Source organism: Bos taurus, chromosome 19 (genome assembly GCF_002263795.3).
Source record: "Bos taurus isolate L1 Dominette 01449 registration number 42190680 breed Hereford chromosome 19, ARS-UCD2.0, whole genome shotgun sequence".
NCBI lineage: Eukaryota > Metazoa > Chordata > Mammalia > Artiodactyla > Bovidae > Bos > Bos taurus.
In genome coordinates, this window is record NC_037346.1 from 35,605,734 (window position 1) to 35,882,571 (window position 276,838).

Genomic DNA, 276,838 nt, shown 5'->3' on the forward strand with positions numbered 1-276,838 from the left:
AGTCTGAAGAGCTTCTGACCTAGAAGTAGACCGTAGCCCTCCTTTTACATTCACTCGTTACTTCCAGCCTGCCAAGCAAATTTACTTATCCAAGTACCGTCTGTGTACCAGGCGCTATTTCAGGGTCTGGGGTATGACAATAAGTTTTCTTGAAGCTGGCGATGGGATTGAGAATGGGGATAAACTAATGAGCAAATTCGTATGCAATGTATTATGTAAATGCTGTTTTAAAAAGCAGGATTGAGGGGAAGGTAGAGAAGTAAACTAAACGCTCAAGGAGGGACTTCCCTGGTGGCACAGTGGATAAGAATCTGCCTGCCAATGCAGGGGACACAGGTTCGATTCCTGGTTCAGGAAGATTTCCCCATGCCAGGAGCAACTAAGACCTGTGACCCACATCTGTGGGGCCCGCCCACCGCAACTACTGAAGCCCATCCACACAGCTAGAGGCCAATGTTCCACAATAAGAGAAGCCACCATGATGAGAAGCCAGGGCACCACAGCTAGAGAGTAGTTCCCCTTGGTGGAACTGCAGAAAACCCAGGCAAAGCGACAAAGACCCAGCACAGCCAAAACTTATTATTTTTAAGTAGCATGGAAGAGGTCAGATTTCTGAAACACATACATACAAGCACACACATACACAGAACATCCTAGGAAGATCTGGTAGAACATTTAAATCCAAAAGACATAGACAACTAAAAGTTTCCCGGTAGAAGGCCTTTATTTAAAAACAGAATTCTGAAGATATTTTTATCAAGCCAGCTTTATAATTTAGCTTCATGTAGGATAAAAGAGTTTCCTCGTTTTTAGGGCATGGTTTTCTTTAATTTCCAATTAAGTAAATGCTTGTAAGTTTTGTATGTACATTAACCTGACTGGAGTATTAGATGAAGTTTGGCAATTTATTGTTTTTTTTTTAACCTTTATTTCTCATTCTGAAGTCGGTTTGTCAAACTAAAATTGCTAGTGATGATCTTGTATTGAGCCAATGCTCTCAATATATTGAGCCAAGCTTGAGAGCTTGACTCCCCTAGGTTTGACCCCAGAGTTGTGTGAGTCCCGTCTATGTGTCTTGGGTTCTCCCGGTGGCACATAAGACTACCATGGGTGATCAGATTGCAGAATTGCCGGTTCTGTTGGTTTTTTTTTTTTTTTTTTAATTTAAAGTTTTTATTTTGTATTGGAGTATAGCCGATTAACAATGTTGTGATGGTTTCAGGTGAATAGCAAAGGGACTCAGCCATACATATAAATGTATCGATTCTCTCGAAGTCCCCCTACCATCCAGGTTGGCACATAACATCGAGTAGAGTTCCATGTGCTGTACAATAGTCCTTGTTGGTTATCTGTTTTCAATAGTGTGTACATGACCTTCAGAAGTCTCTAACTTTCCTGTCCCCCTGGTATCCATAAATTTGTTTTCTAAGTCTGTGCATCTCTTTCTGTTTGTAAGTAAGTTCAATTGTATCTTTCTTTTTAGATTACAAATATAACTGATGTTATACAATATTTCTCCTCTGTCTGACTTATTTCACTCAGTATGACAATCTCTAGGTACATCTGTGTTGCTGCAAATGGCATTATTTCATTCTTTTTAATGGCTGAGTCATATTCCATTGCATATACGTACCACATGTTCTTGGGGCTTCCTGGGTGGCCTGAAAGAACCTGCATTCCAGTGCAGGAGATGTAAGAGATACAGGTTCCATCCCTAGGTCAGGAAGATTCCCTGGAGAAGGAAATGGCAACCCACTCCAGTATTCTCACCTGGAGAATCTCATGGACAGAGGAGCCTACAGTCCATGGGGTCACAAAGAGTCAGACACGACTGAAATAACTTAGCATGCCCTCATGCACAAAATCCATTTTCTATTGAGGAACGTTTAGGTTGCTTCCATGTCTTGGCTACTGTAAGCTGTGTTGTAATGAACATTGGGGTGCATGTATCCTTTCAGGTCATCTTTTTCTCTGGATATGTGCCCAGGAATGGGATTACAGGGTCACATGGTAGCTCTATTTTTAGTTTATTAAGGAACCTCTATACTGTTCTCCATAGTGGCTGTACCAATTTACATCCCCACCAACAGTGTAGGAGGGTTCCCTTCTCTCCACACCCTCTCCAGCATTTGTTGTTTGTGGATTTTTTTTTGGTAACAGCCATTCTGACCGGTGTGAGGTGATAGCTCATTGTAGTTTTGACTTGCATTTCTCTAATAACTAGTGAGGTTGAACATCTTAGTGATGTTTAACACTTTTTCGAACATCTGTTGTTCGAAATGAACATCTATTGGCCATCTGTATTTCCTCTTTGGAGAAAAGTCTGTTCAGGTCCTCTGCCCATTTTTCGAGTGGGTTTTTTGGTTTGATGCTGTTAAGCATCATAAGCTGTTTGTAAGTTTTGGAGACTAATCTCTTACTGGTCACATCATTTGCAGATAGTTTCTCCCAATCTATGGGTTGTCCTTTCATTTTGTTTCCTTTGCTGTGCAAAAGTTTTTGGATTTAAGTAGATTCCATTTGTTTATTTTTGTTTTTATTTCCATTATTCTGGGAGATGGATTGAAAAAGATGTTGCTGTGATTTATATAGAGAGTGTTCTACCTTTTTTTCTCTAGGAGTTTTATAGTTTCTGGTCTCACATATAGATCTTTAATCCATTTTGAGTTTGTTTTTGTGTATGGAGTTAAAGAATCATCTAATTTCATTTTTTTATGTGTGGCTTCCAGTTTTCCCAGCACCGTTTGTTGAAGAGATTGTCTTTCCAACATTGTGCAGTCTTGCCTCCTTTGTCATAGATTAGTTGACCGTAGGTGCATGGGCTTATTTATGGGTTTTCTATCCTATTCCATGGATCTGTATTTCTATTTTTGTGTCAGTGCCATACTGTTTTGAAGACTGTAGTATAGCTTTGTGGTATAGTCTGAAGTCAGGGAGCCTGATTCTCCAGCTCCATTTTTCTTTTTCAAGATTGCTTTGGCTATTTGGGGTCTTTCCTGTCTCCATACAAATTTTCAGATTTTTTTTTCTTTGTTCCAGTTCTGTGAAAAATACCGTTGGTAATCTGATAGGGATTGCATTGAATTACTAACATAAATTCAGGGTAGTATCTGCCTGAAATACAGGAGACCCGGATTCAATCCCTGGATATGGAAGATCCCCTGGAGAAGAGAAGGGCCACCCACTCCAGTATTCTTGCCTGGAGAATTCCATGGACAGAGGAGCCTGGTGAGCTACAGTCCATGGGGTTGCAAAGAGCCAGACATGACCGAGTGACTAACACTTTCACTTTAGATAGTATAGTCATTTTGACAATATTGATTCTTCCAATCCACAAATACAGTTTATCTTTGCATCAGTTTATGTCTTCTTTGATTTCTTTCATCAACAGCTTATAGTTTTTGGAGTACAGGTCTTTTGTCATCTTGAGTTGGCTTATTCCTAGATATTTTATTTTAGTTTAGTTTTTGATGTGATGGTAAATTGAATTGCTTCTTAAATTTCTCTTTGTGGACTTTCATTTTTAATGTATAGAAATGCAACAGATTTTTGTGTATTAATTTTGTATCACAGAATGACCATCTCTTATTTGTGTCCCCAATTGAGCATATAATTAATTAATAAGTGGCTTTCCCTATAGGTACAGCTGCATGAAATGAGGCCTTGCATTTACCACTGCAGCAAGTTTCTCAGTCACCTGAGAAAATCATGTGGGCCAAGAGGAAAGAGTCCCTTCTTCAGAGCTCAGAAGCTCTCATAAAGTTTCAGGTTTGTTTGTTTGTTTTTCCAGTAACTCTATCAAGGTACCCAGTTCAAGGAAAAATTACAAGCCAGTCTTTCCCATAGTAACTCAGTCCCGCCTTACTCAGTATTTAACTGAACAGAATCTTTCCAGTCCTTAAGCTGAGGGTAACCACTCAGTATCTAATTGAGTTTTCCTAGTGTCTTTTACATTGAGGATAACCCACTCAATGGGTTGTTGTTCAAAGTTGTTAGGTCGTGTCTTGACTGTTTGTGACCCTATGGACCGCAGCACTCCAGTCCTCCCTGTCTCTCACCATCTCCCAGAGTTCACCCAAGTTCATGTCCATTGAATCTAGCCATCTCATCCTCTGCCACCTTCTTCTCCTTTGCCTTCAGTCTTTCCCAGCATCAGGGTCTTTTCCGACGAGTCGGCTGTTCTCATCAGGTGGCCGAAGTATTGGAGTTTCAGTTTTAGCATCAGTCCTTCCAATGAGTATTCAGGGGAGATTTCCCCTAGGATTGACTGGTTTGATCTCCTTGCTGTCCTAGGGACTCTCAAGAGTCTTCTCTAGTCTTTACTCAGTGCATAAACTGAGCAAAATCTTCCCAACCTGTCAACTGAGGATAACCCAGGTACTTCTTGAAACAAGTTTCAAGGATAGCCTATTCCCCTATCAAATAAAATTTAGTATTATCATACAATGACAGGAGATCCTAGAACCAGGAAAGACTCACCCAAATTCATCTGAACTCCCTGAGGAGACAGATGGGCACAAGAGGTCTCTGCTGGTACCAAGGTTCCAGATACTTATAGAATTCAGGCAAAGAAGAGGAATCTGCTTTGGTCTCTTTGTGGTCACCATAACTGTAAACAACCAAACAAAAAATCCACACCCTAAAGTTGAGAGCTACATTTTATTTGGTGGGGATTTGTAGGACTCTAAGCCCAGGAGGCAGCATCTCAAGTAACCCTAAGAGAACTGCTCCAAGGAAGTGCGGAGAGTTTCAGGTTATATAGAAGTTTTGCAACAAAGGGCAGGTAGTCTGAACATCAAAAAACATCAAAAGATTTGTAAATTAAGAAGACCATATGTCCCTAGTTAAGGCATTTAGCTTTTTTCTATGTGTGGGACGATACAAGAGTCTGGTTCACTGAAATCATTACTTTGATATGCACTTCAACTATCTGGGGCCAGTATCTTGTGTTTTCACATACCGAGTTTTCTCAGGGCTCACTAGCTCACAATTGAGGGCTGCAATCGCCGATGACTATGACATCCTTATTTACTGATATGGCAGGTAGAGTTTCTCAAAACTCTACCTAAACCTCCACCTAAACCTCCCAACTTAAATGAAAATTCACTCCAAATGGATCGTAAATTTGTAAGTGTAAAAATATGTGAACAAAAAAAAAGGTGCGGGGGAGAAAATGTTGCCTGCCATTTTAGTAAACAAAGACTGTTGGCTGTCATCAAACCATTAACCACTGTAACTTCACTAGTGGTGCACCATGAAAGGAAATCAAAAGAAAACCAGGATACTGGCCCTGGATAGTTAAGATGCATATCAAAGGAATAATTTTAGTCAAACTGCTTTTTTCCCTCCATGCATCTCTTTTTTGTGATTATAAGTAATTTTTTAAAAAGTTGATTTATTTTAATTAACAAGGACTGTGTTAATTTCTGCTGTACAGCAAAGTGATTCAATTATACATGTATATATATTCTTTTTCATCCTCTTTTCCATTATATTTTATCATAGGATATTGAATACAGTCATCTGTGCTATACAGTAGGATCTTGTTAGTTACCATCCTATAAATAATAATTTGCATTTGCTAATCCCAAACTCCCGGTCCTTCCCTTCTCCAGCTCCTCCCCCTTGGCAACCATAAGCCTGGTTTCTAAAATTGATTAGCAGTAATCTTTGATGCTTTTGAACTGTGGTGTTGGAGAAGACTCTTGAGAGTCCCTTGGACTGCAAGGAGATCCAACCAATCCATCCTAAAGGAAATCAGTCCTGAATATTCTTTGGAAGGACTGATGTTGAAGTTGAAACTCCAATATTTTGGCCACCTGATGCAAAGAGCTGACTCATTTGAAAAGACCCTGATGCTGGGAAAGATAGAAGGTGGGAGGAGAAGGGGATGACAGAGGATGAGATGGTTGGATGGCATCACTGACTCAATGGACATGAGTTTGAGTAAACTCTGGGAGTTGGTGATGGACAGGGAGGTCTGTTGTGCTACAGTCCATGGGGTTGCAAAGAGTGAGACACAACTGAGCGACTGAACTGAATCTTTTGATGTTCTACTAACCTTTTTTTTTTTTTTTTTTAGCAAAAACTATATATTCTGACCTTACCCTTACCTTTTTGGATCAGTTCCTCAGAGCTATCTGAGAGACTGTTTCCCGAGGTATAGTCTCAATAAGGTCATTACATAAACCTTAATTCACAACTTTTAGGCTGTGTGTTTCTTTTCAGTTAGCACTATAAAAAGCTTAGAAAAACAACATGGTAAACATCTTTAGGACCAATGGCCAGGCAGAGTTTTCAGAATTGCCACCAAAAGCACCATCCATATAAGGAAAACACTGATAAAATGGATCTTATTGTTGCAGATATGGGGACCCCTTCCTGTGCCCAAGAGTGGGCCTTTGTCTAACATTCAGAAATGAGTTGTCCAAAGAGACACATATGTTAACAAAGCAAGAGACTATCGGGAAGGTTTGCCAAAGTGGAGAGCAGCAGGGTAAGGGAACCCAAGAGAACTGCTCTGCCATGTGGCTCACAGCCTCAGTTTTATGGTGATGGGATTAGTTTCTAGGTTGTCTCTGGTCATTCAGATGTTGGATGTTTCAGGCTTCAAAGATGTGGAAATATTGACTAATAAAATGAGAAAATAAAATAGCTGTTGTGGGAAAGTAAATGAATATAGAGGATGCTTTCAGTTTCTTGTGATAGAAACCAACTCAAGCCTCTATCAGTTCAGTTCAGTTCAGTCGCTCAGTCGTGTCTGACTCTTTGCGACCTCATGAATTGCAGCACGCCAGGCCTCCCTGTCCATCACCAACTCCCGAAGTTCACTCAGACTCACGTCCATCGAGTTGGTGATGCCATCCAGCCATCTCATCCTCTGTCGTCCCCTTTTCCTCCTGCCCCCAATCCCTCCCAGCATCAGAGTCTTTTCCAATGAGTCAACTCTTTGCATGAGGTGGCCAAAGTACTGGAGTTTCAGCTTTAGCATCAGTCCTTCCAAAGAACACCCAGGACTGATCTCCTTTAGAATGGACTGGTTGGATCTCCTTGCAGTTTAAGGGACTCTCAAGAGTCTTCTCCAACACCACAGTTCAAAAGCCTCAATTCTTTGGCGCTCAGCCTTCTTCACAGTCCAACTCTCACATCCATACATGACCATTAGGAAAATGTAAAAATCACAATAAGGACTTCCCTGGTAGCCCAATGATTAAGAATCTTCCTGCCAATACAGGGGACACAGATTCCATCCATGGTCTGGGAAGATTCCACATACCATGGGGCAGCTAAACATGGACCACAACTATGGAAGCCTGCACACCTAGCTCCACAACAAGAGAAGCCACCTCTATGAGAAGCCCATGCTCTCCACAACTAGAGGAGTACTCAACAAGGAAGACCCAGTGCAGCCAAAACCAAACAAATAAAATTAGTTAAAAATTACAATGAGATACCACTATACACCTATGATGATGGCCAGAATTTTTGAAAAATAGTGAAAACACCAAACACTCTCAAGGAGGTGGAGGAACTGTATCCACTTACATACCTGGCTGGCAGGAGTGTAAAATGGCACAGCTACTCTGGAAAAATTTGGCAGTTTCTTATAAAACTAAGCATATGCTTACTGTGTGATCCAGCAATTGCACTCTTGGGTGTTTATCCTAGAGAAAGTGATTAATGTTCTGTTCACACAAAAACTTGTACACAAATTATAGTGTAAGCAGATAAGGTAGGGGGTCCCCAGAGAAAGAGACCTAGTCTCAGTGTTTTTGACTTTAAGAGAAGCCATTTACTTTGTGATCGAAGTCTGGCCACAAGGCTTGCCCTTGAAGAGGGCTCAGTAATTACGGATTCTGAAGGAACTAAAGAATGCAGGAACAAAGAGAAAGCAATCAAGAAGCAATAGTTTATTAATAAAAGAATCGATCCTGAAGGGACATGCATAACAATCTAATGCGTATCTTTGAGTTTAGCAGGAACTAAGGCCCCCGCCCTTGTGGAGGATGGCTATAGGCTGAGATCCCAGACTGGTCAGAACCTAAGGAATAATAATATTGACATATTCTCAACCTCATGACTTCAGTTAACAAAAGCTTGAACTCTGTCAACCTTTGTCCCAAATCTAAGCTAAATTCTCTGTTCAAGCCCCTTCATGAAGATACATGTACCCTTAGCTTAAAGCTTTCCCAATTTTGCTATCGGGGAGACACTGCGGAAATATCCTTGGTGTTCTCCTTACTAGCTGTAAGTGATAAATTCTTCCTTCTCCCACACTTTGGCTTGGATGTGTCTTTTTGCTTGATACCCATGAAGAGGTGAATCCAGTTTTTGAGTAACAATAGAAGCTTTTCTATAATAGCCCAAAACTGGAATCAACCCAATGTCCATGATTCACTTTGCTGTACATCTAAAACTAACACAACATTGTGAATCAATTACACTCCAATAAAAATTAAGAAACAAGCAACAACAACCGCCCCCAAGTATGGAACACTACTCAACAATAAAAAAAGAAACCACTGATACATGCCATAACTTGGGCAGATCTCAAGAGAATTATGCTGATTGAAAAAGCCAGTCACAGAAAAAATTACTTTCTATATTATTACATTTATATAAGATTCTTGCTTTTTTTTTAAGTTTATTTTTTTGGCAACGTCACATGGCATGCAGGATTTTAGTCCCCCGACCAGGGTTCAAATCCGTGTTTCCTGCATTGGAAGCATGGAGTCTTAGCCACTGGACTGCCAGGAAGTCTCTCTTGTTTTTATTTTCTAATATTATTTTTAAATTTTTTATTTATTTTTGACCGTGCTGGGTCTTTGTTGCCTTACCCAGGCTTTCTGTAGCTGCAGTGAGCAGGGACTGCTCTTCATCGCTGTGTGTGGGCTTCTCGTCGCAGTGGCTTCTCTTGTGGAGCACAGGTTGTAGGCACGTGGGCTTCAGTAGCTGCAACACACAGGCTCAGTGGTCGGGGTACATGGGCTTAGTTGCTCCTTGGCTTGTGAAATCTTGCCAGACCAGTGATTGAACCCGTGTCCCCTGCATCAGCAGGTGAATTCTTATCCACTGCACAACATTCTTGAAATAATAAAATTATAGAGATAAAGAATAGATTAGTGGTTGCCAGGAATTAGTGACCAGAGAGAAGGCAGGGTACATTCTAAAAGGGTAGCAGAAGGGAATCGTGTGGTAATGGAATTGTTCTGTATATTGATTGTGGAGTGGAGACAGTTACATGAATCTACACATGTAATAAAGTTGCACAGAAGTATACACATACCAAAAAAATTAGTGCATGTAAAATGATGCGATTCAAATAAAGTCTGTGGATTATACCTATGTCAATTTCAATATTGTAGTATAGTTATACAAGATGTTACCATTAGAGGCACTGGATGAAGGATACATGGACTTCTTCATACCTTTTTTTTTTTTGCAATTTCCCATGAGTCTAAAATTTCAAAATTTAAAAAATTTCTAAAAAGAATCAGGAAAACTGTTTGAGGGCTTCCCTGGTGGTCCAGTGGTTAAGAATCCGTCTTGCAATGCAAGGGACACTGGTTCGATCCCTGGTTTAGGAGTATCCCACATGCCGCAGAGCAACTAAGCCCATGTGCCACTACTACTGAAGCTCACAAACCTCAACAAAGAGTAGCCCCCACTCAGCGCAACTAGAGAAAAGCCTGTGTGCGGCACTAAAGACCCACCACAGCCGAAAAATAAAGCATAAATAAATAAATCTTTTAAGAAAACAAAAACTTATGGAGACTCTAGCAGTAGTCTAAGTGGGAGATGATGGTGGTTTGCAATAGGTGGTGACGAAAGAAAAGTAGTTAGTTACAGGGTATATATTTAAGGTTGAACCTGAAATAGGAGGGGAGGGGGCAAAGCACAACCCCCAAAGAATGTCATAGCTATTGACGATACAACATAAACTGGTTTGAACCAACTACGCCCAAGATAGAGGAAGACTCAATTCCAGTAGACCTTGAGCCTCATTATATGCTCATTGAAATGCATTTGTATGCTAACGAATGCACCCAAAGGCACCTGGACAGTTGAAGGCCAACTATTAAAGACCAAAAGTGAGCAGTGGCTCAATTCCTAGACATCTTGCCTCTTCCCCAAAATAGTTCCTCCTAGCCGGCCCATTAAAAACTTGGTAACCACCCTATATTTCCAGGCTGTGCCCATCTTTTGAGATAGACTGCATTTTTTTTTTAAAGAATTTCCCATAGACAATTTTATTTTTTTTTCTGCTGCAGCCTCAGTTTTTTTTTTTAATTTTATTTTATTTTTAAACTTTACAATATTGTATTAGTTTTGCCAAATATCGAAATGAATCTGCCACAGGTATACCTGTGTTCCCCATCCTGAACCCTCCTACCTCCTCCCTCTCCATACCCTCCCTCTGGGTCATCCCAGTGCACCAGCCCCAAGTATCCAGTATCGTGCATCGAACCTGGACTGGCGACTCGTTTCATACATGATATTATACATGTTTCAATGCCATTCTCCCAAATCTCCCCACCCTCTCCCTCTCCCACAGAGTCCATAAGACTGATCTATACATCAGTGTCTCTTTTGCTGTCATTTTGTCTATTGAATGTATATCTCCCAGGGCGTCTCACCTTCTGAGGGGGCCCACACTCTGTCTGTGGAGTGTGTATCTCCCTAAATAAACCTGCCTTCTCACTTGATTCTCAAGGCAGAGGGTCCTTGCCTGTGTGCTTATATCTCTCACAAGCATCCTATATTAATAAATCTACTTATTTCTATCACTTTGCCTCTCACTGAATTCCTTCTGTGTTAAGACATAAAGAACCTGAGCTTCAGTAAATCTGGACACCAGGTGAGTGATTTTAATTAAAAGACAGTGGGTTCAAGGGACGTCCTTGTGGATCAGTGATTAAGAATTTGTGCTTCTACTGCAGAGAGCACAGATTCAATCCCTGGTCAGGGAACTAAGATTCTGCATGATGTGTGGTGCAGCCAAAACATAGAATAAGACAGTGAGTCCAAGTGTGAATCTGAGTTCAAGTCCCAGTCTGAGTTTTGGCTGAGTTCAAGTCCCATATGAATTGGGTGGTTTCAAGCCTATACCTAAATCTTGCTGATGGATAGGATGTGGGGCATGAGAGAAGAAAAAAAAGTTGTTGACTGACTGCTAGTTTTCTTTTTTTTCTTCTTTTTTTGTAGAAAGTGAAAATTGCTCAGTAGTGTCCCACTCTTTGCAACCCCAAGGACTGTACAGTCCACAGAATTCTCCAGGCCAGAATACTGGAGTGGGTAGCCTTTCTCTTCTCCAGAGGATCTTCCCAGCCCAGAGATTGAACCCAGGTCTCCCACATTGCAGGCAGATTCTTTAACAGCTAAGCCACAAGGAAGTCCAAGAATACTGGAGTCGGTAGCCTTTCCCTTCTCCAGCAGGTCTTCCAAACCCAGGAATTGAACTGGGGTCTCCTGCATTGCCAGAGAAGGCGATGGCACCCCACTCCAGTACTCTTGCCTGGAAAATATCATGGATGGAGGAGCCTGGTAGGCTGCAGTCCATGGGGTCGCGAAGAGTCGGACACAACTGAGAACTTCACTTTCACTTTTCACTTTCATGCATTGGAGAAGGAAATGGAAACCCACTCCAGTGTTCTTGCCTGGAGAATCCCAGGGACGGGGGAGCCTGTTGGGCTGCCGTCTATGGGGTCGCACAGAGTCGGACACGACTGAAGCGACTTAGCAGCAGCAGCAGCTCCTGCATTGCAGGCGGATTCTTTAACAACTGAGCTATCATTATCAGCTCAATAGAGTTCTATATAAAGCGCCTTTTTAATATCTGGAGTCCACTCTACTAGTGCTTCTAAAATATTTGTGTACAAATTAATCACTGGGAATTTGTTGTGACTGAATAAATTCTGACCGAGTAAATTCTAGAATGGATCCTGAGAATCTGAGGATTCCAATGCTATTGATTGGTAGACTGCTAGATCATGTCTTAGAGTTAAGTTCTTTTAACTTGATGATTTAAACTTTATTGGGTGGGGAGGGTCTTGCCCAGGCAAATGCTGGAGAAGGCAGATGGGCAATAGAAAACAGGATGGTCTCATCTCTTCCTCCAAGCCGTTCTAGTTACATGATTCACCTTAATCTTCCTTTCCTAACTTCACACAAAACCCTCCATGCTTCCATACATAAATGTTTCTGCAAACCAAATCAGGAAAAAATATGGATTTAAAGATGAAAGTAATCTTAACTGGCAAATGCACCAATACTCTCTCCAGAAACCCTATCTATGGGTTTCAGTGTCTGCTTGAAACCTCCAAGAGAGGGAATTCACTATCTCAGACCTTAGATCACTGACTTTTCACCCACTCCTTGATAAAATAAAATCTGCCAATCAAATATATTCATCTCCCCAAATAATAATAGCAGTAATGTTTAGTGAATTGTACTAACGATATCAACTACTGTGAAGAGAGAAAGAGGGGTCACTAGACGCTTTGATAGAGTAAAGATTTTATAGAAGAAGTAGGATTTGTGTACACGAAAAGAAGATGGTAACTAGATAAGTTTGTAGGTACTATGAGATTAGGAAAGCAGCAAAGAGTAAAGGTATAAGAGAAAAGCAGAAAATGTTTGAGAAACTGATTAGACATTCTTAATAAAGTGCTATAGAACAGTCGGGGATAGAACCACCAAGATTAGAGACAAATTTTAAATGCTAGGTTAAGTTAGGACCTTCGGCTATAATTAATGGAAACCCACTGAAGCTTGGGGATAGGATAGTAACATGAGAAATATCTTAATATTCTATAAATCAAAAAAAACCTATCAAGGCTGATAGGGATAGAATAGGATAGTTACACAGGTAGTTGTAGAAGTCCCAGTAGAAGATTATAGATAGGGAAACCTAGGAAAATTTGAGAGACCACTGTAAGTTAATGATCGCTCAAGAAAGCTATGGGAATTTTGTGGAATGAAGCAGGCTTACTTAACTATAAAGCACAAGATATACCTCAGGTCATTAAGTGAAAGAAAAATATTACCACCCTTCTGCTGATTTGAATAGGTGCTGTGACAGTCCTAGTTTGACCCCGTAGGGTCAAACACTCTCCTGTCACATACAAAAGGAGGAGCTAGTGATGTAAGCCTGATATCTACTCAAAGAATGAGGAAGAAGGTGTATTTCCCCCTTCCTCATTTTCCTTTGATTATAAAAATGTAGCCCACTTAATCCAGAGGGCAGAGCCCCCTCACCTGCCTGCTTACACCTCTCCCAAGTGTCCTATATTGATAAATCTACCTCTTGCCTATCACTTAGCCTCTTGCTGAATTTCTTCTGTGCTGAGACACAAAGAACCTGAGCCTCAGTAAGTCCAGACATCAGGTGAGTGATTCTAATTAGAAGACTGTGGGTTCAAGTCCCAATTTGAGATGGATGGTTTCAGTGCCATTCATTCACTTTCACTTCAGTTCAGTCGCTCAGTCGTGTCCAACTCTTTGCAACCCCATGAATTGCAGCATGCAAGGCTTCCCTGTCCATCACCAACTCCTGGAGTTCACCCAAACTCACGTCCATCGAGTCGGTGATGCCATCTAGCCATCTCATCCTCTGTTGTCCCCTTCTCCTCCTGCCCCCAATCCCTCCCAGCATCAGAGTCTTTTCCAATGAGTTAACTCTACAGAGATACAAATAAATCAGAAGAGATAATTCAAAATTACCCTGGCATGTAGGAAGGGCTATGTTTTAGACAGTAAAGATCTAGCTAAAATTTGGAAGAGCAAGAAGCTGGAAGAAAAGAAACTAATTATTAGGATGCTGACATCATCAATAATCAAGGTATAAGGATTAAAGTGGTAAAAGGAATGTTTATAACAGAATTTCTAGGATAAACTGACAGGAATTGATCAGATATAACTGAAAAAGAGAGAGAGGACCTGTTTAATAGTCATGATAGTGCTAAGCAGTATGGCTCTGTTTTAAAAAGAGGTGAGGTGGTTTTTTTTTTTTTAATTTTGGCTGGGCTGGGACGTCGTTGTGGCATGAACTTCTCTAATTATGGTAGGCAGGCTTAGTTGCTCTGCAGCATGTGGGATCTTAGTTCCTCAACCAAAGATTGAACCGTGCATTGGAAGGCAGATTCTTAACTATTAGGCCACCAGGGAAGTCCTGTCAGGGTGATTCTTGACTCAGTCACTTATTAATTATATAAACTTGCAGAATTTATCCAATATCACTGACCCTCAGTCTATATTTGATAAACCATCATAAGACTGTTGTGAGGATTATATAAAGTAATTCAATAAAAGTTTAACACACTGTCTGGCACATAGTAAATAATAAATGTCAGCTGTTTTTTTTTTTTTTTTTTTTATAGCTATGGGTGACAAAATTATTACACCTAAGGAACTGTGACAATAATGATATTAACAGAAATAGGGAAGACCAGAGGGAGTCAGCTAGAGGAAGCTGAGTTTAATGTAATGACAAATCTGATGGATAGCAATGCAAGAGAGAAAATATGTAGTGATCAACTGAGGACATTTATCTGGGGTTCAGAAGAGATGCTAGGTCGAGGGAGAAACATGTAGAAATTATTTGCATAAAAGTGATCTCTAGGTCTATAAAATATTTACGAAGGGGCAATATTTACCATTCATTTATTACACAGAAGTGAATAATGACCAATGTTTATTGCAAGTTTGCCAAGTACAAAGTGCTTTACTTACAGTAATTTTTTAAAATCTGAATAACCCCTTAATGATATACATACTACTATTATCCGCAATCTTTTTTTTTAATCTCCTTTTTTTTTTAAAAAATTAAAGACTCCTGGGACTTCCCTGGTGGTTCAGTGGTTAAGAACCCTCCTTGCAATGCAGGAGATGCGGGTTTGATCCCTGGTAGGGGAAACAAGATCCCACATGCCTCAGAACAACTAAGCCTGCATTTTGCAAATACTGAGCCCCTGTACTTCAGAGCCCTCACAGCACAACTAGGAAGTCTGTGCACTGCAAAAAAAAAAAAAAAATCCCTCGTACTGCAACCAAGACCCAATGCAGCCAAATAAATAAATATTAAAAAAAAAAGAATCCTAATGACTTGAGGTAGACGATGCTTTTGTCAGATAATGAAGCAATTAGGTGTATAATATACAAATAACAAAACTGAAGGAAAGAAAGCACTGATTTGAAATTATCTTCTTCTATGTTTGGATGGAAAATTAAGAAAACTTCCAATTCAAAGTTCTAGGCACAAAATTCAGGTATGTCATGTGGTGGACTTGCTTCTTCAACTGGAGATGAATTCAGCAGCCAGTTTTAAGAATCCACACTTTAACAAACAGCAAGCTACAAAATGATTGTTGGGAATTTCCTGATGGTCCAGTGATTATGTTAGGGGAAGCACACTGACTGAAACTGCCCACCCTGGCCAGGCACCATAGTAACCATTTCTGTGAGTTATTTTACGACAGGAGGTCCTGGTAGGGAACACGGAACTAACAAGCCATCACTAACCATGAGAGTTCAGGAAAGGTCAAAAGGAGACACCACGTGTCCGACCACCTCCCAGAATCCTTCTCGCTGGCATCCATCTTGGCTGAGCAAAGCATGTGCCACCAGGAAGGACTCTGAGTCAGAATGATTGGTGAAAGACAACCTGAAAACTAACCCCATTAACACAAAACCCAAGACTGTGAGCCACAGGCAGAGCAGTTCTCCTGGGTTCCTTTACCTTCCTGCTCTCTGCCACATGCCCCTTCCCAGTAAAGTCTCTTGCTTTGTCAGCACCTGTGTCTCCTCAGACAGTTCATTTCTGAGTGGTAGGCAAAAGACCCCCTTTCAGGCCCTGGAAGGGGTCCCCCTTCCTGCAACAGTTAGGACTCTTCGCTTCCACTGCAGCAGGCATGGGTTTGATCCCTGGCTAAGGAACTAAGATCCTGAAAGCCACATGGTGTAGCGAATTAAAAAAAAAAAATTATCCCCATGAAGAAGATAGTGATTGAATTTGATTTTTGCAGCTTGGCTCATTCCCCAAAGTTCAGGCTTTGGAGTCCTAAAGTCTTCTTTAGCATTTAACTTCATTATTGGTGGAAGAGGCGGGACTGTCTCTCTACAAGTAAACAGACCTTTGTCATAAATCACTTTTATAATGAGAGAGAAGCTAGATCATGTTGCCGTGTTTCCCCATTTGCCAAATCTTCCTGGGTGATGCAGAATTTATTCCCATGTGGGCAGGGGTAGAAGTACATCTCTGAGTTCTTTCCATATTGGAACTCCTTGATCTCCACCTCACCGTGGAACACTGCCATTGTCACTGGGGCCATAGAGGTCTGCCACCTCTGCCATCCTACCCAGGCCAAGGCCAGTCCCCAGGTCCCCAACCAGCCAGGCCTATTCGTATTCTTCAGGTGAGGAAACTGAGGTTCATGGGGCTTGGGTAACCTGCTCAAGTTTAGATAGCTAAAAGAGGTAGAACCAGAATTTAAACTAATCCATGCGGTGTCAGAGCCTGGGCCGTAAACTGCGTATGTGCTGCTTCTGTCTGCAAAAAGTTGTATTCCCGGTCTCACTTCCATGGAGGGAATCACTGTGAGGTGCAGAGAAATCATTATTCTAAACCAATACTCTTAATACTGTGGAAAGAATGGAATTGACTCAGGTCATGATTGTCTTGTTATTAATGATTTAAGGAATCAGAATAACTAATGCATTTATGCCTGTGTATGAGAAAGAGAAAGACATCTGGGAATGCAGGGCAAAAAGAGAACATTCATAACAATATGTGGGAATGGGCCCCCAGGGCATCTTCACTGTCTGTAAGCAAGAATGAAATATGAACCCTCCCACCTTTGACTCCAGAGTCAAACTACAAATCAAACAGGAGGATCATTTGGTGAAGGTAATTGCCTGTTGCACAAAAACTATACACAGATCATCTGTCTGCCTCTAGCTATAGAGTGTGGAAGGGAAAACTACCTCCTCAGTCTTCTGAATGATACCCTGATCACTGAGACAAGGAGAGAGAGGGTTTTTCCGGACACCTGCATTATTTGCTGACTGGGGAAGGAATCATTCCTCACATAGTCTGGTTCAACAACCATATAAAAAGGGCACTATTCTAATTCCTATCTTACAGGTGGGGAAAGAGAGACACAGGAATGTTAAATAACTTACCCAAGAATGCAAAACCAATAAGTAATAGAGCTGGGCTGTGAATCCATCTTACTCTTACTCCAGAGCGCACATGCTTAACTACCATGCTATACCACGTAGAATATGATATCCTCAGAAATCACAGACTTCTCTGGCCCAATGAGACCTTAAGGATCACAACCCAACCCAAATTACATCAGTCATCTTTGTTCTATTCAATTATATTGCCTGCTTTTGATATCCCTGAATGTTCTGCTCTTGCCTCTGAACAATAACACTAATACCACTGATCTTGTCTCCATAAACTCCTCAATCCCATTTATTTTTACATTCTCTTACAATTCTCCTCTTGTCTCCACTTTGTTTCTTTCTTTTTCTCTTGTCTTCAAGTTTTAAGCTTCGTATAATAAAGGTAATAGGTATATTAAAGACTTTAGCAAAAATAAGGACGTTGCCTATAATAGTCCGTCCACTTGCCTTAACCCTGATAGTCTTTCAGGATAAAACTCTCTGAAGAAAGGATTATGTAGCTGAAGAGGTTCTACCTTCAGAGCAGGGATTTAGTTTCCATCTGTTTCTTGCTTTCACATCCTTTGATTCTCCAGAATGCTTACTGGAAGCCTGAGACTTGCATATGGTATCTTTGGTCTGTACTGTTGAAGATGATGATAGTAGACTGATTCAGCAATATCTCTCCTTCCTCCCTTCAACCTCTTCAAATTAGGGCTGAATGTAAATGTCATATAATCTGTGATTTCTATAATACTATGGTTGTAGTGCCTTTTGTATTAGGATAGGCTGGGTTGTGCTTAAGAAGAAAATGTCCTGGTGCATGCACTTAAACTGATCGTGAAACAGGAGGGAGGGAGGCAGGACACAACTTGGAAAGAATGATATCCGAGGGCAAAACATAAACTGATTAGAATCAAATGGGTCCAAGATGGCAGACAAGTCAACTTCAACGAGAATTTGATCCTCAGTATATGCCCATTGTAATTCATCAGCAAGCTAAATGACACACCCAGAGGCACCATGACAGTTCTAAGGCTGACCATCAAAGACCAAAAAGTGGGCAGTACCCCAATTCCTAGAAAGCTCTGCCCCTTCCCCCAAATAGTTGAAATAATCCTCCCATTCATTACCCATGAAATAACCCAGCTCATAAAAGCTAACTACACCACATTTCAAGGCCAGTCACCCTCTGCAATGGCCCACACTCTTGTCTATGAAGTGTTTCGTTGTTGAGTTGCTAAATCGTGTCCAACTCTTTGTGACCCCATGGACTACAACACACCATGGTCCTCTGTCCTCTACTATCTCCTGGAGTTTGCTCAAATTCCTGTCAACTGAGTCGGTGATACTATCTAGCTACCTCTCCCACCCTTTTCTCCTTTTGCCTTCTTTGGACTATGTTTCTCTCTAAATAAATCCACTTCTTACCTATCACTTTCTCTCTCACTGATTTCTTTCTGTGATGAGACATCAAGAGTCTGAGCTTCATTAGGTTCTGAAACCAGGTGTGTGATCTCAGTTGGAAGACCATGGATTTTGGCCAGGTTTGAGTCCCAGCACATGGGTTCAAGTCCTAATCTGAGGTGAAAGGTTTCATTTCCATGGCTTAATATCTTAGTAGTTTTAGAGGCTATAACAAAAATACTGGGACTTCGCTAGCAGTCCAGTTATTAAGACTCCATGCTTCAAATGCAGGGGGCACGTTCTATCCTTGGTTAGGGAACTAAGATCCCACGGGCCACACAGGGAGGGCAAAAAACAAACAAAAACCCCCCAAATACTATAGACTAGGTAGTTTAGAAACAACAAACATTGGGGAATTCCCTGATGATCTAGTAGTTAGGTCTCTGCATTTTCACAGCCAAGGGCCTGGGTTCTCCAGGAACTGAGATCCCACAAGCCACGGTGTGGCCAAATAAAGAAATGAACAAACAGCAAACATTTAGTTCTCATAGTTCTAGAGACAGGGAAGTCCAAGATCATGGTGCCAATAGACTTGGTGTCTAGTGAGAATTCTCTTCTTCACTGATTGCAGTCTTCTCACTGTAACCTCACAGGGTAGAAGCAAGCATGGGATCTTCCAAGATCTTTCCATAAGGACATTAATCCTATTCATGAGGGTGGCTATGCTGTGCTCTGCTTAGTCGCTTAGTCATTTCCAGCTCTTTGTGACTGAATGGACTGTAGCCCACCAGGCTCCTCTGTCCATGGGGATTCTCCAGGCAAGAATACTGGAGTGGGTTGCCATGCTCTTCTCCAGGGGAATCTTCCCAACCCAGGGACTGAACCCAGGTCTCCCATGTTGCAGGCAGATTCTTTACTGTCTGAGCCACCAGGGAAGCCCCATGAGGGTGGAGCCTTTCCCAAAGGTCTCACCTCCTGATACCATCATCCAGGGTCTAAGAATTTCAACATATGAATTTGGTTGTTCAAAGATGGGGATGGGACATAAATATATAGTTTATTGCACTGATCAAAATCAAACTTTTTCACTCACCTAAAACCTGCTGCAGGGCCATCATCTCTGTGATTACTTCGTCCCAACATGTAGCTCTGCCATCTTAATACAAAGCCTATGTGCAGCACAACAGAGCAGAGACAGCTGCAGAGTCAGGCAGTAGCCATTAAATGCTGGCTTGGCCTGGAAGTCACACCTGTCACTGTTCCTTCCAGTGCATTGACCAGAATTAGTCAAATGACCCTGCCTAATTCTGAGAGAACCCCATGAACAGTATGAAAAGGCAAAAAGATAGGACACGTTGAACTCCCCAGGTTGGTGGTTGCCCAATATGCTACTGGAGATTAGTGGAGAAATCACTCCAGAAAGAATGAAGAGACAGAGCCAAAGCAAAAACAACACCCAGTTGTGGATGTGACTGGTGATAGAAGCAAGGTCCAATGCTGTAAGGAGCAATATTGCACAGGAACCTGGAATGTTAGGTCCATGAATCAAGGCAAATTGGAAGTGGTCAAACAGGAGATGGCAAGAGTGAACGTCGACATTTTAGGAATCAATGAACTAAAATGGACTGGAATGGGTGAGTTTAACAAAGATGACCATCATATCTACTACTGTGGGCAAGAATCCCTAAGAAGAAATGGAGTAGCCATCATAGTAAACAAAAGAGTCCAGAATACAGTACTTGGATAAAATCTCAAAAATGACAGAATGATCTCTGTTTGTTTCCAAGGCAAACCATTCAAAATCATGGTAATCCAAGTTTATGCCCCGACCAGTAATGGTGAAGAAGCTGAAGCTGAACGGTTCTATGAAGACCTACAAACCTTCTAGAACTAACACCAAAAAAAAAAAAAAGATGTCCTTTTCATTATAGGGGACTGGTATGCAAAATTAGGAAGTCAAGAAACACCTGGAGTAATAGGCAAATTTGGCCTTGGAGTACGGAATGAAGCAAGGCAAAGGCTAATAGAGTTTTGCCAAGAGAATGCACTGGTCATAGCAAACACCCTCTTCCAATAACACAAGACAAGACTCTATACCCATGTATAGACAAGTATAGACCATGACATCACCAGATGGTCAATACTGAAATCAGATTAATTATATTCTTTGCAGCCAAAGATGGAGAAGCTGTATATAGTCAGCAAAAACAAGATGGGGAGCTGGCTGTGGCTCAAATAATGAACTCTTTATTGCCACATTCAGACTTAAATTGAAGAAAGTAGGGAAAACCACTAGACCATTCAAGTATGACCTAAATCAAATCCCTTACGATTATACAATTGAAGTGAGAAATAGATTAAAAGGACTAAATCTGATAGACAGAGTGCTTGATGAACTATGGATAGAGGTTTATGACATTGTACAGGAGACAGGGACAAGACCATCCCCAAGAAAAAGAAATGCAAAAAAATCAAAATGGTTGTCTGAGGGGGCCTTACAAATAGCTGTGGAAAAAAAGAAGTGAAAAGCAAAGGAGAAAAGGAAAGATACACCTATTTGAATGCAGAGTTCCAAAGAATAGCAAGGAGAGATAAGAAAGCCTTCCTCAGCGATTAGTGCAAAGAAATAGAGGAAAACAATAGAATGGGAAAGACTAGAGATCTCTTCAAGAAAATTAGAGATACCAAGGGAACATTTCATGCAAAGATGGGCACAATAAAGGACAGAAATGGTATGGACCTAACAGAAGCAGAAGATATTAAGAAGGGTGGCAAGAATACACAGAAGAATTATTCAAAAAACATCTTCACAACCCAGATAATCATGGTGGTGTGATCACTCACCTAGAGCCAGACATCCTGGAATGTAAAGTAAAGTGGGCCTTAGGAAGCATCACTACAAACAAAGATAGTGGAGGTGATGGAATTTCAGTTGAGCTATTTCAAATCCTAAAAGATGATGCTGTGAAACTGCTACACTCAACATGCCAGTGAATTTGGAAAATGCAGCAGTGGCCACAGGACTGGAAAAGGTCAGTTTTCATTCCAATCCCAAAGAAAGGCAATGCCAAAGAACGCTCAAACTATCGCACAATTGCATTCATCCCACACGCTAGCAGAGTAATGCTCAAAATTCTCCAAGCTAGGCTTCAACAATACGTGAACCGTGAACTTCCAGATGTTCAAGCTGGTTTTAGAAAAGGCAGAGGAACCAGAGATCAAATTGCTAACATCTGCTGGATCATCGAAAAAGCAAGAGAGTTCCAGAAAAACATCTACTTCTGCATTATTGACTATGCCAAGCCTTTGACTATGTAGATCACCACAAACAGTGGAAAATTCTTCAAGAGATGGGAATACCAGATCACCTGATCTGCCTATTGAGAAATCTATATGCAGGTCAGGAAGCAACAGTTAGAACCAGACATGGAACAACAGACTGGTTCCAAATAGGAAAAGGAGTACATCAAGGCTGTATATTGTCACCCTGCTTATTTAACTTATATCCAGAGTACATCATGAGAAATGCTGGGCTGGATGAAGCACAAGCTGGAATCAAGATTGCCAGGAGAAATATCAATAACTTCAGATATGCAGAGGACACCACCCTTATGGCAGAAAGGGAAGAAGAACTAAAGAGCCTCCTGATGAAAGTGAAAGAGGGGAGTGAAAAAGTTGGCTTAAAGCTCAACATTCAGAAAACAAAGATCATGACATCTGATCTCATCACTTCATGGCAAATAGATGGGGAAACAGTGGAGACAGTGGCTGACTTTATTTTTGGGGGCTCCAAAATCACAGCAGATGGTGACTGCAGCCATGAAATTAAAAGACGGTTACTCCTTGGAAGAAAAGTTATGACCCACCTAGTGTGAGTGAGTGAAATCACTCAGTCGTGTCCGACTCTTTGCTACCCCTTGGACTGTAGCCCATAAGTCTCTCCTCTGTCCATGGATTCTCCAGGCAAGAATAGTGGAGTGGGTTGCCATTCCCTTCTCCAGACCAACCTAGACAGTATATTAAAAAGCAGAGACATTACTTTGCCAACAAAGATATAGTCAAGGCTATGGTTTTTCCAGTAGTCATGTATGGATGTGAGAGTTGGACTATAAAGAAAGCTGAGTGCCGAAGAATTGATGCTTTTGAACTGTGGTGTTGGAGAAAACTCTTGAGATTCCCTTGGACTTCAAGGATGTCCAACCAGTCCATCCTAAAGGACATCAGTCCTGAATATTCATTGGAAGGATGATGTTGAAGCTGAAACTCCAATACTTTGGCCACCTGATGTGAAGAACTGACTCATTTGAAAACTTTTGAACTGTGCTCTTGAGATTCCCTTGGACTTCAAGGATGTCCAACCAGTCCATCCTAAAGGACATCAGTCCTGAATATTCATTGGAAGGACTGATGTTGAAGCTGAAACTCCAATACTTTGGCCACCAGATGTGAAGAACTGACTCATTTGAAAAGACCCTGATGCTGGGAAAGATTGAAGCAGGAGGAGAAGGGGAAGACAGAGGATGAGATGGTTGGATGGCATCACTGAATCCATGGACATGTGTTTGAGTAAACTCAGCGAGTTGGTTATGGACAGGGAGCCCTGGCATGCTATAGTCCATGGGGTCACAGAGTTGGACATGACTGAGTGACTGAACTGAACTGAACTCTAAGGGATATAGGAAAAGGAGGACCACAGGGCATTCTGTGAGCTGGAGATAGCTTTGCCTTCTTATTATTGTATCGTATATGCAATCTTGTCTCTTTCCCAGTCTAGTCACAGCCCATTCACTTGTACCTTCTACCTTTAAATCCACTAATTATAGTTTAATCCAATTCTGTCTTTTGGAGTGTTTTATCTTCTGCCAGATGACCCTGTCTTTGATCTTTTACTTTGATCTTTTACTCACAGATGCAGTTTTCCCCCGCTCATTCCCATCCCTGCTTTTGCATCTAGCCTTTTCCAGGATCTACCCAGCTGAGAGTCATCTGAAAAGACCCCTCTATTTTTTGCAATTAAAATTGAAGATACTAAGAAAAAGGAACAGTTTCTGAAGTGGAGAGAATAAAGGGAGAGGGGGAAAAACTGAAGGAGAAAAAACAGGTTGAATAAATCTTCTGGAGGCCAAGGTTCAGGAACAACTCTGGTTCACTCTTTCCCTAGGACAGTTTAGTACAGGTCAAACAAAAAGACCTCTGGTAAAGAACCATAATGGTCTCTGCTCTCTGGGTTTTCCTCTTCCACAGTTTAATCATGTTCTGATCGGAATGAGCATTAGTGTCATGCTTTTGTTTTTAATATCATTCCTCAAGAGCAATTTTTAAGGAAATTTTAAAAATCTAATCCTACCAACCTAAAAATTATTGTTCTATGCATACTTCTTTCCAATTGTTATTTTTGTTCAGTCGCTCAGTCATGTCCAACTCTTTGCAACCCCATGGACTGCAGCACACCAGGCTTCTCTGTACTTCAGTCTCTCCTGGAGTTTGTTCAGACTCATGTCCATTGAGTCAATGACGCCATCCAACCATCTTTCCTCTGCTGTCCTCTTCTCCTACCCTCAATCTTTTCCAGTGTCAGAGTCTTTTACAGTGAGTTGGCTCTTCATATCAGGTGACCTAAGGATTGGAGCTTCAGCTTCAACATCAGTCCTTCCAATGAATATTCAGAGTTGATTTCCTTTAGGATTGACTGGTTTGATCGCCTTGCAGTCCAAGGGACTCTCAAGAGTCTTCTCCAGCACCACAGTTCAAAAGCATCAATTGTTTGAGCATAGTGTCACACTTTTCTCATCAATTCTTACATCTGTACAAGACTACTGGAAAAACCATAGCTTTGACTATACAGACCTTTGTCAGCAAAGTGATGTCCCTGCTTTTTAATACGCTATTTAGGTTTGTCATAGCTTTTCTTGCAAGGAGCAAACGTCTTTTAATTTCACGGCTGCAGTCACTGTCTTCAGTGTAGGGACATCACTGTCTAATTGTAGAGCTGGAAAAAAATGTCTTTTCCTCTACCCATCTTAGGATCTCCAGATGGAACCCACTAATAAGTTAGACTGGCCAAAGACAGATTAACGAAAGAAAACCAGATGTGTTGCACATGCATCTAGCAAGGACCCAGTGATGATGAGCTATGCAAAGGGGTAAATGAAGGAGAAGAAATCTGGGGCTTCTGGGCAGAGGAGGCAAGTTATGGGAAGGCATAAGAATAGCGCAATGAACAAGGGTTGTTTAGTAAGGTCTGTTAGGCAAATTTAAGTGGATACCTTCTCTTTTAATAAGAATTGTTAAGGGAATGGTCCAGTGGTTAGGGCTCTGCCCTAAGGACCCGGGAACTAAGAAAATCCACCAAGGTTTATAGCATGGCCAAAAAAAAAAAAAAAACCTGGTTAGGAAGAGGGAGATACACAGTTGGAAATTTCCTTTACAAAAGGAAAATTTATGCTCTGTTTCAAGCTTTTCCTGAGACTGTTGGTAATCCATATGCCAAAGAGGAATATTTTGGAGTGGCATATTCTGGTGTTTGTTTATTTTATATGCTTGTGATTATGCCAAACATAACTAGCAAATGAGTATTTCTGTTTAAAAGAAGGATGTATCCCTGAGAAGAGAACAACACAGTCATTTATATTTTAGTAAGAATTAGCTTGAAGAGCCTTTTTTTTTTTTTTTCTTTATGAACTGGTTGGGATTAAGACACTAAAAGTTCTTGATAGGAGGAGCAACAGGGGAGCTGGTGGGTGTGTGTAAAAGACTTTGGGTAGCCCATGGCAGCAAGCAGTCACTGGATCTTGGGGAATGGAGGGCCAACAGGTAGATTATTAGAATTAAAAAAAGAAGCAGAAAAGGGGAGTGGCTGGCTCCAAAAGAAACTTTGCCAGCCTAATGGTTTTAAGATCACAAATCTAGTGAATAGATTCTTGAAACTCATCTATTCCAACTACCATTTTGTGTTTCCCTTCACCATATCCTTGCCATTTGCTGCCAAAACTGGGCTTGAAAAACTCCAGTTCTGGGCACTCTACTATTTCCCAAGATCTCCCCAACTATTTTGGACAACTCTCTCTCATTAAAAAAGAAAAAATCTTTTTAAAATTTTAGCTTTATTAAGTTTTTAAAATAAAGACCTTTGCTTTTAAATATTTAAAGATTCGCTTATTTGGCGGCATCAGGCTTCAGTTGCCGCGCATGTTGCATCGTGCAGGACCCTTCGTTGCGGTGCAGGGACTCATTAGCTGTGGTGCAGAGGCGCACTAGCTTCCTGGGGGGCTCCAGGCTTGCAGGCTGCAGTAGTTGCAGGATTAGTTGCTTGGCAGCTTCAGGGATTGCATCTGCATCCCCTGCACTGAAAGGCAGATTCTTAAACCCTGGACCACCAGGTAAGTCCTCTAAAATAAAGATCTCTTGAGAAAAAAAATGCACCTCCTGTAGCTTTGGTTATAATCTGCCCTCTAGTTGTCACCCTACACGACCTCTATTTCAAGACAGCTCTAAAATCTCCTCAGAGGCCCTCTTAAATAGGGTAATCATGTCAACGCTTTAAGTCTCATTTCCAACCAGGCCACTTCCCCAGAATATATCTGGCCTTTGTAGTTTTCAAGTGATAATGTCATTCTGCAGAACCCTGAAGAAGAAAATGCAAAATCCTTCTGAGAGAAAGACATGTTGGGTGTGATTTTGAAACAGTGACTTGTAGTAAGAAGAGATCCCCATAGGAAAGGGAAGTGGGCTTGACTCCTTGCTAGTAATTCTACATCAATTAATAATGTTAGCTTACAGTTATTAAACGTTTATGTGCCAAGCACTATTCTAAGCACTTTATGTGTATTGTCTCATCAAATCCTCACAATAACCTTATGAGATGGGTCCTCTTATTCTTAACCTCATTTTACAGATGAGGAAAGTGAGGTACAAAGAGTAACTTGCCCACGAAGTCACAGCTAGTAAGTGACAGAAACACAATTCAGACCCAGCAGCTAATTCCAGACCCCTTGTACTCTCTCAGTCAGTGCTGTTTATTGCTTCATGCTTGACCAAGATTTTGAATTTTAATATTTTTACAAAGCAGCAAAGAATACATTTCTCTGAGTCTTGATTTCTGCTAATTTGATAGTGAACAACAGAATGTTATTCCCTTATACGCAACATATACATCAGAACAGGATATCAGCCCAGGATACTTCCTCCTTTCAGACCATAGGTCTTGTATCTAACATATGATATTATGTGGCTTTTGATCTAGGAATTTGAAAAACGGGAGGTTGAATGGGTCACTGAGCTAACAGTCCAGAGCTCTAGATACTAATTCCAATATAGCCATGACTTTGCCTAATTCCTCAATTGTAAAATGAGGGAATTGGATTCCATTCTACTCTAAGGGACATCCTGTGTTAAAATCTCATGTCCAAAGGAATGATTTTCTCACCAGGAATTTCCAGCACTGTGGCAGAAGGAAAGACTCTCTGGTGCCCCTTGAGTCATAGATACTAAATTGAAGTGAACAAATGAGCATCTGTTGACTGTTTCTGACGTGTAAAGCTGTCAACTGGAAATAGTTACTATGCTTAGGTTTTCAAATGGCTCTGTTGCCTCTACTAAAAATAAGCCACTGGTATTAGGGCTGAGTCATCTTCATACATGAATATGTGGAAGAAAAAAGTGACAAAGGTTATAAAGGAACTCTGGGTTATTTCCCTTCCAGCCAGACACCACACCTTGTTCCCAACCAGCCCCACTTTTTCTGTTTTATTTCAGATAAGCTGTATACTTTAAATAGAGAACATATTCAACAGTATGCTGTATTTTAGTTTGTTCATATCCTGTTCACTGCTTGTAGATTAGGCTTTTCCTTTAGAGTTGGGTTATGTACTTTTCTGAGGAGTAGAGGTTGATGTTAACAGCATTTGCAACTATGCTTTACTGTATACAAAGTGATTATACATACATAGTTTCTCTTGAATAGTCAGCCACCCCCTGGTGATGTGGCAACTTGAGGATAGGTATCAAGCATCCTCTCCAGGTAGTAAAATCTTATGGGACAGGACACAATCTGGGCAAAATGGTGAAGGAATTTTGCCTTGTTTTAAGGCAGTCTTTCTCTTTAGGCTTTGGGGATTATCTCTCACCTTCTAGGATCTCCATTCCCTCTGTGCCTGTGGCTGGGGCCCTTACTCTGCTTTCTACTCAAAGCTGCGCTCTGTTAGCCTTATATTCCTAGCTGTAAAATGGGAAGAAAGTTGGAGGAGTAAAACACTGAAGTTCTTTCTTAATCTAACTTCTTTTTCCAAGTGTGCCTTTCTAAGAAGCAATAAAAAAACTCCAAAATTATATCAGGCTTCTTTCTCTTACCCAATGAAATTCCCATTCCCTCAGGGTTGCTGATTTCCACTAGCTATTTGGTAGAAAACTGTTGACTAAGCGAAATATAAAGGGTGAATATTGAATCATGAGTTTCCTAGGAGTATTGTCCACAAAGAAGACTTAACTACATTCATAAATTAATGACTTCGAATGATTTGTCCAGCTACCGATGCCCAGCAGTGCCCTGCGGAACGCCTGGGCATGGAGGTCTTTTGCCCCCCATTTCTTTTAGGTGAGACTCCAGCCTCCACAACCTGCGTTCCAAAGGGCAGAACAGTTACTAATCAAAGGAGGAGCAGCCAGGATACCACGTGAAGCAAGATTAAAGGTGCCGGAGAGGCTCATCCAGACTAGGAGACTGGACCATCTAAGACCCCGCACACATCCTAATCTTGTCAACAACACTACCCTTTTGAAACTTGGCAGAAGAAAAAAGAATACAAGACTGTTACTGCCTTGATTCTTATCAGGTAGTCCTGACTGACTATATAGCCTCTTGCTACTCACCAGGGAGAGGGGCACAGTTCCTGAGGTGCTAACCTACTGCGTTTCCCCTTTGTCTGGCAAAGTAATAAAGCCACTCTTTCCTTCTCCCCCAAAACTCTTATCTCTGTATTTCTGTTTGGCATTGGTGCACAGACAGCCAATTTTGGCAACACTGCCCTCTTTCTTTGAGATCCAGTCCAGAAGCACCTAAAACTAAAAATATTCAAAATGGACTTACTATTTTATTTTAAAAAGCTACTTTGTTGGTAGCTACTCACCTGAGTCTGCCTGCTCTCCCCTGGACAGTGTACTATTGAAACAGGAGGGAAGGGGTCAGGGCACAACATTTGAAAGTCTGGGGACACAACATAAACTGACTAGAACCAAATAAGTCCAAGATGGCAGATGAGTCAGCTTCCACGAGACCCTGATTCTCAGTATATACTCATTATATACTGAGTTACTGAGTGCTCAGTAACACATCAGGAAACTAAATAACACACCCACAGGTGCCGTGACAGTTCTGAGATCGACCATAAAGACCAAAAAGTGTGTAGAGGCCCAATTCCTGGGAATCTCTACCCCTTCTCCAAAATAGTTGGAATAATCCTCCCAGTCATTAACCTATCAAATTGCTAATGCTAATGCTAAGTCGCTTCAGTCGTGTCCGACTCTGTGCGACCCCAAAGACGGCAGCCCACCAGGCTCCCCCGTCCCTGGGATTCTCCAGGCAAGAACACTAGAGTGGGTTGCCATTTCCTTCTCCAATGCATGAAAGAGAAAAGTGAAAGTGAAGTCGCTCGGTCGTGTCTGACTCCTAGCGACCCCATGGACTGCAGCCTACCAGGCTCCTCTGTCCAGGGATTTTCCAGGCAAGAGTACTGGAGTGGGGTGCCATTGCCTTCTCCGACCTATCAAATTACCCACCCCATAAAAACTAACCATGCTATATTTCGGGGCCACTCTTGCCTTCTCCAATGGCCCACACTTTGTGGAGTGTTTTTCTCTCAATAAATCCACTTCTCACCTATTATTTTGTCTCTCACTGAATTCTTTCTGTGCTGAGACATAAAGACTCTAAGTCTCAGTAAGTCCAGACAGCACATGTGTGACCTCAGTTAAAGGCTGTGGCTTTGGGCTGGGTTTCAGTCCTGGCCTCATAGGTTCGGGTCCCAGTCTGAGGTACACAGTTTCACTATGTCTTAATAAATCCTTGCCTTGCTTTCTTGAGGGGGAAAAAACAAAACAAAACTACTTTCCTTCCTGAATTAACTCTTTTTTTGGCTGCACAAGGTGGCTTGTGGGATATTGATTCCTGTCCAGAGACTGAGCTGGGGCCCCTGGCAGTAAAGGCTCCGTGCCCTAACCACTGGACCACCAGGGAATTCCCCTGAATTAACTCTCTTGATTGGTGGTGCTATCATTTACCCATGTGTCCAAACCAGAAACCTGTGGGTCTCTTACTGTTATCCTCTAAAACTACCAAGTTCTGTCCATTGGATTTCTCAAATATTTTTCACATCCATAACATTGTCATTACCTTAACATAAAGGATGGGGAGGCAGGTAGGGAGATTAGGCAGATACAAATGGAATGCAAAAAGCAAGATCTAAGTAAGACTGAAACCATTCACCTCAGTTTGGGACTTGAACCCATGTGGCTGGGACTTGAACTTGGCCAAAACCCTGCTTGGGATTTGAACTCACAAGGCTGGGACTTCGAAACTAGCCAAAATCACCAGTCTTCCAACTGAGATCAGACTCTTGTTTTCAGGACTTAATGAAGCTCAGGTTCTTGATGTCTCATCATAGAAAGAATTCAGTGAGAGACAAAGTGATAGGTAAGAAGTGGATTTATTTAGAGAGAAACACACTCCACAGACAAAGTGTGGGCCATCACAAACGGTTGAGTGCATCCTCAAAATGTGGTGTGGTTAGCTTTTATGGGCTGGGTAATTTCATAAGCTAATGAGTGGGAGGGTTATTCCAACTATTTGGGGCAATGGACAGAGATTTCCATGAATTGGGCTACTGCCCACTTTTTGGTCTTTGATGGTTAGCCTTGGAACTGTCATGGTTCCTCTGGGTGTGTCATTTAGCTTGCTGATGTGTTACAATGAGCATAGACTGAATATTAAGGTCTAGTTGAAATTGATTTGTCTTCCATCTTGGACCTACTTGATTCTAGTCCGTTTATGTTTTGTCCTCGGGCTATGTCATTCTTTCCAAGTTGTGCCCTGCTCCCTTCCCTCTGTTTCATACACCAAGTACATGCAGCAAGACATTAGTCTGGCAAGCCAGACAAACTTCTTGACTCCTACCAATAGCACTTTACCTCCACCACCACTTTTTAACATATTAGTAGCCTAGCCTGCAGGGCTCCCAAAATGTAGAGAGAGTACCTCTGCTCACTATTAAGATTTAACTTGAAGTTGAAATGGAGAAAGAATATATGGGAAAAGGCCTTACTTTTCACACTGAAAAATTGGTAGGATGGAGGCATTGAGCACAGGAATAAAGAGAACAAAACTATCAGATATGCATCGACATTTTTGGAAGTCCAAGCTTTGTCCCAGGGAGTAGACGTGTAGAATAAATGAAAATAACATTCAGGGCTCTATCCTTCTCTTATCTGGGGCTCAGGATGATGCCACCTTGAAGACCACACCATATCAAGCTAGCAACAAGTACATCAAGTGGTCTACGTTGTAGATTTGGGTAGTGGGAAGCTTAGTGGTTTAGCTTTCTTAGCCTGGGAACTTGGGGTGGGGCTGGGCAGTAGAGCAGGTAGCTCTGAGGTAAGCACCACAGGGAAGACTACCATCACTGCCAGACCTCAGAGACATCTCAGCAACATCAGAGTCAAAGAAGCTCGAGTTACATAGGGAGTGATATCAAAAGAATGGACTCTGAGTTCTCGTAGCTCAAAACTCAACTTTTTTGGCTGCATCACACTGCATGCGGGATCTTAGTGCGTCAACCAGGCATGGAACCTACACTGCCTGCAGTGGAAGGGCAGAGTCTTAACCACTGGACCACCAGGAAGTCCCTCAAAACTTCAACGTTGAAGGCCAGCTGGATATCTAGAGACTAGGCAAGTGAGTAACAGTGCTTAGAGACTGGAAGACAATGAATGATGTTCACTTCATGGGTCCAAAGACCCCATTCACCTTTACCTACCTTTATCAAGTGGCCAAAGAAAGAGTTCTCTCCCATAATCTAAATACTCTAAAGGGGAAGACCAAGAAAGGGAGAGGTTAGCTGAAAAGACTCATCATTTTTATCGGAGAGACTGCACATGACCTAAAGGAACTGTTTCAATAACCCATTTAGACTGAGCTTTCCTTTGAACTTGGTCTGTTCTACCAGTGAGATTTCAGGAAGTAGGCCAGATCAGGTTTAGACAAAACAAATAAATCATTTTTCTCTGCTTATCTGAATCTGTGAGTTAACCCCCAATCCAAACCTCTGCTGAGATTACCTTCCCCTTGGCAAAATCCTCCAGGAGGCCTTCACCGAAATAACCTCCAAACAGAGGTTAACTATTCTTTTCTCTTTATCATCGCACTTTATACATATTTAGATTGTTGCACTTGCATAGGATTTAACGCTTCTAATGCTTCTGAGGCCTGCCTCCTTCACTAGTTGCTTGTCTTGGGGGAAAATATGCCTGATTCATCTTGATCTTGGCCTAGCACCTTCAACTTGGGCTTCATACAGGACTAGTATCTAACAAGCAACAAATCTGATTAAATTGCCGAGTTCTTAAAGATGGTGGGTTATAGGTATGATGTTTTGGCTCATTGAGACCTTCTCCCAAAATATATACATGAACAAACTGGTATTCAGAAAAATTAGATGGTCTTCTTCTCATCTCCATTCCTTTCCCAGCATGACTGTTAAGTTAAAAAATGTGTCAAAATTCATTTCTAATCTAGAATGGACTAACAGTGTTATCCCAGTGAAATCTCTTTAAACTCGTTTGGAAATGGGCTCTTTTTCTCTGATGTTTCCTAAAATTCTAATGTATACCTTTCTCATCTGTTTACTTAGGAGACTCAAGTGAGGGAGTGGGGGAGGGGGAAATTCAAGTTTCTGGCTTGTGAGTCTCACTGGATGCTTACTTGCTCCAGACAAAGCAAGTTCCCTTGCACGCGACTCTTCTCCTACATGGACAATGATTTCCTGTATTACCTTACAGATTGTTGAATATTAACCATGTGATATCTTGAAAGTGGGATTTGTTGGGTGGTTTTACATTTCTTTGTGCTTTTCTGTATTTAGCAAATTTTCTATAGTGAGTATATATTTTGTCTGTAATTGGGGGAAAAAACCCAACTAACCCCACTGTTTTGAAAACATGTCTTTTATTCCTATAGTGAACTTCAGCTATAAAAAGTATACTGAGAGGTGGGCAATGGGCCTCCTCTTCTACCAACCCAAGTCAGAAGGAGGTGGAGAGAAAATAGACCTAAATACAAATATGACTAACATAACTTGGTCCCATTTAAAACAGTCTCATATAATGGGATTCTTGCTTCAGCCATATGTTCAGTCTTCTCATTTTAGAGGGAATTTCTGGCAGTCCAATGTTCTAGGTGGGGAGTGAGGGATAGAGGAGGGTACTACAAGGGAATAGGCCTTCTTGCAACTTCAACCTGGATAGATTTAGGCATCTAATCCTGACACCTTAAAAGCCTATCAGGGGATTTTCCTGGTGGTCCAGAGGTTAAGACTGTACTCCCAAAGCAGGGGGCCTGGGTTCCATCTCTGATCAGGGAGCTAGATCCCAGTGCAGCCAAATAAAATAATAATAATAATAATAAATAAATAAAAGGCTTTCAAAGGGAAAACTGAGGCCTCAGAAAAATTCTCTGGCACTTTTCAACAGCCTGAATTCCACAGTTGGACTGCCTCACTGAGCACGTTCTAGTTTATAAGGGGTGATAAATCATGTATCATTTCACACTACCATAGGTAGAGGGTCTTGTGCGCTAGGAGCCCTCTTTTCTTTTCCTCTTTCAGGGACCCACTCTCCCCATGTGGGAAAATGTAGTTTGTGAAACCAGAGAAATTGATTCACATAGAAATAACTGTAAAAGTTCCTGAAGGCCAGACAAACAACAAGACTAGCAATTTCAGTCTTCCAGTGATTACAGTAATTAAGCTTCGGAAGAAACTCCTCCCTTCCTTCCCCAGTCAACCCCACGCCCTCTCTGCTGCTCCCATTACTGTCCTCACTATTTGTGCAAGGCCAAAGAATTCCAAAAATGGAATTTCCTTCCTTTTAGGAACCAAAAGTAAACATTTGCTCTAAATCCACAACATAACCCGTTTTCCTGAATGACTAGTGGTTTTTAACAATAATCTCAGCCTGTGGCGTTAGAGGTGGGAGCTGGGAATTTTTCCAGGTAGTTGAGTATAGAAAATAGTATTATCACTTACAAAATTAGGAGTTGACTAAAGGGACTCAGTCTCAAGGCCCTCTCTCCTGTCTTTCATTCCCACCTACAAACCAGAATCATAGGACTTAACTGCAAGAAATCTTTCTAGTTTCTGTAATACACCTCTTCATCATACAGATGAAGAAGTTGAGGCTCACAGTTCTTAACAGTCCTTATCACAGCCACTGGCACCCAGTAGGCACTCCGTGACTATTAGCTTTGTGTGTGTGTGTTTAAGTGTTTATTTACATGACTGCACCAGGGATCTTTCACTGTGGTGTGCTGACTCTGTAGTTGTGGCAAGCGGGCTCAGTAGCTACAGCAGGTGGTCTTACTTTCTGTATAGAGCGTGGAATCTTAGTTCCCTCAACAGGGATTGAACTCTGCATCCCCTGCACTTCCAGGTGGATTCCTTTTTTTTTTTTTTAATCACCAAAATGGTTTTATTTCAGACACTGACAACATGTGCAACAATGCAACTGTATCATTACTTTGTTTGGTTTCCTTAAGTATTACTTAAGTATGCATTGAAAATACACGTTTACATTTAAGAAATGTAACACATTAAAGTCCTCTGTAAACAGAAGTCCTTCTCAATATATTTTCCTGCTTTGTTTCATACATAAACAACATAATCTACAAAGTTGTAAATAAAACTATTAACTCCTATGACCTAAAAGTATATACAAATTTTGGAGTTTGACAAGAGTGTTTTCTTTCTGATTTTATATAAGTAACAACATGCAGTATTTGCAATGTTTTTGAATCATATAGATGACTTATAATCAAAACCTTTATTGTCTCCCAAACTTTTCTCCCTATAACAGACGTTCAGTGTACTTGGTAAAGATGCCACCATTCAAAAGTCAATGTGGTCAAAAGACTAGATTTTTAAAATAGAACAGAAGGTTGCCATTAAATATTATTAAGCCTTATTAAAATCACTTTAGTTTATTTGAAGAACAAAATATGCTACCAAAGAGTATATGCTTGTACTATCATTTAACTGGAAAGCTAACACAATCTTAAAAAATCAGATTCAATTTGTAGTAGTCTTGGGAAAAAATAGTTCATGGAGATTCTGTTAGAGGAACAGAAACCATATTATCCTAAGTTTTCTAAATTTTATTTTGAACCATCATTTCAATTAGTTAAAACTTACGGGGTAAAAATGACACACAAAAATGATCTAAGAGAAAAAAAAAAAGAAAAAAAAAAGATCTAAGAAAGGCATATTCAGAATTCCTGATGCAGAAAATATGATTATTTTTTGTTTAATGACTGGAAATCTTTATTCCTTCAGAAAATAGTAACATTATTTATTGAATGTCACCACCTGTTTGGTGATTTACTAGATAACCACTCAAGGTATTTTATTAAGTAAGCACTCAAATTATTTTTATTTAACAAAAGTAAAAAGACTTTTCATGTTGGAATTGTTTCATTATGAATTAAAAACTTAGAGAAACATTCTCAATTAATATCTTCCCTAAATTTAAATGAATCAAATGACAAATAATACCAAGCTAAGCACTGTCATTACCTTTAAAAATCTAAATTTTCTAAAAGTTTTGCTTTTTAATCAATATTAATATGATCTGGGTCACACTATTAACTGCCACTCAAACTGTATGTTAAAAAAAAAGAAATATTCTTTGTTAAGAGCAGATTAACAACATGTTTTCCATGTTCTTAAAAAAACAAGATTCTGATATGCATAATGAATCTAAATCAAAAATCCACACATGGTGGTGGAAATTGTCAACTTTCAGCCTAATACAACATAAATCCACAGTAATTTTGCATAAACAATTCAAAATTTAAGTTTATAATGGAAATGTCAACAAGTCTTAACTACAACATTAACTGCTGATGGGTTCCACTATAGTTCACCCAGGCACAGCAGATGTGCACATCTGATGGACAGACTGCTTAGAAAATTAAAGCTATCAGAGCTATAAATTAGGAATACATAAATATGAACACAGCAATGCCAAAGCATTAGAGTGGTTAAAGAAAAAAAAAAATGTGATGTAAACACAACTGATAGTTTTCTCTGTAAGCCACTTTCCACTGATTTATAAAGCCATGGCTTTATAATTCTTTTAAAAAGGACAATGTTTCCACATTGCTACATGCAGTGATTTCACTGTTATGTTCTTGACTACAATGCAATCTTCAATCTTCCTACACAGCTTGACATAGCCCATCAAGATTTCTTCAGAAAGTCAGCTTGTCATATTTTCAGCAGCCTTTAAGGCTTCTGTGGCCTTGTGAAGTTCCTTAATAACTGATGATAAAGCTTCTGAGTTAATTCCTTGTTCACAAAGCCGCACACATATAGACAGAGTTTCCATATCTAATTTAGTATTCAAAATTCTTGAAATCTCAAGTAGGACGCATTCAGATTCGCTGCTGCTGCCGTCACCAACCCAGCACCACCGCTGCTAGTCATGGCGAGGGCCGAGGGAGGCCGGCAAAGGGCCTGACCCGGAACTTCCAGGTGGATTCTTAACCACTAACTTTTTGTTTCTGGCCTAAGTTCTTCAAAATGACCAGTCCATACTAAAAGTATAAGATTCCCAATTTAAAAACTGTTTTCTTTCCACTTTGTCACACTAAATTATGTAATTCTATTGGGTTAGAATAAAGTTATTATAGCTATAAATTTCATTTAGTTTTAACAGCTTTATTGAAATACAATTCACACACTATATAATTAAACTGGTCTTCCCTGGTGGTTCATTGGTAAAGAATATGCCTGAAATGCAGGAGCCGCAGGACACGCTGGTTTGATTGCTGGGTCTGGAAGATCCCCTGGAGGAGAGCATGGCAACCCACTCCAATATTGTTGCCTGGAGAATCCCATGGAAGAGGAGCCTGATGGGCTACAGTCCATGGGGTTGCAAAAAGTCAGACACAACTGAAGCGAATTAGCACCCATGCACATAAATAATTAAACCATTTACAGTGTACAATTCAATGACTTTTAGTATATTCAGAGTATTAGTATACTGTCTATATTAGTATAGAAAGTGAAAAAAAAAGTGAAAGTTGCTCAGTCATGTCCGACTCTGAGACCCTATGGACTATACAGTCCATGGAATTCTCCAGGCCAGAATACTGGAGTGGGTAGCCTTTCCCTTCTCCAGGGGATCTTCCCAACCCAGGGATCAAACCCAGGTCTCCTGCATTGCAGGTGGATTCTTTACCAGCTGAGTCATAATATATATAATTAGTATCATAATATATTATATTAGTATATTATCTATCACCATAATCAATTTTAGAACATTTTCATTAGGTCCAAAAGAAACCCATGCCCTTTAGCATTCACTCTTATTTTCCCTTGTTCCACCAGCCAGCCTGAGGCAACCACTGATCTTTCATGTGGTCCTTTGTGACTGGCTTCTCTTACTTAGAATATTTTCAAGGTTTAATATTTCCATGTTGTAATACGTACTTCATTTCTTTTTGTTGTTGAATAATAAATATTTCATTATATGCATAAATAATATTTTAATTCAAGAACTGATGGATATTTGGCAGAATGTTGTTTTAAACAAATGTGATCACTGAGCTAGCAGAAGCTTAAAATTAGTACATGTGTATGTGCTAAATGGCTTCAGTCCTGTCCAACTCTCCACAACATTATAGGCTATAGCCTGCCAGGCTTCTCTGTCCATGGGATTCTCCAAGCAAGAATACTGGAGTGGGTTGCCATTTCCTTCTCCAGGGGATCTTCCTGACTCAGGGATTGAACCTGTGTCTCTTATGTTTCCTGCATTGTCAGGTGGGTTCTTTACCACTAGTGCCATCTGGGAAGCAATATATAAATATGTATCTCGTATATTTCTATGTTGAATTTATACTTAAGCACACTTACTATTAAGACTTTATTATAATCTTAGACCAGAATACCAATTTTTTCCCTCTAAATTTTCTGATGTGTATGATAGTAGTGTGGAAAGACAAAGTAAAGTCTTGCCCTAAGTTTTTCTGCTCTTTGGACTTCTAGGAAAACAGAGGCATACATATAGGTATACATATATATATATATATAGAGAGAGAGAGAGAGAGAGAGAGGCATAAATATAGGTGCCCAAGTAAGAGTTCTTAGGAGAGAAAAAGAAAAGAAAAAACAGATCCAGAGCAACATTAGTTCCTGGTTTTTAAATGCGAGCTTTAGAAAAGAAAGGGTCTTTGGGGCACATATCCAACTAGCTGATCGGCAATTCTAAGACCTACACATAGACACAAACAATAAGGGGTGACTGCTTGGTGAGGGTGCGAAAGGGGGACAGTACAGGCCACAAATTCAATCACGTGTGTCCTTGTAAGGCTAAGTTTTTCACCTCCTTACTGCTTTTGTGGGTCTCTGGTTGGGTACAGATTGGAAGACTTTAGAGAACTAGTTCTTAGAGAACTTAAACTTGTAAATACCAAATTTAGGGTTTTTATGATCCTGGGAGGTAGCTGATTCCCCACTGAACCATTCTTTACTCAAATCTTGCCTTCCCTGGCCCTATTACAGGAGTTGAGGCGACAGTACTCTTCCGTCACCTGCCCCGGAGATAAGGGGCTTTGGGGTGTATTTTCTGCCCTATTTGCAGCGGTCAGAACACGAGGAAGTGATCCTTGACTCAGCCCGCCCGAGGTTTGGGTGTTGTCATTCCTCACATGTGATTTTCTACCAGCCGGCGAGAGACCTCACGTACCATCGGACTTACTCATCCCAGTGACTCCACCTCTTTCCTCCTCTACTCTCCACCCCACATTAGCCTGCCCTGCTTAGAGATTAGAGGAAAGGAGGGTGCTTGGAGCCAGGAAATACCACTCTCCCAAGTAGTCCGTGAGGAGAGAAACTAGTGTTTGGGAAAGTGCACGATTGTGGAGTTTGTTTTACTCTTCTCCAGGATGCTCTGCACGTCCTCTGTTTAAGGCTATCCTTACTGTCTTAACCCCAAATAATTCTTTCCTTTTCAAGACCACCTTATTACTGAGGCAGACCTTGTCCCCGTTAAGGTTGCTTTCCTTTTCCCTGTTTTCCACTACTCTGAGTCCGGAATTCTCAAATTCTTAGAACTGCTTTGAGTCCCTGATCGGCCTCCTTCCCGTTCTAGCCGCGTGACCTTGAGTGAACCATTAACTTCTCCAGGCCTACTTTCCGCGTCTGTGAAACGAAGGCCAAAACGTCTACCGCACCAAGCCTGTGACGAGGCCCAAATATGAAAACCCTTTGTGCGCTGTAAAAACTAATAAAATGTTAGCTAGTCTGGACTGCTAATCACTCTTCCAGAAACCCTCTGTTTCCTTTGGGGCTCGCCCCGCAAATCGCGCCTGGGGTGGGTACTTCTCACCACCCTCCTATCGCAGTCTTTCCCATTGGCTTACACGACGTCCGCGCGGCGCCCAGTATTGACGCAACGCCGCCTCCGCTGGCGCAGGGTGCTGCATTGGCCCCGCCCCCGACCGCGCCTGGCCTCCTGCGGGGTCCCGCCCTACGGGCCGACACGGGCGGATCCCGCCCCTTCAGTGACGTGTGGCGCGCGCAGCCCGGCCGCCCCGGCAGTTGGTGCAGCGGCGGTTGGGCTGAATACGCTCGCTTCACCCCTCCCCTCCTCCGGCTCGGGCCCCCACCCCGCCGGGCCCAGCCCCAGCTCCAGCCGCAGCGGCCCCGTCCCGTGCGGGCCCGTGTCGCCCCCTCAGCCGGAGACGCCCCCGGCCGGCGGGCAGCCCGCCACCATGGAGCTGGAGGACGGTGTGGTGTATCAGGAGGAGCCCGGCGGCTCCGGGGCCGTGATGTCGGAGCGGGTGTCCGGCCTGGCCGGCTCCATCTACCGCGAGTTCGAGCGGCTCATCGGGCGCTACGACGAGGAGGTGGTCAAGGAGCTGATGCCACTGGTGGTAGCCGTGCTGGAGAACCTGGACTCGGTGTTCGCGCAGGACCAAGAGCACCAGGTGGAGCTGGAGCTGCTCCGGGACGACAACGAGCAGCTCATCACCCAGTACGAGCGAGAGAAGGCGCTGCGCAAGCACGCAGAGGAGGTGAGGCCGGCCAGAGGGGAGGGTGAGGGCCGGGCCCGAGGGCCGGGGGGTCGCGGTCCGTCTCGGAGGGGAGGCGCGCCGGCCTCCTTGGGGCAGGCCTAAGTCCGAGGTTCGTCGGAATGAGCCTGGCGGCCGAGAGGCCCCAGTACCCCCGGCCAGCATTGGACGCCCAGGGAGATGGGTGAGTGTCCTGGAGAAGAGAGTGAGATGGGGGAAGCAAGGCCTGGGGAGGAAGCCACAGCCTGGCCTGAGGGCACCTGGGGTTGGCTGAGAGCGGTGTTTTAGGATATGTGCTTGCCTCTTGTAGTTTAGGGAAGTTTCCGACCACCGTGGGGTAGTCAGACGGCGTTTCAAACTTTTACCTTGGGGTGGTGGGTGGAGCGCCTTTAAACAACTGTCCTGGATATGTTACTTCCGCTGGTTCCAGTACCTTTCCTGGGGGTTGCTGCTTTGGGAAGTTAGATATCTTCCTCTTTCGGTCAGTTTCTTGATATTTTAACCCTACTGAGGAAGTTTTATTTTATGTGTTATGTGCCTTGGTTGGTACTTTGTCGACACTTAGATGTCGTATGGGAATACTCTGTAAATATGGAGAGTATACAATTTTATTTTATTGGTATACCACATCAATGCATTTCCTTGTCAGGTGGTAACCTTGGACAGTTCCCTTTAAAAACTATTAAAAAGGACGGGGAAGTGGTAGGGGGCGGGTTAAGGAGATGTGGGTGACAGTTGGCAACTCTTTTCAGAGACTGCACTTGGCCAGCTTTTAACTTTATAATACCTCAGCTTTTAACTTGAGTTACCTCGGTGCCTCAACCTTGACTTTGAGCCTTTTGGAGCTCTGGGTGCAAGTGATGGGTCTTTAACTTCTTGAGGCGGTCAAGGATTCTAGCTTTCAGGATGTGTTGGCATTATTTCTGGGGAATTTATCTGATGCAGGTGAAGTGTCCTGTTCATGTTTGTTTCCTGAGCATCTGGCTAAATATATGGTGATAGAAGGAAGCTAAATAACTAAATATTGAAGGAATGACATACTGTCTTTCAGAAATACTTGAAAAGTTTTAACAATGTGCAGCTCATTGCCTGACACTAAATAGTACCACCATGTAAACTTATTTTACTTAACACCATTGTACGAGGTCAAATTGTTTTTGTTTTCCTTAAGTTTGACTGCATGATGCTTTTTAGTTCTGATTTTGCGATCCATTTGTCTCAAAGGGATGCTCTTGAATTTGCCAAACAAAACTGACTTTATTTCAAAAGTATTTCCAAGTATAGAAGGAAAGGTTGGAAAAGAAAATCTAAGGATGGAATCACAATTTCCACTAGTTTACTAGCACTCTTTATGGAATGGAGCTTATGTACTACTCCTGAGATGACTTGCCATATCTTCATGCTCAGAGGGGCCCTTGCTATTTTATGGATGTACATGGGAAGACTGTGGAATTAACCGAATATACACACAGGTGAGGAACAGGCCCAGCATGACTTTATTATCGCAGATAAAAGAAATTGTTGGACTTCCCTGGTGGGTCAGTGGTTAAGAGTCTGCCTGGAAATGCAGGGGACAGAGGTTTGATCTGTGTTCTGAAAACATTCCACATGGCATGGGGCAACTAAGCCTGTGCACTTCACAACGAATGAAGCCCACACACCCTAGAGCCTGTGCTCTGCAACAAGAGAAGCCGCTGCAGTGAGAAACCTGCACGCCCCAAGGAAGAGTTGTCCCCCTCACCCAGCTCGTTGCAACTAGAGAAAGCCCACACACAGCAGCAAAGACCCAGTATAGCCATAAGTAAATAAATAATTTTAAAAAGCAAGAAATTACTCCCATCAGCCTTAAACTCCTGTCAGTCCATGTAAACATGGGCAAAATGCCAGGGTCACACATGCCAGGAAAACCATCTGCCACAGGTTGCAGAATCAGAAAATACAACTGACTAAGCTGCTAGGTTCTGGATTATATATTAATTTCTTAAGTAAATGACATGTAAAAAGTGGATATCCAATGACTTCTTTTGTAATTTATGCTTTATCAAATATGCTGGTAAATTCTGTAATGAAACATGACCTGAGACTAAGAATATTGATGGCTAGATGACCACAAATGTAAAATCATCTTGTTACCAGTTTTCATATGAGATCATAGATCAAGTTTTACCCAAGTACTCAGAAATTCAGTCTCTCCTAGGAAAATATGCAGAAATGATTCTGTTTAATTTTCTCTAAGTTTTGTGGCCTTTAAATAAGAAATTGAATCTTTATTATAATATTACTTAATTTGAATACCTTCTGTCTTTTTCTTTGCTTTAATTTGAATTTCTTTTTTTTTTTTTTAATTTGAATTTCTTGTGAGGAGTTAACCTGCTGGTTTTGAGTCTATAAAAATAGTCTGAAGAAGGGCTGATTTTATATAGATTTATAACCACCTTCAAATGCTAGTCAAGAAATCTCATTTTATAGCTTACCACTCTTTGGGCTCCCTGCTCCAGCCATATATATGTGTAGTCAAAGCTGTGGTTTTTCCTGTAGTGATGTATGGATGTGAGAGCTGGACCATAAGGAAGGCTGAGCGCCGAAGAATTGATGCTTTCAAATTGTAGTGCTGGAGAAGACTCTTGAGAGTCCCTTGGGCAGCAAGATCAAACCAGTCAGTCCTAAAGGAAATCAACCTTGAATATTCATTGGAAGGACTGATGCTGCGGCTCTAATACTTCGGCCACCTGATTCGAGGAGCGGACTCGATAGAAAAGACCCTGATGATGGGGAAGAATTGAGGGCTTGAGGAGAAGGGGTCAATGCAGGATGCGCTGGTAGGATGGCAGCAATGACTCAATCAACTTGAATTTGAGCGAACTCCAGGAGATAATGAAGGGCTGGAAAACCTGACATTCTGCGGTCCATGGGGTTGCCAAGAATCGAGTATGACTTTAGGGACTGAACAACAACAGTATATATTTAAAATATTTATTTATGTCTGTGCCAGGTCTTAGTTGTGGCACACGAGATCGTTGACTTTACTGAGGCATGTGGGCTCTAGTTCCCTGACCAGGGACGTAACCCTGGCCCCTGCATTGGGAGCATGAAGCTTTAGCCACTGGGCCACCAGGGAAGTCCCCAACCATATAGATTTTTTTCCATTTAACCAAGTACTGTCTGATGCCTTCGCCCCCTTGGCCTAGAATACTTTTCCCTCAGAGCTTCATCCTGACTAGCTCCTCACTTTTGACTCAGCTTAAATTTTGCTTCTTCAGCTCAACATTTCCTGTCTACTCTATCCAGAGTAAACCTGTGAATCTGTGATCTGTTAAATCTGTGATCTGTTAAGTCAGTGATTAAAAAAAGAATTCACAATTTGTGTGGCACGGACCAAAAAAAAAAAAATCTAGAGAGAGATGTTATTCTTGGGAAGAAAATGTTAGTGTTTTTTATGTTTTTGTTTGTGTAAGTTCTAATTCTTTTAGAATAGACATGATTTGTTTTGAGTAATTAAAATTTCCCTGAAATAGGCAAATGAATTAAAGGAAACTTTTCTTAAGAAATTCGTTTAAAAAAAATGTTATTGAAATATAGTTGATTTGCAGTGCTGTGTTTCAGATGTTTAGCAAAGTGCTCCAGTTATACATAGGGAATTTAGTTTTAAAGTGAGAGTTTAGCATGATTGACTGGAGGGAGATTGCACATAAAAATGAAGATGTACCCTCTTCATCCTTCTTGAGTAGTAGAAGCATATATGACGACAGAATATCTTTGCTGGGAAGAAGATGTGATTTTTAGGACTACTTTTCTGTGGGTTTTTGTCTAAAATGAAGTGATTAAATGCATAGGTGAGGGATATTACTGAGAATTTTCTAATTAACTTTTTTTCCAATGAATCAGCACTTAAAGCAGTAAGAATTGATGTTTTATATGAAGACTTACGGGTTTCCCTGGTAGCCCGGCTGGTAAAAAACGCAGGAGACCCCAGTTCGATTCCTGGGTCAGGAAGATCTCCTGGAGAAGGGATAGGCTACCCACTCCAGTATTCATGGGCTTCCCTGGTGGCTCAGACGGTCAAGAATTCACCTGCAATGCGGGAGACCTGGGTTTGATCCCTGGGTTGGGAAGATCCCCTAGAGGAGGGCATGGCAATCCACTCCAGTGTTCTTGCTTGGAGAATCCCCATGGACCGAGGAGCCTGGCAGGCTGCAGACCATGGGGTCGCAGAGTCCAACACGACTGAGCCACTAAACACAGCACAGCATATGAAGACTTGTAATCAGGTTGTTTTCTTTGGAAGTCTGTGCACATGAGAGTGAATGATGGAAGGCAGGTGTGGATATTGATGTTGTAGTTCTCATTCTTTCATAAAAATAGATTATTTTTAAAAATTAAAATTTATTTATCGAGGCTGTGCCTGGTCTTAGTTACATCATGCAGGATCTGTAATTGCGGCATGTGGGATCACACTCCCTAACGAGGGACTGAACCAAGGCCCCCTGCATTGGGAGTGCAGAGCCTCAGCCACTGGACCACCAGGGAAGTCCCCATAAAAATATTTTATTCAAAAATGCTAAGGAAATTAACTTTTTCTTTGTGAAATAATTTACAGTGAAGGTTAACTTCTTCAATAAACACTTAGAAAGGAATATTTGAAGTCTTTTCAGTTCAAGACAGGAGTGAAGAGTAATTTTGAATACTTTAGCTTTTACTTGTTGAGGACTTAGGATCTTAAAAGTAGAAATTCCATATTTGCTTCAACATTAAGTTTATTTAGTTTCTTTGGCAGAGTTGTTATTTGAATTGATATTTATAATGCTTCTTTAGTTTTAATTCTGTTACTCTGGTATCAAAGGAATTTAATTTTGGGAATCCCCTGGTGGTCCAGTGGTTAGAACTCTGAGCTTCCACTGCAGGGGCATGGGTTTGATCCCTGGTTGTGGGGGAGGGAGGGACTAAGAGCCCCCATACTGCACAGTGAGGCAAAATAATAATAATTTAAAAGTAGGTTTTATTTCACTACAGTGGAGCAGTAGTGGAATGGTGGTTTATTTATATGCACAGATGATCTGTTAGTACAGAGCAATTTGCTGGTCCATTGAACAACATTTGACATGAAGTTTTCAAGTCACTTGTGCATGTGTTTTATTTTCATCTTCTTTATTTATGTTTGGCTGTGCCGGGTGTTTGTTGTTGCATGGACTCAACTCTCATTGTGGTGAGGCGGGGCGGGGGCGCTGTTCTCTAGTTGTGGTGTGCAGGCTCCTCATTGCCTGGCTTCTTTTGTCATGGAGCACGGGCTCTAAGGCGTGTGGACTTCAGTAGATTTGGCTCCTGGGCTCTAGAGCACAGGCTCAGTAGTTGTGGCACACAGGCTTAGCTGTTCTGTGGCATGTGGGATCTTCCTGCATCAGGGATCGAACCCATATCTCCTTCATCGGCAGGGAGAATCTTTTCCATGGAGCCACCAAGGAAGGTAAGCTAAGGAATCCAAGAAATCCAGTGGTTTTTAAAACCAGTATCTTGTGGTATCGTTAGGGAACTAAAGATTTTTGGTCCAAGGATAATTGAGGTGTTGACTTCATTTCTCTCTTGATTTAGTTACAGCAAGGGTCAACAGCTTTTTGGACTGTTACATCTTAACTTCTTTAAACCTAAATTTTAGAATGCTCAAAATACACTTTAGTGCTTCATTGATCTCTGTATATGCAAATGACTTTTTACATAAAACTAGTACATTTTAAAAATACATATTTTCATATTTTGAAAATACCTTTTTTCTTTTGCTGAACTATTGAAATAAGCTTCACACTGCCCCTTGTCAGAGTAGATAGGTCCTTGCCCCTGTCAATCCCTACTTCCAGGCACTTTCTGAAATGAACAATCTGTTTGTTCTTCAGGGAATGGTGCTTACTTTGATGAGAGGGTATGTATATCACCTTTTGAAATGGTAATTAGGGATAATTATTGTTTAGCTATTAAGATAGATCTTACCATTTACTTTCAGGATTTCTTAGTGGCTCAGATGGTAAAGAATCTGCCTGCAGCAGGAGACCCAGGTTTGATCCCTGGGTCAGGAAGATCCCCTGGAGAAGGGACTTGCAACCCACTCTAGTATTCTTGCCTGGAAAATTCTGTGGACATAGGAGCCTGGCAGGCTAGTCTCTGGGGTTGCAAAGAGTCAGACACAACTGAGCAATCAACAGTTTACCATTTACCTTCCAGAGATTTCTGAATTTAAGTATCTAAGTATCTATTATATGTCCCTGGGATAGTGACATTCACATTTTACTTATTTAAAATCACAAAAGAGACTATGAAAATGGCTAAGGTACCAGGATGGATTAGTTGAGTAAAAACTACTTACTAGATTACTGTGGTATATGCCACAGGTCACTGATCCAATTCTGTGCCTGTGTTTGGTGAGTGAGTTTCTTGGATTCCTTAGCTTACCTTTAACTACACACTACATACTTAAATACTTTTGGTTCCCAGGAGAACTAGTATTAGAATAATGTAGCCAAATACATTTTCTTTTGTTCCCTTGACTAATGGTTGAGTTATTTTAAAAACACCCTTTTTTTTTTTTTGCTGTGCTCAGCACTTACAATGAATGTAGCTATTACCTAAATTTCTAGGTTGAGATAAGAAACATCAACATAGAAGCAGTTTAATAATGTATGTAATGTGTCTATCAAAAAAGCTGATATTTAAAAATATATGTGTGTGAATTCTATACATTTAAAATTTTGGCCAGTGATATTTAGTTATTAGCTTCAGTACAAGGTTGTGGACTTCACGTAAGACTTCTGGTGCCTACATACAGACTGAAAGTGAGGGGATAGGAAAAAGTATCCATGCAAATGGAAATAAAAGAAAGCTAGAGTAGCAGTACTCATATCAGACAAAATAGATTTCAAAATAAAGAATGTTACGAGACAAAGAAGGATACTATATAATGATCAAAAGATCAATCCAAGAAGGTATAACAATTGTATATATGTATATGTGTGCATCCAACATAGGAATACCTTAGTATCTAAGGCAAATACTAACAGTTGTAAAAGGAAAAATCAACAGAAACACAATAATTTTGGGGGATTTTAATAACTCACTCTCATCAAGAAACAGATCATCCACACAGAATATCAGGAAACACAGGCCTTAAATGACACATTAGATCAGATGGACTTTACTGATCTTTAAAGAATATGCCATCCAAAAGCTGCTAAATACACTTTCTTCTCAAGTGCACACGAAACATTCTCCAGGACAGATCACATCTTGGGCCACAAATCAAGCTTTGATAACTTAAAAAAAATTGAAATTATATCAAGCATCTTATCTGACCACAATGCTATGGGATTAGAAATCAATTACAGGGGAAGAAACTAAAAAAAACACACAAACACGTGGAGGCTAAACATATGTCACTGAACAGCTAATGGATCACTAAAGAAATCAAAGAGGAAATAAAAAAAAAAAAGCTAGAGACAAATGACAATGAAAACATGGTGGTCCGACACTTTTGGGATACAGCAAAAGGAGTTCTAAGAGGGACATTTATAGCAATACCATCTTTAGGAAGCAAGAAATATCTCAAATAAACAGACTAACCTTACCCCTAAAGCAGCTAGAGAAAGAGGAACAAACAAAGCCCAAAGTTAGTAGAAGGAAAAAACTTACACAAAAATCAGAGCAGGAATAAATAAAGATGAAAACAGTAGCAAAGATCAATGAAATTAAAAGCTGATTCTTTAAGAAGATAAGCAAAATTGATAAACCTCTAGCCAGACTCATCAAGAAAAAAGAGGACTCATCAATAAAACTAGAAATGAAAAAGAAGTTACAGCTGACAACACAGAAATACAAAGGATCATAAGACACTGCTGCAAACAACTATATGCCAATAAAATGGACCGCCTAGAAGGAATGGACAGATTCTTAGGTACAGCCTTCCAAGACTGGACCAAGAAGAAATAAAAAATGTCAGCAGTTGATTCACAAGTACTGAAATTGAAACAGTAGTTAAAGTTCCAACAAACAAAAGTCAGAAGGCTTCACAGGTGAATTCTATCAGACATCTAGAGAAGAGTTAACACCTATCCTTCTGAAACTGTTATAAAAAAATTGTAGAGGAAGGAATACTGCCATGCTTATTTCTATGAGGCCACCATCAGCCTGATACCAAAAACAAAGATATTACAAGAAAAGATTATAGGCCAATTATACTGATGGAGAAGGGGATGACGGAGGGTGAGATGGTTGGATGGCATCACTGACTCGATGGACACGAGCTTGAGCGGGCTCTGGAAGTTGTTGATAAACAGGGAAGCCTGGTGTGCTGGAGTCCATGAGGGTCGCAAAGAGTTGGACAAAACTGAGAAACCGAACTGAACTGATACTGATAAATATAGATGCAAAAATCCTTAGCAAAATACTAGCAAACTGAATTCAACAATACATTAAAAGAGTCATTCACCATGATCAAGTGGGGTTTATCCCAGAGATGCAAGGATTCTTCAGTATCCACAAATCAATCAGTGTGATACACCACATTAACAAAGTGAAAATAAAAAGAAAGCATATGATCATTTCAGTAGATGCAGAAAAAGCTTTCGATAAAATCCAACATCCATTTATGATAAGAGCTCTCTAGAAAGTGGGAATAGAGGCCATAATAAAGGCCATATATGACAAACCCATTGCTAACATCATTCTCAGTGGTGAAAAGCTGAATTCATTGCTTCTAAGATTGGGAACAAGGCAAGAATGTCCATTGTCACCATTTTTATTCAACATAGTTTTGGAAGTCCTAGCCATGGCAATCAAAGAAGAAAAAGAAGTAAAAATAATATAAATTGGAAAAGAAGTAGTAAAATTGTTACAATTTGAAGTATACATTATACTACACACAGACCATCCTAAAGATGCTACCAGAAAAACACTAGGGCTCATCAGTGAATTTTGTAAAGTTGTAGGATTCATAATTAATATGCAAATCTCTTGCATTTCTATATATGAACATCAAAGGATCAGAAAGAAAAAGCAAGGAAGCAATCTCATTTACCATCACATCAAAAAGAATGTAATACCTGGAAATAAATCTACCTAAGGAGTCCAGAGACTTGTATTCTGGAAAGTATAAGACACTGATGAAAGTAGTTGGAGATAGCACAAACAGATGGAAGGATATACTGTGTTTTTGGATTGGAAGAATCAATATTGTCAAAATGACTATACTTCCTAAGGTGATCTTTAGATTTAATGCAATTTATATCAAATTATCACTGACACTTTTCACAGAACTAGAACAAAAAATTCTAAAATTTATATGGAAACACAAAAGACCCCAAATAGCCAAAGCAATCCTGAGAAAGAAAAGTGAATCTGGAGAAATCAGGGTCCCAACTTCAGACTTGCCAGGTGGCATCAGTGGTAAAGAACCTGCCTGCCAATGCAGGAGACATAAGAGATGTGTGTTTGATCCCTGAGTCGGGAAGATTCCTGGAGGAGGGCATGGCAGCTCACTCTAATATTGTTGCCTGGAGAATGGCATGGACAGAGGAGCCTGGCAGCTACAGTCCATGGGGTCACAGAGAGTCGGACAAGACTGAAGTGACTCAAAACGACTTCAGACTATACTATAATGGTATAGTAATCAAGAGTATGGTACTGGCACAAAAACAAATATAGACCAGTGAAACAAGATAAAATGCCCAGAAATAAACAGACACACACCCATGGTCAGTTCAGTTCAGTCACTCAGTCGTGTCCAACCTTTGTGACCCCATGGGTGCAGCATGCCAGGCTTCCCTATCCATCACCAGCTCCTGGAGCCTGCTCAAGCACATGTCCATCGAGTTGGTGATGCCATCCAACCATCTCATCCTTTGTCTTCCCCTTCTCCTCCTGCCTTCAATCTTTTCCAGCATCAGGGTCTTTTCCAATGAGTCAGTTCTTTGCATCAGGTGGCCAAAGTATTGGAGTTTCATCTTCAGCATCAATCCTTCCAATGAATATTCAGGACTGATTTCCTTTAGGATGGACTGGTTGGATCTCCTTGCAGTCCAAGGGACTCTCAAGAGTCTTCTCCAACACCACAGTTCAAAAGCATTAATTCTTTGGTGCTCAGCTTTTTTTATAGTCCAACGCTCACATCCATACATGACTACTGGAAAAACCATAGCTTTGACTAGATGGACCTTTGTTGGCAGAGTAATGTCTCTACTTTTTAATATGCTGTCTAGGTTGGTCATAGCTTTTCTTCCAAGGAGCAAGTATCTTTTAATTTCATGGCTGCAGTCACCATCTGTAGTGATTTTGGAGCTCAAAAAATAAAGTCTGTCACTTTCCATTGTTTTCCTGTTCATTTGCCATTAAGTGATGGAACTGGATGCCATGATCTTAGTTTTTTGAATGGTGAGTTCTAAGCCAACTTTTTCACTCTCCTCTTTGACTTTCATCAAGAGGTTCTTTAGCTTTTCTTTACTTTCTGCCATAAGGGTGGTGTCATCTCCTTATGTGAGGTTATCGATATTTCTCCCAGCAATCTTGATTCCAGCTTGTGCTTCATCCAGCCTGGCATTTTGCATGATGTATTCTGCATATAAGTTAAATAAGCATGGTGACAGTATACAGCCTTGACATATTCCTTTCCCTATTTGGAACCAGTCTGTTGTTCCATGTCTGGTTCTAACTGTTGCTTCTTGACCTGCATACAGATTTTTCAGGAAGCAGGTCAGGTGGTCTGGTATTCCCATCTCTTGAAGAAATTTCCACAGTTTATTGTGATCCACACAGTCAAAAGCTTTGGCGTAGTCAATAAAGCAGAAGTAGATGTTTTTCTGGAACTCTTGGTTTTTTCATGATCCAACGGATGTTGGCAATTTGAACTCTTGTTTCTCTGCCTTTTCTAAATCCAGCTTGAGCATCTGGAATTTCACGGTTCATGTACTGCTGAAGCCTGGATTGGAGAATTTTGAGCATTGTTTTGCTGGTGTGTGAGATGAGTACAATTGTACGATAGTTTGAACATTCTTCGGCACTGCCTTTCTTTGGGATTGGAATGAAAACTGACCTTTTCCAGTCCTGTGGCCACTGCTGAGTTTTCCAAATTTGCTGGCACATTGAGTGCTGCACTCTCACAGCATTATCTTTTAGGATTTGAAATAGTTCAACTGGAATTCCATCACCTCCACTAATTTTGTGGAGTGATGCTTCCTAAGGTCCACTTGACTTCAGACTCCAGGATGCCTGGCTCTAGGTGAGTGACCACACAATCATGGTTATCTGAGTCATGAAGATCTTTTTTGTATAGTTCTGTGTATTCTTGCCACATCTTCTCAATATCTTCAGCTTCTATTAGGTCCATACCATTTCTGTCCTTTATTGTCCCATCTTTTCATGAAATGTTCTCTTGGTATCTCCAGTTTTCTTGAAGAGATCTTTAGTTTTTCCCATTCTATTGTTTCCCTCTATTTCTTTGCATTGATCACCGAAAAAGGTTTTCTTATCTCTCCTTGCTCTTCAGTTAGTGGTCACTTGGTCTATAGACAAAGGAGGCGAGGATATACAGTGGAGAAAAGACAGTCTCTTCAATAAATGGTGGGGGGAAAACTGGACAGTTACATGTAAAATAATGAGATTAGAGCATTCTCTTAACACCATACACAAAAATAAAATGGATCAAATTCTTAAATGTAAGGAAATCATTTGGAAGGACTGATGCTGAAGCTCCAATACTTTGGCCACCTGATGTGAAGAGCCGACTCAGTGGAGAAGCCCCTGATGTTGGGAAAGATCGAAGGCAAAAGGAGAAGAAGGTGGCAGAGGATGAGATTGTTAGATAGGTCACCGATTCAACAGACATGAGTCTGAGCAAGCTCCAGGAGATAGGAAGGACAGGGAAGCCTGCCTGGTGTGCTGCAGTCTATGAGATCACAAAGAGTTGGATACAACTTAGTGACTGAACAGCAACAACAAATTTTATACACACACACACACACACACACATGTATACATACACATATTTTTACATTGTGAACGATTTCAAAGTACATTGCAGATGTTATGACACTTCGCCCTTCAGTACTTAAAGTACTTATCCTAAAAATTAAAGGATTCTACCATATAGTGACAATTTTATTTACATAGGAGAACATTTTCTAATATCTAGTATTCCATTTGAGTTTGTGTTTTGCTCTTTTTTTTCTGTACTGCATAGCATATGGGATGTTAGTTTTCCAACCAGGGATTGAACCCACACCCTCTGCACTGGAAGCGCAGAGTCTTAACCACTGGACTACCAGGGAGGTCTATGAATTCATTTTTTAGAGCAGAGCATGTGTCAGTTATAGAGATGAGTAAGTTAATGTGTTTATAGTGAACTAATGGCACTCGTCTGGAAAGGAAGAAATTACTGCAGTTTAACTACTTTTCTATAAATAGAAATTTAAACCTGAGTTCTACAAAGCAATTAAAATTGTCTCAATTTTTTTTAAGATTATAGTATAAAAGTATAATGGATCATTTTTTCCCTTTTAAGCTTTGAAGTGCAGAAATTGAGAAACTGCTGCTACTGCTGCTAAGTCACTTCAGTCGTGTCTGACTCTGTGCAACCCCATAGACAGCAGCCCACCAGGCTCCCCCGTCCCTGGGATTCTCCAGGCAAGAACACTGGAGAGGGTTGCCATTTCCTTCCCCAGTGCATGAAAGTGAAAAGTGAAAGTGAAGTCTCTCAGTCGTGTCCAACTCTTAGCGACCCCGTGGACTTCAGCCCACCAGGCTTCTCCGTCCATGGGACTCTCCAGGCAAGAGTACTGAAGTGGGGTGCCATTGCCTTCTCCAAATTGAGAAACTACCCTCCATTTAATGTTTTCTCTGGCAACTTTTTTTAAGTCTTACATATATTTTAGGATACCTTGTTTCTGATTGCTGACCTGCTCCACTAGGATTATAGAGCCTAAGAAGAATTTTTTCCTTGTAATTTGCGCTTCTACTGATTAGATCCTCTATAGGGGATGGATTTAGGATTTTTGTGTTTCTCGATTCTGTTATTGTGCTTTAAATAAAATGTTTTTTCTTTTAAAATCTTGTTTTTTTTTGTTTGTTTGTTTTGTTTTTAATTTATTTTTTGGCCACACCAGGAAGCACGTGGGATCTTAGTTTCTCGGCCAAGATAGAAGCCATGCCCCCTGCATTGGAAGCACGGAGTCATAATCACTGAACTGCCAGGGAAGTCCCTAAAATGTATTTTTACTTGCTTTTCCTGCAGGTATTTTTTTAAGGGCTGAGAGGAATCTCCATAATCTTTTAGTTCTTCTCTATCCCATTCCCATAGGGAGATAAACAGGACACATGAATGATCAGAAAAAAGAAATATTTATTGAGCCAGGCAGTATTCTAGACTCTGGGAATGTGTCCACAAACAGATCAGACAAGAAAAGTAGCCCTTCCTTTCTTACAGTTTATATTGTAATAACAAACCAGTTAATTACAGATTGTGATAGGTGTTACACAGGAAATAAAGGTGAGGTGACACAGTAAAGAGGCAGGCGTGTTAGATGGAACAAACAAGTTTATAAAAGGATAAGCAGTTTTCTCATTATTTAGATAGGTAGAGTCATTATTTAGATATGAAATGTTAGGCATAATAGAATTTCTCCTCCTCATATTCTTGAAAATTCACAAAAGTGATGGGAATTTCCTGGCACTGAGTGGTTAGAACTCCGTGTTTTCACTGCAGAGGCACAGGTTTGATCCCTAGTAGGAGGACCAAGTTCTGTGTGGCTCAACCAAAAAAGAAAAACCAAAAAGAAGAAAAAAAAAAGAAAATTCACAAAAGTGAAAAACACTCTCCGATGTCTTCTATTTTCTGTCTTACTCCTCATACTTCTTAGCAACATTTGTCTCTTGGTCACTCATTCTGTAAGAAACATTATATTTTGGTTCTCTAATTTTGAAATCTCTTGGTTTTCCTCTTGCTTATCTGTGGATTCTTCTTACTCTTGTTAGCATTGTTCTTTGGTGCTTTTTCTAAGATCCCCTTAAGTTCTCACTCTGTATGCTGCCTAGATCATATGATCCATTCTGAGCAGTTCGGTGACCATTTTGCTGACTATTGCAAAATGTGTATCTCATTTATTCATTTAACAGATATTTATTGAAGGCCAGCTGTGTGCCTAGTACTGTGGCTATTGGGATACAGTGGTGAGTAAAACAAAATTCTTCCTTCATGGAGCTGATAGCTTACTAAGAACAGCCTTTAAAGTCCAGATCTCTCTCTCTCTGGGGTTTCAGATACATATTACTGTTGCTTATTGGACATGAATGTCTCCCAACATGCCCAAAACTGAACTTACCTCACAAGCTTGCTTTGCTCATTCTCTTCCTGAGTGGATACCACTGTCTACCTAGCCAGAAGCCAGGTCATCATTCTTAACTGTTCTCTCTTCCTTCATCCCCATTGCTGCCTTCTTTTGTTTTCAACTCCTAAATATATCTGGAATCTCTTTACTTTTCAAAACTATTTTTACTACTCTGAAAGTAATGCTTACTACTCTGAAGAGCTGGAGCTTCTTTCATTCAAACTGGATACGAGGTCTGGCACATAAGAAATACCCTTTGAATATTTCTGAATAAATAAATGGGCACCTCAAACTGTCCCATAAATGATCTATTTGTATCCTGTATTGCCAGCCTACACACTGTCCATCACACCGTGCCTGGATCTCTCCAAAATGGATATCTGATCAGATGGTTTCCACATTTAAAAGCCGTTAGTGGATATGTCTAAAATCTGTTCTTGAATTGACTAAAGTTCCTAACATACATGGCCTTGTAGTCTGGTTGCTTCTGACTTTACTAGTCTAATCTTTTCCTTTTAGAGCCATTCTGAACACCCTTGAGTTTGTTATGTAAAAGGTAGTTTCTTCAGGCCTTCTTAAAAGCTGCCTCTTTGCATGGCACTCTCTTTCTCTTTTATTGCCTGGCTACCATTATTCATGTTTCAGGTTTCAATTCTGGAATGCCTTTTACGACACTGAAGTATGGGTTGTACCCATCTCATATCTTCTCATAGCATACTGTCCTCCTTTCATAGTACTTTTGGTGTTGTGTTTGACTAATCTATTGCTTTAATTCTCCCACTGAATTACTGGGGTGCAGTAGGTACTAGATATTTTTTGTTTGGTTGGATGGTGGATAGATAAATATACTAGAGGTCAATTGCTGATGCTAGCTATTTAAAATTCTCTTTTGTGCATTCAAGTTATTGTCCTTATTTACTGCTGGTACCAAGTTATCCTACAACTTCCAGAAAGTTCTTCAGTGAGTCCTTTGACTTAGGCATATACAGAAAAACTGACTTCTCCTAAGTATAGTTATTACGGACACTTTGGCTACATTGTCCTATACATACTAGATATTCTAGAAATATTTAGGCATTTAAAAAATTGAAATATTAAGATCACTGAAACTGTTGTCAGAATATTGTAGACTACTTAAAAATCAGAATATTGTAGACTACTTAAAAATCATGTTAGCACCATGATTCTCTCTCTCTCTTTTTTTTTTTTTGACTGTTCCACACAGCTTGAAGGATCTTAGTTCCCCAGCGAGGAATTGGACCTGTGCCCCCTGAAGTGGAAACATAGAGTCCTAACCACTGGACCACCAGGGAATTCCTTCTCTGATTGTTTTTGTGGTTGTTATTTTGTTAGGGTTTTTTCTTTGTTTGTTCAAGTTTTTCCTCACAGTAGGAAGTTTAGAAATAGAGGGTGCTGGCATCAAAGTCCAGGCCAAGGCTCTGGACTTCTTACAGTATACCTCATGGTTAAAAATTAATATTCAGAAGTCTGGGCATCGAGGCTGCTTTCAAGAGAAACAGAGAGAAGAGGTGGTGTCAGCCACTTCTGTTCTCTCTCAGTCTGCTCAGGCTGCTATAACAAAAATACCATAGGTTGAGTGGCTTTAACAACAAATATTTATTTCCACTGTTCTAAAAGCTGGGAAGTCCAAGGTCATGACACTGACAGATTCAGAGTCTGATGAGAACCCATTGCCTGGTTCATAGATGGCTGTAGTTTTCTCACTGTATCCTCATAGGAAAGAAGGCTCTGATTGCTTTGTAATTAGTTTTAGCCACAAATATTTATTTCTAAGTTACTGATTGAAAATTTCTTCTAGCTGAATAAATTTTCCACACAAATGATGGTTATGTGCCAACCCTTAATTTTAACTATTGCTTCAGTTCAGTTCAGTTCAGTTCAGTCGCTCAGTCATGTCCGACTCTTTGTGACCCCATGAATAGCAGCACTCCAGGTGTCCCTGTCCATCACCAACTCCTGGAGTTCACTCAAACTCATGTCCATCGAGTTGGTGATGCCATCCAGCCATCTCAGGCTTAGAATTTTTTGATAGATATTTCTAATTAGGATATAGCAGTAGTACCCTATAGTAACAACTGAACTGTTTAGTAAAAAAAATTGATGTGTTTTGAAGAAAAGTTTAGAATCCACCTGCAGTGCAGGAGCTACGGGCTTGATCTTTGGGTTGGGAAGGTCCCCTGGAGAAGGAAATGGCAACCCACTCCAATATTCTTCCCTGGAAAATCCTCTGAACAGAGGAGCCTGGCAGACTACGGTCCATGGGGTCCCAAAAGAGTCGAACATGATTTAGCGACTAAGCATACACTTACTATGAGGAATAGTAAACTTTTATTTCAGGAGATGGCAAGAGTGAACATAGACATTTTAGCAGTTGGTGAACTAAAATGGATGGGAATGGGGGAATTTAATTCATATGACCATTATATCTACTTCTGTGGGCAAGAATTCCTTAGAATAAATGGAGAAGTCCTCATAGTCAATAAAAGAGTCCAAAATGCAGTACTTGGATGCAGTCTCAAAAACGACAGAATGAGCTGTGTTTGTTTCCAAGGAAACCATTCAGCATCACACTAGTCCAAGACTGTGCCCCAACCACTAAAGCCAATGAAGTTGAACAGTTCTGTGAAGACCTACAAGACCTACTAGTTGTTGTTCACACACTCGATTGTGTCCCAACTCTTTGTGACCTCACGGACTGCAGCAAGCCAGGCTTGCCTGTCCTTCACTATCTTCTGGAGCTTGCTCAAACTCATGTCCATTGAGTCGCTGATGCCATCTAACCATCTCGTCCTCTGTCATCCCCTTCTCCTTCTGCCTTCAATCTTTCCCAACGTCAGGGTCTTTTCTAATGAGTTGGCTCTTCACACTAGATGGCCAAAGTATTGGAGTTTCAGCTTCAGCATCAGTCCTTCCAATGAATACTCAGGGTCACTTTCCTTTAGGATTGCCTGGTTTGATCTCCTTGCAGTCCAAGGGACTCTCAAGAGTCTTTTTCAGAACCACAGTTCGAAAGCTTCAATTCTTTGGTGCTCAGCCTTCATTGTGGTCCAACTTTCACATCCATACATGACTGGGAAAACCATAGCTTTGACTATATGGACTTTTGTCAACAAAGTAGATGTCTCTACTTTTTAATACACTGTCTAGTTTTGTCATAGCTTTTCTTCCAAGGACTAAGCGTCTTTTAATTTCATGGCTACAGTCACTGTCCACAGTGATTTTGGAGCCCAAGAAAATAAAATCTGTTACTGCTTCCACTTTTCCCCCACCTGTTTGCCATTAGGTGAGGAGTCCAGATGCCATACTCTTAGTTTTTTGAATGTTGAGTTTTAAGCCAGCATTTTCACTCTCATTTTTCACTCTTATCAAGAGGCTCTTTGGTTACTCTTCATGTTCTGCCATTAGAGTGATATTATCTGCATATCTGACTTTGTTGATATTTCCTGATTCCAGCTTGTGATTCATCCATCCTGACATTTCGAATGATGTACTCTGCATATAAGTTAAATAAGCAGGGTGAAAATATACAGCCTTGCTGTACTCCTTTCCCAAAATTGAACCAGTCAGATGTTCCGTGTCCAGTTCTAGCTGTTGCTTCTTGATCTGCATATGGGGTTTCTCAGGAGGCAGGTTAGGAGGTCTGGTATTCCCATCTCTTTCAGAGTTTTCCAGTTTGTTGTGATCCACACAGTCAAAGGCTTTAGCGTAGTCAGTGAAGCACAAGTAGATGTTTTTCTGGAATTCCCTTGCTCTCTCTATGATCCAGTGAATGTTGGGAATTTGATCTCTGGTTCCTCTGCCTTTTCTAAATCTATCTTGTACCTCTGAAAGTTCTCGATTCACATACTGTTTAAGCCTAGGTTGAAGGATTTTGAGCATCACTTGCTAGCATGTGAAATGAGTGCAGTTGTACAGTAGTTTGAACATTCTTTGGCATTGCCCTTCTTAGGGATTGGAATGAAAACTGACCTTTTTCAGTCCTGTGGCTACTGCTAAGTTTTCTAAATTTGCTGGCATATTGAGTGCAGCACTTTACCAGCATCATCTTTTAGGATTTGAAAGAGCTCAGCTGGAATTTCATCACATCCACTGACTTTGTTCGTAGTAGTACTTAGAAAGTACTTAGAAAGTACTGGACTTCACACTCCAGGATGTCTGGCTCTAGATGAGTGACCACACCATTGTGGTTATCTGGATCTTCAAGACCTATTTTGTATAGTTCTTTTGTGTATTCTTGCCACCTCTTCTTAATCTCTTCTGCTTTTCTTAGGTCCTTACCATTTCTGTCCTTTATCATGCCCATCCTTGCATGAAATGTTCCCTTGATATTTCCAGTTTTCTTGAAGAGATTTGTAGTCTTTTCCATTCTGTTCTTTTCCTCTTTTTATTTGCATTGTTCATTTAAGAAGGCATTCTTATCTCACCTACAATACTGTAAGTGCTCACCTCCTACCCCACACCCCCACTTTGTTATTTAGGTTTAAAGAAACTGAGTCATTTGTATTAGAAGTTTTTTCTGCATTTTGGATTGGGGAGGGTTTGGGGAATTACATTCCTCAGGCATTGCTTAATAATATGGTTTGTACTTTTATTTCTTAAAAGATACTATATTGAAAAACAGTTATATTTAAATGAACTGAGTTTAACAATAATTATTTAAAATAATGGAAATGTTTCTTTCCCCCACTTTGCAGAGTAAATGGGGGTGGTGGGTAATGGTAGATTCTGAGCAGTAAGTCAGCCTTTTATTTGGTGGTTTTTTTTTTTTTTAAAGAAAAATACTGTATACAAAGTTACTACTTTAAAGGTTGTAGAGGTTTTTTGCTTGTTTTTTGTCTGTTAATATCTTTCGCTGGGGCTTCCCTCATAGTTCAGTTGGTAAAGAATCCACCTGCAATGCAGGAGACCCTGATTCGATTCCTGGGTCGGGAAGATCTGCTGGAGAAGGGATAGGCTACCCACTCCAGCATTCTTGGGTTTCCCTTGTGACTCAGCTGGTAAAGAATCCGCCTGCAATTCGGGAGACCTGGGTTCGATCCCTGGGTTGGGATGATGCCCTGGAGAAGGGAAAGGCTACCCACTCCAGTATTCTGGCCAGGAGAATTCCATGGACTGTATAGTCCTTGGGGTCGCAAAGAGTCAGACACGACTGAATGGCTTTCACTTCACTTCACTATCTTTTTCCAATAAGCAACAGTCCTAGGGACTTTTTTTTTAGCTTAAGGACCATGCCTTTTCAAACGTTTGTTTTTCTCCAGAACATTGTGGCAGAACAGCTCCTATAAGCCATCTGAACTTGAAACCATTTTGCTTCATCACAAAGATTATTCTTTTTGAATCCTGAGGTGAATTTGTATTGTATACTGACTTTTTTTTTTAGAACTCTCAAACTCTCATTGCTCCCAAGAGAGTTTGTCTGGAGTCACATTTGTTGTTGGCCAATTAGTTATTGAAAGGAGAAAGGAGTATCTAATGAAAATGTATTGGTAACACAAGATGAAAAAGCCCATTCGTGGGCTTTTATCCCAGTCCCCTAACACTTTTTAAAAAAACTGTGTGTGAGAGTAGCTTAGAAAAACGGATGGATAAACAGGTGGGTTGTGGAGAGGTGTGTATCCTATACCAACATAGGGATCTGACAGACTCTCCTGTGTTGGGGGAAAGGAACCAGAATTCTCTAGGATAGTATTGTTTTGTAGTTTGAGAAACTGCCTCTCTCCTGCCTTGATTTTGATATTGCCCTAACCCTACCATTTGCTAAATGTAATGTGTAGGGTGGCCATTTTTATAAAATTACGCTGCTGGCAAGAAATTGAATCACATTAAATCAATGATGAATGCTTACAGGTTTCTTATGAGCATTCATTTACTTTTTTTTTTTTAACTGTCTCTGGCTAGGGTACAGCCTCCAAAATCCTATTTACTTTGCCTAAATAAAAGCTGTTATTCTTTTTATTTTGGTGACTGTGATGCAAGGTTGTGGCATCTTAGTTCCCTGACTATGGACTGAACCTATGCCCCCACAGGGAAAGCGTGAGTGTTAACCACTGGACCATTAGGGAATTCCCTAAAAGTACTGTTTCATGCAAGTTATAGTAATAATAAGCTTTCTGGAATGGATCCACACTTCAATATTCTAATCCTGAAATTCATCACTCTTGTATTTTAGCATTCAACTTCAGCAGGTCTAATACACGGTCATGGTGTATATGTAACATTTTCAATAGTTAAGATGTGTCCAGCTCCTTGTGACCCCATGGACTGTAGCATGCCAGGCTCCCCTGTCCTTTACTATCTCCATGAGTGAGTGAGTGAGTGAAAGTTGCTCAGTTGTGTCTGACTCTTTGTGACCCCATAAACTATATAGTCCGTGGAATTCTCCAGGCCAGAATACTGGAGTGGGTAGCTTTTCCCTTCTCCAGGGGGCCAGTTGTATATAATTAAAACTGAATTATCCCTTCACATTGATTTCCCTCTCTTTCAGTATTCCATTTCAGATTTTTTTGATTAACTGCATTTCAAAAAATGCTCTTGGAAACTTCCCTGATTGTCCAGTGGTTAAGCCTCCACATTCCCAATTCAGTGCACATGGGTTCAATCCCTGATCAGGAAACTAAGATCCTGCATGCTGTAATTAAGACCACATGCAGCCACATTAGGAAAAAAAACAAAAATTTTTGGTCAGATAAATGATAATATTAATGAATGCTTGATAGATCAAGCTTTTTCTGAGATGAAATGCAAGTAAATCAAGGTTCATCCTTAGCTCTTGAGCCACCTTTAAAGGGGTATAGGCCTACAGTTTGCATTTCCCCCTTTCCTTTATTAATTTTACATGTTTATTGCAAAAACAGAAAACCCAGGATCTTTAGACTTCCTTCTTTTTTTGTCGTTGGCTTCACTAACCCTATATGTGATCTTAGTTCCCTGAACAGGGATAGAACCAGAACCTCCTGCATTGGAAGTGGGAAGTCTTAACCACTGGACTGCCAGGGAAGTCTGAAGACTACTTAAGAATAAGGCTATTGAAAAAAGATAAAGTCATCCTAAATCCCATTACTGTTAAACAGCCATTTTAATATAGGCCTCCAAAGCTTTTCTTTTGCCCACTTACTTTTCCTCCAGTTTATAATTGTAGGATCACACTATAGATGAGGTAATATATCAAAGCTCTTAAAGTATGATAAAAGTAACACTTTTTTCATTCATTCTCTAAGGACTTTGATCCACATTGCTAACTTTGATGTTGGTTGTACCAGTTAGATTCCAAATAATGAGACACCTTTACAAATAAATATTCCATATGGTGCACTTGAATACCTCATAGGTAGTTTGCCTTGGTATTTAAAATAAATTCTATTATTCTATTCTTGTTAATGTTGTTCTGGTTCAGATCAGTGGCATGGCCTGGAGCTTTCATCTGGAGATCCAAGAGCAACTGGCCACCAAAGGGACACCAGCCCAGCCAGCCCTCCCAGGTGGGACGGGTGGGGGCTTTGGGGCAAAACATTGTAATTGTCTCCTCCTTGGATAAAGAATCAAACAGCCTTACAACCAAGAAATGGTGTGGACCCCCCAGAACCTGTGGTTTGCAGAACATAGGGAAAGCATCTCAAAAAGGAGATGGGGCTCATCCAGCTATGAGGCTGTGAGAAGTGAGGCCATATGGGTGGACCCCAAGGATGTGCACTCTGAGAAAGCACAGTGTACTTTCTGGTGTATAAAGTTCCAATTTTCCTGGTTCAGCTCTTAAATTTCACACCATTTACACTTAAAATACCCCAAGAGAAGTTAGCAGTGAAGCCCTATCCACCATGTAAACCTCAGTGTGGATGAGTCTGTCAGTTCATTTCCTGCAAGAGCTTCCCTGGCTTCTCTGGTGGCTCAGATGGTAAAGAATGTGTCTGCAATGCAGAAGACCCGGGTTCAATCCCTGGATGAGGAAGATGCCCTGGAGGAGGAAATGGCAACCCACTCCAGTTTTCCTGCCTGGAGAATTCCATGGACAGAGGAACCTGGTGGGCTATAGACCATGGTGTCGCAAAGAGTTGGACATGGCTGAGCAATCAACACTTCCTGAGAGAGCACATTTTTCAAGGCAGAAGGGGTGAAAGGATGAAGCTTACTGAATACCAGGGGAAAGGAAGGGTTATCTCCTTCTAGTCCCTCCTCCAGCTTTGAGTTCCTCTTCACTTTCTGCCATAAGGGTGGTGTCATCTGCATATCTGAGGTTATTGATATTTCTCCCGGCAATCTTGATTCTAGCTTGTGCTTCTTCCATCCCAGGGTTTCTCCTGATTTACTCTGCATATAAGTTAAATATGCAGGGTGTCAATATACAGCCTTGATGTACTCCTTTTCCCTCTATAAAAATAGAATTTATTGGCTAATGTAACTGAAAAAATAAAACAATTGGGAAATGCTGGCTCCAGGAAATATTGAATCTAAGACTCAAATAGTATTTCTCATTAGGGTTCCTTGCTGCCTCTGCCGCATGTTCTTTGTTTTCTTTTACGTTGATTTTGTTTTGAGGCATGCTCTTTCCGTCTCTTCAGCTGAGAAGAGGTATAATTCTTTCCAAAAACTAGCACGTGTCCCAGAGAGAGCACTCTGGTCAGTCTGGTTCAGGTTGTGTGCCCAGACCTAGGGAGGTGGAGTCCTCACTAGGCAAATTGTATGAGCTGAAACTGGGGAGAAGTTCTTCAAAGGAAGATAGTGTGTGCAGAATGTCTACTACAGTGATTAAAAAGTTTCAGGATAGATGAAGTAGGTAATAGCAAATTTCATATTAAAACTAGAGTGTATTTAGTGATATTTATTTCCTAACAGAATCAACCCTGTTCATTCATTGGAAGGACTGATGGTGAAGCTGAATTTTGGCCACCTGATGAGAAGAGCCAACTCATTGGAAAAGACCTAATGCTGGGAAAGATTGAAGGAGAAAGGAGAAGAGGGTGGCAGAGGATGAGATGGTTAGATAGCATCAACAACTCAGTGGACATGAATCTCAGCAAACTGGGTGATAGTGAAGGACAAGGAAGCCCATGGGGTTGCAGAATTGGACATAGCAACTGAACTACAACAACCAGTTTATTTGTGAACTATACATTTTTCTATATGAGTTTCAGTTTTTTTACTCTGAAAAAGTTTTCATTTATTCATTTGTTTAACAAATATTTGAGCACCTGCTATGCACCATTGTCATTCTTTGCACTGGAAATAGAACAGCTGCTGCTGCTGCTGCTAAGTCGCTTCAGTCGTGTCCGACTCTGACCCCATAGACGGCAGCCCACCAGGCTCCCCGATCCCTGGGATTCTCCAGGCAAGAACACTGGAGTGGGTTGCCATTTCCTTCTCCAGTGCATGAAAGTGAAAAGTGAAAGTGAAGTTGCTCAGTCGTGTCCAACTCTTAGCGACCCCATGGACTGCAGCCTACCAGGCTCCTCCGTCCATGGGATTTTCCAGGAAAGGGTACTGGAGTGGGGTGCCATTGCCTTCTCTGAAATCCAACAGCAAACAAAACAAATCCCTGCTCTCATGAAACCTACGTTCTAGTGAGGCAAGGCAGGTAATAAATAAGATAAATTACTGAAATATATAGGAACCAGAGACCCCACAGAGACTGAGCCAGAACTGTGTTTGAGTGTCTTTTGCAGAGGTATGGGTCAGCAGTGACCTGCTGCAGGGGCAGGGGCTCTGGGTGCAGCAGACCTGGGTATGGCATAAGCCCTCTTGAAGGAGGTTGCCATTAACCCCACCATAGAGCCGCCAGAACTTACACAGGACTGGGGAAACGGGCTTTTGGAGGGTACAAACAAAACCTTGTGTGCACCAGAATCCAGGAAAAAGGAGCAGTGACTGCCACAAGACTGACCCAGACTTGCCCGTCAGTGTCCTGGAGTCTCCAACAGAGGCATGGGCTGTCTGTGGCCTGGTGCAGGGTTGGGGGCACGGAGTGACTCCTTACATTGGAGGTAATGAAGATAAGGGCATGAAGGAGGCCAAACAATAGGGAGGGAACACAGCCCCGCCCATCAACAGAAAATTGGATTGAAGATTTACTGAGCATGGCCCCGCCCATCAGAATAAGACCCAGTTTCCCCACAGTCAGTCTCTACCATCAGGAAGCTTCCATAAACCTCTTATCCTTATCCATCAGAGGGCAGACAGAATGAAAACCACAGTCACGGAAAACTAACCAAACTGATCACATGGACAACAGCCTTGTCTAATTTCATGAAACCATGAGCCATGCCTTGTAGGGCCACCCAAAACAGATGGGTCATGGTAGAGAGTTCTGACAGAACCTGGTCCACTGGAGAAGGGAATGGCAAACTACTTCAGTTTTCTTGCCTTGAGAACCCCATGAACAATATCAAAAGGCAAAAGATAGGACACTGAAAGATGAACTCCCTAGGTCTGTAGGTGCCCAATATGCTGCGGGAGATCAGTGAAGAAGTAACTCCAGAAAGAATGAAGAGCTAGAGTTAAAGCAAAAACAGCGCCCACTTGTGGATGTGACTGGTGATTGAAGTAAAGTCTGATGCTGTAAAGAACAATATTGTATAGGAACCTGGAATGTTAGGTCCATGAATCAAGATAAATTGGAGATGGTCAAACAGGAGATGGCAAGAGTGAACATCAACATTTTTAGGAATCAGTGAGCGAAAATGGACTGGAATGGGTGAATTTAACTCAGATGAGCATTATATCTACTACTGTGGGCAAGAATCCCTTAGAAGAAATGGAGTAGCTCATAGTCAACAGAAGAGTCTGAAATGCAGTACTTGGGTGCAGTCTCAAAAATGACAGAATGACCGCGATTCATTTCTAAGGTAATGCTGAAGAAGCTAAAGTTGGACGGTTCTATGAAGACCTACAAGACCTTCTAGAACTCACGTCCAAAAATGATGTCCTTTTCATTATAGGGGACTGGAATGCAAAAGTAGAAGGTTAAGAGATATCTGGAGTAACAAGCAAATTTGGCCTTGGAGTACAGAATGAAGCAGGACAAAGGCTAACAGAGTTCTGTCAAGAGAACGCATTGGTCATAGCAATCACCCTCTTCCAACAACACAAGAGACGACTCTACACATGCACATCACCAGATGGTCAATACTGAAATCAGATTGATTATATTCTTTGCAGCCAAAGATGGAGAAGCTCTATACAGTCAGCAAAAACAAGACCAGAAGCTGACTGTGGCTCAGATCATGAACTCCTTATTGCCAAATTCAGACTTAAATTGAAGAAAGTAGGGAAAACCACTAGACCTTTCAGGTATGACCTAAACCAAATCCCTTATGATTATACAGTGAAAGTGATAGATTCAAGGGATTAGATCTGATAGACAGAGTGCCTGAAGAACTATGGACAGAGGTTCGTGACACTGTGCAGGAGACAGTGATCAAGACCATCCCCAAAAAAAGAAATGCAAAAAGGCAAAATGGTTGTCTGAGGAGGGCTTACAAATAGCTGAGGCAAATAACTAAAGGCAAAGGAGAAAAGGAAAGATATACCCATTTGAATGCAGAGTTCCAAAGAATAGGAAGGAGAGATGAGAAAGCCTTACTAGTTAGTGATCAACGCAAAGAAATAGAGGAAAACAATAGAATGGGAAAAACTAGAGATCTCTTCAAGAAAATTAGAGATACCAAGGGAACACTTCTTGCAAAGATGGGCTCAATAAAAGACAGAAATGGTGTGGACCTAACAGAAGCAGAAGCTATTAAGAAGAGGTGGCAAGAATATACAGAAGAACTATAGAAAAAAGATCTTCATGACCCAGATAACCATGATGGTGTAATCATTCACCTAGAGCCAGACATCCTGGAATGTGAAGTCAAGTGGGCCTTAGGAAGCATCACCACGAATAAAGCTAGAGGAGGTGATGGAATTCCAGTTGAGCTATTTCATATCTAAAAGATGATGCTGTGGAAGTGCTGCACTCAATATGCCAGCAAATTTGGAAAACTCAGCAGTGGCCACAGGACTGGAAAAGGTCAGTTTTCAGTCTAATCCCAAAGAAAGGCAATGCCAAAGAATCCTCAAAGTACTGCACAATTGCACTCATCTCACACGCTAGCAAAGTAATGCTCAAAATCCTCCAAACCAGGCTTCAACAGTATGTGAACTGTGAACTTCCAGATGTTCAAGCTGGATTTAGAAAAGGCAGAGGAACCAAAGATCAAATTGCCAACATCCGTTGGATCATGAAAAAAGCAAGAGAGTTCCAGAAAAACATCTACTTCTGCTTTATTGACTATGCCAAAGCCTTTGACTGTTTGGATCACAAGAAACTGTGGAAAATTCTCGAAGAGATGGGAATACCAGACCACCTGACCTACCTCTTGAGAAATCTGTATGCAGGTCAAGAAGCAACAGTTAGAACCAGACATGGAACAACAGACTGGTTCCAAATAGGGAAAGGAGTACGTCAAGGCTGTATATTGTCACCATGCTTATTTAACTTATGTGCAGAATACATCATGCAAAATGCCGGGCTGGATGAAGCACCAGCTGGAATCAAGATTTCCAGGAGTAATATCAATAACCTCAGATACGCAGATGACACCACCCTTATGGCAGAAAGTGAAGAAAAGCTAAAGAACCTCTTGATGAAAGTGAAAGAGGAGAGTGAAAAAGTTGGCGTAAAACTCCACATTCAAAAAACTAAGATCATGGCATCCAGTTCCATCACTACATGCCAAATAGATGGGGAAACAATGGAAGTAGTGACAGACTTTATATTTTGAGTTCCAAAATCACTACAGATGGTGACTGCAGCCATGAAATTAAAAGATACTTGCTCCTTGGAAAAAAGCTATGACCAACCTAGACAGCATATTAAAATGCAGTGTCATTACTTTGCCAACAAAAGTCTGTCTAGTCAAAGCTATGGTTTTTCCAGTAGTTATGTATGAATGTGAGAGTTGGACTATAAAGAAAGCTGGGCGCCTTGATGCTTTTGAACTGTGGTGTTGGAGAAGACTCTTGAGAGTCTCTTGGACATCAAGAGATCCAACCAGTCCATCCTAAAGGAAATCAGTCCTGAAAATTCATTGGAAGGACTGATGCTGAAGCTGAAACTCCAATACTTTGGCCACCTGATGTGAAGAACTGATTCATTTGAAAAGACCCTGATGCTGGGAAAGATTGAAGGTGGTGGAAAAGGGGGTGACAGAGGATGAGATGGTTTGATGGCATCAGCAACTCAGTGGACATGAGTTTGAGTAAACTCCAGGAGTTGGTGATGGACCGGGAAGCCTGGCGTGCTGCTGCCCATGGGGTTGCAATGTGTCGGACATGACTTAGTTACTGAACTGAACTGATAGTGTTTTAGATGAGGATAAGTGCAATAGAAGAAGAAACAAGAGAAGTAGTGAGTGGGTGTTGCAGTTTTAAATATGATGGGTAAAGAAAGTCTTAGTAAGAAGCTAACATTTGAATAAAGATATTAAGGAGGTGAGGGCAGAATGAGACATTTAAATATCTGAAGGAAGAGTATTAGAGGATGATGTCAGATAAATAAGAGTATGATTGATTATATTGGTCCTGTGGAGGCTATGGTTAAGGACTTTGGAAGAATGAAATCAGAGTATTTTCAGCATAGGCGTACACTGATGTGATTTTTTTAAAAGGGTCACCCTAACTACTGTGTGGAAAATGCATTGTAAAGGGACACAGGTGGAAGTAGGAGGCCAGTTTGGAAAATACTGCTGCTGCACTTATCCAGGCAATGGATAATGGTGGCACAGAGCAGCATGGTGGTGAAGATGATGAGAAGTGGCCAAATCTGAAGGTAGATTTGCCAGTGGATTGGATTGAAGTAGAATTTTGAGCCTGAGCAATTGACCATGGTAATTTAGTGAGCTAGGTAAGACCAGGAGGAGCAAGCTTTGACATGTTAAGTTTAAGGTTCCTTTTTTATTTTTCTTTAATTATTTATTTATTTTTGGCTGCATTGGGTCTTCGTTGCTACATGCAGGCTTTCTCCAGTTGTGGAGAGTGGGAGCTATCTGTAGCTGCAGTGAATGAGTTTCTCTCATTGCGGTGGCTTCTCTTGTGAAGCACCAGCTGTAAGGAGCCCTCAATAGTTGTGGTTTGAGGGCGTTAGGACACTGGGCTTAGTTGTTAACTCTGCAGCATATGAGATCTTCCTGGAGCAGGGCTTGAACCCTGGCATTGGTAGTTGGATTCTTATCCACTAGACCACTAGGGAAGCCCTAAGACTCTTATTAGACATTCAGATGAAGTTGTCCAGTGGGCATTTGAACATTGCAAATCTAGAATTCAGATCTGGGCTAGAGACTGAGTTAGAAATTTGGAGGTTGTTAGCATTCATTTAGCATTTAACATTATGGTCACTAGGTAATAAGAAGAAACAACGAAGAAAAAGAGTTGTGCAGGGACTGAGCTTACCGGCGTTAAGAAAGTGGGGACAAGAGGAGGAATGAAGACCAAGAAGGAGCAACCAGCAAAGTGGGAGGAAAACAAGGAAAAGATCAAATTGGGGGAAAATTTTTTTAAGGAGAAATGAGTAGTCAGTTGCCAGATGATGCAGATAAAACAATTCGTAAAACAAGATGAAGAGAGATTTATTGATAACTCCATAATGAGAGTGATTTTAGTAAATTTGATTAATTGAGATATTTCTAGCACGTGCTAGCATGTGGTTCAGGTAATTTAGAAGACTTCATTATTCAGAGAATCATTTAGTATATATTTATTGATATTTCATTATTCTGTACTTTTCTGTTTTACATGTTATAGGCTAAGTTAAAAGATTTATATATTTTCTTTGAAATGCATATTATAATGAAATAGATACATTTTCATAAACATTATTTTGTCATCTTTTCCCTTCTATATTTGGAGATTTTAAACCTTCAGATCAGATCAGATCAGTCTCTCAGTCGTGTCCGACTCTTTGCGACCCCATGATCGCAGCAAGCCAGCCTCCCTGTCCATCACCAACTCCCGGAGTTCACTCAGACTCATGTCCATCGAGACAGTGATGCCATCCAGCCATCTCATCCTCTGTCGTCCCCTTCTCCTCCTGCCCCCAATCCCTCCCAGCATCACAGTCTTTTCCAATGAGTCAACTCTTCGCATGAGGTGGCCAAAGTACTGGAGTTTCAGCTTTAGCATCAGTCCTTCCAAAGAAATCCCAGGGCTGATCTCCTTCAGAATGGACTGGTTGGATCTCCTTGCAGTCCAAGGGACTCTCAAGAGTCTTCTCCAACACCACAGTTCAAAAGCATCAATTCTTCGGCGCTCAGCCTTCTTCACAGTCCAACTCTCACATCCATATATGACCACAGGAAAAACCATAGCCTTGACTAGACGAACCTTTGTTGGCAAAGTAAAGTCTCTGCTTTTGAATATGCTATCTAGGTTGGTCATAACTTTCCTTCCAAGGAGTAAGCGTCTTTTAATTTCATGGCTGCAGTCACCATCTGTAGTGATTTTGGAGCCCAGAAAAATAAAGTCTGACACTGTTTCCACTGTTTCCCCATCTATTTCCCATGAAGTGGTGGGACCGGATGCCATGATCTTCGTTTTCTGAATGTTGAGCTTTAAGCCAACTTTTTCACTCTCCACTTTCACTTTCATCAAGAAGCTTTTGAGTTCCTCTTCACTTTCTGCCATAAGGGTGGTGTCATCTGCATATCTGAGGTTATTGATATTTCTCCCGGCAATCTTGATTCCAGTTTGTTTTTCTTCCAGTACAGCTTTTCTCATGATGTACTCTGCATATAAGTTAAATAAACAAGGTGACAATATACAGCCTTGACGAACTCCTTTTCCTATTTGGAACCAGTCTGTTCTTGTTCCATGTCCAGTTCTAACTGTTGCTTCCTGACTTGCATACAGATTTCTCAAGAGGCAGATCAGGTGGTCTGGTATTCTCATCTCTTTCAGAATTTTCCACAGTTTATTGTGATACCCACAGTTAAAGGCTTTGGCATAGTCAATAAAGCAGAAATAGATGTTTTTCTGGAACTCTCTTGCTTTTTCCATGATCCAGCGGATGTTGGCAATTTGATCTCTGGTTCCTCTGCCTTTTCTAAAACCAGCTTGAACATCAGGAAGTTAAACCTTAATTAAAAAAAATTTTGGGGGGCCATGCTGTGAGGCATGTAGGATCTTAGTTCCCCTGACCAGGGATCAAGCCCATGCTGCCTTAGTAGATGTACAGAATCTCAACCACTGCACTGTCAGGAAAGTCCCCTAGACCTTTACATGAGACCGTTTTGAGTAGTTAATGCCTAATTGTGATTCTTGATACCAAGAAACACGGGAGTTTATAATGTTAATAAGTTTCATTTATCTAATGAAAATAATGTATTTTTTCTTCTTTATTAGAAATTCATTGAATTTGAAGACTCTCAAGAACAAGAAAAAAAAGATTTACAGACCAGAGTGGAATCTTTAGAATCTCAAACAAGACAACTTGAACTCAAGGCCAAAAACTATGCTGACCAGAGTAAGTAAAATATGTTAAAAGAGTGGAATGACTCATCCTGACATTTGACTAGGATTCCAGATATATGCTTGGAATTGTCACCCCAGACTCAAGAGAGAGATCTGAGATCTAGTTTTAGTATTTTTTGTTCACATTTTCATGTTGTACCCATGTCTGCAGGAATGACCCAAGTCAGATACCTATAGGACTCTCTTCTTCACTTTACCTCTCGGGTTTTGTTTGTAGTTTACATTGAATAGTAGTTAACATTATACTGTATCCATTATACAGGATTCTGGAGTGTGTACATGTGGATCATTTCTTCAAATTTTAATCAGCAACACAAAGTTCCATTGGTTTCTGTATTGCTTTGAAATTTAAAAATTAAAAGAATCTCTAGCTTTGGAGTATGTATAAAAAATTACTGAATTCTCTTTCATTCCTCTCTAATGGAAAACTGAGGGCATTTAGGGCTACAGAATGTCATTTTTCAAAATCATTTTATTTTTAATATAATTTCATATATTCTTGATTCAAAAATAATGATTGTTTGTAATTCTATAGACAAGTTCCCCCTTTTGGCTAATGAAAGTGGACCTAATTAAGTCAAAATTCAAAAAAGAAACATCATGGCATATTTTCATGTTTAATTCAGGCAGGTTGCTCTCCAGTTTTTTCTCCCAGAATTGTAGACTTTTAGAATTCTAGGGAACAAGAGATGCCCAGCGTTACTCTCCCCACATCACCCTTTATGGTCACATAGCGACACTGCTGTAAAAGCACTGGCATTTATGAAGAATAACTTTCATCAGGCTTAGAATGTGTGTAATAACTGCTGCTTTTAGGACTCTGGAAGATTTCAGTAGAGCTAAACTTAGAATCATTGGGATTTTGCGTTTTAAGCATTTTAGAATTCAAGGAGAACTCACATGGCTATTAAGCAGACGTCGTAGAAGGGAGCCAATGGGTATTTGGTAATGGAAGACAACCAAAATGAGACAGAGTGAGTGATGTGTCATGTTTTTTAGGCTTGTAGATACCTTGAGTGCTGTACTGTTCCTTTGTTAACTAACTTGATTGTGTTTTCATATCAGAGACATATTTTAGAACAAAACACTAAAGCTACAGTTGCGACAGAACAACCCTCTCACTCTTTTACCTGTACATTTTCCTCTTCACTTCTGAGGAATATCAAGTTTTGTGTATGAAAATTTTCTTTTGACTTTGAAAGGAACACCCTATCTAGAATCTTTTGATGCATTAAATAAGCTGCTTCTGTGATAGGAAATTATTAAAGGAAGAATTACCTTATACTTGATAACAGTAGCTTTTACACTTGATCTTAGCCAAAAGGCCAAGAAGCAATAATAACAGTAGCTTTGAAAATTAATATTTTATCCAGTCTAGTGAGTCATACCTACCTTTTTTGGAATTGTCATATTCTTTGGTATCCATTCCCTCATTTCTCTCTCAAAAGTACTGTACTGGTTACCATGGTTACCATGCGATGGACATGAACTTGGGCAATGGACATGAACTTGGGAGATGGTGAGGGACAGGGAGGCCTGTTGTGCTGCAGTCCATGGGGTCACAAAGAGTCAGACACAATTGGGTGACTGAACACAATTGGGTGATTTTTAAAAATACAGTGTCACTTAAAAATAATTGACAATTCTTTATGAAAGGGATGAGTAAATTATTCACCAAATATTGGATGTGGTCTTGAGCTAAATTTGATAGGAAAACTTTATTTTTGTTATTAATATAATATTCTAAGAATTTCTCCCCCTGGATATCTGTCATCCTCTGCTTTTTTCCTGCTTTTCCAATTTGAAATAAATCTTGTCTAAATAACAGTTAAAGAACTTAAAACTGTGGTTAATCAAAATTGACCATTCAAGTGCAAAACTAATAATCTCTTGGTCCATGAGTTAAGGCTATCATGAGCCTCCTTTTATGAATGCTTTGGGACTTGCTCCCTTCTCCTTTGATACTTCAGAATCTTTTCCATCTACTTGTTTTCCTCTCTCTCATATTTTTCTCTGAGTGAGTATGATATGAAATCTAAGAATATCTAAAATTTTTCTTCTCTTTATTTTACCACATTTTAAACATCTGAAAAAAATTGTAGGTAGGAAAACATAGTTTGACCTTTTTCATTTTACTGCTTTAGTTTTTGCTTCCCCAGGTCTCCAATTTTGTTTTTTAACAAAGTTGTTGGTAAGAGGTAATTTTAAAGTATCTTCAGTGCTTCATCTTACAGGAAAACTGGGACTGGGAAAATGTTTTGTAAAAAGATGGAAGCATGTATAAATGGATGATGTCAGAGTATATAAATTCTTTTTTGTATAATAGGATACATAATATCTTGACTTTAATCTTAATTCTATTTTATATTTTAAGACTGGGTAGTGATTTTTATTAGAGTCAATGTAACCCAACATCTTTTTTTTAAATGTGTTTTTTAGTGTTCTGAACATCTATATTTAAGCATTTAAGGCCAAAGAAATTACTGATGATGATACCTATAGAGAGGAAGGATGGATCAGTTTTTTCTGTACTATTTTTTGAGTCCATATGATAACAATATCATCTAGTTTCCATGCTTGGTTTTATAAATATGTTAGAGTCTTTAACTTTAAAAGACTGTCAGTTTTGATTGACGTGTTTGAGGGCACATACCCTTTGTAAAAAGCAGTCTCAGTGAAAGTCCAAGTTCTGCTTTCAGACTACTACTTGTATTAAAGGGGGAAATTTTTATGTAGTTACTTGCTATTTGAGAAGCAAGAAAAAGTCAAGAAATAGGAACTGAATTAAAGGACATACTTGACAACTTTTAATACTATGGAATCTATCAGGTTTTTGTGGTGTGATTTTTAAATTTTTGATGATACAAAAATTTTGTTATAATTTTATGGTCATGTTTGATTTTGGAGATTTCTGGTTGCTCTCTTATAAAAAATTTGAACTACCTAAGAAATATTCTGGCTTTTCAAACATGAATAAAGCATTTTTCAAAAGGACACATATTGTTTTATTTGAGAATAATATTAACACCTCTTGGTAGTTAACATCTTGTGAGCCTTAAGGAAGAATTTGAAATACATATGGAGTGGTATAAGGAAGTTGTGGATTGAGGCCTTTTTGGTGCTTTTCAGCTATGAAAGGTGTCTGCAGTCAACCTTACCATTGATAGTGGTAGCAATGAATTCTTCATCAGAAAACACTTTTTGTATTATTTCTGTTATATACTGATTATTTCTATTTTTATTAAACCAAGTACTGTCTTGATTAAGTCAAGTAAGTACAGACAGTTTAGTAAGTTAAAAAATATTAAACTACTACTGTCTGCCTAGCATTTAGCCCCTAGGTATGTTTTGGCACAGAACAGCATGATATGGTCATTGCAGTAAAGGAAATCATAATTTTGTGGGGGAAAAAGGTTATGTGTATGACCATCTCACCTTTCCATATGTATCATGCTTTTATATCACTACATAGTGTGTACATAATTTTTTATCTTTAACATTATCATAGGTATTTTCCTTATTGTATAATCTTTAATCATTATTTTTAAAAATTTGTTTTAAATGAAACGAATATTTTTAATGGCAAAAGGTACAATTCACAAAGAAGATAGACATCATAAACCATTAGACACCTTAACAAGAAAGATACATAAAGCAAAAATCAGAAAAAATAATTATAGTGAGACATACTAACATTTGAGAATATTTTATCAAATGCAGAAAAAATAAGAATAGAGCATATTGAATGATGTTAATAATTTAAATATAATAGATTTATATTTAATTAATATCATATCCTACACAAATATATTTAAAATTTTGTATCTCATACATTATTAGACATCCATAGGACACTTAGAAAAACTGACAGAAAGATAAAACTAGTAAATTTCAAAAAGTAGAATTCTTTTGTGTATTTGTGTGTGATTCAGTTATATATATACACATGTTATTTTTGAAATTATTTTCCATTATAGGTTATTACAAAATCTTGACTATAATTCCCAGTGCTATATAGTAAACCTTTGTTGCTTGTTGTGTATCTATTTTTTTTTAATTAGAAAGCTAGCATTCTATTCATACTAAGTCAAACAAGTGGAATCAAAATGTCATAAATTTTTTAGTTAGGCAAAAATTTGTAAGTTTTCTAATATATATATGTATTATGCATATTTTTTAAGATATATGTATACAAAAGCTTTTCTACTATACTAAAGGCTTGAGAAAGAAAATAGATGGAGAAATTGGAAAACAAACTAAATGAAATTGGAACACTGAATATGAAATAGAAAAAGTGAAACAAACTAGATAAAAATAAAAGATCCTCATATAGTCCAGTTGTTTTTAAATATGGCTGCTCTTGGAGAAGGAAATGGCAACCCACTCCAGTGTTCTTGCCTGGAGAATCCCAGGGACGGGGGAGCCTGGTGAGCTGCCGTGTATGGGGTCGCACAGAGTCCGACACGACTGAAGCGACTTAGCAGCAGCAGCAGCTCATTAAAAACACATCTGGAGCTCTGAAAAAAAAAAAAAAAAAGCAATAACTGGGCATTTGTATTTTTCAAAAAGTTCCAAGATAATTCTGATATATATCTGGACTTTAAAAAGTGCTTACAGGGAGAAGGAAATGGCAACCCACTCTAGTACTCTTGCCTGGAAAATCCCATGGACAGAGGAGCCTGGTAGGCTACAGTCCATAGGGTCGCAAAGAGTCAGGCACGACTGATCAATTTGTCAATGTCAATGTCAAAAGCTAGGAGGGATGGTGAATATACTTTAAAAATAATCTTGAGACCCACAAATTTTGCTCTTGTCTGACTAGAGAAGGGCCAAATCCGGTAAGACTGAGCTCTCTGCTCATTGTTATATCAAGAACTCTAGCATAGTTATCTCCTGTGTAGATGTAACTGTTGATTGAATTAATGGAATTGAATAAAATCTTCTTTCAATCAAAATAAAAATAATTACAGGTTTTTCTATTAAATGGCAGTTTTGGGATATAGAATTCTAATTCTGTTGACCAGTCATGATACAGTGGTATTAAGTGAATAATAGTTACATAATCACAATAGTAAAAGATGTTTATCAATTTTCATAATCAATAACCAGATAAAAAATGAAAGATAATTGCAATTGCAAGTCATAATGGGAACATGATTAACCTAACAATAAAAAATAATTACATACAATTTGGGGGGGGGGGTCAAGCAGAGTGATGTGGGAAGTGGAAGTGTGTACATGAACATGTTTTCATCTGTTCAGCCAGTCTATGTCTTTTGATTGGTGCATTTAATCCATTTACATTTAAGGTAATTATTGATATGTATGATCCTATTACCATTTTCTTAATTGTTCTGGGTTTATTTTCTGTAGGTAGGACTTTTCCTTCTCTTGTTTTCTGCCTAGAGAAGTTCCTTTAGCATTTATTGTAAAGCTGGTTTGGTGGTGCTGAATTCTGTTAACTTTTGCTTGTCTGGAAAGCTTTTGATTTCTCTCCATCAAATCTGAAGGAGAGTCTTGCTGGGTAGAGTATGCTTGGTTGTAGGTTTTTTCCTTTCATCACTTTAAATAAGTCATGCCATTCCCTTCTGGCCTGATAGGAGTTCCCTTGTAATTTGTCATTTTTCCCTTGTTGCTTTTAATATTTTATCTTTATATTTAATTATTGTTAGTTTGATTACTATGTGTCTCAGTGTGTTCCTTCTTGGGTTTATCCTTTCTGGGACTTCCTGGATTTGGTTGATTATTTCTTTTTCCATGTTAGGGAAGTTTTCAGCTATTATCTCTTCAAATGTTTTCTCGGGTCCTTTCTCTCTCTTTTCTCCTTCTGGGACCCCTATAATGTGAATGTTCATGCATTTAATGTTTAATAATTATTTTTTAAATGTGTGCTCACACCCCTCATCCCTCAATAGAAGCTATACCATCTATTGACAATTATTGTTTTCCCTGAGGAACTTTGCTTTCTCCTTTTCTCTGAGAATTATTTAATGGCTACTTTGGTTTTTTACCTTGGCTACTCAGAAATTCAGAATAAACTTTTGAAGTACAGCCATAACAACTGGTTTGGCCCATATTACTTGAATGGTGTGTTTAAATTGTTTTTTCCTCGGTCCAAATTTTATACATATATAGTGAATTGTTAAGATACCTAAAATCTTTCTGGAAAGAAGGAATACATGAATTATAAAAAGTAAATGTAGGTGAATTAAAAAAAATAAAAAAATTTCTATTGGTTGGCTGGACATTTTTTCCTAGTGTAGCAACTCATATTATAATGAATATTTTTGTCACACCTGGATTGCCCTCTTTGGTAATTTTCTTAGGATATAGTTGGGCTTCCCTGGTGGCTCAGAAGTAGGTCAAAGAACATGAGCAAAGTTACAGAAGTGGGTCAGAGAATATGAACATTTAGTGGGTTTTGGTATTTAGTAGTATTTGGCCATTTTTAATGTGTACAGAATTGGCGAAGTAAGAATTAGTAGCAAACTCCATTTAATTTTTTATAACTCATGAATTTGAATCTTTATTTACAACATATTAGCCCCCAGAGTTGTTACAGAGCTGTTTATTATTTATTTGATTTTTTCCTTGGGAAAATTTTGTTGCCCTCAAGTTTAAAAGAGATGCTTTTTTCTTGAATTGTGTAGAAAATGGCAAGATTTAGTGATTTTAAGCAACTTTGATTCTACCCTTTCTTCCTTTGAATGAAAATCCACTTTTTAAAATTAAATGGAAAAATGCTTTTGACACCTGAAAACATTTTATGGTAGAGTTTTATACTCTGACCTTTCTATACTTCTATCTCCCGTATTTGCTTTTCAAGTTTGGCATTGATTTTAGTCTAATGAAATACCTTCAAGTCTTTACCTGAAAGAGTTACTGGAAAGAGAGCTCTTCTTATTGATCATAAGAATTAGCACATCATTAGATGGAACATAGTGGGAAGGCAATAAAATCATTAACATATTTTTAATTTTAAAGGAATAAATGGCTTAAAACATACTTCACATTTGAGAATTATTATTTAAAAGTAAGGGCTATCTGTTAATGATATGGTTGATAAAGTAGAATTTTCACAACACAGAAGAAAAACAATCGTTTTCAGTTAACAGGTATAATTTCACACCAAAGTTAATAGTTGCTGTGCTAAGTCACTTCAGTCGTGTCTGACTCTGTGCGACCCCATAGACAGCAGCCCACCAGGGTCCCCCGTCCCTGGGATTCTCCAGGCAAGAACAGTGGAGTGGGCTGCCATTGCCTTCTCCAATGCAGGAAAGTAAAAAGTGAAAGTGAAGTCGCTCAGTCATGTCCGACTCCTAGCGACCCCGTGGACTGCAGCCTACCAGGCTCCTCCATCCATGGGATTTGCCAGGCAAGAGTACTGGAGTTGGGTGCCTTTGCCTTCTCCGAAGTTAATAGTTGAGAGGACCTAAATATTTTTTGTCACTATTTCTTAAGTTATTAAAAAAACCAAAAATAGCTTCAGGCCAATACAGAGCTTTATCAGCATTTTTACTGTACTTTGCAATTGGCAAAGAATGTTAATACTTTCAGAATTTCAATAATACTCTAATAAGTTACTTCTGTTTTAATTTTATCTTGTCAGTAGGCAGTCCCTTTCTACATTATTTTTAGAGTGATGTAAAGAGATATGATGATTTATATTTTTGTTGAAAGCATATTTGTTAAGGTAGCTTTAAAGTTTCAGATTTATATTTCCTGATTTTAAAAAATGACAAAAATAAAATTTACTATATAGAAAGTTTTTTATAGTTCATTTAACTTGAATCTAGTTCTTTGCAATACTAAGAATATCTGTATATTTAATAGGCCTTATATAAGGATTTTTTTTAAAGAGTACATGAGAGGGAAGCAATTTGTCACAGGATATGCAAGATAGTATTTATGCAAATACTAACATTTTATTGCTTCTGCTTCATTAGGTAATACCTATGTGGCCTTCAGATCTGTTTTATGTTTTTTTAATCTGTATTTGGAGTGTTTGATTTCTGTAGACGTGTTGTTGATTGAGAAGGTTGAAGTTCATAATTAATACCTAGAATAAAGTTTCATGGAAAATTAATTTTATGAGTAAGAGCTAAAGAATTGATGGTGATTTAGCTTAGAGAACAGAATAAGCATGAATGGTTTGGTTCTTCTTTACTAAAGAAATGAGTAAGGAAGATACCAAGTTGTTTTTCTGTAAATTTGGAAGATTTAATCAGAGAAAATGAATTTGCTGTTTTTGGTTGATCCTGAGGAAGTAGTTCTTGGTCATGAAGATGATACATAGGAATATGTGCTGAGGGAAAACATGGATTCTCCCTACAAAGAGACTTTAGGTGGTATATAATATCGGTTTGAAAAATCTTTTGTTGAAGGTTAGGGACATGGTGAAGGACTTAATTGGCAGAGCAGAGGTTTTAATTGCTGTTTTGATGTGGTTGTGTCTGATTTGTTTGCTCTCAAGTGAGCATTTGATTCTTGCTTACGTGGTGAGACGTTTAATGCTAAATTGTTCAAGGAAAGCTTCTGAAAGACCAATGTCCGTCTTCTGAGGCCAAGTAACAGTTGGATTATCTGCCTTCCTTGAATAGTAAGAATTAATGATTCCTTTTGAGAAGGCAAATAATGAGTTGGATATGGAGTTCTAGCAGGTCTGTTTCTCTTTCTTCCCCCCATAGGCCTATCAGCAGTCTGATGGGGCAGAAGACAACAGATGGAAAAGGTGTTCCAAACTTGGCAAAGGCCATCAATCTAAGGAGGTAAGCTCTGATTTTGAGCAGGTAGAGCAGGTGGCTCTTCCTGTCTTAATCATATCCTCTTGCTCTTTGGAAAGATGAATGGAAAGAAAGAGCAATTAAAACGAGGCTAAAGTATCTTCATTAGCTGTTCTGAGGGAAACATTTTGAATTAGTCTTTTGATTCTTCTCTTATTTTTCCCCCCTTTTTGTTTTTTAATTTTTTTGATGCCTTGATTTATTTTTATCTCCCATTGAATATTAACAGCTTAAAAATTGGCAGATTAGTTATATGTTGTTTTGGGATAGGAAGGATGAACAGAATCTTGTTTATTTCAAGTTAATCTCAGCTTGTGGCTAGATTGAGTAAAATGATATGATTTTAGGATTTTTTCTGAGATTATTTTGAAGTTTGGATTCACATGAGAACTATTAGACAAGAAACAATCTTTTCTTGTTTAAGATTGTTCTTCATATCTTCAGATATGATACAACAGTATAGGTATAGGTTAGCTTTATGATACTTGAGATTTTAGGGGTTGTCTACCATCTTTGCCCAGATGGGCCTTTCTTTCCCACTTTCCCATCCCTTCTACTTTTCTTTTCATTTCCTTACTGATTACTTAATGGCATTCAGGACTGTGAAGATATGGCTCTTCCCAACATTTAAATGTACTTTTCATTTAAATACTATACCATCTCATGTGACTTAGGCCTTGAGAAAACCAAGTCCATTGACTATGCTGTGGTGGTGATCTAAGTAGTATGTTGAGAAAAGAGTGAAAGATTCTTAATTTGTATATGATCTTGATGGTTAACTCATATATCTAATAATATTGATTTTCACAGTCATAGTACAGATAAACAAAACATGAAATACAGAAAGCCGTAGATAGTTTCTGTCAAGATACTTGCTGGAAATGTTAGGTTGGAGAAAATAATGGCCAAAATAATATTCAGAAAATCATCCAGAATAACAAAGATATAAACTATTCTTTAGCACCATGGGGTGACACACCTTTGATAATTTAGAATGCCTTTTAAGAGATTTTTAATGCATGTTTGTGAGCTAATGTATGATTTAAGGCAACTCTAGTTAGTTGCTATAGCAAATAAGCCACAAAAGACATATATAATGACTCAGATGTTATATGTTAATTTTTGTTCATGTGAAATTTATTTGCTGTGCCATATTACCCAAACCAGGGGTTAAACTCAGGCCATGGTACTGGAAGTGTTGAGTCCTGACTCTTGGACTGCCAAGGAATTCTTTCTCATGTGAAATTTAAATTGATTGTTTCTATTACATGGGGGGCTCCTTTGGAGACACAGACCCTTTCCGATTTTGCTCCAAGTTTGTCATACCTCCATTGAGTTGGAGGAAGAGGGAAAGAGCATGGAGGATTGTATGTGGAAGGTTTTTATTGGACCAGGCCTAGGAGTAGCACACATAGCTTTTGCTTCTACTGGCTGTATAACTCAATTAGAAGCTCACTTACAGAGGCTGAAATATGTAGTCTAGCCTTGTATCCCACGAAAAAAGAGAAACTGCATTGGGTAATAATATCTGGATAATCTTTCCTTTAGCCTAAAAGCCTTAGTAGATGGTACATGATTTTGCTCAAGTATTGAGGCAAGGGAGGGGATGTACCTAAAGCTAAGCAACCATCTGCCTGCCTATTCTTTCTACTGTGATTAAGTAATCTGAGGAAGAGAAGGTGAGCAAACTTTAATGAAAATAGAGCATTTATGATTTGTACTCTCCTCTGATTTTTTAATAACTTCAGAGTTACTTTGATTTAATTTTTATTATCACTTTAAAACTTTGTAGGATATTCATTCATTCAACAAACACTAAGTGTTGAGATTTTCTTTTTTGTTCACTAACTTCTCCTTTTTTAAAAAATAAATTACTATTAAACTGAGATATAATTTTTTGATACCTATGGTAAAGGATAAACTTTGAATGACACTCCTTGCCCCTTTAAAAAAATGTAATTTGTGTAGCATAAAATCCACTGTTTTAGAGTATAGAATTCAGTGGTTTTAGTATAATCATAAATTGTACAACCATCATCATATCTAATTCCCCAGAATATTTTCATCATTCTGAAAGGAACACCATACCTGATAGTACTCATTACTTCTGGCTTTCCCCTAGCCTCTAGTAATGTACTGTGGTATGTATGGTACTGTGATCTCTATGAAGTTGCCTGTTCTGTACATTTCATGTAAATGAAATCATATATGGTCTTTTATGAGTTTCTTTCACTTAGCATAAAATTCATCTACGTTGTAGTGTTATTGTTATTTAATTCCTTTTTAAGGGTGAATAATATTCCATATGGATATAATACATTTTATGACTACCCTCCTACCTTTAATTGTCTGTTTGTCATGCTAAACAGACAGTTGGTTCTCAGTCTCAGAACTAGAAGCAATCAAAAGTCTTCCTTGGCTGTCTGAAGTTCTACCTAGCTTTGTATGGTTGAAAGAAGATACTCCTTGAGATTCTCATTGGCATCCTGACTTGTTTAGTTACTAGTTCATAAATGGGGAAGTAGATATCTTATTATTTGCACTGTCTTTGAATCATATTCTTTTGAATATGGTTGTCTAAGGTAGCAGGTAATAAATTAGTGTTCTTGTTTTGACATACATCTGGTTGTAACTACACAAAAGAAAAAACCCATTTAATTTTAATAGGCTAGAGAAACAATTTAAGTGCCTCAAATAAGTAGACTCTTAAGTAGTTGTACTGGAGTGGAGAGGAGGATGATACTTAATGCTAGAGAAACTGATTACCATTTCATTCATTTTATTTATTTTGAAGTATAATTGACTTAAAATATTACATTAGTTATAACATAATGATTTGATAATTTTTATATATCACAAAAATCTCTTCCATCTGGCAAGCAGTAGTTTGTTCTCTGAGTCTATATATTTTGTTATATTTCTTTTTTTAATCTCACAAATAAGTGAGATCATCAGATACTTGTCTTTGTCTATTTCACTTAGGGTAATAGTCTCTCAGGTTCATGCATGTTATTTGAAAGGGCAAGATTTCATTTTTTCTATGGCTGGACAATATTCCACTGTGTGTGTCTGTGTGTGTGTATAAAATCACATCTTTTTTTAAAAAAAGTTTTATTTATGGCTGTGCTGTGTCTTTATTGCTGTGTGGGCTTTTTTCTAATTGTGGGGTGTAGAGGCTGTTCTCTAGTTATGGTGCACAGGCTCCTTTCTGTGGTGACTTCTCTTGTGGAGCACGGGCCCTAGGGTGTGTGAGCTTCAGTAGTTGCAGCACATAGGCTCAGTACTTAGAGCTCCTGAGCACAGGCTCTGGAGCACAGGTCGGTAGTTGTGGTGCATGGGCCTAGTTGTTCTTTCTGGACCAAGAATCGAATCTGTGTCTCTTGCACTGGCAGGCAGATTCTTTATGACTGAGCCCCAGGGAAGCCTCCATATCTTCTTTATCTATTAATCTGTCAGTGGACACTTAGGTTGCTTCTGTATCTTATCTATTGTATGTAAGATTGCTATGGTACATATAGATTTTTGAATTAGTGTTTTTATTTTCTTTGGATAAATACCCAGAAGTGAATTCCTGGATCGTATGGTGGTTCTATTTTTTATTTTTTAAGGAATCTCCATACTGTTTTCTATAGTGGCTGTAGCAATTTAACATTCCCACCAACAGTGCACAAGTGTTCTCTTTTCTCCACGTTCTTTCCAATACTTGTTATTTCTTGTCTTTTTGATAATAGTCATTCTCACAGGTATGAGATGATGTCTCATTGTAGGTTTGACTGGCATTTCTGTGATAATTGGTGATGATAAGCACCTTTTCATATGCTTGCTGGCCATCAATATGTCTTCTTTGGAAAAATGTTCAGGTCTTTTGCTCATTTTTTAATCAGATTGTTTATTTTTTTTAATAGTTGTGTTATGTTTTGGATATTAACCCCTATCCAGCATATCATTTGCAAATATCTTCTTCCATCTAGTAGCTTACCTTTTTGTTTTGTTGATGGCTTCGTTTGCTCTACATAAGGTTTTTAGTTGGATATATCCCTACTCATTTATTTGTGCTTTTATTGCCTTTACCTGAAGAGATAGATCAAAAAAAAAAAAATTACTAAGACCAATGTCAAAGTGCATACTGCCTATGTTTTCTTCTAGGAGTTTTGTGGTTTCAGGTTTTACATTTTAGTCTTTAGTCCATTTTGAGTTTATTTTTGTATATGAGGTAAGAAGGTCCAGTTTCATTCTTTTACCTGTAGCTGTCCAGTTTTCCCAGTGTTATTTATTGAAGAGACTGTCTTTCTCCCAGTGTATATTCTTGCCTCCTTTATCATAGGGTAATTAACCATATAAGTATTGATGCATTTCTTATTCTGTTCCATTGATGTATGTGTTTGTTTTTGTGTCAGTACCATACTGTTTTCATTACTGTAGCTTTGCTTTATAGTTTGAAATCAGGGACCATTTTACCTTCGTGTTGTTCTTTGTCAAGATTGCTTTGGTTCTTTGAGATTTTCTGTGGTTCCATAAAAACTTTAGGATTATTTGTCCTAGACTGCTCAACAGGTAAAGAATCTGCCTGCAGTGCAGGAGATACAGGAAACTTGGGTTCAATTCCTGGGTTGGGAAGATCTCCTGGAGAGTAGGAAATGGCAACTCAAATAAGTATTCTTGCCTGGAAAATCCCATGGGCAGAGGAGCCTGGCAGGCTACAGTTCATGGGGTCACAAAGAGTAGGACATGACTGAGCATGCGTGCATGTGAAAAACACTATGGGTATTTTGATAGAGATTGAATTGAATTTGTAGATGCTTTGGATGGTGTGCAATTTTAACCATACTAATTCTTCTAGCCCATGATAGTGTTTAGAGTACCAGTCTTTCATTTCCTTGGTTATATTTATCCCTAGATATTTTATTCTTTTTGGTAGGATTGTTTCCTGAATTTCTCCTTCTAATAGTTCACTGTTAGTGTATAGAAATGCAACAAGTTCCTGTATATTAATTTTGTGTCATGCAGCTTTACTGAATTCATTTATTCTCATAGTTTTGTGGTAGAGTCTTTCTTCTATGTATAGTATTGTGCCATCTGCAAATAGCTATAGTTTTACTTCTTTTCCAGTTTGAATGCCTTTTATTTCTTGTTGTGGCCAGGACTTCCAGTACTATGTTGAATAAAAATGGTGAAAGAAGGGACTGACTTCCTGGCAGTCCAGTGTTTAAGACTCTGCTTCCACTGCAAGGGGCACAGGTTTGATTCCTGATTAGGAAACTAGGACCCCTGCATGTTGCACAGCACAGCACACCACCCCGCCCCCTGCCCCGGCCAAAAAAAAATGGTGAGAATGGGTGTTCTTGTCTTGTTCCTGATCTCAGAGGAAAAGCTTTAGGTTTTTACTGTTGAGTATGATGTAAGCAAGGAGATCCAACCAGTCTATTTTAAGGAAATCCGTCCTGAATATTCATTGGAAGGACTGAAGCTGATACTCTAATACTTTGGCCTCCTGATGTGAAGAACTGACTCATTGGAAAAGACCCTGATGCTAGGAAAGATTGAAGGTGGGAGAAGAAGGGGACGAGAGAGGATGAGATGGTTGGATGGCATCACCGACTGAATGGACATGAGTTTGAGTAAGCTCCGGGCGTTGGTGATGGGCAGGGAAGCCTGGTGTGCTGCAGTCCATGGGGTCACAGAGTCGCACATGACTGAGCAACTGAACTGAACTGATGATGTTAGCTGTGACTTTGTCATATGTGGCTATTGTTTAGTTGAGGTACATTTCTTCTGTACCCATTTTGTTGAGAGGTTTTCTTTTTATCGTAACTGGATGAATTTTGTCAAGCTTTTCCTGCATCTTTTGAATTATGTGATCATGTGTTTTTATTCTTGATTTTTGTTAACGTGGTCTGTTGAATGATATACTGCATTCACGCGTATTGAACCATCCTTGTATCCCTGGGAAAAATCCCACTTGAGCATTGTGCACGATTCTTTTGTTGTAGAATTTTGTTCGCTAATATTTTGTTGGGGATTTTTGCGTCTATTGTTCATCAGGGATATTGGCCTGTAATTTTAATATTTTGTATGTGGTGTCTTTGTCTTGTTTTGGTATTAGAGTAACCCTGGCCTCATGGGTTTAGACACATTCCTTTCTCTTTAATTTTTTATAGTAGTTTGAGAAGGATAGGTGTTAACTCTTCTTTAAATGTTTGGTAAAATTCCCCCTGGTTGTCTTCTGCTTCTGACCTTTTGTTTGTTGGAAATTTTTTCTTTTTTTATTTATTACTGATTCAATTTCTCTACTAGTAATCTGTTCAGATTTCCTAATTTTTCCGGATTTAGTCTTGGAAGGTTGTATGTTTCTAGGAATGTATCTGTTTCTTATAAATTGCCTAATTTGTTGGTGTATAATTGTTTGTAGCAGTCACTTTGGACTGTTTGCCTTTCTGTGAAATCTGTTGTAACTTCTCTTTCATTTCTGATTTTATTTGGACCCTCTTTTTTTTCTTGAGTTCAACTAAAGATTTATTAAGTTTATATTTTTTTCCTGTTTTGTTAAGATTCTATTTCACTTATTGCCACTCTAATCTTGATTATTTCTTTCTTTCTGTTAACATTGGGTTTTGTTATTCTTTTCCTAGTTCCTTCAGGTGTAAGGTTAGATGGTTTATCTGAGATTTTTCTTGTTTCTTGAATTTCCCTCTTGGAACTGCTTTTGATGTGTTCCATAGATTTTGGAACATTGTTTCCATTTTCATTTGTTGCAAGGCATTTTTTGACTTCCTCTTTGATTTCTTCCTTTGACCCATTGCTTGCTTAGTAGCATGTTTACTTTCTATATGTCTGTTTTTTGTGTTTTCTTCATGTGGTTGATTTCAAATCTTATAATGTTGTGGTCTGAAAAGGTGCTTGATATGATTTCAGTATTCTTAAATTTATTGAGACTTGTTTTGTGGCCTAGCATGTGATCTGTTTTGGAGGATGTTTCAGGTGCATTTGAAATGGATCATAACTCCTCCCCAGAGAGGACTGCACAGTGTTTGCAGCTTTTGGATGGAATTCTTAAAAAGCATGGTTACAGATGAGAGACAAAATCAGGATACAATAGTGAATGTATCAGACTAATTGGCTGATATAAAAATACAGTCAATTTACATTTTTAGGTGATTATGTTCTACTTTTCCCTTGGATCTTTTTTCTGCCTTAAGAAATAAAATCAGTTGTGTTAAATAGTGTAACAGGTAAAATAGATTTGTACAAAAAGCTGAGTGAGAGGTTTGTTTAAGTGTACTTGTGATTTATTTTGTATTGAAAACAGTGAAAATATGAAAATCATCTGTCAGCCTAAAAGTCTGTAATGTGCAGCAGTACTAACTGAAAATATCTTTGTATTTTAAGAAAATTAACTTTTGTGCTTAGGTGAGATGATGAGTATTTAAGGCTTATAATTTTAAGATTGTAGACTTATGAAAATAATAGGAATATACTGTGGTGCATCCATATAGTGGAATATTATTCAGTGCTGAAAAGCAGTGATATACTAAGCCATGAAAACACATGGAGGAACCACTAATCGATATTACAGAGTAAAAAAAACCAATCTGAAAAGGCTCCATACTTTAAAATGTTTGATGGATGAAATGGATGGTGGGAGGGAGGAAGGCAGAGATGAATAGAGGATTTTTAAGGCAGTGAAACTACTCTGTATGAAACTTTAATAATGCTGGATGTGCATGTGTGCATGCCGGTTGCTTAGTCATGTCTGACTCTTTGTGACCCCATGGACTGCAGCCCGCCAGTTTCCTTTGTCCATGGGATTTTACAGAGAAGAATACTGAAGTGGGTTGCCATTTCCTCCTCCAGGGGATCTTCCCAACCCAGGGATCAAACCTGCATCTCTTATGTCTCCTGCATTGGCAGGTGGATTCTTTACCACTGAGCCACCTGGGAAGCCCCATAATGGTGGATACATGTCATTATGTATTTGTCAAAATTTGTAGAATATTCAGTACCAAGACTTAATCCTAAGGTAAACTTTGGGTTTTTGGTAAACTTTGGTTTGGGTAATTATGGTGTGTCAGGTACGTTCATTGACTGTCATATATGTACCACACTGGTGTGGGATGTAGATAGTAGAGGAAGCTCTGGGTGTATGGGGGTAGGGATATGTGGAAAACTGTACTTTTCCTTTGGTTTTGCTGTGAGCCTAAAACTGCTCTAAAAAATAGAATCTACTAAAAAAAATAAAGAGTAAGAGACAAGTCCCTCATAGCTCAGTTGGTAAAGAATCTGCCTGAAATGCAGGAGACTCCAGTTCAATTCCTGGGTTGGGAAGATCTGCTGAAGAAGGGATAGGCTACCCACTCCAGTATTCTTGGGCTTCCCTTGTGGCTCAGCTGGAAAAGAATCTGCCTGCAGTGCAGACCTGGGTTCAATCCCTGAGTTGGGAAAATCCCCTGGAGAAGGGAAAGGCTACCCATGCCAGTATTTTGGCCTGGAGAATTCCATGGACTGCACAGTCCATGGGGTCTCAAAGAGTTGGACATGACTGAGCGACTTTCACTTCACTTCAAGAGGCAAGTCACATGTAACTGTGTGTAGTTTGCATATACTAAATGCCTTGTTTTATGTCATATAGGGTTGCTAAAAAATAATACATATATAGACAATTTCTATGAGATGAGTAAATATAATGCGAAAAGGTTGATAAGAGAATGGGTTGATAGTTTATGAAATTTATTTTTGAGTCAAAAGTAAGAATATGATGCTAAATGAAAATAAGTGAAATGTAAGTTTAATGACTTAAAAAGCCATGAGTGGAAGGTTAAGTAATTATCAATAGAAACAATCCAAAATGCTTTAATGGGACAGAGTGATTAATAGGAATTTAAGAAATTTTTGTAAATAAGCCTCAGCCATTTTGAATAATGATCACGCTCATTTAGCTAAGTATAGGAAATACCTGGCAATTAGTGGTATTTTGGGGCTTTATGTTTCCATTTCCACATTCTTGCTATTAAGTAGTACATTACAACAAAAGCAACCCAAACCAGTGTCAGTTAGCAAGCTGGTATAAACAGGATTTGTTTCTATAAGCCACAAGCCCAGCTCTCTGTCCCAGGTCACTTGATAAACATCTTGTATGAAAGCTCCTCTCCATGATTCTCTTAATGATGTTTAGCTCTTGTATTATTAATCTGCTAGGGCTGCCATAGCAAAATCCCACAGACTAGGTGGCTTAAATTGCAGAATTTTTGTACAGTTTAAAAAAAATTTTTTTTTCTTCCTTTCTTTGTCTTGACTGTGTCAGGTCTTAGTTGTGGCACACAAGATCTCAGTCTTCACTGTGGCATGTGAGATAGTTAGTTGGGGCATGCAGGATGTTTAGTTGAGGCACAAGAACTCTTAGTTGCAGCATGCGGGATCCAGTACTCTGACCAGGGATCAAACCTGGGCCCCCTGTGTTGGAAGCACAAAGTCTTAGCCACTGGACCACTAAGGAAGTCCCCTCTGACAGTTCTAGAGGCTGGAAAGTGCTGACAGGTTTGGTTTCTTCTGAGACCGCTATCTCTTGCTCATAGATGGTCACCATCTCTGTGTGTGACCTTTTCTCTGTGCATGTGTAGGGAGAAAGAGCTCTGTTACCTCTTCCTCTTCTTAAGAAAGGACATCAGTCCAGTGCAATTAGGACCCCATCTTTATGATTTCATTTAACCTTAATTACCTTTTTTTATTTTATTTGTTTGTCCGCACTGTGTGGCTTGCAGGATCTTAGGAATTAAACCCAAGCCCCAGCAGTGAAAGTGCTGAGTCCTAGCCACTGAACCACCAGCGAATTCTCCTTAATTGCCTTTTTAAATTCTGTCTACAAGCATAGTTACATTGATTAGGGGTTCAGCATATGAATTTGGGCAGGACACAATCAGTCTCTAACAGTTGGGTCAGGAGACAGTAATTCTCCTTGGAAGCAAAAAGTGGTGTAGCTTGAAATATCTGATGCTGAAGGGTCTTGCGGGCCATAATACAGGCTCCCTCCCTCTTCTTTACTTTCTTTTGTTCTGTCACAGGAAGTTGTTGAAGGGTTTTGAGCAGTCACTATCTGACTCCGGGCTACAAATTTAAGAATGCAGAGGAGCAAAGACTAGAGCAGAGACATTAGTCAGAAGATAGCAGTAATAATCCAGGCATGAGACGATGTCTTAAATCAAGGTGGGGGTAATAGAAATGGTAAAAAGTTGTCAGATTCACGATTTGTTCTAAAGGCAAAATGGACAGAATTTGCTGATGGAATATAATGTGGGAAAAGAGAAGAGCAAAAGTATAGCTGCAAGATTTTTGCCTAAGAAAATTATGGGAAAGAGCAGCTTTGGGAGAGAAAAATCAGTACATTTTGACTTTGTAGACATCATACTATACATAATTTTTTGTTTCAGATATAGCAATAATATTCAACATCCTTCTTTTAAGTTCTAGGCACTATTCCACATCAGTGCTCATGGATAATGATGCATTCATTTTAACAGTGGCTTCCCAGGTGTTGCTAGTGTAAAAAATCTGCTTGCCAGTGCAGGAGACACAAGAGAAGAGGGTTTGATCCGTGGGTCGAGGGAAGATTCACTGAAGTCGGAAGTGGCAACCCACTCCAATATTCTTTCCTGGAAAATTCCGTGAACAGAAGAGCCAGTGCTTATGAATAATACTGCATTCATTTTAACAGTACCTTTAATTGTTGTATTAAAAACACATATGCCAGAATACTGCAGTGATAAGGGAACAGTCTGTATGATTTCAGTACCTTTGGACTGTGAAACTTTTGCACCTTGTTTTATGTCCCTGCATATGTTCCAGTGTCTCCTGCTTTATAGTCTTTGGGAACTTGAATAGAATTTGTGTCCTGCTTTTGTTTGAGAATTGTATACATTTTAATTATGTTGAATTGGTCCATAGTGCTTTTCAGGTCTACTATATCCTTCTACTTTTCTGTCTATTCATTCTATTAATTTTTGAGGGTTTGATATTGAAGATCCAATTTAAAATCTTTATTTATTTACTTAAAAAATAATTCTAATATATGATATAACTATGTGTAATTTTGTTCTGTAATTTTTTTTCTTGTTCTGTAATTTTTAAGTCTCCTGTAAATGTGTTATACTTTCATAATTTAAAAAATAGAAAAGAAAGAGAAAAAGCACATGTGCCAGGTTCTGTTCTATGCCCTTTTCAAATATTAGCTCTTCCTTAATCCTGATAACCAACTCTGATATATTATTATTATTCCTCAACTATAATAAGGAATAGAGGTCCAGGGAGGTTAATATACCTGATATAACATAACTTGGAGTATAGTTCCAGTGTAGCTAACTAATGTAGCTTAGTTACTACATTGTAGTCTATCATATACTATCATAATTTACTTTGCCATCCAATTAATGACATTTGGGAAGGGAATTCCAAATTAATTAGGTAATCTAAGCTTTTTACTTGGAGCTTCAATGTCAAACTCTCAAAAATTAATAGAATGAATAGACAGAAAAGTAGAAGGATATAGTAGACCTGAAAAGCACTATGGACAAAAGCACATAGAATATTCATTTTAATATCTTTGGGCATCAAGTGTATTTCCATAGGATAAATAAGAGTAGTAACAGTGGGTCAGATTATACACGTTGCTTATTTTAATACCTATCACCAACATGATGTTCAAAAGTGTAATTCCAATTTATTTTCCAATGATGGCAAGGAACAGAGATCATTCTGTCGTTTTTGAGATTGCATCCAAGTAATGCATTCAGACCCTTTTATATTTCCCCAATCTGGTAATATTTTTGCTTATCTCCCTATACATTTTAATGAGGAATCAGCACAGTATTTGTTACGGTTCTGAGTAGTCTGTTTAAATCCTGCACTATATATAGAATTTATAGGAGTTGTTGGAGAACATAAAGCATGAGTATTTAGCCAAGGAAAGTGTAAAGGAGGTACACGTTATGTTTGGAATCAGATGGGATGGAGCTGTATACACAGTAAATTCATTAGATAGTAACTCCTCCCCAAAGGGGACTGCACAGTGTTTGCAGCTTTTGGATGGAATATTCTTAAAAAGCATGGTTATAGATGAAGGACACAATCAGGATAAAAGAGTGAATGCATCAGACTAATAGACTTATGTAAAATAGTCAATTTACATTTATCCTAACTTCAAGCACATGCTTTGCTAGCGTGTGAGATGAGTGCAATTGTGCAGTAGTTTGAGCATTTTTTGGCATTGCCTTTCTTTGGGATTGGACTGTAAACTGACCTTTTCCAGTCCTTTGGCCACAGCTCAGTTTTCCAAATTTGCTTGCATATTGAGTGCAGCACTTTCTTTTAGGATTTGAAATAGCTCAACTGGAATTCCATCACCTCCACTAGCTTTGTTCGTAGTGATGCTTAGGGTCTTAGGACCCATTTGACTTCACATTCCAGGATGTCTGGCTCTAGGTGAGTGATCACACCATCGTGACTATCTGGGTTGTGAAGATCTTTTTTGTACAGTTCTTCTGTGTATTCTTGCCACCTCTTCTTAATAGCTTCTGCTTCTGTTAGGTCCATACCATTTCTGTCCTTTATTGTGCCCATCTTTGCATGAAAAGTTCCCTTGGTATCTCTGATTTTCTTGAAGAGATCTCTGGTCTTTCCCATTCTATTGTTTTCCTCTATTTCTTTGCATTGATCACTAGGAAGGCTTTTTTTTTTTTTTTTAATCTCTCCTTGCTATTCTTTGGAACTTTGCATTCAACTAGGTGTATCTTTCCTTTTCTCCTTTGCCTTTAGTTTCTCTTCTTTTCTCAGCTATTTATAAGTCCTCCTCAGACAACCATTTTGCCTTTTTGCATTTCTTTTTCTTAGGAATGGTCTTGATCCCTGCCCCCTTGTACAATGTCACGAACATCCGAACATCCGTCCATAGTTCTTCAGGCGCTCTGTCTATCAGATCTAATACCTTGAATCTATTTGTCATTTCCACAGTATAATCATGAGGGATTTGATTTAGGTCATACCTGAATGGTCTAGTGGTTTTCCCTACTTTCTTCAATTTAAGTCTGAATTTGGCAATAAGGAGTTCATGATCTGAGCCACAGTCAGCTCCCAGTCTTATTTTTGCCGACTTATAGAGCTTCTCCATCTTTGGCTGCAAAGAATATAATCAATCTGATTTCAGTATTGACCATCTGGTGATGTGCATGTGTAGAGTCATCTCTTGTGTTGTTGGAAGAGGGTGTTTGCTATGACCAGTGCGTTCTCTTGGCAAAACTCTGTTAGCTTATGTCCTGCTTCATTCTGTACTCCAAGGCCAAATTTGCCTGTTACTCCAGATATCTCTTGACTTCCTACTTTTGCATTCCAGTCCCCTATGATGAAAAGGACATCTTTTTTTTTTTCTGGTGTTAGTTCTAGAAGGTTGTGTATGTCTTCTTAGAACTGTTCAACTTCAGCTTCTTCAGCATTGGTGGTCGGGGCATAGACTTGGATTACTGTGATATTGAATGATTTGCCTTGGAAACAAACAGAGATCATTCTGTCGTTTTTGAGATTGCATCCAAGTAATGCATTCAGACCCTTTAGTTGACTATGATGGCTACTCCATCAAAATTCTCCAAGCCAGGCTTTAAGAGTATGTGAACTGTGAACTTCCAGATGTTCAAGTTGGATTTAGAAAAGGCAGAGGAACCAGAGATCAAATTGCCAACATCCGTTGGATCATTGAAAAAGCAAGAGAGTTCCAGAAAAACATCTACTTCTGCTTTATTGACTATACCAAAAGCTCTGACTGGGTGGATCACAACAAACTGTGGAAAATTCTGAAAGTGATGGGAATACCAGACCACCTGACCTGCCTCCTGAGAAATCTGTTTGCAGGTCAAGAAGCAATAGTTAGAACTGGACGTGGAACAAAAGACTGGTTCCAAATTGGGAAAGTAGTACGTTAAGGCTGTATATTGTCACCTTGTTTATTTAATTTATATGCAGACTATATCATGTGAAATGCCAGGCTGGATGAAGCACAAGCTGGAATCAAAATTGCTGGGAGAAATATCAATAACTTCAGATATGCAGAGGACACCACCCTTATGGCAGAAAACCAAGAACTAAAGAGCCTCTTGATGAAAGTAAAAGAGGAGAGTGAAACAGTTGGCTTAAAACTCAACATTCAGAAAACTAAGATCATGGCATCCGGTCCCATCACTTAATGGCAAAGAGATGGGGAAACAGTGGAAACGGTGACAGACTTTATTTTCTGGGGGCTCCAAAATCACTGCAGATGGTGACTCAGCCATGAAATTAAAAGACGCTTGCTCCTTGGAAGAGAAGTTATGACCAACCTAGACAGCGTAGTAAAAAGCAGAGACCTTTGCCAACAAAAGTCTGTCTAGAGAAAGCTTTGGTTTTTCCAGTAGTTATGTATAGATGTGAGAGTTGGACTATAAAGAAAGCTGAGCTCCAAAGAATTGATGCTTTTGAACTGTGCTGTTGGAGAAGACTCTTGAGATTCCCTTGGACTGCAAGGACATCCAACCAGTCCATCCTAAAGGAAATCAGTCCTGAATATTCATTGGAAGGACTGATGCTGAAACTGAAACTCCAATACTTTGGCCACCTGATGCGAAGAACTGATTCATTGGAAATGACCCTGATGCTGGGAAAAATTGAAGGCGGGAGGAGAAGGGGACAACAGAGGATGAGATGGTTGGATGGCATCACCAACTCAATGGGCATGAGTTTGAGCAAACTCTGGGAGTTGGCAATGGACAGGGAGGCCTGGTGTGCTGTAGTCCATGGGGTCGCAAAGAGTCGGACACGACTGAGTGACTGAACTGAACTGAATTAACACATTAAATTAGTTTTGGATTAGTTTATGTGTTCATTTGAAGTTTGTATTCTTTTGCTTCTCTTTGTTTTCCTCAGTATCCTGTTTGTGAGATTCCTCCATGATGTGCACAGCAATAATTCCTTCATTCTCATTATTGTATAGTATTCTAGTACATGAATATTTGTATATTTTGCAGTTGATGGATATTTGGGTTGATTCCATGTTGGAACACAAATAGTGCTGCTCTGAACATTGTTTTAAAATGCCTTTTGGTGGACACATAGACATATATCGTAATAATGAGCTTGTTTTGTCATAGGAGTGGCAAATAATTCAACTTCATTAAATCTTGCCAAACAGTTTTCAAATTGGGTGTATCAGTTTATACTCCCACCATCAGTGTATGAAAGTTGTATTTTTTTTTTAAAGTCTTCATTGAATTCATTGGATTATTGCTCCGGCTTTCTGATTTTGGGTTTAGGCCGGGAGGCATTTGGGATCTTAGCGCCCCAACTGGGGTTTGAAACCCTGCCACGTGCACCCCCCTAACCCGCCCCTCTGGAAGGTGAAATCCCAACCACCGGACCACCAGGGAAGTCCGTGTATGAAAGTTCCTTACCAGACCGTGTTCCTTACCAACACTTTTTATTTTAGCTCTTCTGACAGGTATATAGTGGTTTTTTGCATTTTAATTTTATTTATTTATTTTTGGCTGTGCTGCCCGGCTTGTGGGATCTTTGTTCCCTGACCAGGGTTCACACTCAGGCGCTTGACAGTGAGAGTGCCCAGTCCTAACCACTGGACTGCCAGGGCAGTACCGCATTTCGGTTTTGATATATATATCATCATGATTTATTATGTTGGCTACATGTTTTACGTGGCAGTTTGATACTTTTGAATTGTAGTACCTGTGATGAGGTTCTTTCCAGAAGAGAGGATTTTTTTTTGTTTCAAGTAATAAAGGAGCACTCTCTATACTTTTTTCCCCCAAGGTGAAAATTTAAAATAGATTCCAATATATAAAACAAATTAAAAGAAGTACTTCTTGAGAGGTAGAATGCCATAATAAATAAAAGAAGATTCTGGGCCTAGTGTCATCCATTAGGAGTTGTAATCCTGCGTTTACTAGTTTTGTGAATTTGGGCAAGTTACTTAACCCCTATTTACTTCAGTTTTCTTATCCCTAATATGAAATGTAATGAAGTTTCATCATAAAGTTAATGTCAGGGTCAAGTTAGGTTTTTAATATAAAGTGCCTAGGACAGTGCATGGTACATGACAAGTACTGTGTAATTCTGGCTGTTGGTGGTGGACATTGATATAAATTTATTTATGAACTTATACAAAATTGATGAGAATGAGGTTCTACTGTTGTGCACAAATTTGAAATGAGGGTTATGGATGATCATCAGTTCAGTTGCTCAGTTGTGTCCGACTCTTTGCGACCCCATGGACTATAGCACGCCAGGCTTCCCTGGCTATCACAAACTCCCAGAGCCTACTCAAACTCATGTCCATCGCATCAGTGATGCCATTCAACCATCTCATCCTCTGTTGTCCCCTTCTCCTCCTGTCTTCAATATTTCCCAGCATCAGGGTCTTTTCCAAGGAATCAGTTCTTTGCATTAGGTGGCCAAAGTATTGGGAATTTCAGTTTCAGCATCAGTCCTTCCAATGAATATTCAGGACTGATTTCCTTTAGGATGGACTGGTTGAATCTCCTTGATGTCCAAGGGACTCTCAAGAGTCTTCTCCAACACCACAGTTTAAAAGCATCAATTCTTTGGCGCTCAGCTTTCTTTGTAGTCCAACTCTCACATCCATACATAACAACTAGAAAAACCATAGCTTTGACTAGATGGACCTTTGTTGGTAAAACAATGTCTCTGCTTTTTAATATGCTGTGTAGATATGTCATAGTTTTTCTTCCAATGAGCAAGCGTCTTTTAATTTCATGGCTGCAGTCACCATCTGCGGTGATTTTGGAGCCCCCAAAATTAAAGTCTGTCACCATTTCCACTGTTTGCCCACCTATTTGCCATAAAGTGATGGGACTGGATGCCATGATCTTAGTTTTCTGAATGTTGGGTTTTAAGCCAAATTTTTCACTCTCCTCTTTCACTTTCCTAAAGAGGCTCTTTAGTTTTTCTTTGCTTTCTGCCATAAGGGTGGTGTCATCTGCATATATGAGGTTGTTGATAATTCTCCTGGCAATCTTGGACTTCCCTGGTGGCTCAGATGGTAATGTGTCTGCCTACAATGGGGGAGACCTGGGTTCAATCCCTAGGTCGGGAAGATCCCCTGGAGAAGGAAATGGCAACCCACTCTAGTACTCTTGCCTGGAAAATCCCATGGACGGAGAAGCCCGGTAGGTTACAGTCCAAAGATTTGAACACGACTGAGCGACTTCACTTTGTTTCTTTTCTTTCCCCGGCAATCTTGATTCCAGCTTGTGCTTTATCCGGCCTGGCATTTTGCATGATGTTCTCTGCATATAAGTTATATAAGCAGGGTGACAATATACAGCCTTGGCATACTCTTTTCCCGATTTGGAACCAATCTGTTGTTCCATGTCCAGTTCTAACTGTTGCTTCTTGACCTGCATACAGATATCTCAGGAGGCAGGTCAGGTGGTCTGGTATTCCCATCTCTTCAAGAATTTTCCGGTTTGTTGTGATCCACACAGACAAAGGCTTTAGTGTAGTCAATAAAGCAAAAGTAAATGTTTTTCTGGAACTCTCTTGCTTTTTCAATGATCCAGCAGGTGCTGGCAATTTGATCTCTGCTTCATCTGCCTTTTCTAAATCCAGCTTGAACAATCTGAAAGTTCACAGTTTACATACTGTTGAAGCCTGGCTTGGAGAATTTTGAGCATTACTTTGCTATCGTGTGAGATGAGTGCCATTGTGCGGTAGTTTGAACATTCTTTGGCATGCCTTTCTTTGAGATTGGAATGAAAACTGACCTTTTCCAGGCCTGTGGCCACTGGTGAGTTTTCCAAATTTGCTTGCATATTGAATGCAGCAGTTTCACAGCATCATCTTTTAGGATTTGAAATAGCTCAACTGGAATTCCATCACCTCCACTAGCTTTGTTGTGGTGATGCTTCCTAATGCCCACTTGACTTCGCCTTCTGGAATTTCTGGCTCTAGGTGAGTGATCACAGGATTGTGGTTATCTGGGTCATGAAGATCTTTTTTGTTTCTCTCAGGTCTATACCATTTCTGTCCTTTATTGTGCTCATCTTTGTATGAAATATTCGCTTGGTATCTCTGGTTTTCTTGAAGAGATCTCTAGTCTTTCCCATTCTGTTGTTTTCTTCTGTTTCTTTGCATTGATCTCTGAGGAAGGCTTTCTTATCTATCCTTGCTATTCTTTGCAATTTTATTTTAGCCTCAGTCTCCAGTTTTTTGTTTTGGTTGCACAATTTGAGGAAAATTTTGATTCATATAGATGAGCAATTAAAAACACTTAAGGTTCACCCAGTAATTTTAGGATTATGCTCTTAGAACAATTTAATTGACAAAAAATAGTAGAAAATGTTTATATTGAAATTGTTACTAAATATAATATCTACATTTGGTTGGATTTCTTGTTTTTAAATAAAAATCACAGAAGTTGCACTAAAACTTAATATGGCTTCAATATCTGTTTTGTTATCACGGAACAGCTGTCTTACAGATTTGCTTTTTATTGCTTTCAGCCACAAGATGAGATGAGCAGCCCATGTCCTCAGGCCTTCCCTGGCCTGATAAGTGTGACCCTATGGCTACTATAGTGTGTGTACTTATTGCTGCAAATTTAATGAGCCAACACATAGGCTTCATGAAAAACAAACTGAAAGTCAGAGCTACACTTTTCCTAATTCATGGCATATTTTCAAGGTATTCAAATAAAGGTGAACAGTAGAGCTACACAAATAAAAAACATGAGTTTACCAGTCAGCACAAGTTATGTGTTACGTGGTGTCTGGCATGTTAATATTAGGCATATAAAAACATTCATGTATGTGCTGTTATAGTTCACAGTAGTTAACTCTTAGAGCCAGCTGACGCAGTCACCAGCTGTCTCTTATAAACAGTCTTGCATGTTTGTAGCTGTCTGACCCTTATACCAAGAGAACCTTTCCAACTGTGCTCATGCTTTCAAACAGACTAACGTGAGTATCTTGACAAACTCCTTTAGCACCAGCTTTACTTCTCACCAGCGGACTGTGTCCCACTGCTCCTTAATCAGCATGAGCTCCTCTAGAATGGCCAGTCTCTCCTCTGCCTCTCCAGCTCCATGGTTTTGTGTTCCCTTCTCTGTAGTAGCAGTACCTGCCTGCTACAGCCCCATTACTATCTATCTTGAGTATTGTAATTTCTTCCTGGTCCTGCTTGGATTCCATTTTCTCTCAGAATCATTCCTATCTGATACCATTCTTTTCTCTGAAATCCTGTCCTGACACTGTGTATCTCAGGATCTAAAATGTATTTTTAAAATATTGAAGTTGTGCTCTATCCCAACTTAGTGCCACTCACAAACTCCATCAGCAGAGGGAGCTAAATACAAGAAGATGAGTCCCTGAAATTAAAACCTGAAGTTAAAGAAGGTGCTTATAAAAATAGTAACATGTTCACATACTGTTCAGTAATGAAAAAGAGGTGGAATACTATTAGAAATCAGTGGTTTGGGGTTCAGTTCAGTCGCTCAGTTTTGTCTGACTCTTTGCGACCCCATGGACTGCAGCACGCCAGGCCTCCCTGTCCATCACTAATTCCCAGAGTTTACCCAAACTCATGTCCATCGAGTCGGTGATGCCATCCAGTCATCTCATCCTCTTTCGTCCCCTTCTCCTCCTGCCCCTAATCCCTCCCAGCATCAGGGTCTTTTCCAATGAGTCAACTCTTGGGGTTAGGCTCAGGTTAAGACTTCTGTGAGGAGATTTGTATAATCTTTTTCAAAGAGGTAATTCTGTATCATGTTAAAAACCTACTTAGATAAGGATGTTTATTACATAAGCATATTGGGAGAAGCAGTAAGATGTTTTTAGTCTTTTTAAAAATATTCTGTTTATTCCCTCTGCAAAAATGTTATTAAGGACATGAAGCAAGGTCACTAGCCTTGTGAAGACTTTGATATGGAGTAACGAGGCTTGCAGTTACCAAGGATTATGGATAAACCAGTCCAAGTTTTAAAGATAGAATTTTCAAGTAAATTTTTAATTTGGTTTTGATTAAGTGTATGTATCTTAATTTCAGTTAGCAGACTTGAAGAAAGAGAAGCGGAACTGAAGAAAGAATATAATGCTTTGCATCAGAGACACACTGAGGTGGGTTTCTAGGTTGGTTCTTACCATACTAACATTAAGATAAAGAAATTAACCCTAGAAAATATGTTTTAATTTTTCTTTGAAAATCAGCCAGTATTATCCTTGGGGGTTATTATTCGCGAAAGCTTTAAATGTCATGTAGCATTTACTTAGTTACCAAATACTGACTTTAATGTCTTTTATCTGGAGTTAACTTTTCATGTTATGAATAATGTAATAATTAAGGCATTTCCAATAGTTATGTTTTTGACTGGTTGAGTAAAAACCTAACTTGTACATATTAAAAAGTATACATGATACTAATATGAGAGAATTAATATAACTTATTTTGATACCTGTTGGGACATGGTGGATTGCCAGATTGTTGGTCAGAGTCTCTACATTTTTAATGCAGTATAAAGTACTTAATTTGCATTAAGCTCATAACAAATGGCAAACCAATTATAATGTCTTAAAATGACTCTAAAACAGGTTTTCTGCATGAAGTTTCAGTGTTTCAGATTAACAACTCTTGCACATAATCTCTTCAAAGCAAGTTAGAAAATGTTTAAAAAACTCCTTTTTATGACTCTCTGTCAGCCTTTCCTGTGTTGCGTTTGTTTCTTTCTGTCTCCTTCAGGTGAAAATTGTGAACTGGGGTTCACACACTTAAACAGAATTTTCATAGACACATGCACTGTTACATGAAAAAAATAATTGCTCTTTCTCTTTCTAGTCCAAACTTTCCCGTGATACGGATGGTTTAGTCTTTAGCTCCCATTTTCCTTTCACTATTGTGGGTGATCTCTTATCCTGCCTCCGGTAGGGACCTATATTGTTGCTTTAAAGTAGTATAAAACCCCACTCACTGCAGTCAGTTTCATTTGTTTTTGAGAGTAATGTGCTTTTAACACCTTCCACACCTTGTTGGAATTTCTTCCTGGCATGTGAGGTTTATTACTGTTTTAGCTAACATAGCCATGTACCAAGCATGAAGTGTCACGGAATTGATGAGTGGTAAAGGAAAAAGATTGGCCACAGAGGGCTGGAACCATAGAGCTCTGGGAAAACAGAATAGCTTACATATGAAAAAATAACCACATTTGAATAAGATGGTATTTGGTACATATTAAGACTGTTAAAAAACAATTGGTTGTTAAAGGTTTATTGTTTGTTCTTTTCACACCATTCATTTCATGCCCCAACAGTGTGCTGTACTGGTAGTTCTTATCAATGCTGATAATTACAAACATGTTTGTGGGAATAGGTTTATGTGCCATAAATAATTGATAGTGATGAATAATGAATTATGTTTTTTTATTGAAGATTTTAATTAACCTTTGTAATAATTGAGGATTGTTAAATTGAAATATGTCTAAAATATATGCTGTCTTAAAGTCATTGTAAAGTGAAATTACATATTTTCTCTCATATATGTACATAGTTTTTATATTTCTATTCCTTCAGAGAAAGAAAGTGAAAGTGAAGTCGCTCAGTTGTGTCCTACTCTTTGTGACCCCATGGACTGTAGCCTACCAGGCTCCTCCCTCCATGGGATTCTCCAGGCAAGAGTACTGGAGTGGGTTGCCATTTCCTTCTCCAGGGGATCTTGCCGATCCAGGGGTCAAACCTGGGTCTCCCTCATTCCAGGCAGACACTTTAACCTCTGAGCCACCAGGGAAGGACGGCATTCCTTCAGAGAACAGTCTAACAGAAAAAAAGAAGGATCTCAGGAAAATCTTAAATACCAAGGCAGAGAGTTGGGCCTGTCTAATAACTGTGAAAGATCTTACATGTAGCATTTTCACAAGATCCCCTCCTTTAGTCATAAGCAGCTTCTGTCCTCTGATAGGCTCTCTGTATTTTGCTCTGCCTCAAGCAATGTTTATAAGACACAGGTATGGCTTCTTTCAAATGTGTTTGTGTGTTTATACATCTGTACTAGAAATACCATTCAATTAGCAATTATAAATTGCTATCCAATGCTAAAGAACTAGGTCCTTTAAAGGTAAATTTTGAAAACCTTCTGGGAAAGGAAGTCTGAAGGGTTTAATCTTTCCGTTGTTACTTTTAACTCAGTACCCTTTTTTATAGGTATACAAAAAAGTTGTTTAGACAGCACTTTTATCAAACACGTTGTTTGCTGCTTAAGGGAAATCTCAGGCTCGTTTCCTAATATGAATAACTGCTCTCTAATCAAATTCAAAATTTTATACACATTATTGAATTTGCTTAAAAGGACAGTGGAGGAAATATACATACTCATTAATCACCAAAAACTTGAACCCTTGTCTTACTCCAAGGAGTGTTTAAATGCATTCTCGTCTTATCCTCTGAGCAAACTCCTTATCACCCACCCCCATTTTACAAACTGAAGCTTCAAAGAGAATATGGAGTGATTTGTCCCAAATGCTATGCTAGTATGTGACTGGATTTGAATCTAGGTCTCTCTGATTCCCTTTTCCTGAATTTTCGGTGCTTTTAAGTTATGAAACACATGTTAAATGCACTAGAAGATTTTCTGTCTCTTTGTTTCATGGTGTCTCAACCATTTTAAGAATTGTGGCCTTGTGGATATACTTACTGAACTGCATATGGAAAGATTAAAGGCCAACAGAATTAAAAGGATTCATGCTATTTGTCTCCAAAATCTCTCTTTTTTGCCTTGTTTTTCTAATAACTGTTGTCTTGCATTTCAGTTTTAGCCAAAGCTAAATCAACGTCTGCTGTGAAAATTTCTCTAGGTGGGAGGGGATTTGGGATGTTCCAAATAGTGTGCTTGGGATCCTTCTCCATGACTCCAGCTACTTGTTGCTGAATTGACTCTTGAATATGTGTGAATTAATATGCATACCTGAGAAAATTGAGAGTTGCAGTTCTGAGATCAGGAGGGATGGGTCTGGTGGACCCAAAATAGATTATCTAAAATATATTCTATTTTACTTTCATACCTCTCTTCTACCTTGCAGCATTCATTGTCCAATACTCGGTTGGTTTTGTTTTAATAAAAAAACAGAGCTACTCTGTGAAGCCCTAAATTTAAATTTAATTAAAATTTAAATTTTTATGTATAATTTATTTTATCTACTTTTTTGTGCTTATATAGAATATACTTCAGACATCAGGAAATGTCTTAGAATGTGGGGTTTTCTTGTGGGTGTGATGAAAAAAGGACAGTGAGCTTATCGCCTGCCTCCAGAAGTGACTGAAACGGCACCTGGATACACTGCAAGTCTCATAATCCTTAACTGCTCTGATGACTGAGTCAGATGGATCTGAGTTCTGGCCGCAAAGCCAGCTAGCTACTGACAGAACGCAGTTAATCATTAACTAGCTGGTCAAATTGGACAAGTTATTTTAACCTCCTTAAAATGGAGTTTATCTAGAAAATCATATTATTGTTCTGAGGATTAATTGAAACAGTAGCTCTACATGCATTAGCTGATATGTAAATGGTGATCAATAAATATTAGCAGCCATTTTGTTGTTGTTCTTTTGTTCTACTAAGTGCTAGTTCAATTGGGTTAAAACCAGTTTTATTGTGTAGACCATTTTGGAATGTTAGAATACTGTATCTCCAGTTACTTGGGATCACTTTTTTGATTGGGAATTGGTTTGGAATTCAACATCTAAAATAAAAAATTTTAAATTTATTTAAGACAGTAGTCAATCTGTAGAACGGACTGTTTTGGGTAGAACCAATTCTGTATCTTTGCATTTTATTTAATCTTTTAATTTTTTTTATATTGAATAAATAGATTATTATAGACTCAATTTAGGAGAGATTTCTATTTATTTTAATCCCTAAAGGAACTTAGTCTTCATTTGAATGAATCAAATTCATATGATTACTTTCCATTATAAAAGAATTCAACTTAGATTTTCTAAAATCTTTTGAAATTTTAAATTGATATATTTGGTCTGACCATCATTTTGTTATGCTAGTCTCATTTAAATTTCTTCCTCACTTGAAGTTTTTCCTAATACTAGATGGAAGCAACTCAGCATTTCTGCCTCACTGACACAAACACAAAAATTGTATTTCTGCAGAACTGTTGGAAAAGAGAAAACATTTAAACTTAAAATTATGTAAATTTAAAAGCTTTTAAAAATGCTTTCATATACATATCTGTGTGATTATATATTCATCTTTTTTTGCCTGATACACTTCTTATTTGTACTAATTTTAACTTGGGGAACAGCCTGGTTGATTCTTTTATATTTGATTTGATGGAATTACCCATCTTAATCCATGCATCAGACTTCTTGTTTATCTGAAGTAAATAACACTTTCAAATTGATTTATATACGTCTTAATTTTTGTATATGCTTCCATGCCGAGTATAAATTTCACAACATACTTATTATTTATTTGGCTACACTGTGCAGCTTGTGGGATCTCACTTAGTTCCCCAACCAGGGATTGAATCTGGGCCACAGCACTGAAAACATGGAATCCTAACCACTAGACCACCAGGGAACTCCTAACAAAAGCATACTTCTTAAAAATAAATTTTTAAAACTTGTTTAAATTTTCTTTCAGTAGCTATCCTTTTAATATTGCTACAATGCATATTTCAAGTTATTTGAGATTGAAATCTATCTTCATGCAGCTAAAGTTTAGCAACTTACAAAGCTATTCCATGCTGTAATTTTAAGAATTTCAGGAATATTCTCCTTTTCTTGCCTACTCTTGATATTTACATTTCTTTAAATTGTGGGAATGTCAGTTGGTGTAGCCACTGTGGAAAACAGTACGGAGGTGCCTCAAAAACTAAAAATAGAATTATCATATGATCCATCAATCCCACTTCTGGGAATATATTCAGACAAAGCTGTAATTCAAAAAGATATATGCACTCCTGTGTTTATAGCAGCACTAGTCACAGTAGCCACAGTATGAACAATATGAAAAGGCAAAAAGATACAACACTGGAAGATGTACTCCCCAGGTTGGTAGGTGCTTACTATGCTACTGAAGAAGAGTGGAGAAATAGCTCCAGAAATATTGAAGAGTCTGAGCCAAAGTAAAAACAAAATCCAGTTGTGGATATGACTGGTGATGGAAGTAAAATCCGATGCTGTAAAGAACAATATTGCATAGGAAACTGGAATGTTATGTCCATGAATCAAGGTAAATTGGAAGTGGTCAAACAGGAGATGGCAAGAGTGAACATCGACATTTAGGAATCAGTGAACTAAAATGGGCTGGAATGGGCAAATTTCATTCAGATGACCATTATATCTACTACTGTGAGCAAGAATCCCTTAGAAGAAATGGAGTAGCTCTCATAGTCAACAAAAGAGTCCAAAATACAGTACTTGGGTGCAGTCTCAAAAATGACAGAATATTCTGTTTGTTTCCAAGGCAAACCATTCATTATCACAGTAATCCAAGTCTTTGCCCCAGCCACTAATGCCAAAGAAGCTGAACGGTTCTATGAAGACCTACAAGACCTTCTAGAACTAACACCATAAAAAGATGCCCTTTTCATCACTGGGGACTAGAATGCAAAAGTAGGAAGTCTAGAGATACCTGGAGTAACAGGCAAGTTTGGCCTTGGAGTACAGAATGAAGCATGGCAAAAGCTAACACAGAGTTTTGCCAAGAGAACGCACTGGTCATAGCAAATACCCTCTTGCAACAATACAAAAGATGACTCTACACATAGACATTACCAGATGGTCAATACCAAAATCAGATTGATTATATTATTTGCAGCCAAAGATGGGGAAGCTCTTTATAGTCAGCAAAAACAAGACCAGGAGCTGACTATGGCTCAGATCATGAACTCATTATTGTAAAATTCAGACCTAAATTGAAGAAAGTAGGGAAAAACCACTAGACCTTTCAGGTATGACCTAAATCAAATCGCTTATGATTATACAGTGGAAGTGACAAATAGATTCAAGGGATTAGATTTGACAGAGTGCCTGAAGAACTATGGATTGAGGTTTGTAACATTGTACAGGAAGCAGTGATCAAGACCATCCCCAAGAAAAAGGCAAAATGGTTGTCTGAGGAGGCCTTACAAATAGCTGAGAAAAGAAGAGAAACTAAAGGCAAAGGAGAAAAGGAAAGAGATACTCATTTGAATGCAGAGAATAGAAAGGAGAGGTAAGAAAGCTTTCCTAAATGATCAATGCAAAGAAATAGAGGAAAACAATAGAATCGGAAAGACTAGAGATCTCTTCAAGAAAATTAGAGATACTAAGGGAACATTTCATGCAAAGATGGGCACAATAAAGGACAGAAATGGTATGGACCTAACAGAAGCAGAAGATATTAAGATGACGTGGAAAGAGTACACAAGAAATATACAAAAAAGAATACACAAGAACTAGACAAAAAAGATCTTCATGACCCAGATAACCACAATGGTGTGATCATTCACCTAGAGCCAGATATCCTAGAGTGTGAAGTCAAGTAGACCTTAGGAAGCATCACTGTGAACAAAGCTAGTGGAGGTGATGGAATTCCAGTTGAGCTATTTCAAATCCTACAAGATGATGCTGTAAAAGTACTGCACTCAGTATGCCAGCAAATTTGGAAAACTCAGCAGTGGCCACCACTAGAAAAGGTCAGTTTTCATTCCATTCCCAAAGAAAGGCAGTGTTCAACATAAATGTTCAAAATGTTCAAGCTACTACACAATTGCACTCATCTCACATGCTAGCAAAGTACTGCTCAAAATTCTCCAAGCTAAGCTTCAACACTGTGTGATCCAAGAACTTCCAGATGTTTAAGCTGTATTTAGAAAAGGCAGAGGAACCAGATATCAAATTGCCAGTATCCATTGGATCATAGAAACAGCAAGAGAATTCCAGAAAAGGATCTACTTCTGCTTCATTGACTACGCTAAAGCCTTTGACTGTGTTGATCACAACAAACTGTGGAAAATACTTCAAGAGATGGGAATACCAGACCACCTTACCTGCCTCCTGAGAAAAACATATGCAGATCAAGAAGCAGCAGTTAGAACCGGACATGGAACAACTGACTGGTTCCAAATTTGGAAAGGAGTCAAGGCTGCATATTGTCACCCTGCTTATTTGACTTATATGCGGAGTACATCATGAGAAATGCCGGACTGGATGAAGCACAGGTTGGAATCAAGATTTCTGGCAGAAATGTCAACAACCTCAGTTAAGCAGATAACACCCCCTTATGGCAGAAAGTGAAGAGGAACTGATGAAAGTGAAAGAGGAGAATGAGTGAAAATGCTGCCTTAAAACCAACATTCTAAAAACTAAGATCATGGCATCTGGATCCATCATGTCATGGCAAATAGAGAAACAATGGAAACAGTGGCAGACTTTCTTTTCTTGGTATCCAAAATCATTGTGGATGTTAACTGCAGCCATGAAAATAAAAGACACTTGGTCCTTGGGAAAAAAGCTATGACAAACCTAGACAGCATATGAAAAAGCAGAGACATTACTTTTCTGACAAAGGTCCGTCCAGTCAAAGCTATGTTTTTTCCAGTGGTCATGTATGGATGTTGGACCATAGAGAAAGCTGAACGCTGAAGAATTGATGCTTTTGAACTGTGGTGTTGGAGAAGACTCTTGAGAGTCCCTTGAACAGCAAGGAGATGAAACCAGTCAGTCCTAAAGGAAATCAGTCCTGAATATTCATTGGAAAGACTGCTACTGAAGCTGAAGCTCCAATACTTTGGCCACGTGATGCAAAGAACTGACTTATTTGAAAAGACCCTGCCGCTGGGAAAGATTGAAGGCAGGAGGAGAAGGGGACGACAGAGGATGAGATGGCTGGATGGCATCACCAACTCGATGAACATGAGTTTGCGCAAGCTCTGGGAGTTGATGATGGACAGGGAAGCCTGGCGTGTTTCAGTCCATGGGGTCGCAAAGAGTCAGACAGGACTGAGCGACTGAACTAAACTGAAATTGCTAACATAACTTTTCGTATTCATTTTTTTCTTATTCAGATTACTTCAACATCTAGCAAAGCCTTTTTGATTTTATGATGGAAATTGTTTCATTTTACATGTTTTAATACCAGGTTTGGGTCTCTTATAAGTGGAACTATATCAAGAATCAAATCAGGGACTTCCCTGTTGGTCTAGTGACTAAGACTCCATGCTCCCAATGCAGCGGGCCTGAATTCGATCTCTGGTCAGGGAACTAGACCATGCTAAAACTAAGACCCAGCGTAGCCAAAAAAAAAAAAAAAAAGGAATCAAATCAGACTGTAGAATTTCTTGACAGAATTTCTTGATATTCTTGAATTTTTTATTGCCATATTCAGTTTGTGTCTTATGGTTCCTTATTAAAGAGTTAATGTGCTCTGATTTTTCATTTGTTTCAGTTTGCTGCCATTTTTATATGATTATATTAAGTAATGATTCCAGTAAGTTAGCAGGCTAACATAGGAGAGAATATTTTAGCATTCTTTGAACTAAATCTGTAGCAAAAATAAATAAATATCGGTATTAAATTGAAAATTATCTTTACTGAAGTTTCAAGTTAATTTCTTTGTTGTTTCCCACTTTAGCAATGGATTTCTCAAGTGTCATCTGTCCCCGTTAATCAGTAATCTCTTGTCAGTTCCTTCCCAATGTCTATATCCAATTTGTGTTATTTATGTCAGACTTTATATTTAATAGCATTACATATTGTAAAAGAATTTTTTTGCTATGTTAAGCAAAATGTTGGCTACTTTTCCAGACTCTAGCACCTTAAATGTAAGCATTTGCATATCCCTTTGAGAATAAAATAAAATTTCATCCTTAATATTCTTTTATATAGAACATGAGTAGTCCGATAAATAAGAAATTTATATTAAAAGGTTTCCCTTGTTAAAATGTTATACTTTTTTTCCAGGTATTAGTCTTAAAATTTTGTGTATTCTTTTGTTTCTTCAAAATAGATGATCCATAATTATATGGAACACTTAGAAAGAACAAAACTTCATCAGATCTCAGGGAGTGATCAACTAGAATCCACAGCTCATAGTAGAATTAGGTAAGCTTTTTTATATACATTTTTGCCTTGGGAAAAAGGAAAATAAAATAATCTGTTTCTGTTTCTCTCTGTTCTTTAATCCTCAGACAATAGTAGCTCTCTCCCTCCTGTAGTTGGAATGCTATAGGAGGGGGTAGCATAGAAAACAAAACAACTTTCACTAATGAAAAGGTAAATTAATAGCCATTGTTTTCTGATACTTAACAAAGATTGTATAGGTTTAAAATTTTTGTCAGAATGCTGTAAATTTTTCATTTCACCTGTATAATTGGTTTAAAAGTCATTTTTGCTACAGAGAGACATGTTTGAAAGGGTTAGCTAGACTTCTGTTTGATGTAGGAGTGTGAATAAATTATGTAGATCTCCAAGCATTGTAGCCAATGAGCTAAGCCAGGCCTCTTAGTGGGGAGGAAAATAGTTAATAGGCTGGCCTCTGCTCTGGATTGCTGCATAAATGCTAGGAGCAGCAGCTCTATGGTTATGAGGCGGTGAGAGCAGGATGACGTCAGCGCTTCGGAGCTGCAGCAGGATGGAGTGGAAAGCTGCTGCTGATGGCATTGTTTTTGTGGCAGCAGCTGAATGACAGATCCTCACTACAAAGATACCCCTCTGGCCCCTGTGTAGGCCTCCTGGTTCGGGTGTTTCACCATGCCAGCACAGCGCCATGAGTCCTGGATGCATGCTGCTGTTTGTGTTTGGCTTTGTTGGCGGGGCGGTGGTCATTAATTCTGCTATCTTAGTATCTCTCTCCGTCTTGCTGCTTGTGCACTTCTCTATTTCTACCGGAGTGCCAGCTTTGACGCAGAACCTACCAAGGATACTCAGGTACTTCAGTCTCTCTTAGAAGTCCTTTTTTAGTTGGTTTTTCTTTTATTTTTAGCTTTATGGGTGTTCTTTGTAATCATTCATGTTGCAGATTGAAACAATGGAAAATGGCCTGAAGCTAAGACTTCTATTCTTATATATAGTAATTTATAGACTATCGCTTAGGGATATGCTTTGTGTTTGGAAACCACCCACTTAAAAGGATTTTCAGATTGTACTTATACACAAATACAAGGTCAGAGTGGTCTTATTTTAAGCAGAGGGTTCAACTAGTAAAGGGAAAATAGGAGTAGAGCATTGGGTCCAAATGTACACAACCGCTTCATGAGAGCATCTGAGCATTTAGAAGCAAATATCTTTATGGTGGGACTTGTAGTTGATTAGACACAGGCCATAGGTGTTTATTTTGTTCCAATGATCCTTTGACTGTTGGAGGTTCAGGCATCCTTTTTACAGTTTTTGATAGCAGTTCATGGGAACTGACAATTTAAATATTTTCCTCCTACAGCAAAATATATTTGAAGTGAAAGGATTTAAACCTTTTAGGGCAAGGAATTCATTTTTTTCTCCCAATTATTTATGCATCAAAGTTGGAAAGCTTTACAAAGCCTATTCACTATTGTTTTGTCAGATGTTGCCTTTTCTTTGTAGACTTGGGTAACAGATATCCATGCCTGCTTGTGGGGATATCATTAATCTCTGTAGCGTTTCTGCTGGTCACTGTACTTGCATGCTCTAAGAACCATTTTCTATATTTTAGAGGTTTAATGTTGTGGTTTCTTTTGTTTTCTAACTCACCAAGATAAAAATTTGATTTGTTGAGATTTCTGCTTCGTGTGTGGTTTTTAAATGGAGGTTCATAATGTATAGCTTTTATTATGTAAATGTTTACTTAAAACTCAACTCCTAATTGTGGACTTAAAAAGAAATTAAAGTAGTAAATTTCCTCATCCTCATGTTCAACATTAAAGCCCAGAAATTAAATTTCATCTGTGGTCTTAAAACTTGGTCATTTATTTATTTTTTTCCTGATTTTATAAAAACTGGGAGCAATCTTTTTGCTTTGTGTACATTTTAGTACATAAAGGATTTGTGTGTATGTATATATAGGCTTAGGAAATTGAAACTCAAGAACATAAGATTAATTTTAAAGGGCTGTCCTAGGTTTCAGTTCCATTTATGAAGCCAGTACTATGCTGTGGATAAGAGGTTCAGAGTTGGACTACCAGGCTACAAATGCTCTGCCACACATGAGCTATGGGACTTTTGGCAAATTACTTAATCTCTGTACCCGAGTTTCCTCCTTTGAACTTCTTACCCCATTGAGTCATTTTAAAAATTCGTGAGATGATTATTTGTATTTAAACAGTTAAAGATATATTGTAAATTAAACAAGTAAATAATTTTCATAATCATTTATATTTACTCCATTTTTAGTAAAACTATATCAGCTCTAGCTATTTTATTCATAAAATAACATGATTAAATTCAAAGAGTTTCTTGACATAAAAGTTGCTGTTGATCTGACTGAAGGAAGATACCGAAGTCTTTAATATTAAGATTGGCTTCCCAGGTGGTGCTAGTGGTAAAGCACCCATCTGCCGGTGCAGGAGACTTAGAGAGATGGGTTTGATCCCTGGGTCAGAAATACCCCTGGAGGAGGGTGTGGCAGTCCAGATCTCCAGTGTTTTGGCTGGGGAATCCCATGGATGGAGGACACTGATAGGCTACAGTCCATAGAGTTGCAAAGATTCAAACATGACTGAAGCGCAGTTGGCAAGAAGCAGTAGTTCCAGGAAATGTGCATGGGTCTTGGAGTCAAAAAAGGCCTGACTTCGAATCCCGTTTCTTCCAAGAACTAGTGCCCGAAGTCTCTGAGCATCACTTTTCCTAATCTGAAAACAGGAAAAATAATTCTTATTTCCTTGTGAGGATTAAATGAGAATATGTCAATAAATCATCCATTTCAGTGCTTGCCACATTGGTGGGTGTTGAACAAATGTAATCTTTTTACTGCTCTTTATATATATGTATAGTAGATTTTATTAATGATTATTTAAGTGGAAATAAAAATATTTAAAGACATATTTGCAAAGTTATTTATGCACATAGGTAACATTTAAATAACCAATTTAAAAATGGATGTATGGCAGTTTAAAAAATAGATGTAATAAGGACTCTGATGGCTGATTCTGATAGCTTCGTTTCTTGACAGTAGTGTCATTATTGAAACACCTGGTGTTTAAATCTGCCACTTGATATTTTCCCACATGTATTTTCATTCTTTGGTTTCTTCTGTGAGTTTTACTGAAGCATTTACTATATAGTTAAATATATAGTTAATTTATATTTATATATAAATATATAATATATATTTAATATATAGAGTATCAAATATACACACCAATATACATACAGGACCTAATGTTGTCTTTTCAGGGTTTCCTTTTGAAAATAGGACTCTAACTAACATGCATTATTATATGTCCTTCTCCCTCCCTCCAAGTCAGTAAAAAAAAGAGGGAAGAATGGTGTGTAGTAATACTATTTTTCCAGAGTTGAAACAGTATGACCTAGAGCATCATCGACCCTCTTGACAGCTATCAGTTTATGAAGAAAAGTTCCCCCTCTGTAGAGCAGTTTCTCGAGGAAAGTAAAAGCACTGTAAAGGTTTGAATTTTACTCGTATTTTGAACTGTAGATTTTGTAGTTAACAGAAATGGGAAAGTAAAGCTTGGACTCCTAGCTGACTCCTTCCCCCAGTAGTTTTACACTTTTCCAGTATTTGACATGTGTGAAAATGATTGTGTTCTCATTCATAAAGAAATATAACTCTCATGACTGGCCTGTGTTTTTATTTCTGTTGGCAGTGTGATAAATTCGAATGAAGTTTGTATTACTTTTCTATGCATTTGGGGTCAGAGAGTGTTCCATTAAATTCCATCTGATTAAATTCTTGGTCACTTTTTTGCTTAAGTCATCAAGATATGTTAAAAAGAATAAGTAATCCAGTAAATCTAAGATCCTTAGATTTTCAGTTCCCAAAATATGTTGCCTGTCCCAAATTTCCAGTCATCATCACCATCGTTTGATGAAATAAAGGGCGTTTTAAAATCAAGCAGAAAAGATAGGGGAAAGGGGTGAGTCATTCTCAAGAAAGAATAGGTTCTACAATAAGTGGAAACATGTATGTGTATAATGTGTTCTGTATTATCCAGTAAGGATATAATAAATAATGCCTCTTTTTGCTGTGGACTTATGAAAGCTTTTTTGCTGAACCAGCAGTTGGGAAAATCTTGTATAAACAGAATAGCTGACTGCTTTGTTATTTGGTGGTTCTGGCAGGTCATAAAGACAAGCTTAGATTTGGTTTTAAAATCTAACCTTTTATTGTGCTGCCTATGTGTGTTTGAATTTTTCTCCCAAATCAAATAGGAAAAGTATCCCAAGTGTGAAGAAGTGATGAGTAGTTAACTCTGGTAGAGAAAAGTCCTGTTCTGTTTCTTTGTGCATACAACATTGATAGAATACAATCTCTCAACCCTTTTGCTGCACCTAATCTTTAAGACGTTTGACAGTTGTACTAATTCTTCCTGATTGTTGTTAGGAATGAAAGCAATGTACCCTTTGTGTTCAATGAGGACACATTTCAAAAGTGGCTTAAAGTTTCTTGGTATAAAAATAAGCTTACAGAATAAAGATTTATTTAGCAAAACTGAATATTTTCCAACTTTTACGTATAACCTCAGTGTTCCTGTTCTTACAGTTTTACCAGAAGCTCCAAACCTTTAGTGTTTGGTTTCTAGCGAATTTCCATTTGAGTTAATGACCTTCAGAACCAGGCTTGCTTCTACTCTTTAAAAACCCTTTGTATTAACAAAGGATGTGTTTCTCGTTCAAGTTCTGTTATTAAAATTGAAACACTTATTCACTGAAATTTCCCACAAAACACTGGAAACTACAGTTTTTGAAAGAATCTTTGGGCATCCTTGTTTGGAAAAACTGACAGTTGAATTGTCATACATACTGTGATGAAAAGGAACTCATACAGAAAAATATGAGTTCCTGTAGAAAAATATAGTTTTCCTACTTTAGGGGATAAAACTCTGGGGGCAAAAAGAGCCCAACCTAAAAGTTGAGAATTATGCTTTACTCAGGGACGTTTTTAAGGACCATAGTCCGTCAGGGCAGCCTCTCAGATAGCTCTGAGGAACTGTTCGAAACAAGCAAGGGAGGAACTCGGATACTCAGGAGTTTTTGCTAATTACAAAAGACAAACATCTCAAGTTAATGATTTTAGTGCTTTTCTATGGTTGGGAAGCTGGAGGAGTCTGGGCTCACTGAAATTATTTCTTTGATATGTATCTTAACTATCCAGGGCCAGTATCCCGTTTTTCTCCATCCTGAATTCCTCTCAGGGCTCTTCCATCCAGACTGGCTACAGTGGCTAATGGCTGAATGGCAGACAACATTCTATTCTTTCTTGATTGAAATGGCAGGCAACTTTTTTTGGTACATGTTCTTTTGACTATTTAATCAGTAGGCCTGATTTAAACCATGTATTCATTTTCCTCAAGGCAGAAAAAACACACCCTAAGAGACTTGGGTAAGTATTTAGGGATTAATATGAGAAATTGGAAAGCCTAGAGAAGCAGGAGTGGGGGTCATTTGCAGTTCCCTAAGGCTGACCTAAGCATGGTGAAACTGTAGCAGCTCCCCTTGCTGTGAAACCACACCACAGACTGCTTCCTGAGCAAGGAACTCATCAGTAACTTAAGATTTTCTAAACTATTTTTTTACTACCTTTCTTAATTGATTTCTTGGGGCTTAATTTAAGTTGTGAGACTTCGCCCTTTCTCTTTGGTAAGTCGACGTGTTCAGATAGGCACACAGTATTATTCAAGAGTGATGACTCTAGAGCAGTGACAGCCCAGGTTTATTACTTACAGTCATGATGGATAAACTTAAAAATGATTAATGCTTAGTTCTTCTGCCTTCTCCAAATAGAAAAGAACGTCCTATATCGTTAGGGATTTTCCCTTTACCTTCTGGAGACGGATTGCTTACGCCTGACACTCAGAAAGGTGGCGAGACCCCTGGATCAGAACAATGGAAATTTCAGGAATTAAGTCAACCACGTTCTCATACCAGTCTGAAGGTAAGCTTTCTCCTATGAAAATCTTCAGTTTGTTTTATAAGCTTTCTTATCCAAATTGAAGTGCTAGACAACCAGAAGAAAATGAAATAGTATGTGTACATTTTTTTTGGTAAAACTAATGCTTTTTTTAAATTGGAAATAAGTTCTTCCCAAAGAGTTCATTTTGTATTACTCATTTTTCAAGTTTTATAGGAAAACAGAGTCAAGCATCGTTACGTCTTGATTGTCATACTAATGACCAACATTTCGATTTCATTTAGGCTGTTTCTATTTGATTTACATTATATGAATTTAGGATGGGGTGATCAGTGAACCTATGTTTTTAAGAATTGAAAATTATTGCCACCTAAAATCCTTGGTTCACTGCTGGGAAGCTTCACAATTTAATAGGGCTTTGCTTTAAAAAAAAAACAAAAGGAAGTGGCAACCCACTCCAGTATTCTTGCCTGGAAAATTCCATGGATAAAGGAGCCTGGCAGGCTGCAGTCCACGGGGTCCGTAGCAAAGAGTCGGACACGGCTGAGTGACAGCAAAACAACTTCCTCAACACCTTCATAAAGCAATATCCAAAAGTGAAGTGTGTTTAGCTAAAAAGGCCTGGTGTTATTATATTCTTGACCAAGAACTTGTTACAAAATAAGTTGTAAATATAAATACTAATATATTCTAAGAGTGGAGATATACTAATAATTAAAAATATTTGAAGTTATAGTCTATATCTTATAAAGTGGAATATTTATAAAGGGAACTGATTATAAAGGAACCTTGTTATATTAGTATATCTACTCTGTCATGAAACAGACCACCTAAATGAATACAGTTGAGTTACTTACATCTCTCTCTCTCTTTTCTGGTCTCTTTCTCCAAATTACTTATCATGGCTTAAATACTCAGGTAACTCTTTTTTTTTTTTTAATTTGTTTTTAATTTATTTGGCTGCACTGAGTCTTAGTTGTGACACACAGGGTATTTAGTTGTGGCATGTGGGTGTAGTTCACTAAGAATAAACCCAGGCCCCCGCACTGGAAGCTCAGATTCTTAGCCACTGGAGCATCAGGGAAGTCCCCTTAGATAGCTCTTATGATACCTCTAAAATATGAAGACATTTACTTATTTATTTTGTTTCTCTCCACTAAGAATGTAAGATCCATGCGGTTTATTTACTGCCATGTCCCTAGCACTTAGAAAAGGTGCCTAGCACGTAGTGGTCTCTCAGAACATGTTTGTCAAATGAATTATTTGTTTTAGGTGTTAGAAAGATTCTTTTGACATAATGTAAATAGTCTGTTTCTCAGCTCTAGTAAGTAGAGGCATTTAGAACCATTTCATTGATCTTTGAAATGTGCTCAAAACAGTAAGAAGTAAATAAATATTTCATAGCTTTGCTCCCACTGCAAACTATTTTTAACAGTAGGCCTAACTTCACGTTTTTTCCATTCTCTGACTAGTTATAAAGTGATTAACAGATGGATTTGAACAGGGGAGTTGGGTCCTCCCTAGGGATACTAAGGTATGTATTCCCAAGAGAGGTTTTTAAAATGAAATCCAGTCTGTTTCTACTGTGGACATGGAGCCAGTAAATGAGATAAAGGCTTAACAGGACTTCCCCTGGTGGTCCAGTGGTTAAGAATCCACCAGCCAATGCAGGGGAAGTGGATTAGACTCCTGGTTTGGGAAGATTCCACATGCTGTGGGGCAGCTAAGCCTGTGTACCACAACTGCTGGAGGTCATGCGCCATAACTCCTGAAGCCTGTGCGCCCTAGAGTCCATGCTCTGCAACAAGAGAAGCCATCACCATGAGAAACCTTCACACTGCAATTAGAGAGTAGCCCCTGCTTGCTGCACTAGAGAAAGCCCACGTGTAGCAGCAGACCCAATGCAGCATCTCCCCCCACCCCAAAAGGGATAAGTTTGTGAGATATGTCTCATAATCAGGACATATTTTACTATTTACTTAAGTCTTTGTTATTAATCAGATGTCTTTTTCTAACTTTGCAAAAGCCTGGGAGTTGGGTTTAGAGTTCACATGTAGATTGCATTAAACAAACACACTAGTCTTGGTTTCCATGTCTGACAGAAGTGGGACTAGACCATCTCTATTGTAATGTGTTTTTCAACTTTCATTTTTCTAAGAACTTTGAGGATGATCTAGCTCTATTAAGAGTATGCTTGTAATATTAATTTTACTGGCACTTTTTTTGTGTGAAGTAAGGTTAAGGTGAAAATGTTGTGTGAGAAAACCAGGGAAACTATGGCAGAAGAATGGCAGTAAAGGAGATTTGGCCATGATTATAAATTTATGGACCTTTTTTGTTGCTTTATTGCAGATTTCTCCCTGTGAGAGAGTTGTAGTCAACAAGGTTATATCGTCAGGTATACTATACCATTTAATGTAAGGAACTTGAGCATCTGTAGATTTTGGTAAACACAGGGAGTTCTGGAACAATCCCCTGCAGATAACAAGGGATAACTGTAATGGAATATCTGCCAAGACTGGTGCACCTAGAAAATATACATGTTGTTCTTAAAAAAACTTAAAAAGAAGTATTTGTACATATTTATTCCTTATTTGTTGTATTTTTGTTGGGAAAATCAACAGATAAATAAATGGAAGCGTGGAGTTTCAAGTAGTGTTATGTACTGTTTTTATAAAACAAAGTAAGGGTCTAGAGAATAGTAGTAAGAAGGGGTAGCTAAGGAATTTCTCTTGGAAGTGGTGACTTGTGCCCTGAAAAGAAGATGTACAGGCATGGAAAGGTCCAGAGGAATATGTGTTTCAGGATGGTCAAATAGCATCTGTAAAGACCTCAAGGTGGGGACAGACTTTAGCATGGTTGAAGAATGTGTTTTTTTTTTTTTTCTGTTCATCCTATTCCTCTGAGACTTTAATTCTACTTACTACAACAGTGTGCCTTTTTTTACAGTTATCCAAAATATCCATCTTTCTAAACATGAAAAATTCCCATTCCCTTGCTACATTGTAGCAGCATTTGATACATTTGAATACTCTCTGCTTCTTGAAATGCTTTTTTTCACTTTGCTCCCAGGATACTTCTCCCCACGCCCCCCAACCCCCCAGTCTCTGGTATTCTTCACAGGTCCTTTTCCTTTGCTGATTTTGGACTTCTAAATGTTGGAGTTCTCTAGGGCTTAAAACTCAGCCCTCTGCTCTACTTAATCTAGGTAACTCAAGTTTCATGTCTGTAAGTACCATCCACCCATCAGCTTTCAGAAATTTTAATCTCTGACCTTTCTCGAACTCCACACGTTTGCATCCAGTTGCTTTTCTTTATAGTTTTCCCACATACGCATTTGTGTCCTGCTTAGGTTAACCACCAGTAGAAGTACTCTGTCAAGGCCAATCTAAATGCCACAGCTTACATTGAAGCTTCACCTGACACCTTTTTGATGGTCCTCAAATCTGGTTTAGAGATCAGTTTAAAGCTGAAAGCAGAAGAGTATTATACTGTATCACTAACAGAAATTTTTGACTGGGGGGCTTCTGGTGAAATTGGTAAAAAGGAACTTCTTACATTAAATGGCATTTTCTGTTGAAAATGTATTATAAAAATGCTAAGGCTGGGGGCTTCCCTGGTGGCTCAGTGGTTCAGGCCTAATTGGAGATGTGAATGGGGGAGCAGATATACTAGGTATGATAGTTTATCTGAAGTAGTATAATACTGTTTTAAAAATTGATTTTTAAAATGACTTAACCAAACATTTCTTTAAAATGTTCCTAACTGGGACTTCCCTAGTGGTTCCGTGGTAAAGAATCTGCCTGCCAATGCAGGTGTCACGGGTCTGATCCCTGATCTGGGGAGACCCCACATGCTGCAGAGCATCTAAGCCTATATGCCACAACTGCTGAGAGCCCAGGAACCATAACTGCTGAGCCCACGTGCCACAGCTGCTGATGCCCTTGCCCCCTAGAGTCCGTGCTCTACCACAAGAGATGCCACCACAGTGAGAATCCTGCACACTGAAACTAGAGGGGAGCCCTTGCTTGCTGCAGCAGGAGAAAAGCCCGGATAGCTCAAGACTCAGCAAAGCCCAAAAATAATAAGTAAATAAACAAAAATTAAAAAGCTAAGGCTGGAAATGGTCAAAAATGTTAAGGTAAGGTTGTTCCTCCAACTGAATTATATTCATGAAAAAAGGAAATAGTATGTAGGTTACTCAAGAAGTAAGTAGCTGTGGTTGGAGGAAAGTAAAAGGATATCTTGAGTTGCCAGGGTAGAGGGAAAAGTACTCTTAGAATGGGACATTCATGGTGATGGCTGATCAGGGCTCTCTCACTTAAACAGGCCTCTTGCTGTAGGGTTGATGGCCAGTCCTAGTGTCTGAGTGATTTCCTGGGTCCAGCAAAGGGATCAGATTTCCAGACTCATTTTCTACTCTACCGTCATTGACCAAGCAGCTGCCAAGAACAGAGGCCACCTCTCCTAATACCTGGCAAAATAAAGGCAGTATTGCCTCACAATTTGATTGCTTCTCTGAGGTACCCACCAGTGTATTTGGGGAAAAGCTTCGAGAACAAGTTGAGGAGGGACTGTCCTTCTGTGTATTAGATTGGAGAGGTTCCACAAAAGAAATCTGCATGTCATGAAGGAGGCAGTGATTCAGGCAGATAAAGTAGCTGCTGAGATTACTAGGAAGCTGGAGAAACAGAAGAAACACTTGAATAAGGAAAAGAAAAGGCTGGCTGTGATTGCCCTGGCATCTTCAGAAAACAGTAGTGCCCCGGAGGAATGAGGAGACAAGTAAAAGACTCCAAAAGAAGAAAAAGCAAAAGTCTGAGAAGGCTCCCTGGGAGAATGGAATGGAAGACTCATCTTATTACCTCCAAACCCAAGAAAAAGAAATCTTTTTCCAAGGAGGAGCTAGTTAGTAACAATATTGAAGAGACAGCTGGCTATAGAAGTCTTTCCAAGTTTTCCCAAAGAGGAATCAGTTAATGACCCTGAAGAGTCAGGAAACGAGGGTCCCCCCCAAAAAAGAGGAAATTCTCTTCCAAGGCGGACCCACTCAGCAGTAGACTTTAAGAGGCTTCTGCTAGCAATAACAGAAAGTGAAAGTCACTCAGTCCTGTGTCCGAGTCTTTGCGACCCCATGGACTATACAGTCCATCGAATTCTGCAGGCCAGAATACTGGAGTGGATAGCCTTTCCCTTCTCTAGGGGATCTTCCCAACCCTGGGACTGAACCCAGGTCTCCTGGATTGCAGGCAGATACTTTACCGGCTGAGCCACAAGGGAAGCCCAAGAATACTGGAGTGGGTGGCCTATCCCTTCTCCAGCAGATCTTCCCGACCCAGGAATTGAACCAGGGTCTCCTGCCTTGCAGGTGGATTCTTTACCAACTGAGCTATCAGGGAAGCCCCTTTACAAACTGAGCTATCAGGGAAGCAAGAATGGTGGCTCCAAGAAAAAGGAAAAGCTCCAAAAACTATCCCAGAAAAGTTAGAATGGACATTTTCCTAGTGAGGCATAACTTGCAGAGGTATTTCCCTGTGCATCCTCTAGAGCCCTATAAAATTAAAAACAAGCCAACAACAACAAAAATGGGACAGACTGGGTTGTTTGTGTGCTTAGAAGAAGAGTCCAATGTAAAAAGAAATTGAAAACAAGGGAATGAAGGAAGATGAATAATACATCAGAATTGCAGAGGAAGGGCCAGGGGGAAGGGACCACATATACCAACTGCCATTAAAATCTACTTTACTGATAGGACACCTCACTTTGTCCTAATCTCTTGCCATTACAAGCAATGCTGAGTTGGATAAACCTTGTACCTAATTTTGTGCTGGTATTTATAGTTCCCATAAGTGGGATTGCTGAATCAAAGCCCGTATTTCAGATTTTGCTAGATATCACCAAATTGCCTGCCAAGGGATGGTAGCCGTTTGTGTTCTCACCAGCTGTGTTGTGTAAGTTCTTCATTGCTTTACAAGTTTAGAGTTCAGATATCTCTCCCTTGTGCCCATATATAGAAAGAGAACAGAATGTTTTAAATATTGAAAATACGCTATACATAAAATTGTCACAGTTTTTAGACCTTGGTTGGTATCACTTTGGCAGTGATTTCATAGATCCCATCTAGTTTCACATGTACGCATATGTATGTGTATATGCAGCTGTGCATGGATATGCACCTGCACATGCCTAAGACATGCGGACGTGCAAATCTGTATATGTATCCAAAAAGGTTATTAGTTTTCATTTTAAGAGTCTCCTAGGTTGTTGGTTATTCATGGAATGTGACTTTTAAAACAGAGAAAAAACAATTTTAGCTAAAAGCAATTGGGTTGGTACCTACTTACGAAAGTTTTAGAGTTCTTTTAAAACTGCATGACTTGAACTACTTGAGTGGAGCTTCTGTGAGAAGGTCTTGTTAGCAGGGTTTGGTGTATAAAGCCAGCGGTCAATGCGTGCTGCATTCTTCAGAGGATGTGCTTAGCATGCAAAACGAAAAATGCCTGAACAAAGCCAGCATTCTTGTTTAGAAGAATTTTCCATCCTCCTCCATTTATGTTTAGTCGTTCCTATTTCTTGAGTTTTCCCAAGCTTGAATCTTTGTAGTAGTTAAACCTTACTCTTGTGTCTTCTGTGATTAAAAATCCTGTCATAAAATGCATGTATGATTTTACATTTCAAAACAGTTAATGCTCTTGGTTGTTTTTTGTTTTTTTAACATTTCGTTTTTAGACATTTTAGACTTAGAGAAAAGTTGCAAAAACAGTACAGAGGGAACGATACCCATCACCTGCCATCCACCAATATTAACTAACCACGATAAGATGATTAAAACTAAAAAATTAACATTGGTACAATACTATTAGCTGAACTACAGACTTTTATTCAGATTTTGCCAATTTTCCCACCAGTGTTCTTTTTTGGTTCCAGGATCCAGTCCAGGATCCCACATTGCATTAAGTTATGTTGCCTCAGTCCCTTCTAATATGTGAGCTTCTCAGTCTTTGCTTGTCTTTCATGACCTTCAGGCTGAAAGAATACTGGTTGGTTATTTTGTAGACTGTCTCTAAATTTGGGCTTCTCTGATGGTTTCTCATGGTTAGATTGAGGCTATCTATTTTTAATAAGGTTGCTACAGAAGCAGCATGCTGTAATGGTGATGTTAACCTTGATTGCTTGGTTCATCTAGTGTATGTTGCATTTCTCCACTATAAAGTTATTGTTTTTCTCTTTATAATTTGATTAATAAATATCTTGGTGGATATATTTTGAGACTGTGCTGATATCCTGTTTCTCAAACTTTCATTTACTGATTTTAGTACCCATCAGTGAATCTTAGCTACAATAATCATTACTGTGGTGTTCTCATGCTTATTTTCTATTTTCTTCATTCTGCATTTATTAACTGGAATTCTTTTGGGAAGGGAGAGCTACACATTCCCTCCCTTCTTTCTTTCCTTGTTTGAACTAATAGATATTGTTTTATTCTATAAGTTATCCAACACTGTTATAGTAAGTCCCATACATATGAACAAGTTCCATTTTCAAAGCACGTTCTTAAATCCAATTTGTAAGTCTGACAAAGTTAGCCTAGTTATCCAACTAACATAACCAGTCAAATGGTACTGTGCTGTAACAGGTTTATAAATACTTTTCACACAAATAAAAACAAACACAGAAAATAAAGAAAACTTTTTAATCTTACAGTATAGTACCTTTAAAAGCATAGTAGTACAACAGGCAAGAAGGGTTGCTGACTAGAGGAGGGAGAGAAGATTGGAGATGGTGGAGCTGAAAGATCGTCAGCAGTAGGAGACTCCCAGTTTCACTCATACCTGACATTGATGGAATGCACATTCTCATTTTTGCAAGTTTGAAACTTGCAGTTTTGTGTGTAGGGTACTTACTATATTTATTTTGTTGCTCAAATGGTTTCAGCGTAGGACATCAGGAGCTCTTTCAGGAGTCATCCTAATACCCTTTATGCCCACACTCTTCTGAGTCCTTCCTTCCTGACACCACCAGATGCTCCAGGCTCTTGTATTTTCCCTGTACCTGCTGTGCAATTGACTGCTTCTCAAAGAAACCCTAGTTCTGTTTATTGGAGAAAATATTTAGGAACCAACATCTAGGCACTAAATGTGCTTATGGATTGGAATGTGATTGCTTCTAGGCCCTTTCTTCCTTTGATCCTTATGTTGGGTTTTTCCATTGGTTTATATTATACATTATTTCCTTTGGATTTTTATATTCGTATTTACAGTAGAGTAAAATAAAAATAGAGTTTTAAGAAAAATGGATTATTTGTTATAATATTTTATGTTTTGCTTGAGATTATTAATAGTAAATAATACTCAAATTAAGACTTATTTATTAATAATTGAGGCTTATTTAATAAGTTATTAAATTATTGCTTATTAAAACTTATTTAATAAGTCTCTTAATCTGGCAAAGAAACCAGACAGCCAAGTCCAGAAAGCAGTGAGTCCCAAACAAGATGTCCCAAAGAGACTCACACCAAGCCACAGTTAAAATGTCAGAAGATCCCACATGCCTCATGGCCAAAAACCAGAGTATAAACAACAGAAGCGGGCTTCCTGGTGGCTCAGTGGTAAAGGATCTGCCTTCCAATGCAAGAGACACAGGTTCGATCCCTGGGCCGGGAAGATCCCACATGCTTTGGAGCAACTAAGCCCACAACCACTGGGCTTGTGCTCTAGAGCCCGGGAGCTGCCACTACTGAAGCCCGTGTGCCCTGAAGCCTGTGCCCCACAACCAGGGAGGCCACTGCAGCGAGAGGTGCGCACGGCACCTAGAGAGTGGCCCCACACGCCGCAACTGGAGACAGCCCGCACCGCACTGAAGACCCAGCAGAGCCCCCCAGAAGAACTGTGATGGAGGGTTATCTTTTTTGCTTTTAGGGTGCTGACAAGATTCTGACTCCTGTTCTAAGTGCAGCTTACTCAGATGTATTCTCTTTGTGAAAATTGAGCTGTACACTTGTGGTATGTGAACTTACTTGTACGTGTATTATGCTTCAGTTTTTTACCAAAAAAATCTCTCCTTTAGTGTCTTTCCCCTCCCTCAAGGCAACTTCTGTAATCAGTTTCTTGTGTCCTTCCTGAGTTATTTTAAGCATATGAAAGCTTACATCTATTTTTTTCCCTACAAGTACTGTATGAATCAGACTTCACTTTACTTTTTTTCTCCCTTTCACTTTATATGTCTTGTGAATTGCTCAATTTCTGCTTTTTTAATTGATCTGGGAGCATCCTCCTAGCTCTGAATTACAAAATTGGAGGTCTAAAAGAGAAGCAGTTCTCAAAGACATCATGCTGAATGATGGAAGTCTTAGATAAAAGAATACATGCTCTGGGGTACCAACTATATGAAGTTTTATATAATGGAAAATGAATGTATGGTCGGGACAAAATTAGAACAGTAGTTGTCTCTGGTGGGATGTGAGTGGGATTGACTAAGAAAGGGCCTGAGGGAAATATCTAGGATGATGGTAATGTACTGTATCTTGATAGGGGGTTGGGTTAGACAGATGGATGCGTTTGTCAACACTCAGCAAAATACAATTTGTGCATTTTATGTAAGTTTAACTCAAAAATATGTAAAACAGATACTGAGCTCTAGTTGATGACATGTGTGCTGAAATGTTTAGGGCTGAAGTGCATTGGTGATGACAATGTCTTTGAAATGCATCTTGGACTGGTAGAAAGATGGGTAGTTATGTGATAAAGAATAGTAAAGAGTAGAATAGTAAAATGCTAATGGGTAGAAACGAGGTGATGAGTATGTGGGTGTTCACTGAAAAATTCTAAAAGTAAAATGTTGGGAGGAAAGAGAAAGCAAGCAAGCTGGGTATTGCCTGGACAAAACATGATGAACCATTTTAAAGTATACAGTCAGGTGGCGTTTAGTGCATTCGCAATGTTGTATAACCACCGCCTCTCTCGTTTCAAAGCTTCATCACCATTGAGACTTTGATTAGAGGTTACATTTATTCCTAAGTATTTTATTCTTTTTATGCTATTGTAAATGAAGTTGTTTTCTTAATTATCTTCTTGGATTGTTTGTTGCAACTGATTTTTGTGTGTTGATTTTGTATCTTGGAACTTTGCTGAATTCATTTATTAGCTTTAACTTTGTGTGTGTAATCTTTAGGGTTTTCTCGATATAAGATCGTGTTGTCAGTGAATAGAGATAATTTTACTTCTTCTTTTCTAATTTGAACGCCTGTCTGTTTGCTCTGCCTACAACCTCTAATATAATATTTACTGAAGTGGCAAAAGTGGACATTGTCCCTAATTCTAAGGGGAAACTTAGTCTTTTACCACTGAGTATGTTTTTAGCCATGGTTTTCATATATGGCTTTCATCATAGTGAGTTTCTTTCTGTTTCTCGTTCACTAAGTGTTTTTATTGTGAAAAGATGTGGAATTTTGTCATTCTGTTATTGCATCAATTGAGATGATTTGGGGGTTTTTTCCTTCATTCTATTAAGGTGACATATCACATGGATTAATTTTTGTCTGTTGACCCATTCTAAAATTGCAGGAATAAATCCCATTTGATCATAGTGTATAAACCTTTTAATGTACTGCTTTGGTTTGCTTGTGTTTTGTTCAGTACTTCTATGTCAGTAGTTGTAAAGGATATTTGTAATTTTCTTGTAGTGTCTTTGCCTGTCTTTGGTATCAGTGTAAAAGTTTTCAAAATATATGCTGGGATGCAAAAAAAAATGGATTATATGTTGTAATTTTTTTTGGTTTCCTTGGGACAGAGCATAAGGAATATTATTTAATATTAATATTAAATAATTGTTATTTAATAATTCTCAAATTAAGACTTATTTAATAATTGAGACTTATTTATAAATCTCAAAATACATCCAGCAATAATTGAATAATATTAAATAATAATACAAATGTATTACTTTAGCTGCACCGGTCTTTGTTGCTGCCCCGGCTTTCTGTAGCTGTGGCGAGCGTGGTAGCGCACAGGCTTCTCGTTGCCGTGGCTTCTCTAGTGGCGGATCAGCGGCTGTAGAGCATGGAGGCTCCATAGTTGCAACACGGGCTCTAGAGTGTGGGCTCAGTAGTTGTGGTACATGGACTTAGTTTCCCCATGGCATGTGGAATCGTCCCAGAGTAGGGATCAAACCCATGGCCCCGGCAGTGGCAGGCAGATTCTTAACTACTGCACCACCAGGAAAGTCCTTAACTTCAGTTGTTATTTACCAACTTTCCCACTCAGGTATATCCTTATTTGATAACTTCAGGAATTATCCACAGCTGACAATGGGGGTTTAAAGGGAAAACTGAGTTAAGATTTACTCTTCTTAATATTTTGGTACTTTCCCATTCATTCATTCATTCATTTTTATTGAGGTATAACTGACAACATTATAAGATTCATACTTAAAAGGGAAGGCCCTTTTAAACTCTTGCGTAGAAAAGATGCAGTAGATTAGTTCTTTTTTACTGGGTGTTAATGTTAATAAATAAGATTTTCTCCCCCCCTCTTTTTGGCATATTTATTATGTTGTGTGTTGACCCAGATGCTTGCTTGTGTATGTTGAGAATGGAAACTGGTAAAACTTGGTTGGTTAAAAATAACACTGTTAAAAATTATGGTATTTAAACCTTATATTTCTAATGTGACTTCTTTTGTAGTAATTGGCACATGCATATTTATTACTATTGATGTTTAATGTTTAAACAAACTCTTAGGAAAATAGCTTTAAGTATTTTCTGTTGAAGAAAAATTACTTTGCTTTTTACATTAAAAAACTTTGATACCTACTGGGTCACAAACAATGCCAGATGCTAGAAATGTAAAGTTGATCTGAGATCACATATTTTATAAAGCAGGCTTAATAATTCTTTTAAAAGGTTATATTAATAAGGTTTCACAATCAAATATATTGAATCTAGAGTAAAAAATGTAAATTCCATTCCTTCCCCTCAGTTATTGGTGTATCCTCAGTTGGTATATTCTTCATGCTCCTTTCTTCACATCTGCACATGAAAAGTGAAAGTAAAAGTTGCTCAGTCATGTCCGACTCTTTGTGACCCCATGGATTATACTGGAGTGGGTAGCCTTTCCCTTCTCCAGGGATTATACTGGAGTGGGTAGCCTTTCCCTTCTCCAGCCTTTCCCAACCCAGGGATCAAACCCAGGTCTCCCACATTGCCAACCCAGGGATTGAACCCAGGTCTCCCACATTGCGATCAGATTCTTTACCAGCTGAGCCACAGGGAAGCCCAAGAATATCGGCGTGAGGAGCCTATCCCTTCTCCAGGGGATTTCCCAACCCAGGAATCGAACTGGGGTCTCCTGCATGGCAGGTGGATTCTATCAGGGAAGTCTATATTGCACATAGATAATACATACTCATATATGTCTTTGTAAGATAAATGAGTTTATGCTCTTTTAAGTATTTCCTGCAGCTTTTTGTTTTCCATTTTGAAGTACATATTCACAATCTTTTCGTTTTTATTTAGAGTTATTTACCTAGCTTTTGATGAAATGTTAGTTGAGAAGAGTTAAAGATGAGAATCCAAAATCAAAGCTCGTGTAAACAGTTATTAAAGGAGATGCAGTCTGGTTTGTACAAAGTGAATCATGTGGTGGTATATTAAATGGAATATCATCCAACCTTATAAAAAAATCTTGCCAGTTTTGATAACATGGTTGGACCTAGAGGGTATACGCCAAGTGAAAAAAATCAGTCAGTGAAAGACAAATACCATGTGATTTCTCTCATATGTGGAACCTAAAAACACAAAGCAAAATGAACAAACATAAAACAGAAGCGGACTCATAGGTACAGAGGACAAATTGAAGTTTCCGGAAGGGAGTAGGGTGTGAGGAGATGAGTGAAATAGGTGAGGGAGGTACAAAGCTACATTCATAGAATAAAGAATTCAAAGAGATATAATGTACAGCATGGGGAATACAGTCAATAATATTGCAATAACTTTGTATGACAACAGTTGTTACTTAGACTTGGTGGTCATTTTCTAATGTCTAAAAATACCAAACCACTGTATTATACACATGAAACTAATATAATGTAAGTCAGTTATGTTTCATTTAGAAAAAAATGAATCTTTTCTTGTTCATCTGTACTTTTTTGGGTCGGAACTAAGAGAGTGCAGCACAGCTATATTTTAGACTTTCAAAAAGACTGATGGATTTCCAGACTAAGAATATTTAAAACTTGAAGTTGTTTTCTGTTTAAGAGAAACACTGTTGTCTCAAAGAGGGCAAATGTACAAGTAGAGAATATAAGTAAATAAATGTTTTTTGAGAAAGGATTTGAATCTTGGTCACCCTTTAATTATTAGTGTTCTCTATCAGTTTCAGAAATGATAGGGGGTGAGGCAGGGGGAAAAAGAGTGTGTTTAGCATTTCCAAGTATGCTGCTGCTGCCGCTGCTGCTGCTAAGTTGCTTCAGTCGTGTCCAACTCTGTGCAACCCCATAGATGGCAGCCCACCAGGCTCTGCCGTCCCTGGGATTCTCTAGGCAAGAACACTGGAATGGGTTGCCATTTCCTTCTCCAATGCATGAAAGTGAAAGTGAAGTCATTCAGTCATGTCCAACTCTTCACGACCCCATGGACTGCAGCCTGCCTGGCTCCTCCATCCATGGGATTTTCCAGGCAAGAGTACTGGAGTGGGGTGCCATTGCCTTCTCCGCCAAGTATACTAAATTGGAATATTTACTATGTTAATTACTCAAGATGATTAGGATACATTTCAGGAAGATTTCTCTTTTGAGGGGATTCCCTGGTAGCTCAGCTGGTAAAGAATCCACCTGAAGTGCAGGAGACCCTGGTTCGATTCCTGGGTTGGGACGATCCGCTGGAGAAGGGATAGGCTACCCACTCCAGTATTCTTGGGCTTCCCTGGTGGCTCAGATGGTAAAGAATCCGCCTGCAGTGCAGGAGACCTGGGTTCTATCCCTGAGTTGGGAAGATCCCGTGGAGAAGGAAACTTATTCCCACTCTACTATTATGGCCAGAAGAATTCCATGGACTGTGTAGTCCATGGGGTCACAAAAGTCCAACACAACTGAGTGACTTTTGCTTCAGTTCATTTGGGTCTTTGTTGCTGTTTGGGCTTTTCTTTAGTTGCAGCAAGCAGGGGCTAGTTACGTTGTGTGGGCTTCTCGTTGTGATGGCTTCTTTTGTTGCAGAGCATGGACCCTAGAGCACAGGTTCAATAGTTGTGGCTTGGGCTTAGTTGTTCTGTGGCATGTGGGATCTTCCCGATCAGTCTCTCCTGCATTGGCAGGCGGATTCTTTACCACTGAGGCACCAGGGAAGCCTTTATGAATAGAAAAAACGGTTAAGTGATAAACTGCTTATTGACAAAGTATAGGGTAAGATAGGACCCAAGTGGTGGCTTTTGAGTCATGATATGGCTTAAAATAGAGACTTAAAGGAGGTGATTTTAAGTCAAAACAAAACCCCCAAACCCTGGTTTGAACAAAGTAGAAAATAGAGATGGACCTTGTTATCCTGAGAGGTAGCACAAGCCAAAGATACTTAGACATATGCTGACACCTAGTAAATATATGAATTTTTTTCTCTTTTATAATATTTCCCTATTCCCAGGTCAGAACTAGCCCTGAACCTCTGAAGGCTATAGAACAGGAGGTGAGAATGGGCTTTCAAAACATTTTGCAAAAAGTAGATGAAAGTGATTAACTTTTGGTTACTTCCTCAACTGCCGCTCTCTAGATATCAGATGCTCAGTTTGAAAGACTACTGATGTTATTCACTGAGTGAGTGAAAGTCTCTCAGTCATGTCTGATTCTTTGTGACCCTGTGGACTACACAGTCTATGGAATTCTTCAGGTCAGAATACTGGACTGGGTAGCCTTTCCCTTTTCCAGGGGATCTTCCCAACCCAGGGATCAAACCCAGGTCTCCCACATTGCAGGCGGATTTTTTTTTACCAGCTAAGCCACCAGGGAAGCCCACTGAAATGAAAGAAAATTATTTCTTCTACAGCGGTTGCTAGGGCTTTACTGTAATCTATAAAGGAGAGAATAGAATAAGTAAATCCTATGGAAGTTCAGCTTATTTCTCTTTATACAGCTCTGGGTAAGAAGACTTCTATGTTTGCACAAATTCCATCCTCGGGGCAGAACGTACACAACTTGAAAGTATCCTGGAGACAGCCTAGTAAGTCATTTCACCATGGGCTGCCTCTCTAGTTAAACAGATTTGTTTAGTGCCTGTCGGGGCACCATTCAGCAAACATCATTTGAGAGCCTACTTCTTGTCAGGCTTGATATGCTAGGCACTGGGGATATAAGGACAAAATAAGACTGTATCCTACCCACTAGATCAGGGTTAACCAGGGTAAGGCCATCACCTGGTTCATAACAGTGGAACCAGTATCATTTTCAGAAATATCTTCAGAAGTAGGTCATCTATGCCTCTGTTTTAATAAGCTAAATTTTTTTGAACCTATAGTATAACATAGAGCTAGACTTATTTCATCTTAGTGGTTCTTAGTGTTTCTTTGGGTCATGGATTCCTCTAGGAATCAGATTAAAGTTATGAAGCTCTCTAGAAAATACATGTATACGCAGAATTTTGTGATCTGTTTGTCTTTTGCTTAGATTAGGCTTAAAATCTTTGACACTAAAGACAGGTTTATATAGCAGAGTTACTTGCCCTCTTTTTTAGCTTATTTCAGAGGAAATCAGGCAAGCTACTTAAGAAAACACTATATTAGAACATTTCTAAATTGTCCTTAATTGACTATTTTATTTTTATAGTTGTGAACTTACTTTATAGTCTCTCTGAATATAACTAGCAATGGGGCAATGGCAAATAATATGTGATGTGTATATTCTATACAGTACTGGGTATGTGAGACATTGATGAATGGAACAGTAGAAAGTATTTTGTAAAGGTGTATAGACTTCTAGCCTGATATCTAAAACCAGTAGAAAAATAGCACAAAGGCCAGATTGTTTTCACCATGGTATCTCAAGTGAAGCTAAAATTAATGGCACCTGTTCTCTTTTTCCCCTCATTCTCTTTTTTTGGTATGTGTGATTAAAAAAAAAAAAGTTTACTATTGTAACCATTTTAACTATACACTTCAGTAGTGTTAAGAATATTCATATTATTGTGAAACAGATTGCTAGAGCTTTTTTATCTTGCACATCTGAAGCCGTATACTCATTAAACTCCTCTTTCGGTCCCTCCCCTCAGCACTGTCAACTACCACTCTACTTAGTGTTTCTGTGAATGTGACCACTTTAGATACCTCATGTAAGTGAAATCATGTTGTATTTGTTTTTTTGTGAGTAGCTTATTTCACTTAGCATAATATCCTCAAGATTGATCCATACTGTGTCAAGGAAATCACAGGATTTCCTCCCATTTTAAAGCTGAATAATGTTCCATTGTGTGTATACATATATATACATACATATATATATATATATTTATACACCATATTTTGTTTATACATTTCATCCCTTGTTGGACATTTGGGTCGCTTCCACTTGTTGATTACTATGAATAGTTCTGCTGTGAATGTGAGTGTGTAAATCTCTCTTTGAATCCCTGTCTCCAAATCTTTTGGTTTTATAAGCAGAAGGGGTAGTGCTGGATCATATGGTGTTTCTATTTTTAATTTTATAAGGAAATGTTATACTGTTTTCCATAGCAGTTGCACCATCATATCACCCCACCAGCAGTACACAGGGGTCCTAATTTCTTCGCATCTCACCAGGACTTGTTATCTTGCACAGCACTTGTAGTTACAGCACTGGAACCCCAAGTCCGATTCCTTCATTTTGTGGGCATTGTTTAGTGACTTGAAAGCCTGTAATAGAGTTTCTTAAAGATTGAAAGACTTTGAGTGGCGTTACAAAACAAGTACATTTGTTAGAGACTTGACCGCCCAGGGAGTCTCCACTTGCGTCACCTACACGTGTCATTGAAGAGGACGTCTTAATGGCGTCAGGTGATTCAAATTGTTAGGCTGGTGGTCTTCAGATAAATAAAGCAGCATTTGTGGTTAAAATTGGTAGCTGAAACAGTACAACCTGACATAGAGCAACATAAAATAGGAATTAGAGGTCTCTTGATGTCACAGATTGAATATAAAATAATAGCATGCAACTCCCCTACACCTTCACATTAAATAATTCATATCAATGCTTCCAGCTTCCATTTGCTGCTTCTGCTGCTGCTAAGTCGCTTCAGTCGTGTTCAACTCTGTGCGACCCCACAGACGACAGCCCATCAGGCTCCCCCATCCCTGGGATTCTCTAGGCAAGAATACTGGAATGGGTTGCCATTTCCTTCTCCAGTGCATGAAAGTGAAAAGTCAAAGTGAAGCTGCTCAGTCGTGTCTGACTCTTAGCCACCCCATGGACTGCAGCCTACCAGGCTTCTCCGTCCATGGGATTTTCCAGGCAGGAGTACCAGAGTCGGGTGCCATTGCCTTCTCTAAGCTTCCATTTAGGTCCTAGTAAAAATTTTTCCTTATTTTGTACCTGGAGTCTTAAGGACTTACTGTTGATCAGTGATACATTTTATATTTAACAACAGGCTAACATTTAGGATTGTCTTTCTTCCTTCTATCTTTAGTTGGATGCATTGTTAGTGATAAAATTTCATAATTTCTTCTATAGGAGAAAAAAATATTGTGCCCTCAGTCAAACACTGTGGCAGAGACTTTTCATTCCATTTGTTTATTGTTCAGTCCTCAGTCACGTCTGATGCTTTGGGACCTCATGGACTGCAGCATGCCACGCTTCCTTGTCCTCCCCTATCTCTAGGAGTTTGCTCATACTCATGTCTGTGCAGTCAATGATGGCATCCAGCCATCTCATACTCTGATGCCCCTTTCTCTTCCTGCCCTCAATCTTTCCCAGCATCAGGATCTTTTCCAGTGAGTCAGTTCTTTGCATCACATGGCCAAAATATTGGCACTTCAGCTTCTGCCTCTTTCCTTCCACTGAATATTCAGTGTTGATTTCCTTTAGGATTGACTGGTTTGATTTCCTTGCAGTCCAAGGGACTCCCAAGAATCTTCTCCAGCACCGCAGTTTGAAAGCGTCAGTTCTTTGGCATCACCCTTCTTTATGGTTCAACTTTCACATCCATACATGACTGCTGGAAAAACCGTAGCTTTGACCATACAGACCTTTGTTGGCAAAGTGATGACTGTGTTTTAATATGCTGATTAGGTTTGTCATAACTTTTCTTCCAAGGAGCAAGCATCTTTTAACTTCATGGCTGCAGTCTCCGTCCCTCAGTGATTTTTTGAGCCCAAGAAAATAAAGTCTGTCACTGTTTCCATTTTTTTCCCCATCTATTTGTCATGAAGTGATGGGATTGGATGCCATGAGCTTAGTTTTTTTAATGTTGGGTTGGGTTTTAAGCCAGCTTTTTCACTCTGGTTTTTCACCTTCATCAAGAGGCTCTTTAATTGCTCTTTCTTTCCTGCCCTTAGGGTGGTGTTATCTGCATAACTACCACACAATTGGGCTCATTTCACATACTAGCAAAGTTACGCTCAAAATCTTTAAAGCTAGGCTTCAGTGGTACTTGAACCAAGAACTTCCAAATGTACAAACTGTATTTCCAAGAGGGAGAAGTACCAGAGATCAAATTGCTAATATTTGTTGAATCATGGAGAAAGCAAGGGAGTTCCAGAAAAACATCTACTTCTGCTTCACTGACTATGCTAAAGCTTTTGACTGTGTGGATCACAGCTGTGGAAAATTCTTCTACTGATAGGAGTACCAGACTATATTACCTGCCTCCTGAGAAACCACTCTATGGGTCAAGAAGAAACAGTTAGAACCAGATATGGAACAACTGACTGGTTCAAAATTGGCAACAATTGACTGTTCAAATATTGTCATTCTGCTTATTTACTTACATGCAGAGTACATCATGTGAAATGCTGGGCAGGAGGAAACAGAAGCTAGAATCAAGAAATATAAACAACCTCAGATATGCAGATGATACCACTCTAATGACAGAAAGTGAAGAGGAACTAAAGAGCCTCTTGATGAGGATGAAAGAGGAGAGTGAAAAAGCTGGATTAAACTCAACATTCAAAAATCTAAGATCATGGCATCTGGTCCCATCACTTTATGGCAAATAGAAGGGGAAGAAGTGGAAATAGTCACAGATGTTATTTTCTTGGGCTTCAGAATCAGTGTGGACAGTGACTGCAGCCATAAAGTTAAAAGACAGTTACTCTACAAGCCTAGACAGCGTATTGAATAGCAGAGACATCACTTTGTCAACAAAGGTCTGAATAGTCAAAGCTATGGTTTTTCTAGTAGTCATGTACGGATGTGACCTTAAAGTTGGACCATAAAGAAGGCTGAACATGAATATGAATTGATGCTTTCCAGTTGTGGTGCTAGAGAAGACTCTTCAGAGTCCCTTGGACTGCAAGGAGATCAAACCAGGCAATCTGAAGGAAATGAGCCCTGAATATTCATTGGAAGGACTGATGCTAAAGCTGGAGCTTCAATACTTTAGCCTCCTCATTCTAAGAGCTGACTCATTGGATAAGACCCTGATGCTGGGTAAGATTGAGGGCAGGAGGAGAAGAGGGCGACAGAGGATGAGATGGTTAGATAGCGTCACCAAGTTAATGGACATGAATTTGAGCAAACTCTGGGAGATGGTGAAGGACAGGGAAGACTGGAGTGCGGCAGTCCATGGGGTCACAAAGAGCTGGACATGACTGAGCTACTGAACAGTAACCACCACCACACAGTACGTCTTCAGGTGTTTGAGACAAGTCTTCATTATCAAATGATTGTGCAATTAGAACTGCCGTTATAACCTCTGATGACCACAGTAGTGTGTACTTTTATTGATAATACTGCCAGCCCTCTTTTATCTGTACTTTTTCTATTTAGAAGAATCTCAATGTATGTCTGGAAAAATATTATCACTTAACTATTACCCAGCTACTTGAAAACAAGCTACAGAGATTATTTGTTGATTACCTTTGGTAATAAGTGACTTACTAGTTTTTAACAGAATTTTCTCTCAAGTTTCTTAACCTATTTAAAAGGCCATTTAAATAAATTACTCATCAAAATGTTTTCCCTAATTATATTCGTAGGATGAACTTTCCGATGTTAGCCAGGGAGGATCTAAAGCCACCACTCCAGCGTCGACAGCTGCTTCAGATGTGGCAGCAACACCTAGCGATACTCCCTTACATGAGGAGAACGGAGGGGTTGTGGAGGTTGCAGATACACCCGATAAGTCAGAGATAAGCAAGCATATCGAAGTACACGTAGTCCAGGAAACTAGAAACATAGCAACGGGTAAGTAACCTTAGTTTTTTCTATAGTGGCAAAGTGTTCAGTAAATCCAAATGATGCAAATGTGAGAAGGTACATCTCTGGGGGTGTTGCTGCTGTAGATTCTTAAAATTGTACTCAATTGTAAATAAGCTTAAAAAATGTGATGATTAAGTTAAGTTTTGGAGAGTAAAAATGGCATGGGTAGAGAGTGGCTGGGGTTTGGAGAGCCTGAAAGGCAGGAGGACATTCTTTATCTGTTCCCTGCCATAGGTCATAGTCTCTGTCCTTAAGCTCTGTATTTCACCCCTTAAATAAAGTGAAAATACTGAGTTCTGGCCTGGTGTACAGTGCATTGTGTCCAAAGTAACACAAATGAAAACTTTAGTTGTTTTTTTTTTTAGTTTCCGTATTGACTGTTAATTGAATATATGACCTATTGTCTGTCTAACCTTGTGCTTCTCAGCTCTCTAAAAATTTTTATGATCAAATGATGTATTTACAACCATAGAAACAATGTTCATATCGGGCTGTATGTGTTAAATGCGTTATTTTTGATATCTTGTCCTTTTCTAAGGTTCTGCTGAAAATGAAGAGAAGTCAGAAGTTCAGGCAATCATTGAATCCACTCCTGAGTTGGATATGGACAAAGATCTCAGTGGATATAAAGGCTCAAGGTATTGTTCAAGTCTAATTGGGATATCTTACTTCTTTCCTTTTCCCATCTCCCCTAAGCACATTGCTGTTCCCCCGTCTCTGACCAGATAAAGTGCGTTCAGATGTTTTGCTGAAGAAATGTTGATGTTCTATTTAAGTTTTCTCTTTTTGAAGCCAGACCTTTTACATAATTTACATGTTCTGTGAACTGTTACCTTTGTAGCATCAGGGACTAGAAGCATGAAGAAGGATGGGGAAAAAAGACAGTGAAGGAGTATTCCATAAAGGAATAGTCCATGGTTTGTGGAACTTGGGAAAACATAAAAGCAAAAGTGGGGAAAGTATAATTTGAAAAAACCTATTCTTTCCTCCAAATCAGGAAGAAGAGAATGTATTCCCTTCAAAACTGTAATGGTTTCATTACTGCAAGAAATTAGTCTCATTTTAGTATCATTTTACATGGGGAGGCTGTTTAGTGATTAGAGGAGAATGGTTGTGTATCATCTTAATGAAGGTCGTCTGAATTGGAATTCTCCAGGCCAGAATACTGGAGTGGGCAGCTGTTCCCTTCTCCAGGGAATCTTCCCAACCCAGGGATCACACCCAGGTCTCCCTCATTGCAGGCGGGTTTTTTTTACCATCTGAGCTATCAGGGAAACCCTAGGATAAGACTATATGCATTCTAATCCTGACCTGGATTTGAATCTGAGGTAAGTTTCTACATCCATGAAAGAAAATTATGATAATACCTTAGATGATTGTAAGGAGTAAATGAATCAATATATGATAAAGCATTGGCAGAGTGCCCAGTTCAATAAAGGTTAGCTAACATTTATATATGTTACCATCTGAGCAACCAGGGAAGTATTTTGTTATTACCATTTAACCTTAATACCATTTAACCTTAAAAACCATTTAAATTAATACTTAACTTAATGTACCATATATGTTACATTATATGTTACCATCATATAATTTTATCTTAATTATAACCTTACGAGACAGATGTCCTTCCCTTCACATATAAAGAAACTCAGAGTTGTATACTATTTTGTCCAGACTAACAAGAGGTGGAACTAGCATTCAGTCTAAGACTTTGATTTCAAAGGCTGTGCCCTATTGAAATATTTTTTTATTGTTTATTTAAGAAATTAAACAATGCAGTGTATAAAAAGTGAAATTTGCTTTTCCATCCTCTCCTAAACCTACTTATTAACACTTGTGCCCACTTATCATTTTGAACCTCTTTTTAAAAATCAAAAACATATTTTTATTAGAGTAAAGCATGTATACAGTATTACGGTTAAATGGTAATAAAAAAATACTTCCCTGGTTGCTTAGATGGTAAATAATCTTTCTGCAGTGCAGGAGACCTGGGTTCAGACCCTGGGTCAGGAAGATCCCCTGGAGAAGGGAATGGCTACCCATTCCAGTTTTCTTGCCTGGAGAATTCCATGGACAGCGTAGCCTGACAGGCTATAGTCCATTGGATTTCAAAGAATTGAACACTACTAAGCAACTTAACACATTTTTTTTTCAATGTATGTATGCAGTATTAAGGTAATACAATTACAAATTACAAATGGTAATACAAAATATGAAGGGCCGTAGTAGCCCCTTGCCCCTACTGACCCTTCATTCCCATTCTCAAGAGGATATCTCTTATCGCCTCTCATGTCACTTTGCGTATTTATCTTCAGGTATCTAAATCACATCTTCATGTGCTATTCTTTGGTCTCTCTCTTTTTCAGTTGGGATTCTGTGAGAAAATCAAGTCCTAATGCCCTGCAGCACCCCATTTGTATAGTGAATTAACTGTACTCCTGTGTGTCTAGAACAGTACTAGCTGTGTACTTTCTTTGAAAAAATAAAGCAAGTAGTCACTCATCATTTTCTGAATTCTGTGGATCACATTAGGACCACGGGTTTAAAAAATGCTGCATTATTAGCTATTGACTTTATAGTGAAAGAGGACAAGGACATAGCTATTTAAACCATCATCTTTCCTTTCATAATTATTTTTCAGTTTCATTTAAATTAAGATTCACTGTTTGTATCATTATGATTATATAAATACTAACAACAGCCTACTCACAGATTATGCTATGATTACATTTCCTTTCTTTTACAACTTTGATTTTCTTTAATTTTTAGTAAAGCCTCAGGGGTTTTTTTGTTTTTATTTTGTTTCTTTTGCTTAGGTTTCTACACATCTATCACTAATTTGCTGACAGATACCCAACAAATCATAAATGTAAACATTCTCAAATGGCCAAATATAAAACCAGTTTCTTGGCAGCATTATTTCCATTCTCCAATGGTAGACTTTACTGTGTCTGCTCTGGTCCTGGAATTTGCTCTCATTTTCTTGCTGGGAGTTCTTTTCCTGTTTCTCCTCTGTGCTGTTTCCTGGGCACCACGTCATCTTGTTGCTGCTGTTGTTGTTCAGTTGCTTAGTCATGTCTGACACTCTGCTACCCCATGGACCCTGGAGCTTGCTTAAACTTGTGCATTGAGTCAATGAGGTCATCCAAACGTCTCATCCTTTGTCACCCGCTTCTTCTCCTGCTTTCTGTCTTTCCCAGCATCAGGGTCTTTTTCAGTGAATTGGCTCTGCACATCAGGTGGCCAAAGTATTGGAGCTTCAGCTTCAGCATCAGTCCTTCCAGTGAATATTCAGGGTTGATTTCCTTTAGGATTGACTGATTTGATCTTGCAGTTCACAGGACTCTCAAGAGTCTTCTTTAGCACTACAGTTCGAAAGCATCAGTTCAGTGCTGAGCCTTCTTTATGGTTCAACTCTCACATCCATATATGATTACTGGAAAAACCATAGCTTTGACTAGATGGACCTTTGTCCACAAAGTAATGTCTCTGCCTTTTAATACACTCTCTAGGTTTGTCATGGCTTTTCTTCCAAGGAGCAAACACCTGGCTGCAGTCACCATCCCACATTGATTTTTAAAGTCTTTTACTGTTTCCATTGTTTCCCTATCTCTATTTGCCATGAAGTGATGGGACCAGATGCCATGATCTTAGTTTTCTGAATGTTGAGTTTTAAGCCAGCTTTTTCACTCTCTTTCACTTTGATCAAGAGGCTCTTTAGTCCTCTTCGCTTTCTGCCATAAGGACGTTGTCATCAGCATATCTGAGATTATTGATATTTCTCCCAGCAATCTTGATTCTAGTTCATGCTTCATCCAGCCTGGCATTTTGCATGATGTACTCTGCATATAAGTTAAATAAGCAGGGTGACAATATACAGCCTTAACATACTCCTTTCCCAATTTGGAACCAGCCTGTTGTTCATGTCTGGTTCTAACTGTTGCTTCTTGACCTGCATACAGGTTTCTCAGGAGGCAAATAAGGTGGTCTGGTATTCCCATCTCTTGAAGAAGTTTCCATAGTTTGTTGTGATTCACACAGTCAAAGGCTTTAGCCTAGTCAGTGAAGCAGAAGTAGATGTTTTTCTGGAATTCTCTTGCTTTTTTGATGATCTAGTAGATGTTGGCAATTTGATCTCTGGTTTCTCTCCGCCTTTTCTAAATCCAGCTTGTACATCTGGAAGTTCTTGGTTCGCATACTGTTCAAGCCTAGCTTGAAGGATTTGGAGCATGACCTTGCTAGCATGTGAAATGACTGCAATTGTGTGGTAGCTTGAGCATTCTTTGGCATTGCCCTTCTTTGGGATTGGAATGAAAACTGAACTTTTCCAGTCCTGTGGCCATTGCTGAGTTTCCAAATTTGCTGGCACATTGAGTGCAGCACTTTAACAGCATCATCTTTTAGGACTTGAAATAGCTCAGCTGGAATTCCTCAACTCCACTAGCCTTGTTTTTAGTGATGCTTCCTAAGGCCCACTTGATTTTGCACTCCAGGATGTCTGGCTCTAGGTGAGTGATCACAACATCGCAGTTATCCAGGTCATTAAGGTCTTTTTTTGTATGTGTACTTTTTGTATGTGTATGTATTTACTTTTTGTGTGTGTATCTTTATTATATGTGTATCTTCTGTGTGCCAGCTCTTCCGCTTCATGTCATCTTGCTTCTTGACTTATGCCTTTGTTTTGGCCGAACATATTCCTACTAGCCTTCCTGGAAAAGGCTGTTTGCAACTAAGATTTTTGAGAACTTGAATGTGATATATGTCATTTAAAGGGATGATTCATAGTTTGATTGAATACGGAATTCTATATTGGAAAATCTTTGTAAGTTTTCCTTCAGAATTGTGAAGACATTAATTCATTATCATGGTCAGTTTGGAGTGTTGCTATGTGGACTCTTGCTTTTTTATATATATTCTTTGTAAGCTTTAGGATCTTTGTCCCTATTTGTTGTTACTTTGTTTTTTCCTTTCTAAAGATTCATGATGATGTAGGGGTCTTCTTCTGTATCTGAGGTAATGTGTTTCATCTGCAAATTTTTATTTCCAGTTGAGAACTTTTTTCTTTATTTCTCTTTGTCTTCTCTCTTTCTGGAACTATTAGGTAGATACTGAACATTCTGAACTGACACTCATAAATCCCTTTTCCCTCTTTTTTTCTATCTCTTCTATTTTTGTTGTACTTTCTGGATGGTTTCCCCAACTTTATATCTCAACTGTCATCATTTTTTTTCCTTAAAAGCTTTTTCTTGGATGGTCACTTTTTATAACATCCTACAATTCTCTTGTGGATGTAGCTTTATTATGAAAATAAAATTATTGTGATTTTTTTTCCCCCCAAATTTTTGCTGCTGTTTGCATTCATTGTCTCCTTTTATTCTGAGTACCCTTTCACAGTCCATGACTTTGGGGCTTTAAAGTTTATAATGGAGGCTTTCTTTGGATGTCTGGAGCTTTTTCTCTGTTTTGCTCATACTTAAGTAAAAGATTAAAAAGAGGTGGCATAACTACACAGAAGAATTATATACAGAAAAGGTCTTAATGAACCAGATAACCATGATGGTGTGGTCACTTACCTAGAGCCTGAGATCCTGGAGTGCAAAGTCAAGTGGGCCTTAGGAAACATTACTAAAAATAATGCTAGTGGAGGTGATGAAATTCCAGCTGAGCTGTTAAAATTGCTAAAAGATGGTGCTGATAAAATACTGTACTCAATATATCAGCAAATCTAGACTCAGCAGTGGCCACAGGACTGGAAAAGGCCAGTTTTCATTCTAATCCCAAAGAAAGACAGGGCCAAAGAATGTACAAAATACCAAACATTTGTGCTCATTTTGCATGGTGGTAAGGTTAAGCTCAAAATCCTTCAAGCTAGGTTTTGGTTGTACATGAACTGAAAACTTCTTTAACTCAATGAAACTACGAGCCATGCCATGTAGGGCCACCCAAGATGGACGGGTCATGGTGGAGAGTGCTGACAAAAAGTGGTCCACTGGAGAAGGGAATGGCAAACCACTTCAGTATTCTTGTATGGAGAACCACGTGAGCAGTATGAAAAGACAAAAAGAGAGGACACTGAAAGATGAACTCCCCAGATCAGTAGGTGCCCAATATGCTCTGGGAGACCAGTGGAGAAATAACTCCAGAAAGATTGAAGAGATGGAGTCAAAGCATAAACAAGACCCAGTTGTGGATGTGACTGGTGATAGAAGTAAAGTCTGATGCTGTAAAGAGCAATATTGCCTAGGAACCTGGGATGTTAGGTCCATGAATCAAGGCAAATTGAAAGTGGTCAGACAGGAGATGGCAAGAGTGAACATCGACATTTTAGGAATCAGTGAACTAAAATGGACTGGAATGGGTGAATGTAACTCAGATGGCCATTATATCTACTACTGTGGGCAAGAATCCCTTAGAAGAAATGGAGTAGCCATCATAGTAAACAAAAGAGTCTGAAATGCAGTACTTGGATGCAATCTCAAAAACGACAGAATGATCTCTGTTCATTTCCGAGGCAAACCATTCAGTACCGCAGTAATCCAAGTCTATGCCCCAACCACTAATGCTGAAGAAGCTGAAGTTGAACAGTTGTAAGAAGACCTACAAGGCCTTCTAGAACTCAAGTCCAGAAACGATGTCCTTTTCATTATAGGAGACTGGAATGCAAAAGTAGGAAGTCAAGAAATACTTGGAGTAACAGGCAAATTTGGCCTTGGAGTACCGAATGAAGCAGGGCAAAGGCTAATAGAGTTTTGCCAAGAGAACGCACTGGTCATAGCAAACACCCTCTTCCAACAACACAAGAGAGGACTGTACACATGGACATCACCAGATGATCCATACGGAAATCAGATTGATTATATTCTTTGCAGCCAAAGATGGAGAAGCTCTATACAGTCAGCAAAAACAAGACCAGTAGCTGACTGTGGCTCAGCTCATGAACTCCTTATTGCCAAATTCAGACTTAAATTGAAGAAAGTAGGGAAAACCACTAGACCATTCAAGTATGACCTAAATCAAATCCCTTATGATTATACAGTGGAAGTGAGAAATAGATTCAAGGGATTAGATCTGATAGACCGAGTGCCTGAAGAACTATGGATGGAGGTTCACGATGTTGTACAGGAGACAGGGATCAAGACCATCCCCAAGAAAAAGAAATGCAAAATGGCAAAATGGCTGTCTGAGGAGGCCTTACAAATATCTGAGAAAAGAAGAGAGGCTAAAGGCAAAGGAGATAAGGAAAGATATATCCATCTGAATGCAGAGATCCAAAGAATAGCAAGGAAAGATAGGAAAGCCTTCCTCAGTGATCAGTGCAAAGAAATAGAAGAAAACAATAGAATGGGAAAGACTAGAGATCTCTTCAAGAAAATCAGAGATACCATGGGAACATTTCATGCAAAGGTGGGCAAAGAAATGGTATGGACCTAACAGAAGCAGAGGATATTAAGAAGAGGTGGCAGGAATACACAGAAGAACTATACAAAAAAGATCTTCACGACCCAGATAATCACAATGGTATATGATCACTGACCTAGAGCCAGACATCCTTGAATGTGAAGTAAAGTGAGCCTTAGGAAGCATCATTATGAACAAAGCTATGGAGGTGATGGAAGTCCAGTTGAGCTATTTCAAATCCTAAAAGATGATGCTGCAAAAGTACTGCACTCAGTATTGCCAGCAATTTTGAAAACTCAGCTGTGGCCACAAGACTGGAAAAGGTCAGCTTTCATTCCAATCCCAAAGAAAGGCAATGCCAAAGAATGCTCAAACTATCACACAATTGCACTCATCTCACACACTAGTAAAGTAATGCTCAAAATTCTCCAAGCCAGGCTTCAATAGTACGTGAGCCTTGAACTTTCAGATGTTCAAGCTGGATTTAGAAAAGGCAGAGGAACCAGAGCTCAAATTGCCAACATCCGTTGGATCATTGAAAAAGCAAGAGAGTTCCAGTAAAACATCTGCTTTATTGACTACACCAAATCCTTTGACTGTTTGGATCACAACAAACTGGAAAATTCTGAAATAGATGGGAATACCAGACCACCTGACCTGCCTCTTGAGAAATTTGTATGCAGGTCAGGAAGCAACAGTTAGAAGTGGACATAGAACAACAGACTGGTTCCAACATCAAGGCTGTATATCGTCACCCTGCTTATTTAACTTATATGCTGATTACATCATGAGAAACTCCAGGCTGGATGAAGCGCAAGCTGCAATAAAGATTGCTTGGAGAAATATCAATAACCTCAGACATGCAGATGACACCACCTTAATGGCAGAAAGTGAAGAAGAACTAAAGAGCCTCTTGATGAAAATGAAAGAGGAGAGTGAAAAAGTTGGCTTAAAGCTCAACATTCAGAAAACTAAGATCATGGCATCTGGTCCCATCTCTTCATGGCAAATAGATGGGGAAACAGTGACAGCCTTTATTTTTGGGGGCTCCAAAATCACTGCAGATGGTGACTGCAGTCATGAAATAAAAAGATGCTTGCTCCCTGGAAGAAAAGTTAGGATCAACCTAGACAGCATATTAAAAGGCAGAGACATTATTTTGCCAACAAAGATCCATCTAGTCAAAGCTATGGTTTTCTCAAGTAGTCACATATGGATGTGAGAGTTGGACTATAAAGAAACCTGAGCACTGAAGAATTGATGCTTTTGAACTGTGGTGTTGGATAAGACTCTTGAGAATCCCTTGGATATCAAGCACATCCAACCAGTTCATCCTAAAGGAAATCAGTCCTAAATATTCATTGGAAGGATTGATGCTGAAGCTGAAACTCCAATACTTTGGTCACATGATGTGAAGAACTGACTCATTGGGAAAGACCCTGATGCTGGGGAAGATTGAAGGCAGGAGGAGAAGGGGATGACAGAGGATGAGATAGTTGCATGGCATCTCCAACCCGATGGACGTGAGTTTGAGTAAACTCCAGGAGTTGGTAATGGACCAGGCCTGGCGTGCTGCAGTCCATGGGTTCACAAGGAGTTGGACACAACTGAGCGACTGAACTGAACTGAAAACTTCCAGATGTACAAACTGGGTTTAGAAAAGGCAGAGGAACCAGAGATCAAATTGCCAACATTAGCTGGATCATACAGAAAGCAAGGGAATCCCAACAGAACATCTATACTCGTGCTTCACTGACTGCCCTAAAGCCTTTGACTGTGTGGATCAGAACAAACTGTGGCAAATCTTAAAGGGATGGGAGTGCCAGACCACCATACCTGTCTCCTGAGGAACCTGTAAGTGAGTCAAGAAGCAACAGCTACAACTTTAAATGGAACAACGGACAGGTTCAAAATTAGGAAAGGAGTACTACAGTGCTATATATTGTCACCCTATTTGACTTACATGCAGAGTACATCATGCGAAATGCTGGTCTGGATGAATTGCAAGCTGGAATCAAGAATACTGGGAGAAATATCAACAGCAGATATGCAGATTATATCCCTGTAATGGCAGAAAGTGAAGAGTAACTAAAGAGGCTTTTAATGAGGGTGAAAGAGGAGAGTGAAAAAGTTGAGTTGAAACTCAACATCCAACTAAGATCATGGCATGCAGTCCCATCACTTGATGGCAAACAGAAAGGGAAAAAGTGGAAGCGGTGATGGGTTTTATTTTGGGGGGGCTCCAAAATTTAGTGTGGATGGTGACTGCAGTCATGAAATTAAAACACTTTTGTTGCTTGGAAGGAAAGCTATGAGAAACCTAGACAACATGTTAAAAAGCAAAGACATCACTTTGCCAACAAAGATCTGTATAGTCAAAGCTTTGGTTTTTCCAGTAGTCATGTATGGATGTGAGAGTTTGGTCATAAAGAAGACTGAGCCCTGAAGAACTGATGTCTTTGAATTTTGGTGCTAGAGTAGACTCTTGAAAGTCTCTTGGACTACTAGCAGATCAAAGAAGTGAATCCTGAAGGAAATCAACCCTGAATATTCACTGGAAGGACTGATGCTGAAGCTGAAGCTCCAATACTTTGGCCACCTGATACAAAGAACTGCTCATTGGAAAAGACCCTGATGCTGTAAAAGATTGAAGGCAAAAGGAGAAGCGGGCAGCAGAGGATAAAATAGTTGGATGGTATCATCAACTCAATGGATATGAGTTTGAGCAAACTCTGAGAGACGGGGAAGGACAGGGAAGCCTCATGTCCTGCAGTCTATGGAGTTGCAAAGAGTTGGACACAACTGAGCGAATGAACAACAACAGAGTTTTGGCGTTTGTTGTAAAGAATCTACCTGCCAATGCAGGAGGCCTAAGAGACACGGGTTCTTTACCTCAGCTGGGAAGACCCTCTGGAGTAGGAAATGGCAGCCCACTCTGGTATACTGGCCTGGAAAATCCCATGTCCAGGAGTCTCGTGGGCTACAGTCCTTCAGATCACCAAGAGTTAAACATGACTTTAGCAAGTGAACAAGTAAATGATATTGATTCTTCAGTTTTCTGCCTATAACATTTGACCTTGGCTTCAGTTGTTCAGGGAGTAATCCAGGAAAATGGAGGTCTCACTGCTCTGGAGGGTTGGATTTAGGTTCTTACACTGCTTCTTGTACTTACTTTCATTCCATCCTTCTATCTTAATGTTTCTCTTGTGTATTTCTGCAGATTGCTGGTTACGTCAATTCCTAAGCTTTTCATGAATTTGGGTGCATGCTTTCTCTCTAAACACTGCTGGGTTGAGTTTCAGCTTAGTCTGGTCAGTTAAATAAGTTTCTAGTGTTTACCCACATGTTTTCCATCTTACAGAGTTTTGTTCATGTTGTGTGTGCTGTAGGTTCTTTTTCTGTTCCCTCTGTCCTTGTGGGCAGATACTTTTTACTGTCATTTAAGTTGCATTTTTGAATTATTGCGTGATAAATTACTATCTCCACCATATTTAACTGGAAATCTTGTGCAGACTTTTTTCTGTTAATGTTACATTAATGCTTAGACACTCACATTTCCCCATTCTCCCATACCGCTTCAAAAAGGGCCTACCTGCACTGTATTGCAACTTGCTTTTTAGAAAGCACTTCATTATAATGGGTTTCTTTCATTTTTGAAGCTCTATTTTAATGTTTTTAAAGTTAAAATTTTAAACTTTTAGATGTATACGTAACTTATTTCATCTGTGCCCTTTTAATGATCACTTAGGTTGTTTCAACTTTTGCTGCGCTGACCATCCTTTTACATACATAATTGCCTTCTTGTGACAGAGCTTTTGTAGGATTTTTTATTTAAAAAAAAATCTTTTTTTCCCATACCACAGTGCTTGCAGGATCTTAGTTCCCTGACCTGGGCCACCACAGTGAAAGTGCCAAGTCCTAACCAGTGGACCACCAGGGAATTCCCTGTAGGAGTATTTTAGACATCAAGTCCTTGGTCACTGGGTATTTGCATTTTAAATTTTAGTAGATCTTGCCAAGTTGCCCTTAAAAGAGAAATAAAATGGCCGTTCCAGTTTATATCCAGATAACACAGATCATGGTAAAGATCATGGATTCTGAAGCCTGGCTGCCTAGGTTTGAGTTCTGCCTGTTTGACTTATTTGCTGGATGATTTTGGCAAATTCCGTAACCTCTTTAGTTTGCTCTTCTGTAAAGCTGGGATAAGAGCAGCAGCTCTTTTGTAGAGCAGATGTAGTTTTAACAAGGTAATATAGGAAAGGACTTAGACCACCGCCTGAACAATGCAGAATAGCGCTCTCTCTTAGCTGCTGGTTTTGTTTGTGTCTGCTAGGATCTGACCACAAAAACATTCTGTATTTTCTTCACTAGTTCTCTCCGTGGAATATAATGAAAATTTCTTAGGAAACCTGTGAGAAATTCTTTTAAATTATATTTTATATTAAATATTACAGGTTAAAAATTCTTATGTAACTTAGCCTTTTGTATTCATTTTGCACTGTTAAAAACATCTTTGACATATCTGTTGATTTGGTTTTGTTTTTGTTGCCTAGCACTCCCACCAAAGGCATAGAGAACAAAGCTTTTGATCGCAATACAGAATCTCTCTTTGAAGAACTGTCTTCAGCTGGTTCAGGTCTAATTGGAGATGTGGATGAAGGAGCAGATTTACTAGGTATGATAGTTTATCTGAAATAGTATCATACTGTTTTAAAAATAGATTTTTTAAATGATATGATGGAACATTTCTTAAAAATGTCCCTAACTGGGGCTTCCCTGGTGGCTCAGTGGTAAAGAATCCGCCTGCCAATGCAAGAGACCCTGGTCTGATCTCTGATCTGGGGAGATCCCATGTGCCACAAAGCAACTAAGCCTGGGGGCCGCAACTGCTGAGCCCCCATGCCGCAACTACTGAAACCCGTGTGCCTTAGAGCCCAGACTCCACAACAGGAGAAGCCACCACAGCGAGAAGCTTGTGCTCTACAACTAGAGGGTAGCCCTTGCTCGCCCGCAACTAGAGAAAAGCCTGCACATCAAGGACCCAGCACAATCAAAAATAAACTTAAGAGAAAAAAAGTCCCTAACTGTCCAGTGGGGCAGAGTTATTGTGCTTTTAAGTAATTAGTAGGAATGTATTCTTTGAAGTCATGAAAGTTTTAAATGAAAATGTCTTCGCATATGGATGCATTTAGAATTGAATTACTTTTTAGTTTGTATTTTAAATTCACATACACAATTTATTGAACTCCTTCCTGCTGTGTTCTGAGAACAGTATTACATATAAGAAACACAGTGATATATGTATATATGTGGTTATATATAGATGTATAGATTTTATGGATTGATGGATAGTTACTTCCTGGCTTAAATAGAGTTCATTAAATTCACTTGACTTTTCTAAGATTTCAGAGTATTCTGTTTCAGCTTCTTGAGAAATATGTTAGAGTTTGTGTTGTTGAAGATTATCTGGTTTGAAAAGGATACTGTATTTGGCTCTTCTACTATTGATCTGGTTTGTTGTTGTTGTTCAGCCGCTAAGTCTTGTCTGACTCTTTGCGACCCCATGGACTATAGCCTGCCAGGCTCCTCTGTCCATGGGATTTCCCAGGCAAGAATACTGGAGTGGATTGCCATTTCCTTCTCCAGGGGATCTTCCTAACGCATGGATTGAACCCTGGTCTCCTGCATTGGCAAGCAGATTCTTTACCGCTGAGCCACCAGGGAGTGAATGACCTTTGCCAAATATCTTAACCTCTCTGGGCATTAGTTTCTTTGTGTATAAAAAGAAAGACTTGAGCTCTAATTCAGGGGTTGGATAGGCTGCGACTCCTGGATTATTTGTGTGTACAAATAAAGTTTTATTGGGACACAGCCACAAATTTTTTTTAAAAAAACGTTTTATCTTTGATTTTGGGCTTCCCAGGTGGCACAGTGGTAAAGAATCTGCCTGGCAATGCAGGAGATGCAAGAGATGCAGGTTCAATCCCTGGGTCAGGAGGATCCCCTGGAGGAGGAAATGGCAACCCACTCCAGTATTCTTGCCTGGAAAATCCCATGGATAGAGCAGCCTGGTGGGCTACAGTCCATAGGTCTCAAAGAGTTGGTCAGGATGGAACACACACACACAGCCACACAGACACACCCACACCCACACACCCACACACCCACACACACACACACACACACACACACACCCCCCGAGACAGACACCCACCCACACAGACACCCACACACAGTAGTTGCTTTTGCCCCACAATAGCAGAGTTAAGTTGTCCCTAACAGGGATTATGTGGTTTACAAAGCCTAAAATATTCACCATCTGGGCCTTTACACAAAAAGTTTTCAACTGCTCTAAGTGATCTTTAAAGTTTCTTTGAACAATAATTACATGAATGAGATTTCCCTGAGGGTCCAATGGTTAAGACTCTGTACTTCCACTGCGGGGGACATAGGTTCGGTTCCTAGTTGGTAAACTAAGATCTTGCAAGTTGCACCATGAGGTCAAAAAAAAAAAAAAAAAAGTTTACATGAATCTGACTCCTGTCAATTAGCTTTGATGTGCCTTTCTTTATAACTTAAGACCTTATAGAAATTTAATACATTATAGTATTAAAAATTTATGCCTTTGGAATGGATTCTGGTCTCCAAACATTTTTTGTATCCCTTAGTAATTCGGTATAGATTACACTGTTCTTAAAAGGTGCTGTTTGTCAGTCTTGTGGATACAGAGAGGTGTTGCTTGCATTCATTTATGTCAAATTCATCGATTACCAGTTATGTCCTCAATAAGTATTTTTTGAAGGAAACAGTTTCTGTCTACACAGAGCCCATAGGCTTACTTAAAGTAAGAGAGATTGAAAGTACATTAATAAAATTAGGTATAGACTCCCACCACTAAGTAAAACATTGGAAGCTTTGAATGGACTTGCATTTTTCAAGGATATCTTAAGGATGAATTCTTAAGAAGCACTCCGTTTTTACATTTAAATTTATGCTCTAACTTTGTTAACATTAAATTGTGCATGAAAAGTTCCTTTTAAGATTTGATATAAGAAACTGATTTCCTGCCAAAATTGAGGAACAGATGCAAAAAAAGTTAGAAAAAAGAATTTTTAATGTTTAAACACATTCTCAAATTTATATATAGTAAAGCACAGTTTTTTGTTTTGACAAATGCATAGAATTGTAGAGCCACCACCAGAATTAATATGTATCACCTCTCAAAAAATTCCTTCATGTTTCCCCTGTGTAATTTGCCAGACTGAAGTACTTTTTACCCTCTGCTTCCTTATAATCCAGTATTGAATAATATCATTATTGAGGTTGGTGGCCCTAAACTTAACTTTCTTGTAAAGATGTAAGAAGCCACATAAAGCTTAGAAATAATTGTTATCTTTTAAATCAAATATTTTTCCAAAAGTTTCCATTCTTTAAGTCAGAAAATTAAGCATAATAAATGGCTTAAAACAAAATCCTGATTTCCTTTTTACTTTGAAAAAAAGAAATAAACTGTAAACTACTGTCTTTTAAGCCCTTTTGCAGATATTTATATATTTACCTGGAAAATGTTCCAGAGTTGAAGTTTTCATATGTTACCTTAAGTGATTTAAGCCTATATGAATACTTTTGGTCAAAAATATTAAATGAAACCTCCAATGCACATAGTTGTTCCTTGGCTTCTTTTCTGTTTTATTCAGCAATAGTAACTGCATTGTAATACTCACAAACTGGAACATGGTTAAACTGGTAAAATTGTTTCCCAAAGTTCCTTAAATTGTCTTCAGTTGATAAAGAAGTCCATTTCTATAACTCGTTATTCGTTTTACAATTATTGTGTTATTGTAAAACTCTTCCCTGGTCTTTGTAATCATTATGCATGTAGTCAGTTTTAGATTACTTTCTTCAAATTTTAATAGTTTAAAAAAGATAATCCCCCACAGTTTGTCCTTTATCTTGACTGATATCTCATTCTTTGACTTTATTTCCACTGATTGTTTTCTCCATTCACTATTGTCACTTACCCCCATGGCCACATTCTAGAACTTGTGAATCATACATTAATTCATCCTATTCTTGAGATTTTCTTTAATTTTCTTACTATTGATGAAATTTTATTTTTTCAGTTTCACTATTTTAACTAACTTCTTCCTGTTACCATTTAAACATGTTCTGGTCTTTACCATTTTAAAATAAAACTACTGCCGTCTTTTGATTCCATATCTTTCCACCAGATGACTCTCCTCCCATTTCCAGCCATGGTTTTTTGCAGCAGTATCAGTGAGGCAGGTGTCTGTTATGTGTCCGGCACTATTCTAGATTGATATACCAGTGAATGAAGCAGACTTCTTGAAAGTGTGTCTGCTTTTAACAGGCAGGATTTCCCTAGCCTCACTTGCGCCTCGTGTGACTGCAGTCTGTCATTCTGCCCCACACTAACCTTCCCAGAAGTAGCCTTCTTGTTTGCTATCTCCAGCAGTTCCTTCTCAGTTATTTCACATGACTTCTCAAATAACATTTGTCTTTAAACAGTCTTTGCTTTGGGTTCTGTCTTATCAGAGTTCTCTGTATTCTTTCCTGCCTCTGATGATTTCTTTTCAGTCTTTGCAGGATCCTTTCTCTGCCCAGCTTTCAGATGTTCCTAGTCCAGGCTTGCTTCCATGTTTGGGATGTCTTATTTGCTCTTGTTTTTTCTGGGTTTTCATGGCTCATTGCTCCAAACTTTTTCTTTCCATCTAAGATTTTTCTATAGCACCAGACTGTTACTTCCAAATAGCACTCTAGACCACTTCTAAGATGATTTGTAGAGCTTTGTAGTTAAAACTCGGTTCATCAACGTATTTCTTTATGTCCCCCAAGGCTGTTCTTATATCAGCATGTATTAACTCAATGAATGACCTCACCATCAACTCATTTCTCCATCCTAAATCTCTCACTTCCCTCAAAACCAGTCATGAGGATTTTTTGCCTCCTTCCTTAAAAAAAAAAAAAAAAAGTGTATGTATCTGTTTCTATATCTCCTTCTTGCCTCTAACTAACTGGCATACCCTCCTCTATGAGTTCTGCCTCAATCTCCTAGTTAAAGCTCAGTTGTCTGGAAGCATTCCTGTAGAACTACATTTATTATGCAACTCTTCATAATACTTGATTATAGTTTTTTAATGTGCCTCCCTCCCTGACTGGACTATAAGCTCAGTATGGCCTAGACAATTATATCTTTTGCTCACTGTTGAGTCTTTGGCACATGGCACAACAACTGAGTGAGTGGACTGTTAAATAGTTCTAACAGTTTTGTTTCACCTCTAAATCTGTACTTCTTTAACTTTTGAAATTAAAACTCCTTCACAGGAGAATTTGTAAGAGAGGAGTGTACTTTTGGGAAAATGCACATACAGAAATAGATAAAATTGTGCATACTTCCTCAAGGAAGCAACAGATAATCTGGAATCCCATCTATAAACCTAACTTGCAAATCAGTGCTAAAATACAAATGAGATGTGTTTTATTTTTTAAATTGTCAGGCAGTTTTTTCCTTGTTTTAATAGGGTAAGTTTTCCAAATATGTTACACCAAAGTTTATGCTTAGTTGAAGACATTTATAGAAGTGTGGCCACTTCAAGTTACATTTTTCTTATAGTCATCATTTTTATCAATACATTTCAAAGTGAAAATTTTGGACAATGGTATTGGTTATGCATTAAATTTATATGCTAGATTTTAGAAGAAGTCTTCACTGAAAATGTGTAAACTCTAGAAACTATAAGATGATTTCCATAGAACACATATTTCAAAAATATTCCTGTTTATGATATTTATTCTTTATTATGTTTGGTTTCTCTACATCTTTTCAATTTTATTGGCTCCTTTCTCTCATTTTGAAATAAATGAGTATGGATCTTGCTTTCTGAAAACAATCTAATTGAGATTCTCATTCATTTTTTTGCTTGGGCTGCTTCCCCAGGGGAATATTCTGGTGTGTATGCTTTTAAATACTTTAATGTTACAGCTTCTTAAGCTAGGTGGTCTTGGCTGCTTTTCTCATTAATGCTTTCTCATTTTTTTTCTGCTCAACTATATTTTCCCCGCATATATTTTTCAGCTTTTATGCTTATCTCCCTATGTGCTTGAGAATTTAGCAGACAGTCATTGTAAAACTTTTTCACCCAACCTCAACGCTATTTCTTTTGACTCTATAGCTTTATTAACGTTAGTGTTTAAAGCAAATATTTCAACATATCTTGTCAAATTCATTTTAAAGTTGGAATTTGGAAACTGTTTTAGTTTGTGTTTAGTTTCAGCTTTTGGATGATATGTAGATGATTAAATAAGCTACTATTTCTGGTACTTATTCTTCATGGTGAAAGTACTTTGTTCTTTGAGAATATCTGAGATAATTATTATACAGACAATATAGGAGTCCATAAGTGAGCAGAGAACTTCTAGCATTCCCAGGTTGGTTAAGTTTTAAATTATCTTTTAGTTATTTGAAATATTACCTCTTTTTTAAAATAAAGAGACATGTTAGCTCTTTTAATTTTTTGTTGTTTTCTTTAGAGATATTTCCTTTTTTAGGTGGGTTATGAATATTATTTCTTCCACTGTATGTAATTTTCCAATATTAGCTTATGAAACATGGAATGGTCGGTGTTTTGTTTTGCTTTGTTTTTGTAACTTTTTGAGATATGTTCCCTAGTGTGTGGTTTAATTTCTTCAGTTTCTTACAAGTCGCAAACTGAATAGCTTTCTTCTCCCTGAAGATCACTATGTTGGATCTTGCATTGAATATTCTACCACCCACCTTACAGTACCCATTAAGTTATTAAGCAAGATTCTATAAATTGACAAGTAAACATTGTTTCAAAGAGGGCACTTTGAAGAAACCTTTATATTATTGATCTGGAATTTTCGTTCTAATTATATTCAAGTTTATTTTATAAAAGAATTAGTAACATATCAGAGCATCCTTATGAATGAAGGAAATCATCTTAATTTCTGTCTTTTCCACATCATTATGCATTAAATCATAACATTGTGCTTTCAAATGTCTTTCATGTCGTGCATAAAACTTGTTGGATTAAGTATCTATTTTCATGCTGTTTCTCACATGAAACATCTCTTGTTCTTTGTTTTTGCTTTACATGGAATGCATGGGCTTTAAGACCATAATTTCTTTGGTAAGGTTTCATCTGTGTTGGGGTTCTGTTTCTTGTTTCTGCCTGTTCTGTATTAATAAGACCTAATTTTTAGGCAAAAGCCTACAATATCAAGTGTGATTTAGAAATGATTTTTCATCCATATTAATGCTATTCTTTTTTCCCCACTAAATCCTGTTACTTTTTAAAATATTTGGCAGAAAAGTCTTCACCATTTTGGAATATTATCTAGGAGAAGCAAAATACAGACTTAAGAAAACCTTTAGCTTTGTTCTGTGGTAGATAATTATTTATAATTTTATAATGTATGCAAGTAAACATAAAAATGAAATTATAGACAAAATGAGATTATTGAGGGACAGATAAAATGTTAAAATAAAATTTGTGACTATAGCTTGTTTTAAGTCTACATATATAGTTTTAATAAATTAATTTCCAAAGTTTTTATCTTTTTTCTTTGATAGGAATGGGTCGTGAAGTTGAAAATCTCATATTGGAAAATACACAACTATTGGAAACCAAGTAAGTATATACAGAATTTAACAGGGAACAAGAGATACTGAATTTTCTTCTCATCCGTATCAATGTCACATCTTTAATTTAACACAGTACAAGTGCAGAGTTACTACCCTATCTCCTCCCCTTCTCTGTGTATGGCCTTGTGCATACGCATGTACACAAGCAGATAGTTGCTGTTGCTGCTAAGTCGCTTCACATTTCAAATTTATTTTACTTTTGGCTGTGCTGGGTCTTTGTTGCTGTGTGGGCTTTTCTTTCCCTCTGGCTGCTGCTGCTAAGTCGCTTCAGTCGTGTCCGACCCTATGCGACCCCATAGACGGCAGCCCACCAGGCTCCCCCGTCCCTGGGATTCTCCAGGCAAGAACACTGGAGTGGGTTGCCATTTCCTTCTCCAATGCATGAAAGTGAAAAGTGAAAGTGAGTCACTCAGTCGTGTCCGACTCAGCGACCTCACGGACTGCAGCCCACCAGGCTCCTCTGTCCATGGGATTTTCCAGGCAAGAGTACTGGAGTGGATCACCATTGCCTTCTCCGAGCAGATGGTTAATGGGACCTAATTTCACTAATAGATAGGTTTCATTGCTCTGGGTTTTTTTTTTTTTTCCATAAACAGATTCTGATCTCCTTTTATCCTACAAGTGTCCATGCCTTTCTCTTAATCTTCTGTGTAGTCCTGTGTAGTATCGTTTCAGAAGTTATTAAGAATAATACCCTTATGGATGCTATAAATTTAATCTTAATTCTGACTTTTAATAATTTGGTGGTCTGCCTTGCCTTATCTATTTATTCTTTGGTTAAATGGGAAAAGTAAAAACAGGCCGTTACTTCTTGGGCTTTATTTTTTAAACCTGCAGACAACATCAGATAGAGTATCTCTGAAGCATTCAATTATTATTTAGCTTTTTTATTGTAGTTACTTTAGTCTACAAGAGGAATAAGCTTAAAGATAGAATATTTATTTGTAATGGTGCTTTTTAAATATGTGTTTATTAGAAATGCCTTGAATGTAGTGAAGAATGACTTGATAGCAAAAGTAGATGAACTTACCTGTGAGAAAGATGTGCTGCAAGGGGAGCTGGAGGCTGTGAAACAAGCCAAGCTGAAGCTGGAGGAAAAGAACAAAGAATTGGAAGAAGAGCTTAGGAAGTAAGTTTTTACAATGTTCTAAACCAAACAAGCATTGCCAGTGTACCACCGGGATTGTAACAAGACTGCTGCCTCTAGTCCTCTCAGGTCACAAAGGACACAGGACTGCCTGGGATAGGCTTAAGTGCCCGGCTGATTGCGTCTTCTCTGAACAGACCCTCCCATTTATTGACTATTACAATTTTTTGTGTATGTCAGGATTGTGAAAGAAGTTAGACTGTTCAGATGTTGCTAATCAGGAAACTGTAAACATTCATTATTTTTCTTTAATACCTGGTTTTCTGACAACAGTGCTATAATAATGTTCCCTTAAATGAAAGCAGCTAAATACTCTGTTTGAAAAAAGAAAAATAATCATTTATTCTCTATTCTTTAAAAAGTTGAAGTCAACTTGAATAACATGTTTTGTTTTTTTTCCCCTCTACTAGAGCTCGTGCAGAAGTTGAAGATGCAAAGCAAAAAGCAAAAGATGATGATGATGTAGGTTTATAATTTTGAACTTGTTTTTCTTACCTTGCCATTCTGGTATTTTGGGGAAATCTTGTTAATTAAGCTTTGGATATATCACTTTAAAGATGAAAGTTCAGTTCAGTCACTCAGTTGTGTCCCAACTCTTTGCTACCCCATGGACTGCAGCACGCCAGGCCTGCCTGTCCATCACCAACTCCCAGAGTTTACTCAAACTCATGTCTATTGAGTCGGTAGTTTCATCCAACCATCTCATCCTCTGTCATCCCCTTCTCCTCCTGCCTTCAATCTTTCCCAGCATCAGGGTCTCTACCAGTGAGTCAGTTCTTCACATCAGGTGGCCAAAGTATTGGAGCTTCAACTTCAGCATCAGTCCTTCCAATGAATATTCAGGACTGATTTCCTTTAGGATGGACTGATTGGATCTCCTTGCAGGCCAAGGGACTCTCAAGAGTCTTATCCAACACCACAATTCAAAAGCATCAATTCTTCGGCACTAAGCTTTCTTTATAGTCCAACTCTCAACATCCATACATGACTACTGGAAAAACCATAGCTTTGACTAGACAGACCTTTGTTGGCAAAATAATGTCTCTGCTTTTTAATATACTGTCTAGGTTGGTCGTAACTTTTCTTCCAAGGAGCAAGCATCTTTTAATTTCATGGCTGCAGTCACCATCTGCACTGATTTTGGAGCCCCCCAAAATAAAGTCTGTCTCTGTTTCCTTTGTTTCCCCATCTATTTGCCATGAAGTGATGGGACCAGGTGCTATGATCTTAGTTTTCTAAATGTTGAGTTTTAAGCTGACTTTGTCATTCTCCTCTTTCACTTTCATCAAGAGGCTCTTTAGTTCTTCTTCATTTTCTGCCGTAAGGGTGGTGTCCAAAAGTCAGAATCAGGTTTGTGATCATGAATAGGACAGATCATGCTCCTGTGTACTATCCAGGTGGTAAGCTTTCTAGCTGTGCACACTCTCAGTTTTCCTCTGTGGCTTTGTACTCTCACTTGTGTTTGCATGTTCAAGCTCAAGAGCTAGCTGGAGCATTTTGGAGTTTTTTTTGTTTGTTGTTTGTTTTGTTTCCAATTTTAACTTAGAAATATATGAAAGCTTTAGTAATAAAAAATTTAATGGTATTAAACATAAAAAGATGTCTATCAACTTTATAAGCAATTAGCCCGTATTGTTTTCAACATATAAATACAAAAGAATAAATATGAACTTCTTGCCAGTGTTAGCATCCTAGTTATTCTGTTGTTAACTAGGTTATCATCCCTATAATAGGTGTTTGCTGCTTAAGTATCAGACTTGAGACATATGGATGTCCTGATCAGAATGATTGTTTGGTGCCCCATTCAATCTCTTATTTGTGCTTTTATATGATATTTGATAGATGTAAAATATATGCTGTATATGTAGGTTATGTAATAACATTAACATTATAATAAATTAACATTATGAACCCACTGTTTAAGAACTAAGACATTATCAAACACTGAAGCTATGCTATGCTCTTCCCTCTGGAGGATACTACTATCTTATACTTACCATTTTATTAACTTGAAAGAAAAATAATTTTATTGTATCACACACATATGTATCTCTATTAGCTGTGGCTTAATTTTCATTGTTTTTGTGTTTTATATGTATTTAGTCTTGAAGACTTGCTTTTATTTTTCAATATTATGTTTTTTATATTTACCCTAGTTGTATAGTGGCATATAATTCATTCATGTTCACTGCTTTATAATATCCCATTATATCAATGTACTATAATTTATGTATTTGTTTTTCTGTAAGTGAATATTTTGGTTATTTTCAGCTTTTTAGTACTGCAAACAGTGCTGTTATGACCATTGCAGTGAGAGTCTCCTAATTTTTCCAGAGTATATAGATAGTAGTGGGGTTGCTGTGTTGCAAACTCAAAATCCTTTACTCATTTGCTGTTTGACTTTTTTTTTTTTTTAAAGGAGAGGTCAGGTTCTATGGCAGGAGGATGAAGAGGAAACTGAAGGCTAAGCTCAGCTCTTATCTTACTGTCCCATGCCTTTCAGCTTTGATTCAAAATGTGCATACTCCACTTAGCAAAACAAAAGCCCAATGGTTAAACCAACCTTCCTTTCCAGGAGAGCCTTTGGAAAGAAATCAGCAGTAGAAGGAAGTTTGAACAACTCCCTTTGGGATCTGACCATACTCATATTTCTTACCTTCCCTAATAATAATTCTAGTTAATACAGTTATCTCCATCTTACATTTATTTTATATTTCTTTTGGTGTTTTAGTGACTCCCAGCATTGGGTACCTTGATAACTAGCCAACATGTTTTTATGCTTTTCGGTGGCTTTGAGTATGTGTATAGATCGGTTGTTTGAGATAAATGTACCCGTTTTGGAACTTACTTGTAACTAATTTCTGAATAACTAGCATTTGTTATATAGAACATGAATTTAAGATACTGTTGTGATAACAGCTTTCCAGGTGAGCATATTAAATCTATAGAGATAACAGCTTTTTTTAGTTTCCTTCAAAATATCTGCACTATTCTTTGTATTTATTTCCTTTATAATATATTCAGATACTTGTATTTGTTTAGAAATTCTATCATCTGCTTTTCAGTCATAAGTAATTGTTTCTCTTTATTGATTTTATTTTTGTAAGACCAGTTTTCTGTAAGTTAATATATTAAAATTAAGGAGTCAAATTAAAATTTTTACCTAAGTCTGAGCTATCAGACCAAAACAGATACAGGCTCCCAGAGTGATCTGCAGTCTTCTTTTCGTTACAGAGTGATATTCCCACAGCCCAAAGGAAGCGGTTTACTAGAGTAGAAATGGCCCGAGTTCTAATGGAGAGAAACCAATATAAAGAGAGATTGATGGAGCTTCAGGAAGCTGTTCGATGGACAGAGATGATTCGGTTTGTATGAGAAGTACCTCTGGTGTTTTTCTGCTAATTGTTTATTAGGTTTCTGACTGTTTACTAATATTCATTTCTTTGTTCACAACTGGAGTCTTCCCTTGGGGATCCAAGCCCTTGCTCTGTTTACTAGGAAAGGTCTAAAGAAACGCTGGCAATTAGAAACAGAATGTGATGAAGTGGGTGCCTTTTGGGCCAGTAGAGCCTCTTGGAGGCTCCCACTATTCCCACAACCTCTCAAAGGCAGTTGAGTAGTCTGTCGACGAAAATAATCAATAGACAATCTATAATTGAAATGGAAGAGTTTTTTTGGTGCCAAATGGAGGACTGTAACCTGGGAGAGAGCCTCTCTGATAACTGAGAGATGTGTGGTTTTCAGCTCACTTTTATATCTTGTCAGAACAAGCAAAATCAACCAAGTCAGGGAAACATTCCTTCAGGGTTTCTAAAACACCAGATCAGCGTGTACACGGTAAGGCAATATGCTCTTGCCACCTGGAAAGGGAGCTTACCATCAAAGGACTGAGTATCAGCATTGGTGTCCCAGGAAGGGAGGCATTTCATCTTTTATTTTTTTAACATAGACATTCTTTACTTCTGGTCAGTGCACCCTTTTCTTTAATAATTAAAGCATATGTATAATATATGTTTGATAGTCCACAAATAGGCATTTAAGTTAGCATAACATTTCAGTTAAAGGATGTATAAGCCAGAATACTTCTCCATACCTCAATATGTGAACATTTCTTTCATCAGTCGTTTTTTAAAAGAATATAGAAACTGACACTACTTTTGCAATAATGTCAGGAAGAGATAAAATTTTCATTTTCAACATAAGAAACAAAATCATTCTTACTCAATGTCTTCCTGTAAAATATTCAACATAAGAAGCAAAATCATTCTTACTCAATGTCTTCCTGTAAAATAGTCCTGATTTTTTTTCTCCTTTCTGACTAGTCCTGTATAAAAGCAACCTTCCACTGACACCTTTGTCAGTTGGATCTTACTTATTAATGCTGCCCTCTAATGGTCATATCCTCAGTAACAGTGTTTGTTACTTCCATTTTAAAGAGTTCATGAAAAGTTTGTAAACTAATTGCCCCCTAATTTGCCCATATTTTTCAGTTTGGATGGTCACATCAGATACACCAGTAACAGTACACACTGACCCATTGTTTTAAACTTTATGAAAGTATTTTCTAACTACCACTTTCACTTCCTTATGATTATATTCTTTACTTAATAGTAATGAATGAAACATTTTATATAGCACATTCACAGTTTTCAAAAGTTGTAATTTCTTATAACTGCTAAGAAGGAAGAAGATAAGTAGTGTCTTGATGTTTTTGTCACTAAGTCATACCTGACTCTTCTGCAGTTCCACGGGCTGTAGCCCACCAGGCTCCTCTGTCCATGGGATTTCCCAGCCAAGAATACTGGAGTGGGTTGCCATGCCCTCCTCCAGGGGATCTTCCCTAACCCAGGGATCGAACCCATGTCTCCTGCATTGGCAAGTGGATTCTTTACCACTGAGCCACCAGGAAAGCCTGATTAGTATCTTATCTTTACTTATTGGACAAAGAAACCAACATACTAACAAATATGTTCTTAAACACCTTCTTTTAATAAAGAGATTTTGAATAAATAATAAGTAAATAGTTTAACAACTGAGACATATAGTCAGGCTCCACTTTTTATTACTATTTTTAATTTTCACAGCCAAATGGTAGTCAACAAGTGAAAAAAAAATGGTAACTTTCTCCATTGAATTAAAAGATGTTTTAAAATTAGTCAAAAAAAAAAAAAAACAGAAAAGGGAGCTCTGACAGTGATGGCAAAATCCTTACAGCCATACTAAATAAGTTTGCAGTGCCCTTTAAAAAAAAAAAAAAATTTTTGCCTAATTACCTAATCAGTCCAGTTTATTTTCTTTCCTGGTCAGCTTTTCAGTGATGGAAAAGTTAGTCCTGTGAAAAATGACCCATTAGAACAATGAAGTTACAAGCTAGTTTTTGAGAACTGGAAATATAAGACAAACAATATCTTTATGTAGAGACAGAGATTTACAATGCAGTATTTTAATATTAGGTTGATGCAAATGAAGTTTCAGACTGTGACTTTTAAATCATTATAACTAAGCTCAAACACATCTTTATTAATCAAAATAGGAACCATTACAGTCAACACATTTTTGCCAATGAAAAACAAGTTTGTTTATTCCTGTAGTGTAAAAATCTGTACTTCGGGATTCAGCGAACTCTTGGAAAGCATTTTCTGCATCCTGCTGGTTGTGGAAGCACTTTTCCTGCAAAAAGTTGTCAACATGTGTGAAGTGGTAGTCAGTTTGGCAGAGGTCAGGTGAATATGGCGGATGATACTAAACTTCAGTTTGTTCAACTTTTGAGGCATTGGTTGTGTGACACGCCGTCAGGTGTTGTCATGGAGAAAAATCGGGTCCTTTCTGTTGACCAATACTGGTTGCAGGCATTGCAGTATTTGGTGCATCTCATTGATTTGCTGAGCATACTTCTGAGATGTAATGGTTTCGCCAGGATTCAGAAAGCTGTAATGGATCACACTGGCAGCAAACCACCAAATAGTGGCCATGACTTTTTCTTTTGGTGCAGGTTTGGTTTTGGGAAGTGATTTGGAGCTTCTTCTCAGTCCAATCACTGAGCTGGTCTGTCGCCAGTTGTCATATAAAATCTACTTTTCGTCGCATGTCAATCCCTTCAAGAAATAGTTCATCGTTGTTGCACAGAATGAGAGGAGACAACACTTCAAAATGACCATGTTTTTGATTTTTGGCCAGCTCATGTTACACCTACTTACTGAGCTTTTTCACCTTTCCAGTTTGTGTCAAATGCCAAATGACCGTAGAATGGTTGACGTTGAATTCCTCGGCAACTTCTCATGTACTTGTAAGAGAATCAGCTCAGTGATTGCTCTGTGTTGGTCGTTGTCAGCTTCCGATGGCCAGCCACTATGCTCCTCATCTTCAGGCTCTTGTCTCCTTTGCAAAACTTCTTGAACCACCACTGCACTGTGTGTTCATTAGCAAGCAGTTCCTGCGCCAAATACATTGTTGATGTTACAAGTTGTCTCCGCTGCTTTACGACCCATTTTGAACTCGAATAAAAAAATCATTCAAATTTGCTTTTTGTCTAATATCATTTCCCTAGTCCAAAATAAATATAAACAGTAAAAAGTCATTAACAAAAAAAGCATAAAGCAAGAAATGCACATTAAAATGATGTATAACATGACCACATTTATTTAAGAATGTATTCCAATATCAAACAGCAAGTTTCAACAATGCAACCCTGCTATTACTTTTGTACCAACCTAATAAGAAGGAAAGTTGGAGGATATCTCATCAATAAAAAATATAAACATTAACATTCAGGCTTGTTGATTGTCTGTCCTGCACAGATAGCAATTTTTTCTCTATCAGTAGTCTGAGCTCTTGAGGAAGGGATGGGATTTCAGTATTATTAGTTGTGTTGGCCTTAACAGACTGACTGACACATATAGGTCAGAGTAATTTTTTATTAAACTTGTTGATTCTCCAGGTATTTCATGAGCTTCTTGGGTCCCTGGTTGTTTAGATAGAAAGCTAGACCGTCTCACTGATGACACATTCATTTCATCTCTCTCCCTCCTTTTCTTTCCTTCTCCCTTTCCATGTAGTGCGTCAAGAGAAAATCCAGCCATGCAGGAGAAGAAAAGGTCAAGCATTTGGCAGTTGTAAGTATCTAAAGTCACATGAAGACATTAGATAGCAGCACTCTGAGACAAAGAAGATTAGAATCAATCTGTTTTCACAAATTATTTCTTCTTACTTTCCTTTTTAAATTAGGGTATATAGCTAAACTGTACTTTTTTTTAAATGCAGTTTCTTTCTTTTTTTTTTAATTTAATTTTATTTTTTAACTTTACAATATTGTATTGGTTTTACCATATATCAAAGATTCATTTTGATAAACTGAATTTTTTCTTTTTGGTATGTAGTATGCCAGCTCGGTAAGGCTGTTCTTGAGGACAAAAAAATTAGTGTTATCGTAAGCTGCATCATGTTGGTTGTGCATTTGGTGGCATCCTCTGCTCAATTAAATAGAATAATGGGGAATTATTTTTAGAGTTGATGATTTCCTAGATCCCCATTAAATAACTTACTGATTCATTGGTTGTGTGATTGTAAGAAAATTTAGAGAGCGAAGATCAGAAATTTAGTGTTCTTGGGGTTTGAGTAGTGTGTGTATGTTTGTGCTTTGGACTTGAACTGCGTTTGTGCCAGAAGTACTATGCTTTTATTGTGTTTAAAACTTACCCCTTTTTGAGGAATCTGCTATTTAATAGAAATAACGTGTTTTTTTTTTTCTTTTTGAGTGAATGTGAAAAAATAGTTACTTAAATTGAGGTTAGTAAGGAAATGTATAAGATGTGTGGTAAAATGGTAATATGTGTTCTAGTACTTGATCACTATTTTTAGAGGTTGCTTACTAAGCTTCTGTTCAAACCACACAGCTGTACCTTGCTGTTTAACAACCACTGGCTGGCTAAAGGAACTGTCTTTCTTCATTATGAGAAGGTCTCTGTACTCAAGAGCTTCTTCCTTTCATTATGAGAGTTACTAATTAAAGAACAGGGATTTGCCGTTGTAGGCAATGGTTTCTCTTTCCTGAATGTCTGAGTTTGGCTGTGAATTATTGCTAAGGCTCCAGTGTGTTACTACAAAAAGTCTTTTTGCTAGTTTCTAACTCATTGCCTTGTAAAAACTCTGGAAATTGTGAAGAATTGTGGCTTGTTCTTAAGCATGCGTGTGATACATACACACACCGCACACACACATTCTCTCTTACTTTCCTTTTAGTTTCAGCCGACTTTTCAGCTCCTCAAGTAACACTACTAAGAAGCCCGAACCACCAGTTAATCTGAAGTACAATGCACCAACCTCTCACGTTACGCCTTCCGTCAAGAAAAGAAGCAGCACCTTATCTCAACTCCCTGGGGATAAGTCCAGAGCCTTTGATTTCCTTAGCGAAGAGTAAGTATTTTCCAGACTAATGGTTATGCTCTAAATAACAGTTGAGAATATTCTTACCTCTTATCAGATCAGCTGTAAGGGTTTGGATGGAACTATAAAGGGCTTCCTTAGTGGCTCAGAGGATTAAGAATCTGCCTACCATGCAGGAGACCTGGGTTTGATCCCTGGGTTGGGAAGGTCCCCTGGAGAAGGGAATGGCTACCCACTCCAGTATTCTTGCCTGGGGAATTCCATGGAAAGAGTAGCCTGGCGGGCTATAGTCCATGGGTTGCAAAGAGTCTGACATGACTGAGCGACTAACACTTATTGTTGTAAGAGGAAGTTGGCTTCCCATCCTGACTCTGTTCCTCATTAGGTACATAAACCTGGGAAAGTTAACCTCTCATGCCTATAAATGAGCATGAATGCCTACCTCAGAGCTGTTAGGATTCAATTATATATTATCTGTAAACTGACACAAAGGTAATTTTTTCTTTTCATTTCTATTTTAGCAGAAGAAGGGAGATAAGCTATTGTTATATTCTCTTAATTAAAAAAGGAAATTTCTTTTTCTTTTAGAACTGAAGCTAGTTTAGCCTCACGCAGAGAACAAAAGAGAGAACAGTATCGTCAGGTAAAGGCCCATGTTCAGAAGGAAGATGGTAGAGTGCAGGCTTTTGGCTGGAGTCTGCCTCAGAAATACAAACAGGTAATGTTTGAATATGGTAAGAACGTCTAGTGGGAAATACAGAGAGAGGAGTAGGCCTGGGCATGAAAGATTCTAAATACACATCCCAGACCTGCTGGTTTCAAGCAGCATGAATTTGGCACATGTTTAGAGAAGCATTAAGGATTGTGGTTTTGTTTTCAGGCTGTTTTCTGAAGCCCTACAGTTCAAAAGAAATGCCTCTGAGTTCTGTGAAGAGGGAGAGGGGTCAATATAGGAGGTGGTTGAGTATGGGACTTTGAGATAACGTACTCTGTTTTAATATTGAAGATTTCATTTAAAAGAAAAATAGTATCGTTTAAACATTAAAAGAAGCCTTCCTCATGGAGCCTTTCAAACTGTTAAAACTCAATTCACGTCTTTCAAGAACATATTCCCTACCCCTAAAACACACACACAACACACACAGTCACACCCACATGTGTGTACTAACAGGTCTGTGAATTAGTGTATTTTTTCTGAGCTCCCTTATTTTCTTTAATTACCACTTGATTCTCTGCTCATTTTTCAAGTAAGAAAGACAAAGTTAACTTGAACTTGACTTCATAGAGTAAATATGTTATAGCAGTGCTTGCCCATGTCTCTGGTTCTGTAAGTTCACTTTTAATGAGACTTACCCCATGTGTCCTTCTCTCCCCTTCCCAATTATTAGGTAACCAACGGACAAGGGGAAAATAAGATGAAAAATTTACCTGTGCCTGTCTATCTCAGACCTCTAGATGAAAAAGATGCATCAATGAAGGTAAAGTAATCTTGAAATTAAAGGTAACATTACTTTTAAGTCTTGATGGATTTTTTCTAAAACAGAAGGAGTTTAAATTCTACTTTTGTGGGCAGAGTTACTCATTTTGTTGTTTTAGACTGAAATAGTTTAAATATTAGAGCCCTCTCTTTGTAATCATTACATCTATTAAGGGAATGTGAAGAGTTTCTCTCTAAACATTTTTAGAGAGAAAATGACTTAATACCATCTTTTTTTTTAACCCAAAAAAGCTTTGGTGTGCTGTTGGAGTCAATTTGTCTGGTGGGAAGACCAGAGATGGTGGTTCTGTTGTTGGAGCAAGTGTGTTTTACAAGGATGTTGCTGGTTTGGAAGCAGAAGGCAGTAAACAGCGAAGTGCATCTCAGAATAGCTTAGACAAGTTAGACCAGGAACTTAAGGTAAGTGCTTGCATTGGCATCTGCCCCTGTTTCTGAGACTAATAGTTTTAGCTCTTTGGTCTCAGACTTACTTCTAGGTCCAACTTCTAATTGGGGTTACTATGCCCTTGATTACTCCTCATCCCCGCCCTCACTCTTAGGTCAGTTTTACTAGAGTATATTTTACATTCAATAAAGTATACACTCAAAATAAGTACAGTTCAAAGGGTTTTGACAAATGTGTGAATCTGTGAAACAACTATCACAGTCAAGATAGAGAACATTTTTTATCACTGATCTGCTTTAGCTGCTAGTTTTTTGTCTACTAAGTATTGTTGAAAGGTGATATCCTCTCAGCCTTCTAAATAATCTGGAAGTGAACTTTAAATAGTAGTGTCCTTTAGTGTACTAGCACAGCCATATAAATATTTATGCACACATCTCATTTTAAACATTCATTTTCTTTGCTTTGCCTATGCAGGAACAACAGAAGGAGTTAAAAAATCAAGAAGAATTATCCAGTCTAGTCTGGATCTGTACCAGCACTCATTCAGCTACAAAAGTTATCATTATCGATGCTGTTCAACCAGGCAACATCCTAGACAGCTTCACTGTTTGTAACTCTCACGTTCTGTGTATATCAAGCGTACCAGGTAAGAGTAGTTCCTCTCTTTGCACCATCCACAGCTCCTCACTGGTAGAAACTGATTGGTTACTAGAGATACAGTTATGCATCTCTTCTAGTTTGTGAAGGCAAAAAAGAAACTGAGTTCAAATGACTAAGGATATTTTCAGATACTGTGAAAAAAATAAAACAATGGAAATTTGAGAAGGGTGGAAATCAGAGGGCAAGGGGCTATTAGTATGGATTAGGCCTTTTAGAATTCCATATTAAATACTATGTGATATTAAAACATTGGTTTAAAAATTAAAGGAAATTCCTGAGAGTCCAGTGGTTAAGCCTTTGTGCTTCCACTGCAGGGGTATGGGTTCAGTCCCTGGATGGGGAACTAAGATCCCACATGGCACCCAGCACAGCAAAAAAAAAAAAAAAAAAAAGTTGATGTATAGTGTGAAATATTATTCAGCCATATAAAGGAATGAGACTCTGATACGTTCCATAACATAGATTAACCTTAGAAACAACTCAGACACAAATACTGTATGATTCTACTTATCTGAGTTGTCTATCTGAGCTGGCAAATTCATAAACAGAATTAAATTAGAGATTCCTAGGGTAAGGGTATGGCGATCAGAGAGTTATTTACTTGGTATAGGTATCCTATATGGAATGACAGAAAAATGTTGGATGTAGATAGCTGTGATGGCTGCCCAATGTTGTGAATATAATTAATACCTCTGAATTACACACTTAAAATGGTTAATATGGCCGACTTTATGTAGTGGCTCAGATCGTGAACTCCTTATTGCAAAATTTAGACTTAAAGAAAGTAGGGCAAACCACTAGACCATTCAGGTATGATGTAAATCAGATCCCTTATGATTATACAGTGGAGGTGACAAATGGATTCAAGGGATTAGATCTGATAGAGTGTCAGAAGAACTATGGATGGAGGTATGTAACATTGTACAGGAGGCAGTGATCAAAACCAAAACCATTCCCAAGAAAAAGAAATGCAAAAAGGCAAAATGGTTGTCGGAGGGGGCCTTACAAATAGCTGAGAAAAGAAGAGATGTGAGAGGCAAAGGAGAAAAGGAAATATACCCATCTGAATGCAGAGTTCCAGAGAATAGCAAGGAGAGATAAGAAAGCCTTTTAAGTGAACAATGCAAAAAAATAGAGGAAAAAACAATAGAATGGGAAAGACTAGAGATCTCTGCAAGAAAATCAGAGATACCAAGGGAACATTTCATGCAAAGATGGACACAATAAAGGGGAGAAAAATGGTAAGGACCTAACAGAAGCAGAAGATAAGAAGAGGTGGCAGGAATACACAGAAGAACTATACAAAAAAGGTCTTAATGATCCAGATAACCATGATGGTGTGATCACTCACCTAGAGCCAGACATCCTGGAATGCAAAGTCAAGTGGGCCTTAGGAAGCATTACTCTGAACAAAGCTAGAGGAGGTGATGGAATTCCAGCTGAGCTATTTCAAATCCTAAAAGATGATGCTGTGAAAGTGCTGCACTCAATATGTCAGCAAATCTGGAAAACTCAGCAGTGGCCACAGGACTGGAAAAAGTCAGTTTTCATTCCAATCCCAGAGAAGGACAATGCCAAAAAATGTTCAAACTACCATACAGTCGCCCTCATTTCACATGTTAGCAAGATAACGCTCAAAATCCTTCAAGTTATGCTTCAACAGTATGTGAACGGAGAAATTCCAGATGTATAAGCTGGATTTAGAAAAGGCAGAGGAACCAGAGATCAAATTGCCAACATCCATTGGATCATAGAAAAAGCAAGAGAATTCCAGAAAAACATCTACTTCTTCTTCATTGACTACACTAAAGCCTTTAACTGTGTGGATCACAACAAACTGGAAAATCCTTGAAGAGATGGGAATATCAGACCACCTTACCTGCCTCCTAAGAAATCTGTATGCAAGTCAAGAAGCAACAGTTAGAACCAGACACGGAACCACAGACTGGTTAAAAAATGGGCAAGAAGTATGTCAAGGCTGTATATTGTCACCCTGCTTGTTTAACTTACATTCAGAGTATATCATGTGAAATACCAGCTGGATGAAGCTCAAACTGGAATGAAGATTGTGGGGAGAAATATTGATAACCTTAGATATGCAGATGACACCATCCTAATGGCAGAAAACGAAAAGGAACTAAAGAGCCTTTTGATGAAGGTGAAAGACCAGAGTGAAAAAGCTGGCTTAAAACTCAACATTCAAGAAACTAAGATCATGGCATCTGGTCCCATCACTTCATGGCAAATAGATGGGGGAAAAAATGGAAACAGGGACGTCTTACTTTCTTGGACTCCAAAATCACTATGGACAGTGACTACAGCCATGAAATTAAAAGACTCCTGCTCCTTGGAAGGAAAGCCATGACAAATCTAGACAGTGTTTTAAAAAGCAGAGCCATCACTTTGCCAACAAAAGTCCATATAGTCAAAGCTGTCGTTTTTCCAATAGTCATGTATGGATGTGAGAGTTGGACCATAAAGAAGGCTAAGTGCCAAAGAATTGATGCTTTCAAACTGTGGTGTTGGAGAAGACTCTGAGAGTCCCTTGGACATCAGGGAGATCAAACCAGTCAATCCTAAAGGAAATCACCTGAATATTCACTGGTAGAACTGATGCTGAAGCTGAAGCTCCAGTACTTTGGCCACTTGATGTAAAGAGCCGACTCATTGGAAAAGACCCTGTTGCTGGGAAAGATTGAAGGTAGGAGGAGAAGGGGATGACAAAGAATGAAATGTTTTGGTGGCATCACTGATTCAATGGACAGGAGTTTGAGCAGACTCTGGGAGTTAGTGAAGGTCAGGGAAACCTGGTGAGCTGCAGTCATGGGATAACAAAGAATCGGATCCAACGGAGTGACTGAGCAACAACATACGTATATTTTACTATAATAAAATTTTTTAATGTGATATGGGTAAGAATAGCTTTCTAAATAAAGAGAACTGAAAAGATTTTTTAAATGTTAAATGCTTAGTTTTTAAGTGTGTTACTAATATCTTAATGTACTATATACACCTAGGCTGTATTAATTTTTAATAGTGGCAGAAATTCATATTTGAAATAGAAATAGTGATAATTTAAAAAATTTTTGCTGACTTGTCAGAATTATATTTTGTTGTTTTTAATCTCATTAGTTGGCTGCTTTAAGAACTCATATTAAGAACAGAAATACATTTCTGACATTTTTTTGTTTACTTGTACTTGCATTAATTATTATTTATTGTTGTTGCATTTAATATCTTAATTTTTAAACTACTTTCTCAATTTGTGAATTGAGTTTAAATTAGTTTAAATAAAATTTACTTACTATCTTGGCAGTGTATTTGCATAGATATTTTTCTCACCTTTACCCTTATTTCAAACCTATAGTTACCTTAATAGAGAAAATGCTACTTACAGAAGTTTAATGAGCTATTTAAAGAAGGTTTATCTTGTACTTCAGGAGCCCGAGAAACAGACTACCCTGCAGGAGAAGAGCTTTCAGAATCTGGACAAGTAGACAAAGCATCTTTATGTGGAAGCATGACAAGCAATAGCTCAGCAGAGACAGACAGCCTGTTGGGAGGCATCACAGTAGTTGGTTGTTCTGCAGAAGGTGTGACAGCAGCTGCCACTTCCCCTAATACCAATGAACCTTCTCCAGTGATGGAAAAACCGCCAGGTATGTTTGTCTTCTTTAGGTACCATCTGTACAGTGTCTGAGCCTGTCCCAGGTGACTCATTGTGGACTTAACTTAGATTTTAAAGTAACAGGGATGAAAGAGCTTGAAAGAGGATGCTGTGATGATTGTTAAATGAAATCAAGAATCCTTAATTTTATTACATGGAGAAGAGGGTAAGAGTGTAATTCTATAGAGGGGGTTTTGGTGGGGGAAGTGATTGGAAGAGAAGCTCAAACTTGGAATGGTTAGCATGCTTTATTTATTTTTTAGAAAAGGAAACAGAAAATAGTGAGATTGATGAAAATGTTCCAACAGCAGAAGAAGCAACTGAAGCTACAGAAGGCAATGCAGGATCAGCTGAAGATACTGTGGATGTCTCCCAAACTGGCGTGTACACAGAGCATGTGTTTACAGATCCTTTGGGAGTTCAAATCCCAGAAGACCTGTCACCAGTATATCAGTCAAGGTATAAAAATGGGTAAACAACTTAGGAAACCAGAGTACACATGTAAAAGGAACCAAAATGATCTCAAGCAGCCAAAATATTCCTACTAATTGACATTGTTGTGGCAGGTTTAGATGTTATTACTTATTCCACTATGTCTTCATCTGTTCCTTACATTGCATTCTCTCTAGACATATTTTTCCCCCATTTGCTCTCTATTCCTTGCAACTTCAAAAAATCTTGCTTATAAAGTATATTAGTCAAAATCCTTAACAGTCAGTGGGGATTAAAATAATGAATTATTAACAGAATAGAAGACAGTGAGTACAATTTTTTTAAAAAGCCATACCAAATATCTATGGATTTTTAAAAAATTGTACTCACTGTCTTCTATTCTGTTAATAACTCATTATTTTAATCCCCACTCCTACACCCACTCTATCCACAAAACTGGCCATTTAAATTTCCCATGTGGGTTTTAATGACCTTTTGAATTTAGATTTCTGGCAAGTATTTTATTAGAAAACAATTTGTTTCAAGCTTTTCCTTCAAAAGAAAGAGTTGTTTAATTTCCTTTCTTGTCTTCTCTAGGCCTTATAGAAAGCTGATAGGGGTCTAAAGTCATCTTTTTAGACTTACTGATTCATTTGTCTGTTTTGAATTTGATAGCCCAGTTATGCTTTTTTTTAAAACTAAATGTCCTCTGACAGTCCAAAGAAATAAAGCATGGGGGTAGAATAAAAGCACGTTTCAGCTTACTTATTTTATTTTATTTTTTTTTTTATTTTTTTCAGCTTACTTATTTTAGAACATTGTTGATAATTAACCCTCCTGTGTTTGTCTGTGTGTGTGTGTGTGTATGTGTACGTATGTGTAGTTTTAAAACAAACCATCTCTCCTCCTCCTATCCCCACAGAAGAAACTCATAAAATTCAAGATAACTATAAAGGAGAACTTTAACTTTAGTCTGGATATTAACTGCTGTATTTCGTTACTGTGTCTTATTTCCCTTATCTGTACCTTGAGCCTCCTAGTATGTCAGTGTTACTTCTGGTACAATTGCTACAATATATGTATTTATATACCTTTCATTCTTTCTTATTCTCCCTCCCCTCCGCCTCCCACTGCCTTGCCTGCCTGCCTTCCCTCCACCCTCTCTCCCTCCCTTTCTCACTGTCTCTGAAATGTTTAATATAATCATTTAACTTTGGCTTTACTGGAATTTATTTTTTAACAATACACTAAAATGTAGAAATTATCAATTCCTGAAAACTGTAGCTAAACACAATAAGATTTTTTTTCCTTTTGTCCCACCTTTTCCAGTAATGACTCAGATGCATATAAAGATCAAATATCAGTATTGCCAAATGAACAAGACCTGGTGAGAGAGGAAGCCCAGAAAATGAGTAGCCTTTTACCAACTATGTGGCTTGGAGCTCAAAATGGGTGGTAGGTATCAACTCTTTAAATATTAGAAATCTTTAGTCTTTCACTTTTGCTTTAGAAATCTTAAGATAACTAAAATGTGCTACATACAGATACAAACAAAAAGTGCCTGTCAAAGTGAAGAATCTTATATACACACAGTTTTGAAGTTATATTGCAATACCTCATAAATTGGACTGGACTTGCATTGGTTCTGAACGGTAAACCGTATGTTTGTCATAGGATATTCCCTTCATGTAATATTCTTGGGAAAAAAGTAAACTTTAAAATCTGGGTGATCTAAAAATAGGAGATCCTGAACAACAGAAGTTGTTCAAGAAATAAAAGGGATTAAAAAAATCTCTGGCTGCAGAAAGGCCCAATTTTAAACATAACTTCCGGGAAAACAAGGACAAATAACAGTCCAAAAGCGTAGGAGCTGATAAACCCTACAGGACTTGTCCACTCTGTAGTAGTGTGAAGAGTCTCACAGACTTGTGCTTTTCCTAAGGTTAAACAAGATCACTAGTGCATCTTTCCCATAAAGGACTAATACTACAAAATGAAGGTTTGACATACGTTTTCTCTATGAAGGGTCAGACAAGAAATATATCAGGTTTTGTTGCCTTATGATCTTTGTAGCATCTTCTTAACTATGCTGTTGTGCAAAAGCAGCCACTGCATTGACAATACCTAAGTGAACTGGTGTGGATATGTTCTAATAATAAAGCTTACGAACACTGAATTTCATATAAGTCTTGTATGTCATGAAATACTCTGCTTTTGTTTTTTTTGTTTTTTTTTCCCCAACCATTTAAAAAATGTAAAGACCATTTTTAGTTTGCAAACTGTGCTAAGACAGGTAGGTGGCTGGATTTGGCCTGTGGGCCTTAGTTTGCCACTCCCTGATGTAAACCACTCGTTTCAGAAATTTATAGCTCAGTGTAGTAGAAAAGTAAGAAGACTATTTTTTTTTTTAAAAGATTGATAGCCAAGGATTCTGAAGTATGTGGTAATCTGAAACCAGCCATGCATTAGTTCTGGCTTTTCCTTCTTTTTATGTTTCTGTTTGCTTAAGCAGCTTATTTCTCTGCCTTAGGCCTATCCTTTCCTTGTTTTGTCCTGAAATTTTTATGTTACTCTTCTTTTCTTTTGAAGAAACTTTGTGTCATTATTAGATATAAGCAACTACTTGATGTGTTCTCTATGCCTTACCAGTCTTGATTTTGTTCTTGCAGTTTGTATGTCCATTCATCTGTAGCCCAGTGGAGGAAATGTCTCCATTCTATTAAACTTAAAGATTCGATTCTCAGTATTGTGTAAGTTTTATTTTAGAAATTCTTCCTTTGAAAAATATGTATTTTGGTATAAACTAGATTCTAAGACTATTAAAGTTAACATGCACTTCATGACTAAATCAGTATCCATGTCTTTTTTAACCCTCTTTATGAATGAGATTGAAACTAGGAAATAAACCAGATAATTTTAAGTAGAAGAGAAAACTTGCCAGGTTGATTCCTCACTGTACTGAGAGTTCTTTAGTCTGTTGGCGAGAAAACCAATTAAAACCCGTGATATTTGTTTTAGAATATTCTTTATACTTTGTGAATATGTTGATTGGGTGATTGATTGACTAGTCCTTTTCTGTATGTTGACTGTGAAAAGTCAGTTTGTCGCTTAGATCCACAGAGCTGACTCTTTCTACTCAAGGTGTGTGCCTCTGGTCTGTGGACCTTTTGTCTGCAATGAGAGGTTAGAAAGTGAAACAGCTGAGTCACCACACATGCTTCCTATTTAGTCCAGCTGACATTTTGATAACGAGACTTTTCTCAGTGAAGAAAAGAATCTGTTTCTTTAGATTCTCCTGTAAGCTCCTGACAGCACAGATTGGTCTTCTGAGGACCTCTGAACTAGTTCAGTAGCATGTGATGTCTTCTGTATTCCCAAATGGAGAGTTCTGAAATCCCCTTTCCTGTTTGCAGACACGTGAAAGGAATTGTGTTAGTGGCCCTAGCTGATGGGACCCTTGCCATCTTTCACAGAGGAGTTGGTGAGTTTCTGTGAATATATAATGTGTGCCCTGGTTTGTTGCTTTGCAAGAGCATTTTCAAACAGATTGACCTCTTATGTTTTAAAGAAATGATATTTCATAGGAGAAAGAATAAAGGTTTAAACTGAATACTAACCGTGTATGAAATGAGTAAATATGTGAGTGCTTGACTGGAGGCATACATTAATCATATACCTCAGTGAAAATTTGTTTACCATACTGAGCAAATAGTCCTTAAGGTCCTCTTAAATAATGTGCAATGGAAGTATTTATTTGTTTTCTAGTCATAGACCTAATTTAGTGAGAGGATATGGTTTCTTTTGTCCAGTATTTTAAAAGTAATTTGCATTCACTTACATTTGGAATGTTCTTGAAAAGAATTTTTAATTAGGTAAAGTTTAATCATTTTCTTGTCACATTTTTTATATTCTTCCCCTTTAAAGCAGTGTTTCTACCATCTGCAGACAGAAGGTGTCAGAAAACTGCATTGAGTGAATTAAAGAAATTGAGCATATAATTCCATGGTACATGTATCATCCAAAAGTGATGTCTCCTTCCTACTAGATTGGTGGATCGGGGAAATATAAAAATATAGATCCGACATGAGACTTTGGAAAAGCCTTGCAAAAATTAATTTTTTATTTTATTAATTAATTTTTGCAAGGCTTTTCCAACATCTCATATCTTTTTGCAACCTCAAGAAATGTGAGGTAGATGATACTTAGGTGCCTAGAGATTTTTGATTAATGACTGCATAACGAAAAGAGAGGCCTCTGTTTTACGTTGTTCAGGGCCTTTATAGACGGTATCTGAGTTTAATCCGCACAGCAGCTTATGAAGAAAATTCTGTTGTCATCCTCATTTTGTAGCTGAGAAAACTGAGGCACAGTATTTTAGTTACTTGTTCATGGTCACTCAACTAGTGAGTAGGAGAACCTAGAAAAATGGAATAATAAATGTTTTGGTAAATTGAATCCAAAACTGAGCAAGACAAAATACATTTAATAAGGATAAATGTAAAGTCCTGCATTTGGGTTCCGAAGAGTAGATGGAGATTTGTGTGAAGAGTGACAGTTACCTAAAGGATGACATTAAACTCAGTACAAGTTAGTTAACATGCTAAACCGTCATAGAAATTAGTGTCCAGAGCAGGGCTGATGATCCTGCTCAACTCTGGTAGAAAGATAACATGAAATGGATCTGGACAAAATGGAGTTAGGATGAAAGTTCCATAAACTGATGTGTCCAGAACACATGCCAGAGATGCTTGGTTTTGAAAAGAGAAGACAGGGCAGTAACAATGAAGTGAGACTAGATTTATTCTGTGTTTCCATTAGGCAAAACTACAGATTAAAGAATGATTATGTACAAGAAGGCAGACTTTAGCTGAGTATGGGGAATATTTTTAAGATAATTACAGTTTTCTTAAAATGAAACAGCTGCTTTGTGAGGAAGTATGTTTTCCTTCACTGAAATTATCAAGCAAAGCGAGCTTACAGTGGTTGGTTCTCATTTGTAATGAATTTCTTGTCATCACTAAAGTTATGCATAATTCCTAAAGCCTTAGCAGTGAGTTGCCTTTGACTTCTATCTAAGAAGATACATCAAAAATGCAAGTGAGGCAGAGCAATATTATGCCCAAAATAACCTTAAATTCATTCTCATACTTAAAATACTTTTGTAAATAGGTAACTTAAAAATAACTTATCACATCACCTCTATTGAGAGCAAGGGGGTCCAGGTAATGGGTGGCAGATTGGACCATATGATCTTTGAGGTCTTGTCCAACTCTGTTTGATTTATATCTGATTTACAGATTTAATTTATAGATTAATATCTGTAATATATGCACTGTATATATTACACTGTGTGTGTATGTGTGTGTGTGTATATATATATATGTATGTATGTATGTAATATATACAGCTTGCCTGGGATTCATATCTGTAAATATATACTGAAATACATATTTGGGGATACTTTATTAATAAATTTAATTACACACCCAAATAAAATATTTCTTGAGTTAAAATTGAGTAAAAGATGGTATACATAAACTAATAATCTACTTCTTATTTTAAAGATGGACAGTGGGATTTGTCAAACTATCACCTGTTAGATCTTGGACGACCGCACCATTCCATCCGATGCATGACTGTGGTACATGACAAAGTTTGGTGTGGCTATAGGAACAAAATTTATGTGGTTCAGCCAAAGGCCATGAAAATAGAGGCAAGTTAACCCATGTTTTCTGTACTTACTGAATTTATATTACCTGAAATGCCTAAGATTTAATTATTTTCAGCTTTTTTAGAAATTGTTTTCTGAATCTGTGTATTTTGAGGTACTTCAGTGATATACTGGAATGAATTCTCAGCTTTCTATGGTACTTTATCTCTCTTGCTGCTTTTGACTATGAGTATGGGAAGTGATTTTTTTTAAAGGAAGGAAGATTCACACATGAATGTCTAAATGTATGTCTGAGTATCTGTAGACCCATACGTGTATTGCTTAAGTATGTGGTTCTTGAAATGTTTACTCATGTAGAGGTGGTTTGGGAGAAGAACTCTCAAGTCTCCCCCACTGCTCAGTGTGTGTTCAGGCAAATCCATATATACGTCACAGACTGAGGAATAATACTGCAGTGGGAATTCATTGTAAAAATAAAAACCTCTTAGCATTGTTGTCTTTAAAAAGTTTTGCCACAGTATATAAATTTATTCTAATTGTCTAAAGAAAGAAAAATAGTAGGAAATTTTTAAGGTGGAAGTTCTCTTTTTATCCCACATCCTGTTTACAAACCTAGAAGTTCCATTTGGTGTTTATTTTTTAGATATATTCTTTACATGCAGGTATATGCTTACATATACAGCACAGTAGGTTCATTTTTGTTTAACTATAAATAGGATCTTATTTTGTGTATTGCTCTGGAACAATGCAAAATCTTGAGGTCCAATTCAGTCTTTTTGTTGAATGCTGTTACATAGAATGAATGTGTCAAGATTGCTTTCGTAAGTTGATAGTCTAACACAACATCCTTTAGTTCTTTTTTCTTTCTTTTTTTTTTTTGCAGTATGGGATAATAGCAATTGTGTATATAAGAGTAAACAATATTTAGGCTCCTCTTTTATTAGGTAGTCTGTCAAATTATTGTGCACATTAGCACAATTTTTAAACACTAACTCCTAGATAATTAAAGTAACATTGTGATTGAACAATCTTTTCTAGAAATCATTTGATGCACACCCCAGGAAGGAGAGCCAAGTGCGGCAGCTTGCCTGGGTGGGTGATGGCGTGTGGGTCTCCATTCGCTTGGATTCCACACTCCGTCTCTATCATGCACACACTTATCAGCATCTGCAGGATGTGGACATTGAGCCTTATGTAAGCAAAATGCTAGGTAAGCGTCCAGAGCATTTTATCTTTGTCAATCAAAGAAAATGGTTTATTTTTAAATGATTTCAAATGCTAAGTAGAACCAATGAGTAAGTTGCCTCAGGAATAGTGATCTCTTATCACTGAAACTGTTGGCAAATGATCCATCTACTCTATGATTCTTGACAAAAACTTAAGATCATTTTTGACTCTTTCTCTGTTGTTCCCCACATCTAATCCATCAGCAGGAACTGTCGAGTCTTCCCCCCAGAATATCTTAAACCAGTAATGCCTTTTTTTGGCTACACCACAAGACTTTTGGGATCTTAGTTCCCCAGCCTGGGATTGAACCCATGGCCCACAGTGAAATTGCCAAGGCCTAACCACTGAACCACTAGGAAATTCCTTAAATGAGTTACATCTTTATCTCTACCACTATTCCCATAGGCCAGGTCACCATCCTTTCCTCCTCAGATGACTAACAACCTCTATCTTTCTGTCTCTACTCCAGTCAGTTTCTACATAGTAACCAGTGTGCAAACAATCACCATGCCATACCTCCATTTATGTAATGCCAGCCATGCAGAATATTCTTGTCTTTAGGTGAGATTTTTTTGTGAGATTATTAGAAGAACTTAAATGGTATGGACAGCTCTCCTTGCTCACTCTGGTCTGTCCACACTGACCTAAAGTCAACAGGTTCCTTCCCATATCAAGGCCTTCACATAGTGCTATATCTTCTGTCTGAGAAGTTTTTCTTAGTCCCTTTGTACTTGGCTTTCAGGTCATGTCTTATATGTCACATCCATAAAAGACCTTTCCTCATCTTTATTTCCAGCTTTGTTTAGGCCTTCTTATACTTTTTCTTCATGGACTTATCATTACTATGATTGTACCAGTATCATACTGTCTCTCCCCCTGCAGAACTAAAGCCCCATGAAAAGGGGGCTTTAGACTAAGCTTTAGACTATCTCTGCTTAATCCAGTGCTGTTAGGAACATCATAGGTGATTTCTTTATGAAGAAAGGTTGAACTACATCAGTGGTTTTTAACTTTTTTTGGAATCGTTGCCCTCAGAAAACCTGATGATTGCTGTGTGCCCTCTTCCTAGACTCACACATATATAAACATAGATACAAACCAATTTCAGGAATATATTTTGACCATAGGTTAAAGATCTCTAGCTTAGACTAAGATTCCTTCAAACACTGCGATTCTATGGTCGTACTCTGATTTCTAGTAAGTAGAACTTATGACTAAATGTTATCTGTCTTAAATGTATTAATATTACCTGTTTAATAATTTTGCTTCTCAAATCCCCTGAAAATAGGATCAGTTTAAAATTTCCTTGAAATTAAAAAGTGCATTAATTCTCCCTAAATTGTATGCATATGGTACCCTAAAATTTCTAAGTTACTTTAGACCCAAATATATAAAAAGGAAAGTGTATAGGTTTTGTTAGCAAAGATCATTTCTTAACCTATGCAAAGAAATTTAAGGCAAGCAAGAACTCTCTAAGCTTATAAAACGGAAGAACATTTAATTTCCCCAATCTAGTAAACTGTTTTTGTTGAGCTTTTTTTTTGGTTCTGTTTTGTGTTTTGGTTTATTTGGCTTGGTTTTGCAGGTCCTTAAGTAAATTCTGCATCATATTTCCTAATCCACATCATCTTCCTTCTGAGTGATGATATAATGCTAGCCACTTTCAGAGTTTTCTTTTTCTATTAGCCATGAATTGTCAGATGATATTGATTGATAGATGATAGCCATGAATTGTCAGATGAATTGATAGATAATAAAGTCAAATGAGAGTTGATCTTGATTGATGTGACTTCTGGAAATATCCAACCAGCTCTGTTCACAATCCTCTCTATTACATTAGTCCAGCTGCTCTGAGGGACTTGGAACCTAAAACATCATCTGCTCTGTCTTTTCAATAAAGTGTTTTCCCTCCTTCCATACAGGTACTGGAAAACTGGGCTTCTCTTTTGTGAGGATCACAGCGCTTATGGTGTCTTGTAACCGTTTGTGGGTGGGAACAGGAAATGGTGTCATTATCTCCATCCCATTGACAGAAAGTAAGTACTTTTTAGGTAACTGTCACAGAAGAGTTGTGGGGAATAGCCTTGTCTGAAATCCAAGTGGAAGGAATTGAGCTAAATAATAGAACTAAATTGGCAAACCTGTGGTAATTCAGAAAGTCAAACTGATGGCAAAGATCTAACTATTGTTCCTTCACTTTTTCTGTGAAACTTACAAACTCGAGCAAATGTATCAGGACTAACATTTACAGTTAAAAGTTTTTCATTTTGAAAAACTGTTTTTCTCATTTTGCGAATCACTGTATTATCTATTTCCTTAAATAATGGTCATAGTCCGTTTTTCTTTCAACCTTATTATACTAGTATCCAGAAACATTTCTACCTAATATCCTAGTTTTTTCATACCTCTGTGGCAATTAGTTTAGAATATCCCATGTAGCTTATGAGTTGTGGGAGACATTTCTTACTTAGGACGTCATCAAACACTGACTTTAAGAGATAAGCTATCTTGTATTTGAAAAGAATGTGAACAAAATGTACTTCGTATGTTTTTCATACTGTGTTCCATTACATTGATCACTCATTATATAAGTGATTTTGTGTTGCAGAATTCATGGGCAGGATTTGAGAAAATTGCCATAAAGTAATTTAATAAACACATCAGAATTTAAAACGATTTGAAAACACTACCATAAAATAACGTAATAAACACACCAGAATTTTTAGGAGAAAGGAGGAAGACTGGATGGTGTTACATTTTGAGCCTTTAAAGAACCTAAACTTTTTTTTTTCCTCCCTGACACTGCATGGCTTGCAGGATCTTAGTTCCCCAGCTGGGGATAGAACCTAGGTCCCCAGCAGTGGAAGCATGGAATCCTAACCATTGGACTGCCAGGGAATTCCCTAAAGAATGTAAATTCTTAATCCCAGCTGTATTTTCTTTAAAATTTTTAAATTTAATTAATTTATATATTTTGGGGGCCTCCGCTGGGTCTTCATTGCAGCGTGTGGGCTTTTTGAGTTGTGACAAACTCCTCTCTAGCTGCAGTGCTCCAGCTTCTCACGGCAGTGACTTCTTTTGTTGCAGAGCACAGGCTTTAGAGTATCCGGGCTTCAGCAGTTCCAGGAATGGGCTCAGTGGTTGTGGCACGGGCTTAATTGCCCCATGGCATGTGGAATCTTCTCAACTTGGAATCAAACCCATGTTCCCTGCGTTGGCAGACATATTCTTAACCAGTGGACCACCAGGGGAGTCCTTCCCCGCCCCCCCCCCCCCCCCCGCTTTTTTTTTTATTTAAAAAATTTTTTTTTGGCTGTGCGAGGTCTTCATTGCAGCATGCAGGCTTCTTCAGTTGCCCCACAGAATGTGGGATCTTAGTTCACTGACCAAAGATTGAACCTGTGTCCCCTGCATTGAAAGGCAGATTCTTAACCACTGGACAGCTATTTATAAATCTATGTGTTTAGACCACTTCTTAGATCTTAAGAGATTCCAGGATCCCCAGAGTTCATTTCAGTTCTTTATAGATGAGAGTTCCATTTTGGCATAGTCATTTGCACAGGATTTCTTCAAGAAAAGGGGGGAATATTTGCAATTAGGAAATGCACCCCAGTAAGTTCTTATTCATTAAAATTGCTTTATAATTAAGAAAAGCAAAATCACAGTAAACAAAATTGTCCTTTCTGAGCAGCGATGTTCTTCAGAGGCTTTGGTAAGAACTTTGTATGTTTCTTGGTATTATACCAAGTTGGATTTTGTTTATTTAATTAGGAGCTTTGAGCTCCTGAGTTGCCAGATAGAATATGCGAAGAGTGGCAGCTCATAGTAATCCTTCTCCTCCCTGTCATGCACCTCTCCATGTCCCCTTTCCTCCTTTCTCACTTTAGCCGTAATCCTCCACCAGGGACGTTTACTGGGGCTGAGGGGTAAGTTCAGATCCTGAACCACACTCTTCTTCCTGGCTTCTCATGGCCACCGTGAGGCCATTCTCACGTCTCTAGATACCCTCTTGAATGTTCCTAAATGTCATCCACTTGCAGTCACTGCATTGCAGCAGGTGTTCTTTTGTTTTTTAATATTTGTTACATGGCCACCAAACTACTGCTCAGCAGCTTAGTCTATTTATCATCTTTTGTTGCAGCTGAAATTTCTGTCAGACTTTGTTTTCCCTCCAATAAAAACACGAAACCTCTCTGAAAACTGTCATTAATCCACATTGTTTACTCTTGTTACCAATCATGTTTCTTTCATTCACTTACTGGCACATGGAATGGGGTGTTTTGTGAGTCTGGTCATTCTAAAATAATTTAACCAACCATCAGTCTGGTGTAAATAAAAACTATTGTATTGTACTGGATGGATCCTTTCAAGCTCAGCTTTTTACTATCACACAAGGGAAGTATACTTAGCACAGGGGAAAAAATGAAAAGATAAAGTATAAAAGTTCTGCTTAAAAATATACCTGTTTACTTTAAGCTATATAACTGGTTAGTTGTCTAAAATGAGGATTAAAAAACAAAGTGGATATACCTGAGAAAGCTGTTTTAACTAAAATGATTTTTTAATTAATAGATGTGTTTAGAAAGTAAACTTAGTGCTAGACTGGCAAAATCCCCTACTCCATTTACTAAGATACTTAAAAATAACTAGCATGCTATATATCTCTTTTTTTTCCAGCTTTGTCTTGAATTGGTATTGCTGCTCTTGTTTTATCTCAACTGGCTGTAGCTTTTAGATAATATAAGGATTAACCAGTAACCTCTTGCATCATTACTATTTTCTAGGGGAAAATATTTGGTGTTTGGTTTTTCTGTTGCAGCGAATAAAACATCAGGAGCATCGGGAAATCGTCCTGGAAGTGTCATTCGAGTATATGGTGATGAAAACAGTGATAAAGTGACACCAGGGACATTTATACCCTATTGTTCAATGGCACATGCACAGCTTTGCTTCCATGGGCACAGGGATGCTGTGAAATTTTTTGTGGCTGTCCCAGGTGAGTTAGAGTACTCTGTTGAGAAACTGCATGTCCAGTTGACTGTTGAACAATGTGCATTTGAACTGCATGGGTTTATTTATACAGATTATTTTCAGTGGTAAACACCACAGTACTGCATCATTCCATGGCTGGTTGAATCTTTGGATACAGATTGTGGTCATGTAAGAACCGTGACTATGGAAAGCTGACTATTAATTTTACTCAGATTTTTGACTACACAGAGAGTCAGTGCCCCAACTCCTGCATGGTTCAAGGACCAACTATAATTGTCTGTCCCTCTATCCAGTCTAATACTAAGTACTGGAATTACAGATAATTCCAGCATAATCCTTGAAATGGTCTATAATGGAAATATGAATAACGTGCTATAGAGATACTTGATAGAAGCTATTTTAGAATCTCTCTTCCACCCCAAAAACAAACTTGATTTTATTTAAGAGACTTTTCATTTTGAAAAGCAGTAGTATTGTTTTGTCACTGCAGAATACCAAGAGTAGTTTTGACCTCATAAAGGAGATTTCTAAGAAGCCCTGTCATCAAGGCTCTGTTTCGTAGGAGATGGAAAATGTGCTCTAATACCTTTATCAGTGTTGTGGCAAAACACTGATAGTTCTTTGGAGATAGTCTGGGGTCTGGGCCTTTGCCACTTGGTTGGTGTGTCAAGCAAGTCGCTTAACCTCTGATACTCATTTCTTTATTTCCTAAGTGGGTGTGATTAATAGCTGTTAACCAACCTTATTTGTTGTAAAGATTAATGAAAGGGCTCTGGGAACTATAAAGCACCATCCAGATGAAAAGTGGCAGTTATGATGTCCAATGGAAAATGTCCCTTGAGAATAGTAAATGATGTTACCGATCATCTGTAAGCAGGACCTGTGTTTTGGATTTTTTTTCTCCCCTGTAAGACGCAAGTTTAGGAGTTAGACAAAGTTTAAATCTGGCTTTGCCACAGCAACTATGTGATGTTGGACATGGCGTTATCTCAGTGTATTAGTCAGGGTTCTGCAGAGGAACAGAACCCAAAGGGTGTGGAGTAGGGAGGGAAAGAGGAAGAAAAAGAAAGAGGCTGTGGGGAGAGAGATTGATTTAATTTAAGGAGTTGGTTCATGTAATTATGGGGGCTGGTAAGACTGAAATCTACAGGGCAGGCTGAAGACCTAGGAAAGAGTTAAGTGTTTGCAGTTTAAGTCTAAAGGAGGCAGAATTCCCTTCTCCTTGGGAGACATATCTTTTTCTCTTAAGGCCTTCAAATGATTGACCCACCCGCATCTGGTAATTGATCTACTCTACTCAAAAGTCCACTGATTTAAATGTTCATTATATCTAAAAAATACCTTCACAGTAGTATCCACACTGGAGTTTGACCAAAATGTATGGAGCCTAGCCAAGTAGACACGTAAGATTAGCCACCACACTTTTTCCTGAGGATGTTCCAAAGGTTAAATGATTAAGTGTACCTAGCTGGCACATGGTACCCTAACCAGTTATTCAGTATTCCTAACAACATGGTAATGAGCTTCCTGAAGTGTATGTGTAATATCTTTGTATAGTTATTTCCTCAAAATAAACTTGTAGAAGTGGTATTGCTGGTTACAGGCTTACAGGTTTTTCTTGCTTTAAAAAAAAAAAATGCCATAGAGACTCATTTGAGGCTCCTTTATATTCTTCTAATCTTACTCCCTTCCCTCTTTTCTGTTCATCTATAACCACTATCCTAAAGTTGACATGTATCCTTCTGCCCATGTTTTTGTATTTTTACCACATTGGGACATATCTATAAATAATATAGTATTTTTTATATTTTTGAACTTAAGTCTTATGTTGCACATATATTATTCTGCAACTTGCTTCTCATTTTTGAGATTTGTTAATATTTATACATAAAAATCTAGTTCATTAAAACTATCCTGTCCATGTCCAACATAAAGTAATTTTTTATAAAGTGTATCACATCGTGGGACTATGTCCTGGTAGCACCTCGAGGGATGGTCTGTGTAGTTTGACCAAAAGATAGCAGATCTGTCAAGAAATCACTCCACGCTCATAGAGATTATAGTGTGAATAATATTTCAAAATTTCTGTCATTTCATACTTAAAGATTCTATCTTAAAACGTAAATATTAGAATTATATATTAACCAGTCATTTTATTTGCGTCATCTAAATTTAAAATAATGTGCACTATTTTTAAGTATGAGAAAACCTTTGGATTTGAGTTTTCACATGGTGGCTCAGATGATAAAGCATCTCCCTGCAATGCAGGAGACATGAGTTCAATCCCTGGGTCAGGAAGATCCCCTGGAGGAGGGAATGGCTAACCACTCCAGTATTCCTGCCTGGAGAATCCCATGGACAGAGGAGCCTGGCAGGCTACAGTCCATGGGGTTGCAAAGAGTCAGACACGACTGAGCAGCTAATAACTTATGGATTTGAAATTAATTCAGTTATTAATTATGAATATCCACATTCATAAGGCTTAAGTTGAAGACTTTTCTCAGTCTCTTACATAAACGCATATGTACCCTGCCAGAGGAGAGAGCTTTTCACTACCCCTCAGATAAAATGATGTAGGTTATAATAGTCTGAAGCAGACAGCTAAGACCAGCTGAGCAATATACAGTTCTCATATTGGATTCTGGACGTCTTTGTGCTTTGGGACAAAATAGCTTTACTTTGATTTCAGATTGGGCTTTCATGGCCTTATAGATGTTTTCTCATCGTGCAGAGGCTTTTATTAGAATGTACTTATTATGTTGTTCAGTTTTCTGAAAATACTCAGGAGATAATGAGTCTCTCCCACTCTAATCCTTGATAAATAATATTTGCTTGCATTCCTATATAAACAGGTCAAGTCATCAGCCCACAAAGTGGCAGCAGTGGTACAGATCTGACAGTTGACAAAGCAGGGCCATCTGCACAGGAGCCTGGCATCCAGACACCCTTGAAGTCTGTGCTTGTCATTAGTGGAGGAGAGGGCTACATTGACTTCCGAATGGGTAGGTCATTGGTTCTGTGGGCTCCATTTCTACCATTTTGTGATGTGGATTTTCACTCACGTAAACAAGAAACTCAGATACGTGATTTCTAAGGTTTTCTTTGGACCCTTTACTTGGATTTTATTTATTTATTTATTTTTGCTACTTTCATAATTTTTTTTCTTTTTATACCAAGATGTGTGTGTTTGAAGGAGCATTAGAAAATAGCAGGGTTTGGTCATATATTGAGGTGTATGTGAAGAGCTTATGGAATCAGAAGGCCTTAGGGAAATCATTCAATCTCCCAGAACCTCAGTTTCCTCACCTGCAAAGTGGAGAAATAACAGTATCTCATAAAGGGTTGTTTATAACCAAATTCATTTCATTTGTTCATTCTCTCATCTTATAAACATTATCTGCTGTATGCATGAGATACAAAAACAAAGTCTCCCTCCAGTAAATTATAGAACATGTCAATAAATTACAGTGTTACAGATGCTCTGATAGAGAGTAGTCAGTTCTTCCTAGGAGTAGGGGAAGAGGGAAATCAAGAAATGATGCTTGAGATGACTCAGCACTGAAGGGCATGAGTCTGAAGAATTGGGTTGGGGATGATAGGGGGAAGGCTGGGGAGACTGGCATTTCAAGGTAAGAGATAGCTTGAAATGTGAAACTGCCTTAATTAAAGAAAAATTGTTTTAAAATGACTAGAGCATGGAGTAGAAGCAAATATAAATCTGACCACCAATCAATCCAGAAAGGGAAGGGAGGGTCTGGATTATGAAAGGCCTTTATATACCTAATTAAGGAGTTTATACTTTAAAGCAAAGGAAAATTATTGGAGAACTTTAGAGGAGCAATATGATTATATTTGGGTGTAAATGGATTGGAGATACAAGACTAGAGGTAGGAAAATGGATTAGGAAAAAATAAGTGAAGAAGGTAGTACCAGTAGGAATAGACCAGTGATGGGGAATTGGTAACTAACTAATTGGTGTGGAGAAAGAGGAAGTGATCTATTTACTTAGCAGTAAGGACTCTCAGAACAAAAGCAGCAGATCTGGTGGAGGGAGAGGAATGAGGACAGGTGTTGGACATGTTGACCTTGGAGCACATGGAAGCTGGGAGTTGCCTAGGTGGAAGAAGTCCATGGGGGCTTTTAGGTATAAGAGTTTTATATCTCAGGAGGGAGGAATATGGGGACTCTTGGCATACAGTGGTGCTAAAAATCGCAGGGGTTGATTAGTTCATCCAGGAATGTGTAGGGGCCAGAAGAAAAGATTCTAAGATAGAACCCTGTTTTAATACTCCACTTAAAGAATCATTAGAGTTTATGAAGGGATCTAAGAAGAAATGGCCAGAGAAGTTTACAAGAAAATACAGAGAATTGATGGTTATGAAAGTGTTGTGCTTTGTAAACTATAAAGCACTGATATATATTTATTTGCTATAAATAAAGAAACCCTTTGGACTGGCCTAAAATCACAGTGATTGAAAAAGTTTCTAAACATAAGGTTTTAGGGAATATAATGTTGTAGAGTGGTGACAAATACTTCAGTTATAAATTCTGTTAAAAAAAAAGGTATATAAAATTTAAGGTCACGTTAGGACTTCCCTCCTGTTCCAGTGGCTAAGAATCCACCTTGCCGTGCAGGGGATGCGGGTTCAGTCCCTGGTGGGGGAGCTAAGATCCCACATGCTAAGGGGCAGCTTCCGAGCCCGCAAGCCATAGCTGGAGAGTTGATGTAAAAGGCTTATTGACACATTTTAAAGGCAGGATTTTTAATGTTTAGCAACAGTGATGTCAGTAAGAATGGAGAATACCTTTATAGAGATGGGCTTCATTTGGCTGGGTGATTTTTGGACCTTTTTCTTCCGTTGCAACATGGTGGTTGGAGTGTAAAAATTGCTTTACGATGTATGTCAATATCTCTAGGCAGTCCAGCCTGAAAAGCAGAATTTGTTTTAAAGCATGTGAAGTGTGCGTGTGTATCTGATTCTTTGTGACGCTATAGGCTGTAACCTGCCAGACTTCTCTGTCCCTGGGATTCTCCAGGCAAGAATACTGGAGTGAGTTGCCACTGCCTCCTCCAGGGGATCTTCCCCACCCAGGGATTGAACCCACGACTTCTGCATTGGCAAGCGGATTCCTTACCACTGAGCCACCTGGGAAGCCTATCTTAAAGCATAGGTCAATTTTAATAGTAAATATGCTTTTTAAAGGGTTTCCCAGGTGGTGCTAGTGGTAAAGGACCAGATGCCAATGCAGGAGACATAAGAACTGTGGGTTTGATCCCTGGGTTGGGAAGATCCCCTGGAGGAGGGCCTGGCAACCCACTCCAGTATTCTTGTCTGGAGAATCCCATGGACAGAGGAACCTGACAGGCTACAGTCCATGGGGTCACAAAGTTTTCGGATATGATTGAAGCAACTTAGCACATGCACGCAACATGCTTTTTTAAAATTGAATTTGATATTTTTTATTCCATTTCTTTTTTCATATCCTGTAATATTTTAACAATGAGAAATTAATCTCAGTAGTCCTCTGCAGAAGTTAGACAGTGAAGATTCTGACTCATGGCATTTCTTTTACTGTGTTCTCTGAAACGGGCAGCAGGCAAGTTTTATGTGTGCTGCAAATGTGCTCACCATGAGTCTATGTGCATCAGCCTACACCTTCGATCTTGTCCTTAATCTGGGTCTCCTTATCATCCACCAGGTGATGAAGGTGGAGAATCAGAGCTTCTTGGAGAGGATCTTCCACTTGAACCTTCTGTCGCCAAAGCAGAAAGGAGTCACTTGATAGTGTGGCAAGTGATGTATGGTAGTGAGTGAACCCATAGGACACAGATGGCAACAGGGAAGCCATCTCTTCTGCATGGTTTATTTTCCCTTTATTTAATGGTCTCTTTGTGAAATAAGTTTCACCACATAATGTGTGAGCATTTTTTTCTGTTAACTTTATACTATAAAATCTGTCCTGCTGTAACAATACAGGAGCTAGCTGTTTTACTGCACCAGTGTTATAGGCAATTTCAGTATATTATGATCAAATCAAAGAATGTTTACTTTCTGCAAACTGGCAAATTTTAGAAAGCAATCCAGATGTGGTTTACTCTTGCACAGTTAATGTCACTTACTTCATTTGATGGGGTCACTTTTTAGCTGTCACTAATAATGGAATTAATGGAAATACTTGATATATGAAACTGTACCATTAAGTACAATAGTAAAGTTTCTCCCAATGTATTATAAAATTGACACAAACTAATGTTAGGTGGATTATCAGGATTTATCTAAATGTCCCTAGAGGGCTAAAAGCTAACTGTAAATTACTCTAACTTTCATTTTCAAATCTGACAAATCTTGTTTATATGGTATATAAAACTTTGTTTTCATCAGATTTTGTGGGGGGTGGGGTTTTATATTAAAGAAATTAAGACTACACTATTTAAATAAAAATTTCTTGTTTCTGACTTATTAGAGCTCTAAAGTTTATGGGGCCTGCTTTTCTGAATATTCTACTTGATTTTTTGTTTTTGAGACTGGTGTCACTCATTTTCATACTGACATATTTGAAAGGTTTATTATTTAAAAGGCTTAGAAGATGCACTTCAGCAATGGAGGATTTTTTTTTTTAAGGAAATTGTGGTTTGGATGTCTTACACGTTGGTGTAAGATGGTGGTGGTTGGATGAGTTTTTTTCCATGTAAAAATTTCACTTGGTTACCAGTTGTTCTTTGACTGCTCTTACCAGTTAATAAGAGTAAAGCCTTAGTGGTGATGGAGTATGGCCTAATGAACTGAATGAGTGATTTGCTTAGCAGTGGTATTTTCTGTTCTGTATAAAACTATATAACTGCCCATACTTGATAATCTGTACATAAATGACATTTAAGCTTTTATGCCCTTTTGAGATTAAAATGCCATTTTCAAAGAAAACTTGAAAGAGAAGCCAAAATAGCATAAAGTAAAAGTTGACATTACATCTTTTCACTCACAATAGAGTGAAAAATAAGAGTCTGGGTTTAACTGACTTTCTTGTTTAATAAGTTTTAAAAACCATTAAGCTATAGTTTTTCTTCCCCTCTCAGACTTCTTGAAAATGTATGATTTACCATTCTTAATCCATCAGTTTAAGCAAAACTAAGTTTAAGTACTAATTTAAAATATAAACTTATAGGACAAAAGGGCCGCCCCCGCCCTGCCCCACCCCAAGTCCGAAGGACTGCTTCAGGAAAAGGAAGCAGCAAAGGTCTCAGATTGTCTCAGCATCCTAAAGGACCAAGTACTTTACTTCTGAACTGTAGTGGAAAGATATTTGTAAAAAGTACCACCAGTATGTTTTAAACATATAGATGATTAGCCTAGATTATAAAGTACATAGGATTTAATACATCAGAGGGGGCCTTTGGATACATTTGGTCACGTGTCTAGAAGCACATTTTATACACAGTACAATTTTCCCACTTTAGATGCCTAGGAGGAAAAAAATTCTTGGTAAAAGCTTTAGGAAAAGGATAATTTTTTAACTTGAACTACTTAGTCACTTTTTTCAAGCCACCAAAACTTAGGTCACTTTTCCATAGCTTATAAGTTATGTTTTTACTGATACTTTATTTTAAATCTGAGCCATTGCTGGCAGTACCTTAAAATAAAAAATCACATCATTAAATGTTTTGGGAGAATGTTGTATAAAATTCACAAAAAAAGAGACAGCCAAATGTTTGAGAATTTTAATCCCAAGAAGTAAACATCCTAGAGTCAGACCCCACATGCTGTTCAGTCTTTTACATGTTTCTATGACTGAATGTAATTTAGGAAATCAGGAGTTAAAAATGAAAAATGCAAACATGTTACAGTGGTTGTTTATTATTGCTCTTTATAAACTTATTGGCTTTAACTTAAGGAATATAGGTGTGTAGTTATTTTATCTAAAGCTGTCAGATGTCTGTGGCCCTGTTAAACTTCAGGGACTAGAGAGAGTACAAAAATGCCTATACAATTTGTTTTAAGAGCTTGTCTTTATATTTGTAATTTCAGTTCTATATTTTCTACAGATTGCTTGACTTCCACCTTTTCTCCAACAATAGGTTTATATTCTTGTAGTGTTCACTTTGGTCAAGGTGGTAACCTTTGGTAGAAAATGCCCAAGTCTGAGTTTCTGCCAGCAGCGAGCAGTTGGTTTAAACTGCTGATAGCTACTCCATCAACGGTAGAGAAGAGGCTTGAGTACCTTGGGTTGGTCTCTCCATGTAAGAAGAAATTACCCCCGTTGGAAGAAATAAGGAATACTGAGGATTTTCTCATTTTGTCACATTTGGCTTACGTATGTCATTGAACCATGTAAAATTGCCGATATTCAACCATTGCCGATCTACAAAAATGACAGTATCATATGCATCAACCTAACACTCACTGCTCGATGCAGGTTAAAATCCCTGTGAGGCAAGGGGAGAAGATTCTTTAGGAACTCAGTTTTGAATGTTTTTCTCTTAACTCATGTGGATCTAAAATTTAAAAATAGGAATGAATGTCTTAATAACTACAGCTTGTTGAGAGTGTGAAACATTTTGAGCACAAAATATGCAGCACATAACTTTTCACATGAAGTGTGTTGCATAGAAAAGGTTAAAATACATTCTCTGAGTTGCTGTGGTGTTCATTTCTTGTAAAGGTCTTCCTTCATTTGAGATTAGAACCTTTAAATGGCTGCCTTAGTGACAAAACAAAGCAAAACACTTGTCTCATAATCAGTAACTGTCCTAAAGAACGTGTGTCTTGCAAATGCTGTAGAACTGAATATTTATTTCCTTGTGAGTATTATGACCATTACCAAAGGATTCAGTCAGATTTAGGGCTCTTCTTAATGGATCATGTTGAGAAAGGGACTCATTTTGGTCCCAGTTTGTAAAGGGAAGAGAAGAGAGAATTAAATGTGGAAATCATAAGTGCTTTTCTAACAGGGTTATGCTATTTTGTAACACTAAATGTCTTTTCCTTTTTTAAAAAAAAAAATAAGTTTTTATTATTAATTTTGTCATATATTTCTCAACATTATTTTAACTGTTTTATGGTCTGAATTTGTCTTTTGTCCTAGACATCTTATTTGGAATTTTATTTGCCTCTATAATCTTAAAAATGGGTTCTAGAGTATCCCACTTGCTATTTCTTTAGAGGCTGATGCTTCATTTCTATGAGCAAAAAGCTCATTTGGCAATGTAGTTATTTCAATATTTATTTCTATTATGGAATCCCTGGGGTTCGGAATGTAACTTTGTATATGAAATATATATATAAATATGTATATGAAACATGTATGAGGAGTGTGTTTTGTTTTGTTTTTGCTTTTCCCAGGGGTCTGACCTTGATTTATATTTGAAATGCCCAATCATCCCCCATCAAACATGTCATTCCAAGGGTCAGGATTGTCGCCATTTGGCATCGGCTGAAAGTGAGCAGTGAGGAATACATGAAGAGCATGTTTGCTTAGTGCACGTGTTTAAGTGACAATGTGAATAATAGACAGTAAGGCTTTCTAGAAGTGTGGGTATGCTGAGTAACAACCCACACATGATACTGAGGCATTTGCCAGATCACTCAGTAATAAGAGGAAGGCTATAATGTAGATGTTAATACAGTGTGCTTATTGTGATCCGTTTGCTTGCGAGAGACTCTGGAACGAAGGGTGAGTATAAAACTAATCACGTGGTAGCACAATGTGAACCCAGTGCAGTGGTATGTAGTCTAATGCCGTGTTCTTTGTTTATAAGAATGTGGGGTTCTAACAGGATAGTAAAAAGTAGTCCTGATTGCCACATTAATAGAATAGTTCATAGTCGGTGGCACGTCCATCTAGCCAGTGAGATTGGATGCTCTAGAATACAACAAACAGCCTGTCTCATTCCTGCTTTACAGGACCTTACCTGACTGCCCCTTGGTACTTTGGGGCCTACCCAGTCATTGTTTTGGAAGCTGATTTTTTTGAACCTCATTTAGTCATATTCCTTATTCAGCCAGTCTGTAGTGAGAGACTGGAGTAGCTCAGTGCAGGACAGCAAATGTTCATAAGAATTTTGTTGGAGGAACAGGACGGAGCCTGGAACTGTAGCCTTCGGTCCCATGCAGTGCTGAGATTGTCTTTCAAAACTTAATGAAAAGATACTGTCTAAACGTCCAAGCTCTACCTCACTAGCCCCAAGGCCTCTCACACTAAGTGTGGGCAGGAGAGCCTTGGTGACTACAAAAGCATGAACTTCATCCTCAGCTCTAAAGAAGGTCCCGTGTTTCGGCCAAATGTGCACCTCATTGGGCTTCAGTGGCTCAGCTGGTAAAACATCCGCCTGCAATGAGGGAGACCTGGGTTTGATCCCTAAGTTGGGAAGGTCCCCTGGAGAAAGGAACAGCTACCCACTCCAGTATTCTGGCCTGGAGACTAACATCCATGGGGTAGAAAGGAGTTGGACACGAGTGGTCAATTTTCACTTTCATCTTCAGTTGTAGCCGGTATGTTAGGAAAGAGAGAGAGCTTCTCAGAATGCCTTAAATATTTGGTGATTAATACAGTTCAAGTTTACAACTCATTTCCTTTAGAGACAGTGGTATGATGGGAAAGAAGGCAGTAGACCTGAACAGGCCCTACCCCTACTGTGACCCGTAACCTCTCACTTCAACACAGTGCTCCACAGCCATCCACAAAGCCATGGAACTACTCCAGACCCGAGGACTTGACTGTCTTAGGGGCCTGGGCCCAGGCATCTACTACTTTAACATCTTTGGTTTGGACCTCAGTTCTCATGTGTTAGAAGAGGGTTGGTTTATCCAGGTGATCATAAAAAATCCTAGCTCTAACCTTTCTGGCTCTGTGACCCTGGCTCTAATTTGTCTTGGTATGTTATATACAGATACTAACCATACCGCCTTGCAGGTCAAAGGTTGCCCAGTCTCAGTAGTATTCCATCATTATGAAAATCCAATTTATTAGAACATCACTATACAAAAGGAGGCAGTTTAGCTCCTTGCTTCTACGTCCAAGCAGAACGTTGGCTCCCACCCACAGACAGAAGGTAATTATGGTTTGGTTTGAGGCCTCAAGGCAGAAGGTAGACCAGCTCTGCAGGCAGCAACTTCACAGAAAAGCTGCAATTCACAACCAGGCCAGGAGAGGGAGGTATGGCCAGAATCATCCAGAAGCTAGTTAGTCCCAGAAGTGAATTAGTGAATATTTCCTTCTTCCTCTAATCTCCAGAGTAACAGAGTACTGATGTGTTTGGTAAAACAGTTACCCCGGTGATTCTGATCCTTTTAATTGGGATTAGCTGCTTGAGAGGAACTCAAGGAGCCCAGCTAGATTCACAAACAGCTTCTTCATTCTCAGCACATGGTGACTTGCTGCAGGCTCACCCCAGACTCAACCCAATGCTCTTTTCCTTTTTGATTTATGGATAACTGAAGTTTAGGGCACTTTGCTACATTAAAAGTATAAAGGGAATAATTTTTCACTCCATTAATTTGGTAAGGCTATTCTTTTTTTATAGGAAAAAAAGCGATAACCCTTTAGTTGTTATGGCTAGCTTACATAAGCATAACATCTAATAGTTTTCTGAAGGTGTTTACTCCATAAATTGGCAGGTGAACCACAGAGCCACCCTTTGGAGTGTTATACTTTGTCCTCAGGTGATCCAGAGGCCTGGCCAAAGGAGACAACTGACCCATTGGTAAACGGGTCTAAACTGAGATGAGTAAAGGCCTAGGGTCCTCATAGGGAGGTGTACAAACCAGATTAAACTCTGCACTGGAGGCTACCACAGTGTGTTGAGAAAGTCCTAGATCTCAGATCGGGAGATTTGGGTTTGAGTCCTGAGTCTATTGTTCCCTAATTTTGCAACCCTTCCGTCACTAGCTCCTTTGCTATAAAAGAAGAGTAATACCTCAAAGGGTTCTCGTGACAGCTTAATGAAGTAATGATGTGATGGTGGTTGACACATTATATGCCCCCACTAGGCACTCAACAACAGGCTTTGGTGTGGTCCCTAGGGGTCAGGTGTGTGAAGATAAGTAAGACACCCTTGAGAAGATTAGGGTAAAAGAGGAAAATAGAACGAAAATGGTGAAGTGGAGTCAAGTATTGAACGACTGTCCATTGGGGCATTATCTGAAAAATGATACTGGTATGGTGTCTGCTTTGGCTGTTTATTTTCTAATGTGGTAAGAAGAGAAAAACTGTCTTCAGTGCTTACATAGTACAGAATATTCTTATTTACAGTCTTTTTATCAGTGTTCTAGACCTTGGCTGTCCTAAGAGAACTGTGTTAGGAAACCTTGGGCCTATTGAACCTTTCAAGGAATGCCTTTTTCTCTTGCCCCCACACCCCACAATTTAAGGAAAAGGAGTGTTCCATAAAAACTAAACACGGGAGGAGACCTGTATTCTCTTTTTCATGGAAGAGTTGATTTCATTCCTTTGCAGGCACACTGAGGAACATGTTGAAGTATGAAAATAGTGGTAAGTTTGACAATGTTAGATGCTATTAGAATGTATTTTTTCAGTATCTGTTGCTCATATGTTTTATTAAACTCCTAGTCACTGCATATAAACAGGTAGAAGACATACAGAACTAAATAAAATATTAACATCTGATGCACAATAGGGCGTGGTATAGTGGCAAGAATGATTATGTGCTTTCTACATGAGTAAGAAGGTTAGCATTTCTCTGCCCAAGCAAGAACGCAAACCCCCATCTGTTAAGATTTTTGCAGGCCATCTCCAGTGCAAAAACCTTCAAAGAGAGTGGAGCAGTCTTTCGAAAACTTGAATTTGGTCATCAGGAGTATTGTACTAATGATTCAAAGGATTAATGGAAAGATTAAATGAGATAATATACTACTCAACAGCAAACAGGTATTGTGTCCTTAACCCCCACTGAGGCTTCAGTTTCTTTTCCTACTGACCTTTCTCATTAAGCTTACTTTTTTTTTAAACTTTCGGCTAGCCCAGACAAAGTGACAAATCCTAGAGGGGATTTTTAGCTGCTGGCCTTTTGATGCATTTTGGCCTGTTTTGCTTCTGTTGAAACAAGCTTTTATTCTGTAGAAAATCTACATTTCTATCTTGGAGAGTATGCTTGGGGCAGTAAATAAGGAACTGGAAGCAAAAGTTTGGCATGTTCTTCACCGGAAAAGATTCCAATTTTGATTCTTACAGTCATCTCACACATTCTTCCCTCCCAAAGGACCCTGACGGAGATGAGCGGAAACTGGGCAGATGCCTCAAGGCAAACCTTGGCTGACTTAGAGACCCATTCCTCAGCTTCTACCCAGCTGAAGGTTTATCAGACTATTCTGCCCCATATTCAGTTTGTTTCAGTCACTCAGTCTTGTCCGACTCTTTGCAACCTCATGGAGTGCAGCACACCAGGATTCCCTGTCCATCACCAACCCCCGGAGCCCGATCAAACTCATGTCCATTGAGTCAGTGATATGCCATCCAACCATCTCATCTTCTGTCATCCCCTTTTCCTCCTGCCTTCAATCTTTCCCAGCATCAAGGTCTTTTCCAATGAGTCAGTTCTTCACATCAGGTGGCCAATATTGGAGCTTCAATGTCAGCATCAGTCCTTCCAATGACGATTCAGGACTGGTTTCCTTTAGGACGGACTGGTTGGATCTCCTTGCAGTCCAAGGGACTCTCAAGAGTCTTCTCCAACACCACAGTTCAAAAGCATCAGTTCTTCAGTGCTCAACCTTTTTTATAGTTCAACTATCACATCCGTACATGACTACTGGAAAAACCATAGCTTTTTGGTCAAAGGACCACTGTCAGCAAAGTGATGTCTCTGCTTTTTAATATGCTGTCTAGGTATTAGGGCTTCCCTTGCGGCTCAGCTGGTAAAGAATCCACCTGCCACGTGGGAGACCTGGGTTCGATCCCTGGGTTGGGAAGATCCCCTGGAGCAGAGGAAGGTTACCCACTCCAGTATTCTGGCCTGGAGAGTTCCATGGACTACAGTCCATGGGGTTGCAAAGAAGGGCTTACCTGATAGCTCAGTTGGTAAAGAACCGCCTGCAGTACAGGAGACCCCAGTTTGATTACTGGGTTGGGAAGATCTGCTGGAAAAGGGATAGGCTACCCACTCTAGTATTCTTGGGCTTCCCTTGTGGCTCAGCTGGTGAAGAATCCGCCTGTAATGCTGGTGACCTGGGTTCGATCCCTGGGTTGGGAAGATCCCCTGGAGCAGGGAAAGGCTACCCACTCCAGTATTCTGGCCTGGAGAACTCCATGGACTCTATAGTCCATAAAGAACGTTTCCCTGCCACTGGTCCATCACGAGTCATCACTCTCTATGGACCTTCAGCTTTCATTATCTTTAAAAGTTGGGACTTGGCTCAGATGAGCTCTAAAGCTTCTTCTAAGGTGACATTCTTGGAGGCTTGGTCATCCGTGCCATGTATAGTTTGAGTTGTGTGGACTGGGCCTTCATGCCCAGCAGGTCCTTAATGGAAGGAATTCATGTAGTTTACGCCAACTGCTTTGATACACCAGTTTGTCCCTGAGGCATCAAAGAATGGAAGAAATGTCTTAATTTAGGTCTTTTTTTTTTTTTTTTTAAGTTGCTTATTTTTAATTGGAGAGTAGTCTCTTTACAATATTGTGTTGATTTCTGCCATACATCAGCATGAATCAGCCATAGATATCCATTTATCTTGAATGGGTCTTGCTCTTCCCTTGGGTGTCAGTCTTTCCCTCCCTGAACCCGGGAACAGGTCTCCAAAAGGCTACTTTAGAATGTCAGCTGAGCCTTCACATTTTCTTCCTAGTGCCCTTCTGTGTCATCACTAGAGGAAAAAAGAGAAGGGCTAAACAGTGAAGCCGAATTAGGGAGGCCCTCGGTTTCTCAGTACCGCCTCCTCACACAGCAGAAAAGGCTTTGGGGGAACAGGAAATGAACTCGTTTGGGAAAGTGGCCTTGCTCCAGAGAGGCTGGGCGCTGCTCCCTTTTGAACGCGTGGTGATGCTGTGGTGGTATTAGCCTTCCAAAGACAGTCTGCCCTTCATCCCTCCTGTTCATCCTCACCAGGCTATCCACCCTAGCGAGGGCAGGCCAGACCAGATCAAGGAGGGTGCCTGTTGAAGGTCAAACTGTACAGATTCGGTAAACTAGTTCACTTTACTGCTGGGCTTCCCTGGTGGCTCAGATAGTAAAAAATCTGTCTACAATGAGGGAGACCCGGGTTCGATTCCTGGGTCGGAAAGATTCCCTGGAGAAGGGATTGGCAACCACTCCAGTGTTCTTGCCTGCAAGGACAGAGGAGCCTGGTGGGCTCCAGTCCACAGGGTCACAAAGAGTCGTCTAACAAGCAAGCAGAGGCCCAGAGTGGCTGTTATCCAGCAGCAGAGATTGACTCTTTCTTTCAGCTAGACTGCCTCTAGATTCTCATAGCCCAGAGTTCTCACTCCTTTCATTCACCAGGGACAGGGAAGACACCCTTTCTGAGCCTCCCCAGCCAAGGCAGCCTAAAACCCAGGAACCCAAAGGGAAGGCAGGTGGTCTAGAGCCTGGAACCCTGCTGAGGTGAGCAGGGGTTGCCATGGGTAAGAGAGAAACATTGACCCAAAGGATTAAAGAAGGGAATTTTTGAAAGTGTCCACACCACCAATTTCTGGTCTTTGAAGTTGCAAAGGAATTTCTGCTACTGCCACCTCTGAACGAGGTTAAAAGAAATGTCACGGAATCAGCTTAGTGAGTTGCTTCAATAGAAACTTCATCCAAGGCCGATAATAAATAGGAGTTACATAATTCAGTAGGTCAGGGCACTAACTAAGCCCTTTATAGGCCATCAATCCACATTTATTTCCTGGGTTTTATAACCACTGCTGAAAAGGGATAAGGGGGAGAGGGTAAGGATTAGAGGGAGAGAATCTGTGACTGGAATAATTCTTTAAGCGCACCCTCCAGTCTCCTCTCCTCTGCAGATGAGGCAGGTGAGGGCCCCAAGGAGGGAGATGAGGCCAGCCAGCCCCGGGGCAGAGAATGCACAGGAATTCACAGGGAATGCCTCCCCCTTGGTGTTCAAGTGTTGTAGACCAGTCAAAACACCACACACACACACACACACACACACACACGGGTGAAAAGGGAACCGGGCACAGACACAGACCTAGGGAATAGGGATTTTTGCCACTCTCATACGTGGGGGTTCAATGCCTGAGAGGGGTCCGGGCTGCTCCAGGGCCCTCAGGTGGCTATGACGGGTGGAGAGGCCCCCTACACAGCTTTCTGTCGCTCAGCACCACTGTTACTCTGGTGCCAGAGAGACAGCTCCTATGATCCACATGATACTCGGAGCTTGTCCATCCTTGCCCAGCCACCTGTGCAAAGCTACAGGCCAGATCCCACTGTCTGGGAGCATGCAGTATAAAAGCCAGTTGAGGAAGGGGAAAGCTTGGTTTGGGAGGGGAGGATGTCAGAAAGTTTGTGGCGTTAAAAAGTGACAGGAAAGCTGGGAGTTGGAACAGCCAGATGGTTGAGGGTCCTTGGAAGGAACTTTTGGTGAGCAGTCTGGGCCCAGAACTTTCATGATGGGATCACTCCTTGGACAGGAAGCCCATAAATGTTCCCCAAAGGGAATTCCCTGGCAGTCCAGTGGTTAGGACTCCATGCTTTCGATCAGTCCCTGGTCAGGGAACTGAAGACCCCATAAGCCACACTGCGAGGCCAAAAAAAAAAATCATTATTTCCTCAGAAAAGGGATCCCAGTGGAAGGGGCAGCTCCAACCTGAAGATTCAGAACAGATCCTTTTATTAGGCCCTTTCAGTGGTACTCAATGAGTCTCAAGTCCTTGGGTCTCCTCTTTCCTCCGTCTTGGTGCCTTGCCCTTCTCCCACGGCAGGTGCTTCCTTTTTGAGAACAGCCACGTGTCTGAGTTTGTCCTGGAGTCTGGCTTTCCAGACTCAGAAACCCCACCCTTGTCTTGTCTCACGCCATCAGTGAGGTTTGGAAGGTGGCAGTGTCCCCATTGAACAGGTGCCTTAAACTGAGATGCAGAGAGAGGGTATGATTTTAATCCCCCAGGTCCCCAGACCACACAAATGAGCAATGTTAGAAAGGTTCTCAGGGCCCCATCTTTATCAGCCGGCCTGACCCTTCCTGTCTTCTGTCAGGGTCATAGTCCAATAATCTATTATATTAATACTTGCTGGGTAGACCAGCAAAGCAGAGCTCAGAGGCCAGGGTATGGGGATTCTGATCTGGGTTCACCAGTCCCATCCCAGAGGAGAAGGTAATCACTTATTTGGGACTGATTTTTGTAGAGAAGACACTTGACCCCACGGCTGCTGAGGCTGAAGGAGAGCCTGGTGCCAACTGAGGTGAGTGTCAGGGAGGGCTTGCTCAATCCTTGGCTTGGCTTCACACCAGCCCTTGTGCAGGGCTTCTTCTAAACACGTCTTCCTCCTGGGCTGTCTCCTAGGTCTGAGGACAGCTTGGAGGAGGTGGGGTTTTCTTTTGGGATTTTTTGCCTCCTATCCTCTCCCCACTCTTTGTCTCACAGTCTCAAGGGAAAGGGGTAGGTCGGTGGGTCGTAGGGAGACCTCATGAGCCTGCAAGTGGAGTGGCGAGTGCCCGTTTCCCAAGAACTCACCTGCTGAGACAGTAGGCTTCTGCCAGAGCCTGCGTTTTCCTTGTTGAAAGGGTTTTCAAGTAAGCACCAGACTGTCCAGAAAGTTCTCATGTGAGGAGCAGAATATGTGCCTTTCTACCTCCACCCACCAGCAGGTATATCCCAGGCCAAGAAAAGGCCTCAGCAAAGAAAGGTTCCTTGCAAACATGCACGAACTAGGCCCAGTCCTGGGATCTTCAAATGCATCGCTTCCCTCAATATTTAGGGCAGCTCAGAGGCAAGGGTTCCCCTCTTTGGACAAAAGCTCTTTGTCCAGGGTTTCTGTCAACCTGGGCACTGGTGACTTTGGGTTGAATAATTCTCTGTCGTGTGGTCTGTTCTGTGCATTGTGGGATATTTAGTAGCAATCCTTGGCCTCTACCCACTAAATGCCAGGAGAAGATGCACACGCCCCTCCCAAGTTATAACAACCAAAACTGTCTCCAGGCATTGCCAGATGTCCCTGGGAAAAAAACTATCCCTATTCCAGAGCCACTGTCTTACACATTAAATGTCCAGGGATAAGCCTATGTTTGAACCTGGATCATCTGCTTCTCTCACTGCTGCTTTGTGCAGAAAAGTCCCTTTTAAAACTCCCCAGAACAAGGCTCTCTCACCTTTAATTTTAATGAGGTTGTGGATTTCAGGTGCTCATTTGTGCCTTAATGGGAAGCCCGCTGAATTAGCCTGCCCCCCTCCCTCTGACCCCCAAGGGGGCTGGAGGTGGGGTGAGTGTGAGTTGGGAGAGGGATGTGAGGGCAGGGTTGCAAGAGGAAGAGCCTGCCCTCCTTGGACCTCTGTGTGTGCCTAGCAGCCCCAAGGAGGCAGCTGTGCCAGGCCAACCTGACCAGCTTTACTCAGCTACTGGGCGTGACATGTAGTTGTCTCATCCCAGAGAATATTTGCTGTGGCTGCATGACCTCAACACTTACCAGGAATACCTGCCCCTAAAGAAGGTGAACTCAGAAGGTGGCCTTTGGTTCTGGGTTTAGAACATGGTGATGGGTGCAATGGAAAAACTTCAAGACTCTAGGAACTTCTACTCACCCTGCACTGTAGCAAGCTGTGAAGACACCTGGAACTCAATTCCAGACCTTAGCTCTCATTCCAGCCTCTGACCTCAGTTTACTTGTTTACCCTGGAGAAGCTGGACTGGATGGATGATCTCTAATAATTCACATGCACTGAGCATTTCCTATGTGACAGATTCTTTATGTACATTCTGTCATTTAATTTCCGCAATGCTCTTTGAGGTGCAAACTGTAATTATTATCCTCATTTCACAACTGAGGAAGCTGAGCTCAGAGAAGATAAGTAACTTGCTCAAGGTCACACAGCAAGTAAGTGGAGGGCCAGTCATGTACCCAGGTCTGACCCAGAGGCATGTTGAGTATGGTGGTTGCTCAGGAGAGAGGCCCACTAAGTGGGGCAGTGGCCATAAGTACCAGGGAGAGGGTTGTTAGAGTGACCTGCAGAGCAAGGAGGGGCAGGACCAGGTGCCCAGCCCAGTGTGGGGAGCTGTGCAAGATGACTGGGAGGTTTGAGGTACAGAGCCTGCAGGACTGGGAGGGTGATAATGTTTTTAATAGAAACAGGGAAGTCAGGAGGAGGAACAGGTTCAGGGCTAGCAGATGAGTGCATTCTTAGACATGTTGGAGCTGATTTGCCAACAGTAGGACCTTTTAGGCCGAGATCCAGCCACAGTTCAATCAGGAAAAATCAGCACATCCAAAAATACTTCCAAATGCCAACAGCCCTCTTGCCAAAATCAAATCCCTAAACCTTGCACACCCTGGCGCTCCCCAGCCACTGCTCTGGGCTGAGCTCAGCATTGGCTCTACAGTCGCCCAAGTCCCACACTGGCCACTGGGGGTCACCACTGGTGCACAGACCACAGCGCAGTTGCCCAGGGCTTGCCTGCTGTAGGGGCAACCTTGGGGGGTAGACAGCGGGTTTTAGGGAGCCAGCCCCCTGGTAGGGAGGGCAGAGTTCTCTTCCTCCTTTTTAGGCGTGGGAAGGAGAGGGGCTCACAAGACACTGAGCTGCTGCTTCTCCCCAATTCCCCAGGCATTGGTGATGCCATGTCACAGAAATTTCTGATTAACCTCCAACCAGATACAGTTCATCTTAGAACCGGGAAGAGGGACAGACAGTGGATCCCTTCCCTGAGCACACACCGAGCTCTTGGAGCCTGGCCCAGAAGACGCCAGGTCCAGGGTGCCAGGGTGGCAGAGCCCAGGGAACAGGATCCTGGCTGATCCAAAGTGCCTGTCTCCCCTGACATTTGCGTCAGCAGCTCTGCCCTTTGACTTTTAATTCCTGGGAGTGAAGGGCGGAGGCAGCCTTGGCGATCAGGGCTAATTATATGCAGTCCGATTGAACCAGTAGTTTATTGGGGTTTGGCCTTGGTTACCTGTACTCTTCTTTGCCTCCAACCCCCAGGTTTATGGCCTTGGTCTCCTTCAGAAGCTGGGAAGAAAGGAAGGCAAGAGTGCTTGGCCTGGGAGGCACCTAATTCCCCTGTCTCCTGAATCTCCTGATCTCAGCGCCACTTGTGGGAAGTGACGCCTATAAAACCACTGAGAGACCCCCAGATGGAGGCGGTGTCCACATGCTCACGCCCAGCCCAGGCCCTGCACCCCCTTAGTCCGCCTCCAGCTCTAATCGGGACTTGTTAAGACATGTTCCAAGGCCCTGGCCAGGCCAGGAGGCACTGCCTCCCAGCTGCTCTGGGGTTCGGGGCTCAGAAGAGGTGGAGGTAGGGTAGGCATCTTGAAGCTGACATGGTTCCTCAAGCCCCAAGCCCCCTCTGGTGTCCTGTGTCCCTCTATATTTGGCCTTGGCATTACTAACATGCCCTCTCTGAGGGGCAGGCAGCCAGCCTAACCCATGACGTCTCCTCCAGGGCCTGGGCTATTTTGGAACCAGCCTTGAGAGGGCTGGGGAAGGCAGGGGTGAGGTTTAAGGGAATATTTGCACCTGTCTCTGGATCACAGAAGAGGCTGAGGGTGTGTGGCGTAGAGAATTGGCCCTGAGGCCTTTCTCAGAATTCCCTGTACAGTTATTCAAATACTCCTTTTGCTCAAGTTTCCTGGGGATGCCTAGGCTGTGGGGCTGAATCTGGGCAGCAACCACACCCATTCCCTTTTCCCCCTGAGTTTTTGCAGCTGTTCAGATATTATCCCTCAATTAAAAAACAACTTCTGTGTCTGGTTCCACCAAGAACTAAGAGCTAGCTCGGTGGTTCCCAGTCTTCAGATTTCTCAGGTCAGTAATATTTCCAAAACAACAATTTAGGATCTGACATGGTCACCAGTTTTTCATTTTGCTGAGTTAAGGACATTAAAAGGAAATATCAAAGGAAAAGTCCTTTAAGACACACACATACACACAGGAAAATACACAACTCAGGTAAGAGGACAGTCCTTCAGATCGATGAAAATCTTTATGAAAACCTCATTAGATTGTCCTTATTTTTCTCATTTTTCCACAGGCAGATGAGAACACGGCAACAGCTGGCATTGGGTTCACGTTCCAGGAACTTCTGCTCTCTTCCACTCCTCTGCTGGGCCCAATGCCAAGGGCAGCAGGGACCCCTCCCAGCGCCTCTCTCCAGCACTCTCCTGCAGCCCTTTTGCTTCTTTACATCTTCCCCTCCCCCCAGCCCAGCCCCAATATTTGCAGGAGGGGAGGATGGGCAACAGTCTTCATTCAGCTCCAGGTGAAGAGAACAGATTGCCTGGTCTCACTGTGGGGAATGATGGAGGCTTGCCTCTAGAGAAAACGGATGATCACCATGCTCCTCTGCAAAGAGCTGCTGCTGTGGAAGCAGGTCTGAGGGAGGGTCAGGAAGGCTGGGTGGCTGCCAGTTCCTGGTCATGAGATCTGAGACTAGTTCCAGAACCTCCCTCGTGCACTTCAGCTTCTGGTTTCATAAAATGGGTATATTAACTCCTCCTCACAGGGCAGGTGGAAGGATTAAATGAGAACGTTTGTGAAAGTATTTTGTGAACTATAAAACTTAGGCAGGGGTAGTTATTATTATGAGAAACTAGTAAATGGCTGAAGAAACAACATGAAAAGGTGATCTCAGCTTCTGGATGTAAAGACGGTACTCACATGCAGCACTGGGTTTGTGATCTTGGGGCCCCTCTAATCCCACAAAGGAGCAGTGAAAGCCTGATCCCTGTGAGTCAAGGCAGCCTGGACTGGACCAAGGCTTTGTGTTCAGAATAGGGCCCAGCCTCTGGATTGTGCTTAGAGGAAGGTTTCTGATAACTTGTGGTGGCCGCATTGCATGGTCAGGGATGTCTACTGATATGAGACTTGGACCATAAGAAGGCTGAGCACAGAAGAATTGGTGCTTTCAAACTGTGGTGCTGGCGAAGACTCTAGACTAGAGTCCCTTGGACAGCAAGGAGATCAAACCAGTTAATACTAAAAGAAATCATCCCTGAATATTCATTAGAAGGACTGATGCTGAAGCTCTAATACTTTGGCTACTCACTAGAAAAGACCCTGATGCTAGGAAAGATTGAGGGCAGGAGGAGAAAGGAGCAACAGAGGATGAGATGGCTGGATGGCATCACTGACGCAATGGACGTGAGTTTGAACAAACTCCAGGAGATAATGAAAGACAGGGAGGCCTGGCGTGCAGCAGTCCTTGGAGTCACAAAGAGTGGACACAACTTACTGAAGAACAACAACAGTTGTGCCCAGGTCTGAGGATTCAGAGAAGGTCCAGCACCTAAACTTCAAGGTCTTCGCAGAGGAGCCACCATCCCATCGTCATAGGGGATGGAGTAGGGACACATCAACCCAGATTTCTGGGCCAGTTCCACCACTCACTCCAGCTGCATAGTTTCAAACACTTCATTCCTTTGCCGCCCTGAACCTGTTTGCTCATCTGCAAAACTGGAATGGGTCCTTACCTCATGGGGTTGCTTTGAACTCATGGGATGGCTTGTGAAAGCCCCTGGAGGGTGCTCGGTGCTCCAGAGCACTCCTCCTCACCTTCCTGGGAGAGCCTGGCATAACCACGGCCCCCACAGAAGGAACCAAGGGGTCCCCAAGAAGCGTGAGCCTGGGGCTGCTCCCACTCAGAGTGGGTCTCTGGGCCTTGCTCCAAATAGGGGCCAAAGGGCCAGGACTCCTCACTCCAGCCAGGCCCAGCTCCCTCCCCCCTCCCCAGCAGCCAGGGGTCATGAAGTCATTGCCACTTTCCCCAGCCTGCATTCCCACCCCTGCCTCTATGCTGACATCTCATTTGGCAAAGAGGTTGGAAAAGCCGCTGACTCTTCCAGACCTTGAGTTCATTGACTAGTCAGGGCCCATCGGCCACAGGCTGACCTTGTGGGCAGAGGGGGTTTGCAGAGTGAGGGAGCGCCCTCCTGGCTTTCATCCTATGCCTTAAGCTAAGCCCAGCCAAGACCCTCCTCCAACACACATCAGCCTCCATATCTGGACCTACACGTGACCCCACACACTCCACACTTGGCACACACACTATCTCCTGTCCACCCCCATGTGGACAGTCCTACACACACACCAGGACATACACATCCTTCTGTGCACATGTTTTATACAGCCACCGGCCCACCAGGTACACTCCTACACACACAGCTGGAGACATATCCTGCATGCTCACACAGGCAATGTGCGCATGGCACTTCCATACACATGGCCCGCATGTCTGGCCAGCACTGGCTACCCATGGCCACTCAGCCTTGCCCAACTCCACCAGCCTCTACTCTGGGTTTCATGGGGCAAGGTGACACACTCAGGCTGAGCCCAACTCAGCGTGGAGGATCTCTGAGTCCCTAGAACAGGAACCCAGGTAGCCAGACCCCTTCATTTTCACTTGTGAAAATTGTGGTCCAGAAAGGGCTAGGAGAGAGAGGTCACACAGCCAGATTTCTTCCAGGTGCTTCCAAGTGTGTGTGAGCATGGCAGCAAAGGAAGGAGGCATCCAAAACCTGCTTGGGATGTTACACTCACTTGGCCTTGGTCACCTGCAGCAAATGCTCAGCCTCAGGCCACAGTCCCCTAGCACCCTCAGCCTGGCGCTCTCACTCCCTGACTCAGTCACCCCCTCTGAGACTCAAGACCCTCAGCAGTTGCCTGGACTATGGCCCCATCAAGGGACCCCAGGCTCCAGGGAGTCAGTGACTCTGTTTCCTAGAGTACTGCTCCCAAAGGGGTAAGGGTTTCTGCCTGGAATGGTGCCTGGCACCTAACAAGTGCTCAGCCAACACGTGTTGAATGCAAAGGCCAGTCTCCCCACGCCCAGCCTCCTTTTCCAGTGGCTCCTCAGGATCAAAATTAGGAGGTCTGACATCCAGGTGCTTCCCTGTCTGCCAAGAGCAGGGAATCTGCCATGAATGGCTGTGTGACTGGAATCCCTCTGAGCTTCAGCTGCCATCTAGGAAGGAGAGGCCCCTGCTAAGGAAAATGCTGTTTGTCTTGTGTGATTCCAGAAACCATTTGGGGGGAGGGGATCCTATCACCAGTGCTGCCTCCTTCCCACTGACTTTGAAGAGGGCACTCCTGTGGGCAGATCCAAGCCCACAAAAGGGAGCCCTACAATACAGGAGAGTCCTATATTGTAAATAAAACTACCACCCAGAAGAGACCAACATTTTCAACCTTGGAAGCAAGGGAACAGGCGTCGTTGAGCCTTTCTCCCACCTTCCCCTCAATTCATGCCTGGCTGGGTCTACCCAAGAGAGCCTGGGGCTCCTAACTCAGGGCCAACATCCTGCTTCCTGCAGCCCCAAGGTGAGGCCTGGGCACAGAGAAGGTATTTGTTCATAGTGCAAGGTGAGGAGATACTAATCGCTGGATCGCTGGGCTCCAGCTGGAGGTCAGGAGGTAAGGCAACCCGTGGTTATAAATAACCTCACTGGCCAGCTGCGGAGGGCCGGGCTGGACCCGCACCTCTCCCCAGCCTGCCGCAGGGCTATGATTGATTACTGTCCTCCCCATCCCGGCTGTGGTGATCTGAGCCCCTAGAGCCTGGTGCAGTGACCTCTGGGGACTAAGTACAAGGTCACTGAGGCCCCTAGGCTTCCCTTGACCTTGAGTGAAGGCCAAGCACATGTCCTGCTCCTTGTCCTCTGCTGGAAGTTGGGACGGAGGTAGTGAAGTGTGACAGACCCACCTGCTAGGCTGCCCTCTACAGGAATGGGAGGGTGCCAAGAGGCTGCCAGACAGGACTCAGGGGCCCAGTGGCCTGTGCTGCTGAGCTCTGCCCTCCTCCCCACAGCCCTCAGTCCCAGCCCTGCTTCATAGCTGGTGGCTGGTAGCAGGCAGGCCCAGAGTAACCCAGCCAGGGGGGCACATCCTATAGCCCCTCAGACTCCTGCTTCTAGGCCCTATATTGTGATGACGAGATTTACTCTGGGAATTGACCCCAGAGCTCTGGGCATTCTCTAGGCTTGATGGAAACAGAATCTCCAAGCCTGGGGGTTGAGTGTCTCCAAGACTGGGGAAGAACTCTGGAACTCATGAGGGACCCCAGACACTTGTACTCCAACCTCCCTTTGGACAGAAAGGAGAGATGGATTCAACTCACTCCAGGATGCATGCCTTTTCCCCTGACCCCTTAACATTTTTATTGGAGGTAAACATACACACAGAAGACTGTAAAATTCGAAAGTGTACAACTGGTTAAATTTGCACAAGCTGAGCATGCCTATGGAACCAGCACTCAGGTCAAAAAATAGCCTCTCACCAGAAGCCCCTTCTGGACAACTTCACTTACTATCCCCAGTTAGACTAACCCCCTAGCTCCGCTTCTAAACTGTACGCGTTGTCTGTAAATGGAGCCATATAGCGTGTGCTCTCTTGTGTCTAGTTTCTTTTGCCTGATATTATATTTTATTTAAGTCTAAGTCCTTGTGGGTGGTAGCATGACACCACCGAGTGACTCTATCGTATGTTTTCACCCGTTCTACGGTTGGTGAACAGTTAGGTTCCAGCTTCCAGTTGCCATGAACACTCTAGTCTTGATCTATCGTGACTACAGGGCCGCATCTCCTGTTGGCTGTGTGTCCACAGCTGAGACTGCAGGCGAAGGGATGTGTGTCTCCTCAGCTTTGGAAGACACAGAAAGTGTTACTTTTTATTTAACAGTTTAATAATGATTTTTCAAGGTTAGTCTGGTTTTCATTTTAAATATTGAGGGATATACCTTATATTTTAAAATTGGAAAATACTGAAATGTAGAAAAGAAAATATTCAGAGCTACTACTTAGAGTCGACCATTCAGCCAATAGTCAGTGTATGTTCCCTAAGAACCTCTTCTCTGTCAGGCCCTAGAGCAGAGACCTAGGTCTTCTCAACGGAGCTTAGGGTCTGGGACCAGGTCAGCAGGAGTGCTGCCAGGGGATAGACCAGGGGCCTCAGTATGCTCGCTGGTCTCCTCTTTCCATGGTCTCCCCCCTCCACAACCATCCTTCACCCATCACGGCCACTCTTGGTTATCATCCCAACAGACCAGCCAGCTTGCTGTGCAAACAGGACTCCAGATGGAACCCTGAGAGCTCATAGTGGGAAGTCAGGATGGCAGTTACGCAATTAATTGTAGTCATGCAAGAAGAGAAGAAGAGGGCTGTGGAGAGAAGCGGGGGATGTGAGGGCATCACGGGGCTGACTCGCCCAGGATCTCAAAGAAAGGAGAGCCTTGGGGGATCCTGGAGAGGAAGTGGGGCCAGAGGAGACACATCCAGACTTTGGACTTGATCCTGAGGACCACAGAAAGAACTTAAACGGGGGCAGGGAGCAGGCCTGATGTGCTTGTTAGCAACCACTCTGGATTCCTGTGGAAGTTTTGAGGCTTTGAGCTGATGAGCAAGCAGACAGTTGAGCCGGACAAGAAGGGGACTGAGAAGCTGTTTCAGAGGTGACCTGAAGAGTCTGAGGCCTGGCTGGCTCAAAGGCTCGGGGGAGGAGGAGGTTTCAGCTTCAAGGTGGAATTTTACATTTGCAGGAGGGTGTGACTGGCTCTTTTGAAATTTTGATCAATTTCCCATCTTTAGCAGGTTCTACTTAGGTCTAAGAACTTCTGAGAGCCAAGTGGTTGAACCTGATGAGGAAGACAGCCTGAGCCAGCTCTAAGGGACTCTGAGGTGAGAGATCACTATTAGTTTATTTGACAAATATTACAAAGTACCTACCAGTCTGGAAATTGTTCCAGATGCTGGGGATACATTGGAGGCAAAATAATTCTCATGGGAAAGTCTTAAATTTAAATATATATATGAACCAATAAAAAGTATTAAGAAAAACTAAGCTGGGTAAGGGGGTAGTGAGTGTCGGTGGTAGAGGGCCGTTGGGGAAGGCCTGTCTGAGGTGACATCCTAACTGAGACCTGAAGAGAATGAGGGGTGTGGTGGAGGAAAGTGGTGGGCAGGTGGAGGCCACAGCAGATGCGGAGGCCCGAGGCAGTCATAACCTGCTGTGTCGGAGGGCACTGAGGAGGCCAGTGAGAGTGGCCCAGAGGGAGGATGAGAGCGGGGAGGCAGGTTGAGCAGGCCCGAGGGAAGGCCTTTCCGTTCTAGGGTTTGTGAAGGGATGGCCTGACTTGTTTTAGAAGCACTGATCAGGCTGTTCTGAGGAGAACAGACAGTAGAAGCAGAAGTAGGAGGAAGTGACGGCCTGGACCAGGGGGAGACGGTCAGGGTTGGGGGAAGGGTGGTCCGTGTGTCCATCGTGAGGGAGAATGGACCCCAGCGTTTGCTGACAGGCAGGAGAGTGGGTGAGAGGAAGCGGGGAGGCAAGGCGGGCTCCTGGCGGCTGCCCACTCACCAAGCTGCAGAGTCTGGAGAGGGCTGCTGCGTCCCCTCTCCTCTCCTCCCCCCACACCTCCCCTGTGTCTTGACCCTCCTCACCTCCTCTCCCCTTGTCTCCTATCCCCTCACCTCTTCCCTCTTCTAGTGCCTTTTCTGCCCCTTCTCCTCCACCTCTCCTCTTTCAGGAGTCCAGTGACCTCCGGCCCACAGGCCAGAGATACTGCCCTGCAGAATACGTCCTTCATTCACTCCGCAGATCTGATGACCAAGCTCGGGGCCCCGAGGCTGAGAGTTGACGAAAAAGTAAATATGGCTCCCAAGTCCCACCCTGGGGGGCACTCCACAAACTAGCATGTCCAAAAGGTGAGCTCCTGCACTCCACCAAACCTGCGGCTCTTCCAGTCTTCCCACAACAGGGCTAGTTACATCAGCTCCTTCCATATGATCAGGCTGCCGGCTCTCACCCAACATCCAGTCTATCAGAAAATGCCATCAGCTCTGCCTCAGAATCTCAGCCCCTCAGCCCATTGCTTCAGCCCAATCTAAGCCAAAATCATTGCTCTTTGGATTCTTATAATGATATCTACTCATCCCCTTCATTCTATTCCTGATACAATGATTTTTTGTGGAGGGGAATAAATGTGTATTTTAAATTTTACAGTAAACCAACATACTTCTTAAGTGAAGATTTCCCCATATTTCCAAGTAAGGTAATGTTGAACATACCTGATAACGAATTTTACATTTGGCTTCATTTTTTGGTAAATACAGTTGTGAAAATTGAGTCAGACTCTTTGTTTTAAAAATTTCTCCCTTTAACATGCACCCCTTGCTCAAGACAAAATCAAACACTAAGGCATCAACATCCAAGAAGATAACCTGCATTTGTTTCTTTCGTTTGGAGTTCTAATGTCAAGATAAGGTCTTAAAATAATCCTTTCACAAGAATAAGGCAGCTTTACGCTGTAAAAATGTGAGCTATTTGTCAAAGGTTATGTTCTTCTGTCTTCATCTGCTGTGACCACCTGTCAGCATCTTCTTTAAAGATCATTTTTTTCTTCCTAGCAACACCTACATGCGGCTCACTGGCTGTCCAGTACAGCTTACAGCCCAAATGTAAGCTTACATTGTCGAGCAAGAGCTCCGCGGTGGTTTCACATGCCTGCACCTGCTGAGCTGGCCCTAGTGTTTTCTGCACGTCTCTGCAAATCTTGGAGGGGCAACACTGAAACTCATCACAGTCGTTTTTGTGTTTACCGCAGGCCTCACAGCACCCACCAGGTTGGCCGCAGCACTTTTTCAAGGACGGGATGCTGAGGTTAACATGAGCACCAAACAGCGGGAGGCAGAGGGGAGGGTTTATATGCATAACATGGAAAAAGCTTAGATCCATCATTGCACTTACACTGGCAGAGCCTGTCCTTGCCTCCCAGGAAGTTGAATGCCCTTCCAGATGGCCTTCAGGGTGACCCTTCAGTCGGCAGTCTGGGCCTGCTCCTGGCACCTGAAAGTGGCAGTCAGGAGGAGGAGGAGGAAGAGGGCATGCACGGCTGTGCTGGGCCGACCCCCACGAGCCACCGTGGGTGCCCTAGGCAGTCTCTCGGGCCGGCTCCGTGCTGGCCCACTCCAAGCCCAGACACACACACACCTCCCCAACTCCCCCACCCTCCCCACTCTGGGCTGATGGCTGATTCCAGAACTGGGGCAGGAAGTACACAAGATGAGTCTGGAGCATCTTGTACCAGAGAGAAAGGCAGTGCTAAAAAAAAAAAAAAAAAATTGATGGAGATATGTCAAAGGGCCACAGGAGTCAGTGAGAGAGCTCCCAATTTTAGCAACAAAATAAAATATTATTAGATTATAACCCAAATGTAAAATAAATATCTGTGAGTCCATTATAAACGTGTTGAGTAAATCAATAAAAGGGGGGAGAAATCAATCTCTCATGCAGAAGAATTCCAAATAATGTTGATACTTCACCCTAAATGGAGGAGGGGGAGCATCATTTTCACCCAAATGTGGGCAGCACACACTTCAAGAAGGGAAGTGAGAGTAGCTTTCCAGTAGAGAAACCTGACAAATAACTGCCTCGGCCAGGTGATCAAGATCAACATCAAGAGCCATAAATCATGCTAATAAAATGTACCCTTGAGATGATCTGTGATGGAAATGGCACTTTACCTCTGTGATCTTGCTCCTGAAAACCCATAGCTCCAGTCTGATCATGAGAAAATATTAGGCAAATTCCAACCCAATATACCTGACCAGGACCTCTTAGTTTTGTAAAGGTCATCAAAAACAGAGAAAATCTAAGAAACTGTCACAGCCAAGAGAAGCCTAAGGAGACAAGCATAAATGTGGCATCCTGGATGGGATCCTGGAGCAGAAAGTGAAACTTAGGGAAACTAAGGAAATCTGAATAAACAGTAGACTTCAGTTAATAATAATAGTGGTTCATTAACCAAGGGTTGCAAATGCACCATTCTAATCTAAGACATCAAATCTAACCACGATTGTATGATCACTCATCTAGAGCCAGACATCCTGGAGTGCAAAGTCAAGTGGGCCTTAGGAAGCATAACTACAAACAAAGCTAGTGAAGGTAATAGAATTCCAGCTGGGCTATTTAAAATCCTAAAAATGATGCTGTTAAAGTGCTGCACTCAATATGCCAACAAATTTGAAAAACTCAGCAGTGGCTACAGGATTGAAAAGTCAGTTTTCATTCCAATCCCAAAGAAAGGCAATGCCAAAGAATGTTCAAACTACCACACAATTGTACTCATCTCATATGCTAGCAGAGTAATGCTCAAAATTCTCCAAGGTGGGCTATAATAGTACATGAACCGAGAACTTCCAGATGTTCAAGCTAGATTTAGAAAAGACAGAAGAACCAGAGATCAAATTGCCAACATCCATTGGATCATAGAAAAAGCAAGAGAATTCCAGAAAAACATCTACTTCATTGACTATGCTAAAGCCTTTGACTGTGTGGATCACAATCTGTGCAAAGTTCTTAAAGAGATGGGAATACCAGACCACCTTACCTGCCTCCTGAGAAATCTGTATGCAGGTCAAGAAGCAACAGTTAGAACTGGACATGGAAGAACAGACTGATTCCAAATTGGGAAAGGAGTACGTTAAGGCTGTATATGGTCACCTTGTTTATTTAACTTATATGTGGAATACATCATGAGAAACGCTGGGCTGGATGAAGCACAAGCTGGAATCAAGACTGCTGGGAGAAACATCAATAACCTCAGATATGCAGATGACATCACCCTTATGGTAGAAAGTGAAGAAGAACCAAAGAGCCTCTTGATGAAAGTGAAAGAGGAGAGTGAAAAAGCTGGCTTAAAACTCAACATTCAAAAAACTAAGATTATGGCATCTGGTCCCATCACTTCGTGGTGAATAGATAGGCGCGCTGCAGTCCACGGGGTTGCAAAGAGTCAGACGTGACTGAGTGACTGAACTGAACTGAAACTAAGACATCAGTAACAGGAGAAATTGTGTACGGGGTGGGGCATGGGATTTGGGGGAACTCGCTGTACTATTTTAATTTTTCTATAAATCTAAAACTGCTCTAAAAATAAAATCTATTAATAATTACAGCTCCTGGGACTTCCCTGGTAGTCCAGTGGTTAAGACTTTGCCTTCCAATGTAGGAGATGTGGGTTCAATTCCTTGGCAGGGAGCAAAGATCCCATATGCCTCATGGCCAAAAGTCCCAAAAAGATAAAACAGAATTGTAACAAATTCAATAAAGAGCTTTAAAATGGTCCACATCAAAAAAAAAAAAAATTACAGCTCTCCAGTGCCGTGTATCTCTTCTTGCCCTCTTCCCATCATGCTTATCAACGTTCAACATGCTACAAGTTGAGCTTGCTGCTGCTGCTGCTGCTAAGTCGCTTCAGTCGTGTCCGACTCTCCAATTTTCTTGAAGTGGTCTCTGCTGCTGCTGCTGCTGCTGCTAAGTCACTTCAGTCGTGTCCGACTCTGTGCGACCCCAGAGACGGCAGCCCACCAGGCTCCCCCATCCCTGGGATTCTCCAGGCAAGAATACTGGAGTGGGTTGCCATTTCCTCCTCCAATGCATGAAAGTGGAAAGTGAAAGTGAAGTCGCTCTGTCGTGTCCAATTCTTAGCGACTCCATGGACTGCAGCCCACTAGGCTTCTCCGTCCATGGGATTTTCCAGGCAAGAGTACCGGAGTGGGGTGCCATTGCCTTCTCCGCAAGTTGAGCTTAGGTGTTTGTTATTGTCTGTTAATTCTCAAGAATCTAAGATCCCTACGGGTTTTGTCACTTCACTATTATAATCCCAGCACCTTGAGCAATCTAACAAATAAAAATACTAGGTGTTCAACAAGTATTTGCTGAATGATAAATTTCTAAATATAATCACTGTTAGTTTTTCCAGTTTTTTCTCTGTCTAAATATACTTAGTATTGTTTAAAATAAACACAAGGTCATAATGGTTTGCTCGTCTGCTACCTTCACTTGATAGCTCCTGATTACTTTTCCTTGCTATTTTTCTTTTACAGCATCATTTTTTAGAAGGTGCTGATGTGTGCAGGCCTAGCGTGAAGCAAATGGCTGTGATTCACGAGGCAAGTCTTTGGGGCTCCTCTTTCTGTCGGCTCTACCATGCTCATGTGGGCAGGAAGGATGGAGCTGTGCCAGGGCCGCCCTCTGACATCAGATCTGTGGGCACTAGATGCTGCTTGATGGTAAACTGGGCACGTCAGAACCCAAGGATTAAACAGCTTCCAAAATCCACTGGCTTGTCTGCGACCAACCAGAGGGCTGGGGCACATGCCCAGAACTTGTGCCAGCTCAGGAATAGTGGAAAACACTATCCATGCATACATTTGGGAGAACTGGAGCCAGGCCTGCCACAATCAGCCCCAGCCCACACCCAAGGCTGATGGTTACGGCCTCAAGCGCTCTGGAGAGCTGAGCTCCTGAGGGGTGGGCATGGGACTGGCAGACCTGCTCTCCAGGCACCTGGGTGGGAGCTGGGGAACCTGCCCCGCTGGCTGTTTCCCTAGTGGGAAGAGGGCAGTCTGGGCACGCTTCTGGGGAACCCAGTAGGTTGGGGGAGGAAACACTATGGTGTGTGTTGGGGCGGGTGGGAGGGTGACAAGGAACAAGGGGTATCCTTTCTCTGCACCTAGAGGCCATATGCCATTTGTCCTCCTTCCTGGCAGCAATACTGAGCCACCCAGACTTTGCTAGACATGTAAGAGTGCTAAAGATAAAAATACTCAAGGACATATGCCTCTCTGAACTGCTTTGCTAAATGTGTTTTAGGAGTCCTTCAGTTTCCCTCTAAACCACAATTTCACTCCATCCCCACTGGCTCCACTTACAAGAAGAAGGGAGACTGTTGTGGCCTTAAAACCACCGTGTGATGAAGGTGTGCGGATGCAAGTGTCCTCAGAGTGTGCCTGCCTGAGCGGCTCCAGCGGGCGAGTGCCCACTGTGTTCACCTGCGTGTGTGTGTACGTGCATGGCTGCTAGCGTGTGTGTGGACCCGTGTGCCCCTATTTGTGCTTTGGTGTCTTGCGTGCTTGCCTTCTTCCGCGTGAGCACCAGTGGATTTGCCTGGGCACAAGGGTTTGTGTGGGTGTGTACTTGAATGTGCATGGATCTGTGTTCTTCTCATGAGTGGTGTGCCTCTCGTGTGAGGGCGTACTTGGGAGTGTGCACGAGTGGATGCGCTCACATTGTGAGGAGCCAAGCGCTGCATGCCTTCTGTTTGAGTTCATGCTCGTGATGTACATGTGCAGGGGGCAAGCTTTGAGGAAAAGAGATTCACCTTGGTCCCCCGCACCTGCCCTGGAAGACATTAGCAGGACTGTTTGTTTTTCTCTCTCACAGATGAGGTGCCCCTTTCTACCCTCGACATCTTCATCTGAAGTTTCTCCAAACCGTGCCAGTTCCATTCACCTCCCATCCATCTCTTGCCTTCACTAGCTCACCAGTTTGTAGCACTCTGGACCCCTGAGAGGCTCAGGAAGGGAAGGGCCCCTGAGTCACCTATTTTTGGTAAAAGCTGCATTCAGTATATCTCCTGGAGAGTCTCCATGTGCCTGAGCGACTAAAGGCCTCAAGAAATCATGAAGTAAAAACACCTAAGTCAGTCCCACAGAGGGCTTCCTGGTTTGGAATGATGGTGCCAGCGGGGATGTGTGCAGCATGCTGTAGGGATGCCCTGTTTTGTGTGGGCGGCTGCCTCGCTTCTCCAGTGACAGTGTAGATGCCTCCACCGTCCAACTGATTGGTACTGTGTGGAGGAGACTGGGCCTGTCATAGGCTTGTGAAACACGTCCTGCCCTCCGCATCTGGGGCCTCAGGGAGTCCTGGTCTTGCCCCAAGAAGTGGCTGAGGTCTCACATTCGGCCTCAGGCCTCAGAGCTGGTGGCCAGGTCGCCACACCTTCTCACCCAGCCCTGGTCTGGCCATCAGGGCTGCTGAGGCTGCTGCTCAGTCGCTTCAGTCATGTCCAACTGTGCGACCCCATAGACGGCAGCCCACCAGGCTTCCCCGTCCCTGGGACTCTCCAGGCAAGACCATTGGAGTGGGTTGCCATTTCCTTCTCCAATGCATGAAAGTGAAAAGTGAAAGTGAAGTTGCTCAGTCCTGTCCGACTCTTCGCGACCCCATGGACTGCAGCCTACCACACTCCTCCGTCCATGGGATTTTCCAGGCAAGAGTACTGGAGTGGGGTGCCATCGCCTTCTCCAGGGCAGAGGATGCTAAAGCAGCGGGCAGAAGGGAGACCGGCCCTCAACCCAGTCCTCCGGGACTAGAAGCCGAGTTTCTGATTCCAGGTCCAGTGCTCTGCCCCTCAGCATTTGCCCTGCCAGGCCAGGTGCCCATCCAGTCCTCAACTCCATAAAGTCTGGCAGCAAGACCTCAAAGCACAGTGGTCCTGCATCTTGACACTCAGCCAGGAGCGGGTAGAGAGCAGATACCTTCCTGCCAGTCCCACTCCTGATCTGACCACTGGTTCTAGAGACTGGGACAGAGTCAGGGAAGCTCCCTGCTCTTCTCTCCAGCTCCCCTGTAACACTGAAAGCAAAGTATGCAAATAATATGCAAATACAATCTCTTTGTATGTTTCAAAAAAAAAAAAAAAAGAAATTGCATAAGTAGAATAAAACCCCAGACTCTTTGACCCTCCCCGACCCCCAATCTCAGTCTGCGGACCAGAGGTGACCCCCTACAGTTCAGTGTCGCCTTCCGAGTTCACACTGATGGTTTTTTTGAAAAACAAAGTAGAATTCTACTCTATTTTCTGTGATTTGCCCTTTTTAAAATTTTAATTTAATCAAATCCACGTCAAGCCATCTTGATCAACCCATTATTTGTTATCAGCTGCACTGACCCCAGAGTGTTAAAGTTCCCCTCATTTACTAGATGGATCCCCACTGATAGAAGTGCTGTCTCCAATTTTTCGCTATTTCAGAGTCAAGAATGGTGCTGCAAATACCTTTCCACAAATCTCTGGGTGAGGGCACACGCGGAAAAGATGGATTCCTGCGCCTGGCACAGAGGAATCAGAGCAGGAGAATAAAAGAAAAGGAAGGAGGGTGAGGTTCTGAGAGGACCCCAGGTGCCGGAGACCAGAACGTCCCGCCTCCAACTCCCCCCGGCGCCGCGCGTCTGCCGCCACCCGAGACTGGCCCTGGCGGAGATGCACTCTTTCCTCCCGGGAGTCCCGGCCCTCCGCGTTTCCGAGGTCCGGCGGCCTCTAGCCCTTGCGGCCCCCACCCGCGCAGAGCTGCTTGAGCCTCGGAGGAACCAAAAAAAGCCGGCGCGTGGTGTGCGCGCGAGCAGCGTGGGGCCCTGGCGCTGCCGTTTTTAGCGTGCCTGGAGCCCAGAATACAGACTTAGTCACCCCCAGGAAACGCGGCCATAATATTTTTGGTTGCATAAGCAAACTAAATTAGAAATCTGGAGCATGTTCAAGACCCTTAGATGCCAGCGCTCGGCGAGTGTGGGGGACCAGGGGAGAGACAGATGGGGATTAGGCGAATTGAGCATCCGGAGAATAATTTCCTCTTTTAATTTGGGTTCCACCGACCATGAAAGCAGCATTAGCCGTCCAGTTACATAACCACACCAGAACTCGGCTGGGGAGCGCAGCAGCCCGCGGACCGGCCTTCCTGCCTCTGCGCCTGCCTGCCTGCCTGCCTGCAGGAGGTGGGGGCTGTTTTCCACTGGCTCCTCTGCCAGTTCTCAGAGAATCTAAGTGAGGCGTCCAGGCCACACAGTTCCGGACTTGCACTCAGAATTTGAACTGGGTTTGCCTAGAGAGAGCTTCTCCATATTACTGGGCAGAGATGCAGTGTGGTGCAGCCTTCCAAGCCCAGGGGGCTCTGAACACAGCTTGGGAACGTCCACGATTGCATGGAATAATGGAAAACTGGAAATCTACCCATGTTTGACAATAAGGAGAATGGGCAAATGAACCACGTGGAGTGTTGGGTGCTGTGGCATATCCTAGAAGACAACAAAAGTCTTGGGGGTGATCCCTATTCAGACATGTTAGAGATACAGCATTAAGTGAAGAAGGGTAAGTTACAGAACAACGTGAACAGTATGGTCTCATTTATGTTAAAAGAAAAAGAAAACCACAAATCCCCAGCAAAGCTACCCCTGCATCTACGATGTTCAGAAAAGCAGATGCTATTAAAGGGGCCACGAGGGTGGCCTCATGGGGCTGGTCTCCTTTGAAAAGAGGCAGAGGCTAAAGAGAGGTCAGAGGGAAGTTCATATTTTACTCTGTATATTTCTGAACTGTTTGAATTTCTCACACCAGAATGTATTGTGTGTGCTTGTGTCATTTAGAAGCAAATCCTCAAAGACATAAAGGCTGGGAGCAGCCTTGCAGATGGAGGTTGGACTCCACCTCCAGCCACCTTCTCAGAAAGCAAGAAGGGAGGTCTGAATGTACTCAAAGTTGGAGGAAAGGGTTTCTTAAAGAGATGTGGCCTAGCACTTTGTTATCTGAACAGGGAAACTGAAGCCCAGGACTTGACAGGGACTGGCCCCACCATTTCCCAGCAGCCGACAGCAGGCTGTGGGTTGTTAGCCTGTTGGCTCTTCCACCACCAGCCGCTCTGCCTCGCCACTTCTCAAACAGCTGGGGTCACGGTGGGGCAGGAGAAGGAAGCAGGAAAGAAGAACTAAGTGCCCACAGGGCAGATTAGGCGGGGAGCAATTTCCATCCACCCAACCATCCATCCAACCAATGTGTTGAGGGTGATGGAGGATTTAAAGCATGTCTGCAAATTCTTCAAAACTCTTCTCTTTAGTTAGTGGATCCCTGTCTCTTCTCCTTGATTCTAGGCTTTCCTCAGTGACTCACTTACAGCCCATAGAATACAGTGGAAGGGACACTGCCTGACTCCAAGACTGGATCAGGAAAGGTCACACAGCTCTCTTCTGGCTCTCTTAGGATGCTTACTCTGGGGAATTAAGCTATGTAAGCTGTTGACTGGGCTTCCCTGGTGGTTCAGATGGTAAAGAATCTGCCTGCAATGCAGGAGACACCTGGGTTCAATCCCTGGGTTGGGAAGATCCCCTGGAGAAGGGAATGGCTACCCACTCCAGTATTCTTGCCTGGAGAACCCCATGGGCAGAGCCTGGCGGGCTACAGTCCATAGTGTCGCAGAGTCGGACACACTGAGTGACTCACACGGCAAGGTGTTGGCTTTGACTCCCCAGAGCCCACCATGCTGGAGAAGCTGCATTGTAGCGTTTTAATCAAAAGCCCGTCCAGCCCCCAGCCAAGTGCCAGCATCAACTGCAGCATGAGCATACACTATCTTTTGCATCCAGCCTGGGGGAACCTCTGCATGATTGCAGCCCATGGCAGACCCCAAGTGAGAACTACTTGGCTGAGACCTTCCCAAATTCCAGATCCAAAAAATCATGAGCAAAATAAGTCACTAAATTGTGGGGTGACATGTTACGAACTGATAGGATGTGAAAAGGGGGCTACTCTGTACACAGAGGAGTAGAATGATGAATAAGCATGGTCTCTGCCCCCAACATAATAGTAATTTAATGGCAAAGCTGAACACACAGGCAGATAATTACAAAATAATGTGGTAAGCACACCGGTGGAGTCATGCGCTGGTAATATGGGAACAGAGCAGGAGTCTGTAATCTAGGCTGGGTGGGGTCTGAAACGCTTTCCTGGAGGAGGTGACATTGAACTGGCTCTGAAAAGTGAGTAAGGGTTGTCTGGGTAAGGGATGAGGTAAGAAAGGAAACAGTCCAGGCAGAAGAAGTAAGCACGAGCAAGCCCCAGAAGTGAGAGACAGAATAAAGTCAGCCAGCGGGGAAGCCCCTTATGAAATAGGAGACAGGGAGGGAGCAAGATGAGGCTGGGTAGGTGGCAGAGACCCCAGATCATGGGAGCCTTGGACAGGAGAGCAGCTGGGAGGGGAATGAGGCTGGGTAGGTGGCAGGGACCCCAGATCACGGGAGCCTTGAAGGACAGGAGAGCAGCTGGGAGGGGAATGAGGCTGGGTAGGTGACAGGGACCCCAGATCACAGGAGCCTTGAAGGACAGGAGAGCAGCTGGGAGGGGAGTGAGGCTGGGAAGGTGACAGGGACCCCAGATCACGGGAGCCCTGAAGGACAGGAGAGCAGCTGGGAGGGGAATGAGGCTGGGTAGGTGACACGGACCCCAGATCTGGGGAGCCTTGAAGTACAGGAGAGCAACTGGGAGGTGAGGGCAGGAGGTGGAGCCTCTGGGGCAGCAGGCAGGAGGCTGGAGAAGAGGAGAGGGAGCAGGGGAGTGGAGACAGACCGGTGAGGAGGCAAAAACCTAGGAACAGGAAAGAGACCATGAGGATCTCAAAGCTAGAAAAGGCCAGGGTGCATGAGGTGTAAGAAATATTTGGGAAATAAATAGTCAGGCCCGGGTGCCTGGCTGGGAGTGTCAGGGGCAGCTCCTGGGTTTCTGTCTTGGGGACCCAATGGGCAGTGGCACCAGCAGCTGGGAGAGCCCTGGAGGAGAAGTGAGTGTGATCTGGCCTTTTTGCTGCATTTTGGCAGGTCCAAGGTGGGATGTTCAACAACTCATTAGATGTTGAATCCAAAATTTGGGGGAGAGATTTGGGGAGGTGTGGTGACCACGGACTCTCCATAAAGTGGAGAATGAGTGAGTGAGTGATGGATGAGTGAATGAGTAAATGCATACCAGGAGGAAGGTGAGTGCAGTGGGTTAGATGAGGTATTGAGAGGGTGTGGGACTGGCCCTGCATACTGACTTTACTGCTGAAACTGCCTGAGGGGGTACACAGGTGGGAAGATGTGATCCTGGACGAGCGCACTCCCTTTCTGACTTCCCAGGTGGCACTAGTGGTAAATAACCACCGGCCTTTGCAGGAGACATAAGAGATGCAGGTTTGATCCCTAGGCTGGGGTCCCCTGGAGGAGGGCATGGCAATCCACTCCAGTGTTCTTGCCTGGAGAATCCCATGGACAGAGGAGCCTGGAGGGCTGCAGTCCATAGGGTCGCACGGAGTTGGACATGACTGAAGCAACTTAGCAGCGGTAGATATGATAACTGATGGCCTGGTGATCCATGGCCAAATTTCCTGGAATGTGTCCCCATGGGTAGGCCACAAGAAAAGACAAGGAAGAAAATACAGACGTCCAAGGAGTCAGGAGACTCAGATCCAAGAAACATATTAATTCAGCAACTGTTGTGTGCCTGGTATACATGTTCCATGTATATTATTCAGTTTAATCCTTAAGTCAATCCATTTATGGATTCAACAAATGTTTGTTGAGTACCTACTATGTGCCAGGCACTGGACTAGGTGCTGGGTATATACTAGTGAATAAAACACTGTCGCAGCCCTCATGGAGCTTAGGGTATATACAGGGGAGGTTATTATTCCCATTTGACAAAGCTCAGAGAGATCCAAAGTCACACAGCTGGGAGAGGTGGGCTGTCCGGCTCCATGTCCAGAAAGCTTCAGGGCACCAAGGCATGGCACCTGGCAGAGGATGTCTGCCCAGCCCACAGCCAGGGCCCTGTTGTCTCTCCTCCCTAGGCCACCTTGTCCACTCCCTGTTGGCTCATGGCTGTAGGACTTGGGCTCTCTTCTCTCAGCTCCTAGAATGGGAAGGACCCAGCCGGTTGACAGGTTTCACGCTCTCATCTTTCAAGTGCGGAAACTGAGGCATAGGGAGAGGTTGTAAGGTCACCCTGCAAATTGGTGACAGAGCTGGGATTAAAACCTGGATCTCAAGCCCCCCACCACCGTGACTTCCCAGGCTAAGCGCAGAACCTAACCTCACTCTCCAACGCCCAACACATACCCAACACACACCCGGCCGTGCACACACATGCTGCCACAGTCCTTGCCCCAGGTCACCTGTCTTCAGTAGAAGGTACCACTTTGGATTCCCGCAGCTAGATCACCTGTCCACTCATACCTATGCACTGAATGGGGAGGGATGCAAATGGCTCTAAGGAGCTAAGACTAATGGGTGTCTCAGGCCCAGGGAGGCTAATACACTGGGAAGTGATGGGAACTGTGGCAAGCTGGCAAGTTGTGCCTATCTGAAAAGGTGGCCATCCTCAGCTCCAGCCAGACACTGCACGTGCCCAAATGCTTGCTGAGAGGAACGAGAAGCCTTGGTTTTATGACATCGCCTGGTTTACACATGAGTAATAGAATTACAGGGCTTCCCTGGTGGCTCAGTGGTAAAGAATCCACTTGCCAATACAGGGGACGAAGGTTTAATCCTGAGGTCGGGAAGATCCCCTGGAGAAGGAAACAGAATCCACTCCAGTATTCTTGCCTGAGATCCCGTGGACAGAGGAGCCTGGCGGGCTCCAGTCCCTGGGGTCACAAAAGAGCTGGACACGACTGAGCAGCTAAACAGCAACAACATTAGGCTTACACATTTTTTCCAGCATTGCCATTGTTTTGTTTTTTAATTCAAAGAAATAGATATGGAAGTATGGCTTGCAATGAGAAACTTCCCTTTGACCCTCAGAGGCCCTGCCAATCTAGGAAGACGGAGCAGTTTGTCCATGAAATCCAAGGAGCCCTCCAGGTCTGAGGAACCTGAATCGTGTCTGGTGGCTTTTGTCATAAACCCCGGTGGCTCTCAATCTTGTCAGCACACTAGAATCATGGGGGACCTTTGCTAATCCTGCTCCCCAGGCTGTACCCAGCATCCTCGGAGAGGGCCCGGCCACCAGCTGTTGGAAAAGCTCCTCAGGTCATCCTCAGGCACACCAGGCAGCCCTGGCATCATGGGTAGCTTGTTGGAAATGCAAAATCTCAAGCCTCACCCTAGACCAACTGACTCAGCACCTCTGAGCTGGAGCCTAGCAATTTGTGGTTTAACCTACCCTCCAGGTGATCCTGATTCTCAATAAACTTTGAGACTCATCATTTAAGACTGAGGTGAGAGGTACAGGTGGTGGCTGCCCATAACTTGACATCTGAAAGCAGGCAGCTTCACAAGACATCTTCCATGTAAAGATGCTTTTAAAAAAATTTACTCTGGTTTATTAATCCCAAGGGTCAGGGGACACTACAGGTTGGGCTACTCTCCCTTGGAAACCTTCCCCACCCTGACCTTGAAATTGTTAAACACCTTTCCTTTACAGTCTGAGGCCAGAAGCCCTCCTCATTCCTGAAATTCCCCAACACAAGGCTGGCACATAATAGGTATGCCCCTAAATGTCAGTTTCTTTCCTTTCTGTTTCCTCTTAGAATTTATAAGCAGTGGCTTACATATGTCCTACTGCTGTTTTGGTTTGTACTGAAGTTAGTCACATTACCAGAGTGCTCTGTGTGGCCAGCCAGGGATTATGAAATACTGGGTCTCATCCAGTAGGGGCTGCTTGACTTTTGCTGATGCAGAGAGCTCTACAGAGAAGTGGAGATGAGGGCAAGTCACATTGATGGTCTTATATCTCCACAAAAAGACCTATCCTATTTCTTTGATTCTATGCCACAAGAGATTTACCAAGAGCTTTTCTGGGGCAAAAAAACAAAAACACAGGCACATTATGTGTATATATCAATTATAAAATGCATTTATATTTATATTTTAGAAAAGTGAAAAACTCATATCTCAGAGGCAATGAAATAGGATTTTCCTGTGAATAATGGTTGGAAGGAAATATGTGGAAATACAACAGATGTTGGTTACAGATTATCTTTTGGTCTTTCGGGGTTCTTGTCATGGGTATTAACATGGGGGTTGTGTAATGATTACAAAATAAAATTGACAAAGAAAAAGAAATCCCACTAACCACAGTCTCCTCGGAAAGATATGACAGCAAAAAGCTTTTGGGAAATCTGCTATAACATGGTCCTAGTTCTTAGGGCTTGAATTTTATCCCCGCACAACCTCTCATAAATTACCCTTTGGGCCTCAATTTCTTCCCTTGCAATGGGAATCATGGTCTTGTTCATGGTTGGTTAGAGAATCAAATGCAGGGATTACTGAAGGAAGAGCAGATACAAATCCTTATATACTTAGTGTGGGAAGGGGGTATTTCTGGGACCCACCGCAAGAATCCCAAGCCCAGCCTTGCAGTGGACCTCCTCTCAGCAAATGTAGGGAACAGTTCATATCCTCTACTTCCACAGAGGCCCCCACCTTATTTGCTGGGAAACTTTCAATGCCTCGGACTGTCGCCAAAATCTCAGATCCACCAGAGCCTGAAAACCCATTGTGTTGAGACGGTACACGGATGCCTGGTATGACCCAGGGACAGTCAAGCGGCCTGTGATTCCCTCACTGTGGTCTCTTTTTTTGGAGGAAAGGCCCTGATAAAATACAAAGGTGCTATTTTAGCAAGATTAATGCTGAGATTTAGAACATGGATTGTAACCTACAGATGAACTGTTTTTGGCCTTTACAGGGTTTTAAAATATTTGAATTTCCCACAAGACAGTCATAACCCCTTTCATTCCTGTGGTTGCTGCTTGGGGTGTGCTGGAGCTGGGTGTGGCAGCCCTGATGGGGTCACCTCGACCCCAAGGCATTGGGGAACTTCCAGAGAGCCGGACACCAGGGCATCATCAGCCTTGGGCTTTCTGCTGTAGCCTGTGCTCAAGAATGTGAGGAGTAGGAAGGGCTTCTCACCCAGATTATAAAAGTTTTATAACTTCGAGGTCAAAGTGGGGAGGTTCAATCCAATAAGGGAGAACAGCCAGCCTGTGGTTCTTCCACTCACTCAGCAAGAGCCCCCTCAGTGCCCATGAGCCAGTTATCACATTGAGTTCCCCCAACAGTGCAAGAGGTGTTTTCCTCATTTACAGATGACTAAACAGACTGGGAGAGGCCAAGTCTCACTGGTGCCTCTCTGCTTCAGGAAAGCTGTACCTGCCTCTCTCCCCTCTGTTCCCCAAGGCTGGCAGGCCTAGGGAGGAGGTTAAGAGGACTGTGGGAGGAGGTTAAGAGGACTGTGGGAGGAGTTCTCCTCTGTGCCTTGATTGTTCTGCGCTCTCTGCTTGGGATGGGGGTCTCCAGGGCCCTGTGGCCAGATGTCTCAGCCCCAGCAGCCTCACCCTCCATGTAGAGGTGGGGCTGGGAAAACTTACCAACTTGTCTGGGCATGGGAAAGGGAATGGCTAACCTCACCTCTGACTTGTCCTCCAGGCCCAGAGTCTGTAAATAGTGAGTTCTTTTTTTTTTTAAGATCTTTTCAAAAATTTATTTTACTTTTGGCTGTGCTGGGTCTTTGTTGCTGTGTGGGCTTTTCTTTCCCTCTGGCTGCTGCTGCTAAGTCGCTTCAGTCGTGTCCGACTCTGTGCGACCCCAGAGACGGCAGCCCACCAGGCTCCCCCATCCCTGGGATTCTCCAGGCAAGAACACTGGAGTGGGTTACCATTTCCTTCTCCAATGCATGAAAGTGAAAAGTGAAAGTGAAGTCGCTCAGTCGTGTCCGACTCCTAGCGACCCCATGGACTGCAGCCCACCAGGCTCCTCCATCCATGGGATTTTCCAGGCAAGAGTACTGGAGTGGGTGCCATTGCCTTCTCTCTCTAGTTATGGTGAGCAGGCTTCTCATTGCAGAGCACAGGCTCTAGGGCCTGAGGGCTCCAGTAGTTGCAGTGTGTGGACTCAATCGTTGCAATTCCCGGGCTCTAGAGCACAGGCTCGATAGTTGTGGCATAGGGGCTTAGTTGCTCCATGGCATGTGGGATCTTTCTGGACCAGGGATCAAACCCGTGTCTCCTGCATTAGCAGGCAGATTTTTTACCACTGAGCCACCAGGCAAGCCCCTGGTATATTCTTAATAAGATTGCAAGAAACACTTGTGTTTACTAGGGCAGCTCTTCTTATGTAATGTATCTTACAGCGTTCAGAAAACATGGCAAAGGCATTAAACGTCCCCCACGATGCAACCAGCTAAAGATGACCATTCGGAGTATTTGGAGGTATCTTTTCTTTTTGTCCAAAGTGATATTAAACATTCTACAGGGGCAGGGATCACAGGTATTTAGTTGTTTGGAGTTTTTTATCCACTTCACTTTTTTTTTTTTTTTGGCTTTTTGGGAAGCTTTTTTTTTTTTTAATCCTTCCTATGAGCACAGAGAATGCATAGCACAGTCTTCAGGAAATACTTGTTCGATGAAAGAAGACAAGCAGAGCCAGGTAATGGTTGGAGCCAGAACGCTGACTGACTTTGACGCGCCCAGCACAGGGCTGAGAGTCCCGTCACCATTCACCGTCCAACACTTTTTGGCATCCCTGTTGTGTGTTCAGCCCTCATCCAACATCACTGATGTTTGTTGTGAGAGATGCATGTGGGGAGGAAGAGTCCCAACCCAGTAGCCCTGGAGTCAGCCAGGGTCTCAGCCTCCCCCCACAGTTACCAGCAGAATAGAACCCCAGGACTGAAGTCCCTTTGAACACCCTGAAGGGTTGTTAAGAAAGAAGGAGACAGAAGAGGAGGCTAGAGGAGCCAATATTCAAAGAAAGCAGGAGGGGTGAAGCTGGACAAAGGAAGGCTATGGGCTATCAGCACAGAGACGAAGGTCACAGAGTTTCTCTTCCTGGAGACTTCCAAGAAGGTGGTATCTCTGTGGACTGGGTCAGTAGCCACCCACCCCAGGGCAGGCAGAGGGACCAGGGACTTCAGGAGACCTTCAAGAAAGCAAGGATGCCGGGACAGACCGGCAGAGGGAGGTGTTGTGGGACTTAGTGGGGACAATGGTTTTTCTCACCAGGTGGAGCGGGCTGCAGACGCGGGCAGGGAGGCACAGGCTTTGTGGTTCTCTGTTGGCTCAAGGTCCTTTTAGATCTGGGAGCATGTGGGAGGCTCAGGACAGAGCTGGCCCACTCTACAAAGGTACTTAAGGATTCTTCCTGGAAAACCAACAGGAGGAAGCCAGGCTTCCTGGCCCATGCCATTGGCCCTGGCCAGTGGACAGGCTGCAGGGCAAGGCTTTGAACCCCTGGGTTTGAATCCACAGTCTGCCACTTTCAAGCTGGGTGACAGTAGGCAGGAAAGAGATTTGAGCTCTCTGAGTTTTACTGTCTTCCACTATGAAATGGGGATTAGAAAGACCCACCAAAAACCTAGTTCCTCCGTTCACCTTCTCTCAGTGTTGGGAAGAGGACTATGCAAGATAAACTGGACCAAAGAGCCCAGCACATCTAGGTGCTCAGTAAATCTAATCTCCCATAAACGGTGGTTCTCAGAATAGACTGTTCTTGGGGACAAGGTTAAACTGAGGTTCTTCCTCACCCCATGATGAGCAGTGACCTTGGGATTTGCCTTTATCACAAGACTCTGGTCCAGGTGATTCTGAGATGGAAAGACCCCAAGGGAGCATTAAATATGCCAAAAGGTTATTGCCAGGCTGGGGCTCTGACCAGGGTCTCCCCCAAAACCTTCATGGCCTTGGCCACTAGCCCAAGGCCCTAGACCACGGCCCCTCCCTCCAGAGAGCAATGGACTCTCCCATCACGTGGGCCATGTTGCTGGGATGCAGTGTGAGTTTGTCTGCCTTCTCCACCCCATGCCAACCTGCCCAGCAGGCCCCACTGCCTTGGCAACGCATTGCAAAGTCCACACAAAGGAAAACTGCACGAGGAAGGTTGGTCCTGCCCAATGCCAGGGGAAGGGTTTCCATGGCAATGCTGACATCACGAGGCTTAGCTGGCGGCGGAGCCAAGCCCTGAGTAGAGGCACCTGGGTGTTTGCACTACAGCCCCACAGAGGAAGGCGACCCACGGGCCTGCTGGGCCCAGGTGTGGGCCCCATACAGATCTGGGTTCAAAAGCGAGCCCGGCTCCTGACTTGCTTGGTGGTTTTGAGCAAAGCTACAAGGCCTGAGACTCGGTCATCTCATTGTTAGTAAAATAGAACTAACAATATTTACCTTGCAATGAAGGTGAAAGGAAATAATGAATAATAGACAGGTGCACGGTAAATTGTGAAAACCTAGTCCAAGGCTGAGTGGCAGCTTCAGGTGTTTGCAAAGGGGCCCCTGACTGTTGGGCCCCTTGATGTGCAGTCCAGGAGAGATGGCTCACGGTTGAGGAGGAGAAGGCACAGTTATTTGCCAGCTCTCCGGGGATGAGTGGGCAGGAGAAGGATGGTACCGGTGAGGAAAGGTATGGGATGGGAGGCTGTAGGGTCTGGATGGCAGGTCAAGGGTGTTCTGGTCTCACGCCCTCAGTCAGCAGATAAGGGTTTAGAGGTCCAGGAAGCGGGTGTGCCTGCTCCAGTCATACCCTGCGTTATGAAGGAGCCAGGTTGTCAGCTAGGGTCCCCTGTGCCCAGCGAGCGGGCCCTGGGGGAGGAGCCATCTTTGCTCTTCACACTGTGGGAATAACAGACTGCTCTGCAGGAAATCAGCAGAAAGTCGGGAGCACAAAGCAGGAGAGGATGTGGCCTCTGAGCTCGGTGGAGTTGCGGGTTGGAGTTCACCCCCAAGGCGGCTGGCAGCAGGGAAGCCAGGCAGCAGAGGGCTGACAGAGGCCACTCGGGTTTCCTCTTTGCCACCTCCTCCTCCTCAGAGGAAGAGGCCAGGCAGCATATTCAGAAGGTGTCCTTAGCCATTTTCGTCCCTAAGCTCTGGCCAGGGAGCCCAATCTGTATCTAGCAGTGCCCCGCCCTTTACCCCACACCCACCCTGGCCCGCTCTGCACACATGGTGAGGGCTGCTCGGGCCTCAGCACATGGCTGAGGGCGATTCCAGGAAGAAGCCTTGGGCTGCCTGTCCAGCAGCCCCCACCAGCTTTTCCATCCCAGATTGGAATGTACACTGTACGAGCCCTGTCAGGCTCTCCGTTTGTGAGGAAATTGCTAGGGCCTGTTCCCCTATGGTGGCTCAGCCTGTGCTCCGGCTCCTGTTCTGCCAGGCTCTGCTCAACGTCCACCCAAATGCCTGTGCTGGGGCTATCCTCTGATCCATGAGACCTCTAAGGGCCCTCAGCTCCCTTGGGGCGGGGGGGGGGAAGACCTCCCGTGGAGACTTGTCAACCTCTCAGGATGTTTCTGTAAGTTCTAGGTAGCACACTGGACCTAAATGCTCCTCTCTCATGTTAGGAAGGCCACAGCCCCTCAATCTGTTCCCTCTCCTTTGCCGCCCAGGGTGCGGGATCGGGCCTGCTGCTGAGGAGAGGAAGGCATGTGCGGCCCAGAAGCCCTGATAGGGTCCCAAGGAAGAGAAGGGACCATCGGATTACTTTGCAAGGCCATGTAGTCCCTGCCGATCAGAGGAGAAAAGAGTCAGGGGGGCGTGTTCTGTGAGTGTTGACTGCCATACCACTTGTTACTAAGATTAGTTGAAACTGTACTCTCAGATATCTTCCCAGCAGGAAGAGCCAAGCAGCCTATTTCTTTCAGAAAACTCAAAAACTAGACCAAAGCTGTTGTCGTAATGAAGAGAAAATGAACCAGTGTGTTGTGCTGTGGTCTACCTTTGGGCCCCTATGGATCTTTTGCCTTTCTTGGCCTTGAACTGACTTGTGCTCACCCCACTGTAGCCTCCTGCTCAGTTGAACTGGGATATGTCACTGTTTGGTTTCAAACTGGTTCTGTAAGGGCGGCCACACTCTATTGTCCTAAGGGTGAGAGAGTCACTCACTGGGGTGCCCTGGAGGAAGCAAGTGTGTGGCAGCAGGAGGTACAAAGGTGCAGGGAAGGCAGCGCCCTTTCTGAGATAGAGGGCCCAGCGCCTTGGAAGCAAAACTGGGTGCCCAGTTGAGACACACTCTCTCAGCCGATGGGAGCTGCCTGACTCACCCTTTCCCTGTGTCTCTCCTCCCTGAAGGAGGGAGAAATTGGATCAAAGTTTGAAAGTACCTGGCCAGAGGGTCCCTCTTCCCAAACCAGGTGATGGGCTTTTCAAGGCTGCATCCTTCAGCCTCCTCGCTGGAGGAGGATGGGCCCAGCGTGAGGGCTGAAGGCCTAGCGTACCCTCCAAGGACACACTGAGGAGGAGCCCAGCTCCTTGGGCCACTCGCTCTGACCTTAGAGGGGCTAAGCGATGACTCACCCTGGGCCAGGCCTTTAAACACACTGAGGGTTCAGTTCTCAACTCCAGCTTGTGTGTGTTCAACCCAGCACTAACATAAGACGGTTTGGCAGGAGGAAACAAGCCAGCATTCAGCTTGGGGAGAGCCCCAGCTGTGGCCTGCCATGGGGAGCTGTCCTTAGCCCACCTGCCCTGTGACCCTGGCTCCTGACTCCCACTGACCTCTACAGATTCCTCAGCAAAAACATCTGGCCCCTGCTTGGCAGCAAGTGGCCTCAGTGAAGCAAGAGCCAGCTGCTGAGGATAAGGTCACCATGCTCCCTCCTGGTGAAACCCTGGGGCTTCCCGCTCCTCTGAGGCTGAAATCACAGCAGAGATGCCTGGGGAGCCATGGAGGGTGAGGGTGCTGGGCCCACATTTTGTGCTAGCCCCTGCCTGGGACTCCTCCACACACATTATGTCATTGTTCCTTCACAAGAGCTGCTGAAGAAGGTAGTATCTTTTCCAGGGAACCAAGGAGGAAATTCAGGAGTCACAGCTCATGCCCCAAGAAGCCCGGATGACCCAGGCCTGTCCTGTATTGCACATAATCTTTGACTGGGAGAAGGTGGGTGGGTGCCTGTCTCCCCAGGGTCTCCAAAAGCTGGACAGAACTCCCTTTGCCCACTTGGAATTGTGGGCCAGGAGTCGGGGGGTGCTTCTTCTTCCTTCTTCTCATTAGAATGCTGACACCAGGTAAGCATTCAGTGACAGGTGGGACCCTACTTGAGAAATGGCCAAACTAATGCCAGTAAGCATGGCACTGATACTCTGGGAGTGAGCTGACAGACTCTTAAGGCTAAGACAGGCTAACCCAACAGAAGAGTGAAAACGGAGGGCTGGTCTGAAGCCTCGCTCTCAAATTGACTGTCCACTCCAAAATGGACCCCTGTACATCCCCAACCCTTATCCTTCCCGCAATCAGACCAGAAACATTGCGTTCTGGGGTCCTTCCTCTGGAAACAGAGGCAGGTCTGGCATAAGCCTGGGAGCCTCAGACAAGCCCACATCCCAAGCTGGTGCCTGGAGGCCTGGTTTCCTTCAGGCTGATCAGCAGCAATACTCTGAACAAGGGCCCTAATCTCTCTGACCCTAGATTCTCTCTAGTCTGCAAAAGCAGCCCTGCCTGAAAAGGCTGTTGTGGAAGCAGATGAGATCCGTGTGTCCAGCTCTATAATCAGGCAGGTGCTAAACAAAGGGAGGGTGGTGACCCTACCCCCAACCACACAATGGAGGGGTTAAAAACCAGAAGGGACAGTCTGTGGGAAGAAGCAGAGGCCCCACCCCCACCGAGACTGCTCAGCCTCTTGGCCCCAGAATGTTGAGCCAGGAAGGCTAGTGACTCATAGTGACCTCACTCGAATTGGCCTTTGTTGTTCTTGCTGTCAAATGGACACAGGGCTCTTGATTAAGCATGAAGGGTCCCCATGAAGGGTCTTGGGTGACTGTGGAACTCTGTTAATACCATCACCTCTCCTCCTTGCTCTTACTCATCTAGGAAGTCATGTGAAGGAGGGAGATCCCAGAAAAGAGTAAGAAACAAACAAAATAAGCTTCACTTTCAGTCCAGCACCTGGAGCTAGCTGGACCTCACCCCGCTCCTCACCAGAGCTGGCGGCTCCTTCTCTGTCACTTTTCCGCAAACAACCAAAGGCAACTTACCATTTAACCAGCCGCTGGGAACTGGAGCCGAACTCTCCAAATGGCAAACCAGCAGGACCTGTTTTCTGGAATGAAATAAACCAACCAGACCTAATTCATGGCTGCTGTCAAACAACCCTCCACCTCCCCCTTGCCCAGACCAGAAAAATGACCTTTCTGAGCTTCCAGGACTCAAGAGCCAAGGGGAGAGAAGAGGCTACTGGGAGGAGCCAGAGCCAGTCCTCAGGGGAGAAGACACAGATAGTCAAATGAGTGAGCAGGCTAGATGAGTCCAGAGCAATCCATAGTGCACTGGAGAGGCAGGCTGGGATTGGAGGGGGTTCCCCAAAATCTACAGACTGGGAACCCTGGGAGCCAGGGAGGTAGCAGAGCCCAGCCTCCCACTCCAGCACCGGAGGCCAGTGGCCAGAGGTCTCTTCTCTTAAGCTCTTCTTGAACCAGGTTAGCTCTTAATCACGCAAGAGGCGTGCACATGCCTGGTAGCCATAGATGCAATCAATGCTTATTGAAGAGCTACTTGACTCTAGTCCTTTTCTCCAGGACCCCAAGCCTTGGTCAGTTGAGCCTCTGGATTCCTGGGCTGTCAGAACAGGAAGAGTGGAAGGCATCTTAGGAATAATGTGGGGGTAGGGGATTGTAGTTGGGATGGGAGGGGGCTTACATTTTACTTTACTATTAACATTTTTTTTGCTTTAGATGACATCAGGTTGTATATTTTTACCCTTATTAAAGTTTTACATAAATTTTACATTATAAAATATTTCAATCATACAGAGAAGTACAGAGTAATATTTTAGATAGCCACATACCCACCACTAAGCTTGAACAAATGTTAACATTTTGCTCATTTTCTTTAGTCTCCTTTGATTGGAAAGTTAAATGTTGGCCGTAGAACAGAAGTGCCGTCCCTCACCCAGCCTTCTTCCTCCCTCTTCAGAGGCCACTAACTTGAGACAGGTGCATTTCCCATGTGTGTTTTCATGCTTTTACTGTGTATATGGGTTCATAAGCAACGTGAGAAATGTGAGTTGCAGACTAACGCTTGGTGCAGGATTTTCCTCCTTGGTACTCTGGAACCTGGCTAGTCAGTTACCTCCAGTGGAGGGCCTGGAGGAAGCAGGGCCCATGACCCTCATCTTTTTCAAACAAATAGCAGCCACTCTTTCCTCTGAGGTATGCATGGGGCTTCTGCATAAGAGCTCACTTGAAAAACAGGTCCCATTGCTTGCAAGTTACAAGTCTAATGGGAATCCCTTGTCTGGCAGAGAGGGGAGGTGACAGCTTCCCCATGGGCCTCCCTGCTCAACAAAAGAAAGAGAGATAGACACCCAGACCCAAAGGCTGGCTTGCTTCTGGGTCAGAGAAAGGCAAAAGCCTGGGGTCTCTGAGGATGCCAAAGGATGGGCCCTTTGAGGAGTGGCGGGGCACAGGGAAAGCCCTTTGTGTGGCATCCACAAGCCCCCCGTGGCTATTGAGCCCTGGAATAGAGCTAGCTCAAGCTGAGAGGTGCTGCAAGAGTGAACATCACACCTGATTCTGAAGATTAGTCCAAAAAAAGAATACATAAGATCTCATAAATTTTTATATTGATTACATAGTAGAATGATAATATTTTGGATATTTTGGATATAAGCAAAAATATATTCCTAAAATTAATTGCACTTATTTCTTTCACACTTTAAAAATGTGGCCATAGAAAATCTTAAGTTATGTATGTGCCGGCGTGTTTCTGCTGAACAGAGTTGCCCTGGGCCTCATGCTCAGACCAAAGGCAAAGCAGCCAGACCACAAGAGTGAGACCAGGGCTGGAGGAAGATGGTCTCCAGGAGCCCTGAGCTGGAGGCTTCTTTCATGGGCCACATCTGGGCACTGGATTCGGATGAGGACAGGGTGAAACCAGTAAGTACCTCCTGCACCTCACTGTGAGGGGCTCCTCTCTCTGAGGCCCTCCCTCCTGGTCCTCCAGGATCCCAATTTGCCCTTGTCTCAGGCCTTGAGAGCTGAGTTGGAATCAGAGTAAGCATCTCCATCTGGTATTTCATCCTTCCCCTGCAGGCCCCTATGTGCACAGACCCCAGGGAATCAGAACAGCAGGACAGTACCCCCTCCTGGATCTCTGGCCTCCCTTTCTGTAATAGAGTCAGGGGGTTGCTGACCCACCCCATCCTTCCCCCTGCATTGGACTTGAGTGCTGGCGCTGGGCTCTTCATCCTGAACACCCCCCCACACACATACAACTGGACCTTGGGAAGAGGGTCCTTGGAGTCTGTTGTGGGCTTCAGAGACTCTTTCTGTATGTCAACAGCACACACCAGGGTCCCTGGAGGTGAGAGCAGCTGCTGAAGGGCCTGAGCCCCTGGACACAGCGCCTCTAGTCTGGCATCATGGAAGATGCCCAGTCTCTGGGGGACCCTCCCCCAACCAGTTCTGTCTTCTCATGTGCCCAGGTCCATGATTCCAGCCAATTACTCTATATTCCCCAGAGCTGGCCAAGCATGACACTTCCCTGTTGAAAATTCTCAGCTATCACCCTGTGTAGAGGGGAGCTGTGTAGAACAATGCTCTTCTCGGTTAAGGTAGGGGTGAGGAGAAGGGGAGGGGCTGTACTGCCTATCAGAAAATGAGAAAAATGTCAGGTGCTTAAACTCCTATGACAGCGAGCAATCTTTCCTCCCCATGGGGGAAATAGAATCCAGAATGTAACAACTTTTGAGTTTCTAACATATCTGGGAAAAAAGAGCATCCTCCACTACCTACAAAATAATACAAATACATACAGTAAAATAGTCAAATAATATAAAAGTCACGCCCTGCCCCCAGATTTTAAAAACATTGACACATAATTCACCTTTCATCATTGGCCTTTGCAAATTTCAAGGTGGACACTGACGAAAGTTCTGAGACTTTCCCTCTATCCTTCTCCACTTCACTTTGGGAAATCAAAATAAATGAATTTTACAAGTCTCTTGCCTGAAAATACGCCTTCTAATGTAGAAAAAGCTGTCAGCAGAGGACTGTGCTCCAGAAACTACAGACTATAAAGAATGAGTGTATACGTTGAGAGTTCACCATTTTAATCAAATAAAGCCTACAATAAAGTTAATCTGACACATAGTTAATGAGATAATCATTGTTGCACTTCATGGGAATTAGGCATTAATGGAAAGTAGTTTTATAAATGATAGTAATTACACTGTTGCCTTTACTCAGCCAAATTTTTGAAGTTTTTTCTTCTTGTTTTGTCCCTTCCCTTGCACATGCTGTCAGTCTCTGTAATGAAGTTTCCTGTGGTTTTCTGTGCCATTTCATCACCATCCCCTCCTCACCCTGCCTCCAGTCAGAAAGGTTTTCTTGGGCACCATTGTGCCAAGGGCCATTGTGCCAAGAACTTGGCTCAAACTCTCTTATTTAATCGAATCCCCAGAAATAGATTCACAAAAGTGAAAACTGAGGTTCAGGTTGATCATAAAAGTAGGAATGAGCCAACCCAGGCAGTCTGCCCCTGCCCTGGAGTGAAGCCACAGTGCTGGACAGTCCCTCTCCCTCGTTCCTGGCTGGCCTCTGCTCCCTGGGAACATCAGTGTTGGGCAGTTCAGGGCAGCAGAAGCGTCAGGCTCTGTGCTTGCCCAGGGGAACAGAGCCGGATCTCCAGGCTACAGTAGGTGGAAAGGGGGTCAAAGTGGATTGGCTTTGTAGCCACCTGGGCCAAAGTTCAAATCCCAGCAGCTTGTCAAATCCTTTTGAGCCTGGGCGCTTCATCCATCAAATGGGGTGGAGCGTTCAGGGCTCTAATGATGATCAAGTGAGCTGATGTCTGAAGGCTGAGTGCAGGCCTGACACCCAGAAGGGTTAAGCATGAGTAGGTCCGATATGTTGTGGGGCAGGGGCACAGGGGTAGCAGCAGGAACAGGAGACTGTGCAGGCCCCATATCTGGGGACCTTGGCACAGGGACTTGGATCCAGCGAGGGAAACAAAAGAGAGAGCGTACCTCCCCACTGAGCTTTGTGACTAGGGGCCACCCCGTTCAGTTCAGTTCAGTTGCTCAGTCGTGTCCGAGTCTTTGTGACCCCATGGACTGCAGCACGCCAGGCTTTCCTGTCCATCACCAACTCCAGGAGCTTGCTCAAACTCATGTCCATCAAGTCGGTGATGCCTTCCAACCATCTCATCCTCTCTTGTCCCCTTCTCCTTCTCCCTTCAATCTTTCCCAGCATTAGAGTCTTTTCCAGAGAGTCAGTTCTTCACATCAGGTGGCCAAAGTATTGGAGTTTCAGCTTCAGCATCAGTCCTTCCAATGAATATTCAGGACTGATTTCCTTTAGGATGGACTGGTTGGATCTCCTTGTAGTCCAAGGGACTCTCAAGAGTCTTCTCCAACACCACAGTTCAAAAGCATCAATTCTTCAGTGCTCAGCTTTCTTTGTAGTCCAACTCTCACATCCATTTTAGGAATCAATGAACTAAAATGGACTGGAATGGGCGAATTTACTTCAGATGACCATTATATCTACTACTGTAGGCAAGAATCCCTTAGAAGAAATGGAGTAGCCATCACAGTCAACAAAAGAGTCTGAAATGCAGTACTTGGGTACAATCTCAAAAATGACAGAATGACTTCTGTTTGTTTCCAAGGCAAACCATTCAATATCACAGTAATCTAAGTCTATGCCCCAACCAGTAATGCTGAAAATCTGAAATTGAACAGTTCTATGAAGACCTACAAGACCTTCTAGAACTAACACCCAAAAAAGATGTCCTTTTCATCATAGGAGACTGGAATGCAAACATAGGAAGTCAAGAGATACCTGTAGTAACAGGCAAATTTGACCTTGGAGTACAAAATGAAGCAGGACAAAGGCTAACAGAGTTCTGCCAAGAGAACGCACTGGTCATAGCAAACACCCTCTTCCAATAACACAAGAGAAGACTCTACACGTGGACATCACCAGATGGTCAATACTGAAGTCCGATCGATTATATTCTTTGCAGCCAAAGATGGAGGAGCTCTATACAGTCAGCAAAAACAAGACTGGGAGCTAACTGTGGCTCAGATCATGAACTCCTTGTTGCCAAATTCAGACTTAAATTGAAGAAAGTAGGGAAAAACCACTAGACCATTCAGGTGTGACCTAAATCAAATCTCTTACAATTATACAGTGGAAGTGAGGAATAGATTCAAGGGATTAAATCTGATAGAATGCCTGAAGAACTATGGATGGAGGTTCGTGACATTGTACAGGAGGCAGTGATCAAGACCATCCCCAAAAAAAGAAATGCAAAAAGGCAAAATGGTTGTCTGAGGAGGCCTTACAAATAGCCGAGAAAAGAAGAGACGCTAAAGGGGCCACTCAAGGGGCAGAACAATCACAGGCTTTCTTTGGGACCAGCTGTAGGTTGGTTCAAGTTCCACGAAGGAGGAGAAAGCCCTCCCTACCCCCTTCATCGTAAATCTCCTCCAAAGCCTTAGGCTCCCTCAGCAGTCTTTTCATAACACTCTGGGTTATAAACAGGTTAAACTTCGGCATGCAATCTGCAGCAAGGGGAGGGGGTAGCCAGCAGGAAACCCCAAGCAGGAAGAGAACAGAACAGAAAGGCTGCAAACGCCGTCCAAGACAAACTTCTGCCTCCTTATTACCTTTTTGCCCTTAGGCCTGCCCTATTTGCCACCACCAACAAAGAAAGGTTGTGTGCAAAGGTACTTTGTGTTCCTGTCGCGTGGGGCCAATGGGGAACTCTTGTCACCCTGCTGGGCTGAGGATTCTAGGACGGGATCTAAACCACCAGGGCCATCTACAAAGCAGACCTGAGTGGAGACTGTGTCACCACAACTAGAAAGACCATCTGGGACCCACAAAGTCCTTGGGCCCTCACCAGCTTCCCACCTGGCCCAAGAGTATTGTCATCTGGGCTGCAGACAGAACACAGAGATCAAGAATCGCAGGACTACATCTAGGCTTTAAAATCAGCGACCCTTGGGGTTGAGTTCCAATTCTGCTGCCTTCTAGCAGTGAGACCCAGGACAAGTGACTTGTTTCCTCTGGGTCTTAGTCTTCCCACCTGTGAAATGGGGCTGATTGTTGGTGCTAATTATTGTGAAGACACCTGTGCTCTGACTTGCATGCTGAGTCCAGTGACTTATTCAAAAAAGGACTCTGGCAACACCAGCCATTTATAATGACAATATAAATATAATAATTCATTCTAGAAATACTTGTTGAACACCTATGATAGGCCAGGCACTGTGCAGGGTGCTCTTGGAGATATGAAGATAAGATGAATCCCATCCCTTCTAGGGGACATGCACAGGAATGATTCTAACCTAAATCTGAGAGTGTTGAGTGATGTGGAGAGAGGTGTGCCATGACAGGCATGAGGGAAAGCTTCCTGGAGGAGGCAGAATTTCAGCTAAGCTTGGGCAGCTGGCTAACTGTAGTAGGGGAAGAGAGGAAGGACATTGCTGCATGAAGAAGAAAGCAGAGGTGTGAACGAGTGTGCAAGAATAGGGTACATGAAATCTCTAGTATCCAGTGGGTGATGGGGGTGGGGAAGGGTGGTCAGTTCTCCTGGTGAGAAAGTGTGACTGTCCCCCAAAGATGCCACTCTACCTCTGCCTTGCTGGGTGACCTTGAGCCAGGCACTGAGTCTGATGAATGGTTCCCCATCTTGTCCTCCAAGAACCTCAGTTATTCCTTTCATTTCTCCCCATTCTGCCTTCTGCACATATGCTGAATCTTTGTACAATGAAGTCTCTCAAGGTTTTGACCAAGGTTGTGAGTGACCAGTCAGAGGTGAAGAAAACAAATCATAGGAGTGGGTGGGAGGCTGGGAGGACCACCACTGTGGTCTAGGAGAGCTAGGAGGGGTTGAGAGGAGTGAAGGACAGCTGGTGGTGGGTTCCCTGGGTCAGAAGGCAGAGCCTGGGTGACTGGTGGCTGGGTGCAAAGCTGTGAAACCCAGCCAGAGAGGCAACTCCTCCACCAAAGAGGGAAAGTGGGTTGGTGTGAGCACCAACTGAGGCACCTCTAAGACATCATGTGGAGTGTCTAGTAGACCACGGAGTTAGGAGCAGGGGCTGCAGACCTGTGAACCACTAGATGGGGACCAGGCCAGAAACCCAATTAACCCATCCAGCACAGCACCCTTGACCTACTCCTGGGACTCAGGGGTAGGAGGGACAAAGCAAAAAAGAAAATGGCAAGGAAGCGACATGCCTGGCCTCAGTTTCCCCACTTGTGCAATGAGAGGAGAGGTTGACAGCAGGTGGACAGGGGAGAGGGGTGCCAAGGGGACCAGCTCTTCTTTCACCTCTGTTTTAAGGCCCTCAAGATGGGCGGGGAACAGCCCCTGTTCCCAAGGGTGGTGTCCTTGCCAATGCACCTGGCCTCTTTCCCCTAGGAGAATCCTGAGGCACTTCTGACAACCGTGGCTTCTTCTTGCTTCCCATGTCTCTAGCTCTGGATTCTGGGGTTACTTAGGTGTTAGGTTGGCAGGGAAGGAGCAAAAGGGCTTGTGCTGGTAGCGGGCAGTGGTGGTGGTGTGTGTGTCTTAGTACCCAGGCCCTAGCCTGCTGGCCCTTTTCTTTGTTATCTGATGTGAGGCCAGGCATTGGTGGGCATGATCATTGATATTGGTGCCTAGTGAGTGACCAATATGATAGTGAGACACACTGGGCCTACTACTCCAGCAATACACAGGGTCTTAACAATCACCTATCCTTGGCTCTCCACTTCACACCTCAGATCAGAAAAGAGGAGGGAAGAGGACACCTGGAGCTGATTTCTGTCTTTCCAGAAGCCTGGCAGAAATAGAGCATTTATCTGTGTGAAGTCTTTGCAGGCTTAACTAAAATGTCAAGTTTCTTTGTTGAAGAACATGATAATGTACATTTATTCAGTAATTACTAATATGAAACAAAACTATGGCATGCTCAGAAGCTTTGGTTGGTTTTATTTCATACAAAATTGCTTCCTGAATTAATAATTACTGAAAAATGTAGTTTGATAGCACAAGGTTCATTTATTTTAAAGCATGAAGCATGTGTATGCTGGGGGCTAGTGCAGAGCTGCGATAGTAAAAAGCTAAGATGCTCTCATTTCACAGATGGTAAAACTGAGGCTCAGGGGCAAGGGCCCAGCTCATGGCACATAATGAGGGTGCGGTCACGCCGCAGGGAAGACCAGACCCCAATCTTCTGAGCTCTAACCCTGGGCTGCCCTTGAGGCTCTGCTGCTGATAGTTCTCTGGAAATACTATGGATGGGAGGAGAGAGAGTTAACCAATTCTGTACCTCTGGGCCAAGGCCATCTGCTGCCAGGAAGATAAGGAAAGGAGACCCCTGGGAATGAACAGTCCATTGATCGGAGAGACTGAGCAAGGCAGGAAAAACTGTAGGTGACAGCAGAGAGTGGGGGAGGGGAGGCTAAGACAGAGGAAAGCAGAGCAACAGAGACGAAGACGTGGAGCCAGACGGAGCAGAGGAGGCGGGGCTCCTGGGACCCCTGAGAATCGGGTGGCCCAGAAGGCCAGATTCCCGCGGTGAGCAGAATCTGGTCTGGGCCCGCCCTCTCTATAATACCACGGAGAATTAGGCCCGCAAGGGCCCTGAACTGCAGAAACGGAAGAATCTGAAGGCAGCACCTCGGCCTAAGCCACTGTGCAGAGGCAGTGTGCCCACCTGGGGACCATCTGCCCTTTGACAAACCAGCAGCCACAGCCCCCACTCCCCAAAGGCCACCAGCGACTGCCGGAGACAGTCCCTTTGTTTCATGGGACTTGCTCTGGAGAACTCTTAACCTCCATGAAAAACTCACCCCCAGAAAGTAACTGGGAGCCCAGTCTGAGGCAGGGGAAAGGGCACCGGGCTAAGAGTTCAGAGTCCATGGCTTCAGGCCCTGTCCTGTCACCGACTCCCTGGCTCTCTGAGGGCTGTTAAAGCCACCTGCACTCAGAGTAAAGGTCTGGGTGACTCTGGGCTCCCTGGCCCAGAACTTGTTTGGGGAAGCAGGGTGAGTGCTGAGACCTTGCTTCCTTCCCCTGGCAGCTTGCTCTCTGGGCAGAAGCCCTGCCACCGTGTGTGGGAGGGTGGTGGGTGGGAAGGGGCAGAGGATGGGCTGCGCATTAAGCGGCCTCCCTCCTCTGCCCCCCGGGGGACCTGCCAGGGCCCTTGGGCACTGTGTTTGAACAGCAAGCCAGCACCTGCATGAGGAGTGGCTGGGCATCCTGCCTGAAGCCGAAGAGAAGTTGCCCAGGGACTGGGCCCAGGCCTTCTTGTTCACCCAGAAATTCCAGCCTTTTAAGGATCAAGGGCCAGAGAGGAGCCTTTTCCAGGGCACCAGGGAGCTGTTTTTCCAGCTTGGCAGTATCACCAAGCCCAGAGGGAGACTTCCCTGATCTTTGCTTGGGCATTCTGGGAAGACATTTGTCTGCTTGTGGTAAGATTCTTGTAGGACAAGCTGGCAGGCTTGGGGTCACTCTGATGAGATGGAAGCTCCAGGCCCTCATCAAGGCTCTTGGGAAGGAATTATTTTCCTAATCAACTTTATTTGAGATCAATTTACACACAATAAAGTGTACCTTATATACAATAAGATGGACTCATTTTAGATGTACCAGGCAATGAGTTGATGAATGCATGTGCTTATGTAACTACAACAATAATCAGCGTACACATGCCTCCATTACTCATTCAGTCATGGCCATCGCTTTGCGACCCTGTGGACTGTAGCCCACCAGGCTCCTCTGTCCAGGGAATTCTCCAGGCAAGAATACTGGAGTGGGTTGCCATTCCCTTCTCCAATCAAGGTTTGGAACATCTCTTGATTAGGAAAATAATTCCTTCCCAAGAGCCTTGATGAGGAGCTGGAGCCTCCATCTTATCAGAGTGACCTTGCCAAGCCTGCCTGCTTGTCCTACAACAATCTTACCACAATGACTAATAAAGATTCCCTCCAGCCCCCTTCCCAGTTAATCACTACCCCCTACTCTGGCCCCAGGTGCCCACTGACCCGCTTTCTGTCCCTATACATTATTATTATTATTATCATTATTTTTTGTTGCACCATATGGCATGTGGGATCTTAGTTTCCTGACCAGGGATTGACCCTGCGCCCCCTGCTTTGGAAGCATGGAATCTTAACCGCTGGATCACCAGGGAAGTCCCCTGGCCCTATAGATTAGACTTGCCTGTTTCATGTATATTCATATTGCTTGTACTCTTGTGTCTGACTTTTTTCACTCAGCATAATAATTTTGAAATTCATCCATCTCATTGTGTCTATTGATGGCTCTTTCCTTTATATTGGTGACTAATATTCCATTATATGGATATATCATAGATTGTTTATGCCCTGGTTTTTGGACATTGGCGTTGCTTTCAGATTGCAGCTTTTATGAATAAAGGGGATGTGAACGTGTGTACATATGTCTTTATGTGTGTGTATGTTTTCATTTCTCTTGCATTAGTACCTAGAAGTGGGATCGCTGGGTCGTATGATAAGCATATGTTTAACTCTTTAAGAAACCACCAAACTGTTTCCCAAAATGATTGTATCTTTTTACAGTGGATGAGTGGGGGGAGTTTTTTAATGCAGCCCTTCCCTGCTGTACCTTTTGGCCTTTTCTCCTCCCCAGGGACTGAACTGGTTTTTATGAGGTGGTTTGGTGCTTCAGGGTGGGAAGAGAGCCCCTTTGCCTAGCCAAAAAACATTCCCCCGCTCCCCTCAGAGAGGCTGCTCAAGGTTGAGATTAATGAACTGTGCCGAGTAGGGGAGGCTTAAGGATCTATTTATACCTGAGTTTAAGCAGATGCATTGTTAGCTAAAAAGCTGTAATTATTTTCCTTTTGCTAGTTCTTACCATCCCATGAGAGTGTTTTTAAACAGAGGTATTGCCACGTTGGCAGTCTCACCCTGGTTTCTCTGCCTGCCTTCCCCCAAGGTAAAACCATTTCCTCCCAAGGCTGGGGGCGGCGGGTGCTTCTGTTCCCAAGCCCTTCCTCTTCACTAGCGTGGGCTGATAGCTGAAGCAGGCAGCCTGTAGCCAGAGAACTTCGCTTTTTTTTGCTGTCAGGCCCACCCCAGCTCTCACCTTCCCATCACATTGTTCTACTTTGCCATCAGTCACCAGAGAGCTTTGGACACCCCTGACTCCAAATGGTGCAGCTGTCCAAAGAGAAAGGATGAAGCTTTCTTTTTGAGTTCAGACACTTTGCTAATTGCCAAGAGGTGGGGAAAGTAAAAGAAGATCTTCCACTGGAGCAAGAGTTTAAAGAAACCTATAAGCCTGGCACTGCACAGCTGCTGGGCTGGTCTAATTCTCCCCCTGTTGTAATGTTTTTAGGCCCTGGTCACTAACTGGCTCCTTCAGGATAAATTAAGATCTTCTTTATAAGACTCTCTGGGCTTTCAAGGTGGTGCATTTGGTAAAGAATTCGCCCGCTAATGCAGGAGACACCAAATGATGAGGGTTCGATCTCTGGGTCGGGAAGATCCCCGGGATTAGGAAATGGCAACCCATTCCAGTAATCTTGCCTGGAAAATTTCATGGACAGAGGAGCCTAGCGGGCTACAGTCTATGGGGTCCCAAGAGTTGGACACGGCTGAGCATACATGCATAAGACTCTCAGGCTGTAATATCTCTCAGACCTCAGCTGCATATCCTAAAAAACTAAAAAACTATCCTAAAAAACCTTTCTCCCTGCTTGAAAGCACATCGCTACCCATTTTAGGAGTCACTCACTTAGCTGCTTTCAAGCTCTGACTCATTAGAAGACACTTACTGGCAAGATCCTGCCAGTCCCTGTACGTTTTAATCAGATCCACAGATGATATGGCCCCAGACTCTCAAAAGTTTGACTGGGAAGATGATTGTGATATGACCCCAGATTAAGCTATCAAAATACCATTCAAGGACTTCCTTGGTGGTCCAGTGGTTAACAATCCACCTGCCAATGCAGGGGACACAAGTTTGATCCCTGGACCTGGAAGATCCCATATGTCGCAAGGCAACTAAGCCTGTGTTCCACACTGAACCCACATGCCCTTGAACCTGTATTCTGCAACAAGAGAAGCCACTGCAATGAGAAACCCGTGTACCACACCTAGAGAGCAGCCCCCACTTCCCACAACTTGAGAAGGCCTGAGAGCAGCAATGAAGATCCAGTGCAGCCAAAAAAAACAAAAACTGACCCCTTATTATTGTTACTGTTAGCATTTATTTTATTCAAAGTTTACAACATAGCTATTAATATGAAGTGCTGAATCCAATACAGGTAGGTGCCTCTTTAGGCTAACTTTTATTCTAAATTGTTGTTGTTTAGTCGCCGAGTTGTGTCCAACTCTTTGTGATCCCACAGACTGCAGCACACCAGGCTTCCCTGTCCTTCACCATCTTCACCAATTTATTCTGAATGAGCTTAATCCAAGTCTGTACTTAATCCAAGAGAGTTCCAGAAAAATATCTACTTCTGCTTTATTGACTATGCCAAAGCCTTTGACTGTGTAGACCACAACAAATTCTGGAAAATTCTTAAAGGGTTGGGAATACCAGACCACCTGACCTGCTTCTTGAGAAATCTGTATGCAGGTCAGGAAGCAACACTTAAAACTGGACATGGAACAACAGACTGGTTCCAAATAGGGAAAGGATTACGTCAAGGCTGTATATGGTCACCTTGCTTATTTAACTTATATGCGGAATACATCATGAGAAACGCTGGGCTGGATGAAGCACAAGCTGGAATCAAGATTGCTGGGAGAAACATCAATAACCTCAGATATGCAGATGACACCACCCTTATGGCAGAAAGTGAAGAGGAACTCAAAAGCCTCTTGATGAAAGTGAAAGTGGAGAGTGAAAAAGTTGGCTTAAAGCTCAACATTCAGAAAACGAAGATCATGGCATCCGGTCCCATTACTTCATGGCAAATAGATGAGGAAACAGTGGAAACAGTGGCAGACTTTATTTTTGGGGGCTCCAAAATCACTGCAGATGGTGACTGCAGCCATGAAATTAAAAGATGCTTGCTCCTTGGAAGAAAAGTTATGACCAATCTAGACAGCATACTCGGAGAAGGCAATGGCACCCCACCCCAGTACTCTTGCCTGGAAAATCCCATAGGTGGAGGAGCCTGGTAGGCTGCAGTCCATGGGGTCATGAAGAGTCGGACACGACTGAGCAACTTCACTTTCACTTTTCACTTTCATGCATTGGAAAAGGAAATGGCAACCCACTCCAGTGTTCTTGCCTGGAGAAGCCCAGGGATGGGGGAGCTTGGTGGGCTGCCGTCTATGGGGTTGCACAGAGTCAGACACAACTGAAGCAACTTAGCAGCAGCAGCAGCAGACAGCATACTAAAAAACAGAGACATTACTTTGCCAAATAAGGTCTGTCTAGTCAAAGCTATGGTTTTTCCAAGTCATGTATGGATGTGAGAGTTGGACTATAAAGAAAGTTGAGCACTGAAGAATTGATGCTTTTGAACTGTGGTGTTGGAGAAGACTCTTGAGAGTCCCTTGGACTGCAAGGAGATCCAACAAGTCCATTCCTAAAAGAAATTAGTCCTGAATATTCATTGGAAGGACTGATGCTGAAGCTGAAACTCCAGTACTTTGGCCACCTGATGTGAAGAACTGACTCATTTGAGCAGACCCTGATGCTAGGAAAGATTGAAGGGAGGAGGAGAAGGGGACAACAGAGGATGCATAGTTGGATAGCATCACCGAATCAATGGACATGAGTTTGAGTAAATTCTGGGAGTTGGTGATGGACAGGGAGGCCTGGTGTGCTACAGTCCATGGGGTCACAAAGAGTTGGACATGACTGAGTGACTGAACTGAAGTCTGTACTATCTACTATGGTAGCCACTAGCCACATGTGGCTGTTTAAATTTAAATTAATTAAGGTAAATTAAATAAAATCAAGTTTTTATTTCCTTGATTGTATCAATCACGTTTCAAGTGTTCAATAGACATAAGTGGTTTAGTAGCTAACATGTTGGAGAATGTAGTTGTAGGACATTTCCAACATCACCAAAAATTCTAGTGGACAGCAGTGGTTTAAACACTTAGCCATATATGCAGCACCAGCTTTATCACATAGAACATTCCTGCATCATCTACCAGGATGCTTATGGGCAGGGCCTTAAGGAAAAAAAGACCTCAAAGGTACAATCCTTGCCCAAAATGCACCTGCATTTGCAGAATGATACAATGACACACAAGATTTAAGATGCTAGAGGACAAATATTAGACCAAGCATGATGGATATATACAAGAAAGAGAGAGAGCGCTGAGAAGTGAATTTAAAGTCCTGTGGAAGCTCCAAGGAAGGATATCTTTTGGAAGGAGTTCAACAAGACTCATTTTGAGGAGAAGGTATTTGGACTGGGCCTTGAAGGGTAGATAGAAGTTTTCCATATGAAGGAGGCAGAAGGATATTCAAAGAAAAGGTATTACATGTGCAAAGGTCCAAGGGTGTGAGGGGTGGTTGTGTTTGGGCTTGTCTTAGAGAGGTAAGGCAGGAATGTGGGGGTCAGACAGGCCAGATTATGAAAGGCTCTGTACGCTGCTAAGGGGAATCTAGTTTATCATGGAAGGCAGGGCAAGACATGGAGAAATTTGCATTTTGGGAAGATTACCTTAGAGAAAGTGAGATGCATAACATGGAGAGACCATCCAGGAGGACTATGGAACAATCTAGGTACAAAAGACTTGTCCTGAACAATAGGCGTGGAGAAAAGGGGATTGATCTGAGGGACAGCTGGTCTACCTGGGTGAGGCAGGTGGGAAGGGAATTTTCATGCAGTGCCCAGAGAGGTTTCATGTAGGAGATGTGACTTCTGGAATTGATTTCCTGCTATGGCCTCTAAATTCAAAAGGCTGCTACAATAAATACACAAGTTAACTGGTCTGTGGAACATCAACCTTGATTCCTTCCAAACAGTGAAGCGTGAGGCTTCTCTGAGATCTCAGCTTTCCATTTGAGCCATTGAAGCAACAAATCCATTGTTGGAAAATGAGTTCTCCGGGGCGGGGGTAGGGGTAGGAGGGGGCCCCCAGGCTCATCACAACACAGAATGCATAGCTGTTGGTCGTCCAAACTCTCCATTTGGCTTTATTTATAATCCTAATTATACCCTCCAGGAAGAACAACTGCTGATCAACCCAGTTAGGAATTAAAGTTAATAAAATGAAGAGACGGCAACAAATAATCAATGCAAATGCTGCCAAAAGCCATGGTCAATGGCAGAGGAGCCTGCAGTGATCAGTGATCGTGGGCCCCTGGTCTTCATCACGCCCTTCCCCTCTCCTGTTTCCCGCCCCGCCATGACTCAGTCAACCTGCTATCATCTCCTGTCGGGGGCTGTCAGGTTTCAAGGGCCCCGTAGGTTCCCTGGTCAGGCTGGCTCTCTCTCCACATGCCCCCTGCCCCGCTCCCTTGCTAAGGGGCCATGTAGTGTGGAATGAGGCCACTGTATGCAGACCTCCAAGAATCAGACAGGAAACAGGGCCTTGGTGGCTATCTTCCTTCCCAATCTCCTGTGTTCTCCTTTGCTGCTCCCTTTCCTGATCTCCCTACCTCCCTTTCCTCTCATTTCCCACTATCTTCTTCTCTACCTGCCTCCATATGCCCTGAATGTTCTGAACGGGGCCTAGATTCTTGGGACATCCCAAATAGGTGAGCCGGCACTCCTGGCTTTCCTCAGCAACACTGGCAGCTCAAACACAGCCTCCAGCTTTTGCGGACCTCATTCGAGGGAACTGGAGAGGGAAACAAGTCTTCCCACAGGCGCTGTTGTCGAATCAGTGGGCTCCTGACTCTGCTTCCTTTGGTTCCAGGCAGCCTGGCCCCTGCTCTTCAGTCTACAGCAGGCCCAGAGGAATCAGCATGGGTTACCTGGGAGGCCAATGGCAGGTGGGGACTGGCCATTCTTGGGCATGTAGGAAGGGCACACTGGTTGGTGTCCTACCTCTGACCCTTTTGCCAGCTCCCAGAACCCGTGTACCATGTGCTTACCAGCCCCCTAGGGGAAACAACAAATCTCCCCAGGGTTTGTGGCAGTCATCCGGGAGGTTCTGGCTTCTTCTGGCCTGGTGTTTGCCCAACTCCAAACTCTTGGCTCTGCCTCCCCATTCCTGGCCCTTTGGACTTCGGGTTTCTATCTAGTCTTCTTGGCATTCTGAGATGGGCATTGACTTGGCTCACACATTGGGATGCCCAGTTTCTGCATTGCCTTAGTAGGAGCTATGCCCCAAATATCTATACCAGATTCTTGGCCTTTGCCCCAGGGAAGCCAGGCTGGACAACTCGAGTGACAGGGAAGTAGAGTGCCCAGCAAAGGAACAGAGAAGAAATTAGTGCTGCCTCCAGGGTGGGTCATGCCAGTGAGGGCTGATGGAAAGACTTCATCATCAGACTTCAAGGACTCAACTCCATGGGTGGCTCACTCATCCCTCTTATTGTAATCAGTCTGTTTACTTGTCCGCCTCGCCCACTAAACTGTGAGCTCTGCAAGGGTGGATTTCTGTCTGATTGGCTGCTGGATCTCCACTTCCTGGTGTAGGTCCTGGGTCTCTGATCAAGTGTGTACTGAATGAAAAAAGCAGACAAATGAGTGAGTTCTTTCTCCATTATTCCTGCCATAGTTAATGTCATCCTATCCACATAAGGCCCAAGCAAGAAGCATAAAGTCATCACGTTCTGTTGATTCTACTCTGTGTTTCTTGTATGGGTAATTCCAGTCAGGAATTGGTGGACTAATTTCCTGGCTTCTTCTTTTTTTTTTCTTTTTTGACTCTTCCACTTGTCCACCTTCCCTATTGCTTACAGGTATAACACAAATATAATCATGTCATTCTTTTGTTAAAATACCTTCCACAAATCTTCATTTCTCACAAAATAAAGTACAGTGTCTCTAGACTCTCCATGATTTTAGTTCAACCTACTCTTCTAGCTCATTTCTCATCAAATTTCCCTGTGGATCCTGTGAGCCAACCCCACAGAACTTCTTACCATCTTCAGGAAAGTTATTCTTCCATCTCCACTCTTTGTTGCCTGTATCTCCACTGCAAAGTTTGTTCTCTGCAACAACCTCTAGCCTTCCCGATCTCCTTAACTCATATTAGTCCTTTAAAACTCAGCTGAAATGTCACCTCCTCTGTGGCTCCTCTGATGTCATCAACTAGCCACGAAGCATCCCTTTCTTATGCTTCTTTTCATCTTGCACATGGCTCACAGAGTATTGCAGCTATAGGCTTCATAACACATAAGTTCCTTGACGGTAGAGCCTCACACTCACCTCCATGTACCCAGACAGCAGAGAACATTGTGTGTGGCCGGAGAGGCATACACCATAGGCTGTGTGGCCTTGGACAAGTTACTTAGCCTGTCTCTCATTTTGTTCACTTATAAAACTATCAAAATAATAGTTCCTGCCTGAGGGGATCTTCCACCAATGAGAATTAAATGAGTTACTACATGTGAAGGGCATGGAGCACATATTAAGTCCTCAGTAATGCATATTTAGCCCTCAATAAATGTCAGCTGGGGCTTTCCAGGTGGTGGGGTGGAAAAGAATCTGCCTGCCAATGCAGGAGACACAGCTTCAATCCCTGAGTTGGGAAGATCTTCTGAAGGAGGAAATAGAAAACCACTCCAGTATTCTTGCCTTGAAAATTCCATGGACAGGGGAGCCTGATGGGCTACAGTCCTAAGGGGTCACAAAGGGTCAGACAAGACTGAGCGACTGAACACACACACACACAAATGTTAGCTACTGTTATTAACTGTGATTATTAGGCCCTCTGTAAATGTTTTTCGAATGAATGAGAGTCTACAGAGTCTAACAAGACCCTTTTCTACCCATAAGGAATACTCATTATCAGAATCCTTCTATTCAGATCTTAAAGGCAGGTCAAAGTACCATCTATGTCATCTATATTGGTGGCAATTCATTGGTGAGTAACCATTTGCCGCTTCTTTACGTGGAGCCGAAAATGTCGGTTTAAAGAAAGATGACTGAAAAAAGTTTTACCATACTTATGAGAAGAAGGACAGGAAGGGACAGGGTTTGAGCAACTTGATAGTGGTGATACTGAAAGCGCCAGAGTCACCCATCAATCCATGAGTTAGCCACGAATTCCTTCACTGCCTTTCAGGCTAAATTACAAAGAACCAGATGAGGAAACAAACTTCTACATCCAAAAAAACCTTAATTGAATATCAATCATTTCTTCAGAGGATGGTGATTATTTTGATGTTAGTTCAAATTCTGGTTCATCTTACTATTTGTAAGATGCTGATATATCCCTGAGTCTTGCTGATCTATAACATGGAAATAATTATTATCTTATGTGGTTTTTGTGAGGTTAAAATAATATTAAATGGAATAATTTACATATAACATAAAGCATTGTGATCATAGGTGTGTACAAAATTAGAGTCTGAAATAATTTTGAAATATATGCTGTACCTGGATCAAAAAAAAAATGCTTACTTCCTAAGTAAGAGTAACATTGGGCAGTTACAGGTATATTTCTCATTCTTATATTCTAGTAAGAAAAAAAAATTGAACTGTGGTCCAAACATTTTGTTAGTGACTAGAAAAAACAGTTTATAAAAACACAGTCCTTGCCCTCATTAATTCATGATCTAGTGAGGGAGATAAATAAGACAGCGGATCTTCAGTCGTGAGTCAAGTCCCACAGGAAACGCGGTGTGTCCTCACAGAGAGGAAGCACTGAACCGAGATGGGACAAGACGGGAGGGGAGGTGGTTAGAGAAGGCTTCTGGAGGAGATGATACTTGAACTAGGTCTTAAAGAAATCATCTGGAGGAGGGGGAAGGGAAGCTCATTCAAGGCAGAGAGAGCAGTGAATACAAAGATCCTGGAGCACAAAATGCCATCCCACTCTAGGAAGAGCAAACTGCCTGACAAGGGCAGAACCAGTGCCTTAGTGGGGAGGCAAGCGAAGCAACAGGAAAAGCAAGCCAGCCTCATGTCATGAGAAGCCACTGATTCTAGGCTAAGGAGTCCTGATTCCATCCTGAAGAAGATGGAAAGCCGCTGAAAGCTGCAAACAGAAGGACTTGGAGGCATTAGTGTCTTCGTTGGCTCACTTCGGAGATCTTGTGGGGGACAGGCCAAAGGACAGGAGACCAGGAGTCCAGGAGGAGGTTATTGCAGAAATGCAGACAAGATATTCCCACCTGGAGCTGTTCCCAGACAATGAGGAAGCTGACTCCACAATTTCAATCCGTGTGTAAGTTGACAAATGTATCCTATCCTGCAGTAGATGCTTGTGAAGAAATGGCATCTGTATGCTTTCAGGATACAGGCTGGGGAACCAATCAGAGGTGCCCCTACAAGGAAGGGCACAGAGGCAATTTTGTTGGGAGATAGGTCTAAGAGGAAATTGGAAATATCAAGGGGACATTTCACCCAAAGATGGGCACAATAAAGGACAGAAAAGGTAGAGACCTTGTAGATGCAGAAGAGACCAAGAAGAGATGGAAAGAACACGTGGAAGAACTGTACAGAAAAGATCTTCATGAACCAGGTTACTACGATGGTGTGCTCAGTCACCCAGAGCCAGACATTCTAGAGTATGAAGTCAAGTGGGCCTTAGGAAGTACTGCTGTTAATAAAGCTAGTGGATGCAATGGAATTCTGGTAGAGCTATTCAAAACTCTAAAGGGTGATGCTATCAAAGTGTTGCAATCAATATGTCAGCAATCTGGAAGACTCAGCAGCAGCCACAGGACTGGAAAAGGTCAATCCTCATCCCAATTCCCAAGAACGCTAGTACTAAAGAATGTTCTAACTAACAGACAATTGCACTCATCTCCCATGCTAATAAGGTCATGCTGAAAATCTTGCATGCTAGGCTTCAGCATTACACAAAACAAGAACTTCCAGATATCCAAACTGGGTTTAGAAAAGGCAGAGGAATCTGAGATCACATTGCCAACATTCGCTGGATCATAGAGAAACCTAAGGAATTCCAGAAAAACATCTACCTCTGTTTCATTGATGTTAAAGCCTTTGACTATGTGGATCATAACAAACTGTGGAAAGCTCTTAGAGAGATGGGAATATCAGACCATTTTACCTATTTCCTGAGAAACCTGTATTCGCATCAAGAAGAAACAATTAGAACACTGTGTGGAACAACTGATTAGTTCAGGATTGAGAAAGGAGTACGAAAGGGCTGTCTGCTGTCACCTTATTTATTTAATTTATATGCTGAGCACATCATGAGAAATGCCGGGCTGGATGAGTTACAAACTGGAATCAAGATAGGCAGGAGAAACATCAACAACCTCAGATACTGCTCTAATGGCAGAAAGCAAAGAGAAACTTAAAAGACTCTTGATGAGGGTGAAGGAGGACAGTGAAAGAGCCGGCTTAAGACTAAATATTAAAAAACTAAGATAATGCATCCAGCCCCATTACTGCATGGCAAATAGAAGAGGAAAAGTTGGAAGTAGTGACAGATTTCCTCTCCTTGGGCTCCAAAATCACTGCAGACGATGACTGTAGCCATGAAATTAAAGGATGCTTGCTCTTTGGAAGAAAAGCTATTACAAACCTAGACAGTGTGTTGAAAAACAGAGACATTACTCTGCCAACAAAGAACTGTATAGTCAAGGCTTTGGTCTTCCCAGTAGTTACTTACAATTGTGAGAGCTGGACTGTAAAGAAGGCAGAGTGCCAAAGAATTGATGCCTTCGAACTGTGGTGCTGGAAAAGACTCCTGAGAGTCCCTTGGACAGCAAGGAGATCAAACCAGTCAGTCTTAAAGGAAATCAACCCTATGTACTCATTGGAAGAACTGACACTGAAACTGAAACTCCAGTACTTTGGTCACCTGATGCGAATAGCCGACTCACTGGAAAAGTCCCTGATGCTGGGAAAGATTGAGGGCAGAAGGAGAAGAGGGCGTCAGAGGATGAGATGGCTGGATGGCATCACCAATGCAACATGAACTTGGGCAAACTTCGAGAGATGGTGAGGGACAGAGGGACCTGACGTGCTGCAGTCCATGGGGTCGCAAAGAGTTGGACACAACTGGGCAAGTGAACAACAAAAGTATAAAAGGATGTACTCCCCAAAATATTTATAGAGGTTATTTCTAGGTGGCAGAATGATGGGAGATTTGTATTATTCTTTTTTCCTACAATAAACATGAGGTATTTACATATTCTTAAAAAGAATTAAATAATTTAAATACATCAACCCTAGATCCAGGACATTCATTAGGTACTAGACGGTAGATACTTCAGAAGCCTACATACAGTTTGGAGTCTATGAAGGAGAGAAGATTTAGGAGGGAAAGAACAAAATCTGCTCAAGCAGGAGAATAAGCATCTCCACTGTAGAGGGATCCTAGTGAGCAGAGTCAAGCTCAGCAAGAAAGCAGTGAGCTACCCATCAAAGGCAGGATGACACACCAGTCAGTCATCTAGTAGAGGGCTGGGGAGCGCGCACGCTCAGCACAGGCAGATTTTCAGTAGGAGGCTGAAAGACACGAGGGGAGAGATTGTGTAACTGAGTTGTGGGGAAGAATAGTGGCTTATTGTTGGAGACCCGATAAACAAATCAAGAATGTTCATCCTGGGGGTGTGGGCCTGAAATAAGTTCCAAGACAACTTAATGATCCATCACAGGTCTTCTTCCGGGATGAGTCACTGGAGAATTATATTAACCTGTTCAGTCTTCATTGCCCCAGCACCTGCAACAAAGTCACTGAGATATCGCAGCTGAGCTGCTCTCAGGACAGAGCCTCCACCCAGTACAATAGGGGAGATGACACCAGCCAGCCCTGGGCAGGCCACAATCTCAACTTTATCTCGAATGTTCAGCCCCTGATGGAGGTAAATGCTCCTCCCCTCTGACTGCCAGCACTCTGGTGACAAAGTGTAGGAGGACAGCTGCTGAATCGGCCCAGGTCTGCTCTGAATAGTAGCGATGTCCTTTTGCAGGAGCTGATTAATGAGATAGAAACTGGTGGCTTAGGAATCAAGGCCAATTGCAGTCGTATCAGAAATGAAAATAAGAAACTACTGGAAGAAATGAAGGAACTCGCAAGTCTTCCACCAGAGGCTCCGAACTTCTATTCTGGGTCCACCTCACAAAAGCCGTGTGATATTGTGCATTTCATTCAACTCCTTGGAGTCTCAGTTTCCTTACATGTGAAGTGGTGGTAACATCCCAGTTCTCTTAGCCTAGAGGCTAATAGCAGTGCATGCTCATGTCGAGCTTGTTGTGTATCCAGCACTATTCTAAGGGCTTTACACACAGATAAGTGATAGATAGCAACAACCCTACGTGTGCTCCTGTTTAGTCACTCAGTCATGTCTGGCTCTTTGCAACCCCACCCACCAGGCTCCTCTGTCCATGGGGTTTTTCAGGCAAGATACTGAAGTGGATATCCTCCTACAGGGGAACTTCCCAACAGGGATCAAATCCACATCTCCTGTGTCTCTTGCATTGCAGGTGGATTCTTTACCTGCTGAGGCATCAGGTATTATTATGATTGTCATTCTAACTGAAGCTTGGAGAAAAGTGCCCAAAGTCAGACATTATTGTGGAATCCGGACTTAAACCTGGGCAGCCAGACTCCAGAGTCCATGCTTCAAATCTCCATCTGCATCAGCCGCAAAATGCTTTACAATAGATGCAGAGTTGGGCATTCAGAGAGTCTGACAGTGTCTGGTAGGAGCCCAACCACAGTCAGGATATGGCCAGGATTTGGCAGCAGGGAGTAGAGACACAACCATTGGCTAGGAATTTTGAGACAGAGGTTTACTTTCTAGGTGGCCAGGGGTCAGGGAAAAGATTGTGAAGCCTATAGTAGGGAAGCCATCAGAACTGGGGTTCAGTTGACAGTGGCTTGGTCACAGTAGGGAGAAAGTGAAATCGCTCAGTCGTGTCCGACTCTTTGCGACCCCATGGACTGTAGCCTACCGGGCTCCTCCGTCCATGGGATTTTCCGGGCAAAGATACCGGAGTGGGTTGCCATTTCCTTCTCCAGAGGATCTTCCTGACCCAGGGATCGAACCCAGGTCTACCTGCACTGCAGGCAGACTCTTTACCCTCTGAGCCACTAGAGAAGCTCACACAGTAGGGAGAGCCATATACAAATATGAGGCCTGTGAGCATGATGTCAAAACAAGGGAAGGAGTTAACTAGCATATGCAAAGGTTTAGGACAGTGCTTTACACAAATGCTGGTGGTGGTGATGGTGATGATGATGATAATGGTAATGGTATTTTGGTAGCCAGGATCTGGGGTTCAGGAACAGGATTTCAGTTCCTTAAAGCAGAAGTAATCAGAGTGGGCTTTGATGCTTTACAATTTTTTTCCCCCATAAGGCTGGGACCAGTATCACCAACTTTTAAATTTACCCAAGTGAGGCCATTCAAACAACCAAAAACTTACCACCCACCATCACTCTGGTTTCATAAAAGAAAGGCTTTTTACCAAAAGTAAGACAGACGTAATTTCAAAATAGCCATTTAAATTGGAAACAAAAATTAACTTATCAAAGTGCTTGTTTACATTGTCTTTTTCTCAGAGGGCAGCTGATAGAGCCCAGAGCATGGGTGATGGGCAGGGGAGGGTTTAGAATATACTCATGTCCAGGGCTCCCCTACCTAGGGCCAGGACTATCTTGGGGGCGTGGTTACAAGGAACATGACAAAGACTCTATGGCCACGAGCAAGTTGTCTGTGCTGGCCCTGAGCTGTCACGCTGACTGAAGCCATCCAACATCTTCATCTGGCATCTCTGAAGTCCTGTGCAGACACTCCAGGACACTTACTTCCTGCCCAGCCTGCTCCCACTCCATTCCAGGGCCACCTGGGTCCCTTCCCACTTAGAACCTTCTTCGGGCCCTTTGGAACTGACTCCTGCGTTCTCATTCTTCAGTTTGACCTTTGGAACTCTCTAAGGGCCTTGGCGGGAACCTACCTCCTGGCTCCTCCTGCTCCCACTGGTTTTGAGTAGATACCCTGCCCCATCTCTACCCTTGGACCTCAGCCTTGGCCCTTGTCCTCGATTGCTGAGGACCTTCATGGAATATTGGAGCGCAGATCAGCCTTTGCATCCACTGATCCAGCACTTCTTCCACCACATTCTTCTGTTTCCCTGTGTTTGGTCTGGAGAGGCCCTATTGGCATGAGGAACAGAGAAGACTGAGTCTCAAGTTTGGTCACAATCTGTAGAAACTAATAGGCTCCAGAGCAAGAAGCTAAACGAGTAACCCACATCCGTGTCAAAGACTGTCTCTTGGATTTGTCTGGAAACTCTGAGGCAGGGACAGATCCTGATCACCTTTTATTTAATATTTTATTTTCTACTGACCCCCAACCCCCCATGCCCAATACTTCCCCCGAAACTAACTAGCCAAGTCTCTTCGCAATATATTTGTTGCCTTGAATTTGATTCCTTCATTTAACATACATTTACTGACCACTTGCCAAGAATGAGCTACTCTGATAGGCACTTGGAGAGATACATGAACACTGCCCACAAGGAGCCTTCCATCCAATAGGGAGGAGGGTGCACACCCACAGAACTAAAAATGAAGTAGGAAATACATAATGTTTCCAAACAGCAGGAAGGCTGAGCTGAACTGGTTTTACCTCCAAGTGCTTGGATGGTTTGGCCCCTCTGCATCAGCCCAGCCAGGAAAAAGAAATCTCCCTACTGGGGCTCCAACCACATCCCAGTGGCACATGAATGCAGCTCTGAGCTGAGAGCCTGCATCGCAGTGATTTGTTTTGTTTTGTTTCCAGAGAGGTTTTTCCCCTTTAGCTCCTCATTTGCCTGGGTCAGCTAGCACTCCGTCTCCCTGACCTTACTCCCACACTCATCCTAAATAAGACAAGACCTTTTCTTAAAAGCAATTGCAAGATAAGGGTGCCCTTTATGTGTTATTTTCATTAATTTATTGGTGCTTATTTTTTGTACTGCATTTGATTGGCCTTGTACTTACTTTGTTGAAGCCCGAAGCTTGTTTAAACAAATGAGCACAAAAAAGGGGGAAATAAATCAAAGAAACACTAAACTCTCCAAAAAAAAAAAAAAAAAAATCAGCTGATTTAGTACCAGTGATGAGGTTTCCCAAGAAGAGAATCCAAAGCAGTTTGAGTAGGAGTACCTATCTTTCAGGCCAATGATACCGATCAGGGATTTCCATAACTTGGTGTATACCTCACTGTTAAATGACACTAGCAGTGAGTCAGACTTCCTGTGGGGCCACAGGGTATGTCCATCCCCAGGGGGGTTTGTGCTGTTGCCCTTTTGTGGTCTGCCAAGCCGGGAAGCTACTCCTAGTGGGCTGCCTTCCAAGCTGCACGCAGTCTTTCAGGGTAAAGCTCTTCAAACTTCCACACCCTTTTGGTGGTAGCATTATCACTTTCTTCCTCATTTATAGCTGTATTGAGTAGGGGCAGACTGGGCTGAAAGAAAGAATTGAATTTCCAAGTCAGAAGACCTGGATTCTAATCTTAACCAGGACAAATACCCTAACTTCTCTGGGATTGTTTCCCTGAATCAAAGTTCAATGATACTATGTATGCTTATTTAATTTTAACTATTTAATTATGAATTAATGCAATTCATTGTAAAAAAAAGTGAAGACGGTACCGAAACATATCAAGATAGGTCCCTCACCTCCACCCACCATCACCTCCAGCAATAACCACTCTAGTTGCATGAGCAACCTTCCAGAAATTGTCTGTGCCCATACAAAGGTTATCACTAGGTATGTTTTGATCTCATCTATTATAGTTTCCAAGGTTGCTATTGTTGTCTTAGTCACTCAATCGTGTACAGCTCTTTGCTACCCCATGGACTGTAGCCCGCTAGGCTCCTCTGTCCATGGAATTTTCCAGGCAAGAATACAGGAGTGGGTTGCCATTACAGACTGCTAATAGCTGTGTAATTTCTCAGTTTCCAAGATAAGACGCTGTCTTCTTACCACATTTTATTATTTTGGCATCAAGAAAGGTTTATGCTTTTTGGTTTTCTGTGGTTTTTAAAATTTCATTTTTTTCTAGAAAATTCCAGAGATAAGGAACAGTATACAGCTGGCTTGTACAGAGCTGACAATTAATTATGCATATCTTTTCCAAACTCTTCACTTAGTAATGTCACATTAGCAGCTTGAAATCAGCCATGGTAGGAGTATTTAAACCACAGAAACTGGTGTACGTGCTAATCAGGTGGCCTACGTGCTCAGTTGCTTCAGTCGTTTCAAACTCTTTGTGACCCTATGGACTGTAGCCCGCCAGACTGCTCTGTCCATGGGATTCTGCAGGCAAGAATACTGGAGTGGTTGCCATTTCCTCCTCCAGGGGATCTTCCCCACCCAGGATTGAACCTACGTCTCCAGCACCTCCCACATTGCAGGTGGATTCTTTACCACTGAGCCACTAGAGAAGCCCAGAAACTGGCAAATACTGCAAATCAGGACTCCCCCACCCCATCCAGTTTACCAGCATGTTGCTGGGCAATGTGAAGAACATGCTTTAGCAACCCAAGAGGGTAAAAGAGTGCTGTGTAGTTTGACAGGCTTTGTGGAGTCAAGAGAACTGGCTTTGTAGGCTATGTTCTTGCTGGCAAAAGATAATAGAATCTTAGACAAGATCATGGAAAGAGAAGAATACAAGACTGACAACTCCTCTACCCTGCTGTCCTGAAGTGAACATTTCACATCTTTTAGGCCCCTGTGATAGAGGTTAGAACAACGGCCTTCATGAATCATACCCCATATGTCTACTCCCCTATGCAGTGTGATGTTGCTGCTCCCCCAACCAAGAGTTCAAGTCTATATTTTAAATTTACTTTTACTGGAGTATAGTTGAATTACAATATTGTGTTAATTACTGCTGCACAGCAAAATGACTCAGTTATACATACATTCTTTTTTGTGTTCTTTTCCATTATGGTTTATCACAGAATATTGGATATAGCTCCCTGTGCCACACAGTAGGATCTTGTTGTTTATCAATGTCAAGTCTGCTTTTACATCTCCTTGAATATGAACTGGCTTCATGACTTTTTTGAACCAATAGAAGATGGCAGAAATGATGTACAAATTCTGGAGCTTAGGCCTAAAGGGGTCTTCTAGTTTCTATTGTCACCTTCTCATACCCTTGCAACCACCACACCCTGAGGAAGTTCAGTCGGTCTCTGAAGGATGAGGGGCCATTTGGAGGACTGACAACCAGCATCAACTGCCAGAGAGGTGAGTAAGGCGATGTTGAACCCTCCAGCCCAAGTCAGATGTCTGAAGCCATACTAATGATCACAGGTGAGACTAGGAGAACCACCCAAGTAGCCAATTCACAGAATGTGAGATGCAATGAACCATTGTTTTAAGCCACCAAGTTTTGCTGTGGTTTGTTAGCTACCTGAAACAATCTCAAAATCTAGAGAATGCAGAGAGCTTGGAAAGTTGAATGCCTCTCTCTGCTGTGGATACATCCCCTCTGCTGCTGCTGCTGCTGCTAAGTCACTTCAGTCGTGTCCGACTCTGTGCGACCCCATAGACGGCAGCCCACCAGGCTCCCCCATCCCTGGGATTCTCCAGGCAAGAACACTGGAGTGGGTTGCCATTTCCTTCTCCAATGCATGAAAGTGAAAAGTGAAAGTGAAGTTGCTCAGTCGTGTCCGACTCTTCATGACCCCATGGACTGCAGCCTACCAGGCTCCTCTGTCCATGGGATTTTCCAGGCAAGATTACTGGAGTGGGTTGCCATTGCCTTCTCCAACATCCCCTCTAGCATTGATAAATCCTACGGGCTTCCCAGGTAGCTCAGTGGGTAAAGAATCCACCTGCAATGCAAGAGACTTAAGAGACTTGGGTTCGATCCCTGGGATGGGAAGATCCCTAGGAGGAGGGCATGGCAACCCACTCCAGTAACCTTGCCTGGAGAATCCCATGGACAGAGGAGCCTGGTGGGCTATAGTCCATAATGCTGCAAAGAGTTGGACACAACTCAAGTGACTGAGCATGCATGCACAGTCAAGAATTATTTAAGGCATCATTCCTCCCAGATCTCTTCCATCTTCAAAGGAATAAAGTTCTAAAAGTGAAAATTTAGGACATTATCAAGTCATATTTATGGCCAGGACCCTCCTTTTCTTTTTTTTAATTTAAGTATAGTTGATTTACAGTGTTGTGTTGATTTCTGCTGTACAGCAAACTAATTTATATACATCTATATATAGCTATTGGAGTCAGAAATGGCAACCCACTCCAGGGTTCTTGCCTGGAAAATTCCATAGACAGAGAAACCTGGAAGGTTACAGTCCAAGGGGTTGCAAAGAGTCAGACGTGACTGAGCATGAGCACAATGTATAGATATAGATCTATATCCTGGAGGAGGAAAGGGCAGCCCACTCCAGTATTCTCACCTGGAGAATCCCCATGGACAGAGGAGCCATATACATATGTATGTATGTATGTATGTATAATATATGTATATGTATACATATATGTATATTCTCTTTCATATATTCCTTTCCAATATGGTTTATCACAGGATATTTAGTGCATTTCCTTATGCTATCCAGTAGGACCATGTTGTTTATCCGTTCTTATATTATAGTTTGCATCTGCTAACCCCAAACTCCCAATCTATCCCCCCTACCCCCACTCACTTTGTCCTGCCTGATCTTCAGAAGCGGCTACTTCCTTAAGCAGCATCCAATCTGCCTGTTAAAGGCCTGCCTTTCTCAGGTGAGAAGCGGATGGGGCACACCCTGACTCACAGGAGACTGACCTGGTCAATGACGCAGAGGAAATTTTGAGGAGACGCTAGGACATATCTAATCTTCTTTGTAGTGAAACAAAGCAAAATGATCTCAAACCACAAATGAGGTACTGGAGGGGAAATAAATAAAAATTGCAAAGATGATAAAATGTTGGGTCATACCTCTAGGTCATGCATTCTATATGGCAGTTACATAAAGATAGTAAAAGTCATGTGGATTCCATAGTGTTTGACCTCTTTTGAGGTCTTTACGTTGTTCTGAAGGTTTCCGTTTCCCTCACTAGACTGGAAGCCTCTTGAGAGCAAGGATCATGAGTTATTCATCTTCATGACTGGGAGCCTAGCACAGGGCTTTGCACAGAACAGGCATTCAATTAACGCTGTTGAAAAATTCAAGCCCAGAGCAGGGTGGAAGACACTGAAACCAATAGGTCTCACGGTTTTAAAATATCGAAGGGCTTGAAATGTCTGCAGAGGCACCAGGAGAGCACGGACCTGAACCTCTCAAAACAACTGCAGACTTGGCCCTCCAGGTACTTGTCTCCCCAACCCCACCTCAGGCAGGAGCTCATGCCCCTACCCGGGACCACCTCAGGCAGGAGCTCATGCCCTCACCCGGGATGCTGGCAACTTCAAGGTGAGGCTACAAATCCTCAGAGAGTGGTAACACCTTGAGCTCCCTTACTCACCAGCCCTATTCGGTGAAACTTGTTTGTGCCCCAGAGCCAGAGCCCGGAGCTGTGGCTTTCAACCCCTCAGCTGTCTTGAGGCAAAGTCTATGATGCAGGAGAGACACTGAACGGTGGCACGTCCTCGGGGACTTCCCCACACTTGGCAGTGGCCTCATCGATTTGTCACCCTCACTGATGGGCACCTGCCCTCTCAACTCCTCCCTCTAGCCTCCACTCCTGGGGCTCAGGGCCCTGGGTGCTTCAGAGGCTCCTAGGCACCTCTCTGTGTGACTATGGTTGCCCTGTGAAATGACTTTCCCTTTTTCTACTACTCTAGTTCTGCTTTGCACATCTGGAGATAGGGCCGAAACAAGTGGTCCACTGAGCCAAGTTGCTTGACAACCCCTTGCCACTTTATTCTCATCAAAAGGCTTACTATCTGGCACTTGGAGGGGCCCTGTCTCCAGAAAGAAGAGCAGGAAAGGAGGGGTGGGAAAAGAAAGAGAGTAGGGGAAACACTGCCTACCAACCTTCCCAGATCCTCATTACCTGCAGAAAAAAGGCCAAGTCCTTTTTTGGCATGCAAAGCCCTCCCCAGGCTGAGCTCACCCATATTTTCAGCCTTATCTCTGCCTCTCCCCTCTCTGACTTGACAACCACAGTGGAACCCACATCAGGCTTCTGCAGCTTATAAGTTGAAATATCCTTTTCCCTTCCCTGCCCATAAAGTGATATCTACCCTTCAAGGCCTCCTTCTTCTCTGTGATACCTTCCCCTCCTCCCAAGCAAAGACAGCCTAGCCAAGCGCCAACAGCCCCACAATCTGTCTGATAAGGGAGCAAAATCACTCATTCGCTCATTCATTCATTCACTCAAGTCAGGTTTTGTGCTTGTTTCCAGGGATACCAGAGGGAACAAAATAGACACAGTTCCTACCCTTACAGACCTTACAGACAGCAGTTGAGTAATTAGCTACCCAGGACTTATGAGGGTAAAGAGGAGGGCTTTGCTGTAGTAGTGAGGGCTGGGACAGCTTCCCTGGAAGAAGAAAAATAACAGGTGGAAGCTAAGTAGAGGTTAATGAGGTAGGGAAAGCAGCAGAGGCGGGTGTGGGGGTATGGTGAGAGACCCCAGGCAGAAGGACTAGTACTGAGCAAAGTGGGAGGGAACCTGGCATACTTGAGAAAGTAACAGAGGGTGTAGGAAGGCTGTGTAAGCTCTGGGCTATGGCTGGACGTGGAGGCTGGGGCCTCCAGGGCCGTGTAGACTGCAGTGAGAGTTTGGTCCTCTTCCCGAGAGAAACGGGAAACACTGCTGGATTTACTCTGCTGTGGGTGGGAGGTGGGAACACGTCCTCTTTGCTTTTTATGAAGATCTCTCAGCTGTGCAGTGGAGAATGGGTTAACACTGGGGACAGGAGTGAAGGCAGGAGGGTCAGCAAGATGCTGAAGTAGTTCAGGGAAAGGGTGTTCAGTGGCCTGAAAAGTGATAGGTGGGCTAGATTGGCTCAGCAGCAGGTTGGAAATAAAAGACAAGGCAAGCAAAGCTGGTGCCTCAGTTTCTAGCTTGGGAAGTATCTGCAGCTCCCACTAGCCTGGGGCTTGCTCAGTCCTATGGTCCCTGTACCCAGCATGACATCTGACAAAGAACTTGTGGAAGGGAAATATAGATGCAAGGAACAAAAAGGCAAGCTCTCTTCGGGAGGATGTTAAATTTTAGCCAGACCATTTACAAAATTCTTGTAATAAATAGATATTTAAAAGTGCACAAAACCACATCTCTTCCAAAGTGATAAATTAATGCTTTTGGAATGTAGGCAGATAGATGAGGCGTGGACATTCGGTTCTCATTTTTAAGATAAGAGTTTGACTGAAGGAAGCTTCTGGAAACAAGCACAATATAAACAAAGAAGTAAGCCACAAATGTAAAAATAATTCAAATATAAATCATATATAAAATATAAAATAAATATTAAAATATGTTTAATGTATATTTTAATTGCAAAAGTAACTGCTCACTGTGAAAAATGCAAGCAATATGTAAAGAATGAAATTAAAGTGAAGTGTTCCTTTACCCAACTCCAAATTTAACCACTTTTCCCTCTGCACCAAAATGTTTTCCACTTTTAATGGAGATGAAATTATTCAATATTCTTCCATGCTTGCTTATCTTCTCAGGCATACTCATATGAAAACATGATTTAGGGTCAAGGTCAATCCACAGGCTCTGGGGCCAAATTACAAGGGTTCAAATCCAGCTCTACCACTTACCAGCTGTTTGATGTTGGTGGTTAGTTGCTAAGTCGTGTCCAACTCTCGCAACCCCATGGACTGTAGCCCACCAGGCTCCTCTGGGATTCTCCAGGCAAGAATACTGGAGTGGGTTGCCATTTCCCTCTCCAGAGGATCTTCCCGACCCAGGGATTGAACCTGGGTCTCCTGCATTGTAGGCAGAGTCTTTACCCACTGAGCTACGAGTTTGATCTTAGATGATTTATCCCACTGCGGCCTCAGCCTCCTTATCTGTGAAACAGCCCAAACGATGGTATCTTCCTCAGAGGATTCTGTGAGGATTAAATGGATGTAAAGCACAGAGACCAATACTTAGTACACACTATCTTTCCCCCATCTGTACGATTCCATCTCATCGACAGCTTCAAAGCACAAGATTTATCAACATTGTTCAACTACCCTTTATTGATGTTCATTTAAGCTGCTTCCATTTTCTTTGCAATTCTTAATGGTAAGTATCTTTAAAGATATACCTTTCTGCACACATGTGGGTATTTTTGTTCTCACTACAAAATGGCATCAATCTTCACCCTGACTCTCGTATTGAATTTGAATTTCCATTAGAATGCCCTTTCCTCACTTTGGCCAACAATTAGCAATTTTTCATAAGTTCTATTAAACCAACGGACAAGATAAAATATCTCACTGTTTTCATTTTTGTTTTCCATTTATTAGTGAGAGTGAATGCCATTTTGTGTGTTTATTAATAAGCTGTATTTTTTTTTCTTCAGTGAATTGGTTCTGTTTTACTGTGGTCAATTTCCACTGAGTTTATGTATCTTACTATTGTTGATTTGTAGAAGTTCTTTACATATTATAAATATTAATCTTTTGTTCTCTGGTTAAGGTGCAAGCAATTTCTCTCAGTTGGCCATCTGTCTTTTAGCATTGTTTGTCAAAATTAGTTATACCAAAGATTTAAGTGCTTATTGGTTAATCTTTTTGTTAAGAGATAAATCTGTTTATCCATAGTCTCTCTATTAATCTTTCCTTTGTGGTTTTTAGGATCTGCACCTTCCTTAGGCCTACCCAAATTGAGATTTTCAAAAAGTTTGTATGTTTATTTCTTATTGAGTTTTAGACTTTAAAAGTATTTTAATCTTTAAACTAACTGGAATTTTTGTGTATGGTGTATTATAACTTCTTCCCCCTAAATTTGATAGCCAGTTGTCCTAACACCATTTTCCCCCAGAAATTATTATATTTATAAGTATATTATCATATTTATTATTATACTAAATCATTATTATAAACCAAGTTCCTATTTAGATAGGATATATATTTCAGGATTCTGTTTTGTTCTCATCCACTTGGTTTTTCCTACATCAATATCACAGTTTTTATTATTAGATTTTTTATATCTTTGTTGTATGTCTTGATATATAACAGGAGGTGCTCCTCGCATCATTCTTTTATTTCAAAGTGTTCTTGGCAATTCTTGTGTATTTCTCTTCCACATGAATTTTGGAATCAGTATATCCACAAAAAGTCCTGGCAGTGTGTCAATAGGGATTAATTTGAAGAAGAATTAATGTCTTTTAAAAATACTGAACTTTTCATCCAGGAATATAAACTGTTTTTCCATATTCGATACTTGTATATCCTTCAGTAAAGTTTCATAACTTTCTTCATTATAAGCTGTGTATGTGCTCAGGTGCTAAGTCATATCCCACTCTTTGGGACCCTGTGGACTCTAGCCGACCAAATTCCTGTTGTATATTATAATATTTGATCATTTATTCCTAACTGCCTTATAGATTTTTTTATTAATGTAAATTACATCATTTTTCTGTTATATTTCCTAATTTATTATTGCTTTTGTACAGAATAGCTATCGAATTTTTCATATATTTATGGGGTTGCAAAGAGTCCAACACGACTGAGCGACTGAATGACAATATTTTCTAATTACCATATTTATATTTCATAAGCCACAATCATATTTTAAGGTGTTGGTATCAGATGTTTTGGATAAATATTCATATCACTGGTAATTAATGCCATTTATCCCTTCACATGTGGATGTACACCTCTTATTTCCTTCTCTTTATTTTTTTCTGAATTATCTTTTGTCTTTATATTTGGCTACGCTGGGTTGTCGATGCTTTGTTTGGGCTTTCTCGAGTGGCGGTGAGCAAGGGCTACTGTTCGTTGAGGTGTGCGGGTTTTTCATCGTGGTGGCTCCTCTCCTGTGGACCACGGGCTCTAGGCACGGGGTTTCAGTAGTTGGGGCACATGGGCTTAGTTGCTCCCAAGGCACGTGGAATCTTCTGGGACCAAGGATTGAACCCATGTCCCCTGCACTGGCAGGCGAATTCTTATCCACTACACCACCAGGGAAGTCCTCCTTTTCTTTCTTATGATAGTGACTGGGTAGAACAGGCTTGTTTAATGATAATAGTAGTATCAACTCGATTTATCTCAATCCTAACTTTAAAGAAAATGTTTTTAATACTTCAATGTTAAGTAATACTTAACTAATACTGCTGTAGGTTTCTGATGGAGACTTTATCAAGTTAAGGATGTTTCCTTCTCTGCTTCACTTAAAAGAAGTAGTTGTTGCTGTCTCCAATCATGAAAAGGTATTGGATTTTATCACAGGCTTTTTTTTTTTTTCAGTATCCATTGAAATGATCATTTCCCTCTTTGGTGTATCAATGTGATGAATTGCATCAACAAATATCCTTGCATTACTGATATTTGAATCATCTTTGCATCACTTTTAATACACTGATTCAATTTGCTAATATTTCATTTCCAATTTTAAAAATTTATGTTTATTAGCAAATTTAGCCTTTGGTTTTCTTTTCTCTGTTATTGTCCCATGCTTGTTTACTATAGTATCAGCATTATGTCAGCTTCATGGCATGAGTTTGTTAGATCTTACCATAAAACCACCCTGGTCTCTTTTCTGCAGGTAGATCTTAAGCTACTTTTTCTCCAACATTTTTTCATGGCTGGTGGTCTATTTAGGTTTGATACTATTTTTAAGTCAATTAAGATAATTTATATACTCCCTGAAAATCCTAAATTTAATCCAGTTGTACATAATATTATCTTAATTCTTTAATAACCTCTGGTTTTATTTTTTCTAATATTGTCAGTTTGAGCCCTCTTCCCTTGAATAGACTGTAAAATTTTTATCTTATAGGTCAATCATCAGCATTTGATTTTGGACATCTTGACGTTTATTTTTTATTTTATCAATTTCTGTTGTATCTATAAAGAATGAGTTACAATTCTTATATTCTACTTGGGTCTGTTTTGCATCTCTTTTTCTAGCATCCTTAGTTTTATGCTCCAATAACTTCAGTTTCAGTTTTTCTTATTTTCTAATAAATGTGATTACGTTAATAAATTTCCCTCCACTTATCATTTTTTTGCACATATAGAATTTGGTATGTAGCATCCACATCGTCATTACTCTAAAATAACCTGTGGTTTCAGTTTTACTTTCCCTTTTGTTGTTGCTCAGTCGCCAAGTCATGTCCGACTCTTCAGGACCTCATGGAAAGCAGCATGCCAGGCTTCCCTGTTCCTCACCGTTTCCCGGAGTTTGCCCAAGTTCACGTCCATTGAGTCGGCAATGCCCTTGATTACTTTCCTATTTAAATACAAACTATGAAATTTCAGGTTTGACTTCCTCTTTAAAGTAAAAGCTATTTCAAAAAGTGTTTTTAAATTACTTTTAAAGTGAATAGAATTTTTTGCTATATTTGTTGTTAATTTCTAGGGGTAATGTTCTACAGACAATTCTGGTCATAAAATTTCTACTTTGGCGTATTTGTGAAAATTTCTTTGCAATACATAACCCAGGCAATTTAAAATTATTTCATGGACATTTGAAAAGAATGTCTATTCTTGGAAAATCCTGTAAGAACACAGATATTTAATCAATATATAAAGTAAATAAATATTATACTTTTTCTATAATTCAGTTATCCCCTTCTTGTATTTCTCTCCATTCATAACTTCTGGAATTCCTACTTAGGTCAACATCAAAATTAATAGAGCTATTTTACATGTCATTTAGTATTTTTTCATATTAACCACCTTGAGAACAGAAGCACAGATTTAACTTTAGAATCCAGATGCTACTGAGCATGTGAACTCATCTGTGATTTATTGTGCAAGTACTGACCAAATGATAAAATTTAATAGGTTAAAAGAATAGCATATATTGGGATGCAAACTACCAAATAGCAGAACACTGAATTTTATAAACTTGTAAAGTCAGCTTAGCCAAATATTTATTAAGCACCCTGTGAATGACAAAGGCACAGATAGTAGAAGCTATTTCCCTGCTCTCATGGCAACACAGATCTCTTATAGAGATAGGACACACACCAATGCAAGATAGCTAAGTAACAAAACAAGGCAGCACAACTTTCATGCCAAAATAAATGGCCTAGACAGTAAGCACTACTGCAGTCCAGGGAGTGGGCAGATGGGGGTTGTGGACACAAGATTGCTTATGTAGAAACCTAACTCCAACTGGTTTTAGCCAAAAAGGAACTTATTATTAGTTCATGAGTATTTGATACCTCTTAGGCACAACCTCAGGTTCTCTTAACCTCACCTGCTCTCCTTCCAGCTGTCACTGCTGTGACTAGATCTGCACAGGCTCTGATTAACATCACACAGATACAATCTGACGTCTCACCTCACACCATGTCCCTTGCCTCCTGCCTAGGGACCTCCCAGTTGCCACTGAAGTGCATGGCTTCCAATGTCTAAGACCAGAAATATGGGAGAGTTAATGTGCCATGATACGAATCTTGATCAGTGGGAGATAGCAAGCAGTGTATAAATTCCTCACCCTTTCTTTCCTCAAATAGATTATCCTGGAATGCAATTTATGTAGCTTCTTGGAGGACTGGCTAGCTCGGCAATGCAAAATTTTATTTGTTCTCCCTCCTCCCCTGATTTCCCTTGTCCCTCATTCTTGCTCCTTGAGTTTTCATTCCCAATTAAAGTGGTAACACAAAGTTTTTTAGCTCTGCTCTTTGGGACAACCCTGCTTTGACATCCTGAAGCTGAAAGTCCAGATAGAGGTGATTCAGGGCCACAAAGCTTGTTTCCAGGACTTGGTTTTTCTCCAGGTTTTGCCTAGGTTGCTGGCATCCTCTGACAGCTCTCTCCTAATGGCAGTAAGATGGCCTCAGGAAGCTCAGACATGAACCTTCTAGGCTCACATTTCACGGGAAAGAGTCCTTATCCTTCATACCTCAGATAGAAATCACAGAACTGAAGGTTATTGGTTTTGATTGGCCTAATAGGTCAGTGGCCATCCCTGAACCCATCACAGTGGCCAGGAGAATGCCATATCCTACTTTTAAACTAAATAGTGGGTCTACAAGGAGAGGGATGGATGTTCAAACAAAAGTCAGGGCTACTGCAGGAGGAATCGGAATGAATGTTGTTTAAAGTAACAACAAACATGCAGCAGACAGGAAAGGTAGAGACAAAGGAAATGAGCCTTCCTGAAGCCCCAGTAGAATTCTCCACAGGGAGTTTTTAGGTTTCTCCAAACCAAAAGATTTTGGCTTATACCATGCCATAGAACACTTGTTTCAAGGTGGCTAGAATACTGGTCTACAGGTAGGGCCTATTATTTCTTTCCTAAAAGACAAAGTATTTCATCTGCAGAATAACCAAACAATTGAGGAGCATCCTGCTCTGTGGAGTGGTCAAAGCAACTGCATATCTACTGACGAGACAGTCCTGTGACAAGCACTGTCCTGGGCTCCGGGGTTCAGGGCTTAGTAAGACAGGTTCCAAACAGATTTCCCAGCTGAAAAAGTAATCAATATCTTCCCATCCATTAAAGCAAAAGCTCAACTTTCTAACCCAAGGCCCTCAGTTATCAGTCTTCTGCCCACCCAGCCTTTTCTCTAGATTCTCACCTGCTGAACTTAAACATCAGCCACTCTGAACCACTTATCCTTTCTCTAATATTCTTTGTTCTTTTGGATTAGGCGACTGCAGAGCAAAGCCATCAATCAGTCTGTGTCAACTGACTTTAAGGCACTATAGAGCTTATGTGCCAAGACACAAAAAAAGTGTAAGACATGGTACCTGCCCTAAAAAAATAAAAAACTTGGAATTAATCTAACATAGGAGACAGGACATAAATCATGGGAAGTTACATAATCTAAGAATTAAGTAACACCAAGGCTTGAGATTTGAGAGACATTTTGAAGGTGGGAATGACAGGGGTCACTGTATCTGAGAGAAGAGTGTGTTAATAATATTTGTTTATAGTTTAAAAGTAGTTTCACGTATTTTCTTACTTGAGCTGAATCAAATGTTTATCAGCTGTACGAATCAAAGAGGAGGAGGAGAGGTGACAGGTCAGGAAAGGAGGGGAAAGGAGAGAGGAAAGGAAGAAGCAAGACAATGTGAACACCTATGTACAGTGTTACTGTTCAAAGAATTTTCACCACACCGATGAGGCATCATTTCATTTGATTCTCACACAGATCAGAGGGTAATTATTGCATCTATTTATTATATGAAGGCTAAGACTCAGCACAGCCATGCTCAGCTATTAATAATACCTGGCAGAACAGGATGCAAATACAAATCCTCTGGTCTCAAGTTCATAATTTTTTACTACACTCAACTACAGTTGAGATAGGAAGTGGAGCACATTCTATGTCAATGAAAGACCATGAAAAGTCAAAAGGGAATATTCCAAGTAGCTATCAGTAAACAACATGAAAAGTGACAGATCAAGGAGGAGGAAAGCACTGAGGAAAGATGGTTAGAACCGTTTTGCTTTGCCTTTTGTCTTTTAAGCATTTCAGTCAGACTGAAACGTTAAAAAATTAAGCAATAGATTGGAAATCAAAGTTGTAGGCATCAAAATAAATCACATTTAAAATATTTGGGCAATTTCTAGACTGAAATTTAAGATAGAATCATGTTCAGCCATGTATTTGGCACTCAGTATGTGAGATGCTCATACAAATTGAAGAGAAAAACAAAGACCTCTAATGGAAACACAGAGCAAAGGCATGAATAGAAAATTCACTGAAAGAGTAATACAGGCTCTGATAAAATGTGAAAATGTTCATCCTACATATGTTCAAAGAAATGCAAATTACAACAAAGAGATGCCATTTTATTTATCAAATTATCCAAGAATAGAAAAAAAAATGTATGAAACAGGCAAAATTATACATTGAGAGTATTAATATAATCTTTCATCAAAGTGGAGAATTATGTATTAAGAGCCTTAAAAAAAAAAATCCCTTCTCTCTGACTCAGCAAATTCACTTGTAGAACTATCCCAAGGAAATAATCAGGGATGTAGTTAAAGACATATATAAAAATGTTTAATTAAATATAATTATTAATACAGAAAAATTCTCAACATCCTACATTCTGAGCAATGACTAAATTATCCTAAATCATAGAATGCAATCATTAACAATGATAATCATGATGATGCTTAATGTCAGGGGAAATTAGAAACAATGTAATGCTAAATGAACTGCAGATATGAAACTGCAGATGCAGTAGAAACTCATTCAGAAAGAAATGGAGCAGAATGCTTACAATGGCTATCACTGTATGGTGAGATTAAAGAGGGTTACTATTTTCTTATTTCTATTTTCCATATTTTCTACAATGAGCATTTCAAGGTTTTATAATGAGAAAGAAACCCTGATATTTTAGACTTGAAAACATTTGGTTTTTTAAGAATCAAGTTCAGGTTTCCTTAAAAGATGTTAAATTGGTATTTTTGTTGAGAATATGCTCAGCTGTAAATCATGGAGCATTTAATGTGGATTAAAAAGTAAACCTAACCCAGGCAGTTACTAGGTTTGGTTGGAGGCTTTATCTCTGTGATTATCTTGCATTCTCTTCACAGTTTTATAAGAAGGCTGTTGCAGTGCCTTGACATCAGACTTAACATCAGACTCATGTTAAGGTAGGGAGAAGAAGGTAGACAGTGTCCCAGCAGTGATTTAAAAAAAGATCCCAAATTATTTGTCATTTCCCCCTTGAAAGGTAAGGGTCTATGTGCTTTCTTCTTGGATCTAGGCAGGCTTATGATTACTTCAAACCAATCAGATCAGATCAGTTGCTCAGTCGTGTCCAACTCTTTGCGACCCCATGAATCGCAGCATGCCAGGCCTCCCTGTCCATCACCAACTCCCAGAGTTCACCCAAACTCACATCCATCGAGTTGGTGATGCCATCCAGCCATCTCATCCTCTGTCGTCCCTATAGCAAAAGTGGTACTTTATGACTTCTGAGGCTGGTTGATAAAAGGCCTTGCAGCTTCCAACAGGCTCTCTTAGAATGTTCATTGTCCAGAAACTCCCTCTTAGGATACTTTCTCTCACAACTGGCTGCCAGGCTGTGAGAAGCCCAAACAGGAAGAATTTAGAGGCCATGTGTACATGCTCGAATCAACAGTGCCAACTGAGCCTAGGCTTTGGGTCATCCCAGCCCAAATGCTAGACATGTAAGTGAAGAAGCCTCCAGATCTATACTGTCCAATTTGGGAGCTACTGGTCACATGTGGTTATTTATATTTACATTAATTAAAACTAAATAAAATAAAAGCTTCAGTTCCTCAGTCACACTGAACACATTTCAATTGCTCAACAGCTTCATGGGAATAGGGGCTACCATACTGCACAGCACAGATACAGCAACTTTCCATCATTGGAGAAAGCTTCCCAGGTGGTGCTGGGAATACACACACACTTGCCTCCCAGGTGGTGCTAGTGGTTAAAAACAACAACAACACACACACACACTTGCCAATGCAGGAGACATAAGAGACATGGATTCAATCCCTGAGTAGGGAAGATACCTTGGAGGTGGGGACGGCAACCTACTCCAGTATTCTTGCCTGGAGAATCCCATGGATGGGGGAGCCTGGTGGGCTATGGTTCATAGCATCACAAAGAGTCAGACAAGACTGAAGTGACCTAGCAGGTACACGTGCACCATTGGAGAAAGTTCTATCAGACTATCCCTCTCCAAATGATTGCTGATTAAGTTTTCCCAGGTGATGCCTGTTTATGTCTCATTGGCAGAACTGTGTCTCCCTTACTGCAGCGAAGGCTGGGAAGATAACATATTTAGCTCTTATAGCTTCTTTAGTCAGGCAGACAAGAGGAAGAAGGGGAGAGGGCATGGGAAATGGGTGACATAGCAACAATGTGTGCTACCACTGTGTGTGTGTGTGTGTGTGTGAGTGAGTGTGTGTGCTTAGTCGTTCAGTCGTGTCCGACTCTTTGGGACCCCATGGACTGAAGTCCACCAAGCTCCTCTGTGCATGGGGATTCTCCGGGCAAGAATACTGGAGTGGGTAGCCTTTCCCTTCTCCAGGTATATATATATATACCTCCAGAATTGCAGGGTCATGTTATCTATTTCATAAAATAGAATTATGTATATATTTCTATTTTAAGCAGCACTGCATAACTATAGATGCAATCTATGCTTTAAATTTATATACTATTAAAATAGAGTATTTTCAATTTTCCTTAGTGTGCCATGGATGAAATCTATAATTCATAAAGTAATAACATTGGCTTATGGAGACTTTAAATAAATGTGCTTTTTACTTAGAAATGTTGTGAACACTGTATCACTCCTAAAACTTGCAACTATAATCTCTTGCTAAGATCAAAATCCTCATTCTTGGCTAATAAAAAGAAATTTCAAAATTTTGTTTGGGTTTTTGTTCATCAAGATAATAGGAAGAAAGCAAGTGGTAAGAAGACATTCTCCTATCAGACCAAGTTGCCTGTTCCAAAGATAAATGGGTTTGTTCAATGTTATCTAGTTATCTTATAATTATAAATGTGTGTGTTCCCATCTCTTGGAGATCCCTCCTCTACTAATCCACATGAGAAATCATAGGAAACCACACCGAGGTTCCCTAAGTCATAAGTCCATACCTTCCTTTGGGAAATGTTCAGGAAAGAATTGGTATACTTGGCTTTTAATAACACAATGATTAGCTTAAAATTGTTCCTTATTAACAATTTTTTAAAATGTGCATGCTATGGTTTATGTTGCATAACTGTTAAAAGAAATGAATAACCGTAATGACATGAACACCATTACATCTGCATATTGCCTAATTTTCAAGAAAACATAAAAGTTGATTCCCTAGGCTCAAAAATGAGCCTTAGTAAATACAGATCATGTGATGGTGATTCGTCCATAATCTTGTCTCAGTTTGCAAGGAAGCACAATGAGAATTAGAAAGTTTAGGACACATCTCTCTCAGAAATCAGGTGAGGTGTGTGTATGTGTGTTTATATGTGTGAATGAGATAATAATTCAGGGCACTTTCAAGAACCATTGGAACTTTGTCTATCTCTCTCTCTCTCTTTTTTTTTGGCTGCACCAGGGGCCTTGCTGAATCTTAGTTCCCCCAGAAGGGATTGAACCCAGGCCTGGTAGTGAAAGCACCAAGTCCTAACCACTGGACCACCAGGTAATTCCTTGGAATTTGCCAATCACTTTATTGTAAGGCATTGCTCCATGAGTTGCGTGGAATGCAGTGATGTGAAAGGGAAGGACTGTGATTTTCAGTGACTATCACTTGCCCAGAGAGAGGAATACCTGTTAGTTGTTATACCACCTGAAGGTTAATAATATCAAATTCCTTTTTTCTCCATAAATTTAAATACCTATTTAGCAGTCTACTCCTCTACACAATTCCAAAGTAAGTGTTGCTGCTGCTGCTAAGTCACTTCAGTCATGTCCGACTCTGTGCAACCCCATAGACGGCAGCCCAACCAGGCTCCCCCGTCCCTGGGATTCTCCAGGCAAGAACACTGGAGTGGGTTGCCATTTCCTTCTCCAATGCATGAAGGTGAAAAGTGAATGTGAAGTCGCTCAGTCGTGTCCGACTCTTTGCGACCCCATGGACTGCAGCCCACCAGGCTCCTCCATCCATGGGATTTTCCAGGCAGGAGTACTGGAGTGGGGTGCCAATGCCTTCTCCTAAAGTAAATGTTAAATAGCAATAAGGATCCTTTAAAGGGCGAAACTTGAAAAAAGGGAATTTTATACCTTGTGACTGGCAATATTGGAAGGATATGAATCTGGTTTTCTTTGTATTTGCAATCTATATTTGGAAAAGAACTACATTAAATACTTTAGGGGCATTGAGTTTTAAATGTGGATTTTTTTAATTGAAAGAGTTAAGAGATTAGTTAGTCCAATTAATATGTATAGATGAGAGAACTAAAAGTTGATAAAAATGGGTGAAATTCAGATTTCCCAGTATCTGCTCTTTGGTACTTTTTCTTGTGTGCCATTGGTATTTATTTATGTGTGTTTTTATTTATGTTTGGTTTGAAACATTCTCAAACACTTGAGCAACAATAACATGTTGTAAATCTAAATTTCTGATTTAAAAATTCTATTTACCACTAGTAATATTTAATTAATACCTATCAGATGCCTGCTCTCAAATTTTAAACCTGGGATTATAGATTGGAAGCATTCAGAAAAGAGAATCTGTGTCTTCCCTTTAGAGAATTCTTGAAAAGTATAAATAAACTTGAACAAAATTACAATTCATCTATCTCTAGTTAGGTATATTAATCTCAGCCAAACATAATATGCTCCTCTAATATAGTGATGTATTTCCAAATTACAAATCAACATGCATGGCTAATTCATAGTCCTGCAATTCTGGATATTTGGTACAATATTACTGGCCTAATGGTAAGGGAAATTAGGCTCTGGAGAACATGAAAAATCAACTGTTTCTCTGGATAAACTGTTTCCCAGATATCCTATATTCTTGCAATTTCTGTGCTCAATTAAATATAAAATTAAAATAACATTTTAAAAAACAAATGGAATTAATATTCACTATAGAAAAAAATACAAGTGAGCAAAAGGAAGACAACATTGAACGAATAATATAAAATTTTTTTGATGCAGAGGAAGGGATGTTTTAATTTAAAATGCTTTCATACTGTCACAACCAAATCTCTTCCTCGTTAACGACTGAAAAACCCAAACTAAAACAGAACTTGAGTAAAACTTCTATTTTTAAAAAATGTTCCCCAAGTTTTAGAAATCCATACAACAAACAATAAATCCGTCACCGGACCACTCCCACCCTCAGCCTATTTCACAAACCCATCTTCCCTCCTCCTCTTACACACTTTGAGGCTTTAGAAATACTCTTTTTCAATTCTGTTCCTTCTAAAAGGTGAGCAGAGCGGGGTAATAAAGTCAGGTTGGAGGGGAAAAGCCACGACGAGATTTTGCGTCCATAAAGCGAGTTTGTGCCCGAACAGCGCAGCTGGTCTACATAGCTGGTTGAGCCAACACCCCACTATTCGGTGAACTGCGATTTAACTTCCTTATGGTAGTTTCAGAGTGCCGGCCTCTCCGTTTTGAGGGGAAGGCGGAGACCCAGTTGTTTTCCCAGGAAGCACTTCTTGAAGTGCACAGGAATGGGGCGAGGGGAAGGCCAGGTGACCGGCGTTTCATTCCTTGCTTCTCTTTCTCCTATCCTTCGCTCCGCGTAGACTTTGTCTCCGCCTTTCCCTGTGCAAATTTGACGTCGGTCTCCTGGATACCAGACAGCCAATAGCCTGGTTGCTAAGGGAGACGGGTGGCCAATCAGGCGTCGTTGCTACCCGTGAGTAATATTTTTAGCCGGAGAGGGACTCTCGGTTCCACTCCCAGTGTAACTTCGTGTATTTCTCTGCTGCAGGTTGTGGAAAAGAGAGCTTGCCCGCCCCCTTTGAGGCCCTCTCTTTCCCCGCTCCCTATGTACTCGCCCAGATTTCAACTGAAAATTATCTTAAAAGCAAAACACAAGAAGGCACCGTGTTTATTATGTGTATTTACGTTAAGGTAGGCACTAGAAATACACGCATGCGTATATATACACATATACGTACACAATTTGGCATGGAGGCCTGGATTGGGACATTCGGAATAAAATGTGGTTCTTCTTAGTCGCAAGCCACCCCCACATCCGAGTTGCTGCCGGGTCGCACGGGGAGGTCTGATGTGGGATGCGAAGACAGTTAAACTGTCACCTAAGCGGGAGGTGTGGCCAGGTGGTCTCCCTTCCCCACCCCCAGCCTGGCACGGCAACTTTGGGTTCAGCAGTTGCCCCTCTGTGAATGGCAGTTGGCCTAGGCCCTTGAGGTGATTAATATTCAATCAGTACAAGAGTCCCTCTCACAGTTCCCCCTTTTTCTGGACTCTCCTGGGTGCACTGGAGGCCGATACTTGTTAGCTCATCAACGAGTGGGCTTTTCCTTGGCCACAATCCCACATTCTT

The 276,838-nt window shown here is 41.1% G+C and overlaps 1 protein-coding gene, 1 non-coding gene and 3 pseudogenes across 11 annotated transcripts; 2 read left to right on the forward strand and 3 right to left on the reverse strand.

The window, feature by feature from the left end:
* Positions 1 to 16,069: 16,069 nt before the first annotated feature.
* Positions 16,070 to 16,313, reverse strand: LOC107131519 (diphthamide biosynthesis protein 3-like; annotated as a pseudogene).
* An 18,815-nt stretch (positions 16,314 to 35,128) lies between these two features.
* Positions 35,129 to 39,370, reverse strand: LOC132343057 (mitotic-spindle organizing protein 1-like; annotated as a pseudogene).
* A 59-nt stretch (positions 39,371 to 39,429) lies between these two features.
* Positions 39,430 to 191,455, forward strand: SPAG9 (sperm associated antigen 9). Of its 10 annotated transcripts, none has more exons than XM_005220611.5 (30): positions 39,430 to 39,910; positions 70,651 to 70,771; positions 99,645 to 99,715; positions 108,588 to 108,682; positions 114,515 to 114,665; positions 134,786 to 134,993; positions 135,547 to 135,646; positions 146,963 to 147,084; positions 154,024 to 154,081; positions 155,072 to 155,224; positions 155,653 to 155,704; positions 158,477 to 158,607; positions 162,298 to 162,354; positions 163,481 to 163,654; positions 164,213 to 164,342; positions 165,013 to 165,102; positions 165,354 to 165,521; positions 165,982 to 166,153; positions 169,608 to 169,826; positions 170,098 to 170,293; positions 171,596 to 171,721; positions 172,936 to 173,016; positions 173,680 to 173,747; positions 175,831 to 175,979; positions 176,976 to 177,147; positions 179,087 to 179,200; positions 181,052 to 181,090; positions 181,984 to 182,160; positions 185,009 to 185,158; positions 187,857 to 191,455. In XM_005220611.5, exons 1-30 carry the CDS (start codon positions 39,608 to 39,610, stop codon positions 187,970 to 187,972), a joined length of 3,963 nt encoding a protein of 1,320 aa, XP_005220668.1. In that variant the 5' UTR covers positions 39,430 to 39,607; the 3' UTR covers positions 187,973 to 191,455.
* Positions 118,930 to 119,016, forward strand: LOC112442830 (small nucleolar RNA SNORD86). Its single transcript, XR_003031120.1, has one exon. It is a non-coding gene; the product is annotated as a small nucleolar RNA SNORD86 (small nucleolar RNA).
* A 15,166-nt stretch (positions 191,456 to 206,621) lies between the features above and the next one.
* On the reverse strand, positions 206,622 to 235,167 carry LOC112442749 (group XIIA secretory phospholipase A2-like; annotated as a pseudogene).
* Between the last annotated feature and the right edge of the window lie 41,671 nt (positions 235,168 to 276,838).

Excerpts from the sequence above, each read along its gene's own strand:
- SPAG9 (XM_005220611.5), top strand. The coding sequence starts at position 39,608 with ATGGAGCTGGAGGACGGTGTGGTGTATCAGGAGGAGCCCGGCGGCTCC. Across the intron at positions 169,827-170,097 it reads AGTGATGGAAAAACCGCCAG|AAAAGGAAACAGAAAATAGT; the intron begins GTATGTTTGTCT and ends TTTATTTTTTAG. Across the intron at positions 171,722-172,935 it reads CTTGGAGCTCAAAATGGGTG|TTTGTATGTCCATTCATCTG; the intron begins GTAGGTATCAAC and ends TTGTTCTTGCAG.